This window comes from Acomys russatus, chromosome 21 (genome assembly GCF_903995435.1).
Source record: "Acomys russatus chromosome 21, mAcoRus1.1, whole genome shotgun sequence".
NCBI classification, from domain to species: Eukaryota; Metazoa; Chordata; class Mammalia; order Rodentia; family Muridae; genus Acomys; species Acomys russatus.
Genome location: NC_067157.1, coordinates 57,602,393 through 57,889,695, shown reverse-complemented (window position 1 = coordinate 57,889,695; position 287,303 = coordinate 57,602,393). Strand labels below are relative to the sequence as shown.

General features: G+C 47.2%; 2 protein-coding genes, 1 non-coding gene and 1 pseudogene across 7 annotated transcripts; 2 read left to right on the top strand and 2 right to left on the bottom strand.

The window, feature by feature from the left end:
• The first annotated feature begins 49,282 nt into the window (after positions 1 to 49,282).
• Positions 49,283 to 51,004, top strand: LOC127205180 (sperm motility kinase 2A-like). The gene is given in 2 exon segments (XM_051164362.1): positions 49,283 to 50,399; positions 50,985 to 51,004. Coding segments are annotated over 2 exon segments (1,137 nt in total).
• A 13,454-nt stretch (positions 51,005 to 64,458) lies between these two features.
• LOC127205179 (MAP/microtubule affinity-regulating kinase 3-like) lies at positions 64,459 to 66,066 on the bottom strand (annotated as a pseudogene).
• A 69,307-nt stretch (positions 66,067 to 135,373) lies between these two features.
• Afdn (afadin, adherens junction formation factor) lies at positions 135,374 to 255,510 on the bottom strand. 5 transcript variants are annotated; one of them, XM_051164168.1, is made up of 34 exons: positions 255,344 to 255,510; positions 216,489 to 216,684; positions 214,833 to 214,945; positions 212,910 to 213,073; positions 211,494 to 211,654; positions 207,566 to 207,723; positions 203,627 to 203,738; positions 202,007 to 202,174; positions 199,351 to 199,395; positions 196,715 to 196,809; positions 195,767 to 196,029; positions 192,545 to 192,614; positions 189,472 to 189,590; positions 184,979 to 185,040; positions 184,665 to 184,870; positions 183,012 to 183,032; positions 182,139 to 182,284; positions 181,761 to 181,855; positions 180,329 to 180,594; positions 179,100 to 179,243; positions 176,326 to 176,524; positions 173,489 to 173,592; positions 171,612 to 171,698; positions 157,562 to 157,627; positions 156,781 to 156,854; positions 156,194 to 156,312; positions 154,939 to 155,133; positions 154,157 to 154,248; positions 153,630 to 153,815; positions 151,732 to 152,727; positions 144,274 to 144,408; positions 141,109 to 141,394; positions 137,542 to 137,626; positions 135,374 to 136,863 (listed from the first exon to the last, which is right to left on the bottom strand). In XM_051164168.1, the coding sequence occupies exons 1-34, from the start codon at positions 255,446 to 255,448 to the stop codon at positions 136,710 to 136,712; spliced, it is 5,487 nt and encodes a 1,828-aa protein (XP_051020125.1). In that variant the 5' UTR covers positions 255,449 to 255,510; the 3' UTR covers positions 135,374 to 136,709. The 5 variants fall into 5 exon arrangements, with proteins under 5 accessions (XP_051020125.1, XP_051020128.1, XP_051020126.1 ...); XM_051164171.1 differs by lacking the exon at positions 199,351 to 199,395 and having other exon boundaries at positions 214,833 to 214,948; XM_051164169.1 differs by lacking the exon at positions 183,012 to 183,032.
• LOC127205439 (U6 spliceosomal RNA) lies at positions 194,349 to 194,454 on the top strand. The gene has a single exon (XR_007832649.1). It is a non-coding gene; the product is annotated as a U6 spliceosomal RNA (small nuclear RNA).
• Positions 255,511 to 287,303: the final 31,793 nt, after the last annotated feature.

The window sequence follows — 287,303 nt, the reverse complement described above, 5'->3', positions numbered from 1 at the left end:
AGGTGGGTGGTTGGGGGAATAGATGGATAGATACATGATAGGTAGATAGATAGATGAAGATAAAAAATGTGTTTGTGTTTGTCTCTTCTCTCTGTGTCTGTCTGTCTCTCTCTCTCTTTCTCTCTCTCTCTCTGTGTGTGTGTGTGTGTGTGTGTGTGTGTGTGTGTGTGTAAGCATGGAACACAGTGAACATCACCCAACCCCACTGTGCACAGATTAGAAGGCACCCCTTTATGGACACATTTTCTTCAACTTCTGAGTCCCTAGAGGCTGACCCACAGGAGTTACAGTTCTGAATGCTGGGGGGTCCAGATGCCAGGTATCAACAGAGGTCTCCTTCTTCCTCAACCCCATTTGCTTGAGCATTTGTGTTCCCTCCAAGCTGACCTGCTGAAATCTTTGCTCCAAAGGAGATGGTTTAGGGAAGTGGGACTCTGATGAAGTGATTGCTTGGGTCATGGGGTGGAGGCCTGTACTTTTATAAAAGGCTCCAGGGAGCTCCCCAGACCTTTCTACTGTGTGAAGACAGAACTAGGTGTGTGTATGTGGCCTGGGAAGAGGCACTTACAAAGATCTGCTGTAGCCTGTGAGTCCAAGAACAGCATGAAATTAATGTGGATTGCTTTTAAGCCACCTGGTCTGTAGAACTGAACTAAAGATGACTTGCTAGCGACTGTGACATTTCTTGGCACATGGTCACAAAACTCTCATTTTTTACCTGGGCTATTTAGTGGCTGCCTTGCTCCCTGTGTCCTCAGTCTCACCATAGTCCCGCTCTTGTCTTCTTCCTCTCACAAGGACACCCTCAGATTGCATTAGCGCCATGGGTTAGTTCTCTGGTAGGCTGGGGTCCTGGCTGAGACAGACGGTACTGGGCTCCCATGACTCAGGCATGTGTGGAACAGGTGTGCAGACGTCACTGTGACATGATCCCATGACTTGGGTATGTGTGGAGCAGGTGTGTAGACCTCCCCACTGTGAGATGATCCCATGACTTGGGGAGGTGTGCAACTGGTGTGTAGACCTCCCCACTGTGAACTGAGCCCATGATTTGGGCAGGTGTGGAGCAGGTGTGTAGACCTCACTGTGACTCAAGCAGGTGTGGAGTAGGTGTGTAGACCTCACTACTCCAAGCTGATCCCACTGATTTCACGTCTTTACAAGGCTTTCCCTCCTAGCCAGCTGTTCGGGGAACTGGGCCTGGGATGCATGCAATAGGGGTTCTGGGTGATAGCATTTCACTTTGCCCCTCATGAAATAACAGAGAACTGCCCAGGCAGAGCACATGCCCATCAAGCGAGCATCCCCCCCCCAGGTCACAGGCATCAATAGGTTTCTAGTTTGGTCCAACTTGGTTTCCTCGGTTTCTCTATTTACACACACAGAGAGTTGTCCTTACAGTTGGGAAAGCACATCATCATGAAGCCCTGAGTTCAACCCCTAGCACCTGGGTACCAGCTGGGCATGATGGCATGCACCTGTAATCTGACCAGGTAGAGACAGGAGGACCCTGAGGCTCACCAGCCAGCCAGTCAGAAGTTCTAGATCCCAGTAAGAGACGCCTGTCTGAAAAGAATTAAGTGGACAGAGCCTGAGAAATGACAACAAAGACCAGCATCTGGCCTCCTACTAACATAAACAAACGCACACACACTGTTTGTTTGCTCTCCCATTTCAGTAGACCTGAATTTTACTTCTGTTGAGAAATATTAAAAAGTATTGTTTGCAGTAAATCTGGTTTTTCCCAACCATATACAGCCCTTTAGCATTCCGCCCATGACTGTGGCTCAGCCACTAAGGGGTCCGAGTCTTCTGCCTTCCACAGACATATGTCAAGTCAGCACAGTCCTGCTTCTGAGAGCCAAGCATGCACTGAGAGCAGGCAGAGCCATCGCCGCTGCCTCCTTCCATCACTTGCCTCGGGTTTGTGGGAGTGACATTTCTTGTCCTCCTCGCTGCTGCAGTGACTGGCGAGCCTTCCCTTCTTGAGGCCATGTGACTGGTCCACGTCATTCTTCAGCATGGCCAGGACTGCCCTCTGCCATAGCGTTGGGATGTATAGAGGAGCTGTGCAGACAAGTGATAGATACAGCCTATGAGTCTCTCGGCCCTGCAGCCTCTGGAGCTGGGGACTTAATCCATGAAGGAAGGGCTCAGCATATCATCCTTAATTTCCTCCCAGATCACAGAATGGGGCAGCCTCGCTGGAAGACATAGCCAATCCTCCCAGAGACCACCATCTACAGCAGCACAGGTGAAAGAGTAGAAGCTGAGACGCTGGTGACTTGCCCCAGGATCACCTAGCTGGTGGGAGACTGACTGATCAGGGCCGCCAGGAGCAGTTGGTACCACCTGGCTGACTCACCAGCATCCCATCCCCATCCCCGCTGTCCTTCTGTGCCTTGGTATGTGTGGAGCTAGGAGCTTTTGGGTCAGGAGAGAAAATACTAGAGCTTGCCTAAGAGACTCCCAGTGAAAAACCCTTCTGGAACTTTCCAGTTGCTAAGGAGTGGCTATCCAGAGAAAGAATATGGATATCTATGCAAGGATCTCCCTCAAGTGTCCCTGCTGGACATTCGAGAAGGTTCTACAGTGTCCTAGCTCTGTACTATTGGACACGCTGACCACAGCTCCTACCAAATGCCCCTGCCCTGCCCCCAGCTACATGCAAGAGTGTTTGCTCTCCCTTACTATGTTAGTAAGAATAAAACATAAATCGGTGGAATATATTGCATATTAAGAAATGGAAAACACATTTTACCAAGCCAAGCACATGATTCCATACATGCTGGGGCTCTTGGGGGCTTCCTGCTCCTGTGGATCTCTTGGTAGGGAGGCCTTCCTCATATACAGTAACATGCCTTCCCTTTCTAGCTTCAGCCAGTAGCTGCTCCAACCTTTGGCCTGAGGCATTCCTGCTGACTTCCACAAAAGGATTTGAAGACGTGTGGGAAAAAAAATAACTGAATTCAAATTTGGACTGAGTTAAGAAAGAAAGAAAGTGATTTCTAAACCTAAGAGGCTGTGCCAGGGCCCAGGAAGGCCTCACCCTGCCAGGCTGGGTGGGGCCCCAGCTGCTGAGAGATGCAGGAATCGTTGGTGACTGCTTCATGCAGAGGAACCACAGTGTTTGCTATGACTTAAGCCTCCTGGGATGCAGAGAAGAGAAAGTGTGGGACCAGGATGCTCTGGCAGGCAGTAAGGGAGGGCAGCCTTGACAATGGCGGGCAGGACCTGGAAGCTGCTTCTTGGAGCTAGGGGACTGGGGGAATCTTGCCCAGCCCTGTGGATCTTCCTGGTTTAGCAACAAAGATGAGGATAGAGAGCTTTTACAACTTTAAAGGAAATTGAAGGACAGTAGTTCACCCGTTTCTTGGAGAATGACAGCTGTCATCTTGATCTAGGTCATCCATAACTATATAGTTTCAGTTCTCAAAATAAACAAGCACTGAATTAATGCAATCACTGCGATTTGATTTAATCCCCCCACCCCCAAAGAACTCTACTTTCTAGTTTTTGAGTAAAGGATGTTGGGAGGTCTCATTTGCTGACTGTGCCTAGCAGATCACTTCTGGGTTTCACTCTCAGCAGGGTGGCGGTTGTCTACTAGCCCTGGGCCCCTGCCAGCAGCCAGGATCTGTATGTGGGCACAGCCTCTGTCTACTTTCACAATTACCTCTGGGAGGCTTTGAAGCCCCAGAAAATGTCCCTAAGGGCTTGTCTGAAAAGCCTGGTTTTGTTCAGCCCATCTATTTTCAAAGCTGGCTGGGAAAAAGATACCTGTAAGTAAGGTACCTGGTGATTGGAGTGTATACCTGGCTCCACTTTCTAGAGCACAGGGAGTGGCAGCCTCCTTCAGTGAGGCTTTAGCCAGGGAAATCCTTGGGGTTTTAACTTCAGCCCCTCCCAGGACCCAGCATACCCTCTCAGTCTCTTCCCTTCCTGCCCTGGGTACTTGGTCCTCATTAGTCCTAAATAGCCACTAGGAAGGGATCTGGACAGGAAGAGGTGGCTGAGCTACACTACTCCCGCACCCCTGGGGCTCTGAAGGGGAGGGAGGGCTGGTGCTGCAAAGACAGTGGTTTCTAAACCCCAGAGGCCACAGAGGCCCAGAGTCAGGGACTCTAAGGTAGCTCAGGGTACCCTAGAACTCTCAGTGGTTTCCTGTGCACCCCAAAACTCTGCTCCTGTCCTAGGCCCTGGCTTCTTTTCTTCACATTCCTTTGTGAAGAACAGAGCCTCCCTGCTCAGCAGGAGCAGAAACAGGGATTTGAAATTTGCTCAGAGACTATGGTAGGCCACTGACCCTAAGACTTACCACAAATATTAACAGGTATGAGCCACCTAATCTTGGAGCCCTTATTTATACCCTTTTCAGCAACAAAACGCAGTTAAAGGACACTCAAGATACTTTCGCCTCTGTGAAGGAAAAATGTGCATTGCAGCACTGATTTTCAAAAACAATGAATGCTCTAGGCAACTAAGAAATTCAGAGAGCTGTAGGGGAAAGCACCTCAACTGATTTTTCAATACCAACCAGTCAGCCCTAAAATATGTACACAAGTAACATTATACAGATTGAGCAAGTTGTGCTCATGTGTACACACACACTGGGATTTTTTTTTTCTAAAGAAGGCATGAATTTGAAAGAGAGCAATGGGGTTGGTACATGGGAAGATTTGGAAGAAGAAAAAGGGAAAAAGTGATGTGATTAAAAATCTAAAAAACCAAAGTAAAAAACCACCAAAAAAAAAAAAAAAAGAGAGAGAAAGAGAGAGAAGAAAGGAAGGGAGGGAATAAGGAAGGGAGGGAGAGAGGGTGGGAAGGAGGGAGGGAGAGAGGGAAGGAGGGAGGGAAGGAGGGAAGGAGGGAGGGAAGGAGAGAGGGAGGGAGGGAAGGAGGGAGAGAGGGAAGGAGGGAGGGAAGGAGAGAGGGAGGGAGGGAAGGAGGGAAGGAGGAAGGGAGGGAGAGAAAGAGGGAGGGAGGGAAGGAGAGAGGGGGAAACCCTGCCTCTAGCTCACTGGACACTAAGGATCCCTGAATTAAAGACTAGCATTTGTGGGTGCCTGGAAGTCTCACAGCTGGATTAAAGACAGGAAAATATGGCTCTTTACCACAGCTATTGGTCTGCTATCCCTGCTAAGCCTCACCTGCTTAGTGTTGAGGTAGGGGGAGTCAGTCTGCAGCATGGACTACCATGAGTACCTCGGGTGGCTCAGGCCAGCCCAAGCATTCTCATCCCCTCAGAAGTTGTCACCTATACAGTCCTTTACTTTTGGCTGTACAAACTCGTCCCTGGGGAAGCCTGTTTCAGCTCTGCTGTTGTGACTGCCCATGTACCAGGAAGATTTGTTGCTAGCACACAAACACAGCTCCCCACTATGTGCCAGCTTCTAAGCCTTGGAAAGCCCAGGGGATTAAGGTGTGTCTTAAAGGAGCCTTTTAATCTGAAGTATGCTGACAGTAAACAGACATTTTTTTTTTTTTATGAGCAAAACAACCGTCTACCATGATGTGGTTCTGTAGCTATCCCTGTCTGCTTCCATCCCCCTGAGAATGAGGCCAGAAGGACAACAAAGCAGTGAAACACTTTTGTTGGTCCCAGAAAAGGTTAGGGAGACATAGGTAAGAGTAGACAGTACAGAAGTGAGAGAGCTGCAGGAGCGAGCAGTGGGCCATACGGTAAAATACCAAGGTCCGTGCGCCGGACAGACAGACGGACAGGGGGTGCTGATGGCACAGAGTGCATGAAGTGGGAGCTCAGCAGTAGGGAGACTGTTGGGTTGACCAGTGAGAGAGCACATCCCTGAGGGCTCTGCAGACCCACCTGTCTCAGGCCTTGTTTCTGTGACGACACAGACCAGCTGATCCATGCGCCTCAGTGCGCGTTCTCACCTGCTTGGCTCAGCCTCAGACATGATATCTGAAAGGCAGAAGGTATGTTTCACTCTTATCCATGTTGTTTCTTACTGGGGGAGGGGGGGGTGTCAGTTCCCTAACAAAAGCAGTACCCATAGGCCAGCATTGGTGTTCCTTTCTACAGACAGCAGACACCATCAGTTCTTTCTCTTCTGTTGCACACACACACACACACACACACACACACACACACACACACACACACACACACACACACTGCAGCCTCCCCTGCCTCAGGGCTGGAGACATCGAGAGTCAAATGAAAGCACACGCTTGTCTTTTCCTGCCTCTTGTGTCTGAGGTGTGAATGATGCACACACTTGCCATAGGCTTGAGGGCCAAGCAGAGGTCATCAGAGGGCAGAGGGGGTCAGCTGACCTGCAGGTGACACCAACAAAGGGCAGCCAGCAGCAGGGGCCAAGGCTCTGCTTTCTGTTGCTTGTTTACTGACCAGCATATTCTGATTCCCACAGAGATCTCCATTTCTTAAGTTAAACAGTCCATTAAACAGGGTGGGCTGAACAGCATGCTAAGCTTTAAGGCCTGAGAGGAAGAGCTGCCCAGGCCGCTGCGACCTATAGGTGTGTTCCAGCAAAGCCAGCAGCAGCCTCTCAGAAGAGCCATGTCCCTGAGCCTGAGCCCTGAGCATTTTCACTGTTGTCTTGTCCTGGGTGACAGTAAAGTGGGAGAGGTGGGGGAGGGGGCAGAGTGGAAGGCCTGAGGAGGACTGATTTGCCTCAGCCCAGGGTGAAAAGCTCTTTCATTTGCCCTAGAGGCATTACTAGTTCTAAGCCTTAGAACAGGGTTAAAGACTCATAGATACTCAGGTTTGGAGAAACAAGGACATTTGGGGCTTGAGAGTGAGATATCATGGCCACAGACAGGAGCCCCACCAACTGCCAGCCTGTGACAGCCAAGACCCCCATGGTGTTGACAAGACTGTCACCAGTGTGGCACAGACAGAACCCCAGGGTCTCTTGCAGCCTTTTCCTTCTCAGGCTCCCGGTGACCAGGAAGTTAGCCCTGAAGCAAAGCACCAGAGCGAGCCTTCCCAGGCAACATGGCAGCTACCTTCTCAGACCAGGGTCATGACTTCTACCAAGTCCCCGCACCAGCCAGTGTAGGGAACCGACCCCTGCAACGGAAAAGGACAGTTGTGCAGGCTGGAGCGGGGCTCAGCAGCTGATGGAGTGTTGCTCTTGTAGTGGGCCTGAGTTTGGCTCCCAGGGCACCTTGGGTCTCCTTTGGCCCTTGCATGCCCACATGAAGAAACACGCACCTACAAACACATAATTTAAACTAAAAAAAGTGAATCTAAAAAAGGAAGGTCACAGCAGAACTTTAGGCACGAGAGAAGTAAAAGCAATATCCACACTGCCCCCATACTGTTGTCCTAAACACAGACAGTACCAGTGCCAGCCCAGGGGTCCTCGATCCAAAGCCTAGGGTCTCCACACCCCAGCACAACACCCGGACCCTATCCAGGAACAACTCTGAGGGTCAACGGCGGCCTGCTGCCTTCCACAGCACACCCAGGCCAAGCTGCCGGCCCAGAAGCCGCAGGTGAAGCCTTGTGCACCATGGAATTAGCATACACAAAGGGGCCTGTGTGGTTAACTAGTTTGGGTGGAAAATGAGGAGGCGGGAGAAAACAGAGCAAATGCCACCATCAGGCCCATACTTAAGGACACCTCCCAGGAGAAGCAGGCCTCCACTGCAGGAATGTCTAAGGGCGACTCCGTAAACAGGGGGCTTAGAAGGAACAGCCCCGCCCCCTCTGCCCTGCTCAGACTTGCTCTCACCACAGGAGAGCCAAGTGGTTGAGCACTTTAATTCATCACAGCCACGCTCTCGCTCCACGTGGACTATATTGCTTCACTCTCCCACGTGGTACTATTTTAGGGTAGATTTCTCTTAAGCTTTATGCATAGGAGAGGTTTTTTCCCCCCACATATGGCTTTTCTTAGGTAGAGAAAAATAGCAAACACAACCAGTGTGAAATTTGGGTCCTAAAAAGGAACTGGAAACCTTTGTGCTTCTTTGGCTCTGCAGCCATCACCTGCAGGCCCCGCTCAGGCAGCCAAGCAGTTACCCATGAGAAGGAAGGGCTGCCTTTGACAGCAGGCGAGGCCCATTTGTAGTAAGATCTCTGATCAGTGTCCACGGCTCCACGGGGTTAGGTGGGGCATGAAAACGCTGGTTTGTGGCTTTTCAAGTGAGCCCGGGATGAAAACGTCCCTGGAGTGGCGGATGTAGAGGTGAGAAGAGAATCAGGTGAGTATCTAGTGAGACAGAAGTGCTTTCAGCTTCCACACGGGGCAACTCTGCAGGGCTGCACATGGCACAGACTGCCCGGTGCACCTGCCATAGCCCTCCCCATCAAAGGTGGGCCCAGAGCAGGGCTGTTGGTCTCACAACAGGTGCCTCACTCTTACTTCCTCTGGGCTTTTTGTGTGATTGTGTGCTTTGTGTTAGACATAAGTAGAGTGCCTTGGAAGGGGCACACCTCGGACTCCAGCACACCTCCGACTGCAGCGCACCTTGGGCCTACAAACCATTTCTTCATGGTCCAGAGGCAGGAAAACTAGGCCATTTAAAATCAAGCAATGCCGTACTGTGGCATAGTGAATTCAGAGACCTGCTCTACCTTCTGTAACTACCATAAATACCCCTAGCACCACCAGTTAGAGGCCAATAGGTCAATGTATATCCACCCAAGGCCCAGGGTTGGTTGGACTTCAGCCTTATCCTATGAACAGACCCACATGCGTAGTATCTCCTATACCACAAGGAGAGAAGCCATGCCACACACAGCCATTACTTCTTGACTGCTGATGTTGGCCATGACAGGCATGGCCCAGCTCTGAGGTACTATCTCTGCTCGGCCTATGAGAACATCCTACCAGGCATTCTGGCCCCATCCCAGTATAGAAACAGATGGTCCTAAGCTCTGTTTAAACTGAGCAATAATGTTTTCTCATATCGTGGGCAGACCATCTCCCCCTTCTGGTGTTCTGGGGGGCCCAGCTCCCCAGGCCTGCTGCACCTCACTCTGGCTGGACACCTGGGTGGGCCAGAGACAGCACTGATTCCCAATTTGGCTCTTCTAAAAAGGAATCCCACCCACCTTGCCTGTCTGGTAGAAACATCTAGAACAAGAGTCTACACAGTCATAATCAGAAGGCAAATTGCAAGGGGTGTGAGTAGACTATGAATTATACACTTTGCCAGCATGTGGGCACAAAGCAGGATAGATGCTGCCTCATGCCTCCCCCAAGCCTGTTATAAGGCCCAGGAGACAGGTCTCCAGGTCAGCACACCCAGGATTGTTGGTATGCTGAGGCGGTTGGCAGAGGAAAACAGCAGCCATGGTGGCCAGCCTCTCATTAGCGTTCAGACTTAGGCACGAGACCCATGAACCTACACTAGCGAGATCGAAAGGGCTCTACTCTGCTCTCTGTTGCCATGAAAAAACGTGCTGACCAAAAGAGAAGGGTTGATTTTAGCTTGAGCTTCCGTGGACCAGCCCATCACTGAGGAGGAGAGCTCAAGGCAGGAAGTGGAGACAACAGAGCGGCATTTCTTCCCACCTCCCTCTTAGCTCAATGTTTAAATACAGCCCAGGACCATCTGCCTAAGGAACACTTCATCTCACAGTAGGCTGGGCTCTTTCATCAATCAGCAGCCAAGTCAATCATCAAGACAATCCCCACAGACACGGCCACTGGTCTGTCTGATCTGCACAATCCCTCAGCTGAGGGTTCCTCCCGATGACGCTTGGTTGTGTCGGTTGGCAATAAAAACTAAGGGAAATGGCGCCTGTCCCTGGCTCTGACATCCACTGACGCTGCCAGTTTCATGACTAAGGGAACAAGGTTCTCTCACATAAGAGCCTAACTGGGGCGTAGGTATGGAATCAGTGTATATGCTGTGTGGTATGTGATATGCATGTGTGTGGTGATATGCTGTGTGCGTTATGTTTGGGTAAGGGGTGCATGTGTGTGCGCGTGCACATGTGTGCGTGTATGTGTGTGTGTGTGTGGTGCATGGTGTTTCACATATATGCATGAGTGAATGCATGAGAACCTATGATTTCCTCAGTGGACACAGATCTGCTTTGGCAGTGTGACTTCAGCCTCTTGTGGCAACCCAGAAAGAGCTGATGGGAGAGATATATCCTTGGGATTCACCCCAAACACCTTGTGGTGCCCAGAAACTGCCACCAAACCTTAGTATCCATCAACACCTCCTATGGTTCCCACACTTGGCGTGGGACGGGGACCTATCTGCACAGGCATGTCAACTCCTGCTGGCGAGACAAGGGCTCTGCAAACCCTGCTCTCCCAGCTGACCCTCCCACTGCCGTTAAGGAGAGCCCACTCTGGCCCTGCACTGGGTCCCTTAACAATTAAAGCAGCCCGATTTTCCTGCAAACGTGATATGAAGCAAGTGCCTTGTAATGAAGACCCAGGATCAGGAGGGATCAAGAGGCAGGTGGGTTCCTGCAGTTCCAACTCCAGGGTACACACCTACAGATCCCCTGGTCTTGCCTTAAGCCAAGACTGGCTTCCTGTGAATTCTCTCTCCTTTAGCCAGCGAACTTGAGTTAAATCTGCTCAGAAGTGTGAGCTGGTCCAAAATATCCCCCTCCTATCAGGATTTTTCTCCCAGCATCCCTGTGTCAGAGCTGAGCAATGGCTCCCCTGTGTAGCCTTCCTCCTGGGCCCTAGGCCTTTTTGATCCTGGCTCACTGAGGAAAGAATGCATCTGAGTGCCCTTGTCACACAGAGCCCTGGCCTCTGCTGCCACTGTCTTGGGCAGCAGGGCCACTGCTCTTCTCATAGCCCACTACTGGTGCTTTCTTCCTTAGGAAGCCTGCCACATGCAGGGATTCTCCCCTGCTGTGTCGTTATGGAACCCACACTCAGATGGGGGCTGGGCCTGCATTGCTGCTTTCTTGCTGTCACCCTGTTGACACACTCAGAAAGCATAAAACAGATGCCCTGGCCATGTTCCCTGCCTCTTGAATAAGCAAGAATCGGCAGATGAGCTCTTTGTCCGGGCTGGGTTCATTTTCCTGGAAGAGGAAATGAGAGTTGAGGGAAGCAAAAAGCAACCATCTCTGGCCATCACATTCAGCCCACAGTGGACCCTCAGCAAAGGTGGCTGCCACCCACAGCAGCAGCCTGGAGGCTCCTTAGGCACCACCTAGCTCCCATAACCTCCCAGCTTGAAGACAACCAGTGAGGCCACAGACGCTTGGCTCCAGGTGCTTGCAAAGGGTGTCAACTTTTGTCTAGATGGTCTCTTCCTTTCTCTCCTTGCCCCCTGACCTGTCAGGAATCCTTCCTTTGGGTCCCAGGCTGGACAGACCCTTGACTAAAACATCCTCACACAGCTTTTAGCATCACATATATTCTCCAACAAGCTATGTCTTTCAGTCCTCAGAGAAGGTTTTTTTTTTTTTTTTTTTTTTTTTTTAATCCCTCAACTATGAGAAATGCCACTTCCCTTCCCATTCCAGGGATATTCTTTACCACTCACCCCAGGCCCCTTGGGTCTCCTGGCTCTCTGAGGGACTCTCTGGGCTGTGGCTGCAGCTAGAGGTGGATCAGCTACAACAGGGAGTCCTGTCAAGGCACTGGGGGCGGGGGGATGACGAGAGGAAGCATTGAGATTACTGGTGCTAGCGTGGGGGGTCTCCATGTGTGCTGAGTGCTAGGGAAATAACTGTTGAGGGGATCTGACTTACTTTGTTCTTTCATTAGCAATTGTAGAAAGCTCTCCTCTCACGGAGAGTTTGGAGGCAAACATGATCACACAGACCTATCAGCCTAGTTGTTGAGGAGGAGGAGGAAGAGGAGGAAAAAGAAGAGGAAGAGGAAGAGAAAGAAGAGGAAGAGGAGGAAGAAGAAGAAGAGGAGGAGGAAGAGGAGGAGGGGGAAGAGGAGAATCTCCAAGATCTCAAGTTCTATGCCATCTTGTGCATCTTGTGAGGCCATTCTTCTCACAGCCCGCTACCCTTTCTGATGCTCTCTTCCTTAAGATGCTGGCCACATGCAGGGATCTTCCCCTGCTGTGTCTGTAATAAAAATAAAACTAGGGACGAGATGTAGTTAGACAGTAGATGCTTGACTGGTATGTGGGGACCCTGAATTTCATCCCGAGTGTCACGGGGAAAGAGCAGAGATATGCAGGTGGTGGCTGACGTGGGAGCAGACAATGCATATGGGAAATGTGTTCCGACACATGCAAGAAGACTTGGCGTGTATTTGTGCTAACACCACTGCTCTCCAGTGACAGCAGCCCTGGCCTTCTGGACTCCACTCACAGCCAGAAAGCTGTGTGTGGTGGTGAAAAGTGAGGGAGGAGAGTGAGGACTTTACTATTCTGAACCTTAGAGTGGAGTAAGAAAAGTTGAAGCCTGCAAGGCTTTCTCTGGTAAGGTACATCGACCTCTGGTCTGTGACCACCCCTCCATCAGAGCACACAAAGCCTCAGGCAGGCCGAAAGTGTGTCTGTGTGTCTCAAAGGGCCCACTCTCAAGCCTTCTAGTTAAATGGGTCTGTGCTCACTGGCACAGGTCACCCATGGTACCTCCTGGCTGGCACAAGTCACCATATCAGCTCTCCACGCTGGCATAGGTACTCCGTGGGCCTTCCAGACTGGTACAGATCTCCTCGTTCCATCTCTCCTGAGGAAGCTGCCCCAGGCTACACTTACTGCCCAGGGCCTCGCCTCCTCGGTGGTATCATTCAACCGGAAGCTCACAGAGACACCTGAATACAACTAGAGGCCCAAGCACCAAGAAGGGAACCATGGGCTGTAAGTTCACACCTTAAATCATACCCAGGAAGTCACTGTAGGGACGCATAAGCTCAGCTCTGCACTCGCTCCAGGAACATCTCAGAGGTCACAAGGAAACATGTTATCGTGAGTACCCAGATATGAGTAGAAGGGATTTCCACTTTTACCTTGAGACACACAACTACCGTGTAAAGCTAACACCAAGACACGCCTGCCCATGAGGCTGAGGCTGCTAACAATGTTATGTGGGTGGCAGCGGAAGGGGGGGTGCAGGGGGAAGAGGGGGGTCTCTTAGTAGAACAAACTTCTGCTTGTCAGTATAGGGCACCGGGTCAGGCTGTTTCATGCTGTCAAATTCGAGGGGTGGAGGGCAGATGGGGGTGACCTAAGGATTGCAGGCTCTGGAGTCAGGAATCAAGCTTTCCCTCTCCTAATAGGAGCCTCGGCATGAGTGTCTGCAGCTGAGAGCCCAGCAGGGCATGCATAGCTGGTCTGCATTGCAGGTTAATTTTTAAAACTTCTATGAACCCTAGAGCCTCCTGAAGAATAAACAGCTTTAATTATCCCCCCAGCACTGCACCCTAGGAGGAGGTCACAAAGGTCAGAGGAGCCAGGAGGAAAGCCATCCTATGGAGCACTGCAAGGGACAAATACTTTAACAACCAAGACCCTGAAGGCAGCCTGTGCTTCCACCTTAGGGGACAGTTAGTCTTTCTCATCTGGGACTGATTTGCTGAGATGGTGACACTATCAGAACTCAGATGTGCCCTTTAAGCCTTTCTGACTGTGGGCTTCTTCAACTTCTGAAAGAATCTGATGGAGGTTTGCAAAAGTCAGTGCTATTTTCTCTGAGTTGAGATGTGTCTGAGTCCCAGAAGAGACCTGCCACTGTAGAAAGCTTTATTGAAATTTTCCCTTACGTTTTTATACTACAACTCATGAAGTCTTTGTTTGAATGGGCCATTTTAAGGGCCAACAGCTTTCCAAAGAGATGTCAAAGCCCACCTGTGCTTGGCGCCGCCAATCTCCCCTGGGCCTCTGGTTTTGTGGTTCCAGAACTATCTACTCCATGACTCTTGAGGGACATCAGTGGCCTGGCTACTAATGCTGTCTGGTGGCAGGTGGTCACAATTCTGTGGCTGCTTCAACAAGCCTGGGCAGATGCGGCCCCTCACGCAACACCTGGTGACAGATACAACACATAGAACACGTGCCTGTCCGTCAACAATTCAGAAGGGGAGCCCAGATACCCTTACCCATCACTGAGACCTTTTCATGACAGCAGGAAGTACCCCCAAGGACTGTGATTGCTCCCTCCCAACACCCAGACTCCCCAGAATGTGTCCAGGCAGAGGTATGTGTGAGTGCCAAAGTTAGTCTACTCAGGGAATGGGGCAGGCTCTGATATTTGTTTTTGTGCAGTTCTCTAACTACGATGCCAAGGCCCAGTTGGTATCTACCCAGAGGTGGTGGGTAAAGACTTTAAAGACAGGGTAGGATGCACAGAGACTCAGAAAAAGGCATGCTGGCAGGCCCATCCTTCCTGGCTCAATACTGCAGCAACCCCCAGCATCTAGCACTTTCCTATGCCTCTCACCAGAGCAGTGGTCTACCAAGCATTTGGTCCCAGATGAGTAGTCATCCTTGGTCAAATGGCCTTATTTGACCAAGCCTAACCCAAGTTGCTCAGGGAGTACTATGCTGCTTAGGGGCCCAGGGGAGTGTGGAAAGGAGCTGCCAAAAGATGCTGCTATGCATTACCTGTCTGCTCAGAATCCAGGGAGGAAATCTGCACGCCCCTCCACTGTGGAATGGAGTTCTGATGACACTGAAGAGGCCGCGGCTACTGGCTCACTTTTAGCCCACTCTGCTCTTCTGCTGTGTTTTGCCAATCACCACAGGAGGGGGCAGCACCAGGCCTCCACCAGGTGCCAGGTGAGCACACTCACCATGAAACCACTGGGGCCAGTCCTCAGAGACTGTGAGCCCTGTCAAATCCAGGGATTAGAGAGCAGGGCCTTGGCTGGGATTAGGGGGCGGGCAGGGGACAGTGCTGAAATGTTGTGCAGTCAGTCATAAGCACGAGATGTATGTAAGTCAAGCAACAGACACGAGGGCTGGACAGTTCACGACCTTTGTGCTAAGCCCCACTCTCTCATTTAAAGACACTGCTGTTTTCACTTACCTCCCTTTCCATTTAGAGTAAGCACCCCCTTCCTGCTTTAATTTCCATCATTACAAATCGATAGTCAATCGCTGTAGAAAATTCAGAAAGAGTAAGTCTGCAAGGAGGAGGTGCGAGGAGCGAGGAGGACAGGGCAGGGAAGGAAAGCTACCGTCTCATCGTGCGTGTGACAGCAACTGCATACTCAAGATGGAGACATGTGAAGGGAGAGGGACTGGGAAGAGAACTGCTACCAAGTGGTGAATAAACCAGAAGCTTCTTCCCAAAGATCATGGACCAGATATGATGACTTGTAGCTACTGTCGGGTTGGGCCGCACAAGGCCAGGAGAGCTAATGTGTTCTCTGTACCTCCCCAAACACATGGCCACTGTGAGAACTCGCGCTGGAAAGAATTTATTGACAGCAATTAAGTCCTTTATGGTGATTTAGATCGATGGGGAGTCCTATCTGAGGACACTCAAAATAAACAGCCCAGCCCAGTCCCTTCCTTCTGGGCTGATATGGGAGCTGAGCTGCACAGAGCAGGAACTGAAGTCCATCAACGCTCTCAAGAGCAGCCAGCTCACGCCTCACTGTAGGACGCCAGCCTGGGTGGCCCCACCCCCACCCCGCCCTCAGAGCACGTGCTGGCTCTGCCTCCTCCTCACGCTTGTGTTTGCCTGGAACAGCCCTGCACTAGGGGCACACATCGCAGCCTCCTCTGGGGGAACAGTGCATCACGTAAGAAAGCAAACCCAGGAAGTTCAAGGGCTCCTGCCACTAGTGCGGTGGGGCTCCCCGCACACACAGGTACCCGTGGCTGGCTGTGCCTCTGGTGTTGCCGTCCACTTACCTCATCGGGCAGGATACTTGGTGAGAGGAGGACGTTTCCGGCATGGCGGCAATGGGCTTGAGCCTCCCAGAGGAGCCTATGCTGTGAGAGGCTGGCCTATGCTCGGACTTCATCGGAGCCAGCCTTGTCCTTGACTAACTCACCCCACCTGAGCTCCTTCTGTGAGCACTTGGCGTCTTCATAGCCGTGTGCCCTTGGTTAACTCAACAACTGCATCAGCCCATCACTTCCTGTTCTCGTGGTCACCCCTGCAGCCACTCACGTGATCCCTCGCTCACTTATTCAATGGCTCCGTTTGTTCATCCATTTCTTCTTCCACTCCTTCCTTCCTTCCCTCTAGTCACGTCTCCAGCCTCAGTAGTGAGCTGTTGAGTGAAGAGCATAGAATGAGAGAGAGAGAGAGAGAGAAAGAGAGAGAGAGAGAGAGAGAGAGAGAGAGAGAGAGAGAGAGAGAGAGAGAGAGATTGTGAGGAGGGATCACTTCTCTGGGCACAGGGGAGCCCCTCACCCGTCTGCAGGGAGGTGAGTTAACAAACTGATGATCTGGTGGGTGCAGACCACCTCATCAGTGGGTTTACACACCAACTGTCAGTGAACCGACCTCATCCTCCAAATCTGCCCTCTTAATACCTGTTCATCTATAGATAAAAACAACTCCAAGCCCTTCTCCAAAGCTCAGCCATAACCCTTGTACAATTCCACCACACGGCTACAGGCAAAGCTGCCTGCCACCAGTGGAACTACTCCCAGATAAACGACCTTTGATGGGGTAGGGAGGTTCCTCAGGCTGCCACTCCTCTGCTAAACCTCCCTGCAATGTACCTTTTGCTTATCCGCACAGTTTGAGGTTCTATTCATTGCTCATTTTATTTCTATTTTCACTCTATTGATCAATTTCTCCAGCAACATTTTCTACACTTTACATTTTTAGCACAAAGACACCCAGGAACTTCAGGTTCCACTGATTTGTGTGATTGACACCCTAGATCAGGGCTGTTGCCCGCATTAGAGGGAAGCGGGCTGGGTGTGGCGTGGGCTGGGCGTGCTCAGCCAGCTCTCCTCTCCCAGCATCATCAGGTGGGTTTCGTGCTAAACTGTCCCTTGCTGATCTCCAGTTCAGCCTTCCTCTCTGTAAGGGGGCCAACTATCCCTCTTGGCACCACCACATCCATTGTGGCTTCCCTTTGAAATGTAACACCAGCTGGCAGGCAGTCGCTGAAGGGCGGGCGGATGTGGATCACTGGAGAAAGCCAGCCCGGCATTAATTTCCTAAGCTTGGCAAGAAAAATCACTGTATCCGAGCCACTTAGCTGCGCCCTGCCCCCAGCCCTCTACCAGTGCCAGGAAGCCGGGACGGTGCCATCCCACAGAGCCTTCAAGGGGTAAACATAATCGCAGAGCCCCTCATAGCGCATGCACTGCATAAGCAGCGCGGGCCATTCCATCCCTCACCCTGCCCCGCCCCCGTTTCTAGGCGCTGGGATTCCTGCAACACTGTCTTATGAACCAGTGATGGGGAGAAGCCCGGCTCTCTGGCAGCAGTCTGAACTTCTAAACACCCCCCACAGGACCGACAGCTCTGCTGACATTTGTTCTGTCCCAGGGATTTTCACCTTAATAACGGAGTTTAGCCTTGGTGTGCTTTGGGATGTGGAGGTGGCTGTTCTTCAGACCTGAATCTTGCTCTATAGATTAATGATATTTCAATGAGTCGGGGCGGGGGGAGGCGGTGCTCCAAATTCCTGGAACACTTCCTCCATGTCGATGAATTATAGCAGCGTATATTAACAAGTCTTTTGCATGGAACACTGCTCCAAACACCTTCAATGAAAAAAAATTTTTTTTTACCTTTACACAAGTGACCACACCACAGCCTAGCTCGTAGCTCAGGGCTTATAGTTCCATGCGGGCAGGTGTGTACTTGCACCTAAGAAATCATGGTATGAGGTGAACAAAGGTGCATCAAGTGGCGTGGGCCCCCAGCTCCATGCGTCTGAGGGCAGATAAGTCACAGCCTCCAAGCTGAATTACATTAAAAAAAAAAAAAAAAAAAGCCCTGCTTTGCTCCAATCATAGAAATAACCCTGGTGGCTGGTGGTAGGAAAGCTCCCAGTGGCCCCTCAAGGCAGCAAGCTGCATCTATCTGCTCTGGTGATTGGATTATGTCTTTTTAAAAAAACATGTATATGTGCATATGTACTGCATGTGTATGCATGTTTATATGTGAGTAGAAGTGTGTACAGGTGTGCACATGTATGTTGACATTAGGTCGGCTCCTGGGTCACGCATCACTGTATTTACTGAGGCAGGGTCTCTTGCTGAACCCGGAACTCAGTGACTCCAGCTCGGTCATTCTTTTTTAAATGTGGACTCTGGGGATCTGGTCCTCACACACGTACAGTACCAACTCAGCCATGCCACCAGCCCCCAGATTACATCTTTAAATGTAATTCAATCCACAGTAAGCTTGGTGTCAACTTAATCTGCAATTTAAATAAATCGTTTTTTCCTACCGCTCAAATACACAGCATGCTTTAAACAGACAGTCTGCGCCAGAATAAATTCAATCCTCAGAGGAATGCTAAGGGCTCAGTCCATCCCTGCCGTGCAGTTGTGGAAACAAAACCTTGCGATAAGCCCGCTGCTCTGTAGTCGCTCTGTCCTGTCTGATAAGTGACATTCTCTGAAAGCTGATCTGAGTGTCCCAAAGAAAGGTGGAAGTATCTCTGTGGCTCAGCCTGGCAACCCCTCTAACTCGTCCAGGTGTGAGTGAATGGGACCCCTGTAGGGTTTTTTTTTTTTTTCTACGCCATGTGCTCTCACCCCAACCGCTCACCCGACACTGTTGCTATAAGGGTTTGATGTTTGCTCCCAACAGGAACTCAGCGCTGTCTGAGCTGGTGGCATATCTGGGCGAAAAACAGCCTTTCTGAGTATGACTGGATTCCCCCTGTAGTGCAGACCTTTCAGCTCAGTGAAAACACACACAGGCCAAGCAGAGTGTCCTGGGTCCCAAGGCCTCAGGCTTGAGACAATCACAATGCTGCAACTGGTTCTCAGAGACCTGGCTGCAGAGCAAGGGCTGACCAGAGGAAGGGGCTGACCATGGCGTTCTGCGGGACATGGTGGATATGTGCAGACTGCTCGTAACTAGGTCCTGGGTCACTTGTCACTGTATTTACCGAGGCAGGGACTCTTGCTGAACCCAGAACTCAGTGAGTCCAGCTCAGTCATTCTTTATTAAATGTGGATTCCGGGAATCTGGTCCTCACACATGTACAATGCCAACTCAGCCATGCCACCACCAAATTCTCCTGAGGCCACCAGAGCATCTCCATGGCAGTGGCCTCTTGAGGACCAGCGGATACAGCAGGACAGAATGCATGGGCCATGGTACAGCATCATCTTACCCACCTCAGGGGAGGAGCATTTACCCAGATGAACATCTGAACCTGTCAACAAGAGTCAGGGCCTTCTTGGCCCCAGTAGCCTCAGCCTTGAACAGACAAAGAGAAGATAGGTGATGGATGTCAGTTGGCTTTTCCACAGGGCCTGCGAGCGAGGCTTTGCCATGGGCCACAGCAAACACACGAACACACTGTAGACCTGCCAGTCTAATAAACATGGAATCAAAGAGACAAAGCTTCCTGAAGTTGACATAGTTCCCGTTTGACTCTGTAAAGCCACAAGGACTTCCAGGAACTGCCTCAAATACAAAGGGCAGCAGTTCAGGGGACGGGGCTGTAACTTCTATTAAGTGTACACTGAAAAGCTCTTCAGGCAGTGAATGGGGAGAGAGACACTTAGAACCAATACGTGGTGCTCAAATAACTGCCAGCTACACCTGGCTTAGTAACAGGCAGGCACTTGGCAAACTCTTGTGTCCATTGTGGCTTCATGACTAAATGGAGGACCCACTTATGTCACACCTGCTTTTTCTCGTTGATACCCTCTCTGCTGGGCCCCAAATTGACCTCTTAGACCTATGTCAATTCCCCAGATCAAGTCACAACACCCAGACCTGGGAACTCCAGCTCAAATGTCCTGAGCGGCTACTATCAACCTCAGCCTCTCTTGGTTAGAAAGCCCAGGGTTACCCACGCTGCCAGTGTGTACCCCCAGATCCTAACAGGGTGCTTAGGGCTAGGCATTTGCTGAATGGTACTTGGAAATGAGAGCTGTGCTATCAACACATGTGTTCAACACAGACACACACAAACTACACACCACACACATATGGAATGCATAGGGAGGGAAGGAGGGAGAGGCTGAAAACACAGACAAGCAACAGTGGACTGCGTCAATAAACAAAACCCTAAGCCCGTTCTGCAGCACTGAGGCAGGAGGCAAACCCAGTGTCACTAGGTCCCAATAGAGCAGAACTTAGTTGTCAGCAGAAGGAATCTTGAGCTTTGGTTCCAACTTCCAGCTTCATACTAATCAGAGAAAGTCAGTGCACCCCCATACTCACCCCAAGAAGCCCCTTTGAGATCCCAGATGCAGTTTCTCAGCTGGGCAGCATCCCTCAGGACCTCTTTGCCCACCAGGATGCTTAGTATTTGTGTTGCCCCGCTGCTTACTGAATCTCTGCCAAAGATAAGTGGCCATAGCAGCTGATGCCTGGGTTGTCACAGGCTCAGAAACCTGTCACACAGTCACTGGGGAAGTGTCAGCTTATGTCCCCTGATCACGCATTGACAGTGGCTCCATGTGTCTTAAGCAGCACACAATAGGCGGGGATCAAATCTCTTGTCCTCACCTCCAGAGATCATCCCATGTGTGTCAGACTTGCCCTGAAAACCCAGACATGCCCAGTCATCACACACATCTCCTAGACCCCGAGCTGTTCATGCCTTTCTGTCAGAAGCACTTCTGCAGCTTGTTGACTTGCCCTTAGCAGTGTTCTCCTGTCTCCATCCCAATCTCCTCCTCCAAGCCTCCCTTTCTCTCCTGATTCCCCAGTGTGAGAAAGCATCCAGGTTATGAAGCCCAGCAGCACTTCTCAGTGCTCCACAAAGCCCAGGGGCTTGGGTGTGACAAGCAGCTCTTGATCTTGGTGCTGCCGCTACCAAGCTCATCGTTAGCATTGCCCCACGGGCCACGCGTGCTGTTCACTTCCCATGGATCACCCATTCCCCAGAACCCTCTCTGTCTGGCTGATTCTCATACTGAGGTCTTAGCTACAATCTTGCTTCTATGTCACACTCTTACCCTAAATGGATGCACATCTGCCCCCATTGGCTCAGCTCCCTTCTCTGGAATGGCTGGATTGGATGTTTCTCTTCCATGGACTGAAAGGCTCTGAGTCAGAGGGTAGGTAGGTAGCATCTCCACTCTCTGCCAGCACAAGACCCACAGACACTGGGATAAGCCTTGTGAGTGGAGAGACCGTATATGGGCACACCTGCCTTGCATGTAACTTGCACTTGAATATTGACTGTGTGAGACACAGAACTATGTTCACTGCCTTTTGAGCCACGTCTGCTTTTCATACTGCAAGCAATCATTTAGTGGGGATTTATCACCAGTCCTTTAAAAAATTGTGAGTCTTTTCAAAACAACTCGCAACCCACAAAACCCAGAAAATGCTCCTGAAATATGCTCTCTGCATACAAGGCAAGAAAATGCTCCTGAAATATGCTCTCAGCATACAAGGCAAGAAAATGCTCCTGAAATATGCTCTCCGCATACAAGGCAAGAAAATGCTCCTGAAATATGCTCTCCGCATACAAGGCAAGAAAATGCTCCTGAAATATGCTCTCAGCGTACAAGGCAAAAATCCTAGCCACTTCTTTATATGCTCAAAGATATAAGAGGAACTACCTGAAAGAATGAATGGAGACCCATGAAGCAACAGGTGGGAAAGTGAGACTCCCAATAAAGAGAAATTACATTTGAGGGGCCACATGTGAACTATGAAAAATAAAATAATTGAAACGAAAGATTCACTCATGGGGTCAAAAGTTAAACTTCTCCAGTGAAGGAAGAGGGGTCACCAGAGGCCCAGGTTGGGGAAACAGGCAGTGCTGACCAAGGCGCACAGCTACCTTTGTAAAACACAAGTAAGGCCCAGTGGGTAAGGATTAGTTTAGTCCTGAATTTGTAAGAATGCATTGTAACTAATCTTGTTACAAAACTGAGAGAGGTGGGTCACAGACACACTCACCAATTTGACTGGGGAAGTCATTTTACCTCACATACATATAGATAAAAACCATAAATTGTATACCTTGAATATATACAATTTGTGTTTCTAGTTAAATATCTCTTGAGGTGAAAAGGAGGTATAAAAGAAAGCAATCACTTCCTTCTGAACGTCATAGAATGAAGAGAAATCAGCAGTACCCAGGCGCCTACTGGACAGCACAAGGCAGACCAATATGCACTTTGGGAGTCCCAGAAAGAGGAGAGCAAGGGCGTATGGGGGTGGGGTGGGTGGGGTGGGGCTGACTGAACATACCTGAAGAAATAATAGCTCAAACCTTCAGAAATTCAATGAATGATAAGAATTAATACATTCAAGAATCTCACAAACATTGAATACAATAAAATAAAAAAATAGAAATAACAAAGTTTTTTTTTTGTTGTCGTTGGTTTTTTTTTTGTGTGTGTGTGTGTGTGGAACTGAGACTGAATCCAGGGTCCTTCACATCCTACACAGCTACCCTACTGCCCAGCTGAATCCCCAGCCCCAGTGACTCTTGAACCCTGAGGAGAGCAGCATCCTGTCACAGAGAAGGGAATCATCGATTAGCAACCAGTTTCTCATCAGAAGTTGCTGGAACAGTATACTTCAAGAGCTGAAAGAAAAAAAAAAAATCTTCTAGGAATTCTATAGCCAGCTGTTGCATGAATTACCCTGGAGAGATGTAAATAAACCTCTATTCATCCCACCTAGGACAGCTAGGGCAGACCTGAGGACTGAGTCCACCAAGTCTAGTTTAGTGCCAGTGAGTTTATTGTGGTTTCTTGCAGGAGGGTGCAAGGATCCAACAACCCACCACTTGGTTCCCTGTGAGGATCTCCTCTCTCCTGGCAACTGTTCACTGCTCACATAGCTCCAGGGAGGGCACCTGAATCTGGGTAACTTTTAAGTATTGTAAGCCTCCAGCTTCCCTTCAAATGGAACAATACCAGAAAAAAAAATCTTGAAACTGTAAAGAAATCAAAAAATTTAGAATGGAAATCTTAAGGAATTTTCTGGCAGCAACCTGTCCTGATATAAATGCTAAGAGTGTGTCCGGTTGAGTAGAAGGACACAGCCAGGTCAAAGCTGCAAAGAAACATAAAGTCTCTTGGTAAAGTTGAGTGTGAAAATAAGCATAAAACAAGGGCCAATCCATTTCTGGCTTGCAACACTGTCTTTCATTTTCTTCTTAATTCCAAGAACAAAATCACCCAAAATAATTCTAGTCTACACTTAGAATTACAAGGAGATGGGCTGTTGGGAAACTGCACTGTGGAAAGGAATTTGCTGCACAGGTAGAGATATCCCATGCTGTCACCAGAAGCTTTTGTGTCCAGTGGAACATTCTGTGATTTTCTTTAATGTATGCTACAAAGGGGATTTACTCCTGCTTTAAACTTGATCCCTGGCAGAAATGGAACTCTGGATTCCAAAGCAGACGCAAGCACCAGCCAGAGAGTCCTGCCTCCACAAGTCACTTCTCCGTGCTGCAGCACCAGTGAGCACACACACACTGCAACTACCGGCTTTACATAATGGGCTATCTTCTATGTGCAAGGACCCCATGTGATCCAGGAGCCACCTCCTCCTGCACTGTGAGATGATGTGATGATTGAAGGTCTGCTTAACTGAGTCATAACGTAAGGCTGTTTAGTGAAACAACAGCTGTGTGTTTTGTACTGCTGTTGAAGCCAGCATTCCTTCACTCATTGTTGAAGCTTTTACCTCCCCGACTGGCATTGCTTTGTTGTTTTAATGGGATCTTGAATTCCTTCTTGAATCTCTGTTTAGAACTTGAATGGTTTTCCTGAGTTCAAAGAATGCCTCTGGGAACTCATCCAGACTTCCTGAGTTTTCTTGGGGTCACTATTTTGAATATGTTTTAGTTGTTATAAACCTTCCTCTTTTGGTTGATTTTGCTGAGATTCCATAGTTCTTGTTCTGGCACTGATGTCTGCATTTGGTGAAGCCCCTGCCTCTTCCAGTTTTATACAGTGGTTGTCATGGGGAGAATTCTAGGGATGAATGCTAGGATGGCACTGGGAAGGTTGTGTTGGTTTGGGATCTGGGTAGGTGAATCGACACAGCCTCTGTGCAGGCTCTTCCGCTGTGTCAAGAAGAGACATCTGAAAATGTCTCAACAGCCCAGGACGCAGGTGGCCATGGCCATCCCATCATGTCATGTATAGTCTCCCTTGGGGAGGCATCACCTCAGGCAAGTGGACAGTAGCTAGTCTCACTGGATGGAGTGTGGCCTCTGGTTTAAGACAAGGGTGTTCTAAGGCTTCCAAGCACTCAGGTCTAGCTAATCTCCCCCCAGGTTGCATTCAGTCTCCCACTATGCTGGGTGCAAGATCCAACTCCTTTGTTTGCTTTCAGCTTCTTCTCTGCAGGTCAAGATTGCTAACAACTGAGGCTGAGCACTTGGTGGATTCTCCTGCGGCTGCTCACCTGGTTTCTCTGTATAGATAAAGTCTCTGAGTATAGTGCTATGGTCCCAGGATAGCTGGGGTCCCTGCAGGGAAGGGTGTAGCATGGGTCCTTTAAGGTAGTGCAAGCTGGGACCGTGAGGACCTGTTCTGCAGCTGCTGTAGGTGTCCTGCAGATTACTCCTTCCCTCAAGGGAGAAGCATGCTGGGTTCAAGTTGTTCCTGGATAACCAGAGCAGTGGGGCAGGGACTCCTTTCTTACTCTGCTAGCCACCCAAAGTGGGCATGCTCCAACGCCTCCTACTTGCTGGCTGCACCAGCCCCTCCTCTAACAGCCCAGTCACAATTCAGCTGCTTGCTCCTTAGGCTGCTTCTTTTAGTTGAGGGAGGGTGTAGGGGCTCAAGTCCTGCCAGGCTCACACTAACCTTCAATTCAAAGTCTGTTTTGCGTTTAATAGATCACCTCCTACTGGCTTTCTCCACAGAACCTTGACTGAGATGATTTTATCTTTTAGGTGCATTAGTTCGGAATTCTGTGAAATTTTTTTTTGACAAAGACACTCAAGGGTGTTGATCTTTAAAATGATAGGATGCCGAGAGGCTTCCTGCCCCTTGGTGATACCCTGCTGGATACTGATTGGCACACAGATATCTCCTGCTGTTAGTGACAGCCAGGGAGTGTCTTCACTGTGACACTTCAGTGTGCTACCCTTGTGAGCTTGGGCAGAGAGCACAGAGAACACTGGATGATCTGAGGCCTCACACCTCAGTTCTGAGCTTTGCCTTGCTTGTTTGCACTAGCCAGCTGCTGAGTTGCAGACACATGGAAAGAAGGATGGATATATACCATGTCACACTTACACAAACCTATCAGAGATGCTTTTAAGAGCTTTGGTTATTTGTTTTGTTTTGTTTTTTCTTAATATGAACAGATCCCAAAACTATAAACCTTTGTGGATGACACTATAGTCTTTGTCTTACTTTTTACTGGTAACCAATAGTGTTCAGATTTGGCTGTGTGAAAAGTAGCCTGCCTCCTGGAGGGGCCTGGGGGAAGCACAGGAAGTGCTTTCTTGCAAGGCAGCATCAAGACAGGACCACAGAGCAGGGCCAAAGCCCTGTCTGTCCCTCAGCCTCTCACTGGAGGACAGTCCAGGACTCACATTTTATTTCCTCTACTGTGAGGAAGTGTGGCCACTTCATACCCCCTCTAGCCATTCTTTCCTTTTGTATTTAGGAAATCTTCAAAATAACATTACAACCAAGTTTGCATAGGAAATGGGCACTCTGAGCCTGAGGCCCAGAATGAGGCAAGCCTGTGGGCAGAGTCCTGCCCTTAATGGTGTTTCTGAAAAGTGGCTGATGCCATGGGCAGGGAAACAAGAGTGCGCTGAGTTGGCGGGTACAGGGACAGGTGAGAGGAGGACAGGAGCTGGGTGCCCAAAGCCTCTGGAGTTCTAGACCCTGCCAGAATCTCACTGCCTAGATGGCCTCCCATGCAACTCAAATTCAAGACCTGAGGGCCCCACCCATGGCATCTTTTGCTGAGGACTTGTCTGCCTTGAGCCAATCATTGGCTGTGCCTGGGAAACGCTTTCTCCCTGCGCTCTTAGGAGCCACCTTCATGCCACCTTCATGGCACCTCAGTCCAGAACCAATAGGGCCTACTGACCTGTGCAGCGCACAGAAGGCAGATCGTGGCCTCCTCTATTCGTTTGGTCTTAAAGGGCTTCTCAGAGGTGAGGTGGAGAAGGCAGTCACCTGCACACCTACAGGAACAGAGAGGCTGTGCTCAGTGTGGCACCAGCCACCAGCCTTCCTGCCCTGGATAGAGAATGGCCATTTGGTGGGTACTCTCAGAGGCCTATTGCTGCCTCCTAACTCGATGAATTTCTTCATGACTGAATATCTGAAATTAATGGAGCTTTATGACCATGACTCTATGAAATCCACATTTTCAATGCCTCTTTGTGAAAACAGGCTGTGCTTCGCTAACAACTGCTTTTCAAGATGTGGCTTGCACAGGAGACAGTTGATAAGCGCAATCCCATCACGCCACTGGCCTCCAGGCATTCACAGAACACTCGGTAACACACACAGTTGAGAGAAGACACCCACATCTGCTCATCTGGGCAAACAACTCTCTCCCCCTCCATGTGCCAGGCTCCTTTGGTGCCCAGTGTGGGTGCCCACGGATACCTGGCTTGCAGCTGAGCTGCCCTAACGTGTGCCCACCATTGTCTTTGGTGGGATAGCTAAGAGAGAGCAAATGGAAGATCCTAGAAATTGGGAATTTTAGAAAAAATATGTAGAGATTGATGTAACATTTCCAGTTTGTGCTATCCTTCCCCTCAAGTGTAGAGTGCTCTCAAGTTCTAGAGTAGCTGGGATTGCATGTGCGTTTCTGTCAGCTGACGGATCGTCTGCGCATGGGCAGTTAGGTCTGCTGCTTGCTGACTTAGCTTCCTTCCCTTTTGAGGCTGTTTTGTCGTCTGTTTCATGGGCATGCTCATTGGACTAAAATCCATCAAGAGCATCTTTGAAGTGCTGGCTGTACACAGGACAAATCAAAACCTTACCTCCTGCAATGAATGTAAATGAATTGGCTCAGTGAGGACCAGCCTTCCTCACCAGGCTCATCCGTCGTCATCTCCAGGATCCATCTGTCCACCTGCACAGGTGGTCCTCCAAGTGTCCACATGTGAAGATCTAAGATTCCCATAAACCAGCATTTTCCTGGCGGCTAGTGCCTGAGGTTCCAAATTAGGCGTAGATGAGAGACCCGTTCAAAGAGCAAGAAATGAGTGAGATGAAGAGAGTGGGGTGTTTGAATCTTCAGTAGCTTGTCAGAGAGGAATGTTGATGATAACCAGAAAGGTTCTTAAAACAGTCCTCCCTTTTTACCATGTCTATCCATGAAGCACTAGTGTGTACGCACACATGTGTGCATGTACACACTCACACACATGCATGCACACACATGCAAACATACAGTCAGGCACAGCCAGGGACACACGGTGAAACTCGCCAGCTAACACTGCTGGTCTGAGATGAAAGGGAATTTGAGTATCTGGCTAGAAGGAGACAGTGTCCACCACAATTCATGCTTTGATGGGGTCCTGGGCTCTAGCTCCTCCATTTCTGTTAACTGCCTGGGTTGAGTTCACAATTGCCAGTTGAGTCAACTGTTGCACACAGTATCTCATCAGCAAAGCCTGGAGAATTCCTCTGAGCCCAGGAGAAAGGAATCTAACATGGCTCAGAAGCACAGAATGTGTCAAGACAGCCAGTGGGTTTGGGACAGACTAGAAAGTGCCTGGAGACCCAGAGCATGTTTCCCTGAGACCTCAGTAACTGGGTCTCCAACCTGGGAACACAGTACACAAACTCATACACCCTGCTTTGTTCTGTTTCACCCATAACCCTACGCCTCCCTCAGCTCTTCTCTTCCTTCCAGTGCACAACCCCACTGAAATCCCTCTGGACACTTCACACTGATGTTGGATTTTAAACCTGGGACAAATGGCTGACGTGCCTACTTAACATATCGAAGCAGACCCAGCTGCAAGGTTCCACATGCATGCTCCAGTCCCTCCCTGTTACAGGGCCTTTCTAGCTGGAATATTCCACCCCCTACCCTAACCTTCCCCAGCCTAGGGGCTGGGCTTCCCTTCCCCCAGCTGCCTTTCCCTGTATAATGCAGACATTCTGGTTACCTGGACCCATTTTAATTTTCTTTGGGCATCCTGGCTGCTGTCCCTGGTTCCCTCTCCCTCCTCTCTCTTCCCTTCCCCCCCTCCTCACATGGCTCAGGGCCACGTCCGTTTCCACTCTGGATTCTCCCATAACCCCGGGCTATGCTCTCCCACATATCTATAATAAACTATCTCCTCCACCATGCCTAGGAACAGTCATGCCCTTTCCTTTTATTTCTTCTTCTCATTCAACTGGGACTCAACAAAGCAAGCTAAGGTGGCACACGCTGCTGTCACACACCAAGCCAGAGCTTTCAAGAGAATCGGGCAGAAGGACCACAGAGCAGGAGCTTTGCCCCCACTGCACCTTCTCCCAAGATGAGCGCCCCCTTGCCATTGCTTCCCAGAGCTCATCCAGGAGGGTGGGTGGGGTAGGAGAGGGGATGGAGACTGTGTCTAGGATGTGGAGGTAGAAGCGAAGCCTCCATAATTATCCTCCAGAATCTGAGCCTGGAGAATTCCTCTCTCACCAGAGCACTTGGCAATTTCTGGTTCCCTTGCCCAGGTGGAGCACATTGAGATGATCTGAAACCATAATACGTGTGTGCACACGCGTGCTAGCATGATGCCCAGCATGACAACCTGAAACCAGCAGGAAAATGTGGTCTCATGTTTAACAGAGAGAGAGAGAGACAGAGACACAGAGACACACAGAGAGAGACAGAGACAGAGAGAGACAGAGACAGAGAGACAGAGACAGAAACACACACAGAGTTGGAAGCTTCAGAATTTATAATTCAATATATGAAGAAATATGGTGGAGAATCTTGGACAAAACTGCTTTGAAATGGAGGGCAGTGACCTCAGCGCTGTGTAAAAGGGGTGTTCCAGCAGCCTCACCCACTGCCATGGCCTGGAGCTGACAGAGGCAGGGTGGAGATGTTTGCTGGACACTGTAGGTTGCTATAGCAACTAGCAGCACATCATTTCAATTGTTTTAAGGCAAAGATACAGAGTGATGGCTCACCCGAATATTGTGGGAGTGGTGGTCCTGCAGGGATGATGATACACATCTTCTGCTGGGTTGCCAGAGCCATGATGCTTGTGAGCTCATCAGAAAACACGCCTTCACGTGTGTAATGGGAAAACATGGCCTCAGCAAGAGCTTTTGAGTGATAAAATTGTTGCAGTTAATTTACCAGTATGGCCTAATAATGTGTATTATTGGGCCTATAATTATTATTAGGACAGTATTTTCTAACCTGCTAGCAATCTATTAAGACACAGGCACCTGTTATATTTTAAAATAGCCTTAGTTAACCTGGGGCAGGGCAGACATTAATCCTCTAAACTACTTCCCATAATGGGGCAGGTATGGGATGCCATCTGCTTCTAATAATTTCTATCAAGCTACCTCCCATCTGTAATCCCAAATCCTTGCTAATGTTCTTCATCTGGGCCAAATCTCCATCCACACTGGCCATGTGCTTCTCCTCCACCTCACCCATGGCACAGCCTCCTCCTTCTCCCCTCTCTGGTCTCTCTTCCTCCCTGTCTCCCCTCGCCCTGGAACCTTAGCCATGCCTATCCCATTTGCCCTGCCCAGGTGTGACGGCCTTTTATTGGTCAACTAGGTTAGGCTCTTAGGCAAGGTACAGGTGAGGCACAGAGACAGCAAGCAGTAATTAGCATCAAAATACATCAGAGCAACCTCCAACATTAAATCATTAAAGATTTAAAAATTGGCATGAAGAAGTTTGGTGAGTTCAGATCTTGTACATGTCTTTCTTTTGAGAAGCACAAAAGGGATAATTCTGTGTGGGATATGTATGTGTATGTATGTATGTATGTATGTATGTATGTTACCTATGGAAACACTGTCCCTGAGCCAAGCACATGGAGCTATGAATGAATACATACATGCACACATACATTCATGTTCACCCATGCACACAAAGGTACACTTGTGACTATGCATGCAGACATACATGTGCACACTAACACTCATGGTCACACATTCAGACATATGCACACACCCATATCCGCAGCTGCACACGTATATAGCACATTCATGTACATGTTCTCAAATGCACATGCCTGCAGCCATCCCTGTTGGTGTGTACACATATGCATGCAGGTCCATGTTCAACCTGTACATGCCAGAAGACACCCATGTTCACACATGCACACCATGTCCCATGCTGGGCAGCGAGGAAGGGTCGGTCACCCATAGAAACCTCCTCCTGTCTGCTGCATCTGCTCAGGACTCCAAGTGAACCATCATGGCTGCACTTAGCGCAAGGGTAGGGGCGTCAGCTGGATCATCACATTTGCAACTCAGTTTTTGCCTAAATCTGGCCACAACCCCACCTTCTCCTCAAGTTGTCGTCTTCAGGAAATGTCTAGAAAGGTGGAGCTGACGAAGAGCTGTCTCAGTGAGCCAGGTGGGAGGGCTGGGTACATCCTGAGTGGAGCCTAACTGTGGTGCCACAGTTCAGAAGCTGTGACCTGAGGCCTAAGGCTCCCGGGCTGGTTGCCAGGTGCGTGGTGAGAGCTGGCTAGGAAAGGACATTAGAGGACCAGAGCGGCTGAAGGACTGAAGAACAATGTCGCCATTGTGTTGGATGACCTAGGTCACCCCGTACCTTTCACTCCAAACACACCGGGGACAACTACTGTGCCACATTTGGAGGCAGGCCTAGTATCCCTCTCCAGGCCTGTGGAAATTCTCTAGGCACTGAGGGCCCCATGTGGACCAGTGATGTCTTTAGTTCACCCCACACTCTTATTCTAGAGGTATTCTCACCTCTGAATGGCTGAGCTCCCTGGGCCACATTACAAAAGCTGCCATCTGTCATCCTGATTCAGAGATTTCACAAACGGAGCCACCCCATCCTCTGTGGCCCCATGCTGCAGCTACCACTCACCCGCTACCCCAGGCATGTCACTGGACTGGCATTCAGAGCACCTACGCGCCTTGTGTGCACCCCAATCTGTGTGGATACAAGCACGAGGAAACACTGAGCCCCGCATAGGACTGTGCTCAGAGCACAGTCACATGTGCTACACAAGCTGTGGGCGGGACATAGACAGAGCTTCTGGAGAAACAAACTAGGAGACAAAACCACATTGCCGTGAGCTGAGAACCTGGATCCTGACAGCCACCTGATGGCCACTCTCAGAATTCAATCATAATAAATGCAGGGTTTGGGGTTTGCTTTTTTGTTTGTTTGTTTTGTTGCTTGAGCCAACCTAGATCTCTTTTCCATCATGACACAGGATGAGGAGGTCACTCGCAAATGACACTGTTCAGAAAGGAGTTTGCTCAGGGGTTAAAGACTCAGTCATGTCACTCTGACGCAGAGCTAGGCTCTACCAGGAAGGCCATCCTGCCTCGCCATTGGCTCTTCCTGCTCCTCCAAACACCACCTACCCAACACCAGTTCATCGCAAACGATAGCCATCTCCTACTTACGCCTACAACAGTCACTCTTGCACAATACCATTTTTTAGTGATACATTTTATTTCCCAGAGATATAGACTGTTTCTCCTTTTGTCTCTATAGCTAAGGATTACAGTCATGTTTCTCTTAAGCACAGGATCTGGCTATGTCTGTCACCATCAAGGCACACACACAAAACTAGTAAGGTGGAGGCAGGTGGAGGCTTCGACCTTTTCCAAACCTACTTTACTTGGGTTTCTCTCATGCTTACACCTCCCTTCCAACCCACCTACCCTAGATAGGAGAGAAAAGAGGTTATTAATGCGAACAGAAGAAGTGGACCTCTTTGGGCTCAGTTCCTAGGATCGATTTCCCTGGTGCAGAACCAACCTTGGTGCTGGAACCTGGAACAGCAGCCAGAACCCGGAGCCCCGAAGCGTTATGTGGTTCTCTCTGGGAGCGTCTCGAAGTGCAGTGATGAACAGCCAGACAATACCAAGACCCAAAAAGCCCCTAACTCCTGTTTTGAGTATATCTATGTCCTTATCTGTATCTATATCTTTATCTGTATCTATCTATCTATCTATCTATCTATCTATCTATCTATCCTCTCAGAGTCTGTGCTAAGATGTGTCTCAGCTGGCAAAAAAACCAAGCCCCTCCACCAAGTGGATAAACATCACCTGTTCTCTCACAAGTCCGTCCCCCTCCCCAATCCCACACTTGGGATGAAAACAAGAACATGTTTACATGCACTAGAGGCAGGCAGAGGCTCAGAACCTGTGGGTGTGCTGCTCAAGTTGGTTCTTTGTACAGAGGAAAGGTCTCTAAACGGAGCTATTAAAATCAATTTTGGCGATAAGTGCTGGATCTAAACCTGATCCACCATCCTATTCTCTCTACAGAAGCTCTCGTCCTGTGGAGGGCCAGTCAGAGGCCGTGACAGGGACCACAGAGGGACAACGTTTTAGAGTCTCCCAGTTAGCCAGCTAAGATATTCTCTGTTTGGATGGCGCCCTGTGCTCCACACCACCTCTTAAGCGTTGCGTTGCATATTGTAACTTTTCTAACTTTAAATTAGTATCTACTCTTTACCTAAATTTGCACGTCAGTTTTTGTTTTATTTCTTCAAGAGAGCTTCTAAAACGGCAAGGTGGGGCAGGGGCGGGGAGGAGAGGGTCCTGGCTCTGCCTGCAGTGTCAAAATTGCCACCCTCATACCCTTGCATCTGGCTAAGTCAGCAGGTCGGCTCACTTCAAAAGCCCCTCCAGACACACTGCAAGGCTCTGTCCACAGGTGTGAGACCCATGCTCACGCAGCAGCAGCTGACCACTCAGCTCTCTTCACAGGTGAGTAGAGCAGAGGCAGAGGCCAAGGCTGGCCAGGCCCTATCAGGTGTCTCTTGTCTGCCTACTGAGCAAGAATGGCTTTCAGGTTCCTTCCCTGTGGCTCCCTGCCAGGGGCCCACCTCGGGCCCACGTCCTCTGGGCTATGAGTCACCTTTCTTACAAACACATGAGATGGGGACTCCTCTCAGGTTGTGGCCATATCCCCACCTATCAAAATAAATATATGAGGTCTCTGCAGCTGGCCATCTCGGGGGAGGGTGAAGCAATTGGGATCCTGAGCCAAAAGCTGGAGTGTGTCTGCTTTAGGCCAGGCCCATCCAGAAACAGCCCCACCGTTCCAGGCAGATGCTGCAAGTACAGGGCTGTGTTTGATGAGACTCCGAAGACCCCCAGGGAGAAGGACCCGGAGCAGCTGTCAGTCACTTGTTTGAAGCTCCATGTCAGAAGGTCCCTCCTTGTCAGAAGATCCATAACGAGAATATGCTAACCATGCTCACGGGCTTTGTTTCTACAAGCCACACCTTAGGCTTGGAGAATGCAGGGCCAGCATGCTGTTGCTACCTCACATGGGAAAGGCTGGAGGTGGCTTGAGGCGTGGGGCTTGGTGCTGAGTGATGCGGAAGACACCATGTCCATCTGCTCGCTGCCCTTCCCTGTAGTGCAGCCCCCCGCCCCCAGCCTTGTGTGGGTGACAGACTAAACCCCCTAGAGCAGCTTCTTTCCAGAGTGGATCATATCAGCTCGCCTGCCCTGCAACTCTGGACTCTGCCATGTCACCTGGGATTGAGCTGTCAGAGTCAAGCTGGGACCCTTCATTGTTGGGTTATTTTCCTGGCTAATACCCCAGACTGTACACACAGGAATTTCCAGTTTCTGTAACAATATCATCCTGCAATAGACTCGGGCTGGGCTGCCAGGGGGATAGGGAGACAAAGCTTGCTTTCTTTCCCTTTTCACCAATGGGGATTTGGGTGACAGTCTACATACACAGGGAGCTGCCTGCGGCTGCTAGGTCAGGCCAGTTCCTGGAAGGAGAGAGGCTTTCCTATAACTGCCTGTGTCAGTCTGCTTTTCTCACCATGGCTGAATACCTGACACAAACACAAAAGGGAGGAGGGACTCATTTTTCCTCCTGACCTGAGGAGTTTCGGGCTCAGTTGCTTCTGGACAATGCTTAAGGCCGAAACACGGTGGAGGCGGCAAGGTACGGCTGCTCACCTTATGGCTGCCAGGATTCAAGGCCCGGGGACTAGGTGTGGGGAGCAGAGGAAGCCATGAGTGAGTGAGGTCCTTCCTGAGTACACATGTGTCGCTGACACAAGCACGGCCAGAGCAAGGACCCTAGCCTCAGCCCCTTGGGGCGTGGCAAAGCCTTCCTGAGAAATCCCTGTGTAGATATTGGCAGCGTGTGCAGACAATGTCCACCCTAGCTTTCTCCCTGCCCCCTCCCAGACATTTACAGGCTAAAGAGGACTGGTCCCCTAAGGAGACTGCTCCTAATGACAAGAGCTAAACCTGTCTCCGGTCCATGGTGTGCCACAAAGCACGCCTCCTTGTGTATCTGCAGGTACCAACTCTGCCTCCTTCCTCAGCTGTCTGCAACAACTGTTCAACTCTCCGTGACAAACACACTGAGATCCTGGGAAGCTGTGGTTTCTCCCAGCCTTCCTATGTGTCTGTCTTCTTCATGCCCTTGCCACTCCAGTCTGGTCTGTCCCCAGAACCAGAACCAGCCCCAGATCTTCCGGCTGGGACCATCTCTTAGCCTGATCTCTGCAAAGAGACGTGGTGAACGCACACCAAGCAGAGCCCTTGAAGTTTCCTTTCAGAGCCTTCAGGGTCAGCTTGCAGTTGGAGCATCTCCCACCCCACCCCCAACCCCGTGACTCTCCAGGCACAAGTATCAGGCTCAGAGGACCACTGCCAGCCCCGAGCCTCTCACTGCACCCAAGAGACCAATTGGTGCAAGGGGTCATGCTGCATAGCACTCAAGAAGGGGACAAAATGTCCAGGTCAAGGAGGGGAGACTTCTGGATAACCAGACATAATAAAGCAACAAGGGCAGAAAGAAAAGGACTCCAGGAAGAGATGCCGGGAACCGCCATGCAACAGCAGCATGAGGGTGGGCCATACTTCAGGGGTCATCACTGCACATGTTTGGAAGCTGTCGCCATGAGATTAGGGGTGTCTGCTCTCACATCTTCACCAAGAACCTACTAGGCGAGCAATCAGATCAGTGTGGAAGAGCCCCAGCCCCGTCACCATTCCCTCTGGGGCGAGGTTAGTGCGCATTCAAATGAGGTCATTACTTACACAAGGCAGGATGGAAACTTTGAGAAGCTCTGAGGACTTTCTCTCTCTCTCTTTCCCATTTAGTGTCTATGTACACAGCACATAACACACGCATACTTGATAATGACAAGCAAATCATGTCTGTTGCCATGAAATTCTTCCTTGGAGCACTGTCTGAATAGTTTTCTTAAATTATGCACACATCGGCCCCAAACTAGAGGCTGTGCTGACTTCTCTGCCAAAGAGAGTATGGGGAGCCCCGAGGTGGGGGTGGGGTGGGCAGGGATGAAAGCAGACAAGGACACAGAGGGAACCAAGGCCCACTTCCAAGAAAACAGAAGTGCTGAGGAGGCCGGAGAGTGGGCTTGCCCGGGAGAGAGGAGAACTAGAGATGTGGCCTGCAGAGCCTGAGGCCCAAGGACACAGCAGAACGGCCCAGCTCAGCGGCAGGGTTTTCTCCATTCTCCAAAGTGGTTCCTGCATGTTACACTCACTGGGATCCTCTTCTGTGGCTCGTGAAGAGTCTTGAGGAACAGAGCCAGCCCGGAAGTGTCTGAGCCACTTCCATTGAACACGTTCAAGCGACCCAAGCATGAGGGGTGGTCACAGAGACTGCGAGCCTTTGCCAGCCTGAGCTGCTGATGTGAGCCCACCACCATCTGCTGTGTGAATGGCAGTGATGGAGATGGTTAGTGTTCACCCCTGTGTTGCCCAAATCCAGGATTACCTTGGAGACAGGCCTGTGGGCATCCCCACAGTGGGGGAAGGCAGTATCTGCTTACATTATCAAAGTGGGAAGACCTGGCTGGGATCCTGGGCTGTGGAAACAGAGAACAGAGCTAGCTAGGCAACAGCCCACAATCTTTACCCTCCTCTTCCTCATTGAGGATGAAATGTCATTAGTTGCTTCAAGCTCTCACGGCCTTGACTGTCCCATCAGGACAGATCGTACATTGGCTGGAGAGCTGAAATAAGCCCTTCTTTCTTTAATTATTTTTTGTCAGGGTATTTTATCACAGTGATAGAAAAGTAGCCTATTTAGTGACAGCCCTTAAGTCACATAGTTGAAGAGTAAGCCGCATGGTTGATAGTGTCAGGAAAGTCATCTGGTGCCAGGAAACTCTTCCTCGGAGCACTGTCTGAGTAGCTTTCTTACATTATGCACACACCAGCCCCAAACTAGCAGCTGAGTGACTTCCCTGGGCTTGAACTGAACCTGACTTCACTCTCTCCCCTGCGAATCAGTGTACCTCACCCCGAGCTCTGGGAGGCTCCTGCTAGCTCATTGAGGACATGTGCGAATAAGAGCTGACATAAGCCAAGTGTGACGGCACACTTCTGAGATCCCAGCACTCTGCAGGCTGAGGCAAGAGGATCGTAAGCATGGGAGGTCAGCCAGGGTTAAAATGTGTGATGCCATCTGAAAAAAAAAAAAAAAGATGGAATAATTTAGGCAAGAAAGTTGATGGCAAAGCTGCCTTTAGTAAAATGTGTCTGCCATTACCTTCCTCTGGGCTTAGGTCTCTCTTACCATCGCTCGATCTCTCAGGAGGAAATTCAGTTGGGTAATCATTCCAGTCTCTCCTTCTCCTACTTGTTCCTCTGAATTCCCCCCCCCCCATATCTCAATATTATTACAAAACATTGGCCATGTGGGCCTAACAGGTTTTTATGAATCACTGCTCAATGCATCAACAACCGTGCTGCCCACAGTGCCTCATCCTTCTCGCTGACCTAATAGCCCTTGGAGCTTTCACTCATGCTGTCTGAATGTCCTCCTGAGGGGTTAAATGGGACATTTGAACATTATTAAATTCTGTTTGTGTCCGACATGAAGCAGTAACTATGCAATAATCTCACCCCTTGCAAAGGGAAGCTGTGTGCGTGTGTGCGTGTGTGTGTGTGTGTGTGTGCTCGTGCGTGTGCGTGTGTGTGCGCTCGCGCGTGTGTGTGCATGTGCGCGCACACGCATGCGTGCGTGTGTTTCAGACAGTGTCTCTCTATGTATCTCTGTCTGTCTTGGAACTCACTATGTAGGGTAGGCTGGCCTCGAACTCACAGAGATCCGTATGCCTTTGCTTCTCAAGAACTGGGATTAAAGGCGTGCGCCGCTATACCTGGCCACATGGCTAACTAAAGGAAGCATTTTTAACACCGCACTTTATATCTCATCTAAACCCCATCACTATGTAAAGTCAGCCTGACAAAGGTTGAATGTTCAGACTTACAGCAATGTGAGCCTTGGGACACATCCACCAGGGACCTTCCTTTGATCTTTAATTAAAGAAAACAGGCATCAACTTTTGATTGAGAAAATCAAGGGAACTGAATTTAAAATTCACTGTTTAGGTGAAACTCCTCGCTTACGATTTCCATTGCTTGGGAACGTTTTAGAGAAGGACACAGATGGATTCATGGGTGAATGGTATGAGGTCTAGGACTGTCACTCAGACTGGTGGAGATGGAGGTGAGGGTGGGGTGAGAGCACAGCATCCTGGAGGAAGTCACACCACAGAATGCAGGGCCTGCAGCTGCTGAGCTGGCCTTTCCAAACTCAGAAAAACTGAGTTTTCATCTTCAAAACACAGAACTCACCACCTAAAAATGCACAAGCCCGGGTTTTGTTATATTTGCTGTTGGACACTGATTGCTTTCTTTCTCCAGACACTTCCCCCATCCCTAGGACTGACACCCGCAATCAAGGACTCCGCCACCCGCTCCTGGGACCTCCAGGCTAATCGGCCCTGTCTCACAGTCAAGAATTGAAACCACCAATACTCCCATCCAGCACATGTTCTAGAATCAACTGTGTTGTAACAAGTCTTAATAAGGTCCCCTGCCTACATATGTCTGAAGTGAACTCAGTGAAAATCTGTCGTGTGCTAGTTACAGACCCCTTGTCCACTGCTGACTTCCCATCTGCTGGGCTGTTATGAATATTGCAGCTGTGACTATGCAAGCAGAGTTTCTGCATGGACATGATTGTGTTTGCTTGTGTGTCTCATTTTGTATTTGCCTTTTATTTTGAAAGACTTCTGACTCCAGTAAGTTGTGGGGCCATCTTGCTTGTGCAGATTAGCTTGTGTTTGGAATCAGACTTGAGGATGTTACAGAAAGTGAAAAGTGGAGCCTAGAGACCTCCAAGCAAAGCCAGGCAGCCTCAGTCCGCCACTGACACGGATGAAGTTCCACCTTCATGCTCAGAGGCAGCCCACGAACTTGCAGTTACACAACTGGGGACTTCCCAAGTGTCCTGACAAAGCAGGAAGCTGTGTGACTTATGAGCAAACTCTAGGTCTGTGTCATCCCAGAATGCCTCCCTCTCAGGATCTCTCAGGGCAGCCACGAGCCACTTCTGACTGGAACCTCCCAACTTACGCTGCTCGCCGTGCCTCAGTTTACCTTTTTAGATACAGCACCGAGCCACATGCTTCACCTCCTATGCAAACAAAGCCTGTGTGTGCCACACAGGGTGAGTTTAATGAGGAGCCATCGAGTCTCCAGAGAAAAAAAACATTTAAGCGTAACAGCATTGCATTTAAGCTAATGGAGTCCCTGTGGAGGTGCTCCATGCAGGAGGACCAAGGAGGCCCCTCATGCACTCACCTGACTGGAAAAGCGCATGGAAAGATCCTGACTGTGGGTGTGATGTTATAGCCTGCATTAAGTTCCTGACTCCCCTAAAGATGGACAGTGTCTGTCTTAGTTAGGGTTTCTATTGCTGAGATAAAACACCATGTCTAATAGCAGTCTGTGGGGGAGAGGGAAGGGCTCACAGTTTGTAATTTATTCCTGAGCAAAGTCAGGACAGGAACTCAAGCAGGGCAGGAACTGATGCAGAGGCCACGGAGGGATGTGGCTTGCTGGCTTGCTCCCTGAGGCTCTTCTTAAACTGCTGATTTGATTTCTTACACACCACAGGACCACCTGCCCAGGGTGGAACCACCCAAAATGGGCTGGTCCCCCCAATCAAACATCAGAATCAAGAACCACCCCCTTACACAGACTCACCCACAGGTCTGTTATATGGAGGTATTTTCTCAAATAAGAATTCTTCCTGGATGACCCTAGCTTGTGTCTAGTTGGCAGGAAAACGAGCCAGCATGCACAGTAACATGGAACTGTCAGCCGAATAAACCCCTTTGTCCCATGTCACTTTGGGTCAGGATGTTTTGTCAAAGCAGCAGAAATGAAGTGAGGCCTGTAGGGCTGCAACTGGTGCTGAGGCAGAGCATCACACACTCCACACACTACCAGTCTGATTGCTTGACGCAAGCCCCAAAGAAACAGTGCCTGCAATTCAACAGAAAGCTCTACAAGGCTTGCTGCGCTGCTATTAACAGCTGGAGGCAACCCAGTGCCCATCTGTGTGCTGACAAACTATATGTCTGTATCATTGACCCAGAACAACTGTGGAAACAGTGCACAGCTACAGTCACACAAGCCGCAGGATGTTCAACAAAGACAAACGTGCTTGTGAACACACAGGCTTTCAGTTACAATTGGACCCTGGGTCTCCTTTGTGCACATTGCCCTCACGAGACCCGCAGGGAAGCATTCTCTGATGACACATTAGGGCCCAGATAAGAACAAAGAGGTGGGAGGGGCTGAAGAGTCTCCAAACTAGACTGGGACTTAACTGTAACAGCATCACTGGAGTTGGAGATTGTGAGAGTGTGGCCAGAAGCCAGTGTCGTTTAAAACCGAGCTCTTCCACCAAGGCAGGTGCAGGCCTGCTGCAGCTGACCGCAGGCAGAACAGAGGAGGGCGTGTGCATGGGAGGGCTCGCTTGCACACTCATCTTTGACAGATATGTCATTCTTCGACCAAGGCCCTTGGCTGTGGTTCTCTAATCTCTCTGCCTTAAATACAGGGAGAAGCAGATGTTCAGAGATGTAGGGGATCCTGGAACCAGTGTGCTTGTCCCATCTATACTGTGTCTTCCCTGGGGCTCCTGACCAGACACAATGTGGTGCTTGCGAAACTGTAAGTTTCCTTGCCTTGCTCCATTTTCTCCAGAGCAAAGAGAAGTTGCTATTATCGGAACATCCCCCTCTCCCCGCACACGGCACACATTTTCAGAACGCCATGGCCATTCTCAGAGACAGTCAAAGCTACCAACTGAAGCTGGCATGACGGAAAGACTAGCTCGCTTCCACATTTCAGTTGAACGACAGCTGATGGGCAGGAGTTCATGCCTCCACCCAGAGGGCAAGATGCTCTTTGTCCTCTTCCTGTATTCTCCAAGCGTGCCAGAGTCTGTCATGTTCCTAATTACATACATGAAGCCTGTAGAGTGTCTCATGGTCACGCGCTCTTTGGCAGTTACATCTAAGCACCATTAGAGATGCCACGCACAAGGAAGTGAGGATTCCAGCAAGGACGGCTGGGCAGACAGGCTTACAGGCTGTGCAGCAAACACCATTTAACCACTGCAGACACCATCTATGTGCAGCGGTCAGAAACGACACACACTAACATACTCTGATGCCAGGGTTCCTGGATGGTGCCGGCAGGAGGTGATCTGAGGCTGGAGACCCCATTTGCCGGGTCGCTTACTCTTACACGGGTTGACAGAACAACTTCAAGGGGATGAGTTTGTTTGGTTGTTGAGTGTGAGAACCATCGTTTTGGGGAAAGCTTTGTCCTAACCAGGAAGCAAAGAGAGAGACGGTAGGAAACAGTGTTGGCCCTCCAGCCTCATGTCTGCCAGATAAAAACCCATAATAAAAGCAACCAACAACCTTCGCACACAGAGCCCCCGGGGTGGGGTGGGGGGACATTTCACACTACAGCCATAAAATCCCACTATCCCGTCCCTGTCTGGAAGTCTCCACTGAGCTATCCGGGTCCATTGTGCCGACCTCATAGCTGGCTAGAATGTAGCTCCTGTGAGTTCTCGGAGAGGATCAGAGACCACATGTCATCCACCTTTCTCTAGAGGTGTGGAGAAATCTTTCAGCTGTCCTCAAGCATGGCTGCCTCCAGACCGTCAGACCCATGATCTAGGGAAGAAGCGACCTTAGTACAGTCCCTCGGTTCAGAACAACAGTGTTGTTTCATCCATTCAGGTACCGAGGGTCCTCTGGGAAAAAAATGTGGACTTGCTAGCTCCCACTGTTCCCTTGTCCTGACTGCAGCAAGGCTGCCAAGTAAGAAGAGCACCATAGCCCCAAAGTATCAGACACCTTTTCCTGGATTCCAAAGACACACACATACACACATCACACACACTACACACATTACACATGTACACATCACACACACATATGCACACACACTCAATACACACACTGAGCTCACACACTTCACATACACACATCATACACATCACACATGCATGAATGCATACACGCACATGTGCGCACGCGTGCACGCGCGCGCGCGCGCACACACACACACACACACACAGTTTTAACAACAACAGAGAAAGAGCAGCATGGTTCTGCATGAGGCCCCTACGCCCCGCTCCATGCTTCAGGTCTCTTTCTCAGTGTTCACCTGTATACTCGCTTGGCTGGGGAGCCCCGAGAGGCCATGCGCCCCATCCCCCAGAGCAGTTAGAGCCAGCTCGGGTCTCTGCCTTTTCCCTAACCTCACCTGCACCTCTCTCATGCTGCGGCCTTTATCCTTGCAGCAACTGCTTCTCCAGCAGGGCGGCCACCTTGTGTCATCTTGGCTCCTCAAGGGAAATTCTAGAAGCCCATGCCTCCCAGTTTAGGTGAAGCCTGAGCCCCAGTGTGAGACCCTGTTTGCTCAATCCCCTGAAGTTTCCCAACTCGGAACTCCTAAGCAAGTGTGTGGCCACCAACTTGCCCAGGGCAAAGGGAGCTTAGCTGGACTCAGTCTGGCAGGTGAGGCTATCTGAAGAGGAGGAGGTGAGTGGCTTTCTTCCAGGTCTGTGACGCCTTCTGGGAAGAGCATGTGTGTTGTTCATCATGGCCATATACAAGAGAGAGCCCTAGGCCTCGAGGTGCTGTAAGAAGGCCTCTGGCCCAGGCCCAGGCTGGCTCCTCCGGAAGTCACAGCCAGCCCCCACTTCTTCCTGCTGAGTTATTTATGTTGGCACCTTCAGCCTCACCTGTCACGCCTCCATTTGTGCAAAGCCCCTCGAGGTCCCCTGAGCAGAAAGGGCCATTATCCACGATCTGTCTGATAACATGTCCCGTCCAAGCAGAAAGAGGACCTCTGAAAGGCAGAGTTCACAAGCCATTCATTGTTTAAACTTAGCGGCCGTCTCCACTCTCAGGGTGTTGAGGAGTATCAATAGCCCATTTGCAAATCAGGCAGAAGTAAATGAATGGAACCTAACTAGAGATTTACCGGTAATTATTTTTATTATTTTTATTTTATAGAAGTGTCCCGGCCGCCCCACTGTCGTGTCTGCAGGAGGTCAGGACAGCATAAAACTGGAGTTGGGTGGGATCTCACCTTCCCGGTTCTGTCAAATAGATTGGTGGTCCTACTTCCCAGGGGACCCCAAGGCCTCCAGGGCATTTTTAAGGCTTTAGCAGATAGAATCCAGGGCCACCAATGAGTTTGGTAATAGTAACCTCCAGGAGGTGGTGGAAATCTTCAGAGAGCAAGTTCTCCATCTCTTCAGGGGGACATGCTCTCTTAAAGTCTGAGGACAGCCCCTGGTCCTGTTCCCCAAATAAAGAACAGAAAAATAATGGTGCACTCACTCCATGCTCTCTCCTTTGGGCTTTAGACCCTTCCACTGAGCTCACGGCAGCTGTGTGAAGGCCTGACACACACCTCAGTGATCTCAGAGAGAGTATCTAATGGTTACCATGACACTCCAAGCACAGGTTCTCATGAAAGGAGTCCTGCTAAGGGCAGGGAGAGGAATGTCTACAACACAGGGTGATGACAGCCTGGCAGGGGACCTCCTACACATAGTCAGTGGAGGTGCCCAAAGGGTGACAGAGTGGCCTGAGTAAAGGAGAAACACTGGACTTCCGGTGGAATCTGGCATGATTCTGCCCAGAGCCCTTGTAGAAACTGGTTTTATGTCAGCTTCACATAAGGTAGGGTCACCTTAGAAGCAAGAATCTTAATTGGGAGAATGTCTCCATAAGTTTGCCCTGTAGGTAAGTTGGTAGGGCATTCTTTAATGGGAGAGGATCTAGCCTTCTGTGCCTGGAGGCACCCTTTGGTTGGTGGGTCCTGGGGGTGTAAGAAAGCAGGCTGAGAAAGCTATGGGGAGCAAGCCAGTCAGCATCACTTCCCCCATGGCCTCTGCGTCAGTGCCTGTGGTGAGGTTCCTTCCCTGACTTCCTTCCATGTTGGGCTCTTACGTGGGAGGACACATGAAATAAACCCTTTCCTCTCCAAGTTGCCTTTGGCCATGGTGTTGTATCACAGCAGCAGAAACCCCAACTAAGACGGTCTAGTAGGAAGTTTCCGTATGGATTTTGAGGGGATTTGAGACTGCATGGGGCCCTATAATTGGCCTCTTTCTTGAGCAATGAACACAAAAAGTAGCACACACCCCACAAGGCCTCAGGACAGCCAGCAGGATGCAGCCCTGACTCACAAGCCTGTAAGTCCAGCATTCCAACATCACAGAAGGCAGGAGGTGGGGCCAGCCACACTGAGGGAACCAATGAGCAGAAGATAAGACTAAAATCCGGGAAACGGTGGCTTTGTGGAAGTGGCCCAGGAGGGAACGGGCAGTGAGCGGCCAGGAGGCAGTTGGGGAACAGCTCAGACAGTGAGGTCTCGGCAGGGCTGTAGAAAGGTGCCAAGCAACCCCTCTGCTCCGTGTGATGGATCCCACTACTGAGGTTCCGTGAGGCTCTTGGCCTTCAGGGCTGAAAATGAGGCCACACAAGGGGGGGGGGGGAGTGTAGCTCAGTACTTTGCTATTGCTGTGATGAAACGCCATGTCCAAGGAATCTTGCAAGAGAAAGACTTCTTTGTAACTTACAGTTCCACTGGGTTCGAGTCCAGGATTTCCCAGCAAAGGCAGCAGGCAGCAGGCAGCAGGCAGCAGGCAGCAGGCAGCAGGCAGCAGGCAGGTAGCTGGAAGAGCTGAGAGCTCACATCTTAAACATCAAGCCGGAAACAGAGAGAGCAAACTGAGAGAAGCACATGGCTTTTCAAATCTTAAAGCCTGGCCCCTCCTAGTGACATATTCCCTCCAGCAAGGTAACACCTCCCAAACCTATCCAAACAGCTCTACCAACTGGTGACCAACTATTCGAATGCCTGATGCTATGGGCAACATCTCATTCTGGTAACCACGGGTGTCATGGCATTCCTAAAAGGCTAACACCAAAACCCACAAGCAGGAAGCAACCAGCTTGCCAGCTTTTCCTTCTACCCTGTGCAGTGTGAGAACACAGCACGAAGCCCTTGGTCCCCAGCATCTCAGGCTACAGAAGCATAAGGAACAAATGGTGTCCTTTGTAAATTACCTCATCTCAGGAATGACGGCTGTACCAGTGGACAGAGGTAGCGGCTCCCAGCTCAGATACAGTCTAACGTGCCCTGCTTCTGGCTGCCCAGGGCTGAGCAAAACCCAGAGGCCACATGTGGACATCACTCCCAAGAAGCCTTCTAGTCTCTCAGTCCTACGCCATGCAGCCCACACCTTCTCACCAAACCACTACCCCAGCCCTGATTTCTAGCTCTCAGCGTTGGCTTCTTTCTTACTCTCAGAGAGATGGAAGCGTGGCCTCTCTTCTCCAAGCCCAGTCTGCTGGGGTGTAATGGATGGAAAAGCACGGGTATGTACTCCGGTGGCTCAGGACACATATCCACTCGTGCTAACCTCAACTCTGTGGGAAATGCTCTGTCTCCTGAGCCCTGGCTTCCTTACCTGTCAGGCAGCAGTGCCCTCATGAGAGAATCAAGATGTGGGTCAGCTTCAACCCTGGGCCGCCTCTTCTTTTACAACTCTCTTCTGCAATTGGTACTAGTGCCCACATTCCATATCATGGTCTGACCTGGAACTTTCTTCTCAGGTACCTCAGTCAAACCTGGGGCTTCATGCCCCTCAAGGCTTTGAGGTGCTGGTTCAGGATCTCTGCTCTGATGACCACCTCATGTCACAGTGTGACTGGGTTCTGCTGGCTCCTCTTTCCATTCCATCTGTAAGGAGAAGGTATTGAGTTTAAGCCTGTCCCTGTGACTGCCTTGCTGAGCAGTGGTCCTTGCCCTTGTGTTTCGGTTGAATGAGACCTGCACTCCTTCACACACACTGAAGGAACACAATGTGTGTGTAAAGATGAAATATTGGAATCCAGCCTCTGCTCAGGTCAAAATACCTGCAGCAACCTTCCCCTCTCACAGATACCATGGGCACCCTGCTGGGAAATTTGTGTCAAAGGAGGTATCAGTGAGCACACATTCTGCTCCCCACTCTCTTCCCTCCAGAGAACCTGGCTGTAGGTCTGTGCTGTGAATGCCCCCAATCTTCAGACAGGTAGAAGAGACCTCCATTTCTGTTATGCGAACCTTGACTTCTTCCTCTCCTTAGATCCCTAACCAAGATGTCTGTGATCCTGGGACCTGATCTCTTCTCAGAAACCCTGCCATGCTGTTGCCTATATGTCTCTCTGTCTGTCTGCCTGTCCATGATATTAATAATGAACTCTTTAACCCCAACAACCAGCTTGAGTGCCCCTCTTTCAACTCCTATCTGAACCCATTCAGTGGGTCCATGGTTATGTGTCCCATCACTCACTAGCTGCCCATTAGACCTTGCTAGCCACTCCCCACTGATCCAAACCGCCCCTCTCTGATGCCCTTCCCTTCACCCTCTATCCAAGGACTCAGCTCAGATGGAGTCTTCTTTAGGCTTCTGTGATTCAGGAAGTGGAGCACGGACCACACCAGTAGTGTCTAGGAAGGAACATCTCAAACCATGGGGCAGACTAAGACACCATGTAGACATTTTAATGTCAATTGCCAGTGTGGTTCAGCTTGAGGAAATTAAGTCTGATCTTGAAGAGAAAGTGGTGTTTTTGTGTTGGTATTTTCCATGTGGTCTGTAACTAAAGCTGTTAGAGGATATGGCAACACTACCTCCTCCAAGAAAATCATGTTTACAGGCTTAGCCACTTAAAAACAAATTTACAGTCAGATGATCATCTGAACACAGCTAGCACACAGCTCCTCCATGAAATAAGAGCAAGAGAAACTGTCCTGAGCATAAGAACCTTCTGAAGGGCAGGAGATCCATGGATGGGAAAGCTGCCCTGATCTAGCCAAAGGTTTTCAAGGGTGTCAGAGAGGGGAAACTAGTGAAACAACCAACAACCAGCCAGCCAGCCAGCCAACCAACCAACCAACCTACCAACCAGCCAGACAGACAACCAACCAATCAACCAGCCAGACAAACATCCAACCAACCAGCCAGACAACTAACCAACCAACTAACCAACCAACCAACCAACCAACCACCTAACCAACAAACCAACCAGCCAGCCAGACAACCAACCAACCAACCAGCCAGACAAACATCCAACCAACCAGCCAGACAACCAACCAACCAACTAACCAACAAACCAACCAGCCAACCAGCCATCCAGCCAACCAACCAGCCAGACAAAGGGGAAGGATCACCCTCTATCACTAGACAGGAGAGAAAGAGGAGAGAGGGGGAGAGACAGATGTTTGAATCTAGTTTCTTTCTTCTTTGCTTGAGGCTAGTCTTTGCTCTTGGTGTATTCTTATTTTTCCCACCCCTTGTACCCCCAGCTTTCACCTCCTACCACTTAGCAGGAGAGAAAGAATAGAGGAGACATAGAGCGATCCTTGAATCTAACTTTTTGTGTCTTCTTTGCTTGTAACTACTCTGTGCTACTTTGTGGATTCTTCTTTTTCCCACCCTTTATCTCCCAGGTTTCACCCTTTATCATTAGATAAGAGAGAAAGAATCTAACCAACACGCCCTGATGATCACCAACCACCAACCCCACCAGTGGAGGCTCTAGCATTTATATACTCTCTGAAAAGATCCGATAATTCCAACCATCACACAGTCACAGAAACTACCTGCAGCTGGCAAAGTCATGCCTCTGCTAGAGCACGAGGCAATTCATAGTCAGCTGCTGTGATGCAGCCCCATATCCCCACACCTGGGATTGGAAGGACAACATATTGTTATAATATTTCTGTGTTTTTAAAGAAACCAACATTCCAAAATGTTCACTACAGTGGTGAGTGCAGACATGAGGACTTTAAAGCAGGAGGCACAGCAAACATTCAAACCACAAACCTAAGGACATCAACGCATCCTACAGGCTTTGATTTCTAAAAGCCTAAATAAAGTCAGTCTCCATAGTCCACCTGAGGCAGAGCCTTTGAGTCCTCCCCAGCCGTGTCAGCACAGGCCCTGGTATGACCTCACGAAGAGCGATTGTGATGGACCCAGCCAGCAGATATTATGCTGTGACCAGGCCTGGATTTCTTTGGGTGCGTTGAGAGGAGCTGAGGAGTGGAGCCCAGTGTGAATTTGTTGTATCTAGTAAGGTTATGTGTGGATTTATTGGTTTGTATGTGTGCTGTGTGTGTATGTACCAGCGAGTGTAGGTGGGTATTTATAGGTTTTCTGTGTGTGCACCTGTTCCTGTGTTTGTTTTGTGTGTGATGTGCTTCTGAGTGTGTATACGTGTTTGTGCGTGTGTGTGTGTGTGTGTGTGTGTGTGTGTGTGTGTGTGTGTAGGTTCGCTTTTCTGTGTGCATCTGTGTAATCTGTGTGTGTGCCTGTGTGCATCTGTATGTGTGCCTGTGTGTGTGTACATTTTGTGTGTGTGTATACATGTGTGTGTGTGTGTGTGTCCATTCAGAATACATCTGTACAGAGTGTGTAGAGGTCACAACTCAGCCCAGCTGCTGATCCTAAGGTAAGTCATCCACATTGTTTTGAGATCGGCTCTCTCCCTGACCTGGAGCCAAGTGTCCAGGCTGTCTGGCCCGTGACTTCCAGGGAGCTGTTGTGCCAACTCTATAACCTCAGATTAAAGGCCGTGTAGATGGCTGGCTTTTGGGGGGAAGGGAGAAGGGAGAGTATAAATTCAAAAGAGAATTAAGCCATACGATTGCAAGGCCACTGGCTCTTTGTTTCTCTGTTGTTGGTGTTTTGATTTTTATTTCTGGTTTTTTCTTTTGTTTTGCTTTGGTTTGGCTTTGGTTTTGGTTTTTTCAAGACAGGGTTTCTCTGTGTAGCCTTGGCTTTCCTGGACTCCCTTTGTAGACCATGGTGGCCACAAACTCACAGTAATCCACCTGCCTCTGCCTCCCGAGTGCTGGGATTAAAGTTGTGTGTCAGCATGCCTGGCTATTTCTGGTTTATTTGTATGGCTACTATTGTTCTTTGTTGTTTGCTTTTTACATTTTCTCATGTGGTATTTTGTTGTTTTGATTATTTACGCTTGCATATTAGGCTTTTTTTATTCCTATCTCTCTTTCCAACATATTTTCCTTTCCTGTTTTTACTTTATTCTGTTTTAGATTTATTTATTACTAGTTATCATTGGCTTATAATTCATATATATTTGCCTTTAGTGATATTCTATTGTTTTGGTATTACTTTTATATTTTGAAGTGGTTTTTGAGTTAAATTTCCCCTGATTTTTAACTGTCTTGTTGTTTTTTTTTGCTGTTTGATTTTGATTTTCAGTTTTTTGCACTGGGGAGTTGTGATTTTCTATTGGATGACTAGGTTCTTGTACTTAAGGAGGTTTTTGTTTGAACTATGGGGGTTTTTTGCTTGTTTGTTTGTTTCGCCTTCTACTAATTTTTTTTCCTGTTTATTTGCTATGGCTTTTAAAAATCAATATCATGGCATTGCTAAACTGTGTTCCTGCCAACCTGATTATCTTATGGAACTGCTTTGTAGCTTTCATCATCTGTATTTCGTAGGTGTGTGGTCTTGACTATCTGGTTTTGGACTGGTTACCTGGTTGGGTTTTACTTGATTTTTGATTTTAGCTTTTTTCCACCCACATCTTTTTCATTGTTTTTTTCCTATTTTTCCAGGTTTTACTTTCTTTTAATCTCTTTTCTTTATTTATTTTTAGGAGCATTTGTAGTGATTTTACCTTTTCCGCCACATCTTTTTCATTCCATTTATTCTATTATTTTATTTCATTTTTAGGTAGCTTTTTTTTTTTTAGTGATTCTGGCTACAATGTCTACACCTAGTGATGAAGAGTCACCAGAACCCAGACCCCAGCCAAGTTTCTCTGACAAGGAAAACTTCCACTCACAATACAAAATCATAAAGACTATTGGCCAGGGGAGCAATGCCAAGGTCCACTTGGCCCACCACCGTCTAACAGGCACACCCGTGGCTGTCAAAGTTGTTGTAAAGAAGGAGCAGCTAATCACATCCGAGGCAGAAATAATGATGATGACAAATCATCCCAACATTGTATCACTTCTCCAGGTCATCGAGTCGGAGAGGAGAATATACCTTGTGATGGAGCTGGTCGAGGGCCAACAGCTTTACCAACATATCCGAGAGTCCGGCCACGGGGAGGAGGACGAGGCCCGGGGAATATTCAGGCAAATTACAGCAGCTGTGAGCTATTGCCACAACCATGGTCTAGTTCACAGGGATCTCAAACCAGATAACATCATTTTAGAGAGGAATGGAAGAGTAAAAATCATTGATTTTGGCCTCGGAACCCAAGTCTACCCAGGGCAGAGGCTGAGCCAGCAATGTGGCGCTTACTCTTTTGGTGCCCCAGAACTCTTCCAAGGTAGACTTTATGGTGGCACCAAGATCGACGTATGAGCCTTAGGAGTTGTATTATATTATATGGTTGTTGGGAGGGTCCCATTTGATACTGTCATCCTACCGGAGCTGCGAAGGCAGGTTGTGTCAGGGAAGTAATTTATACCATCTGAACTCTTCAAGGAACTTCAGGACCTGATTAGCCTTTTGCTAACGGTGAACCCAAAATATCGGCCTACCATCAATGAAGTGTTGACACATCCCTGGCTCAAGAAACACACAGAGGGATTCCATAATCACCCCGAGGAAATGATCCCCAGGCTTGCTGACCCTGCAGTTCTCAAGGCAATGGGATATATTGGTTTCAAATCCCAAGAGATCAAAAACTCCTTAGGGAAAAAAAAAAAAACATTTAACCAGGCCATGGCATGCTATTACTTCTTGAAAGGACAGACTTTCCAGGGGCAGGGCTGCACATTCAAGCCTTCTTTCGTTAATCCAGGTGTGACACCATTTCCTTCACTAGAGGACCCTGCTGCTTTCCCTCTGAAACCAAGGAGGAGGGGAAGTGAGCCTGCCCTTGGCTCATTACTCAGGTCATCCTCAGGTCAAGAGGAGTCTGCCTGTGGTCAGAAGGCTGGTCAAAGAGGAGGGAGAAGAGCCACTGGGCCAGGCCTTCCACCTTGCAGGGCACTCCAGAGCATACCCACAGTGGACCAAGCCCGCCAATGAGCCAAAAGTGCCCCGTGCATTTTCACAACAGAGAGAGGCGCTGAAACAGCAGAAGAATGCTCCCAGAACACCTCAGCAGAGGTCAAGCCTGGCCCCAGCCCGCACCCGCAGAGAGGCTTCAGAGGATGGAGAAGAATACAACATAGCCTCAGGAGACTATGTTCCTGCTTTAACTAGGGCAGAACAAAGTTCCCCCCTCAGAAATTAGGCCCTGGGAGAGGACCCCCAAGAACAGGCAGCAGGCATGGCCAGGTACCTTTGTGCTCTGTGCTTCCCGGTTTGCTCTGTGCTGGCCCCTGCTCTGTCTCTGGCTTCTATTTTCTCCATCACTCTTCAGCACACTTCATAACTTCTCTAAGAACTTTACCATTCTTTCTTCACCCCAAGCCTTCTGCTCTTTCTCTATTTCTCCTGTTCCCAGTGGGGACTCAATATTACTGATGTGGACCCAACTCTAAAAGGTGCTCCTGTGGACCCCATCCCTTCATCAGGAGTCCATCTCCCCATAAAGCCAACAGCTCCCTCAGGTGAGGACTGGGGGACTATGGGCCCAGGGACTCTTCCAGGGCTACTGGCCCTAACGCGTGTGGCCATCAATCACAAGAGCTACAGACAGATCCTTAAGTTGTCAAAAGCAACATCACAATCCATTAAGCTTCAAAACTCATAAATGACAGTGTCATCAACTACGCATCAAGGGTCCAGTTGCTGGTCACTGAAGGCCAGCATCTTCTTGCATGCACAGTTTTCACACACTGACTGTCCTCCTTCTGCTCCTAAGGCATAGTGACGCACAGATTTTTTTGGGGTAACATAGTTTATTAAATTGAACAAATGAGAAGAATTATTAATGAAACTACCAACCGCCACCAACATCACAAACAGCCATCTTTCAATTAAGCAACTGTAACAAGAACCTACAGAACTTTTTTTTTAAGATGGGTCAGTGAAATTTATGTCCCATCAGGGTGTTTCCCTTCTCACTTACATAGTGAAAGTTGAACGAATGTTTTCTAAATTTCAGAATAAAGAGATACGGATCATTGTCATAGTGGGCAGGCATTGCAGCGTCCATGACGCACAGATTTTTACAGACACCATTCCTAAGAGATTCCTTTCAAAGATCTCCACTGGGAAGTGGGAAAAGCACATGAAATAGGAAGGCAAGCCAAAGCCCAAGACATTATTCTAAGAAGTAATTTAACCTACTTATTTCTCTTGCCCAGAACAAATTATTTTGTCTCTTTCGCAGTGTCCTCCAGCAACAGCAGCAGCAACAACAGCAGCAGCAACAGCAGCAGCAACAACAGCAGCAGCAGCAAAAAACAACAGCAGCAGCAGCAGCAAAAAACAACAGCAGCAGCAACAACAGCAGCAGCAGCAACAACAAAAGCAGCAACAGCAGCAGCAGTAACAGCAGCAGCAGCAACAAAAGCAACAACAACAAAAGCAGCAGCAGCAGCGGCGGCAATAACAGCAGCAGCAGCAGCGGCGGCAATAACAGCAGCAGCAGCTGAGGTCCTGGCTTCCCTGTCCCTGTGGGAATTGCTGACTGACTATACCATGTTTCATCTTCCTGATGAGGAGCGCCCTCTACAAGCTGAGTACTGCAATCACACACTCAGATGACATGAATCGCCTCCTACAGAGACAATGAGGAGACAGTGGAGATGCTGCAGCGTGCAGACGCTGAGACAGGCGCAGCACTCAAAACAACTGCTGGAGATGTGTGAGGCCTGTCTCAGGAGAGGCCGTGCAGCCAGGGCACCCCAGCTGAGGAGCTTGTTTTGTCCAGGTTTTGCTTGCAGACCCCCAGACTTCACATCCTGAGGTGTCGACCTGCTCCTTAAGGGGAGACTCCTGTCGTACTCACCACTCATGTTGGTGAACACTGAACCCACAATGTGTCTGGTAGGAGTGACAACTTCCTCACAGGCAAGGCTGCCAGGCGCCACAGGTTATGCACGTGAGACCTAAGCTATGAGGAATCTCTTAGACAAGCAGAAGACATTCTCCGTGCCAAGAAATCTGAATGTGTCCATGTGGGCCTCACCCTGAATTATGCCTGTCGGGAACCTCAACCTACAATTGCCTCCTGGACAGAAGCAATATAGTAGCCAAGTCCTCACTCCAGGCTGTGACCTTGGGTTCACAGGCCACCGATTCCCTTGACATGTTAGAGGGTGAAGGCAGCCTACATATGGGGAAATGGCCGATTGGATGGAGAGGAGTGCAGTCCAAATGGAAAGAGTACAGAAGTTGTAAAGCAGGGCACCACTCTGACAACTACTGTTATTGCATAAACATATATGTGTATGTATAACAGAATGATTAATGTTTATAGGTGAAAGCTCTAAATATTTTTATGTGTAATATTAAGGTTTTTGAATAAGTTTCTATTTAAATGTGATCTTTGGCTTAATAGAAGCGTATTATTTCACATTTGAGGGAGATGTGTTTGTATACACTTTGGTGTTACTGTGTGAGCATGCCACGGCATGAAGTTATGGTCAGGACAACATGCTGGTCGCCTCTTCCCGCCCCGTTATCTGATATGTCGCTCTCTCGGCTTCTCCCTGAGACGCTCACATCAGGCTGCCTGATTACAAGGCCTCTGGGGAATTGCTCGTCTCTACGACTCATCTCTCTATTGAAAGACTGACATTCCAGATAGGCGCCACTGCACCTGGTTAGCGTGTGGGTTCTGGGGGTTCAAAATGACCCTTCTTCAAACTGTCTTCCAAGTTCTCTTATGAATGGGGCCCTCTCCCGATACACACAATTTTTTTTTTTAAATATTTGATCTTATGGTTGCTTGTGCAGTTTTTCTATGCCTGTTAGCCTGTTCTGGTAATACCAATCTCCATGAGGTCACAACAATATGACACTCTTCCAAAGTGAGGGCAACACTTACCACAGCCAGGTCCACATTTCATCTTGTGTGTGTGTGTGTGTGTGTGTGTGTGTGTGTGTGTGTGTGTGACTGAACACAACTGCTTGTCTTCTCTTGTCTGGCTTCTTTTGCTTTACAGTGTCCATTCATTCATTTGCTAAGGATGAGCATCTCTCATTCATATTTGTCTCTAAGCCGGGCATGGTGGCGCACACCTTTAATCTCAGCACTTGGGAGGCAGAGGCAGGCAGATTGCTGTGAGTTTGAGGCCAGTTTGGTCTACACAGTGAGTCCAGAACAGCCAAGATAACACAGAGAAACCCTGTCTCGAAAAAACTTTAAAAAAAAAAAAGTGGCTGCCATCTGTACATATTTGTGTCTAAAACCAACCAGCTCTGTGGATTTTTTTTGTCTGTTCACCCACTGACGCTCTAATCGGCATTCCAACTGATGCACTTACATTAACAGAACGCAAAAACTCTCCTTTCTCCTTATCGTCACCAGTGTTTCCTGTTCTTATAGTCGTCATTCTGCTGCAAGTTAGACGCGCACTAAGAATTCTGTTTTCACATCTACGAAGGCGAAGGACATTGAGCAATTTTCCTGAGGGTCACTGAGCCACTCATAAGTCTCCTCTTTTAAAATACTTTACTCATATCACTGGCTGTTTTTTATTTTGAATTTAAATGGAATTTCATGAGTTTCACTCAGCCATCTGCTCTCCTCCTGTACTCCTATACTCTCCTTTTACCAGAGGCGCAGTTGTCAGCTGCACTGGGTTGTGCTTTGTCAGCTGCACTGTTGTGCTGTTGGCCAGGATGGCCTTGTTACCGGGTAAACTGAGGTTCTTTTGGGGGTTGTTAGTCTCATTAATAAAAGAACTCAAAAGAGGACAATTTTCTTAGTATTAAAAAAGAAAAATGCCAGGGTAGGCAAGCAATAGACCTCTGTGGCTGCCACAGAGGGAGACAAGAAAAGACTGGGCTGTTTGTGTTTGTAGAGGGGCAGCCATGTAGTGGGCACGGAAGTATTAGGGAAAGAACAGAAAAAAAAAGTTCAAAAGAGAAAAACGACTCTTGGGCTTTGGCGAGTATCCAATACAATGAGACAGAGGAGGAGGAGAAAGGGGGCCCATTATTCCCCAAAGGCTGACAGAACTGACAGAGTCACAGCAAATCTGGAGTGACTTTGCTCAGGTGCCTTGTCCCATTGAAGGGTTAATTATTCTCCCTGTCCCCTTAGCCTGGCCTAAGGTGGACCTGCCTTCCTGAGGGGTGCTCCTTGGCCAGGCCCTTGACTAGCCCAACTGGACTGGCTCTTAAGAGACACTTGTGTCTCTTCCCAGAGGCAGATTCTAGTGGTTGGGTAGGGAAGCAACAACTCTTCTGTACTTGGCCTCCAGCCCTACAGCAACAAGGTGAGAAGACCCAAGGTGAGAAGGTGCGGTGGGCATGTGTGTCCTCTGGCCAGGATCAGAAAGAAATGGATAGAAAGAAGGGAAGGCATATGGGAGGGGGCAGGCAGGCCACACGGTGCTCTCCGCAAGCTTCTGCAAGGGAGGAAGGGCTTCTGGGAAGGAAAAGCACAGTATCCGTACACTTTCCCCCCCAACCCCATTCCCTCCTCCCCCCCCCCCCACTCCACAATTAGGTGGCTTGGAATGTCAGGTCTGCCACCTAGGCTAATGTTGAACTCAGATTCTGGTTCGCCTTGTCTGTCTCTGAAATGGTGTGTTGTCACTCTGCTGTCACTCTCCTATCTGAGGCCATCGAGCCTAGGGCAGAAGCTGGTGCTCTGACCTCTGGCCATGCTAAGTTTAGGCAAGTTCAGGAGGACAGGCTTCTCTTTCCTCTCTACATCTCTAGGGCTGGGTCATGTTCACTAGGCGTGGCTCCTGGACGGGGTCAGGGGCCCATGGCTCTTAGATTCTTGGCGTCTTCTTGGCACTGAAGCCAGTGTCAGAAGGTCTCTGTGCAGGAGTGCAGCTGCCCGGCTAAGAGCGAATACAGTCTCATTTCTGTAGTACTGCCAAGGGCCAACTGTGCGAGCCAGCTTTCTGTCCCTGTAACAGACACCTGACAGGAACAACTCTGGGGAGAAGGGGCTATCTTGGATTTGGTTTCAGCCCCAGGCTAGCCAGATCCATTGCTGTGTGCCTGAGACAAGGTGGGACATGAGGCAGTGGGCATGTGTGGGCAAGCTGCTCATCCCAAGGTGGCAAGGAAATGGGATGAGGCCAGCCAAGAGAGATGTGTCCAGGTTAAGCTTCGAGCCTCCTATTTCTTCCACCAGGACACCACTCTCAAGAGCACATTCAATTTTTGAATTCATCAGTGGATCCAGCCGCATTCAACCTTTTGACATTATGAAGTGCCATTGTCATGTGCAAACTTCTCACTCAAGAACAAGGCAATTGGGTTATGGAAAAAAATCAGTCTCCTATCATTTTCAGGAAGTTTTGGTTTTCTCCATCTCATTCATAGCTCTCCTCAGCCCCAGATGGCCTGTGGACCATGTAGCTATACCTGGAATGACTATAAGGCCATCACCCCCATATCTGGTCTCTGGAAATGCACTCAAATATAAGCCCAGAGGTGAATTTCACTAGTCTCCTAGGCTGCTCTTCCTCCATCCATGTTGACAGTCAACATTAGCCATTATATCAACTGATCTTCAAAAAACAAGCAACTCCTTCTCCCCAGAGGGTTCCGACCACACCAGCTGTATCTGTCCTTGTGACACTGGGCAGATTTCAAACAGTAGCAATTGCTGGGTGAGCTTGGGCAGCATTGTAACAGAAATCCTGTTACAGAAAACAGAAGTAGTGAGGCCAACCATGTCCCACATTATTAAACTTGTATAATAGATATTGACAGCCTCTCTCCCTTTATTTATGTCTTCTCTATTCCAAATCATTAATGTTTTCTAGTAGTTCTTGCTTTTACTGTCAAAGGTTAACCTGTTGTCCAGCTGGCCCTGGAACAAGGAGTGAAGTGTGCTGAGATTAAATTCAAGTCTATGTCATCTGCTCCCCATGTCGTTAAGACCCTTGAACTTCTGAAGGAGGAGGAATTCAGATGAAGAAAATGAGAAAGAAGGAGGAGCGAGGGGGAGCTGCAGAGGGCGTGATGCAGAAAGGGAGAGGCCTGTTTGCTACTCTGCTAGACTCTTCTATACTTCAGAAACCCAGTGAGCATTCCTTCTGCAGAGGACACCTCCCTGGGCCATGTCCTGGCAAATGCACTTGGCTGGGACTTTTCTGTGAGGGTGCTGAGCAACTGTCGGCATATTTGTACGCGTGGAGTGCCCTCTGCTGGACGTATGGTAGGACGGTGAGGAGAACAGGTGAATCTGATTCTGTGGCAGAGTCTTCACTTAGAGAAGTGTCATGGCTTTGGGGCTAGGCCATCACCCCCTCATATGACTGGAACAACCATCTTCCTCAGAGAATGGCACACACAGCTTGTTTCTAGGGTTTCAAAGCTTTCTTTCCCACAACCACCCCAAGCTTGTTACTAGGGGAGTAGAGGAACTTTAAGATCTCGAAACTGGTACATTATCGTTTAGAAGCCTTGTGGCCATAGTACCATATGTTCTAGTTCGTGGGTAGGGGCAAGGGAAGACACATTGGCATCATGACATGATATATGCTCTCTGTTATTCATTATGGAATGGAGTGAGCATGGGCTGCCAAGTTGCAGGAAGCCTGCTGCCCTAGAGCGAGCCATAGCACATCCAGCTGGTGGCCATCGCTCACATCCCTGAGTTAAGACATCTCCATCTGAGGCCCTGGGATGGATGCCACAGTCCAGGATCCCCTAGTACCACTCATCTCCAGAAGGGTGATGAGATCAAGTGCAGAGGGATGAGATCCCAGCGGCACACGGCTAATGTCTTCCTCTGCACATTTCCAAACGGCCGCCATGTCAATATACTGTGGGGGCCCCGAGCTTCATTTGTGTTGGTGCTGAGAGTTTCCCTGTGTGTCTCCTGCCTACTGGCTTTTGGGCAACCCCCTCTAGGAGGCCACAGGTCAGAGACATTCACATAGCAAAGGCACTCCCATCAGAAGTGGACTGTGGATCAGGGTTCTGGCTTCCATCTGTTGAGGAGGGGAGTCAGAGTTTCTGTGCAGATCTTTTCTATTGGCCAGGCACCACCAACCGCTGCCATTACCTGCACACCCCACTCACAGGCCCTCATCCCCTTTCCCACTAGGTATCAGGGATAACAGCAGGCTCTACACAGGGACCACAGGCATGGTGAGTGGCGACTTTCTTTTTCCAGCACCATAGACAAATGTAGAAGAGAGACTCTTGCATCTGCCATGGACCCTTCTTATGTCCCCACTTTGCCCATTGCACCCCGCTAGGAAAGGCACAGGGAGAGCCTGGCCTCTAATTGTCCTCTCCATGACCACAGTCTGCAGCTCTGCACAGCCTGGCAGCCAGAGAAACTTGGCCTAGTTCCCCATGCCTGTCCACAGGCCCAGGGGAAGGACAGAAATAGGAATCCTTATGGGACCCAAGTGGCTTCTGAGGGTTCGCCAGTAGTCCTGGCTCCTCCTTGTCAGTGAAGACACAGGGCCCAGGTCCTGACCTCCGTGCAGTCCCAGCTGCTGCACACACACACACTAAGCATGAGCTGAACTGGTCTCTGCTGCTCTCAGGAGTTTTAATGTGAGGGTGCTGGGCCTGTCTGCTCTTCATACGAACACCTAGCCATGCTATGCAGCACACCCAGCCCTGTGTGGAGCATCTTAGCTACACTGGAGCCCTGTGGTGGTGAAGACACCAACAAAGCCAGGGACCTAGGCCCTGCCAAGGACCTGTTCACATCTGACTCCTGCCAGGAGCCCATTCTACATGCAGCCATGTCAAAATGGAGACATGGATTATTTTCTTCCTTGGGGGCACTTGTGAACCCAAGGGCTAGGTGACATACTTGAGGTCGGGCAAGGACACGGATGAGCAGAGTGACCTCACCTGAGCTTGAGGGATAGGGGCACCAGTGAGGGGAGGGACTATCCCTGGCTCACACTCTTCAGGGACATATGTGGTGAGGGGAAGCTAAGGCAAGGCAGGCTGGACACATCCCTGACTTTCTGTGATGGCTTTGGTCATGACATCACTGTCTGCTTGTGTTCCTGAATGTGGTGGGTTTGTGTGCACGTGTGTCTGAGTCGAGACCATGTGCTCACACAGTCCTGCCCCATGGTTGGCACCCACAGTGGGCACAGACCTCCTCTGTTGACACTAGGGTTTTTGTTCCCAAAGGTTTTCTAATGGAAAACAGTATGCCCCTCAGTCAGGGCTAGTTGACGCCACTTTGTACCGATGGGAAACACTGGTCTTTGGTAGCGCAGCCTGAGCCACCCATGGCGTCCTCCTCCATCCACAGTTCCCACTCTGTGCTATATCCCAATGTCCAGGGACTGGAACCTTCCGCTCAGTCAGATCCCCTGTGTGGCTCACACCTCAGCTACCACCCTGGCTGGCCCAACTCCACACATTCTGCCTGGACACAGGCTACACAGAAGATCTAGACAGGGAAGTGCTGGACTACCCAGCCTGCCAGACCTGAGCTCCACACTGGGAAATGTTAGAAGGGGGCCCAGAGGTGGCACTCACACCAGTGGGTCCAGTGATGTGTGCCACTACCAAGAACCTGTGACCAGCAGTGACATACAGTTCCCCTCTTGTTCAGGTATGTGGCGCCTGCACCACCATGGTACTGAGTCAAGGGCGAGGGACTGCGGATTAAAACAATTAAACAGTGGGTCCTTCGTGTTAAGAGAATGGCGGCCTTTATTCAGTGTCCAAAGAGCCATTTTATAGGCAGCAAAGTAGGAAAATGGAAAAAAAAAAAGAAAAAAGAAAAAAGAAAAGAAGAAGAAGAATGCCACTCGCAGGTGAAATCCCTCAAGAGGTGATTGCGCACACAAGGAAAAATCCCAAGGATGGGCGGAGTGCTTTCTCAGAGAAGTAACCATGACTAGCTAACCAAAATAAGCACAGACACGGAAGCTGCTAAAAACAGGACATGCAACAGCAAGACAGGCAGGCAGCCCTGTCAGGCCTGGTTCCCACACAAGTAAAGGGACATCAAGTGCTGCTTCACACCCTGGACAGTAAAGGAATCCTGGGGTCTACAGGTAGATACGCCAGGGTCTCCCAAGGACCCTTGAACTGCACCTGCTCAGGGCCCCATGGACCTCCTTGGCTGTGGTGAGGAGACCCCAAAGAGCCCCACACCACTCCCCCAGCAACACTGTCATGGCCAGGTGCAGGGAGCCTCCACAGCCTGAGGAGTGGGGTAAGGCTGTTTTTAAATCCATCGCATCCTATGGTATCTTGTTTGCACAGATGGTGGCAGGGTCTCTGGGCACAGCTGAGACACATACTGTAAGGGAGGCCTCTGAGCTGGGTACAGCACTTATAAGAAAGACATGGAAGTAAGAAATACAGAACTGTAACCTAGCAGGCCCTGGAGAAGCCAGCTCTGGGTCTTTGGGGCCTAGGCTGGCTCTGCAGTCACAGGGCTCCCTCTAATGCCTAGGTCCTACCATGACACCGCCTATGGCAAATGAGACAAGAGCCCAGCTGCTTCAGGACTGGGCTGGTTCTCTGGTGCCCTGGTTCTTTCTCTCAGATGGTTCTCTCAGACTCAAATGCCCTGAGAATCTCAGGAGCTTACCAACAGAGACAGGAAACACAGAGCCCACCTCCACCTCTAGGCTAATGCCAGAGTTGGGTCCCCTGGCCCTACAGGTGGGCTGGCAAAGAAGAGGAGATTGATAGGATAGTCCAAATGGTTGAGGGTCAGGGTCAGCCTCGCTCAGACCTGGCCAAAGGCTAGTGGTGCTGGGTGCTACCAAACCACCTGCAAGACTGCTGTGTGGTCCTGCAGGAAGAGTCCTCACCAGGCCAGTACAGGGAGAGGTAGTGCCATCGATCTTTGTGCCATTGAAAGGATCACTGGCCTCTTGAGAAAGCAGCAGCCTCCACAGTGTGCAGCCCCAGGTGTCACCGGGTGAGGCAGTCATGAGGTGCTAGGGCGACTGCTACAGACACATCTGGACTGAGGATGGACTGGTCATCCCCACGGTCAGCCTCTGCCTCCCACCCTCCCCTGCCAACCTACAGAGAGATACAGCAGTGTGGTCATTCTGACCCTGAACACTGGTACTTTCTGAGCTGCTACAGTTCCAGGACCCCAGCTCCACCCAGACTGTAGTAATTCTGCATAGGCAATCTGTCCTGACAGGCCACCCTGTGGGTATGCTCAGCCTTGGTGCTACTGAGACTCTAGCCTCTAGGCTGCCTAATCCTGTCTCCTCTAGACTGCCTCATCCTGTCTCCTCTAGGCTGCCTCATCCTGTCTCCTCTAGGGTACCTCGTCCTGTCTCCTCTAGGCTGCCTCATCCTGTCTCCTCTAGGCTACCTCATCCTGTCTCCTCTAGACTGCCTCATCCTGTCTCCTCTAGGCTGCCTCATCCTGTCTCCTCTAGGCTGCCTCATCCTGTCTCCTCCAGGCTGCCTCATCCTGTCTCCTCCAGGCTGCCTCATCCTGTCTCCTCTAGGCTGCCTCATCCTGTCTCCTCTAGGCTGCCTCATCCTGTCTCCTCTAGGCTACCTCATCCTGTCTCCTCTAGGCTGCCTCATCCTGTCTCCTCTAGGCTGCCTCATCCTGTCTCCTCTAGGCTACCTCATCCTGTCTCCTCTAGGCTAGCCTCGTCCTGTCTCCTCTAGGCTGCCTCATCCTGTCTCCTCTAGGCTAGCCTCGTCCTGTCTCCTCTGACCATCCCAGCACACAACAGCTCCACTTCGCACCCGGTATTAGTTTCCCTGATCATCTCAGATACCTTCATGGTCCCCCAGGCTGTGCTGTAGGCTCTTGTGTTGCTCTGATGCATTCTACGAGTTCTTAGGAGCCTCCATGCCATGGTGTAGGACCCCTCTGGAGTCCATACTGGCCCCAGGGGTGCCGGACAGCCCAGGATTCTCTCCCCCATTGCTGCCTTTCTGAACTTGAAGCCCCATTGCCTTGTGTCTTTCAGGAATGGTTCTGGATGTGGTCACCACACACTAGCCCTGGAAGCACCTGAGATTCCAAGGAGAGGCACCATTCACTGGAGCACACTTGTCCACAGACTGTGTGGGTCCCATCAGCTGAGTTAACCTGCACATAGCAATGTGCTCAAACTTACACTTACAGACCTTTGGTACTGCCTGCAGGGCCCTGAGCCAACCTGGAGGTAGGAGAGCTATGCGTGGGTTATGTTGTGCGCTGGACCCTGGTCAGCCATATTCTCAGTTCCTTTGTGCTCAAGGCATGTCTGACAGGAGCCTTCGTGCCTGTCCAGGAACGTGGAGCCCACACTATTCTCTAATAAGTTTCACAGGGCCGCTGTGTGAGTCTCTCTGGTGCCTTATGGTGGTGGGAACTGAAGGCCTTAGGTCCCTAAGGAGTCTGCCAGCAGCCCTTTAGAACCTGCATGGTGGAGGCAGATGAACAGTGGAAGCAGTATTCTGCGCATACGCCACTTGAGGGCGCCACAGTGCCCTGGGCCTGCTGTGTCACTCAGCAAGCCTGCTCACTTAGGCTCTGAGACTCAGAGAGCTGCTGCCAAACACACTATTCCAAAGAGTCGGGACATAGCTCTCAATTTAGAAATCTAGGTGGGCAGGGTGCCAGAACCATGAGAGCCTCATGAAGACCTTACCTGGGGTGTGACCTCAGTTCTCTGGCCCTGTGTCCTGATCAGCATGACCCACATTCCCGCGAAGGGCTCTGGGGAGCTGCTGAAATGGAGGAAGAGAGGGAGGAGGAGGAGGAGAGTAAGCAGGACCAAGACAGGAGCACTGCTCACACTCACTGCTGTGACCCTTCCCACTGTAAGCTGAAGTAGAGGCCAGATACCCCTCCTCACAGGTCTGTCTGAGATGAGGCCAGCCAGAGAGACAGCACTTGGCTATGATTTCACATGCACAGGAGGGCAGAGTCCCAGATGAGCGCATGTGACATGTGGCATCATCTCCTCCCCAGAGTAGCTGCAGTCAGGGCTTAAGAGAGGCAGAGATTGCAGGTCATGTCAGCAGTGCCCACCCCCCTGCTGCAGGCCTGGGAATGGCACCTCTCAGTGCCCATCTATGTTGGGCCCATGGAGCAGCCAGCGGCTCACACTCATGTGATTTCATACTCAGGGCCGATCTGCTGCACTGCAGCCCATAGAGTCTGGACTCAGCTTCAGAGGCCAAGGCCAGCGGCTCTTTACTGGTCAGGACTCTGAGAATGTGGCTGCAGACAGTGTTAGCGACAGATCTGCCTGACCCTGCGTGGCTTCATATGAGATGTCCTGCTCCCTGAATGGCCATTCCAGCCCGTGCCCAGGGAGCATGGGCCTGGTCAGGCTCTCTGCTACCTGGCCCTATAGCTCACCTCTGCTCTTAGTGCATGTGGCCTGGCCGCTGCAGCTGCTCCAGGGACTCCCAGATGGCTTCTTCACACAGAGCCTCTCAGTCCCTGTGGGCTCATCCACGGACATCTCCATTCTCTATGCTGGGAGTCAGGCTGGATGCCTGCCTTGTGGGAGCCGCCATGGCTTTCAGAGTGGACTGGCAGGTGGTGGAGGGGCTGTTGTCTGCTGTTTCTGTTGTCCCCATTGCTCAGGGAGTTCCTGGTGCATGGTCAGGCCCAGCTCCAGTGGGTCACTAATGTAGGATTCCTGGTCCACTTCTTCTCTGAGTAGAAAGGAACACAAGAGCTGGTGTTGGAGGAAGAGGAAGGACCCCTGCATCCCTGGGTCAGTGGTATCAGAGTCCTGTCACCCTGCCAATCAGCTAGGCAGGCGGACAGGAAGTGGAAGGCGGGCGTTCAGGAGAGGAGGAGGAGCTGGGAGTTGACCTTTGAGCTCTGACAGTTAGTGGAAAGAAGCTGCTGGAGGAGGATGAGATTGGCAAGTGCTTGGGATGCAGCGGGTTGTGAGGATTAGAGTAGTTAGTTTTAGTTTACTTGTAGATTATTAGCAGTTTAGATTTTGCCCAGCGCAGTGCTTGCAGCTTTGAATTACAGTTCTGTCTCACTGTGTCGCTTATTTGTCTCTAGGTCACACAGAAATAGCAACTGATGGCTTCTTGACCATACAGATAAATTAACTGCAATACTCTCCAGTTCTCCACAGATTGTTCTAGCTGAATCATAGGTATATTTGTAAGGATTATTGAACCTTACAAAAAGCCCTGAGGCTGCACGAGATGGCATGGCACTTTAAGACGGAGAGTCGGTTTAGAATGGAGGCCTTCCTGGAGTTCTTAAGCTAACTGTTTGGAAGGCACAGAGAGCTGTTGGGATATGGCCTAGATGAGTAATGTCCTGGCAGAAGCCACCATCTTAGGCTAGGTGAAGTGACCCAGGATGGCTGGGGGGCACTGAGGGAGGGTACTCCCTGGTGAGAGGGGCTTAGGAGTCAATGTTGGGAAGCATGGAGTCCCCCCTTCTGAGAAGCCATGGATGCCAGTCCACCTCTACAGGAAGCCGTGGGGCCTGGGGCCAGCTGAGGGCATGGTGGGTTGTGGATAGCCCTGCTATAGATGCCTTTGTCTGTCTCTCACTAAAAAAAATAGCTTGCCTCCAGCCAATTCCCCACCACTGTTTCTTAACAATTATATTTTATTATGAACTCACTAACAGAGCATACCTCAATTACAACCCGACTAACCCAAAGAATAGGAAAAGGAGATTGAAGAACACAATAATGAAACCTTAAGGAGATCAGTTCCGAGGAACGAGCCTCCCGGAGTAGTCAGCAGGACCTCAGCAAACCCGCAATTCAACCAAGGTGGCTGCTAGAACCTGGAACAGTGGCCAAGGCCCAGAGCCTCAGCTGGAGCCCCGAGCCTCGAAGCTTCCCTGCAGCAGTTCTCTCTAGGAGCGTCTCTCCAAGTGTTAACGAACAGCCGAAACAACCCCGAGTCCTCTCCTCTCCTCTCTCTCAGTTCCTTCAGATTTGACCATCAAAGGGAAATGACCCACTGCCAAGGGTGCACAGAGTGACGCCAAGACGCCGCATGTCGACTTCCAGCCTGTCATACTTCCTGCCCTGGAAGAGCCCGGGGACTGCGTGTGGAGGACTACCACAAAACGTGTCTAGTTCACTGCCAGCAGTGAATTCAGTGCTATAACCAAAGCCTGCTATTTTAATGTTCTTATCTGCATCTAGTAACAGATTTTCAGCCATGAGGTCTCTGTGAGCAATCCTTTTTTGATGGCAATAATGAATGGCAGACACAATTTACTAAATTTAGGTCTTGCTTCTTTTTCCTTTATTCTTCCACATGCAACCAGGCAAATGCTTCTCCGCCCCTTGCCTATCCCATGATTACGCAGAGTGCTTTTTCCCATTTCAGCAGCCTTGAACAACTTCACTATGTTTGGATGATTTAAAATCTTTATTATTCTTACTTCTCTGAAGAGCTTTTGTAGACTTGTTGAGTTCAACTGGGTTTTGTCAATGATTTTTACTGCACTCTCTCAGCCTGTGAGGATGTGTTTTGCCAGTTTCACGTCTGCAAGATTCCCCTTGCCAATTGTTTTCAACAGTCTGTAGTTTCCCATGTGAGGCTGTCCATCCGCACAGGAAGCTGTTGAGTTTCTACACCGAGCTCCAGAGCGCCCGGTGCGAGAGGTGACTTCTTGCCTCCCGTCTCCACGTGAAGTGTGGTTTTCAGTGTCTTGTTCATTCACCGTGAACAAAGGGGTCCTAGTGGACATCTTATTGTGCTTTGATTCTGCACCACGCCAAGGCGAAAACAAAACTGCCTGAGCCAATGTTGGGGAGCATGGAGTCCCCCCTTCTGAGAAGCCATGGATGCCAGTCCACCTCTACAGGAAGCCATGGGGCCTGGGGCCAGCTGAGGACATGGTGGGTTGCAAATAGCCCTGCTATAGATGCCTTTGTCTGTCTCTCACTAGGAAGCAGCTTGTCTCCAGTCTGATTCCCCAGCGCTGTGGCTAAGCTTCTCATCCTCCTTTATATACAGCTCAGCTTTATGAACACGAGTATTTATGAGTACAAACAGGGAATGTGTTGTTCTATTTGTGATTTGGGGTCAGGACATTCCCAAAGGCTCTGCCTGGAAATCCCTGCCACTCACCAGTACGCACTCCCTCCCCGCAAACCGGTCAGTGGCCACCATTCCACCCTTGGAAAAGGTGTGGGAATTAACTGTAGTGGGACTTTAGTGGTGGGGAGGGAGGGGACTTGGTTGCTGGTGCCGTATGCTGGTGCCTGTGCTATCCTGTGGAAGGCTGCTCCTCCATGATTTTCCTCCCTGCTCAGCTGTCTCCTGCTGGACTCTTCCCCCATGGCCCCATAAACCCCTGCTTCTGTGTCATCATTTTAGTCTGTGGAAGTTGTAGGTTGGGGACAAGGGGTTTGTCCTGATGACAGTTAGTCAAAGGCATCCACAGCAGATGTCTGATGAAGGGCTAAGACTTGCCAGGTGTCCTCTCAGGGCCCTGCTCACTTCAAGGTAATGCTGGCAGAACTGGTGTGATCAGGCACCATGCTGACTCGGGATCACAGTATCTCCCACCCACCTCTGGGGACACACCACTTGTAAGTGGCTGGGTCTTTTAAACTTCCACGTTTCTAGACTTGAGGACCTGTTCTCGGTTAGCTCCAGGTGGAGATTGTTCCCAGGCAGTGGGGTGGGGGACTTGGTGAGGCATGGTTAGGCATCTCCCATTCTAAGTGGGAGGCCTGAAAGGCCATTGGCTGATGATGAGAGGGGTGGAGGTGGGATGCATCAATAAGCCCCATGACTCTTCTCCTTTACAACCAGAATGCTTGCTGGTCACCTCGAGGCTTAAGGAGCCAGTGGAAATAAGCCATGTTAGAAGACCCGAGTCAGGGAGCAGGGGCCAGCCATGAAAAGAAGATGGATGTTTCAGCACAGGTCCCCAAGGAGGACAGCACATCTGAGATCGTCATGGTAAGCCAGGCCAAGAAGCAGAGCCCCACACTGTTCCTAATGTACGTGGAGGGACAGGACGTGAACCCCTGGTCGTAGAGGTCACACAGCATTGTTGAAGGAAGGGAGACAGGTTTGGGCAACATGTATAACAACATGTCCCACAGAGAGTATCACAGGGTCATGGGATTATCTTTTCCTAAGAAGGGAATTTTCAGAAAATGGCATTTTTAGGATGGCAAGGTGAAACAGAAGGCCCCCTGAGTTCTCAGGCACCCCTAAAGCCTACGCTTGTAAGGAACTCGACCCCTGTCACTGGCAGACTGTTCATTGCTCTCCTGGAGCAGATGGCTTGCTGGTGCCAGGGTTTTCTCGGGACTGAGGACAACCCTAAGTTGGAGTTACACTTTGCATCTCAAATGTCTCCCAAAGATCACAGGTGTTACACTGACTGCACCTGGCCATGCTAATGGCAGAGGGCAGAGACAGGTGTAATTAGTAATTAGTGTAGTTAGCTGGGTCATTCTGTTATGCTCTTAATTAAGGGGGCTGCTGACATCTCAACCCACTCTGTCTCTCTGTGTCTCTATGTGTCTGTGTCTATCTGTCTGTGTCTGTGTCTGTCTGTCTGTCTGTCTGTCTGTCTGTCTGTCTGTCTCTCTCTCTGTCTGGTCGTCCTAAAGTGAGCACTTTTGCTCTGTCACTTTGATCTGGCCACAGTGTTCCTGTTTCATCACTGGCCCAAAGTGCTGGAGCTCAGCAAGCATGACCTGCAAGCTTTGCACAGAAGCCTAAACAAAACCCTGGTCCTCACAGGTCGGCATTCTGTGACAGGGAGCTGACTGACACAGTGGAGCCTCTGCCAAGAATCTCTTAGAAACACACTTTCTGGATCTGGAAACTTAACAGTTCTTCACTGGAGATTCAAGGACCCCAATTCCATGTGTCCCCTGGGAACCCTGTCTCTACCTGGAAGATCTGAATTGCTGGTTGCATTTTTGACACTTTTTGTTGTGGAGGAATATCACACCATGCCCTCATCAAAATCTACAATTAACATATGTTAATTAAAAAACAAATGTTTTAGGTACCATCGCACGTGGAAGAAGGGCCCAGGGTTAGCCTTGGTTGGCAGAGGTGCACGTCAGGTCCCTGCACGCTCTGCCGTCATAGTTCTCTGCCCCAAAGCCCCCAAAGCTGGTGTTAGTAGCAGAGTTCCCAGAAAGGAAGAAGACACTAAAACTATGATGCAATCACTTGCTCATTGTCCGGCACTGGGTGAAGTGGTATGGTCATCAATTTCTTCTCCGATGTGTACCAGTCTCCCTTTAAGATTCAGTGCATCTGTGGTGCGGTCTTACTCTTGGGAGATAATCCCTAGGGAAGGAAAGAGTTTTTCTCCTCACCACTGAAAGAAAAGAAGACAGGCTTCTTTACACAGCATGCTCTCTGTGTCTGTCACTGTCTCTGTCTCTGTCTGTCTCTCTGTCTCTTACTCTCTGTCTCTTTGTCTCTTTCTATGTCTCTTTCTCTGTCTATGTGTTTCTCTGTCTCTGCCTCCCCTCCCTCCCCTCTCTCTCTCTCTCTCTCTCTCTCTCTCTCTCTCTCTCACACACACACACACACACACACACACACACACACACACACACACACACACACACACACACACACACACACACACACACACACACACACACACACACACTCCTCAGGGCTGACATTACCCAGAGAGGCGGCTTGGAGCTGTGTGGGGACACCCTTGTCAACACTGAGCAGGAGATCCTTTGCAGTGTGGCAAGAGAAAGGACAAACCCTGGAGGTCTGGGGCAGCATCTAATGGGAAAGCAATGGGGAGGTGTTCCTAGACCAGACCTTGTTAGCCACAGTAGCATCCAGGTGATAGGTGCCACTGTCCTGTGATGGGCACAGGGGCCTCTGTCTCCCTGGATCTGCCCTTGGGGGCAGAGAGGCAGAAGAGCACGCCCCTCAGTCAGTTCTTACCGCTTGCCTGTTGGCCATCAGCTCTTCGATCCTCAAGCCAGGAAGCACATGGGAGCGGCCGATGCTGATGTCTCAGGGTAACTGTTGTGTATGCAGCTGGGTCTATAGATCAAGATGAGCAGATCTGACAATAAAATTGCCACCCTGTAATATAGAACCACACACACTGACACGTACATACACACATCACACACACACACACAAACTAGCAGACACAAAACCTAGTTGCATTTTGCAAGTAATATCCTTCATGCTGGACAGTCTCCATTGTCAGATAATAAACCATGGTGATTGTGTTTCGGCTCTCTGGGGAAATGACACAGGCCCAGAGAGGTTAAGTGGCCTCTCTGAGGTCTCCCAGCAAGGAAGTGAGGAAGCCAGGACTAGGGTCTGGGTCTTAGTCATTTTCAGACTCATAGTGGCAGCTCCTTTTTGACTGTCCCCAAGAGGAAGGCTGAGGAAGAGCCGTGAATTTCTTTCACAGACATGTTCTAGCCATGCCTATGCCTCACCATGCGTGAGATGTAGCTGGGGCATGTGCAGTCAGTCCTAGAAGACACACTTGGTCATGATGGCTGAAGCTGTGGACATCTGGCTTTCTCTATGGAGGTGAATGACATCCCAGAAGTCCCCAATCTCTCAGGGGCAGACTCTGTTTTGGGGGATGGCACTCCCACAGGGTACCTGAGATGTGCGTGTCACTCTCGTTCCACCCCAGGGGCTGCAGAAGCAGATCTGTGACCTTGCAGCAGAGCTCACTAGACAGGCGTCCTGGTGGTGTGCAGCGCACAGAGACCTCCAAAGCCAGATTGACGCCTTGATGAAGGAGAACCAGGAGCTCCGTGAGGAACTGAGGGCTTTGAAGCAGCAGGGCACGGAGGACCCAAAGCCCCCCGAAGCCTCAGCACCTGCAGCAGAGGCAGCCTGGTACTCTGGTACCGCAGATTTTCTGCATTACAGAAATAGCAGCATGCAGGCATGCTGCCTCAGCTGGGTATCCTGTGAGGGCTTACTGTGTGTCCCTCAATTGTAAATCACACAGAAGTGACAGTGAATCTTGAGTGGGTCTTCCTGGGAGCCTTGGGGACAGAACATGTCCCCACCTATCTCCAGGATACTCACAGGCTCGGATGGGACAGCTGCACACATGGCCTGGCCTCCTCAGGACTCCAGGTTCCTACTTTACCTTAACTGATGTGCTGGATCCTGTCATTAACTCCTCCAAGGCACAGGGGAGGCAGGACTCAGATCTAACCCTGTAATGTAGTGACTTGGAGCTGGCTGCTGTCACTGGTGGAAGCTGGGAGGGGTCCTACAGGAGATTTTATATAGATGTTGCTATCATGTTGTCCCCACTACCCCTTGCTCATGTGGGCAAGAAAGGTGTCGTTCCACATCTCTATCTGATGTCAGGCTGTCCTCGCTGTCAGAGAGCTCTTTGTTCTAGAGAACAGTCCTCTCTAGGAATATTAATATTCAATTAAGCCATTTTCCTAACAAGTTGGCAAGTCAGCCATTCCCACAGGGACAGAGAAGCCAGAACTTCATTTGCTGCTGCCGCTGCTGCTGCCACCGCCCTGTCTCTTCTTGGGCCATGTGTCTCAAATCACCTCAGCTGTTACTCAGGACCAGACTGAAAGCACAAAGCACCAAGCCCCTGACCTGTGCCTGCTGCCTGCCCTCCGGACCTCATTCCTGCACCTCGTTTCTGAGGGGACGCTCTGTTCTGCCCTAGGCAAGGTGTCTTCAGTCTCCTCAGGGAATGTCTTATCCTCCTGTCCACTGTCTCCAGCCTCTCCTCCGCTCAGGCTGGGGGCAGGCTTGGCCTCTGCTGAGGTTCTTTGGGAACATTTTTTACCTTCTCAGTCTCAGTTTAATAAATGCAGGGGTCAGTCCTGGTACATTGGAGGCCTTGGTCCAGTGTCGGTGTCCACTGGAGTGCCCTTCAAGGTGGAAGGCCTGGCCCAGTGGCTCTTCTGCCTCCTCTTTGACCAGCCTTCTGGCCACAGGCAGACTGCTGTTGACCTGAGGATGACCTGAGCAATGAGCCAAGGGCAGGCTCACTTCCCCTCCTCCTTGGTGTCAGAGGGAAAGCCGCAAAACCTTCTGGAGAAGGAAATGAATTCACGACAGGAGCCCTGGCTCTGCAGCCCTGCCCCTGGAGAGCCTGTCCTTTCGATGAGCCATAGCATGCCGTGGTCTGGTTGTATTTTCATTTTTTCAACTAGTCTTTGATATCCTCCTGGCCTTGGAATTCTATATATCACATGGCCTTTAGACCTGGAGGGTCAGGACCTGGGGATCATTTCCATGGAATGAATAGGGAATCTCTCTGTCTCTTGCCTGTGTTAACACTCAGTGACTCTTGGTAGATACTGAGGGCTAATCAGGTCCTTGTGTTCTTTGTACAGTTCCAAGGGGATAAAAAAACTTTCCAGACCCAACCTGCCTTCACAGCTCTGGTGTGGTAACGGCATCAAATGGGACCTTCAGACTACCATGAAATATATAACTCCTGAAGCCCATACATTGACACTGAGACCATCATAAAATCTTCCTGGGAAGAGAGGGTGTCAAAATAGCAAGTGCCACATTGCAGGATCAGCCTCTGCCCTGGGTGGACTAGGGTTCCAAGGCCAAAATCAATTATTTTGACTTTTCCGTTCTTATCTACCAAGAGGTGATGGAGTTTGAGGTCCCTGTGGACTATACCCTGGTTTTAGCAATAGCTCACAGCTGCCAAAATTTGTCTTGTATATTTCCCTGGCCTCGTCCTCTTCCAGGTGGCCAGACTCTCAGATATATTGTTAATTACATATTCGAGATAAACAGTAAGGCTTGTTTTTTTAAAAAGTTGGGTGGCTTTGGTAGTTGTTAAAGTAGTTGTTAATGTAGCTCATCCAATCCAAGGTTTTAACCTGTACACAGATTTGTTAGAGCAATGTTTGTCCGGTGTCTCTCTCTTTAGCTTTAGCCTGATAGCCAGGCTCTTTGTGGGGGACAAGAGAGCCACTGGACGCAAGGAGTCACTGGGCACCAGAAGACATTTAGTTTGGTAGCCTGGCTATTTGGGATCTTAAGGGGGGGAAAAAAGACATTTGATTAGCAGGGAGTCGAACCTGGGACCTTTTGTTTCACAGTTTGAAACCTTGTCAGTTGAGCTGTTGGATCACTCTGAGAAAAGAGATGGCCCAAGGGAACCTTTGAGAGGAATCCTGATTTAAAAATGTGATAAGTTGTATTGTTGAGGCCCTGCCCTGGATTCTAGAGGATAGGGAAATATATCAGTTATGAAGACTGGAGGAGGAAGAGTGTGGATAACTCTCGGGGGCTCTAGGATGGAGCGCAGCCTTCCAGAGGCTGTAGTCCTCAGCCCTGGGAGATCTGCTGTCTTGAGTGAAGTCAAGAGCCACTAGTGTGACGACCCCGAGCCACCTTACCCCAGCCATTTCAGAGAGTACATGTAGAGGCAGCCAGCCTGTGGCCAGGCGGAGGGCGGGCCCATGTCAACTTTATTTTTATGGTTATCTTTGTACCTCTGTCCTTTGCTGGGGGGTGGTTGAGCAATGGGAATAGAGGGATGGAGGCCAGAGAGAGAGCAGGACACCTCCAGGCACTAGCGTTCTTGCAGCGCTGAGCCGTGGCCAGGATAGACAGTCTAGGGGAAGGACTGAGTTTGGGTCGACACCGCCCAGGGAAAAGCGGGCAGCACACTTCACTAGACCTGACATGCTTGAGCTTACTTTTGCAGCCTGAAGCTAGGTTGGACCAGCTGTGGACAGGGTCGGGCCTTAGTTTTGCATTTGTGCTGAAAATGGCAGAGACTCCTATGGACTTTACTCTGGACAAACAGGGTCTTCCCTGACTAGAGTAATTTGGTTGTAGAGGCTTCTACTGGGGATACCTTTGGAGCCCTGAACCTAAGGGGGCACTAGAGCTTTCGTGGCCTGCCTTCTTCCTGGAAGAAAAGTCCATAGCCACTGCCTTTTGTGGTTGAGGACTGAGGTGGGTTTGTTTACAATAGGATTGACTTGTTGATATGGTTTTAAGCAGGTGCTGTTAAGGAAAGGGATTGTTTTACTTTTAAGTTTGGATTGTACAGAAACAATTTGTACAATAAAATATCTTCTGCACCTCTGTGAAAAAGGGTTTGTGGCTAAAAAGCTTAAGGAGCCCCCATGGAGGGTAATCTGGGTCCTGATTCTTCCTGCCTGGGAATACTGGGGATTTTAAAATTCTGGTCCCCAATAGGAGTCATGAGTAGAAGTGGCAGAATCTGTCAGGAATTTAATCTGAGTTTTTTTAAATCTTGTCACAGAATCATGGAGATTACAAGGCTATTCTGCGGGCTTCTGTTTTGTTTTGTTTTGTTTAAATTTTTTGGTTTGGCTGTTGAAGGGGGTAGCTCCATTTAGGAGAGTGAGAAGCAAGGATTGTTTTGTCCACTTTGCCTGGAAGTGGACTAGAGTGACAGTAGCCTGTGTTTACAATGGAGCTCTGGGGGTAGCTGGGTTATTGAATTGGGGAAAGGGAGGTAGGGCTGTCAGTGTGTAGCCCTCATAGAAATTTTTGGGGGAGGATTCAGGAAGGGTCATATATTGAATTGGTCCCAAGCATTGGAGGATCATATTTAAGATGGATGGAAATTGGGGAGGTGTGGTTTTACTCTGACTATCTCTATTTTGGACGATGCATAGGAGCTATAAATATTGTGCATGGTCATAAAAGGTGTCAGTTTTTATGCGCCACCCTTTTCAGAAGTTGCCTATGGCCTTAACCTGAGGGTCCTTCTGATGTGCTGAACTGTTTCCCATGGTGAGAGAAAATGATAGCAAGTGCTGCTGAGGACGGTCGACCTTCTCCAAACAACTGCTTCTCGAGGGATTCGCCACCTCAGCAAACACAAGCCTAGCCACCATTTCAGAACTGGCAACCGCCCTACATGGCTTTTACTTGGTCGCTGTGTAACCAGTTTTTGTTCAGAGAGGTTAAAAGGTCATTGCCCACACCCGGTTGGGCAGTCGGGGTCCAGAGCTCAGGTTAGGGAATCTTCCGGCCAGTGTCAGAGAATTGCCCTGACCAAAAGGCTTCAGTTATTCCATAAACCCTATCTGGACCCGAGTGAGGGCTCTGACCAGAAAAGTAGGAAAAGTAGATATAAAGATTTTTACCCCCCTGAAGCCTTTTTAGGCATGGGAAAACTTACCCCTTTGTCGTGAGCAGTATTTTTACTTTTCAGCAGTGGATGAAGATGTTGCCCCACGGCTGGCACCAACTGTGGGTTCCTTTCTCCCGGAGGCTGGGCTGAGAACCTGGCCACAGAGTTTTCTTTAGGCTTCTGGAGGCTAACTGAGGAAGGCTGTGTCCCTAGGGAAGCCTCTTCAGCAGTGAGGGAGCATTAAGGTCAGAACCCCCAGCTCCAGGGAGCACAGGGCGGCTGCGCACTTAGTCAGGAGTCCAGTGTCCCTTGCAGCTGAGGACAGATGCCTGGGACTTGTGAAAAGGCCAGATAACTGAGAGAGCTTGGTTAAAATAAAGACAATTGAAAGTCGGAGAGCTATATTTTAATTCACTAAGTCAAAGACAGAGGTAAGGAGGGGGAGACCGGGGAGTGAGCGCCCCCACCCCAGCCGCCTGGGCTTTTAAACCAAGGGTATCTAAATTGCAGGAGCCATACCCAGGATACCCAGACACCCAGGGCTTGTCTCCAGGGCAGCTTTGATAGGTGTTTCTTCAAAGAGCCATCTTTTGACACCTTTTGGCCTCAAGTCTGTGCTGTTTGCCTTGGAGGTTTCCCTGCAAGGAACTAGCCTTTTAACACAGTTTGACCTTGTGGACTGTTGTCAGGGGGTTTAGGGGAATGGGGGGTGGGGGATACCGCCTATTTCCAAGAAGGAAGCTTACAGGATGGGGCGTCTCTTCCAGCTAATACAAAGGCCCACACCCAAGCACAGAGGGCCCTCCGGGAACCCCTGCCACATACATGGGAGATATTAGATCCTTGCTGGTATAAGACACCTGATCACGCAGCATTTGGAGATATTCAATTGTTTACATTGCTAAAATTTGGGTTTTTGTCTTCTGAATTTATGGTCATTATGTTCCACGGTCACTCTCAAAAGGCAGAAGCCGCTGCCTCAGGGATGTCTGACCCTATTTTCTGAACATGGCTTTTAAATTGTTGATTCCGTGATTTAAAAAAAAAAAAAAAGGTAGGGCCATAGCCTCTCCACCATCTTAGCTAAGGGCAGTCACATAGCTGGGAGCCATCTTGCTATAGCTTTGCTGCCATCTTGGCTAAGCGCAGTCACATGACTAGCAGCCATTTTGGTCGTGGGAGACTCAGGCCTCTCTGTTGAAGGCTGCCAACTGCAATCAGTCGCCTTGCTCAGCACCCAGGGCAAGCTCTGTCCTTTAAGCTAGCTCTTGCTGTTCAGAACAGGTTTTGCATGTTCATATGATGAAATGTGGCAGAATCAACAAGACTGCCAGTCCATCAGTGAACTGTATCTATGATTTAAAGTTTTGCTTTGATATTAGTTCAGAAATCTATTTAAAGTTACACTAATAACATGCAGTTTATGGTCAGCTATGTCAGTGACTCAGTTGCCTGATAGTTAATGAAACAATTCCAAGAGAATGATGCCTCATTCCCTGAGTGGAATAGATGGTTTTTGGTTGTTCGAATCTTAGTATAGTGATATAAAATTAAGGTTATATTTTTATTACAACATACTATGTATCAATTCTTTTAAGATATTGTGCCTTTGTAATTCTTAAAAATTCTCTGTGCATTGCCAGGCGTGGTGGCGCCTACCTTTACTCCCAGCGCTTGGGAGACAGAGGCAGGTGGATTGTTGTGACCTTGAGGCCAGCCTGATCTACAAAGGGAGTCCAGGACAGCCAGGGCTGCACAGAGAAACCCTGTCTCAAAACAAACAAACAAACAAACAAACAAACAATTCTCTGTGTAGATCCATTCCTTTTAAAAGCTACTATCACAAACTATTTAGGATAATTAAAGCTTATGGTTTTGTTAGGTACTAGTTCAGTTAATCACAGGTGTTTTCTAAAATAATCAGCCAATATATAGCTAAAAACAAGCAATTCAGATATACTAAAATTACACAGATGTGGTCCTCTAGCATTTATCTGCAGATTGTAGATTATAACATTCTGTTTTATGTTTGTGAGATGCAGTTCAGAGCAGATAGCTAAAGACAGACAAGGACTGACCACAGATAGACTGGCCCTCAAGCTTGTCAGAGATCAGCTGAATATGGCATTAAATATACTTAAACTAATTATGACACAGAGTCCTATATCCTAGCAGTAACCTCCAGGATCTCTAAGAAGATTTGGCATGGCAGACAAATTCAACCCTGGATTGTGGTTTCTAAGCATTGGGCAAAACTGCCCCAACGCTTCACCTGGTGCTGGGCCCAGTGTGCACTGTGGACAGCAAGCTGGACATCTGGAGAGTTACTGTTTCACGTTGCTGAATACAAGGTGAGGTCAGTCTCTTCTGTGTTCTCCTTCCACAGAAACAGTCTCTTGTCTTCTGTGCCTCTGTGCCTGATGGCCAGACTGTCTCTGCCCATGGTGCCATGTTACTACAAGAGACAACTGAGACAGCTGTCTAGGTACCAGGACATGGCTAATCATCTCTGTCGTTTTGGTTGGTACATAAAATCATCTAGGTTTATCCTTCTCCGGTCTCTGATTACATTGATGGCTGAGCTAATGGTAGAGGACAATTAGATCTACTGTTGGTACATTAGTCAATTCGTTAGCTAGCAAAACTACTAGGTCTCCTCTCTTATTAAAAAAGGCAAAAAGGCTTGTTTTGCTTACAGACTTCATGTTAAACGGTAAACAGTTTTCGGTAAAACTTTTTATTATTCCTTCTTTTAGATGACTGCACTCAGTATTCAACTGCCTGTGTCTCTTAGTGAATAACTGGAAAAAAAAACAGATGTAGTTTATATAAGGTCTGAGAATATGAAAGTTTAATATATGTTAACCTGAAGTATATGAAGGTCGGAGAAAGTGTTTAGGGGTTGATAAATGCAAGTTATAAAATAAATATTTGAGGGTCTAAAAAAAGCATCCAAATGTTGGTAAGTGTGAATTATAAAAGTTAAAAGATCTTAAGAAAAGTTTTAAGGCACATAAATGCAAGTTACATATTAAAATATATGAAAAATGAGATCAATAGAGTTCTGATAAGCTGCTGGAGTACTGATTGCTTATTAATAAGTCCCAGGCTCAAGATTTTAATTTCCCTTTCGTTGTATTCTGAATATAGACTTAAGGGTGCTTCTTCTCGTGCTAAAAACGAGTCTGATATGTATATCAAGTCCTCTGGACTGAAAGAAAAATGTTCATGCTTTTACTGGGTTTCAAAGGCATAAGCCTACTCCAGCTGTTTTATAGACACAATTTTAACTTCTGTCCCTAGTCTGTATTTGTCTCAGCAGATTTTTACCTGGCTAACAGACTCCATCCAGAGCTGCTGAGATCTGGACCTGCTGGAAGCCGATGTAAACCAGTCCTGTAGATATGACTACTCCCTGTCTCTTCAACTGGATCAGCTAAACAGCTGCTTTTCATAAGTGCCCCCTTAGCCTGTACTAGCTTTCCAGCCTTTCTAGGCCCTGACAACAGCGCCCCTAGTGTCAGCAGGAAGAAGTTACAGCAGAGAAGGACCTCGCCCGTTGTCCCACTTTATAGGCTGAAATGCTAAGTCAAGGGCAACACTCTGTCAGGAGGGACAAATGGCACAAGAAAATAGGCTCTTAGTTCTGCTTAAACCAGTCATGCTTTGTGCCTCCTTATATCAAGCAAAGATCGGATGCCATGCAGCTAATGGTCACAAGGGCATAATACCTGGCCCTACAACAGGCCGACTCAAAGGAATAAGTTTCAGGAAGACCCATGATTGGGCCTTGAGTGAACCTGTGGTGGTGTTGGGGGGTGGGGGTGGAAATGAGATACCAGAAGAAATAAAATTAGATTTCAGGGTGAAGACGCAGGCCTACAGGCGACAATCTGGCCAGCTACATGGAGTAACTGGGGCTGCATTCCCTTCTGAGCTAACCCACACCATTCCCACTGGATGGCACTGAAACTGTGGCCAAAGGCCACACAGCCAGGTGGGCCGCTGGAACCATGTATAGCCTTGACACCTATCTCAGGGTCATAAAGTCCCTTGAAGAAACAGACTTAAGGAGATTTGGGCTCACAGCTACAAAGAAGAGCCCCAGCAGAGATAGCACTGCCTAGCAACTGACCCAAAGAGTCCCCCTGGAGATAAGAGTTGCTAAGAGACCCGGTTTTATGGCCATGTTCCTCTCTTCCCACTGGAGAGAGGGTTACTAAGAAACCAGACCCTTCCCTGGATATGGCAGTGGACAAAGAGAACACAGAAAGCTCAGCCGTGGGTGGTCTGGGCGCCTTTCTCTGTAGCCTGTCCCCTCTGTACATTAGGCCTCTTTGTGTTACTCAACCAATGGGTGCTTGCCAGACTGGAACTCCCCTGCTTTGGGGCACTGGGAGGGATAGGAACCTATAAATTTACCCTCAGCTCAGTGTTCAGAGCTTTTTCTGGATACCGCTGTGTTGGTGACCATCAGAGCCTGGCTCAAGTCAAAAAAAATTAAAGGTCCTCATATGTATTGCATTGGTATCAAGTCCTGGTGGTCTTTTGGGGGGCGTTCTATCTATCTGTGTACAGCAGTGTCACACTAGCCCTTTAGCAGACCGCTTTCATAGACCTCTCTCATTTCACTCTACTGTCACCAAGGAACTCCACTGACTCTTGTCACGGACCCAGCTTTAGCCCTTGTTGTGAATTTTTCTGTCCCTCACTACCTGGGAACCTCCCTCCCAGTGGCGTTCCCCAACATGGATTCTGGAAGGTAAATCACATCGTATTTCCTGCCCTCCATTGTGGTCTCTGCCTCCCCCCCCCCCCCTCAGCCTGGTAACAACTCGTAGAGGTCTCCTCCCGCTGCTTCTCTACTCACTAGAGATTTCAACTCCTGCTTTACACTCCGGGTCCCCATCCGTTTACCCATGTCAGTCCACATTACTCTTTGACTTACACCAATCTATTTGCCCATCTCCAATCCCTGGAGAGCCTGCCCCTCCTCCTACCCTGGGGCTGTAGAGATGAGAGGCAAAATGGCTGCATGGTCAGCAGCTCAGCAGGAGCTGTCCATGGTGACTATTCCTGCTTCAGCCCACTGCTATGAAAACCCAACACCTTTCCTGACTCAGAAAGCCTGCTGCTGCTTTTACTGCTGTCGACAAGGGAGCTGTCCTCCTGCAGCCTACTGCCTTCTCAGAGGACTCTTTGTAAATTCTGGACACCTTATAAACAAGGTAGAAAGTGGCTAGACCTCTGCCTGAGAAAGTTCCAGCAGCCCATCACCCCCACACCTCTGTAACTGGCATCTCCAGCTCCTCAGTAGAACGCATTCTGCATTATGGTAATTTGAGATGAGGAGTCTGGACAAAAGCCCATCACTCCCTGAGCTTCCCCCAGCTCGGGCTTGAAATCCCACCAGTCCACACTCTGGACACCCCTGCCCCAGACAGCTCCATTCCCAAAGAAACCCTGTATGAGGGCTGTGTCTGCCCAGTTCCCTGCTGTCTTCTCTGAGGAGCAGAGGCAGCGACTTCTGGATTTGTCCCTCCAGTAAATAAGAGATCTCTGCCTGATGTGACTTCTTCATCAGAAAAAGAAGGAAAAGGAACAGGAAAAGGAGAAGATGAGAAAGAGCAGAGCTCAAGCTCCAAGGTTCCTCAGCTCTTCAGGGTTTGGGGAAGCCCTCCCCTGGGAGCTGCATCGTCTCTGTTGAGGAGGCCTCCTCTCAGAGCTGTGTGGTTCCTGTGCACCCATACCTCAGGATAAACTTGGAACACTGTCCCACTCCAGAACTATGAGATTCCTGGGCTCCGGTGACTCACAAGATGTACACACACACACACACACACACACACACACACACACACACAGACACACACACACACACACACGGACACATGCAGGCAGACACACAGATACACACAGATGTACACAGAAAAGCAAACCTATATACACATAACACAGGAACAGGTGCACACACAGAAACCCTGTAAATACACACCCACTTACACTCTGACTCATACACAAATACACAGCACACATACAAATCATTAAATCCACACACTACCTCACTAAACATCACAAAGTTGCACTGGGCTCCACTCTGCAGCTCCTCTCAATGCACCAAAAGAAATTCAGGCCAAAGCCTCAACACACAGCAGAGGCAGCCAACACTCTGGTACCGCAGATTTTCTGCATTACAGAAATAGCAGCATGTAGGCATGCTGCCTCAGCTGGGTATCCTGTGAGGGCTTACTGTGTGTCCCTCAATCGTAAATCACATAGAAGTCACAGTGAATCTTGAGTGGGTCTTCCTGGGAGCCTTGGGGACAGAACATGTCCCCACCTTGTCTCCAGGATACTCACAGGCTCGGATGGGACAGCTGCACACATGGCCTGGCCTCCTCAGGACTCCAGGTTCCTACTTTACCTTAACTGATGTGCTGGATCCTGTCATTAACTCCTCCAAGGCACAGGAGAGGCAGGACTCAGATCTAACCCTGTAATGTAGTGACTTGGAGCTGGCTGCTGTCACTGATGGAAGTTGGGAGAGGTCCTATGGGAGATTTTTATATAGATGTTGCTATCATGTTGTCCCCACTACCCCTTGCTCATGTGGGCAAGAAAGGTGTCGTTCCACATCTCTGTCTGGTGTCAGGCTGTCCTTGCCGTGAGGTAATCACTCATGGGTGAGTTCTTAAATGCTCACTGACTGCACAATTCGGCTCCTCCTCATGTGACTGGCTAGAAACAGCATCTGCAACACAAACACACATCTTTGAGCAATAGCAACTACAAATAATGCTGTGAAAGCCAGTTTCATATTTTCCCAGGGATACCTGTATTCAAACACAGTTCTAGGAAGAGTGTGCAAAGGTCTGGCAGGTGTAGACACGTGGGTGAAGTGCAACACTGTAAAGTTAGCACTGGAGACATGGTGTTGAAGGGTCACACTGCCCCTTCCTCCTCAGAGGACAGTGCACCTTGAAACACCAACCTCACACTTGTAGACAGCCTCCAGTGCAGGAAGAGAAGGTCTTTGGCCAGCCGTGAGTGTTGTGTAACCCAAGGCCTTCTGAAAAGTCATGTGGGGATTTAAATGAGCAAACCATATAATGCGGAAGATAATACCCCCAACTAGACATCTTATCCCACCAAATAAATCCTCCAATGCCAGGAATGGATTGCATCTTGTTATGTCATTGGCCAGAGGGGAGCCATGGAAGTCCCCAAATGTACCAGGCCGTTGTTGACACTACTGGTTGTTCTCAACAACCTGATGGTAAGGCTCTGTTCCTGAAGACACAATATCCTCACTGAAATGGAGAAACGGAGCTGTTGCCCATCTAGAAGCTTCTCCCCTACTGACTAGCACTCCTGGTGCTCTAAGGTACCCTGCGTGCCACCAGACAAGAAAGCTAATCGCCAATATCATCCACGACACACCCATTTACCTAAACAGAGACTGCCTGCAAGAAGTATTGGTGCAGTCGTGGCACAAACATTATGGGAGTCACCAGCCACTTCTTCACTGAATTTAAGGCCCACTGCACAAAATGGAACCCACACCTGACACTGATAAACTGACCAAGAAACGGGGACTGGATAGGTCCTGTGTCTAGGAGAGCTCCAAACACAATTATCCTGTAAAGGAACACATCAATAAAGTGAGTCCTGATAACACACTGCTGTGTCCATAGATGAGAGCCTGGCTTGACCCGCATCACAGGCATCTCTTCTCGCAGTAGATAGTAGTTAACGTAGAAGAGCACAAACGGGCAAGGTGGAGAGCGAGGCTTTGGGGCTGTCATCATCACTCCCCTCCCCTCCCAATGGGGAAGAGGGGGTGGGAAGGTTGTAGAAGCCAGAGGTGATGGCTGACTACACAGAAACAGCCTCACACAGACACAACAGGGCTGCTACACCATGAACTCACAGAGATGTGACAGCACCAAGACCTGCACAGGCTCCACCTGGAAGGAATCCCAGCACTGAGGAGGGATTGGACACCAGGCGCTATGTACAAACAGTGCCAGCTGGAACCCTTGTCAATGGAGTGTCGCTGGCTGTGTCAACCACACTCCAGGGCAGGCTCTATGCCCAGGAGTAGTTGACCAACACAAAACAAATCCCATTTCTTTTTTGTTTGTGTTTGTTTTGTGTGTGTGTGTGTGTTTTGTTGGGGGTTTTGTATTTTTTTATCTAGTTTGTTTTGATTTTCATTTTGTTTGTCAGGGTTTTGAGAGAGAGAGAGAGAGAGAGAGAGAGAGAGAGAGAGAGAGAAAATGAATATGAAGACAGGCAGGGGGCAGGTAGGGAGGAAGGGAGGATCTGGAGGGAACTGAGGGAACAGAAGAAAATCACAAAAGATATTGCATGAAAACCTTTAAGCAAACACTGTGAAACTGTTGTGTATTTCCTACTTCCCAGCATGCTCCTCTGAAGTCCTGTGATTTAAGGACAGGAGGACGAGAGTTGTTTGGTCCTAGTCTTTGGGGTCCTGTGATGGTCTGGAACTGATGGTAGCCAGATGCAGGAAGCAGGAAGCAAGCGCTGGTCACAGGTGTCTGAGCCACAGTGTAATCTCACCAACACACAGGGAATCCAGTCCAAGTCTCTTACTCAAGCCATTATTAAAGCGTTCCAATATTAGTGAGCAGATTAAAGTGTGACCCGCCCGCCTCGCTGTGCCCTTTAAGCCTGAGCGCCCTTGCCCTCAGGTGTCCTTGCCTGCCTGTGGTGGGTGTGCAGTTGTTGCTTTTCTGCAGGGGAATCCTGTGTGTGTGGTTTTGCTGCTAGTTTGGGGGCCACAGCAGAACAGATTACGAGTAATCAATATGTGAATGCAAGCAGACTGCTTGGCAGACGTGTGTGTGAAGGGAAATAGCGTCTGGGTGAATCGCTAAGCCACACTTCAAAACCAATGATTTTTAAAAATAGGACTAAGGCTAGACTTGCTTTTCTTGAAATTTGTTAAAATTGGTTTTATGCCCTTTATTCACCCTCTCTAGACTACGGATTGTAAACTCTTTGTAGATTACAATCTACAGAGTGCAATGGCTCTGAACTGAGACTGGGGGAGGGTTTCTGAGACCAGCTTCTCTCCTGCTCCCCTGGTCAAGTGACAACATGGGATTGTCACAGTCCAGGACACAAATCCCCCACATTGTTTCTAGCCAGTGTACATAAGGATAGAGGGCATCGATTCAGACGAAACAACATCTTGGGATGACAGAGATGATGCTCCTTCTGGAAGTCTTCAAAACAGGAGCACAATGGCCACAGGAGGATCAGAGTCCTCAGAAGAAAGACTGTCCTTCATGTCTTTGCATAAGAAGGTGACCTTAGGAACTTGTACTGTTGAGTATAGTCTGTCTGTCCTGCCCTCTCCTCCTTCTCCCTCTCCCCTTCCGTGTGTGTGTGTGTGTGTGTGTGTGTGTGTGTGTGTGTGTGTGTGTGTGTGTGTATGCCCATAGAGGCTAGAAGAGGGTGTGCTAGATTCCCTTAAGCTAGAGTGACAAGTGGTTGTGAGCCATCCAACATGAGTGTCATGTTGTGAGCCAAACTGGGGCCCTCTGAAACAGCGGCAACAGTTCTTAACCACGGGGCGGGCCCCTGGGCCTCTACCTCACCTTGTGAGTCTCCAACTGAGCCTGGCCCTTCCCCTGACTCCTCTCTGCAGCTAGCAAGCTTCCTGCCTCTGTTTTCTGGGTGCTGGGATTACAGGTCACACCTGATCTCCTGTGGGTCCTAGGGGTCTGAACACCTGTTCTCCTGTGGGTCCTACAGGCTGGCTTTATGACTCCCTTTGTGCCAGGTTATGCACCTGTCTTCCAAGTTCCTGCAGAGTCACCTTGGCAGAATATCACCAGAACCACCTTCTGACACCACATTCCTGGACACAGAGTCCTTGCCTGGTGAGAAGGGTGAGGCGGCAAGGGACCAGTTGCTACTGGATGCTCCCGGGGAGGGATGGCCACGGGGATCTGGGACTTGGCATGTGGGTGAGGCCACTAGAGCTCCCTGGGTGGAGGCCACCTTCTGTCTGATTCCCACTTGAGCATCTCCTTCCGTCTTGGTCCCCTCTACGGACGCCTTTGGCCAGTCCAGGCTGGCTCTCCAGGTCCCTCCTGGGGCTTCTCTTTCTGCTTGCTGGCTGGTGACGTCACCTACCTGCTGGGTCAGGTTCAGGGTGTGGCTTAGGAGATGCTTATCCTTAGGCCTATAATTACTGCAGACACATTGTTTCGCTCACTTTCACAATCAGTGGCGACACAGACACCTGGTGTATATTACAACAGCCCTTATCACCTGCAGCGCGACAGATATTAACTCCTAAGCTTCCTTCCTTTACATTCCAGCCTCCCTCCCACGCCACCTGCTTCGAGTTTCTATTTCAGCTACCTCCCATGCCTAATACCAAAGTATCTGCTAAGGTTGTTCGTCTGGGCCATTTCTTTCCATGTGGAACTTCAGAGTTGCTCCTCTTGGCCCACAGGGCTCCTTGCTACCCCATGGCGACCCTCCACCTACTTCCTCCTCCTCCCCTTACCTGTCTGCTTCTTCCTCCCAAGATCCTTCTCTCCTCAGAGTCCCGGAAGCTTCACCCTGCTCCTTCCTTCTCGCCCAGGTGTAGGCCTTTTATTCCGCCAATCAGGGAGGCAAGGTTACACAGCAATGCTTGGGATCTGAGAGAACGTGCTTGTCAAGGCAGCGACTGGATGTTGGAAACCAGTAATTAGCATGAAAACACATAGCACCAGAGCAACTCCCACACCTCTTGCTGCACCACTTCCTGCCCAGCCCTTGCTTGACCTCCCTCTGAGCTCCAGCTGCCCTCTCCTGTCCCTGTGGGTCGCACCTGCTGGCTCTGAGACCCCCACAGTGGCAGGAAGAATGCCTCCTCCAGTGGCTGTCTGCAGAGGCCATCACAGTACATACACTCTCTGGGCACTGGGGCCTGGCCCTGGGTGTGCATGGCCTGTGCTGTGGAGACTTGGCTCAGAGCCTGGGCTGGCAGGCTCAGCTGCTTCCCCTTGTGGGCAGGGCGAGGACTTTCATTCACCTGTAGCCCAACTCCTACTTGCCCTCTTGCACTGCCCTTGTCAGTCCTCTTTGACAAGTTCAAATGTCTGAGCCTAGCATGTTCTCCGCGTGGGTTAATTTTAACTTGATACGACCTAGAATCACCTTGGAAGAGCATCTTAACAAGGAAGTGTAAAGGTTGGCCTGTGGGCACGTCTGTGCTGCACTGTCTTGTGAACTGAATTGGTAGAGGAAGACCCAGCCCACAGTGGGCAGCGCCATTCCCTGGCCAAGGGGTCCTGAATGACGCAAGAAAGGAGAAAGCTTCTGAGATCACAGAAGTGCCCACACACTGTTCTGTCTGCTCTTGGCTGCGGGCGTGCTGCTCTCAGTTCCTGAGGGATGGTGACCTTCCTGCCAGTTTCCAGCTGCCCCGGAGGCATAGAGCGGCTTCCCCACTGCCTGTTTCCTCCTCTGTGTCTAGAGGGCAGTTGTCACTGTGGGTGACCACTGTGCGGTCCTATGTCCATCCCCTACTAGAGCAAAAGCAGCTTCTGGGCAGATGCCACCCTCTGTGAGCTTAGTTGTCCGGGCCACCATCACAGGTAGTGAAAACACAATCAGCAGACAAGGTCGACTGTTTCCACCTTGCACTGCAGGATTTTAACACATGCCAGTCCCTGACATTCATTCCCATAGTGGCCTCAGGGGAAAAAAGAGAGAATGCACTGGAAACTTAACTTGGACTTGGGACTCGAACTGGGAACACGGCACTTTCACTGTATGTGTACAGTCATTTGGCAAGCGGTTCTCTGCTGTTCCAGACATGTGGTCCTCCAATCCAGAGAGTTCAGAAGGTGAGCTTATCATGCAGGCTCGAGCAAGCAGGTTCCTCAAGTGAGCAGGAGTCTGCCTGTGGCCAGAATGCTGGTGAAAGAGGAGGCAGAAAGAAACACTGGGCCAGGCCTTTCACCTTGCAGGGCACTCCAGTGGACACCCACAGTGGACCAAGCACCCCAATGTGCCAGGAGTGACCCCTGCATTTACTCTGTGAAGATCGCAGAAGATAACTCATGCTCCCAGAACACCACAGCTGAGGCCAAGACTGCCCCAAGCCTGAGCCAGCAGAGAGGCTGGAGAGATGGACAAAGAGGATAAGACATTGCCTGAGGAGACTATGTTGTTGCTTTATAGGAAGAAAGAAGCCTTGCCTAGAGCAGAACAGAGCTTCCCCTCAGATGTGAGGCTGGGAGAACAGGCAGCAGGCATGGCCAGGTACCTTTGTGCTCTGTGCTTCCCGGTTTGCTCTGTGCTGGCCCTTGCTCTGTCTCTGGCTTCTGTTTTCTCCATCACTCTTCAGCACACTTCATAACTTCTCTAAGAACTTTACCATTCTTTCTTCACCCCAAGCCTTCTGCTCTTTCTCTATTTCTCCTGTTCCCAGTGGGGACCCAATATCACTGATGTGGACCCAACTCTAAAAGGTGCTCCTGTGGACCCCATCCCTTCATCGGGAGTCCATCTCCCCATAAAGCCAACAGCTCCCTCAGGTGAGGACTGGGGGACTATGGGCCCACGGACTCTTCCAGGGCTATTGGCCCTAACACGTGTGGCCATCAATCACAAGAGCTACAGACAGATCCTTAAGTTGTCAAAAGCAACATCACAATCCATTAAGCTTCAAAACTCATAACTGACAGTGTCATCAACTACGCATCAAGGGTCCAGTTGCTGGTCACTGAAGGCCAGCATCTTCTTGCATGCAGTTTTCACACACTGATTGTCCTCCTTCTGCTCCTAAGGCATAGTGACGCACAGATTTTTATAGACACCATTCCTAAGAGACTTCTTTCAAAGATCTCCACTGGGAAGTGGGAAAAGCACACATGAAATAGGAAGGCAAGCCAAAGCCCAAGACATTATTCTAAGAAGTAATTTAACCTACTTCATTATTTCTCTTGCCCAGAACAAATTCTCTTGTCTCTTTCACAGTGTCCTCTAGCAACAGCAGCAGCAACAGCAATAACAGCAGCAGCAGTGGCAATAACAGCAGCAGCAGCTGAGGTCCTGGCTTCCCTGTCCCTGTGGGAATTGCTGACTGACTACACCATGTTTCATCTTCCTGATGAGGAGCGCCCTCTACAAGCTGCGTACTGCAAGCACACACTCAGATGACATGAATCGCCTCCTACAGAGACAGTGAGGAGACAGTGGAGATGCTGCAGCGTGCAGACACTGAGGCAGGCGCAGCTCTCAGAACAACTGCTGGAGATGTGTGAGGCCTGTCTCAGGAGAGGCCGTGCAGCCAGGGCACCCCAGCTGAGGAGCTTGTTTTGTCCAGGTTTTGCTTGCAGACCCCCAGACTTCACATCCTGAGGTGTCGACCTGCTCCTTAAGGGGAGACTCCTGTCGTACTCACCACTCATGTTGGTGAACACTGAACCCACAATGTGTCTGGTAGGAGTGACAACTTCCTCACAGGCAAGGCTGCCAGGCGCCACAGGTTATGCACGTGAGACCTAAGCTATGAGGAATCTCTTAGACAAGCAGAAGACATTCTCCGTGCCAAGAAATCTGAATGTGTCCATGTGGGCCTCACCCTGAATTATGCCTGTCGGGAACCTCAATCTGCGCTGCCCCCCCGAGACAGAAGCAATATAGTAGCCAAGGTCTCACCACAGGCCCCTGATTCCCTTGACATGTTAGAAGGTGAAGGCCACCCATGTCAGAGGGTGAAGGCCACTCATGTCAGAGGGTGAAGGCCACCCATGTTGAGGAATCCTCTCATTGAGAAACTCCGCAGAAAGCACTGTAGTTGAAAGAGAACTGCCACCAAGGTGGGGATGCCAGGCGCTAGCATCAGGAGCTATTACTGCATAAATAAAGTTAAATGTAACATGGTTACATTAACAGGTGTCTTGGTTAGGCTTCTATTGCTGTGACAAACACCATGTGGAAAAGCGACCTGGAGAAGAAAGGTTTCTTTTTCCTTACGTTTTAATCCATCCTGAAGTGACATCAGGGAAGCCATGACAGTAGGAACTGCGGCATACACCATGAGGAGTGCTGCTTTCCTGCTTGCTCTACACGTTGACTGCTCATCCTAAAATAATAAACCATCCAGGCTCATCTCCTCCCCCCATGGGGGGGCACCTACTTCTGTGCGCTGTGCCCTCCCACATCAATCATTAATCAAGAGAATGCCCTCCAGTTTGCCTCCATCTGATGGAGACATTTTCCCAGTCAATGCTCCTGTTCCTAGTGTTTTCTCAAGATGACAGAAAACCGACTGGGACATGTAAAAGTCAGTAATGGATGTCCAAGGGGCAGGGAATAGCACAGTGGTCCTTGTGGGAAGACTGGTGTTAATGCTCTAAAGATAATTGTCCCAAAGATTCCATCGCAAGGAATATAGCCCAAGAAATGATGCCACAACATAGGGTAGGGGCCCCACAGTAAAACGTAGAGGGTAGTGAGATGGAGCATAGTGAAATACAGACTAGACAAAGCTGGGTGCATATGGCTCAGGAACAGAAAGCCCAGGGCTGTGACATTGGACATCTTTCCATGGTAGCCGGAGTTTAACCAGGAAGTGAGATACACACGCTGGAGGCTCTGTCTCATCGCCTTTGTTTTAGGGAAGGGTTCTCTTCTATTTCCTGGAGCTGTCAAGAATTTCCCACAGTCCTTTCCCAGGCTGGGCTTGCCCTGGAGCCACTGGCCAGGAATATAGGGTCTCCGTAGCAACACTAGTCCTGGCCAGGAGCAGCTTGAAAGCAGCAAGTCTGACAAGTAAGGTAGTGGGAAATTGGCAAGCGAATGAGGGCTCCTCCACTGGGGGGTGGAGAGAGAAGACCCTCCGTCTACAGCCAGGGCCCCAGACTTTGGATGCCAAAGGCAAGGAATACATTTTTTCAATGAGAAGATACACAGGGCTGTGGACTTTTATCCCAGAAAGGCGGGAAGAAACTACCACAGGTGCCCCACAGAGCCGAGTTCAGAGAACAGTTTCAGGCCAAAGGGCGCTTTTGAAATTAGACATCTTTACTCATTTCTCACTTTGTCTCCTTTTCCCAAGAGCCAGTGATAAATCTCCACTATGGTTCATCTGGGCCCCCAAAATTCAAATGTTGGGGTTCACCCAGCACCTCAGAATGGGGCCTTGTTCAGAGATAGGGTCAGTGGCATCGCTAAGGCCACAGGGCAATGGATGGACCAGGATGACAGGTGTGCTGACAAAAGGGGAAATGGGAGCCACTTGAATTCGGGGAGTCTTTGTGTGAGGACGGAACCATTGGTGCTGTAGGCATGAAACACTGTTAAAATAAATTTGTGTCGGTTCGGCCTAAGAAGGCTAAATATCGACAAGGAGTCTGAAGTGTACTTTTAAATTGCCAGCACTACGTGCTGGGCAGAAACTAACTAAAGCAAACCTACCCAAAAAATAAACAACTACACAAAACCTCTTAACGTACATATACCCCAAGCACTTGCCACTATGGTGGTGCTAGGCAATTTCCTCGTCCTCCTCCGCACTTGCTCCTCTTTTTTTCACCATCACACATTTCCCCCCACATCTCTCCCTGGAAGTCCCGCCTTCCACTTCCTGTCCTTCTGCCAAGCTGATTGGCTAAACAGCCCTTTATTGACAGTTGTTACATCCACTCAGCACACCTCCACAAGCCGGGATCATCAGTGTGCCTGAGAGGCTTGGGGAGCTAGAAGAAATGAGTGCTCCCCAAGCTTCCCAGATGCAGTGTGTGCTCCCTAGCTTCTCAGAACCAGTGAGCGCTCCCCTGGCTTCTCAGAACAAGTGAGGTCTTCCCTCAGATTCCCACAACCAGAGAGTGTTACCCTGGCTTCTCAGAACCAGTGAGTGCTCCCCTGGCTTCCCAGACCCAGTTTGCTACCACTGGACCTGAATCTCCTGCTTCCACACTGAGAAATGAATGTCCCTTCATGGGACCAGCCTACCAGGAAGCCACAGTACTTGGAGACAGACCCCAGGTTCTCCTCAAGGTGTCCCTGGTGTCAGGATCTGTGTAGCGGGGTCTGCTCAGAGATGTCCTCGGGCACCACGCTCTAAATCGGCACCAGTGAGACCTTTCCATCACGCAGGAGAGTGTATTAATAGTTTCTGCGGGAGTTTGTCCATGGACACCTAGCTCCAGATAGCAGGGGCCAGCTCCACTCAGTTTGTTTCTGAGTCCCGTGGAACCTCAGACACTAGCCACAGTTCACAGTTAGCCTCTGTTTGTTAGTCACCACAATGACCCCTCCACTGAATACAGTGAAAGCACAGCTTTGTCTTTCTTGGCCACCTTTCAATTGTGACTCTTTCAGCTTGGACTTTGCTTTTACTGGTATTGAATGGTTCTAAGAGTAACATTTCACTTTTGGCTGGAGTTTTACCTTCTGCTTACTGGTGGGGCTGACTGGAAAGGCAAAGTGCCCTGCTGTGAGCAAGGGCAGGCTCCTAGCCTGGCTCCTGTCAGAACTGCACAGCAGACTACAGACGGATGACACAGATGACAAGCTCTCAAGAGGGAGGCTCTCCGACAGCGAGGGCACCGCTGAGCAGGAACTGAAAGGTGTACTGATGTCCGAGAAGGTGACCATAGATCACCAAGATGGAGGCCAGCTGGCTGCTGCCCTCTGTCAACAGCAATGGCTTCCACAGACCTCTCCATGGGGAGTTTTTAAAAAATCAAATTCAGCTGTACAGGTAAACTTAAACAGCCACAGAGGAACCCTAAGAAAAGAGGGCATCTCCTGCCCGAGTTGGAACACAGCCTTTCCACTCCGAAAGATGTGGAGTGGAATTTACATTTGTGCTTCATAAACACGTGGGACGCCCAGGCCTGGTCCCTGGTTCCAGCCCCTACCTGGGCAGGTGACATATCTGCCTCCCTGACCCAGTATCCCTGACACTCCAGGGGGCATATGGGGGTAGTTCTGCATTTTCTAAAGCCCTTCCTCTATTACAGGTCACAGCCACAGGACAGCAAGTGTGTGATATGGCGTACATCTAAGAAGCCCACATGTTTGTCCTCAGTGTGATCAGAGGTAAGCATCGCTTGGCATCCTGAGCACAGATTGCCCTGTGGCAAGGAATAGGGGTGCTTGGAATTCAAACGTTATCTCCCCACAGATCATGCTCCCAGCTGAACCAATAAGACTAGCTGGCAGCAGGGCCTGCATGCTGCGATGCACACACTCACGCACATACAACACGTGTGTACACGCACCATGAAATGTAGATACTACTCACACAAAGACAGAGCACGTGTGCACACGCATTCAAGCACATGTCCATACTTGCATGCTACACACATGTGCTTAGAAATACACATGTGCATGTTCACACATTAACACACAGGCACACTCACTTTAAAGCCATGGGTGAATTTGTCTTTTGGAATCAGGTGCTGTCTGTGCGTGGTCTGCTCACTAAAAGCACCTCTGGAATCCATGAATAAAGGGTAGGATGAGGATCTAGGGAGGAAAAATGTGTGGAAACAGGAGACCCAGGTCTAAGGGTTCTCACCTACCCCAACACCAACCGTGCAGAGCCAGCAGTGTGGACTAGGAGCTATGGCCACAGCAGGCCATGCCTTCAGCTCCTGCTTAAGCCTAGACAGCTCCACATCTCTGAGCTACCTTGGCCTGCCCAGCTGCAAAGTGTTACCCACCCTGCCTCTGTAAAAACAAACAAACCTGGTACCAAAGCCTCAGTTTCCTCTCCTACATCCTGGAAGGAGAGGTAGTGAGCGCCAAGTACTTCTCCTTGGCACGCAGAATCCTAGCTGACTGCCCTGCTCAGCAAATGGTTCTGTGGACTGCTCATCAAAGGAGCCTGGGCCCTTTGATTTCAGCCATGGCTTCCTCACTGGGGAGGTTCCCAAGAGCCATGGCTGTGGGGGTAAAAAATGTGCTCCCTCTAAGGAGGGCTGTTTCAGTGGTCCTTGGGGGCACCTGAGTGACACAAGAGGGGGAAGCAGGCCCAATGATTTAGGGGCATCACATCCTCACCTTTGGGTCTGAGGCTAAGGCAAAAGGCCCAATTCACTCTGCTGGACATAGCTTCCAGCTGGGAAGTTGGCTCTGACTCCAAAGGCGGGGGGGAGTAGTCAGCACAGAGAAAGGGCAGAGTGCGGCCTGAGCTAGCTGATGGCTTGGTCCTCAGATTACCAACAGGAGAGGAGTTGACTACATCCTCAGGCATGTGCCTGCCATGCACTGTGAACAGCAGGGCCTGAGTCCCAAGGAGGCTGCACTATGCTTCATCAGGGATGCCTGCCACCTTGAGGATGTTCCAGTGCACTTCTTCAGGCTGTGCAAGGTCGACCTCAGTGTGTCAGGGGTGGGGGAAACCAGGGACCAGAAAGGGTGGGCAAATCCCCGATGCCTCACAATGTGACCAGGACTCCAGGGTGGAATAGGTGGGACTGTCCTTAGGGCCTGGCTGTCATGTGCTGGGCTGGAGAGTTAATTGGTGGCTGTCTTGGAGGTGGCATGCAGAGTGTCTCAGGTGTCCATGTTCTGCCAATGCTTTGCTCCACCTCTTCTCTGACCTGTTTGGTATGCCTGGCCTCTCTGGCCGCCCCTCATTCACCGCCTCAGCACAGCATGGCCTCTCTTCCCTGGGGACAGCCTCCCACAGGGGGCACTAAGGGTGTAAATTTGTCTATGAGGTTCACGGGGTTCAAATATCTATGGGAACATTCCACCCATATGCCCTCGGTGGGTATTATGAACATATGCAAGGCAAAGTGAGTGGCATAACAGAGCTCCTGGTTTGTGGAGCCTCTGGCCTGTTGGATGGACCACCTTCCACTTACCCCAGGGCCAGAGCCTGAACCTCCAACTTGTACTCTTTTAGGAAAACAATGGAAGACCACCCTACCGTTCTCCTGGGGCTCACTCTGACAGGAGTGCACCCCTCCCCCTCTCTTCTCTTTGCCATCTCCTGAGGTCTCAGTGCCCAACTCAAGCCCCAGTTTCCACACATTCCGCCACACGTGAGACTTCCCTTGCTCACGTATTTCGAGAGCGACATTTTTGTGGGTGTCTGAAGGGGGAATAGCAACTACTAAACTCAGGAGCCCTAAGAACCTGGAAACCCACAACTTTGTCCACAGGTTGGGATCAGGTGCTCCCTATGGCCTCTCCACACCCCAGGCATCTCCCAGTCCTGTCAGTCCTCACAGCCATTTCTAGTGGCACAGCCAGAGTGGTATCAAGATCTCTGAGAGATGTATAGCTCTGGCACCACCCATGAATGAATCCCACTCAGCAACAAAGGGAAAGAGCAGGGTTCCATAGAGATGCACCTCGCAGGCTCTGTCCTCCTTCCTTACTGTGGTCCCACAGCCATGACACTGAAGGTCCCTGGACAGCAGGCTGGCTCCACCAGTCACCAGAGTTCACTGCAAATCCTGTATGCAAGATTTGTATAGAGGAGCTGGAGAGATGACTCAGCAGTTAAGAGCACTGTCTGTTCTTCCAGAGGTCCTGAGTTTAATTCCCAGCAACCACATGGTGGCTCACAACCATCTGTGATGTGATCTAATGCCCTCTTCTGACCTGCAGGTGTACACCCAGATAGAGCACTCGTATACATAAAATAAACAAATCTTTTTTTTAAATTTTTCTGTACAGTCACAGGCAGGGAGGTCCTCCATAGGAGGGCTTCCCCAGGCTCCTTCTGCCTTGTCAAGGCAGCAGACAGATGATACTGAGCTACAATGACCCAAGACCTGTTTCCACAGGGACACCAATTCTCTAAACTGGAAGTGTGGGCCAGAGCCCAGCTGGGGCTAATGGCTGACATTAAGGCCTTTCTCTCCCACTGCTGGGACAGTTTTCCAGACTGCAAAGTCACACAGTCCTTCCCGGCTGTCCAGGGGAAGAGGCTGGATATCCACCCAGAAGGGCTGTTGGTGACTCAGGCAGAAGCTGCTGTTCTGCATGGGCTGTGCCGCGCTCCCCTTACCTGCTGCAAAGGGTTCGCACCACCCACCAGGTCCACGTCGGCTTGCAGCCTGTGCTTCAGTGTCTAGGGCAGCTGGAGGAGGCAGAAGGTGGATATGAGATCCACCTGGATCTGGGCACCTAGCTGATGGGCATACACCTTGTGTAGGGTCTGAGGATATGGTGAATCGACCCTTGAGACCCACTCCTAAAACCGGCTGGCTGTTCTGGGCTCAGCACCGAGGACACTCCTTCTGTTGCACCCATCCTTGCTGGTGGCCATCAGCTCCTGCCTCCCCCGCATGGAGTTTATAGCAAAAAGTTGGGGTGGTCAGTCCTTCACTCCAAGACACACATGATTATACAGTGTCTTATTTCTCATATCCTTAGCCCTACACTGGGCCAGACATGCAACTGAGGGCAAGGGGAGGCCTTGGTGCTGCCCAAAGACCCACTGTTCTCTCTTCCCATGACTCCGCTGAGAGAGAAGCTGACTTGCTACACACTGAAGCCAGAGGCAGAAGCAGAAGGAGAGGTGGGGGTGTTCTGTGCCTGAACATATTTGTGAGGCATGAGTGAGTGGACGTCTGTGCCTGTGTTCCAAGGCAGGCCCTTGGGGAGGGTGGCATCTTCAGATCAGCTGATGGGTTCTATTCTCACCTTGTCCTGTCCTGGGCACCAGGGCTGCTCAGGATGGATCTGTAGCTAAGAGACAAGGTGTCCCAGCCTGAAGAGCCATCACATGGAGATGCTACGAGGCTGCTGGAGACAAGTTCCATTCACGGTTGTCTAGCCGTCACCATGGGAACACAGAGCTCATTCTCCAAGGGTGATGCTTTGATCCACAGAGGATGGCTGTGATGCATCTCCAGGGAGAGAGGACTCGGACACCACGGACCCAGGGATGCAGGGGTCCTTCCTCTTCCTCCAGCACTAGCTCTTGTGTTCCTTTCTACTCAGAGAAGAAGTGGACCAGGAATCCTACATTAGTGACCCACTGGAGCTGGGCCTGACCATGCACCAGGAACTCCCTGAGCAATGGGGACAACAGAAACAGCAGACAACAGCCCCTCCACCACCTGCCAGTCCACTCTGAAAGCCATGGCGGCTCCCACAAGGCAGGCATCCAGCCTGACTCCCAGCATAGAGAATGGAGATGTCCGTGGATGAGCCCACAGGGACTGAGAGGCTCTGTGTGAAGAAGCCATCTGGGAGTCCCTGGAGCAGCTGCAGCGGCCAGGCCACATGCACTAAGAGCAGAGGTGAGCTATAGGGCCAGGTAGCAGAGAGCCTGACCAGGCCGATGCTCCCTGGGCACGGGCTGGAATGGCCATTCAGGGAGCAGGACATCTCATATGAAGCCACGCAGGGTCAGGCAGATCTGTCGCTAACACTGTCTGCAGCCACATTCTCCGAGTCCTGACCAGTAAAGAGCCGCTGGCCTTGGCCTCTGAAGCTGAGTCCAGACTCTATGGGCTGCAGTGCAACAGATCGGCCCTGAGTATGAAATCACATGAGTGTGAGCCGCTGGCTGCTCCATGGGCCCAACATAGATGGGCACTGAGAGGTGCCATTCCCAGGCCTGCAGCAGGGGGGTGGGCACTGCTGACATGACCTGCAATCTCTGCCTCTCTAAGCCCTGACTGCAGCTACTCTGGGGAGGAGATGATGCCACATGTCACATGCGCTCATCTGGGACTCTGCCCTCCTGTGCATGTGAAATCATAGCCAAGTGCTGTCTCTCTGGCTGGCCTCATCTCAGACAGACCTGTGAGGAGGGGTATCTGGCCTCTACTTCAGCTTACAGTGGGAAGGGTCACAGCAGTGAGTGTGAGCAGTGCTCCTGTCTTGGTCCTGCTTACTCTCCTCCTCCTCCTCCCTCTCTTCCTCCATTTCAGCAGCTCCCCAGAGCCCTTCGCAGGAATGTGGGTCATGCTGATCAGGACACAGGGCCAGAGAACTGAGGTCACACCCCAGGTAAGGTCTTCATGAGGCTCTCATGGTTCTGGCACCCTGCCCACCTAGATTTCTAAATTGAGAGCTATGTCCAGACTCTTTGGAATAGTGTGTTTGGCAGCAGCTCTCTGAGTCTCAGAGCCTAAGTGAGCAGGCTTGCTGAGTGACACAGCAGGCCCAGGGCACTGTGGCGCCCTCAAGTGGCGTATGCGCAGAATACTGCTTCCACTGTTCATCTGCCTCCACCATGCAGGTTCTAAAGGGCTGCTGGCAGACTCCTTAGGGACCTAAGGCCTTCAGTTCCCACCACCATAAGGCACCAGAGAGACTCACGCAGCGGCCCTGTGAAACTTATTAGAGAATAGTGTGGGCTCCACGTTCCTGGACAGGCACGAAGGCTCCTGTCAGACATGCCTTGAGCACAAAGGAACTGAGAATATGGCTGACCAGGGTCCAGCGCACAACATAACCCACGCATAGCTCTCCTACCTCCAGGTTGGCTCAGGGCCCTGCAGGCAGTACCAAAGGTCTGTAAGTGTAAGTTTGAGCACATTGCTATGTGCAGGTTAACTCAGCTGATGGGACCCACACAGTCTGTGGACAAGTGTGCTCCAGTGAATGGTGCCTCTCCTTGGAATCTCAGGTGCTTCCAGGGCTAGTGTGTGGTGACCACATCCAGAACCATTCCTGAAAGACACAAGGCAATGGGGCTTCAAGTTCAGAAAGGCAGCAATGGGGGAGAGAATCCTGGGCTGTCCGGCACCCCTGGGGCCAGTATGGACTCCAGAGGGGTCCTACACCATGGCATGGAGGCTCCTAAGAACTCGTAGAATGCATCAGAGCAACACAAGAGCCTACAGCACAGCCTGGGGGACCATGAAGGTATCTGAGATGATCAGGGAAACTAATACCGGGTGCGAAGTGGAGCTGTTGTGTGCTGGGATGGTCAGAGGAGACAGGACGAGGCTAGCCTAGAGGAGACAGGATGAGGCAGCCTAGAGGAGACAGGACGAGGCTAGCCTAGAGGAGACAGGATGAGGTAGCCTAGAGGAGACAGGATGAGGCAGCCTAGAGGAGACAGGATGAGGCAGCCTAGAGGAGACAGGATGAGGTAGCCTAGAGGAGACAGGATGAGGCAGCCTAGAGGAGACAGGATGAGGCAGCCTAGAGGAGACAGGATGAGGCAGCCTGGAGGAGACAGGATGAGGCAGCCTAGAGGAGACAGGATGAGGCAGCCTGGAGGAGACAGGATGAGGCAGCCTAGAGGAGACAGGATGAGGCAGCCTAGAGGAGACAGGATGAGGCAGCCTAGAGGAGACAGGATGAGGCAGCCTAGAGGAGACAGGACGAGGCAGCCTAGAGGAGACAGGATGAGGCAGCCTAGAGGAGACAGGACGAGGCAGCCTAGAGGAGACAGGATGAGGCAGCCTGGAGGAGACAGGATGAGGCAGCCTAGAGGAGACAGGATGAGGCAGCCTAGAGGAGACAGGATGAGGCAGCCTAGAGGAGACAGGATGAGGCAGCCTAGAGGAGACAGGATGAGGCAGCCTAGAGGAGACAGGACGAGGCAGCCTAGAGGAGACAGGACGAGGCAGCCTAGAGGAGACAGGATGAGACAGTCTAGAGGAGACAGGATGAGGTAGCCTAGAGGAGACAGGATGAGGCAGCCTAGAGGAGACAGGATGAGGCAGTCTAGAGGAGACAGGATGAGGTAGCCTAGAGGAGACAGGATGAGGCAGCCTAGAGGAGACAGGACGAGGTACCCTAGAGGAGACAGGATGAGGCAGCCTAGAGGAGATAGGATGAGGCAGTCTAGAGGAGACAGGATTAGGCAGCCTAGAGGCTAGAGTCTCAGTAGCACCAAGGCTGAGCATACCCACAGGGTGGCCTGTCAGGACAGATTGCCTATGCAGAATTACTACAGTCTGGGTGGAGCTGGGGTCCTGGAACTGTAGCAGCTCAGAAAGTACCAGTGTTCAGGGTCAGAATGACCACACTGCTGTATCTCTCTGTAGGTTGGCAGGGGAGGGTGGGAGGCAGAGGCTGACCGTGGGGATGACCAGTCCATCCTCAGTCCAGATGTGTCTGTAGCAGTCGCCCTAGCACCTCATGACTGCCTCACCCGGTGACACCTGGGGCTGCACACTGTGGAGGCTGCTGCTTTCTCAAGAGGCCAGTGGTCCTCTCAATGGCACAAAGATCGATGGCACTACCTCTCCCTGTACTGGCCTGGTGAGGACTCTTCCTGCAGGACCACACAGCAGTCTTGCAGGTGGTTTGGTAGCACCCAGCACCACTAGCCTTTGGCCAGGTCTGAGCGAGGCTGACCCTGACCCTCAACCATTTGGACTATCCTATCAATCTCCTCTTCTTTGCCAGCCCACCTGTAGGGCCAGGGGACCCAACTCTGGCATTAGCCTAGAGGTGGAGGTGGGCTCTGTGTTTCCTGTCTCTGTTGGTAAGCTCCTGAGATTCTCAGGGCATTTGAGTCTGAGAGAACCATCTGAGAGAAAGAACCAGGACACCAGAGAACCAGCCCAGTCCTGAAGCAGCTGGGCTCTTGTCTCATTTGCCATAGGCGGTGTCATGGTAGGACCTAGGCATTAGAGGGAGCCCTGTGACTGCAGAGCCAGCCTAGGCCCCAAAGACCCAGAGCTGGCTTCTCCAGGGCCTGCTAGGTCACAAGTCTGTATTTCCTTGTTCCCTGTCTTTCTTATAAGTGCTGTACCCAGCTCAGAGGCCTCCCTTACAGTATGTGTCTCAGCTCTGCTCAGAGACCCTGCCACCACCTGTGCAAACAAGACACCATAGGATGCAATGGATTCTTCTCCTTTAAAAACAGCCTTACCCCACTCCTCAGGCTGTGGAGGCTCCCTGCACCTGGCCATGACAGTGTTGCTGGGGGAGTGCTGTGGAGCTCTTTGGGGTCTCCTCCTCATAGCCAAGGAGGTCCATGGGCCCCTGAGCAGGTGCAGTTCAAGGGCCCTTGGGAGACCCTGGGGTATCTACCTGTAGACTCCAGGATTCCTTTACTGTCTTGGGTGTGAAGCAGCACTTGATGTCCCTTTACTTGTGTGTGAACCAGGCCCGACTGGGCTACCTGCCTGTCTTGCTGTTGCATGTCCTGTTTTTAGCAGCTTCCGAGTCTCTGCTTATTTTGGTTAGCTAGTCATGGTTACTTCTCTGAGAAAGCACTCCTCCCTTCCTTGGGACATTTCCTCGTGTGCGCAATCACCTCTTGAGGGATTTCACCTGCGAGTGGCATTCTTTTTTTTTTTTTTTTTTTTTTTTTTCCGTTTTCCTGCTTTGCTGCCTGTAAATCGGCTCTTTGGACACTGAATAAAGGCTGCCATTCTCTTAACACGAAGGACCCACTGTTTAATTGTTTTAATCCGCAGTCCCTCACCCTTGACTCAGTGCCATGGTGGTGCAGGCGCCACATACCTGAACAAGAGGGGAACTGTATGTCACTGCTGGTCACAGGTTCTTGGTAGTGGTACACATCACTGGACCCACTGGTGTGAGGGCCACCTCTGGGCCCCCTTCTAACATTTCCCAGTGTGGAGCTCAGGTCTGGCAGGCTGGGTAGTCCAGCACTTCCCTGTCTAGATCTCCTGTGTAGCCTGTGTCCAGGCAGAATGTGTGGAGTTGGGCCAGCCAGGGTGGTGGCTGAGGTGTGAGCCACACAGGGGATCTGACTGAGCGGAAGGTTCCAGTCCCTGGACATTGGGATATAGCACAGAGTGGGAACTGTGGATGGAGGAGGACGCCATGGGTGGCTCAGGCTGCGCTACCAAAGACCGGTGTTTCCCATCGGTACAAAGTGGCGTCAACTAGCCCTGACTGAGGGGCATACTGTTTTCCATTAGAAAACCTTTGGGAACAAAAACCCTAGTGTCAACAGAGGAGGTCTGTGCCCACTGTGGGTGCCAACCATGGGGCAGGACTGTGTGAGGACATGGTCCCGACTCAGACACAGGTGCACACAAACCCACCACATTCAGGAACACAAGCAGACAGTGATGTCATGACCAAAGCCATCACAGAAAGTCAGGGATGTGTGTCCAGCCTGCCCTGCCTTAGCTTCCCCTCACCACATATGTCCCTGAAGAGTGTGAGCCAGGGATAGTCCCTCCCCTCACTGGTGCCCCTATCCCTCAAGCTCAGGTGAGGTCACACTGCTCATCCGTGTCCTTGCCTGACCTCAAGTATGTCACCTAGCCCTTGGGTTCACAAGTGCCCCCAAGGAAGAAAATAATCCATGTCTCCATTTTGACATGGCTGCATGTAGAATGGGCTCCTGGCAGGAGTCAGATGTGGACAGGTCCTTGGCAGGGCCTAGGTCCCTGGCTTTGTTGGTGTCTTCACCACCACAGGGCTCCAGTGTAGCTAAGATGCTCCACACAGGGCTGGGTGTGCTGCATAGCATGGCTAGGTGTTCGTATGAAGAGCAGACAGGCCCAGCACCCTCACATTACATCCTCCTCTGGGCCTGGATATGCTGTCTGCCTTCCCGCCAGAGCGTGGCTGCTGGCCCAGCTGCTTTTCATTGTGTTTGGGACTAGAGCAGTGAGAGCCCAGTTGGGTCCTCCAGTCCCCAGGGAGCAGGCTGGGGCCTCTTGCTCAGTTGCCCCTTGCTAGTCCCCTCGGCCCAGGGAATGGGGTTGTCAAAACTCCTGAGAGCAGCAGAGACCAGTTCAGCTCATGCTTAGTGTGTGTGTGCAGCAGCTGGGACTGCAGGGAGGTCAGGACCTGGGCCCTGTGTCTTCACTGACAAGGAGGAGCCAGGACTACTGGCGAACCCTCAGAAGCCACTTGGGTCTCATAAGGATTCCTATTTCTGTCCTTCCCCTGGGCCTGTGGACAGGCATGGGGAACTAGGCCAAGTTTCTCTGGCTGCCAGGCTGTGCAGAGCTGCAGACTGTGGTCATGGAGAGGACAATTAGAGGTCAGGCTCTCTCTGTGCCTCTTCCTAGTGTGGTGCAGTGGGACAACGTGGGGGCATAAGAAGGGTCTAAGGCAAATGCAAGAGTCTCTTTTCTACATTTGCCTATGGTGTGGGAAAAAGAAAGTCACTGCTCACTGTGCCTGTGGTCCCTGTGCAGAGGCTGGAACATGCTGCCAGCTCTCTCATGCAGAGTGGCCCGCCATCGTGTCCTGTCCTGTGGCAGGGCCAGGCTGAAGGTACCGCTAGGTGTCCAGATCCCAGAGGCCCTCCCAAGTGCGTGCTGGGCCAGCTCCCGCCACACACCAGGGATGTCTCTGCAGTGCTCACTGCAGCTAGAGCCCACAAGCCTGCTGTTAGCCCTGGTACCTAGTGGGAAAGGGGATGAGGGCCTGTGAGTGGGGTGTGCAGGTAATGGCGGCAGTTGGTGGTGCCTGGCCAACAGAAAAGATCTGCACAGAAGCTCTGACTCCCCTCCTTAGCAGATGGAAGCCAGAACCCTGATCCACAGTCCACTTCTGATGGGAGTGCCTTTGCTATGTGAATGTGTCTGACCTGGGGCCTCCTAGAGGGGGTTGCCCAAAAGCCAGTAGGCAGGAGACACACAGGGAAACTCTCAGCACCAACACAAATGAAGCTTCAGGACCCCCACAGTATCTTGACATGGCGCCGTTTGGAAATGTGCAGAGGAAGACATTAGCCGTGTGCCACTGGGATCTCATCCCTCTGCACTTGATCTCATCACCCTTCTGGAGATGAGTGGTACTAGGGGATCCTGGACTGTGGCATCCATCCCGGGGCTTCAGATGGAGATGTCTTAACTCAGGGATGTGAGCGATGGCCACCAGCTGGATGTGCTATGGCTCGCTCTAGGGCAGCAGGCTTCCTGCAACTTGGCAGCCCATGCTCACTCCATTCCATAGTAAATAACAGAGAGCAGACATCATGTCATGATGCCAATGTGTCATGTAGCACATCCCCCCGGCCCCCAGCCCCGCCGAGTGCTGTCCCTGGCATCCATGTTGGAAAAGGATTCAGGTTGCAGCTTTGAGGCAGGTGGAATGCAGACTGCCCTGAGACTCAACAGCTACTCATGGCTCTACAGAGAAGAGTCTGAGGCTTGCTGTCTCTTCTCTCAATTGTGAGGCTTCTTGTTGTCATTTATGCCCAGCCTGGGACCCCATTTCCCTAAGGGGGGGTTAGAACTGTGAACACAAAAGTCTTTGGTGCCTGTGGCCCTGGAACCGTGCTGACCCTCTGAGCTCCACTCCCATCATAGGAAGGGGGAGGGGACTGTGGCGGGGCTTTAAACTGTCTGGGACAGAGAGCTGGGAGCAGACATGTATGACCCTGGAACCCCAATGTGCAACTAGATCCCCAACCTCACTACATCTCCTAGGTGACAGGCTCAGCCTGGCCTCCCAGCATCACTCTCTGCCTGTGCGACAGACACTCCAGCTATGGGTCCAGCCACGCTCCTGATCCAGGGAAGTCTCCTCACCAGCCAGCTTCCTTCTCTGTCACTCTAGGTTCAAGGGATCTGGGGCAAGGCTGTGCCGGTGCCCCATCCAGACTCTTCCCCAGCCCTAAGGAGCAAGTGGCCTCCTTGGGACCAAAGGAAACCTGTTTGTTTCTGAAGCGCTTACACCCCAAGGCAATGACAAGAAATAGGGCTCAAGAAAGAACCAGTTACCGTGGCTTCTGTATCTGGGAGCTAGGAGGTCTCTTTCTGGGTGGTCTTCACTCAACTCGCCAAACATGAGCTGCAAATTTTACTCTGCCGTGTGCTTCAGCCCAGGAGACATGCACAGAATGATCGGTTGTGGGAACCAGGCCCGACTGGGCTGCCTGCCTGTCTTGCTGTTGCATGTCCTGTTTTTGGCAGCTTATGTTGGTTAGCTAGTCATGGTTACCACTCTGAGAATGCACCCCTCCCTTCCTCGGGACTTTTCCTCCTGTGCGCAATCACCTCTTGAGGGCTTTCACCTGCCAGTGGCATGCCTGCTTTGCTGCCTATAAAAGAGCTCTTTGGATGCTGAATAAAGGCTGCAGCTGCTCTCTTAGCATGGAGGACCCGCTGTTTTATTGTGTGTTAAATGCGCAGTCCCTGCCCCAATGTGGCACTACAATCGGTGGCTTTGCATCACCACCTTAAAAAAGAAAAATTAAAGGCTTTGCAATGGCCTCTTTCGTCTGGGGTCATCTATCCTTCTTGTTTTGTGCAACCTTTTAATCAATCCATCCTTGTGGGAAACAGAAAACAAAGACTCCTTTGTTAAAAGAAGAAAGCAACCCACAGGTAGTCTCACAACACAGAGGACAGCCTTTATCACTGTGTGTCTGCAATTCCCTTGACAGACAGCTGGGCCTTCCTCAGCGCCCTGAGGCAGGTGCTCCCCATGCCCTACTCCAGTGGTCAAGACCTGGAGCTGCCCGTGGCCAGTGTCTTCCCTTGCAGAAGTCAAGATGGAGAAAGTCTGCTATGCTGGCCTTCCATGTGGGTGAGAACTAGGCCTGAGTGTGGCCTGCTGTGCCCAGAGCATTGCTGCATTTAGCTGATGGGGAGCATCTCATACGGTCAAGCTCTGCATGACTCAGAGGCTGACATGTACATAAGCTGCTGCCTTCGGTGTTGCCGGCTTTTTACACTGTAGGCCTTGTCTTCACGTGCGCTCGGGCCTGTGTTATATCCTGGACAACCTAGAGCTTGCATTTCATTCAGGATGGACATGTGTGAACCCCCCCCTTTCCTGCTTTGGTGCTTCCTTCCCTCCCCTCCCCACCTCTGGCATCCCGAGGGCCCGCTTGATGTGGGCTCTAGACCACTATTGCTCAGTGCAGTGCTCACTTGGGTCACACTCCGCTAGACTGAGACGCTCATGTCGAGCCTTCCTCCGATGTTTCATCTTCAGTTTGTTTCCACAATTGATGTCTTCTTATAAGCAGTTAGAAAAGTAAACACAGCAGATGAACATGAAAGAGAACGTTTTCAGGTAGAAATGACGGGCAAGGCCTCAGCCAAAGCGCCCCCTCCTCGGCTGCTCCTCCTCACCCCCCCTCAGCCCCCTTCTCCTCGCCGCCCCTCCTCAACTCCTCCTCCTTGGGGCCCCTTCCTCGGCCCCCCTCCTCTGCTCCTCCTCCTCGCCCCCCCTCAGCTCCTCCTCCTCAGCCCCCCCTCCTTGGGCTCCCCCTCCTCGGCTCTCCCTCCTCGGCTCCCCCTCCTCGGCTCCCCCTCCTCGGCTCCCTCTCCTCTGCACAGGAACTGCAGAGACCTCTGCAGAGTTCATCTGGCACTGACGGCAAGCTCGGCTGGGAGACAGCATGGCATGTACAGTACAGGACACGGCCTCACCTTTGTCCCGTTCCTTCCTCAGACTTCCTCTGAGGGTCAAAAAGCCCAAATCAGAACGTAATACTCGGGAGTTAATTCAAAAGACTTTTTCAAACACTGCACAAGACGTTGGCTAAAGTCTGCAAACTGCTGGATACTACAGTCTGAGGACTTAGCACTCAGGCAGTGACAGATTTGGATGGTGAGCTGAGCATGTCGTCCCGAGTAATGTGGGTGCTGACATTTGGATGGTAATAAAGCCTTGGTGGGAGAGTGGGGCAGCAGCTAGGACTGGACTCCCCTCTCTCTAATCGCCTCCTGACTTTGATCTTGTCAGCTCTGTCCCACACAAAGCCTACTAGGCCACAGTGGTCTCTCCATTCTGGCCTCTGTTTTGGTGGTAGAAAGCTTTACCATACATATTTCTGTGGTAATTTCTGTGTTTCTGATTGATGCCTGGCACGTAGGAAAATACAGTATGCTTTGGTTGATAAAGATGACAAGAGAGATTGATCACTGCCAAAATCCAGGGCTAAATGGATGGAGAATAGAAAGATACGCAAGCACACACGCACGCACGCACGCACGCACGCACGCACACACATCACACAATCATGGGCTGCCTTGTTTAATTTTTTAAAAAGATTTATTTATTTTATTTATTGCATATGAGTGCTTTATCTGCAGACGAGGGTATCAGATTACATTATAGATGGTTGTGAGCCACCATGTGGTTGCTGGGAATTGAACTCAGGACCTCTGGAAGAGCAGGCAGTGCTCTTAACCACTGAGCCATCTCTCCAGTTTAATTTAATTGGCAGATGAGAAGCTCACCCACCAGGGAAACTCACGGCTGGCTAGGTAGACAGGGAAGCTTCCAGGAGCCAAGAACATCCTTAGATCCAGGCTCCGTAAAGGCAGAGCCTGGGTCTCTGGACCCTCAGTCACTCAGGTCGGTTTTCTGAGTCAGCTGGAGACAGTTGTACCATCTTGAGCTTGCCCCATGGGAAGAGGAAGTTCAAGGCAAGAGGTTACCAGCAAATAGCTCACACAAAGCAATTCATGTGGACTGTTTCCACATATGGGGACGTGTCTGCCTACGACAAGGGCTGGAAAAGGGTGCCCTCAAATCCTGGTATTGTCCAAGGAATTAAAGACGCGGCTCCTGTGGATGCGGGCACATGTTCTGAGGGACCACCCTCAAAGCCACTTGTCCCTGGGATCTCCAGAGTGCCTGTCCCTGCAGCACAGTGGCTCAAGCTGGCAGGCCTTCTGGAAGTAATAGCCACGAGCAATGGAAAGTTAGCAAGGGGTTTGCAACACTTTTTCCAGAAGCAGTTGGTACATGCCAATCAATAAGCACATCTGTTCATCCACACAAATATTTAACGGCTGACGTGGGAGCTCTTACGTCACTGTCTGGCTCTGGTGCTGAGGATATGAAAGGACAACACAACAGGAGGAATCCCGAAAACAAAACCACGCTCAGGGCTGGGAGCCTAAGGGAACTGACCTCCCTGCTCTGTGGAGTTGCTGCCTGCAGGGTGCGACCCCCGGCAGCCAGCAGTTCCACTACCGCATTGCAACCAGCTCGGGTCCATGTAGATAGAGAGATGGGAAGCCAGGTAAGTGGCTTCCCAACGGGGCTCCAGCTGATAGCCACAGACCCAGCTATGCAGGCTGTCCCGCTGAGGCAGTCTACTGAAGGCCACCTTTGCTCTCTTCCTTCTAGGATGACTTTTGTCGGTAAGATGACTAGCAGTAGCAGGCACCCTCTGCGGACATGCTAATGAAACAGAGGGACTTTTGGTGGGCCAAACATGCAGTAACCTCCACGATCCCTGGAGCAAAGGCTCCTGGGAGCATCAGGAACAGAGAGAGGTGCATCTGTTCCGTCCTCCTTCTCGAACACACCCCGACCTGAGAGGACTGGACATTGCTAAACCGTCTGTGACTAGAGTCATTTAGTTGTCAGGAGCACCAGCCCACTCCACAGGCACCGGCAAATCCCAGTTAAGAGTCACAGAGCCCCAGACAGGGTTTCCCCAGAAGCTTTTAAAAGAGCCTGCATGTTCCCCCGTGGGGTTGCCGCCATTTTGTATGGTTGGCTGACCCCTGCATGCAGGCTGTTTCTGCAGAATAAATGCTCTTTGTTTTTATATACCATTTGAGTCTGGGGTCTTCCTTCAGGGATTTTCAGACCCTGACACTACCCACCCCCTCTTCTGTTCACAGCCTTACTTGGAGTTCTCTCAGGAACTCCTACCCTAACTGTAGACTTCCATTGTGTGTGCGCGTCAAGAACACCCAGAAGCAAGGAGCTGCTGCTAGGGTTGGTAGAATGGCCTGTGACAGGAACACCAGCTCTGTCCATCTTCCAGCCCAGGCTTGTCCCATCAGCGCTCCCTCTGCCTGCCCAGAGTTCTTACCACAGGACATACCTGAAGAGCTCCTCAGCCGCTCTGGGTATGACCCCCAAGTCTTCATCAGCACCCAAGAGCAGTCTAGACTCATCTTCAGAATGAGGCCCCAGCAAGGTGTAGCTTTTCCCACTTCCAGTCTGTCCACACGCCATAATGCATACATTGTACCTGGAGTTCGACACCTATTTAATAGAGAAATATGTAAGTGGGGCCTGGGGCCAATGACTCTGGAGGTTTAAAAGGACACAAAATGTCAGTGTTCCCTCCATCTCCATTCCTTGTTCATCGGGCATCCTGCCAGGCAGCCCCTGGACAGCCACCTTGTGCACCTCTCATTAAGCTAAGCTCACCCAACACACTCCTTGACAGTCCTCACCGTGGCCTCAGACAGCCTTCCCCAGGGCCCCTCTGCCAGCCTGCGGGTTATCACCTTGTTAGCTTGCACTGTGGTTGTAGAGTCACCTTATACAAATTCCTTTTCCTACATATGGTCTGACTGACGTAAAGCTTGCATGGCTTGAATGCTATGCTGTCTCTTATACGTGGCTATTAGCCACAATGTACAGGACAGCCAGGCTACGACTCACAGACCCAAAGAAGCCAAGGAGGACCCACGGGAGGATGCTTGAACCTCACTCAGAAGAGGCAATAAAATAGACATCTTAGGTAGAGAGAGGGAGAAAGGTGTGTGGGAGAGGGGGTAGGAAGGGTAACAGGGGTGGGGATCAGGTATGGGGGGAGCAGTGGAGAAGGGGAGGGGAGGGAAGGACTGGGAAAGAGAACAAAAATCAGTGGGGGAGCATCTCTGGGACAGGGCAAGCCCCTGGGAGTCTTATGGGGTGACCCTAGCTGAGACTCCTAACAGCTGGGGACATGCAGCCTGAACTGGCCAACTCCTGTAGCCCAGTGGGCCTTCCAGTGTAGGGAGGGAAACACCAATCCACCCATGAAACCTTCAGCCCAAAACTTGTCTTGCCAACAAGAAATGTAGGGATAAAGATAGAGCAGAGATTGAGAAGATGGCAAACCAATGACTGGCCCAACCTGAGACCCACCCCATGGGAGAGGGCCAACCCCTGACACTATTAATGATACCTTGGTGTGCTTGTAGACAGGAGCCTAGCATGACTGTCCTCTGAGAGGCTTCATCCAGAAGGTGATGGAAACAGATGCAGAGACCCACAGGCAAACAGTAGGCGGAGTTTTGTTGAGGAGGGGGAGGAAGGATACAGGGAGCTGGAGGAGTCAACATATAAAGACCTTCAGAGGAAACTGACCTGGGCCCATGGGGACTCACAGAGACTGAACCACCAACCAAAGAGCATGCATGGGCTGGGCCTAGACCCCTACACATATGCAGCAGATGCGCAGCATGGCCATCATGTGGGTCCCTAACAATGAGAGTAGGAGCTGTCTCTGACTCTGTTTCCTGCCTCTGGATTCCTTCCCCATAGCTGGGCTGCCTTGTCTGGCCTCAGTGGGAGAGGATGTGTTTAGTTCTGTTGCAACTTGAGGTGCCAGGGTGGGTTGGTACCACTCAGAGGCCCCCTTCTCTGAGCCGAAGGAAAGGGGGAAATGGGAGGAGAGAGCATGAGTGCAGGACTCAGAGGAGATGGGGGAGGAGATAGGATCATGATGTAAAGTGATTAAATTTTTAAAAAGCTAGCATGGTTTCCTTCGAAGGTATGCCAACAGGTCCAACATGATGGTTATACTCATAACAGCCACTTTTCCAGTATTTTCCTTTCTAACGTTTATTTTATTTATTTACTGTGTGTCCTGGGAAGTGGTTTTCCATGGCTTGGGTCATAACTTACATGTGGGGGTCAGAGAACACCTTGCACAAGTTGGTTCTCCTCTTCCATTATGCGGGTTCAAGGGGTCAAACTCAAGTTCTCAGAACTGTCAGCAAGCATCTTTACCCAGAGTCATCTCACCAACCCAATAGTCATTTTAAAAAATATGATTTGTTATCCAAATGTCTGTGGTTTTTATTCCCAGTGGGCACATGGATACTGAGGCCCACTCTGATGGATGGCATGTGCTCCCTCAGTCATGTGATTTGCTGTTTCATGACAACAGTTTACTTTACATAAGCTCAGAGTTATCGATGGATTCCTATTTTTTTCTAGCCATTTTATCTTAAGCCAAAACATCAATGAGAGGATTAGAAACACTTAAAAAGGTATTTACAATTGCTTGTGATTTAAAATTATTTTTAGGTCTTAAGCTTTTCCTGGCTGTAAGGAAGCAGGCCTCCCAACCCTCCTGCCCAATGCATATGGCAGACATCCCCAACAGCCTCTTGGAATGTTTAACAGCCCAGATAACTCCTCAGCTGAGAATCCCCAAGTTAATTGCCACAATTCAGACTTATCTTGCAAGTTAAACAAGTGTCACTCTTTGATAAACAGTAAAGTGAAAGTGCCCTGACTGGCGGGCATCTGCACCACATCTGGATAAACAGTATAGTGAAAGTGCCCTGATTGGCAGGCATCTGTACCACACCTGGATACACAGCAAAGTGAAAGTGCTCTGGTTGATTGGTGGGCATCTGTACCACTTCTGGATAAACAGTATAGTGAAAGTGCCCTGACTGGTGGGCATCTGTACCACATCTGGATACACAGTAAAGTGAAAGTGCTCTGATTGGTGGGCATCTGTACCACATCTGGATAAACATAAAGTGAAAGTGCCCTGACTGGTGGGCATCTGTACCATACCTGGATACACAGCAAAGTGAAAGTGCTCTGATTGATTGGTGGGCATCTGTACCACATCTGGATACACAGTAAAGTGAAAGTGCTCTGATTGATTGGTGGGCATCTGTACAACATCTGGATACACAGTAAAGTGAAAGTGCTCTGATTGGTGGGCATCTGTACAACATCTGGATAAACATAAAGTGAAAGTGCTCTGATGTGAGCATCTGTACCACATCTGGATAAACATAAAGTGAAAGTGCTCTGATTGATTGGTGGGCATCTGTACCACATCTGGATAAACATAAAGTGAAAATGCTCTGATTGGTTGGCATCTGTACCACATCTGGATAAACAGTAAAGTGAAAGTGCTTTGATTGGTGGGCATCTGTACCACATCTGGAGCCACAAAAGGGAAAGCAGAGGCCCTGCATCCAAGGCTTAGCACTCCATTCTGCCAGGGCCCTGGGACCCTGGAGAGAACAGAGCCAGCCAGGGTCTACCCGCCCCCCCCCCCCCGGCGCTTCCCTTCTAGAGCTACAAAGCCTTGACGTGGACCACACCTCACGCCTCTGCCACCTTCCTGAACTTGTCCCAAGTTGCCTTTGAGCGCAACCAACAGCAGTCCTCTCAGGACCCAGGCACTAGACGTGTGGAGCTGAAGGAAGTGCTCACTGGAGATGGTGCCGTGGCTTAAGATGGAAAAGCAGGTCTGCGTGGCGGCCTAACCACGATGCCACTTCACATAGTTAAAGCGTGGGTGCTGACCAGACGGACCCTCCCTGTCATTTTTGGAGGAGGCTCTATTTTGGACAGATGCAAAAACATAGCTGAAGCTGGAAACGCATCCCAGATGAAAGGAGGGTTAGCCCACAGACGAGTGGTGGCAGGGGAGATGTGGGCGTCCCGCTGCAGATTGCAGGGCTCTGGACATGCAGCACACTGGCTAAAAACAACAGTGTGGTGGCAGCAAGTTCTGCTTTGTTGGGAAAGTCTACTCCAGGAAATTTCAGGAGACTCCTTATAAAACTGAGCTTCTCAAAACACCCTCAAGTTCAAAGTCTTGGCTTAGGGTGCTGCAACTCAGCCTCTGCCCCCACAGCCCCGACCCTGCCTATAAATTTCCAAGAGTGGAAACACTGTTCCATTGTTCCCAAAGAAGACAGCCCCCCTACCCCCACATGCTCCCACACTCTCCATCTCCCCTATCCCCGCCCCAGTCAGGCACTGCTTTTCTCAATGGGTTTTAAAGTGGTTAAGAATTTTAAAAGATCCTGGGTGACGGGTCTTGCGGTACCTCTTAGTTTTATCTGTGATGTCATTAACCCAATTTTTTTTTTTTACTTTTATTGAATGTCTATGATTTACACATCATGCACCAAAATCCCTCTTCTCCCCCCAGTAAAATAAAACAGACAAAATATCTTGTCCCAGAAGCTGTAGTGTATCACACAGTATAGCCTTTTGTCCACATGTGTTTACTTTCAAATGTTCATTGCCGTGAGTCATGGGTCTGGTTGGAGGCCTACACTATCGATGCTGGATCCTCACTGGGACTGCTGTCGGATATCCCGTTGTTGCTGTGTGTCAAGGAGAGTCTTAATAACTGAATCTGCAGATTCGGCCCCTTCATGTGTTCCAGCAAGTCATACATGGGGTAGATGTTGGGGTGAGGTCCGGACCCACTCCCTTATCCTCAGGGCAGGGCCCACTCTCTCGATCCCATGTCATTAGGGCAGGGCCTGCTCTTCTCCCACTCCTCTGTCCTCATGGCAGGGCCAGTTCACCCACTCCTGTGTCCTCAGGGCAAGGCTCACTCTCCTGCTTCCTGTGTCCTCAGGGCAGGGCCCTAACTTTTTTTTTTTTTTTTTTTTCCTATTTGTGTTGGGGTTGTCCTGCAGCTCTGTGAGTTACAGTGTCCGTTTGAGGTATGTGTGTGAAGCTGGCGCACATGTTTAGTCCTGCAGTGTCCTCTTGCTGGGCTGCTCCTGATCAGGAGACAGTGGCCTTCGTTTCTTCTGATTAGCTTTGGCTTCTGACTTGTCAGGTATCAGAACAGCAGCACCTGCCTGTTTCCTGGGTCCATCTGCATGGAGACTTCTTCCATCCTTTACTCAGGGTGTTACCTGTCCTTCAAGATGAGGGTTACTTCTTGTAAGCAACAACAACAACAAGCGGCCCCTGGTTTCTAATACAACAGGCTCGTGTGAATTGTTTTGGGGTAAGGAACTGAGGTCATTAATATTCACAGTGCTTATGAAAAGATGTGTGTTTTGTCCTCTTATCGACTTGTGGTGTTTGCTTTCTTAGGCCTCCTTTGCCTAACAAATATCCAAGTGCTGTGTGCTGTCCACTCGTGGCCTCATGGGAGAGCTGTGTGCTGTCCACTCGTGGCCTCATGGGAGAGCTGTGTGCTGTCCACTCGTGGCCTCATGGGAGAGCTGTGTGCTGTCCACTCGTGGCCTCATGGGAGAGCTCTGTGCTGTCCACTCGTGGCCTCATGGGAGAGCTGTGTGCTGTCCACTCGTGGCCTCATGGGAGAGCTGTGTGCTGTTCACACGTGGCCTCATGGGAGAGCTGTGTGCTGTTCACATGTGGCCTCATGGGAGAGCTGTGTGCTGTTCACTCATAGTCTCGTGGAAGAGCTGTGTGCTGTTCACACGTGGCCTCGTGGGAGAGCCTGTCCTGTTGGTACTAGGGGTTCTTTCCAGGATTCTCTGTAGGGAATGCATGGTGGTCATACATTCCTTTAGCTTATTTTTATTGTGAAATGTTTTTCTTTTTCCTTCAGTTCTGACAGATAGCTTTGCAGGGCATAGTGAATGGTCTGGGTGGGGCTCTTAGAACTTGAAGTACATTGTTCCAAGGCCTTAGGGCCTTTCAAGTTTCCACTGAGAACCCAGCTATAGCACTCAGCCTTAATCAGGACATTTATACCACCCCGTCTAAGGCTCAGGGAATGTCTTGGGAGAGGAGACAGAAAGAATGAAAGAGTTGAGGGTGGGGATGGCTGTGAACTATCTTCTGAGCATGACAGCCATTGCAAGCATAAGTTCAGAGAAGCTGCAGTTGCCCACACCAGGCACACAGACTGTGCCTTTAACCACCAGCAGACGAGACTGGCTGGTCCCCTCCCTCTCTACTGACCTGTTGGCTACTGATGGATTCAGGGGAGGCTGAGTCGTTGGCTTCAGTTGTGCGTGCAATGCTGAGCCCACCAGCTCCACTGGCTGCTTCCAAACCCACTGACACACAGATGGTTAAACTTAGTGGGTCACAAACAAAACAAAAATATAGACGTGAGAGAGACTTATATGGAAGCAGGAGCTGACAGAAGTGGAAGGAAAATGAAGGACAGTGAGGGCCAAGATTAATCAGGGTGCAGTGTGTGTGTATGTGCATGTGTGTGTGCGTGCATATCTGTGCATGTGTGTGCATATGTGTGCATGTGGGCACATGTATGTGCACCTGTGAATGTGTACATGTGCATATGTGCATGTGTACGTGTGTGTATGTGTGTGCATGTGTGTGTGTGCATGTGTATGTGTGTCTGTGTGTACGCGTGCGCATGCCTGGCCTTGGGGATGCCATCACACTGAACAGAGGAAACCTCTGATACAAAGCCACATGGTTAGTTACTATCATCCTGACAAAATACCTGCCACCAGAATTGACTAAGAGCCAGACAGTGGTAGTGGACACCTTTAGTCTCAGCACTCGGGGAGGCAGAGGCAGGTGGATCTCTGTGAGTTTGAGGCCAGACTGGTCTACAAAGGGAGTCCATGATAGCCAAGGATACACAGAGGAAGCCTGTTTCAAACAAAACAAACAAACAAACAAACAAAAAAAACAACAACAGAATTTGGCTGGGCATGGTGGCACACACTTTAATCCCATCACTTGGGAGGCAGAGGCAGGTGGATCGCTGTGAGTTTGAGGGCAGCCTGGTCTACAAAGCAAGTTCAGGACAGCCAAGGCTACACAGAGAAACCCTGTCTTGAGAAAAAACAAACAAGAGAATTGACTAAGAATGAGGTTTGTACCTGGAACACTGCCATGTGGCTCTGTGAACACAGCCATGGACTGGTAGATGAGCCTGCATCTCCCTAAGCCGCTGAGCCCACCAGCTCCGCTGGCTGGTTCCAAACCCACTGGGTTGCTGTCCCTGACCCTGACACCCACCTCCACGTTTCCCCTTGACACAGTCGCAGCTTTCAGAATTTCTTGTCAGCCAGAGAGCAGCCAGGCAGAGCCCTCCTCACCAGGACTGTTTCCTAATAGACAAAGCAGAACAGGCAGATTCAGGCAGCATACCATCAGACAAACAGGGTCAAGGCGGAGTGGCGGCCCCCAGGCAGCTCCAGCTGCTCCGTGTCTTTGTCGGCAGGCAACTTTCCTGGAACACACAGAATGCTCTGATGACAGGTTGGACTTGGCTGCTCAAGGACCAAAGCTGTGTAATACAGACAGCAGCCAGATGGCCCTCAGGAAGTGACATTTGGAACTTGGCCAGTCAGAGAAGGGTCTCCTGATCTCTCACATGAGAGCAAAGCTGTGGCTATGGGGTGCAAGGACAGCATCCTGCTGAGGGTATAGACCTTTCAGATGAGGCGCAGATCCCCACGAGGCCACACATAACCACACCTGGTAGAGGTGAACTGCCTAGTCTTTTTTTTTTTTAAGATTTATTTATTTATTATGTACACAGTGTTCTGTCTGCCAGAAGAGGGCATCAGATCTCATTATAGATGGTCATGAGCTACCGTGTGGTTGCTGGGAATTGAACTCAGGACCTTTGGAAGAACAGCTAGTGCTCTTAACTGCTGAGCCATCTCTCCAGCCCCAAACTGCCTAGTCTTAAGACAGGCTGACTTTAGATCTTTTCGAATGGAAGGGGTTTAAGGGAGAGTCTATGTAGCCCAAGCTAGTTTCTTCCAAACTTCCGGCAATCTTCCTGCCTTTGCCTTTTCAAGGTTAGGTCTCACAGCCAATAAGGAGAAACAAAGACATTGGACATTCTTGAGGGAAAAGTGATGATCACTTCCTCCAGCAAAGTAAAAACAGGCCTTGGTTGTTCCCATCTCCAAAATAAAATGTAAATTCACAAATAAGTGAGAGGATGGGGAAAAATAAACAGCAATAGCAGTGAGAGGACCTGTGGACATGAGAGGACCTGTGGATACTTGGCTCCATCTCAACACTAAGAGGCTGGTGGGGGAACAGTTAGAGAAAAATGTGTAACGTGAGCTAATGAAGGGGGCTCTGTGGGGAAAGGGGCTGGACACCAAGACTAACGACCTGGTCTGTCCCTGGGGCCCACGTGAAGGTGGAAAAAGAAAACTGACCGTTCACAGTTGTGTACACACACATACTACCCCACACACAAAATGAAGTTTTTAAAAAGAAAAACTACGTAACATATATGGAGATGTATGTATGTACATATATATACATTTACACCTATGAGGAAAGTGATGTCTGTTTTGGGAGTGGAGCTACAAACTACAGGACCAGCAGCTCTTTGCTCTAGAGGTGGTCATCTGTCTCTATCTACTGCTAAAGATACAGTGAAGGTAAGTGGACTACAACGTGCCCCATCTGGTCACCATGATGGCTCCTCAACACTCCCCCACCACACACACACACATGCGCTGCTTACCATCTATTTCTCTTTGCTTGTTTGTTTTTAGAGACAGAGTTTCTCTCTGTATCCTTGGCTGTCCTGGAAGTTGCTCTGCAGACCAGGTTGGCCTCAAACTCACATCGATCCGCCTGCCTCTGCCTCCTGAGTGCTGGGATTAAAGGCTGCTATTTCATCTACTTCTAAGGCATGTTGTGGTCTGAGCCCAGGGCCTCACACATGCTAAACAATGGCTCTCCACAAGGCCCAGTCTTGAACTTAATTTTCTTACTCGTATCCAGTTCCTAGGCTATTTTCAAAGGCATGTAGGGCATAGGACTCCCATGAAATCTCAGAGGCAAAGGTAACCTTTAATCCAAATCTCACGTGAGTCCAGCAGGAGGTACATGAACTTCAGGACTGTTCAGCCAGCCACCACAACAGGCCCCACCCTAGCCTTGCTCAGGCTTAGACGTAAGTTCTCAGCTGGAGACTCCCCAGTCATGTGATGGGATGGAATGGAGGCTCTGTGCTTCAACAGCACCACAGATCTGAGGTGGGACAATCAGGGGGCTTCACAGTGACCACCAGGGCCTGTAGCCCCATCCCAAAGTGACCCTTCCTTTCATGTTGGGGGAGCAATATCTAGATTGTCCCTGTAGGGGGCAGGATCCCCTCCTTCTGACAGACATCTGCATGACACAAGGAATGTAGGTAGATAGGAGGAAATCACATGACCACCTTTCTTTCATTTGAGATTCAAGGAGTTAACAGCATGGTGTGGTCCATGAACTGACTTCAGTAGATGTTTATGTTAATTAGCAAATCTTAGTAACATTACAGAGTATGAGAGCAAAGTCCCCAAGAAGCTCAGCTAAAACTAATCAGTAACTTTTTTGGGGGGGAGCAGTTTCGAGACAGGGTTTCTCTGTATAGCCTTGGCTGTTCTAGACTAGCTTTGTAGACCAGGCTGGCCTTGAACTCACAGCGATCCGCCTGTCTCTGCCTCCTGAGTGCTGGGATTAGAGGTATGCAACCGCCATGCCCGGCCTAATCAATAACTTTTTAAGATGAGCTACCAGTAGAAAAGCCATATTCATGTAAGTACTGACAACTAGTCAGGTGGTGGTGGCGCAGTCTATAATCCCAGCACAGAGACAGATTCATCAGCAGAGGCAGGTGGATCTCTGTGAGTTCAAGGCCCGCCTGGCCTACAGAAAGAGTGCAGGACAGCCAGGGCTACACAGAGAAACCCTGTCTCAAAACAACAACAACAAAAGTACTGACAACTAAAGCAAGATGCCGTCAGTAGACCCCATGAGGAGCTGTGAGTAAGACTCAACTACACACAGAACATAAGATGTGGTGAAGTGTTCTGTGATCGCTCCCAGCGCCCTGAATGCAAGGGCGGTGACAGGAGCAGGTGTGATGCTAGCACAAAGCTAACATTAGGACCGGGACCTGAGAATATGGGCGTGCATCTCAGCCAGAGTGAGGGGGTCGCAAGAGGCAGGGAGCGGGGAAAGGAGATGGGCCCTTCCGTCCTTCACTGTCAGGTTCGGAACACGTCAGTGACCATTCTATGCAGAGAGTTTTATAACTTGTGCAGGTGCGTAGCCTTTTGTAATTCCAGTCTCTGGAGTGTGTGCCCAAGTCCCATGGTCACCAGGCAGAGTTTCCCTGGTCCCATGAGCTCTGAAGCATTGTCCGCACACGGCAGTTGCGACAAAACCTTTCCTCCAAGTTCAAAGCTACCTTTTCTGAAGTCAATTGGGCGCACAGGCTCTGAGCTCACCCCCCCCCCCCTATGGACCGTACCCCGCTCTGTATGCGCGCTGCTCCTCTCAGCCTGTTCTCCTTCCCACACTAGGAACAGGCGCCTCTCAGGTCTGCCTTCTTGTGACATCTACTGACTTTAGGTACACTACATGTACAACTGCTGACACAGAGTGTCAGGTGACACTGGAGACTGGCCGTGGTCTGGGGTCACCTACATACTGTCTCTATGTAGAGGTGAAGAATAGCACACCTTCTCCACCATACTTTCTCAACCGTCTCAGCCCACAGAGCAGTCCTTGGCTGTACTGTTTTACATCTAGTGACTGATCAGAATGCGGGGCAAGACCTGATTTCTGGAAAAGTGCTGGGCCCCAGGGGCCACAGCAGCAGCAGCCTCTGATTGCAGGTGCCTTCCAGGAACAGAAAATGCCTTCCGCTCCCTGGCTCCCTGCCACAGAGGAGAAGCTTAGCCGGGCGAGGAGGAGACGTGGCCTCTTACGAACAGTGCTCACCTCCTTCACGGTCCAGCGTCTCTGCTTCCATGAAGCATCAGCTACAATATTAAACCTGCCAGGGTCCCTTTCCTTTCCAAAAGACACATTTTGTGCCTCTCCCTGACCCATTTGCTGGTTTCCGTCAGAGACCTGTAAAGAGGGATTACTGATGACTGTGCGATGAGCCAACACTGGGCTCTCCTGAAACCCCCAGCAAGTGAACCGGGCATTCCTTCTACATTTAACCTTAGGGTGAGAGCAGAAGGAACTCACATTTTTGCAAGAACATAGGAACTGGTCCAGTTGCTATCGTGTTCTGCCCTGAACCGCCTTGGCCTGGCTCCGGCAGTCTGCATGGCTCTTCCACTGCTGGCTCACTATTGGCTCACAACCATCTGTAAGGGGATCTGATGCCTTCTTCTGGTGTTCATGAAGACAAAGCACAAACGTACATGAAGTACATAAATAAATAAACCTTTTTTTTAAAAAGTATTTAAAATCCCCAAGTCCTGAAGATTTTGTAAGTCTCCTTTTGCTTGCTTCAGCAATGCTAGTCCTTGAAACAATACAGGATGCATTAAGGACAGAACAAAATATACTTTTGGGGGGCTGGTGAGATAGATTAGAGGTCACAGGAGATTGCTGCCAAGAACGACAACCTGAGTTCTATTCTTGGAACCCACATCAAGCTGGAAGGAGAGAAAGGTCTCCTGTAAGTTACCCACTGACATCTGTGTAGCTGACACACAGGCACACAGCATATAAATGCAATAAAGGGGCTGGAGAGATGGCTCAGCAGTTAAGAGCACTGTCTGCTCTTCCAGAGGTCCTGAGTTCAACTCCCAGCAATCACATGGTAGCTCACAACCATCTATAGTGGGATCTGATGCCCTCTTTTGTCCTGCAGGTGTACATGCAGATAGAGCATTCATATATGTAAATATAATAAAAATAGTGTTAAAGAAAAAAATAAAGATCTTAAAAGTATTTAATTCCAAAGAGAAACTGATAATTTTCAAAAATAACTATAGTCATTTTTTTTACTCTCTGAAAACAAAACAAAACAAAACAGTAAGGCCCTCAAGTCATGGATTAAAAATCATTTTCAGTGTTATGATATACAATCATAAGACTGACTCCTATGAAATATGCTTGTGGAACAGGCAGTAATCAATAGCACATCAAAACCTTCAGATCAGGAGCTAGGAAGATTGCTTGGGGGGCCCTGTGCTTGCAGAGGACCTATAATGCCTCTCACAGCCTTCTGTAACTCTAGTTCTGACCCTCTTCTGACCTTTGCAGGCACTGCATAATACACACTGCGCACATACCTACATGCAGGCAAACAACCCATATACATAAAAATAAAAATAAATCTTAAAAGAGCACTCCTTCAGAACAGCCAAACAGACTCGTGCTACCGGAGCGGCCACACTGACTCTTATTATCTGAGAGAACGGCCACAGTGACGCTTGTGACCTCAGAGCTGCTGCACTGACCCACGTGACTTGAGAGAATAGCTTGGGAGAGTGGCTCCGTGAGCTCTCACGACCAGGGAGTGTAGACATACTAATTCTCATGACCACACCAAACCCATGTAGCCTGAGATTTCAAGATAAATTCATGGGCGTCAATACTAGCAGTCGGTTGCTTTCTAAATTCATTTTGTGATGCCTGCAATAACTTAGAGCAAAATATAAGCACAGCCCAACCCCAGAGAACTTTATTTTTGGAGACTTCCTAACACGCATACAGGTGGAGAAGTGATAGTCTTAGGACCATGGCCTTGCGTCAAACAAGTAACCTGATGGGCTTTACAGATGTTCTTGCACAAACCTACTTCTCTTTTTTGGCATATCCTAACTGAAAATCAAAGCCATCTCAACCTACCTGTAAAACGCAGTCTGCTTCCTCACCTGGCAAGGGCTCCTGAAGTAAAAATCGGCGTGTTAGTCACACCTTGTGGAATAAGCGTTACTTCGGTGTGGCTGAGCAAGTCCACTTTGGTGGCCATCAGGTCCTGATGCACAGGCTGCCTCTAGGTGTGACCTAATCACCTGCAGTAGGCGCCATCTAAGTGCGTGCATGCGTGCGTGCGTGCGTGCATGTGTGTGTGTGTGAGTGTGTGCTGTGTGTGTGTGTGTGTGTGTGCTGTGTGTGTGTGTGTACTGCTTGAGTGTGTGAACATGAAGAGACCAAATGAAGTCCTTTTCCATCACTCTCTCCTGTACTACCTTGAGACAGGTTTCTCACTGAACACAAGTTTGTCATTTCAGCTAGGCTGACTGGCCAGTAAGCTCCAAGAATATGCGTGTGGGGGTCCCACTCAAACTAAGGCACCAGCCAGGGACAATACAGGCGGTAAACTTTAAACTCCTACCCAGATCTAGCCAATGGTCAGAACATTCTCCACAGTTGAGTGGAGAGTGGGGTATGACTTTCTCGCGTACTCTGGTGCCTCACATTTGACCTGGTGGCACTCAGAGGAAGGACAGCAGGTTACCAAGACGAGACTTGATACCCTATGAGCATATACAGGGGGAGGTAATGCCCCTCAGGAACAGTCATAGGGGAGGGGAATAATGGGAAAAATGGGAGGGAGGGAAGAATGGGAGGATACAAGGGATGGGATAACCATTGAGATGAGATGTAACAAGAATAAATTAATTTTAAAAAATCACACACACACACACAAAAAGAATATGTGTGTGTCCCACTGTCCCTCAGGGCTATGACTTCAGGCATACAGTCACACCTGGGTGGTGCCAAGGGTTCAAACTCTGGCTCCCATGCTTGCACAGCAGGCGCTCTGACCCATCTTCCTTGCTACAGGCCCTCAAACACTCTTTATTTGTCTTGAATCCACTTCTTATGAGAAGGGTACCATGGGTACGTACTTCTTTCCTTCTGGGCCCCTCAGAATGTACTGAGGTTCCAGCCATTTTAAAGGTAATCAGTGAAACTGTGAAAATTTTACAATTTTTAGCATCATCTTGCATTTCAGTTGTCTTTAGTCTCTTCCTGCGTTCCCTGTTGTCAGCCGAGCACCTCTTGCGGTGGGTTCTGCATCCTGAGTCAAAGTCATCACCTGTGCAACATCATTCATTATGGACACAAGGTGCCCACTACAATCATCAAGGACTTCACCAACCTATGAGCACACCGCACGCCCAGCCACAGCCCGTCCTACTGTAGGCAGCTGTACACTGCCACCACTGGGCCTGTCTAGTGGTACACTGCCACCACTCGGGCTGTCTGTCTGTAGGCAGCAACACACTGCCACCACTGGGGCTGTCTGTCTGTAGGCAGCTGTACACTGCCACCACTGGGCCTGTCTGTAGGCAGTGGCACACTGCCACCACTGGGGCTGTCTGTCTGTAGGCAGCGGCACACTGCCACCACTGGGGCTGTCTGTCTGTAGGCAGCAACATACTGCCACCACTGGGCCTGTCTGTCTGTAGGCAGCGGCACACTGCCACCACTGGGGCTGTCTGTCTGTAGGCAGCAACATACTGCCACCACTGGGGCTGTCTGTCTGTAGGCAGCGGCACACTGCCACCACTGGGGCTGTCTGTCTGTAGGCAGTGGCACACTGCCACCACTGGGCCTGTCTGTCTGTAGACAGCGGTATACTGCCACCACTGGGCCTGTCTGTAGGCAGTGGCACACTGCCACCACTGGCCCTGTCTGTCTGTAGGCAGCGGCACACTGCCACCACTGGGCCTGTCTGTCTGTAGGCAGCGGCACACTGCCACCACTGGGCCTGTCTGTAGGCAGCGGTAAGATGTCTGAGGTGCTTAAGAAGAAACATGGTCAGGATGTTCAATTTGGAATCGCAGTATCCATGGTTCATGTAACTGCTTTCATATTTTCTCGAGGTTGAAGTCTTAGAACGTGCTAGATTGGATCTTTTGAGCGAGAAAGCTAATACTGGGGAAACAACTCCTGCACAAGGACATGCTATTGGCAGTGTCACCTGTGTCTGCTCTAGCTGGCTGCAGCACAAGAGGGAGATGCATCTACCCTTACTCGGTGTGAGCATGGCACAAAGAAAGAAACCAATGCTTGCCCTTTCAATCCCCAAGTGCTCCCAGTGGAGGGGTCCCCAGCACAATGGGATGTGGCAGTGAAGGTGTCTCTGATGTCACTATTTACATCATCCACAGCGCGGGCCGCTTCTCCAGGGATGGCACTGCAGGGATGAGATGGTGTTAAAAGTGAAGGCACCACTGTGTGACTTCGTTCTGACCCCAGAAGCGCTGGCGGTTCTTGTGGGCGGCTGCGGCATTTCCACCGCTGCTTCCTGGGACTCTGGGCTCTTCCCTCTGCTGCTCTGCCACACAGCCTGCTTTTCCACCTCTCTCCTTTTTGTTTCATATCCCACCTCCTGTCTGTTGTGAGAGTGGGTTCAGCCAGTGTGTTAGGATGCACACGTGCCGGTGTAAGGACAAGAGTGACAGAAAAGCAATGCCAGGGGCTCCATGCCTGCAAGAATTAGGGACCTGAAGGAGAGCGGCATGCTTCGAAGCAAAAGCTGAAAGAGAATAAGCATCAAGAGTGTCAGTGAGGGTCCTGCCACTTCCGAGGGCCTTCCAGGGAGATGAGCAGTCTAGCGGACACCCTGCCAGACTGGAGGGTCTGCATCTGAGCTATTCAGCACCCCACCTGGAGTGTGGGGTGGTGGGTAGACACCTGGAGGAGTGTGGGGTGATGGGTGGACACCTGGAGTGTGGGGTGGTGGGTGGACACCTGGAGTGTGGGGTGATGGGTGGACACCTGGAGTGTGGGGTGGTGGGTGGACACCTGGAGTGTGGGGTGGTGGGTAGACACCTGGAGGAGTGTGGGGTGGTGGGTGGACACCTGGAGTGTGAGGTGGTGAGTAGAGGGTGAGCACTGTACCCTGCAGGTGGAAAGAGGTGAACAGTGTTACAGAAGCAAGCCTTTGAAGAGGACCTGACGGGCGTGTTCAGGAAAGCTTACTGCTCCTCAGGCAGCGCTGCACAAATGACAGTGGCTACTGGTGTGAGAGTATCTTATGTACCATGGCCAACAGAATGGAAGACTCAAAGATTTGAAAAGAAAATATCCCTGCCACCACTAGAAACATAAATAACATTTGGGGCTTGGCAATATGGCCCAATGGTTAAGAGTGCTTCAAGATGTAAATCTGGATTCTAGCACTCATATAACAAGCTTATACCTTGGTCTTGCTTGTACCTGTAACGTGTGTGTTAGCACATAGCAGGCCCGCTAGCTGCCCCTAGGCTGCTCAGCAAGCATTTCAGCTGTACACCAGGTATACAGGACCGACTTTTCTCTCTCTCTCTTCTGGTTCTTTCTCTCTAGGTTTCTCTTCATTCTGCGGCTCCCCTCCTCTCTCTCTCTTCCCTCCCCCTTTCATAATAAACTTCCTTTCTAATATTAAATATGTTGCAGTGTATTTCTTTTTTTCTTTTCTTCTTTTTTTTTGAGACAGGGTTTCTCTGTGTAGCCTTGGCTGTTCTGGACTCCCTTTGTAGACCAGGCTGGCCTCGAACTCACAGCAATCCACCTGCCTCTGCCTCCTGAGTGCTGGGATTAAAGGCGTGCGCCACCACGCTGCAGTGTATTTCTTAGTGGCAACAATGTGTCGGGGTGGAGACTGGAGGACTAGTAGAGTTTACTGGCTGCTAATCTACATGAAAAACCCAAGCTCCAGGTTCAGGGAAAGACACTGCCTCAAAAGAACAAGTTGAGGAATGATAGGACAGAGTGCCCAGCACATACACATACATACACACACACACACACACACACACACACACACACGGACAGAGGTGATATGTGTCACACTAGGAGTGTACACTATAAGGAGAAAAGTCTCAGGAAGGCTGTTATGGCATGGGATAACAGGACTCAAAGCATGGAGGAGGCCATAGAGTCAGCAGCCACTGCAAATAGAAGGACACCAGTCTAGCCCAGGTAGAGGAGGTGAGAGGACAGGAGCAGACATGGAAGGAAGGACACAGAGGCAGGGGTCAGGGTGTTATATGCCACCAATTTTATATTTAATGATTACATAATGATAGAGTCAAGGTATCAGTATTATGTTATATGGAGTTATTAAATGAGCATGGAGGGAGAAGGAAAAGGGGGGAGGGGTACCTGAGGGGGGGCCAGTGGAGGGTCTGTCTTTTTATATGGCCCTGGGCAGGGCCATGCCCCCGTGGCAGGTAAGCAGTGACATCACAGGTAGGTGGGCTGAAGCAGAATGCTGACACAGGGTACTCTGGCCACATTCAAGCCTGGTCCCATTGGCCTTGCCCTGCACCATAAGGGAACACCACCCCAAAAGACAGCCTAGGCACCGGGAGCTATTCCAGGGTCCAGGGCTGGAACACAGAGGAACAGCTCCCTGCCGCTATCCCATTCTCTTCAAACATGTCCCCAACCCAGGCCATGCACAGTCAGAATGTGAAAATAAATTACTAGTTCTGTGCAGACGAACCATCCAACTCTCTATTAAAGGACAAGAGGGGACGGATGCGACAGTGGACTCAGATGTTTCCTTTCAGCTCCTACAACAATAAAGAGCTTTCAACCACTGGCAGCTCAGAAGCCAGCTCAGCAGCAGACCTGCCCTGACCTCTGAAATTTCCCCACAGGGTAGCCAGCTCAGTGCTACTCTGTTTTTCTATTCAACTTTTAACAGATCTGTTCACTAAGTAGCAACAACAACAACAACAACAAAAATTATTTCCTGGTATTCTGAGCTAAATCTCTCAGGCATTTTTGAAGGAATTTCAAGAATTTGGCTTGCGGCTTGTTACTCTGACCATCCCTGGGGTCATCCAGATGATGTCATGGTGACCTACTAGAGGCGAACAAAGCATGACAGTGAGCTGTGCGCACAGAGTGGGAAGGCCAGCCTCCTCCAGGCCGGAGGCAGGTGAAGGTGGGGTTCATGTTGCTTTGTGGGGACCATCAGTGCACTCTGACACCTGGAAGCTGCCTTGAGGAAGCCCACCCACCTTCTACCTCGGTGCCTGGAAGCACCTTGCACTCAGCTGTGACACCGGCTGAAGCCTGTGTAGTCTGGTTTCTTCCCACACCCAGCGGGCGTCCACTCGGCACAGCCTGTGCAATCCTGTCTGTCTTTCATATAGCATGCAATACCTTCTCAAATGCCTGCAAGCATGCACCTCGCCTTACCCACTTCTTTAACACCTGGGGAGAAGTGGGAATGCTTTCTTCTCAAGAACTCTTCCTGGCTTCTCCCGGGAGGGATACTTTTTTTCCTTAAGAACCAGCTACCTGGGCTGGAGAGATGGCTCAGAGGTTAAGAGCACTGACTTCTCTTTCAGAAGTCCTGAGTTCAATTGCCAGCAACCACATGGTGGCTCACAGCCATCTATAGCATGATCCGATGCCCTCATTCTGGCCTGCAGGTGAACATGCAGACAGAGCATTGTATACGACATAAATAAATAAATCTAAAAACAAAAGAACCAGCTGTCCTGTGAAGATTATTAAAAATGTTTTTGTAGTTTTTGTTTTCTCTTCTTTCTGTTTGTTTGTTTGTTTGTTTATTTATTTATTTATTTTGAGATAGAGTTTCTCTGTGTTGCCATGGCTGTCCTAGAACTCATTCTGTAGACCAAGCTGGCCTTGAACCTACCTGCTTCTGCCTCCTAAGTGCTAGGATTAAAGGCATGCACCATCATTGGTTGGCTGAAAACATATTTTTTTTCAAAAATCAGAAAGGTTTTTGGTTTCGTTTTTTTTTTAAGGGAAAATTCCCTGCAGTGCTTTATTCCGTGCTTTTTACACTGTGAGCATCCAGAACCATTCCTAAGATCAGTGTTGTGTGTGCTAAAACATGGAGTCAGGTGCTTCTCAGCATTGCTAAAGTCAGGTGGAGCTGCGTCACTAGAGGCAGACATACAAGTTTTGGGAAAAGCCACCAGGGCTCAGAGACACTAGGCAAAACACACTCGGGGAAGCCACACCTTTGAGAAGCGGATTGGCCAAATTAATTGTAGGCCTTAGCTGTTCATGTTGGTGTGTGGAGGCCTGAGTTTAAACTTCTTCCAGGGACCTTAGGGCGTATGCCTCTTGGGAAGGGAAGGCATCCTTTGAAGCCTCCTCTGTGGATGAGAGAGGCAGTGCAAGGCTTCGAGAGAGGAAGCTGCTCGTAAGGCCTCAGGGACGCTGAGGTTCTGTGCTGGGGAAACCTCTGGGGTTCTTGTATCCTAAAAAGTACCCTGTACTCACCAGGCTCACACCTCTGTCACCGTAACCGTCAGTCTTTGATGTCTTGATGTGATCACAGTGCCTGCAGTGGCCACAGCTCCTGGCGCCTCTTAACTCCAATATGGGGGTGACCCTCTTCCTCTCCATTATAGCTCCCTGGCTGAGCGGAGTGGCGGGTGGCTTCTGGGTGACACGAATGCTTGATCCTGACAGTTTGTGGCTCCGCTCTGATGTCCTCTGCCCTACCTGGGATGCGACTGCTGCCGCCAAGCGTTCCTACAGCATTCTAGCACTTCTGGTCAATTCTCACTTGGCTGTGGCCCCACAATCATCCTGGGGTATGTCCTGAGCTGTCAAAGCACCGTGCTGGCAATGCAGGCACTCACCACCAGGCTGCTATGGGTGTTCTTCTCCTCTGCTGCTCCAGACGGTCGTGTGGCTCCAGCTCCTGCAAACACTGCTGTAGCCCTGCAGTCTCTGACTTGCAAGCAGCAAGAATGATTCACCCTGGGTTACAGCCAGCCCTCGTGAGGAGACCCTGCACTCCCCTATGCAAGCAAGATCTAGGTGGCGAGGAGGCTGGTAGGGTAGGCAGGGGGCCGCAGTGGGCTCCCTAACTAAGTCCCAGGTGCCCCATGCTCACGGTAGCTGACGAGCCACAGGGAATCGTGGCTCTGTGGCCACATACCGTGGACTGAAACATACCTAGCGCTAAGCTGGCTCAAGTGTCAGATGTTTCTATGAGGTCCCTACTGTGTGGAATGAGGCCACATGGCTGAAGCTGGGTCTGACTTTCTGGTTCTTTTTGTAAATTTAGGACCTAACATTTTCTCTGTCCCACCAGGAAGACCCCATCTTATACAGGAGATGCCACCTTGCTTCAGATAGAGTACTGGTGCCTATTTCAGACAGGTGAGAGGCCCTACCCTGAGGCCTCCACACACAGTCCCTCTAGTGCAGCTTACACATGAGCTGCCGCCGCCTGCTTTCCTGTCAAGGGTTACAGAATAGGCTGCGTGAGAAAAGGATATTGGTTGAAATCTGTCTCTTGAGAAGAATTAAAGGGGCCATACTGTCTTAGTTGACTAGGACCTGCTGAGAGTCAGCACCCCCCCCAAAACCCCAAAACTGGCAACGTGAGGAACATTTTAGGATGCCTGGCTTCCTGGCTGCTGCCCCTAGGTACCTCATGAATAGCGCTGCTGTGGCAGTGACTCACAGCTGCAGAGCTACCCCACACACCGGCATCCCTAGAGAGGTGCCCCAGATGCTCTATCTCCATCCTCCCTTTCAGCTTGTTAGGATTTGTGCCCCTCCCCCTTCTCCTGGGAAGGACAGCGGCCTCTCCTCACGCTGCATGCAAGTGAGGACCATATACACACCGCATGCACTGCCCATGGACACAGACCACACACACTCCACATGTACTCATCCTACACATCAGACATACACACCACATCCATGTGAACACATTATAAACCACACAGGCACACACAGTATCTACATGTACACACCACACACATGTGTACATGTATGCACACCATAAAAACATGCACGTACATGCTTATACCTACAAAAACCTCAAGAACCTGCAGGAAGTTACTGAACTGAACGCTACTGCAGAGACTATAGTGAGATCCCAGGCCACTGTACCTTAACCCCAAAGCAACGGAAGGCTCTATGTTTTGACGCACCTGTTCCGAAATCACAGCACAATGACCAGCTTCCTTAGGACTCGCCACAGGTGTCACGGCATGCTGTTGGAGGGAGACTTCTGCCACAGGGAAGCCCAGTTTAATCTAACAAGTTCACTTTGCTACCCTTCAGGCCAGCCACTAGCAGATTCCTGGAAATGACAGCATTGAGCTGGTGGGACAGAACATTTGACTTCCTGTTTTGGAGGAAGTCTGACCCAGGAAGCTCATGGCCTCAATTTCAATGTGAAGAGCACGTTATCTGGGTGTCAGAAGGCAAGAGGAGGCAGCAAGGTGAGCAGCAGGAGAGTTGGGCACACCAAACCATAGAGGGGAAGGCATTTAACCACTGTGTGAATGGCTCAGTATTTATTGTCGCCATCACATTAGGCACATGCTGGGAGAAGAGGTAAGGCTGGACCCCAGGCGAGGCTCGCACAAGAGTGTACAAGCACGTGCTCTCACCTTGCAGAGCCTCACTGCTCAGCAGTGCCCTCTGTACAGCTGCCTAAGAGCGCCAGGAAAGAGTGTTGGAACTCCTCAGCATCCTCTCGGAGTTTCTGTGTAACGAAAACAGCTCACACAACTCTTCATGCCACTACAGTCCAACTGTAACCCACAAAATAATAAAGTGGCTACAACTAGTAATCCTGTATTGGTTGTTATGAACTAGCAGTTCTTTGTCAAACATACAAGGGGAGTGTTTGCCACACATAAGCCCAGGCCCCCTTCACAAATTCTTAAACAATAGCTCTGGAGTTAGTGATCTGAGTGCAGCTCATGGTTCCATATGCTCCATATTTTAAGGTTCATAGGAAATGGAAAACCAGGTTATGTGACAGCTTCTGCAGTACAGCTCACCATGCGCAGTCTTCTGATCCACCGGACACCCTGGTGATGCTGGTGGTGCACTGGGCTGTGGTAAGCAGGCTGTGCAGACCAACTTCCGGAGGCTTCAGCCTCATGCCAGCAAGAGGCAACTACCACGTTCGTGTGCGTGACAGAGTTCCTGGGACAGTCGGCTCCGCAGTTTTCAGGAACTCTGAGGACAATGCAGCTGACATCCTGTGCGGCACATGTTCCTGTCCACACCCAGCAATTATCCCAAGGACTTTCAGCTTGATGATTTGATGATGAATAGATGAAAGGATGTGGCATGGTTTAATATTTACTATCAGCAACACATCATAACATGTTAGTTGAGCTTAAACATATGGCTTTTGTCTCTTTAGCTAGGAATAATGGAGATTCTTGGAAACACGTTGATAAAATGGCAAAGCTAAGCTGAATCAAGCTTTCATTACACAGAAAACAGATAGTTATGAATCTTATTCAAGATAGGCTGATCTTACTAAGGTGGTAGAGAATTTAAAATGAGGTCCACATAAATCTACTCTGAAGGAACTTAGCTGAGGCCTTCACATTTGACCATGTCAGGTCAATCCTGTTTGCAGATCGTGATCACACTATTGTACGGAGGCTTTATTTATTTTTTATTTTCTTTCCTGTTTCTCATTCTGGTCACATTGTTCTTTAACACAAGGTAGAACAATATTTTTAATCAATGGTACAAAAATATCCACCACAATCTCATATTGGAGACTTGCCAAATAAACTAAGTAAAATAGCTGTTTTCCTGGCTTTTCTCTCTAGAAGCCACTGACAGCCTAAGGACTGGTTGGATATGATGCCAGGGCATGGATGCCTGCCTTAGCTGACATACACAAACACTTTCTACCTTTAAACTTTAAAATGACTGTGGGGGCTGGAGAGATGGCTAGCAGTGAAGACCAGTCTGGGTTCGGTTCCCAACACTCATATGGAAGCTCATGACTGTCCGTAAGTCCAGTCCCAGGATATAGGATGCCTACTCTGAACTGAGGGCAACTGCACGCACAGGGTACAGACATATGTGAGGGCAAGACACCACACACGTAACAACAGCTGTGACTTATGCGGCTAAGTCTCCACTGTGGCTGTCTCAAGCCATTTGTCTACCAGCCAAAAACTACTCTTATTTCATTTTGCTCAGTGCCAGAATGTGCTCCAGGGCGTCCTTTTATTTAGTGAGCTCTGGAAGCTAAAGCTCTCCTGGTGCCCTGGAACAGTCCTCTCTGACAGAGCAGGGCTCTCCTAAGCCCTGGGCCACTCAGCCTTCTGCGGGTGGATGGTGATTTTGGCGGTGCTGAGGTCACTTCTACCCTAGTCGTAGCCAGGCTGGAGGGAGCTGTGCGAATGCTTCCCTGCTGACACTGCCCTGTCCTGCGCAGAGCACAGTGCCAGGCCTCACGGCTGTGCCTGTTCATCCTTCCCTGGTACTATATAGAAAGAAAGAAAATATAAAGTTTTAAACCCTTGAAAACCCAGCAGGTACCTTTTCCCCCAAGAAAAAGAAGTTACTGGAAGTCCATGGTACACAAGACACAGGGAGTGAGAGGCAGAGAGCCTGGACTTCAAGGTTAGGGTTCTTGGGGCTAGGTAGAAGGAACAGACGGGATCCAAGCCAAGGCCAAGACAGTGAGTAAAAGAATTCAGAAGGAAAATGACAGGAAAGGACTACAAAACCTGCAAGGAGGTCAAGGGCCTGAGCATTCTCTTAAGGGCAGTGCCAAGGCTGGGAAAGGCCTTCCACAGAAAAGCTTCTCAGCACACACCCACTTTTAACAGCTTTCTGGATTTTTGTGAAGCTCGTGGGAGGTAACAAGAAGTTCTACCCGTGGAAGGCTAGGGGGTGCCATTTGAGACTTACAGAGGTCAAAGGACACATGCAGGCTCCAGACAGAACAGCAGCGATGCCAGCTGGGCCTGCCAGAGTTCTGCACTGGTTTCCGCAGTGTCGGTGGAAAGGCTCTAAGTGGCCGAGGTGATGGTCTTGGTTTTTGCCTTATTTTGCTGCTTTCCTGTGTATTTGGGGTCTATCCTTCCTCTGCCTTTACAAGCAGTGGACGCTGGCAGGCCCAGCCTCTCAGAGACACCAGCCACACATATCACAGTGAAGAACACCTGTGTCCACCCTAGCCGAGCTCACATCACACCACACTGTGGCCTAACATCAGGGTGAAGAGCTCACAATCAGGGCTCAGTTTTCACGCACCCGTGCCCACTGTTGAGGACAGAGGAGACTGAGCAGGACCCTATGAGAGGACCTGACCAATGCAGACTTCTAGGTCCTGGCTTAACATCCCTCATAAAGGGTGGAAGCGGGGAAGAGGCTACCCTGAGGACGCCCAACAACCTGTTGCAGACAGATGGCCTTGATGCAGGGGTGTGGCTGGGTCAGACTGTCTGCCACCTCGGTAGGGATCTGCTCAGAGGTGAAAAAGGCTCAAAGGGAAACCGGAACCAAGGAGGGCTTGGGAATACGCTTCTACAGCTTGGTTAGGGCCCCTCCATGATTCCTGATGACATGTCCGCTGTGGTGGCTTTATGATGGGGCCTTTGGGAGGTGATGTAGTCACTGAGGACTCTACCCTCACGAAGAGGACAGGACTAGAGAGCTGTTTGCTCACCCACTCCACATGAGGGCATCCGGCCATTACCAATTAGAGAAATGAGCTGGCTATAGACACCAAACCTGCAGTGCCTTCATCTTGGGCTCTCAAACTGAAAGAAATAAATGCTCTTTGTAAATTACAGAGTCGCGGGCATTTTGTTGTAGCAACACAATAAGATTTGAGCAGTTGTGTTTCTGCAGATTTACTAAACATAGAATTGTACAACTTAACATGAATGAATTCATGGTGTATAAATTACACAGCACAGCTGTTGGATGTATCATGTGTGAATTATTTCTTAAATACTTGAGAGAACAAAGATACATGATTTAGGATTCATCCCTGCCCCAGTATACAATGACGTGCTACATGACAACTGAAGAGTTCCTTCTACCTCACTGGATGGGACAAAACACCGAAGCCATTGTCCCTTTGCATCTTTTGCAGGGCAGAACTCAAAACAACCACGCACATTTGGTATGTTGGTTGATGAGTCTACAGGACAAATTAAAATGTAATTATCTCTATTAATTTCAGGTGTAGAATAGCATTTTCTGTTTCCAGCTCAACTATCCTTTCTTCTTTAACCTACAACCAAGGACCCAAAAGGAAAGTCCACCAATGCAGCACTTACTTGGCCATATGGAATTATTGTGAATGAACAGAGTACAAGAAAGGGTAGAAACAGCCTCAGCAAGGAGATGGCCAACTGTCAGGTTGTGCAGACTCCTTCACATACTGCGGATACCAGACAAGCCCACCTTAGCAGGGCCTGGTCTGCTCCCCTACCCACACCCCATGGCTCTGAGCCCTCCCTCCCAAGGGCAGTCCTGACACTATCAGCAGCAGTCACAAAGACTTACTAGGGATGCGAGACTCAAGACTCCAGACTCTCTACTCTCTGGTCATCAAGGTACCAGAGAGCCTTGCTGGGAAGTGAAGAGTTTACGGAGGAAGCCATACAGACTGTCCAGCCTTAAAAAAACAAAACATGGTCAAGGAAAGAGAGGATTTTGCATGAGGATAGGAAAGTGCTGAGTGGAGGTTGGACTCCGGAAGGAAACTAGATCATGGACTGCTGGGATTTTACAAGCCAGTAAAGGGAAACGCATGTTTAACTCCCGTAGACAACTGGTCCAGGAGTGGTCTTCCTGCTGGAGGCTATTGTACCCGCTGTGGAGTCATTATCAGTCCATACTGCTTAAAATAGTCTCACACTAACAATTCAGTTAACACAGAGCTGTACAACTTGCTGCTGGCTGGTGCTCCAGTCTCTTCAGAGAAGAAATCAGGCCCCTGCTTCTAGGGAATTCCTGCAAGGACTTTGGCCTCTGCATGCTGAAGACTCAGTCCCTCCTGAAGGGAATTTACTCTCCAGATCTGCTCTGAAAGAATCTGTTATCACCTGGAGGCAATATTTTCCATTAATTCTAGACTATGATTTGTTGTACAAATTGCTAAATTTCATTATGAAAAGCCTCTGGAATATTTTAATGAAAATTTAATTCCCAGGTTTCAGACTATAATATAGCAGCTGCAGTCTGGTGTTTGGCCAAATTTATTTAAAAATATTTTTTAATGGTACTCTATATGGATTTCCCCCAATTTTACCTTTGTTCATTGCTTGAACATAGAAATGGCATTTATTTCTGTAGTTGGTCCCTGTACATGTAACACCCCCACCCCTATTTATATGGTGAAGTATTAAGTCCTAGTATCTCAGTGGGTGACATTTGAAGACCATGCCTTCAAGGTGACTCAAGAAAGCCTGGAGGGTGAGCTCTTTTGTAATTTCATTGGTGTCCCTTTGAAAGGAACTCTGGAGACACAGATCGTCAAGGGTACATGGAGAGATCACAGGAGACCTTGGGGGAAGCAGGTACCTGTAAGCCCAAACACGTGGGGCAGCCCTCTCAAGCACTCAGAAACTTCTGCTCAGTTCTGGAAGGCAGCCCTCAACGGTTAGCTGTGCTTTCCTGGTGTACTCCTGAGCCTGGAGCTCGCTGCTGCAAGCTCAGCTCTGTCTTGGGGTTGCAGGACTGGGTGAGAAGTACTGAGTTCTGCTTCTTGTGGTGAGAGAAAGTGGTCCTGAGCTGGGTGCTGAGGCACAGTCCCAGGCTGAAGCTTCTGTATAGAGCTGAGGCTGGGGCTTGGAAGCAGACAGAGATGTGCTGTCACTTGTCGCCAGAACAAATGTTTTCTTCCTTCAAAGTTTACTCAGGTGAATTTGCAAAGATGTGAAACGCTGCCTGTGGCTCTCAGCAGTTTTCCTTGTCTTTGACCCTGGAAGGAAGCCTTGTGTTACAGGAGGCTGCCCATGCAGTCATCTGGTCTCTCTGGTCAGGAATCTGTTACAAACTCACTTCTAAAATGCAGATTGGATCATGTCTTCCCTGCATAAGATTACTTCTGTAGGGTCTCAATGCCTGGTAAAGTGAAGTCTTTAGGCGGCAGCCGTGTGCCTCTGTGGCCTAAGCTCTCATCCCTTTAGCCTGTGTTGTCTCCAGCATACCACCAAGCCCTGATGGTCACATTTCACTCTCCATGGAGACCTATCTTCTGAGCCGTCAAGTCTGCTGTGCAGCATGCATGTGCAGTCCCTACCACCCAGCCTCGGGCTCTAACTTTTGGGGGGCTGATTTTAGATCTTGTAAGTTTCAAGATCTCTGCTTGGCAGCCAATGCCATACATGGCATTTCTATTTTTTTGTACTTTATCGATCTATTTGTTCTGTTGTGTGCTCTAAGAGAGCAACAATTAGGATTATATGATTACTGTTTGTAAGTACTTTATGGCCATGGTTCAGCAGAGCTGAGGAAGAAGCCAGGTTAGGAGGCCCCAGGCAAGAGGGCAAGGATGCCAAGTGGGAGCGGGAGGAAGGAGCCTTGATTGAGGTCGACTACCCATAGATCCTGGATGCTGAAAACAAAGCTAGATTGAGCTGGTCTCCTTCCTGGGGCAGCTCAAGGTGAGGTTCACAACAGTGGATTGCCAAGCCAACCCCAGTTGCTCAGGCTCCCCACAGCCTTGAGAGGGGTGGTTTCAAACACCCCAGACTCCCTTCACACTCACCTGCATCTGATGCTGAAGCTGCCACAGCCTCTGTTCTGAGAAGTCTGATTCCCTGGCATTTCCCTGCCACCTTAAGGGCAGTGAAGAGCGTGCTTAAGCCCTGGAGGGGTACCTTCCCGTGGACCCCTCCCTCCCACACATGCGCAGCACCTAACCACAACAGCTTTTCCTGGGCTCTGCTTACTGGCTCACAGAACACTGGGCCTTGTTCTGTAACGTGTGTGGAATACATATCACTTTACCACGGCCTTGAAAACCGGTCTTACCTGTGTCTGTTCCCAGCCCTCTCTGATCCTGCCTCCTGAGCCTCCCTGATGCATCAGCCCTTCCCCTCCACCATCTCTGGAGAGCCTACCACACCTAGAGGTCTTGAACGGCCCCTGAGTCAACACTCACAGGTCTTGCGTTCATCCCTTGCACTGTTAACAGCTATACATACATGTTGTCTGCCTCTGTCTTCTCACCCTGCCACCCCACTCCTTAACAAGTTAAAGCAATCTCAGGATCGACACTTACGCTCCCAGTTCTGTGGGTAATTGGGTTGAAATGCTGACTATAGGAATAAAAATCACCTGGCACTTGAGGGGAATATAAGACTTCTTCCTTCTTCTGCCGAGTCAGCCAGTCTACATTCTGCTTAGTTGTGTCATAAATGCACAAATATATCTATATCTGAAACTACCTTATTACCTAGGAGAGTGGAGAGGCAGTGTTATCTAGGGTTTGGTAGCTGTTTTTACGACGTGGTACAGACAACAGGGGCCAAAGTAGGCCAGGACCACAGCCTGTTTAGCAGAGAGGTGTGCACAGGAAGCAATGGTCCTGGGTTAGCACTAATTTTAAGTTTCTAAAAACCTCAGCCAATTAAAATGCAATAAAAACAGACATTATAATTCCCTCAACCCTCAAATGTGCCTTCCCATGCTTAAAGCTTTTGTGTTTATTTACAGTGCACTGCTAACTGTACTACGTAACAGAGCTGCGATTCCGCTTTCATCTGAGGCTTTATATCCTAGGACTAGCAACTCCCCATTCCCTCATCCCATTTCACCAAAACCCTCACATTTGGACACTGTTCTGCCTCCACTGCTACAACTGTAAAGAGAAGGCAAACGAGGCACAGAGAATAAGACAACGCACCACTTGATGGCACTGACACTAAGGGTGGGTGGCCTGGCCCTCTCAGCCTGCCGGAACCAGCCAGTGTACCTTGTACCATAACAATAAAACAGACCTTCCTTCCAGCAATCTTGGGTGGGTTCTTATGTTGAAATATGGCCAGGATACCTTTTAAGCAATGTGCTGATCACTGAGTTGTGTTCATGGAATCTAGTGACTAAGATGCAACAGGGAAACAAGGTAAGGTCCCAGTGGCCACTCGGGACTGCTGAATGAGCACACATCAGCCATGAACACACAGGTGACCAAGCTCCCACACGGAACCCTTGTGAAAATGTCACCCTGGTCTTTAGCTGGTTGCATCATCAGTCAAAGAGCACTTCCCCACAGAGAGAAAAACAACCCAGGGACAAAGGAGTAGCGCTCGGCATTGTTTAATGAAGGAGTGACAGGTGGAGGTGAGGAAGAGGAAGGCTGGCATTACAAATATAAACTTTATCAGCACTGTGAAAACCATAACAAATACACTTAAATAGATACAAAGTTTATTAAAAATAGGCTGCAACTGAAATACAGTAGAAATGGAAAACAACAGCAGTTTGGGTGTTTCCCCACAGTAATGCACGCTACGCGGCGTGCTCTGACACCACACACCCACATTCGACCTCACTGTCCAGGGATAGCCGAGCCTACGTCACTGTGGGTTTCACAGACACTCATGCAGAGTTTTCAGATGTTCGCGGGTTCTTGTGTGCATCTGTTTTCCCATGTATGAGCCACAGCAGGTACCTGCTCTTTTCTGGGAGGATGGATATACCACCCAAAGGCTGCCCAGTGTGCTCCAGACACAAGGAGATTGCACTTCTAGGCAAGGCAAGTGTGCATATCCTTCATTCATTCTCAGAACCATTCTACTCTCTTACAAAGGCACACTTTCCAATAGGAAGCTTGACAGACATAAAAAATATTTACACGTGTATTTCAACAATTTAATACAGCTCTTATGAAAAGTGTTTTTTTTTTAGGGCTGCAAATGCCTCTGCTCTATTTGAAAGTGTGCCTCTTTTCCTGACATACAGATCTGTGAGAGGATAGTATGGTACAGAAAGGTCATCTGGGCATACACCAGAGCACTGTCAAATAGGAAGTGTGCTTGAAATCGTAAAGTCAGCTTTCACACAAAATAACCAAACTGAGGTCTGTCTCCCACAGCTCAGCTTGAGGAAAGACCGGGCAAAATTCACGAATTAAAATAAAAATAACTCCATTGTCCTGTGAAAGAAACACAGATTGAACTGCCACAAATCATTACAGTGTTTAAGTCCCAGGTGGCACGGCAATGGATTCCTTCCTTTTCTGACTGTGCATCTAAATCTTTTTCTTCACTAAATGTTAAATTTCTGAGATAGCTATGTTTGACTGCCACCTGTGAGCCCCTTCTCCTCAGACATCTTTGCTCCTACCTACATAGATGCTGTTTGGTTGGAGAGCTCTTGATCCCTGGGAATATCTGAAGTATTAGCTGACTTTCTAACATAACCATCGTGTTTAATTTCCACCAATGATTAGTCTAATGATCATTTGGTATTTATAAAAATAAAATCTCTAGGATTAAATCCTGAAGATTTTCTTGAGAATTTTCAAAAATGAACTATTAGATATTCAATCTAAAACATTTCAAACTGATCAGGAGGCTCACATCTGTCAGGAATGATGTGCTGCATCCATCCAGCCACCTCAGGCACATTACAGACGGGCGCAATGGGGCACTTGCCCTGGAGCTTGGGAGGAGGTGGCTCCAGGCTGTGACCCTGTCTCCTGCAGACAGGGCCCACCCGGACACAGTGATGGTCTGGGTTGCTCAGCTGTCACTGTGTGGTCGGCAGACGCAATCTTGAGAATGTGCAGAAAGATGACTTCTTGGCCTACTGTCCTTGGAATGGGGACGGGAGACGGTAGGGTGGAGGACATGCGCCTCGGTCTTTACAACCCTTCACTCTGTCCCGTGAGTGCAGGACTCCCAAAAGACGCTAACAGAAAAGATGAGCTCACGTTGAGTCAGACCACTAAGAACTAGGCAGGATTTTCTTGGTAAAGTAAAACAAGATTTCTTAGAATTGGAACATCTCTAAATTGCAACCATTTTAGAAGCAGAAATTAGAAATCACTTAGAAGTAGAATTGTTCCCTCCTCTTCAGGCTCGCCCACCCCACAGAACCCCCGCCAAGGGCAGACCGCGTGAGCACGAGGTCCCCTTTCTCTTCTCACTTGGTGTTCAGTTCATTCTCAAGTTCTGTCAATTTACGAGAAGCTTTTACTTTGTCAGACACATCTTGACCCTGTGAGAAGAGGCGCTGGCGCTCCTTAAATGTCAGGTTTTCAGGTCCTCCAGAACTGCCAGCTAAGTCTGCATCTTGGCTGAACAAGGAAAAAACACAAAAGATTATGCATCAAAGTACCAGTAATGAGCTGCCGAGCAGATTTTCGTGAGAATCACCATGTGCCGGTGAGACTTGTTCATTGCTGCACATTTCTGTAATTCTATGTATTGTGGCTGAGACAAACTGCACCTTCACTATGGTCTCAACAGAACTTTAAGAGCCAATATTGCTCATACAATCAAATTTAAGTCTATAAGGAGGGCAGGGACAGTTGCATAGGCCTATAACCAACCTGGGCCAAACAGTTAAGATATTAACTTAAAAAAAAAAAAAAAACAAAAAACAAAAAACTAAAACCAATAATAAACAATTCCATGTGGAAAAGGGGCAAAATATTCTGTTAACATTGTAACTCTCAAAAAGGAACAAGGGGACCAGAGCTGGCTCAGTGGTCACACAAATACGAGGAAGCCATGGCAGCCTAGCCAGAGACCTCTCTCCGTAAGTAAAATGGAAGAGCAATGTGAGGATAATTTCTGTGGATCTCAGGCCTCCACAGACAGACACAAAGAGAGACAGACAGCCTACGTTCTCACATGATTTCATACAGTAGAAAACACCTGAATGGTTGATAAAGTCTGACACAATTCAGCCATGCCATGAACGTGAGGACACAGCAGTGCCGACCAGACCCAGTGCAGCCGCCCCTCAGTACCTTCCTGCGCGCTTCTCTCTTGGGTCCCTAGAAGCATCCTGGGCTCCAGCGGCTGTCCCCGTAGAGCCCACGTAGGGGTGTGGTCCTTTTACACAGGAGGGGGAAAAAAAAAAAAAAGAGTCCAAGTTAAAGTATTTAATTATCTCTAAAACTTTATTCATGTGAGAGTGTTTGTAGAAAAACAAGATTCCCTTAATTACTGAAAAAAAAAAAGAGGAATCAAAGGCTCTTTATATGCTCAAAGATTCAACATTTTAAATTTACTACTGTTAGTGGCCTAGGTAATCCAATCATTACATTCAATAACCAACATCGGGGCCTTTTGTTCTTAGAATGGAAAAACTGTAACGCATTCTTTAAAAAAACAACCAAAACAATATGATACATCCCCTGAACTCAGACACAGAGGAACATTAACCACAAAGAAAGCTTACTTCAATGGGAGAGTAAGCAGAAATGGTTAGACACAGCCCTGACACGCGGCAGGATTGGCAGGATTGTTCTTACGCAGTAACTGAAAACAAATGTAACCCGATGTTTAAGAGGTAACTGCACACCTGTAAATGATGTGCCTTTGTGTAGGATAACTACTAGCTCTTGTTTTTTAAAATAATGTAATTATTAAAAGCAAAATAAAGCTTTACAAACAAATGAGCTGCCCAGACCAAAATAAAATAAAATTCCTATCATTCCAAAGTAGTGCTCCTGACACAAGGCTCCCAGGTGGAGCGGAGCGAGGTAGAGCGAGGCAGACCCTGGGCACCAGGTCTTTCTTGGCCAAAAAACCATCCCAGTTGAGCCTGACACCCACCAGTTGGTCAACATCCACCAGGACTTCAGGAGGCTTCAGGAGACGATACAGATAAAGCCTTACCAAGTCTATGACAACTCTGTGATGAATAATGCCTCAGTCCTCCTACTGTACACACTGTAACGCTACAAAACAAAGCACGCAGGGTGTGGAGAGGGAGCTCAGAAGCTCAGAGTACTTGCTGCACTTGCAGAGGACCAGGGTTCGGGTCCCAGCACCCATGCAGAGGCTTACAACCATCTCAAGTTCCCGGTGACACTGACACACAGACAAAAACTCATAAAACAAAATCAGATTCATATCTAAAAACTCAGCTTAAAATAGAATCGAGTACAAGAAACTCAGAATATTTGGCATACATGAGCAAGATTGGACTAAATAGGCCACAAAATTCTTACCACATTTTTACATTAAAACACTCCGCTCCATTTTAGACAAGAGACAGCGAATGAATTTCCTTCCATATAAAGAGCCTGTGGGTAGAATTTTTTGGACTTGTCCAGATAGTCTAACAGCCTTCAAGCTGTAACCTCAAACACCAAACGTTTAGGCTTCCCAAGTCATGTCAGAGTGTCACCTTCAGCAAAGACACAAAAATCTGCAGCAGAGATACAGTCCACCCCCTGGCAGTCCACAGTGGGCTCTTACATGGCAATTTGCATGGCTGGTTTCAATTCCCAACTCTATGTTCATTTAGTCTGTGATTGAGAACACTGCTTCATACTTTTGCACTTTGCTGAGAGTGACACTGGCTTCTTCCACAGGTGGGGTGGATGGGTGGGTTATCGGTTCTTCAAATTTTCCAGAGTACTTAGAATTTACTATGATGTTAAAACTTTGAACCAATTATAAGTAATTTCCAAAAAGCTTTAGTAAAACAAACATCACTTAAAAATCTACTGTTACTAAACTTCAGTCTTTTGTTTTTGTTTTTTTCAAGGTAGGGCTTCTCTTTGTAGCCTTGGCTGTCCTGGACTCGCTTTGTAGACCAGGCTGGCCTTGAACTCACAGCGATCCGCCTGCCTCTGCCTCTCGAGTCTTAATCATTCCAGTTCTGTAAACTTTGTGTGTCATGTGAGGCCTTGGAAGAGGCCAAGTCCCACCTGCAGAAGCACGCTTCACCAGAGAAAGGGCTAGACATAGCACAAGAAGAAGATAAGGAAGATGAGGCCAGAATGTGTGGCAGATGGCTCCAAAGTGCTGCTTTTGGTGTGATTTGGTGTGATATGGAGTAAGGGCTGGTCGTGGTGTGCCTGAGGGCCAAAGTCTACAGGTGTGATTCCTAACTATAACGAGACTATCAAATTTGTCTGGACATTCGTGAAACATATATAATCCTGCTATAAAATCTGATATACCATCAACAGCATTTGCTTCAAAATTTATTGGCTATTCCATAAATGCCTTGAAAGAGCACCAAATTCTCCACATTTATAACAGAAATATTATAAAAAGATTGGAGTTTGGCTTTCAGAAGGCTTGAACAATACTACTATGTACCTATTCTCCAAAATATTTTAAGAGTCTGATACATGTTAGGAAAAAAAAAAAAAAAAAGACTTTAGTCTGGCAAAACTCCTCTGTCATGTGAATAAACTCCACTGAGTCTTAGAGGGCTCAAAACTCTCAGAACTGCTGAGTTCACACGTGTGTAAAAGTCATGCAGAATTTTGAAGCCACTCACTAAAATTTACTACAGTTGCACTCCTGGATGCTTGTTGCTAGGACTGACATTTCATTTATGGCCAAGAGAGCTTGAAGTCTCAATCTGAAGTTCACTGAGCTGCACCTTCTACTTACTACAGCCTGTGGGCAACGGCTCTGTGCTGCATGCAGCAGCAAGAAGGGTTAAAGTTGCGGAAACTGCAGGTCTACAAAGGCTTGGGTCTTAGTGTATGAGCTACAGGAAGGCGGGACTGTGACCAGCGACAAGTGGGAGGGACAGAGGAAGAACTGCAAGACTAGTGTGTATGGGCTGGCGAGGCTGGCCTGTGCTAGGCAGTAAGGCCGCACTGCTGACTAGCTCAGTGGCTGTCCCAGTACCCAACCAAGCTTCCTCAGAGGGTGTGGGTTACGCATAGACCTCAGGAGGAGACTAAAGATTCCTACTGACAGTAAATGATGTCAACTGCAGCTGGTACTCTGGCCCTCTGCCTTTAGAGGCTCGTATCTGAGAAGGTACTTGTCTGACCAAAGGTGAGAATTACTTTTAGGGGTACAGAAAAAAAGCCAAGACCAATAATACTACAAACAATTTGGTAATAGTGGAGGATTGACTGTTGTCAGTGGATTAAAGAGACGGAATGCCTTACAGTGTAAAGGAATCGGAGCACCAGGCTAAATTAACACAGTACTAGCACAAACACCAACATCAGAGGCAACAGGGAGGTCACATGCTGAAAGTGATCAGGTACCCAGAGCCAGGGCAGGCATGGTCTCCATGGATTACACCGAGTGGCAGGGGCACAGAGATTCCAGGCTCAATCATCAAGGAAAGAGAGGTCTGATTCACCATTCCCTTTTACCTCTACCTTTCCAGTGGCCAGGATGGTACAAGCTTGATTTGCCTGGAAGGGGTGAGGGCTGGCCTGCTTTGTAAGCAGTACTGTTGGCTTTGGCCAAGGGTGGCTGGAATGAGTTGGAGAGAAAGATGCCATCCGAGGCTGGGCGTGGCTGGCAGGGGGGCTGCTGTGGCTTAAGGGCGGTGAGAGGAAGGTGCCCGTGAGACCTCCTTGTGCTGGGGTACTTATCCTGACCTGCTAGGCCGCAGTCCTCCTCCTCCTCCTCATCATACGCAACAAACTTGGCAGTGAACAGCGAGTCTGGGGAGAGGGCCTGTGTTTTGAGGTAGGAGGCGTTTCGCTGAGGTGGGGGAGGAGGGGCGCTGGGCGCTGGGGATGGGGATGGGGGCTCGTAGTCCCGTGGAAGTGGAGGTCGGCTCAGCCCAGGCTCTTCAGGCTCCAGCAACCTGCGTGCTGCCTCCTCATGCTGTCTGCGCCTCTCAGCTTCTAGGCGGCTGTAATACCCTTCTTCCTGTCGCCTCTGCAGGCAGGGATAGACAAGAGTACAAAAGGTCACAGGTCAGGAGGGATCAGTGGACCCTCTGCGCCTCCACAGGGAAGGACAGGGACACTGATCATCACTGTCCATCACCACACTGGCATGTCCACAGGGCACCAGAGTTCAGTGTCACAATTATTGTGACAGAAGAGGCAGGCCAATTCTGAGCTTGTCTTGTCTCACATTGGCTCACACTGACAACTGCTCAGAGCCTGGGGTAAGACACACCTTAGGGCCTTGGATCGTCTACATTCTTTCTTCCTCCTCTCCTGTTTGGACAGGGTATTAACTTACCTGCTTCTGGTGTGTGCCAATAGGGAACCATAACATAGGAAATAGCACTCACTTTCCCACAGCCATAATCTAACCAGCTTTTCACAGCTAATGTATGTGTCACATCTTAATGAACTCTCTGAAGAACAGAAGATGAGAGCCAAGCATTAATAGTAACAGCAGATATATTCTGACACACACTGTACATTTTCATCCAGGCAAACCACAGTTGACAGTATTGAAATTCTTTTAACATTTAAAAAGGCAACAGCACAGTTTGTTAAGGGTTGACAGGAGTTTCAGAACACAAGAAGTAGTACGGAAAGGGATGAAGGAGCAAACAAACAGCCGCCGTGACTTAAGTAAACGCTTAGTGCTAGGAACCCAAGTGCATCTCGGCTTCCAGCCACCCAGCCATAGAGAACCCGTGCCAGGGGCTGTGCAGGTGTGACGGGTTTCGGCCCTACTATGCTGCAGTCTTTCTCTGGTCCCTCTAGAACTACACACAAGCACACACAGTGAACACACAATGCTCCCTGCTTCATATTCTGAGAAGTAAAAAAGACAGGGAAGACTAAAGGCTAGCCCCACTTATTACCCTGGCCCCAAATCCCAGCTTTATTTCTTGTTCTGTGCTGCAAACTCCTAAAGGAAGGAAAGAGCTTTTATCTTCTTGACTACACAGCATCAGTCCTACATCACGCTGGTTAATTAACTACAATGACTTCCGTGGCTTTTAAGTGGCACTGTCAAGAATGTTAAAATTACATGAGGAACAGTTGCTTGATAACACTGAAGGGAGACAGCAAACGAACCTTTTTCAGTTACACCAAGAGCAGATACAATTAAATGACCATGGTGACTTTATCCTGAAAGTGAATGTACATGTTCTATAATAAATTAAACCCATTAATTGTGGACATTCTGTAGTAAAAATAGTATTTCAGTTTCTTTGTACATTGACTACTCAGTTATAGAAACAGTTACTAAAACACAAGCATATTTGACATAACTGCGAGTTGTGAGAACAGGAGTCTCTCAGCACAGAAAGCACAGGCTGCGTCTCTCTGGGCATACGACCCTGGCACAGCAGACCAGGCTGCTTCCTCCAGGCTCCAGCATGGCCAGGAGTCCTGACCTGGGAAAGTGCCTCCTCTCCCTGCAGCCTGACGGCTCTCAGGGGACACACAGCAAACTGAGACCACTACTGTCACGTAGGGCCCTCATGGCTCCAGGGCCAGGCACTTCCCGGTTCCCACAGAGATGTCACCTTCAAGTCACCTTATGCACGCTAAAGACTCCAGGTGAGCTGAGCCTAAGAGCTGCTCTGCTGCTGGATCATGGTGCAGTGTGAGGCCACAATCACTGCTTAGGTGCCAGCCTGTGGCCTCACACCACCCACCCAATCTCCACGTAAACGAGCCACGCCATGTCTACGAGTCTTACTTTTGGATTGTCTTGTGAGCAGTTCATCACTTCATTAAAAAGAACTTCCTTAAACTTTCATGTGTTTTTCTTTCTTTTCTTTTCTTTTCTTTTTGGGGGAAGGGTGTTCCTATTTACATGGTTCACTGGGACGATCAAGGAAATACTATTAATAAAAACTAAACTTTTCTCCATCAGAAGTAGTGACACTCAGAGCTTTACCTTCACAGAAGGGAAGTAACCGAGAAAAATAGCTTCTCTCAAAACACACAGCAACATGCAATCCCTGGGACAGGGCAGAGCTGACCTGGGCTCAGAGAGGCAGCCTCCTCACCCAAGAGAACCTCAGCCTCAGACACAGATGCAGAGAGATCTGAGAACCAAATCTTAAGTTCCTGTCAAAATCAGCTATCATTTTAAAATTCAACTAAGGGAATTGAGTTAAAACCCACATATAAGCCTGGCATTGTGGCGCACACCTTTAATGCCAGCACTCGGGAGGCAGAGGCAGACAGATCGCTGTGAGTTCAAGGCCAGCCTGGTCTACAAAGTGAGTTCATTTCAGCCAAGGCTATGCAGAGAAACCCTGTCTCAAAAAAACAAAACAAAACAAAACAAAACAAAACACAAAACAAAACAAAAAAAGTACCCCACATATAGAAATAACCAGAATCTCTGTTGGGTTGCATATTAATTTTCCTCGTATGTGTTTTTATAGGCCATCTACCCTCTTTACGGTCAACTAGAGTTAAGTAATTTTAGTAGATAATCTACATGAGATGGTTACTGGGAACCGACTGCCTTCTGTGTCTCTTTTGTCTCCCACGGAGTCCACACTAATCCTCACAATAACTGGACAGTAACACCGTCACACAAGCCCCTGAACCCTATCATGCCGCAGACCGCTTGCTCAGGGACCTGGTGCTCAAGAGTTGGAGGAGACCAGCTCAGAAGGCAAGGGAGCCTGAAGACAGTCCAGGAGAGGCAGGCAGGCAGGCCAGACAGAGCTCGAGTTTTTGGTCCAACAGCAAAAGCTGGATGATCTGGCCCTGTGCTGCCTTAGGCATCCTAGATACACGTCATTTCCAGCCCCCTTTGCCCTAGCCAATCATTTGTGTTCAGGCTAATCTGGAAAAAACTAGCTGCCTTTAGAGGACCATAACCTTTTCTTCAGCATCTCTCTTTACTCGCTCCTCCTCCTGATGGCGCCGGTCTTCCTCTTGCCTTACACGATCCTCTGCTTCTCGTTTGCGCATTTCTTCCAACTGCTGCTGGCGTCTGCGTTCCTCATCCTGCAACTAACAATAAACTGAATTCAACTCTCACCCAGTAAACCCACCAGCACAGACATAAAAAAACATCCTGAGACAAGCAGGCACGCACACACATACACACACACAACAGAGACATGGAAGGTCAATAGAAAACACGAGGCTAAATCACTGTAGGAGGGTGGTAAGCCTTGTGTGTTCATTAGCGCTTGCCTAAAGCGCTGTCTCCAGCCCCAGAACTATTCCTCATTAACCACGCTCTAACAACAGACAGACTCAGACACTCATGCATTAACCAAGCAGGGTTCTTTTGTTACATAAACTTGTTGGCTATCTCCTACTGTTCACCAATAGGCTCCACTTTAAGAACTACAGAATACTACAACAATCCCAAATGTTAAAGAAATTCTTCTTTCTCATAGGACTGGGGGAGGGTGGGGGATGACACTTGCTCAGCAGCACAGGCTGCCTACCCCAAATGCACCCTCAGGTGCGCGCTGTTAGGAATAGCCCACCTTTACTTGGGAGTGGCTCCCTCCATATGTCAACCTGGACGCTGGGGTCCCTTCCTACCCTGACACGACCTCAGGCTTGAAATAAACTCGTCCAGGCTCTTGTCTGTGCACTCATATGGGGACCACTACTAACTCCCCGATACAAGACGCTCTGCCTTAGGTGACAGGGAGTTTAAAAGCTCTAGTGTTGGTCCCAAATCCACCACCTGGTGCTTCTCTACTTTTGGTCACTCAGGTTCTACCTTTCTGAAACAACAGAAGATGCGACACCTTCCCTCTGCAGCGCCAAACACTGAGGGCCATCTTCAAACGCCTGTGACATGCTTCTCCTTGTTTTCTGTGGCTCCTTCACCCTTTGACCACAGTTCTCTGTGCACTGCCAGCTCTCGGGTAGGATAGCTTCCCTTTTATTCATCCTGACCTGTAACTCTGCCTGTATTTTATCACCGACAGTGGTGACACTGAACTGGCTGCACAGATCTGGGCTAGGGAGACTCTAGAGCGGCAAGATGGACTGATTCAAACTCCCTCACCATCATTTTGCTGGTCTCCATAGTTACTACAGAACCCCTCACATGAGAACCCTGTGAAAAGCAGTTTAATTTCTTTTTTTTTTTTTAAAGATTTATTTACTTATTATGTATACACTGCTCTGTCTGCATGTATGCCGGCACTCCAGAACAGGGTACCCAATCTGATTATAGATGACTGTGAGCCACCATACGGTTGCTGGGAATTGAACTCAGGACCTTTGGAAGAGCAGGCTCTTAACCCCTGAGCCATCTCTCCAGCCCCTGGATAACCTTTATTCTCAGTGGAATAAAACACCATGTCTAGAGCTGGAGCGGTGTCAGCAGTTAAAGAGTTCTGGGTGCTCTTCCAGGGTCCAAGTTTGATTCCCAGCAAACTCACAACCATCTGTAACTCTAGTCCCAGGGGATCTGTTGCCCCCTCTTGGCTACGAGGGCACCAAGCACAAGCATATATGTTCATACACATAAACAAAAAAAATTTAAATCCCACCATTATCTAGTAGGAAAAAAAAAAAAGTAAATTAGTCTCTACTGTTGGGGTTATTGATGTCAGTAATAAAAAAAAAATCCCAGAAAAATTGTCTTCTCAAAAAAACAAGTGAACTTAAATTTTGTTGTTGTTGTCTAAACATAAGGATGGGACTTAGGGGGTGGATTTTATAACAGGCATAGCTACTATTGACGAAGAACAGATACCAAGCAATTAGGAAGCAAAGGTGTCCCCTGAGGACAGCAATGAGGGGCAAAGCCAACTGTGCACACCCAGAAGAGGAGTCATAGCCAATGTCAGAATAAAGAGCACGGATCAGTAGGACAAACCAGGAGAGGTTGTGCCCAACAGAAGCAACAGACTCCAACAGTGCAGGGCCAGCAACGTTCACAGAAAGGAACTTCCTTCTGCAGAGGCCAGCTCTCCCTGCTGCTCAGCCTGGAGAAACCTCTGCTAACAGTTCAGGCACAATGCTCATAATCATAAGTAAACTACAGTTTCATAAACGTGGCAAGAGACATATTCTCTGAAAAACATGGTTCTACATTCTCCTAGCTGGTGAGATGGTCATCAAGGGGTCTTTTCTGTGTATGAAGTTCATATATTACTATTTTTTAAGATGACAAATTAATTAGTGCTATTATAACTAAAACATTTCTTCCTATCGTTTAGTAAATTGTGTCTTTCTTACTTTGAAATGTTTTGTTTTGCTCCTTTAAAATATTTCACCGCACTTCCTTCTTCCCCACTCCACAAGTGTTGGTCGGGGAGGAGGGTGAGGGTGTCTCGGTCTAATTGTTCTGTAGCCCAGCGACATGCTGCCTCTGACCTGCCGAGGCAGTCTGGATCAGTGCTAATCTCAACCTCAACCCCCGGAATTCAAGAACAGCAGGAAAGCCTGGCAGGCTCTGTTCCAGTCTGTATTTCTAAAAGGTATTTCCAGTGCAGGTTGAGATTTGTGTGTTTATCACCTCATAAAACATATTAACATTATTACTGTTATTAAATTATCAACCATGTTTAAATTACCTTAATATAAAACAGGATCATATCTTTTATTTTTTTCCACCTGAAGTCGGCCAGAGCCTTTAAAGGATTTTTAAAAATCCTTTTTGCTTATAGGTAATTTTTCCTCTAAACTACAAATCCAATTTTAAGACAAAAATTTAAAGAAAAAACCTTGACGAGCTAGCTTATCACTAAAGATGCCTTTTAACGGCTACTAAATGAAGACAGGCAGGCCTTGTGGTCATGCCCTGGTGTTCTAAGACCTGGGTTAGAGCTGGCTCTGCAAAGGACCGTCTGCTCCTGTTTTTTAAAAAGTGCTGTGTCTAGCGTCAGACTTGGTTAGAACGTCTCCTCTCACAAAGGGTTTCTCTGAAGGTTAATCCTCTAATCAGGCCTGAAGTACTTAAGAAGGCCCAGTTCTACACCTGGGAGCCTGAAAGTCTTGTGCCTGAGCAGCTCAAAGAGCCAATGAAATACCTGAACACAACTTTTCACTTGAATCACCCCATGCAGAAGCCTCTTCCCGTGAGTACTTATTTATGGTAGCCAGGCTACCACGTGACCCATCAATACGTGGTGAAGGATTAGCAGGCCCAGTGAGTAGCTGACACTCCAGAATGCCATTTAACGAGAAGAAAGTGCTTTTGATGAAGCAGAAATTACACATAATGTGACAGGAAAATGCTGGCCAGAATGCAAGCTCATACCGGCTCTATGTCACAGAGGAAGGGACAAAGCTCACATGGAAGATCTGTTATGAAGAAATGTAATATAAATAATACGTTCAAGCACTAGCCTTAGACCTCAGGTAGAGAGCCCAGCAGGGAACACGTGGCGCAGTGAGGGCAGGAGGGTGGGTAGGAGGGTGGGCAGGAGGGTGGGCAGGGGCAGCACTTCAGGGAAGACTGCGGAGCACAAACAATAACAAGTGCATGGTAGAATGGGGAGGTGGAGGCAGGGTGGCACAGCGCCAGGGAGTGCCAGGACACAGAAGATGGAGGGGCTGAGGTTTGCACAGGCTCAATTTGGAAAGCTGCATCTTGCCACCTGGAGGAGTTGGTAACCAATCTTGTTGTGGAAAAGGGCTAGGCTAGAGCCATGAATGAGATGCCACTGCCATCAATATGGTCTTAGAGGTATGGTAGGGGAAGGCAGGAGGAGGCAGGCTGTGGGCATCAGTGGCAAAGGGAAGACTGCAGTCAGTTTACAGGACTCAGCTGCTCCTAACAAGATAAAACCCGTTTATCTCACCAGTCACACCAAATCCAATCTATGATAATGCTAAGAACATGTCCTCAGAGTGCAGGGCAGGCTGCTACCCAGCTACACATGCTTGCCTCTACCACTCTTTGGAAGAGGTTTCCAAAGCTATCTGCCAACTCTGACATGTCAAGAGTCCTATGAATAATGTGTTGTTGTTAATAATATTAATACTTATTAGGGAACTTGGATAAGAAGTGCTTAGAAATGGACTGGTTAGTGTCAATACTAATCAAATATTTATCCCTTTAAAGTAACAAAAACTGAGAACTGTTGACTGGAAATTAAAATTTTAGTGTAATCATTATTCACCACAGATAACTTCACAGCAGAAAGCTATGTTTGGGTCAAGAGTCTGGGGCAGTCCCCCTGCCCGGGGGCTTGCTCTGTAAGGGACATGCTGCATTCTTGCTACATGACACCTCCACAAGGGAGCTCTGAGCTGGGCACTGTGGTGCACACCAGTAAGCCCAGGGAAGCCATCCTGGATCACATGGTGACATTCTTTCTGAAAACAAACCAAATAACAACAAAACTTCTGGCTCCCGATGTACAACTCTGTACCTAAAGCTTGTGTGGAAGTGGATGTTCACTGTCTTTGATTCACTTAAAGAAAGGAGATGTGGGAGTCAACAAATAGTCCTCTGCTCACCAAGGAGGCCACTGAGATGTTTATTTTAAAAAAAAACAAGAAGGTCTTCTGAGTAACTAACTGGTCCTCATGCTACACACACAGAAGAGAGGGAACTAGTGTTTGATGAAGTGGCCACCAGGGTAAAACTTTAAGTCAAGGAGTTTTTAAAGATTTGGCTTCTTTATCATTTAGAAGTTGACCTAGAATAAATTCTGAGTAAAGAGTTTATATATGTCAGAATATAACTGTATACCAGGTAACATAAACACATTACCAAAGCATAAAGAACATTAAATGATCAACTAAATTTCTCTGACACTGACATTAAGCATTTTGATCTAACAGCAAAATATAACTCCAAGTATTTGATGGTAGTCTATAAATTGGGACATCTGTTAACTGACTGAACTAAAATCCACGTGGTATTAAGAAAAACAGGACTGCAGATTCAGAGGAACTTCTTAGTTTACCACGGACAGTGACATTTTAGCTTTACTCTGGGAGTGGTGTCAATGCCCTTTCAACTGAGTTCACAGTAAACACACACTAAGATGTGTTTCTAATGCAACAAGAGTGAAATAATTACCCAACGCAAAACTTATTTAATTTGTTCACATACTTGAGACTAGGTAGTAACACAGAATCGAATCATGACTAAAACCCATAAACAAACAGAACACCGAGAGTTAACTAATCTAGAAACATTCAGAGGCATGCTTCTAACCACAGAGCTAGTCTCCTGGCCCGGGGGCTCTAGGGAGAGCTGACTACTGGAGAACACAGAACAGCCACCACCAAAGGAGAAAAGAAAATCAAGACAAGGGGGGAAAAAAAAGTACCAAAGGGAAAGAAACAAGAACATACCAAATCTAGAACAGAGATTGCTGGCATAGCAGTCTGCTGCAGGTAATAGAGAGGGGGAAAAAAGAAAGATGAAGTGTGAAAAAAAAAGTTAGGTTTAGACCTGTATTCCGCCACCGGCATTTTTGTTGCTGTCATGCTTCATCTGTTGTGGACAACTTGATGAGAAAACTACAGAACCACAGACTTACTTCTATCACTCAGAAATAGAAAAATGTCCACATGGTATTAATATTTTGAGTTTTATAATTAAGAGACATAGATATTTTAAAAAACAAAATTTCCCTTAGTGTTTTTAATTGGAGACCAAGATATTAAACTAAATATTAAAATAAAATTACTTTTTACTAAATATAAAAAAATTCCCAGATCATAATCCATACTAGAAGGCTTTAAAATATTCAAAGCAATAGCAATTTTACCAAACTATGACAAATCTTCAATAAAAACTTCATCCTCACAGAGGTTACTGAGATGTTACAATGCAGAGGCTAGCTCTTCGTCACTGCTAGGGTTAGCCGTCACAGGCAGCACTGCTGCTGCTGTGTGGTCCCTAGCCGTGAAGTGGTCTGAACTACAGTTCAGGGAAGGTGAAGCCATCCTCTTCGTATGCCTTGGGGTAAGGGCACACAAAGCCACACATCACTGTGTCTGGCCCCAGCCAGCCAGGGTAGAGAGGGACACAGCAGTGCTGGCCAGGCGAGCTCACCAGCCTGTCGCAGAGTCCTGACTGTGAGCACAGCGGAGACCTCTCAGTGTATCCGTATCCCAGCCATTGGTTGCACTTTCAGAAAAATGGCTGACTGGCAGATATGGTTTATTTTTGCTAAGGATACTAGAAAAATACTATTAAAATAATGTAATTGTTAAGAATTACATTCTGGTGTCATTTTAAAAAGCAAGTATCTAAAAGGGATTTAAATTGACCAGAGCAATGTATATGCTGAAGTAAGTAAGTATGTATGTATGTATGTATGTATGTATGTATGTAAGTAAGTATGTAAGTATGTATGTATGTATGTATGTATGTATGTATGTATGTATGTATGTACGTACGTGCATATGAAGAAGTTATGTGTGACCGTCTTCAGGAAAAATTCACAGAGTAAGTTGAAAGAGGACTCTTACTTACAATATTAACAAGATTACATTTCATCATGTCTGACCTAACAGCTCCTGTTTTAACAACCCCTTTTATGTACAGCATTAAAGAAAGAAAAAGAAACCAAAAAAGAAATTGTATGGATAAAAAGTGTCAACAAAACTCACTAACATGCTGGGCAATAGCACTCTCCTCAAGTACCCAAGTATGTAACAGTAGATGCCACTGAACAACCATGCCTGGAGAGTGGCAAGAATCTAGCTCTTACCCAAAATTTGGATTGGTATTTTAAGAAATTATTAGCATTGGGTTAATTTAAATCTTTATTAAACAAAAATAATAAAAATTATTTTGATAATATGGCAAGGTATAAATTTTATCAAAAGTTGTCAGCATCTTTGTGTTACAACTAAAACTTTTAACTTAATGAGCTTTTGATATGTCAACAGTAAAATGGCCACACAGATCTCACTTCTGGTTCTGACTCAAATTGAGACCTCAAGTCCCCTGCTGAATCGCTTTCAGGGCCAGAAGCTTTCTGTGTGACTTCCCTGGCACATTGGCTAAGCTTAGTATTTGTATGACAAACACGGTCACAGAAGAGCCAAGGAACAGTGCACTCTCCACAGCCCACCAGCTCTCGGGTATTTACTATCTGGCCCTGCTAAGTGAACCGCTGCAAAGCCTGATCACGACTGTGAGTGGTCTTTATTAAATACTTGTTTTTTTCAATTGAAGTGTGGTGAGGAAAACTATGGGGCTGCTAACTGACACACTGAAGCCCTAGAGGCTTGGCTCATTCCTGCAAGATGTCAGGCAAGAGTGACAGGAGAAACCAGGGACTCTTAACTCTTCCTTACGATTGTGAAAATAGCTGTGTCCTCAGAAACACCCAGAAAATAGCACAGGGAGCACAGATACGCACAACCAAGGCCTTTCCCCTTTACCCTGGCTCTCCGCTCAGCCTCCAGGCGCTGCATGATCAGCATGGTATCCACGTCGTCATCTTCCTCTTCCTCGTCATCCTCGTCCTTCTGCTTGGACTCCTGCAGTCTCTTCTGGAACTGCCACTCCAGCATGAGCTTGCGCAGGCGGTCGCTCTCCTCTGCGGTGCGGTCCGCCTTGCTCTGCAGGTCGTGGATCTCCTTGCTCAGCATGTCCACAATGTGCATTTGCTGCTGCTTCTCCAGCTTCTCCCTGGCATCCCGTTTCCAGGGATCTGGAGAGAGGCTGTCACCAGAGGACAGCTCTTCCTTACTGATGGTGATGTACTGCAGGTCCCTGCGCTCTATGGTGCGGGGCTGCTGCTGGGGCTGTAGCTCCCTAATGACTGTGTCTTGGGGCCTCTGCAGCGTGGAAGGCTTTTCCGGCTTGGCCTGTGTGGCCAAAGGAGAGAAGGAAGCAGTGTTCAAGGACTGAGTCCGCATCTGGCCCAGCTTCCGCTCCTGCTCCCTGCGCTTCCTCTCGCGCTCCTCCTCCAGGCGCGCCTTCTCCTTCTCATACCACCGCTGATGCTCCTCTCGCTTCTTCCGCTCCGCAGCGGCCACCTGAGCAGACTGGGGTCCTGCCTGGCTGGCAGGAGGGGGAGGGAGGGGCAAATCCATTGGAATGCCATCAAAATCACTGGTGTAGTGGACAGGAGGTGGAGGGGGTGGTGGAGGTAGGTCTGTTCGAATGGGCTGGGAGACTGCCACGGGGTTGGGCAGTACCGCTGCAGGGGTTTTCCAGCGGCCAGGCCCACTTTTGGTCAGAGTGGAAGCAGGAGTGACTGACTTGGAGGAATGGTTCAGGTGCTCCTGGCTGGATGTGCTGGACTCCACTGAGGAGCTCTGATTGATCCACATGTCACTGTCACACTTGCGATCCATGCCAGCCTCTACTCGATGCCGCTCAAGCTGGTAAACCGTCTCTTCCCGAAGCTCTTCCTGGGAACGGGTAATGCGCTGAGGAAGGAAAAGAGGGAGCTATCATGCTTCAGACTCACCAGAGAAACTACCAAATTCCATACATGTTTTATCTTCACTGGGAAGACGGAAAACAAAAACCGTGGGATGGGTGGGTAACCAGAAGCTGGGACACTTTATGGCTCACTGGCCAAATGGGATGGCTGTACATTGATCTACAAAAAGAATAACAAGATTTTCTGTCTATCCAATGATGCGTGCTATTTCTGGCACTGCCGTGCCTGCGCTGGCAGGCAAGGGCATCTGCTTTGGCTCCAGGGGGACTAGCCACACCTGGCCTCCACAGATGAATGAGCGAAGTGTAATCCAAGAAGAGCAACAAAAAACTTCTGTCATATAATTCTAATTCTTACAAAGTACTCATTGTATGCGTCCATGGCTCAATGCTGATGAGCAGTAAGGCTGAGACTAGTTTTTTGATTCCTTAGATTGAGCCAAGCATGCAAGGGCAAGTTCCATCCTCTAAGACACTTCGGCTCCAACATCACCAATGAAAAAAGACAATAGCACACTTTGAGGGCATAAAGTCCCAAGTATATTAGTTAAGAGGAGAACCTTGCTGCTGTGCTGGAAGTTACCAATTGTGTCTCAAAACTCACTCCGCCTTGGGCTGGCAAGACGGCTCATCCGCAGAGCGGTGCTGGCTGTCAGAGCCTGATGATCTGAGTTTGATTCCCCAGAACCCAGATGGCTGAAGGAGAGAACCGATACCTGCAAACTGTCCTTTGACCTCTGCTCATGTTCCCCATACACTCACTCACACGTAATAAAATAAAATAAAGTTTTAAGGAAAAATACAGACAGCCATCACTGTCTTTATCCTGCAAACTAGTCTACCATACTTGGAGAGTTGAGGCAATCTGTGAATCCTCATTTCTAACCTGGATTGCAACACTGGAGTGATTACTTTCTGTGTGCATATGTGGTTTTTCCTCATAATTTGGCCACTGGTTCTGAGAAGGAGCCATCCGATCCTGGGATTTTGAAGCTGGAAAGGTAAAATACTCTCGGGTGTACGTCTGAGTCGGGATAGGATAGGCTTCAGGTCTAGGTGGAGGTGACTGCTCCTGTAAGAAGTAAAGAAAAGGAAAGTGTTGTTTAAAATCACATAAAAGGCTGGTGTAATACCCAAGGATCTGCTTTATAATCCCTTTAAAAAGCACGGACGTTAAGTGCTGTGCTAAGAATGGAAGGTTTGAGCCTATACTGTGAATAATGAGAGACATTTTAATTTTTTCCAGATTTACTCATTTCTGCAGATTTACTAATTTAGAGCTGATTCACCCAACTAGTATATTAAAATAAGAAGATTAACTGACAAGACACTCAGGAGTTATAGTTAATGTGACTTGTTGAGAACTGTATCAGACTCAGACAGTCTACATGTGAGAAAGCTCATCTCTCAGACCTCAGTGCAGAGGTTTCCTGTGGAGACAGATGTTATCTTGGCGGCTGTCCCAGAGGCATATGGACTCTTCCCTCCGGGGCTGGGGGGCTGATCTGCTGGAAACAGTCAAGAAAACCCAAGATTCACATTAAGTAACAGGTAAAATAACAACATTCCTTTAAAGGCAGCAGCCATGGCACAGGCACACTGCATTGCTGGCATGATGCCTCGCACAGAGCCAGAGACCACCAGCCAGCCCACACACCCCAAGTCCCACACACCACAGCTCCCACACACCCCAGCTCCCGCACACCCCAAGTCCCACACACCCCAGCTCCCGCACACCCCAAGTCCCACACACCGCAGCTCCCACACACCCCAGCTCCCGCACACCCCAAGTCCCACACACCGCAGCTCCCGCACACCCCAAGTCCCACACACCGCAGCTCGCACACACCCCAAGTCCCACACATCACAGCTCCCACACATCCCAGCTCCTGCATACCCCAAATCCCACACACCGCAGCCCAGAAAAGGGCTTTTTCCAGGGCCAGGACCTGGTTGACAATCAGGTAAAGAAACGACTTAGCTTAAGCTGGCAACTGACACCCCTTTCCAGAGAGATTAACAATATATTTTGGTCTGTAGTGTCCACTGAATCAAGTTTTCCAAAGAAAATCCAAATTTCATTTCCGCCAAAGAATATTATACCTCTATGAAACCTCTACTCATTAGACAACAAATGCAAACAGTAGCCAGCAAAGCACAGTGTGGCCAAGCACTCAGAACATGATTGCTCTTACTTGCCACATTGGGGCTGGAACGGTGATCGGCTCTGTTTTTCATCAGTCTGTCGTCACCAGGCAGTTTCTTTGGCTCACTGTACTCTGTCCACGGCAGCTGAGGACTCTCTGGGGAGCCATTTTGAGCTGAATTATTATAGAGCTCAAAGCCTTCACTCTTTGGTCTAGGTTTACCTGAGCCACGGCGATCTGAAACTGAAATCAAAGTGCATTACTCATTCATTCTCTATTCTTTTCGTTGGTTCTACAAGTCTACTTTGAATGTTCTGAAACACTTCAAAGGATGAATCTAAAATATTTATGCTTCATGATTGCTCTCAGTATAACAGGGTAATTCCCATATATATCCTTTTATAGCTATAAAAAACAAAAACAAGCAAGCAGAACAAAACAAGACCCAAGGTCTCACTGGATAGCTGTGGCTGGTCTGAATTCACTACGTAGATCAGGCTAGCCCAAAACTCACAGAAATCTACCTGCTTCTGCCTCATAAGTGATGGGATTAAAGATGTGTGTCATCATAAATACTCACTTAATAACACATATTACTATCCATCAGAGTGGTGACATCACAGCTACTGTCACCTGGTATGATTACCCACTCACTGTCAGTTCAGTCTTCTCATTTGCTCACCTGGCCACTCCCCTCTTGGGTCTTGTCAGGATGCTCTGCTGTCTCTCTGCCTTAGTAAACGGTATTCTAGGCTGTCAGACACCTTTACTGTTGCTGTTGATACCGTCGCTACAAAGGTCAGAACTGAGGTGTGCAGCAGAGAAGAGGCCAGCACGAGCACACGGGACAGACTGCACACACTAGCAAGCTGTCTCATTAAGGCTGCTCTGAATCCTGAATGGGTATATTTCTCACCATCTTGCATTCATTCTCAACTTCTTACTTTTAAGAACTGGGCAGTAAGAGTACCAGCAGCTACTATCTGGGGCTTTTTATAACTCCCCTTTTAAAAATAATTCATCTTATGTGTATGACTGTTTGCCTGCATGTGAACACAGTTTGCATTCAACTGATGCCCAAAGAGGTCAAAAGAGGGCATGGATCCTCTGACAGCTGTGATGTGGGTGCTGAGAACTGAGCCTGGGTCCTCTGACAGCTGTCATGTGAGAGCTGGGAACTGAGCCTGGGTCCTCTGGAAGAGCAGCGGGTACTCTGGGTACTGAGCCATCTCTGCAGCCCTAGCTGTGCTAACTTCAGGAAGTCATGTCCCAGTGCACTACCCTGGCCTGCCCACGTTCTTACGTCTCTGCATCATGGGGGACGGCTGATTGAGGAGGGTGGCCAGTCCGTGATAGATGGCACCTTGCTTTGCAACTTCAAGTGTAACCACAGAACTGGTTCTTGTCATGAGTTCTGCTGCCCTAGGAAGAAAATACAGAGTATCAGAAAGCTGAGCACTCGCTGTTGCAGGAAAGCCCGCGTTCAGAACACATGTGCTCAGGTGCACAGCATGGCTGCTGCTTGGGGACATAGGCCTAGCTTTGAGGAGGAGAGTCTCATGTCCACATCCTTTCTGAAACTTAATTATAAAAACATGTAAATATATCCTGTTATCACAGTAATACTAAGATACTTTAAAATTTTTGCAAGTTCTAAGTATATGTGCATGTGTGTACTTAGATATTCACTTAAGTAAATATTCTGGATTAAAATATGTGTGAGTGAATAGAAAAATGAGATGCATGTACTCTAAGAATTTTAGAATTAAAAAGGTAAAGGTGAACATTTAGAGCTATTTCAGCACTACTTTTTGAATTCTGATTTCAGAATTTAACGTAAAGTATCACTTCAATACACTGACTGAGCTTAAACTAACCAATTCATCATACCTTTCCTGAGAAAGCCCAACCAAACTTCGTCCATCCACACTGAGGAGCTGGTCACCAGCAGCTAGACGTCCATCCTGAGCCACCAGAAGGATGCAAATATAGGGAGAAAGAAAGGTAGTGTCAGTGCACAGCAGCATTCTTCACACCGCACAGTCAGTCAGTGCACAGCAGCATTCTTCACACCACACAGTCAGTCAGAGCACAGCAGCATTCTTCACACCACACAGTCAGTCAGTGCACAGCAGCATTCTTCACACCACACAGTCAGTCAGTGCACAGCAGCATTCTTCACACCGCACAGTCAGTGCACAGCAGCATTCTTCACACCGCACAGTCAGTCAGTGCACAGCAGCATTCTTCACACCACACAGTCAGTCAGAGCACAGCAGCATTCTTCACACCACACAGTCAGTCAGTGCACAGCAGCATTCTTCACACCACACAGTCAGTGCACAGCAGCATTCTTCACACCACACAGTCAGTCAGTGCACAGCAGCATTCTTCACACCACACAGTCAGTCAGTGCACAGCAGCATTCTTCACACCACACAGTCAGTCAGTGCACAGCAGCATTCTTCACACCGCACAGTCAGTGCACAGCAGCATTCTTCACACCGCACAGTCAGTCAGTGCACAGCAGCATTCTTCACACCGCACAGTCAGTCAGTGCACAGCAGCATTCTTCACACCGCACAGCATACATAGCTAGAAGCATCTGCACAGCACTTCACAATGCGGAAGTGCATAATCTTTCACTGTTTCCTTTAAAACAAATACTGACCACATCTGCAGCACCTCCTTTGACAACAGACTTAACGTAGATTCCCAGTTTATCCTGGCCAGCACCCTATGCAAAACAAGGCCAGAAGAGTACAATGAAATCACACAACAAATATAAACACCAGCCTGCCCACACACACACTGGTCACATGACAAATCCCCAGGCCACATTTTACACAAAAACTAGAACTATAAATACTGCGCTGGCAGAAGACACTTTTTGATCAAAACTGAAGAAACTAGGAATGTTTCTATTTTATGGTTCCACGTTTAGAAGAAAATCAGACAATTTGATGAAAAATGCTCATAGTCTTGAAATAGTCAAAAAGACTATTTGTAAAGTCTAGACAGCTACAAACCTCAGTGAATGAGAAACTCTTCACTTGATCGGCTTTGAGCCAGGCCAGGACAAAAAGTTGTTGTGGACACCAGTGACACTGCAATTATCTACCGTGACTATCCTTACTCTTTTCAAACACACAGTTTAAATTTTAAAACAAGAAAAGAAATTTCTTTTGGCAAGCAGTTAGGAAGGCTTAGTTAGTAAGGAAATATTAACCAGACAATAGTGCACTGTAATTCATACTCTGTAACTAAAGATTCAATTATTAGCATTAGCATTCTTATGACAAACCAATGGGATCTGAGAAAAGCTTGAGGCATCACTTATGACTTCAGGATCATCAGTGTTCTGTGTAGAGATCACAATGTGATCCTACATGGCTTTGGGTCACTAGTGGAATTATGGGGTAAACCATCAGGTGCAGACACCTCATCTGGACATTACTAGACAGAGCCCAGCTGAGCACATACTTTCTGTCCCAGCAATAGACAGTAACTACACCAACTACAAGACATTACGTCAGACAAGAAATATGTAAGTATTATGAAAAGTGGTTTTTAAGAAATTAAAGATGGATTTTTAAAGTAATAATCTGAAAGATGTAATCTTATGTACAAACCATCCATACTTCCTCCTATTAGATAACAATTTTAGTTTACAAATTTTATTGCTGAGACCTGGCTCCTTTTTCTCCCCTGCCATAGAAAGTAGAGGAGGCAGACATTAGGTAAGCATTATGTCACTGTTTTACAGGCATAGAACTATATATTACACACACACACACACACACACACACACACACACACACACACACACACACACACTATAGAAAGCAGTAAAGCACATTTTATTTGCATAAGTTAACTGAGATGTGGTTGTGGCATTTGCCTGCATGCCATGCACACTCTGGGCAGCTGGGAACTAAGTTTACAAATTAAGGCCATGTGCTTCTCTGAAGCTCCTTGACCCTAAGATAAAAGATGGAGGTGTTCCAGTGTCTCCTCTACCTGTGTCTATCTGTCCTCCCTCCTTGTATGTCAGACTGCAAATCTTTTACCAGCTCTGGGATCCCAACTGTGAGGTCACTTGGCACTGTCAACACTTGACAGCAGCCAGAATATCACAACTGGGATAGCTGGCAGTGCCACAGTAGGCTACAGGCAGATAAAGGAGAGAGCTGGACAGCTGGCAGTGCCACAATAGGCTATGGGTAGATAAAGGAGAGACTGGATAGCTGGCAGTGCCACAGTAGGCTATGGGTAGATAAAGGAGAAACTGGACAGCTGGCAGTGCCACAGTAGGCTATGGGTAGATGAAGGAGAGACTGGACAGCTGGCAGTGCCACAGTAGGCTACGGGTAGATAAAGGAGAGACTGGACAGCTGACAGTGCCACAGTAGGCTACGGGTAGATAAAGGAGAGAGCTGGACAGCTGGCAGTGCCACAGTAGGCTACGGGTAGATAAAGGAGAGAGCTGGACAGCTGGCAGTGCCACAGTAGGCTATGGGTAGATAAAGGAGAGAGCTGGACAGCTGGCAGTGCCACAGTAGGCTACGGGTAGATAAAGGAGAGAGCTGGGATCCTAGAGACAATCCAGAGACGGGGGCGGGGATCAATCTAAAAGAAGGGAGTACGAAAACCCATATGGAAACTTACTGAATTACAATCCAATTTAAAAATGGAACTGGAGGAGATAGTAGGACATATCTGATACGAAACGGTTAGAGGATTAAGCAAGGGCAGGAAATAAAGGAGGAAAAGGTATGGGCTAATCAAAATAAGGATTATGAAAAGGCCTTATGGAAACCCACAAGTCAGCAAGCTAAATTCAAAATACGATGATGCAGCAGCAGCAGGAGAGTTTGAACAGAGACTTTGCATGAGCGGCCAACGCCACTCCTATAGGATGTGAGCTAAGGCATGGAATTCCTCCTACAACTTGTTGGTCACGGAGGGTCCAGAAGTCTCCAGAACAACACAGGCTGTGGGAATTGCTCTTAGTTGCCCACTATAGCTACACGATTAGACCCTATTACTAAAAGTACCACATACTTTGGTTGCAGGACATAAAAATCTATCTCAAACCAAATGGGTAAATTTCTTTCCTGCTGGCTAACTTTCATAGTGTCAGAAGGTGCAGTGCAGGATGCTGGGGAGAAAAGATGCCAGTGGTTTTATGTAGTGCTGGACCCTGGCTTGCTAGAACATAGGCCTGCCAAGAAAGATGCATCAAATGCAGCCGCAGTGGCAACCCAGGACTGAGGTAACTAAGTGCTTTCTGACTATATCTGTGGTCTGCTCCGCACAAGGGAATTTAGTGACCGGCACTGTAATTGCGCTCAAAAGCCCATTGCTGGGAGTAAACAGAGATCCTATTTGGGAACCTACTATTGTTATTTTACTAAATAATGGTGTTCCCAATTTGCCTTCTAAGTACTTGTTTATACCCAGAGACTTGCTACTCTCAATCTCGATCAGAGACGCTTCTTTATGCAGTGGGCAGCAATCAGTGAAAAGACTCATAACCAGTCAAATGCTGATGAGGGTGACTGAGTGCTCAGTCTCAAACAGAATATCTTTCTCATACATTATAGAACAGGAGGCAGAAAAAAAATAAAGAGCGGGATACACACACACACACACACACATACACACACACAGAGAGAGAGAGAGAGAGAGAGAGAGAGAGAGAGAGAGAGAGAGAGAGAGATCATTTAATGATACTGTTATAATCTTAAAGTGGGCATGAGTACATCTTCAGTGCTAGAAACATTCTGGCAAGATGAGGATGTAATGCTGGCTGGTAAGCTCGTATCTCCACATTCCACCTACCTAGAGAAATTACCTCCTGTAAAGCGTATGTGCAGCCACCACTCCCACAGCAGACACCAGCATCTGCCCGCTGCCTGCAGGGCACACATGCTCTCCCTCCTGAGAGCATGCTCAGGCACTCCTTCTCAACTGTACTCTGGTTTGGCCACAAGTTTCCACCATTCCGTCTCTAGCCGTACAAACCGCTCTCTGTCTTGGTCTTCTAGCAGAGAACCCATCTTTTCCTCGCTTGTGCTCACATGGGATTTTCTTTGCTCCCTTGAGGGAGGCAGTTATAACATCCTTCCTTACAGCTTTTGTGTGAGTGAGATGGCCCCTCTTACCGATGACAGCAAGTGAGAAAACCACCCACCTTTTCCTAAGAAAACTGTCATTTATTGCACCACAAAAATCCCTTACCATTTTGGGAGCTCTCACTCCTTCATCTGAATAGAAATTGCAACACATTTATTAGTCTAGGATTTAAAGAACTATAAAAAAAATTACATTCTGAGGATTGGACCAATGGCTCAGCAGTTAAGAACAGTGACTACTCTTGCAGAGAAGCCTGGTCTGGTTACCAGCATTTACATGGTGGCTCACAATAGTCTGTAACTCAAGCCCCAGAAGATGTGACACCTTCTTCTGACCTCCTTGAGTACACATACAAATACAGTAACTCTCTCTTGCCCGCCCCCCTTCAAGACAGGGTTTCTCTGTGTAGCCTTGGCTGTCCTGGGCGAGTTTGTAGACCAGGCCACCACACCCAGCCTTAGAAGTTATCTCGTAACTGATGCTGCACGTCAGTGTGTGGTGTATCAGCCACTGACGGCTGCATACATGGCCTATTAGACACTAGCCAGAAGGAATAGAAGAACACAAAACAGCAGTTTAAGGGCGCTGATCAGATGGTTTGGAAATTCACAACCTTGCTGTCCATACCACAGTCATTACTACGTAGCACTCAAATGAAACACCTCATTAGTATTTTTATGATCATTATCTATTAAAGCAACATTTTGAAAATATTAAGTTCACTTAAAAAAACAAAGCTAGGAGAAATTTTAAGTTACCTTTGTGACTCACAGTATCTTTACTGCATAGCGCTACTGTAGGAATGAAGGTATTTTATGGTGTGTCTTGTTAGTCACCATCATTACTAACAATACATTCATAGTTATTCACAAAACTGTTAAAATAACACCTTAGAGTAAACATATTAACATTATATATCCTGAGTTCCAACCATGAGAAATACAATGAGAATAATATTGAGATAAATACATAGGGCTAAGTAATTTTTAAAAAACATTTGTTTAAAGGAAACTGCAATGTTGTTCATTCTACTTAGTTATGAAATTAAAACATTAGACACAAGCACTAAAAGCTTCTCGTTGCTCATTTAACAAGTCAATTCCTTAATGAAAGGGAGAAAGATCTTCTAGAAAAGATAAGCATTCTCAAGGACACCAGGCGGGATTCTGCTAAAAATAATTCTGAAATGTATTTGAGCAGCTTGAAATAAAAGGATCAATGCATCTCTCCTCCTGGAAGTGACTGAGATGGGTGAGCTCAGCCCCTGAGCCCTTAGAGACTGCAGGAGAAGCCAGGAAAGGCAGGACCTGGGCGCCGCGTTACACCTGTGGCACTCAACATGCTCATCTAAAAACTGGGCCTATAGGTACATACTTTCTTCTTCTTAAGAAGAAAAGTAGGATAAGGGGAGCTGGGACTAGTAAGGGAAGAAAGAGGTTAACTATCTCCACTTTACCTGCGAAAGTGAGGGAAACACACACACACACACCTATTACCTGTCTCAGCCTATGAAGAAGTGCAGGTCCAGAAAGAATGCTGTCTCTCTGTTCTTTTCTCAGAAGCTGGACAGGTGCTGGCCAGCTCCCTCTTCAGTAGAGAGGCACTAACACAGAGCTGTGGCTCCAGACAGCTTGGCTGCAAACTTAGTGTGTGGGAGTATGCCTCAGTAACAGCATGAAAAACAACATTAAACACAACCCAAAAGGGGAAAAAAACAAAACAGAACAAAACAAAAAACAGAGGAAGAGGTGCCTGCCAAGCAACCCAGGGCCCAGCCCATTGTTCTGGGGTGGAGGCCCAGCCAGGGCTCCTCAGCGGGGGCACAAACAATTGTGGGCTGGATGACCTCAGAGCAGCAGCAGCCCAAGCGAAACTCTCAGACAGAAAGTCTGTTTGCTCACCAGCACTTTCCTCTCACCTTCAGTTGCTTTTCAGCGCACCAAACTATCAAAGCCGGAAGAAGGGTTTTTAAGGACTCTCTAACATCTTTCTCTACCAATTCCCTTAACTTGCACATAGGTTCTAAATGCTTTCTTCACATAGACTTCACCTCCAAGAATCTCAAAATAAGTAGGTTATTCCAACAGACAGAGTGGAAAGCACCTGAGCGCTGGCCTCAGCTGGGCTCCTTTACCTTTTATATCAGCTCAAAACCAGCAGCAGGACAACAGGAAGTCACCACAGCACAACAATAACAACAGGAAGTCACCACAGCCAGGAGAGTCTGCATTGAGGTTCAAAGACACAGTGCAGTTGGCCCATAAGCCTCTGAGGACAGTATCCAATGTGTGGGGGCTGGGGTGGGGCTGGGGTGGGGGGAGTCAACAGGGACTGTGTTGAGCGTCCTTAGAGTCCCCAGGAGCCATCCCAGGTGTGACTACAGAGTATGCACACGCCCGGATCTGTAGGCCTTACATGGCGTGTGAGGTGGGCATTACTGTTTCTACGTGACCACACAGTAAAAAGCGGCTCTTCAGAAGACTAACAACTGATGCCATTAGTCCTCCAACGGAATTCAGTATTTCAGTCAGTTCCTGGAAAAAGAACTTAGGTAATAATAATCTTGTGAAAAATTATCTTTTCAAGTAATTCACTATTTTGCTTTTAACAAAAACATATATAATATTGTTCCAAACTCAAACCACAGCCACAAGGACACTGTGTCATTTCACAGAATTTAAGAGAAAGACACTTTCAGCGTCTCTATAGGAGCCACTTTCCAGCCACAAAAGGTACTTGGGAACAAAAATAACTTTTAAGGAGATGTTTTGTTGTTGTTAGTGTGTAGGTGTGTGTCTATGTGAGTGCATGCTGCGTGTGTGCATGCCTATGGAGTCCTGAAGATGGTACTGGGTACAGTTACCAGTAGCTGTGAGCCGTCTGACCTGAGTAGTGGGAGTAACTTAGGTCCTCTGGAAAAGCATCTGTGCTCGTAATCTTGGGCCAGCTCTCCAGCCAGGTTTTAAAAGGAACTGAAAACTCTTGAGTTCACCTCTTTAACCAGGTGTTTCCCATGAAAGGTTAAGGACCATTAAAGACCACAGCAGGAAGCCTCAGACGCTTCAAAGGCCTAAATTACAGTCTATGTAAGAAACCTGCTCTTCAAGAAAGAAGGCACCATATTAATAGTTTGTTTTCACTGTTCTGAAGTAAAGCAATCTTATGGTTTAAGCTAAGATTTAAAGACTTACAATTCAGTATTTTGGTCTAAAAGAACTAGCTGTAACATCTTCAAGCCAGCAATTAACCACTTATTTCTAGATAATATATTGTAATATATAGTAAACACACCATAAACAGTAATTTTTATGTTCTTAAAAACAAGAGCACAACAAAGGCTATGGGAAATGACACCATGAAACTACCAAACGCGTCCTTAGAGTCCCCAGGAGACACCCAAGGTATGACTGCAAGAGTATACACACACCCGGATCTCTAGGCCTTACATGGCGTGTGAGGTGGGCATTGCTGTTTCTACGTGACCACACAGTAAAAAGTAAAAAAACCAGTCAGTTTTTATGAGTATCTCCATACTCTGGCAAACTATACAGCAGCACTTACTCTTTAAGCCATGTTCACCATATTATAACCAGTAGTGTTCAATCTTGTTTTTTATTAATAAAATAATCCTAAGAACTCCACATTTTTTATGGACCTTAAGTATCTGCAATATAAACGCAGAACAGCACCTCTACGAGTGTGTGATTACCAGCTCCATTACATGGCTCTCTTCATGAGCGAGCTAATTACTAACAGGTCTGAACAAGTCAGAGTGAAGGAAGATGAAGCATTCTTTAAAGATCAGTTTGCACAAGAACATTAAGGACAACACCCTCAGGAAACTTACCACGGAGCCCGTCCTTCCAACAACAGAGACCCACATTCTGTCTCGGGGGCAGCCTTGCGCTGGAGACCAGTTGTCTACTGCTCACAGCTGGCTTTTCGAGAATGGACTGCCAGTGCTGAGCTGGATGCTGGGGCACTGTGTGGAATTTATCACTACAAGCTGGAACCAACGCAATGCTCAAGATTCTTACGCAACCAGGCCACTCTCATTTCCATTCCCTTTGTCCTTTATTAAACTTTAAAGAGTTATAAAAATGAAAGGGAGTCGTTTGTATTTTAAAAATCCAAATTAAACAGGAAGTGTCGGCATCATGCTGACCCACAGACAAATAAGAAGTAGCTGAACTCTCAAAACACAGAGTCTCAAAAAGCAAACTGCAAACCCACACCCTTCCAAATCATCTGGATTTCATAATGTTTAACTACCACGTGGAGGGCAAGGAGAAGAACATAGTATCAAAACATGTTCAGGGTTACAGTGGCGGAGCCACACACCAATTAAAAAACAGAAAGAGGCCGAGTTAAACATGCAGACTTGCAGCAAACACCAGAAGCACAGACACAGAAAGGCATGTGGGATGTCAGGGAAAGACAGGGCTGGGTGAAAGTAAGAGCTACAGGGACATAAGCAGCTACTGCTAGTGTTTTCCCCAGCTTCTTAACTCAGTCACGAGGGGAGACTGTGGGGTCAGTCACCCCACATCACACAATCATCAGTAGCCCTGCAGAGGTGACACAGGACGGACGATGGGGCAGCGCTGCCTGCAAGTGACGCAGCAGGAGGCAGGCCCATCCTAACTTATGTCAGAGGTCTTAATACTGATCAATCTCACATTCAAAATGTACTCTGAAATCTTTACGGCAAGCTGACATCATCACTATATCTATTCAGATACACTTCTCACCTGTCCTGTCCTGTCCCAGCAGTTTGTATACCCATGGTGATTTGTGTTTTCTTTTGCTGAGCGTTCCTTTCCATACTATATAAACATGACAAATACAGTCTGAAAATGGGCACAGTGAACAGGTATTCATCTGTCTCATTCAAAAAGCCACCACGAGCATTCTGTTACGCATGCATTAGAGCAGCACACTGTGCAGCTGATGAAGCATTCACTACTCTTTCAGAGTGCCCATGTGCCAATTCCTAAATTGCATTACGGGCTCTAACTCTTTGCGCTCCATTATCCAATCCCCTGCTAGAAAACAGATCAGTTTATTTTACCAGGCTCCCAAAGTTTCAAGTGTGACATGTTCAATCCTGAACTCACAATTTCCCCTCCACCAACTCCTACCTCCTGCAGGTTCTTTTTGACAGTCCTGCTTTCAAGTAAGAACCAGTGTTCCTTTCTGTGTACCCCACTTTGTCCTATTAGTCATCCCATGTGAGCACTGTCATCCAACAACTATCTACCAGCATGGACCATGCCCAGAAACCTTCAACAAGGCAGGAGAGAAACCAAGTTCCCTCACAGGGGTCTGGTCTCAGTATACCTCTATTTCTGTCATTATCTTCTGCCAACCCCAGCTACTGGGACCTTCTGCTGGGAAACAGGCACAGAGAAGCTGTGAATTAGCTGCTTTTCTATAAGTACCCAATAAAAGCAGCGTGAAGATGGGTTTTGCTCTGGCTGTGCCTCGTGCTTTGGGAGTAAGGATTAAGTCTAGCATGGATGAGAAGGCGTGCAGTGGGCATGCGAGGTGGCTGGTCACACTGCACCTACAGTCACCAAGCAAATGGAGATGGTTTAGAAACCCAGTCAATGGGATGATGCAGCCACGAGAGGGAGGTCTTCCCCTTCTCAGGTAGATCTCTCTGGAAATACCTTCACAAACAATACAAGGTGTCTAGGTGTCTCCTGGGATCCTAAATCCCGTCACGGTGACAGTACAGACTAACCACCGAAGCTTACAGTCCCCACTCCATCCCCGCCCCCGTCACCACACTGCACCTTCAGCTGAACCTCTGCGATAGCCTGTTTCGCTTATAATAAAGCGCACAGTTTGGCTGAGGCCACCTTCACAGGGTTGGAGCTCAGGGCTGAACTGAGCCAGGCCCTCTCCTTGCAAATTAAGCTGAAGGGAAGACAGGCTGGGCTACAACGTTCAGCTTGGCTTGGTGTCCTAATTCTACACATGATACCTGGCAGAGGGTACAGAATAGGCAAGGACGCAAGATGGAGCCCAAGCCTACAACACAACATACTTGGCCCTTTCCATCAGGACACCACAGGAATTCTCAACTGTAAAGTGGGGTCTGAGGCTCAGGATCTTCACTCTGTCCATACAGCTGATCCCACAGAACTTGCACCCACCACACAGGCTCCTCCAGTCCACAGCCCCAGGCCTTCTGCCCATATGCCCACCAAGTCCCAGGCATGCCTGCCTTTTCCTCCTTCCAACCCTGCACTTTGTTGTGCTGCCAACACGGCAACAGGACTCCTCTACCTGCCAGCCCACAGCACTGAAGCACAGCTCTCCTCACCACCTCTCCGAGCAGAGGTTCCACAGGGCACTGTCCTTCCCTGCTGTGTCTCGCATCCACCTATTCACACCGCCCTGCCCTGGCCAGCTGTCGCCCCTCGCTCGAGTGGTGACTTTCATGCTCAGTCACCTCCTTACGTCTTGACTTCTGCAAAGCTCAGACACAGCCTCACAGTGCCCACATGGAGTCCTGGGATGTTTAACACTGTGGACAACTCAGCTAACACTATTCTAGTACAGGTGACCATTTAGTACACTGGTAAACTGAGTTATTTAAATGAACAAAAGGCTCGTTGTACTGGCTAGGTTTTGTCACCTTGACACAAACTAAAGTCATTTGGGAAGAGAAAACTTTAGGAGTTATCTCTGTGAAAGTGGCCTGTGGGTATGTCTGGGGGGAAGGGGGTTCTTGATTAAGTCGGAAGGCCCAGCCCACTGTGGGTATGATGACCCGAGGCAGGAGGCCCTGGGCTGTGTAAGGAAACAACTAAGCAAGCATGGAAGAGAAGCCGGTCAGCAGCACGCCTCCAGCTTCCGGTTCAGCTCCTGCCTCGGGTTCCTGCCCTTGAGGACAGATGGCCTCTGCAAGTTGGCGGTGGTCACGGTATTTGTCACAGCAATAGAAAGGAAATTATTAGGACACACATATTTAGCAAGTATTTCTTTAAGTCCAGGGGCTGACTTAGATTAGCTGTTCATAGAGACAATGGAAGCCGACTCTAAGAATGGAGATCACAGAAGGAGCTGCCTCAGCTCAGGGACAAGCTCAGGTCAGGCGAGGCGCTAGGAAATGCTGGCAAGGAAGGACATGACCCAGTGTCTCACTATACATCCCAGGCTGGTCTAGACTCCTCCATCCTCCTGCCTCTGCCTGCGAAGCACTGGGATTACAAGCATGTGCCACAATGTCTAGTTCTAAAAATACGCAGAAGGGTAAAGATCCAAAAAGGAGGAATGACACACACAGGAATTCCACATGAGGAAGCCCCCGTGGTAACAATTTGCTCCCAGTCAAGAACCACGACTTTGGCAAGCTGTGCATTCTTTTTGCACGGTGCAATGCTGACCTCATGGTCCATCCCAGACCTCACGCCATGTGTGCCAAATGTAAACCAGTAGACAAGAGTAGGGCCCGAATGAACCGCTGAAACAATACCATGGGAATGACGTGGGTTTGAATATCAATTTCCAGTTCATATTCAGCATAACAGAATTCTAATATACAAAAACGGCTATTACCAATTTTAAAACATTTCTCAGAATACACTGGAATGTTCTTTCATAATGCTATATGGTATTTGCAAGCTTTTCAAATACTCTCTTGAAACAAGAAAGGGGTAATAATTTCAGCTGGTAAACTATTATTTTAGGCATAATATTACCAAAGCTCAACAAAGTATCATTAAATATTAGCTAAATTCATATTTGGAAGAGAAGGTAATAATGTATGAGAGATGAAAGCAGAGGGGAGAATATTTGAGGAAGAGATCCAGTCAGAGTTGGGTAATGACACACAATAAAATAATAATGAGCGAGGGGAATGACTTAGAACCATATGCTAACTTAAAATTTTCACTTAAAGAAAATCATAGTTCCACTGAAAATACACGACTATGACTGTGGAAGCTTTTTAAAATAGCAGCTTCTAGTAGTACTATTACACCCTAGCGGTACTATTACACCCTACGGTACTATTACACCCTACGGGTACTATTACACCCTAGCGGTACTATTACACCCTAGCGGTGCTATTACACCCTACGGTACTATTACACCCTAGCGGTACTATTACACCCTACGGTACTATTACACCCTAGCGGTACTATTACACCCTACGGTACTATTACACCCTAGCGGTGCTATTACACCCTAGCGGTACTATTACACCCTAGCGGTGCTATTACACCCTACGGTACTATTACACCCTAGCGTACTACGGCATTACACCTATTACACCCTAGCGGTACTATTACACCCTACGGTACTATTACACCCTAGCGGTACTATTACACCCTACGGTACTATTACAACACGCGGTGCTATACACCCTAGCGGTACTATTACACCCTAGCGGTACTATTACACCCTACGGTACTATTACACCCTAGCGGTGCTATTACACCCTAGCGGTGCTACACCCTACGGTTATTACACCCTAGCGGTGCTATTACACCCTAGCGGTGCTATTACACCCTAGCGTGCTATTACAACCCCTAGCGGTACTATTACACCCTAGCGGTACTATTACACCCTAGCGGTTCTATTACACCCTACGGTACTATTACACCCTAGCGGTACTATTACACCCTACGGTACTATTACACCCTAGCGGTGCTATTACACCCTAGCGGTACTATTACACCCTAGCGGTGCTATTACACCCTACGGTACTATTACACCCTAGCGGTACTATTACACCCTACGGTACTATTACACCCTAGCGTGCTATTACACCCTACGGTACTATTACACCCTACGGTACTATTACACCCTACGGTACTATTACACCCTAGCGGTACTATTACACCCTAGCGGTACTATTACACCCTACGGTACTATTACACCCTAGCGGTGCTATTACACCCTACGGTACTATTACACCCTAGCGGTGCTATTACACCCTACGGTACTATTACACCCTAGCGGTGCTATTACACCCTAGCGGTGCTATTACACCCTAGCGGTACTATTACACCCTAGCGGTGCTATTACACCCTAGCGGTGCTATTACACCCTAGCGGTGCTATTACACCCTAGCGGTACTATTACACCCTAGCGGTACTATTACACCCTACGGTACTATTACACCCTAGCGGTGCTATTACACCCTAGCGGTGCTATTACACCCTAGCGGTACTATTACACCCTAGCGGTACTATTACACCCTACGGTACTATTACACCCTACGGTACTATTACACCCTAGCGGTACTATTACACCCTAGCGGTGCTATTACACCCTACGGTACTATTACACCCTACGGTACTATTACACCCTAGCGGTTCTATTACACCCTACGGTACTATTACACCCTAGCGGTACTATTACACCCTACGGTACTATTACACCCTAGCGGTGCTATTACACCCTAGCGGTACTATTACACCCTAGCGGTACTATTACACCCTAGCGGTACTATTACACCCTACGGTACTATTACACCCTAGCGGTGCTATTACACCCTAGCGGTACTATTACACCCTACGGTACTATTACACCCTAGCGGTTCTATTACACCCTACGGTACTATTACACCCTAGCGGTACTATTACACCCTAGCGGTGCTATTACACCCTACGGTACTATTACACCCTAGCGGTGCTATTACACCCTACGGTACTATTACACCCTAGCGGTACTATTACACCCTAGCGGTACTATTACACCCTAGCGGTACTATTACACCCTACGGTACTATTACACCCTAGCAGTGCTATTACACCCTACGGTACTATTACACCCTAGCGGTGCTATTACACCCTAGCGGTGCTATTACACCCTAGCGGTGCTATTACACCCTAGCGGTACTATTACACCCCTACGGTACTATTACACCCTAGCGGTGCTATTACACCCTACGGTGCTATTACACCCTACGGTACTATTACACCCTAGCGGTACTATTACACCCTACGGTACTATTACACCCTAGCGGTACTATTACACCCTAGCGGTACTATTACACCCTAGCGGTACTATTACACCCTACGGTACTATTACACCCTAGCGGTACTATTACACCCTAGCGGTACTATTACACCCTACGGTACTATTACACCCTAGCGGTACTATTACACCCTAGCGGTACTATTACACCCTAGCGGTGCTATTACACCCTACGGTACTATTACACCCTAGCGGTACTATTACACCCTAGCGGTGCTATTACACCCTAGCGGTACTATTACACCCTATGGTACTATTACACCCTAGCGGTACTATTACATCCTAGCGGTGCTACTACATCTTTTAACAGAAAGAAAAAAAATCTTCCTTTAGCAGACTAGCCGGTGAAGGGACTTAGATGCCAAGAACAGGGAGGGAGAGAGAACGCTCACCACCTAGGGATCACAATGGTCCCAGACTGCCATCCAGGCTACACAGACCTGATCTCTGCTATGACAAAGTGTCCCTTCTCCCAGAGACAGAGCTGAACATGCACCATGAAGACAGCAAAGCTCCCATCAGTCCTGCCATGCTGACTCAGGGTCACGGACGGAAGAAGATGTTCTCCCAGGCTCCTTCAGTCCTACCTTTGCTGCAACAATGCTGAGGCCCATTCCATTCTGCTTTTTTAAGGTGACAGTGATTATTTCAGGTTCCTTCCTCAGAGGCTGGGCCTAAAGATGAGAAAAGAGGCATATTTTATGACTATTACGTGGTTAGAAAGCTAACATATTATAACCAGAGAGCGGAGGGTAGAAAGGTATAAAGGGTAAAATCTCAGGTACATCTCATTAGCCAAACAACATACTGCGTCGTCTGACTAGAGGCCACAAGTTGAATCTAGTTACAGATTCAACCACTGAGATGGCGCAGTGGCTAAGAGCACTCACTATCTGTTCTTACAGAGGTCCTGAGTTCAACTCCTAGCAACCACTGGTGGCTCACAACCACCTGCAACATGATCTGATGCCCTCTTCTGGTCTGCAAGTGAACATGCAGATAGAATACTGTACACATAAAATTAAAAAAAAAATAATTTAATAATTTATAAAATAAAATTAAACTTTCATTTTTATCAGGACCATAAAAACAAACCCAATTTTTACCTTTATGATCTTTTAAAATAAATTGGTAGGATTCTGTTTTGTTCTCCAAAGTAAAAGTTTAAAATTATTTCACACTGTCTGGGGCATTAGCAGAAAATGGCTGTCACAGAGATAAACGAGTGTCTTTGTCTCTTGGGAAACTGCAAATCATTTTATTTAAAATGGTGACCATAACTTGTCATCCTGAACCTACAGGCTGCACTGGCACTGCGCCCAGCACTGTGGAGGACACAGCCTGAGCTGGGCACACAATGCAAAGGGACTGAGCACAGCACAGCGCAGGAGGCAGCAGAGCTTCAACAGATCCAAAGCTTCCTTTTTTGCTTTGTTTTAAGGAAAGTGTTGTTTAAGCTGCATGTTATACTCATGCCTGACTTCAAACAAAGTGTGAAGAAGATAAAAACCAACATGAATAGCGAATACACAGAGAGGAAACTACTACGATACACACGACAAAAAAAGGTAGTATTAAACAAAAGGCAAATAAAAAAGAAAGCCCATGAAAGACTATTTAGGAGTAAACAAAATTATGTGACATTAAAATTTTTGTTCTATAAAAAGGAACACCTGAAATCTATCTTCTGAGGAAATTTGAAAATAAACCTGAAAGATGAACAATCAATGAATCTAAGTAGCACTTGTTTTCCTATGAAACCTGGTCATCAGCGGTTGCTGCTGTTACTTTGAATTTGACCAAAAACAAAGGAAGTCAATTAAAAAAAAAAAAAGTCACTGATAGCAGTGACCATTACTAGTATATTTGGTATAATGACAACTATCAATTCAATTTTAAGGAGACAGCTCTGATAGATATTTAAATCTAAAGTATGCCATGAAACCAAAATAATTACTCTGAATTTAATATATATAAATGTAAGTATCCATTTTGAAATTCTATATTTGAAGCAAAATATAATTTTTCTCAAGATGGATCAAACTCCTTACTATTTCAAAACAGTGAGTTATTTAACAGACATTTTACAAGACAGAGATGAGTAGAAAACAGTAAAATATTTTTGCCACTAAAAATTTTTTTTCTAATAATATCTTTCAAAGTTACTATACTAACATGTTTTAAAAATATACATACAGGCTACCAAAATTTTGAGCATAAATACTCTTTATTTCTAAAGAACCATTTAATACTACACAAAACTGCACAGAGGTAACTCAGGGAGAAAACATGTATGCATTTTTACAAATCAAAGTTTTAAAATGTTTCAACCTAACCAGTATTAGAAAATTACTTTAAAAGTTTCCATCATAACATTCAGTGTAGGCAGCGTTGATGACATCACACATGCAAGTCATTAGGAACACATCTCATGCTCTAACCCACCAAAACCTCAGGTACTTGCCAGTTCTGTGTTCTCACGCATAAGGTGACTTTCATAATCTGCACCCTCAAAATATATCGTCCAGGTACCTGGTGAGCGTGTATGAGGAACCAATCTGCAAAACCCTGCAAAGGAAATAGTAATTACAAAACAGATGAGACATACCTAATTCCACACAGTTTTCAACAAGGAAAACATGACAAATTATATTTAGGGTGGGGGTGGGTTGTTCTGTGACAGTCTCATTATGTATCCAAGGCTTGTCTGGACTGTGGTCCTGCCTCAGCATCTCAGCTGCTGGGGTTTACAGCTGGGCAGCACCATGCTCATCATGGCCCACCTGAAGCCTTAACATCCTAGTCAACACTTTTATCTTTCTATGCCTTTATTCCCTCTGTAAACTGAACAAATGATTACAAACTACAGATCTGTTTTAATCCAACAGGATTTCAGCAACAACAACAAAAAGTAAAATTAGGTTTCCTCTCCTGTGCACCTCAAATAACTATTTTCTTTTTCTAAGAAAATTAGTGAATTGCTTTGTAAATGCTCTTGTAGAACTGTATATTCCACTGAAAGGAAAAACCATCCATAGGATATACATCTGTTTAGCAGAAGAGAGGCCCCAGAACTCAAGAACGACAGACACAGGCTATGCGTCTGTCACACATGCCGGGTCAAACAGCTCACACTGCAGACCATTTAACCTGTACGTCCTGCAGCTGGAAAGATCCTTTCTCACAACATTTTGTCCAAATCTTGCATTTAAGTTACTAACAAATAATTAAGTCTTAAAGAATAGTTGTGTTTTGTTGTCTTCTGAGACAGGGGCTTTGAACTTACTTTGTAGCCTAGGCTGGCTGCAAACTCATGATGTCCCTGCCTTAGTTTTCTGTTATAGCTATGCATAGAGCACTTTACCTAGAATGTGCAAGGCCTTTAGTGGATCCCTGATACTCCTCCAAAGTATTTCTGATCCCCTTATTAAGAACAAAGAACATTTTAAAAAATACTAAGACTTCCACTCAAAGCCTTGTCACCTTCATCTAGTCAAATTTTGTTTTATATTCCTCAGTTCTTCTTGACAGAGTCATGCCACACAGGCTTTCCATAACTGGAGCTCACTGCAAGGCAACTGTGCTCTTCCTGGTGTGCACAGCCAATGCAGCCCAAACCTCACTGTGTGTGGGCTCCAGCTGTCTCCCTGGTCAGAGTCTCCCCTGGTCCAGTGTTTTACCAGTGAGGCATAACTTGGACTGTTGCTTTCAGACATGTGTTTGTGGGAGAGGAAAGGAAAAATATAAAGAACACCAGCTAAAATAAAATACGTAATTTCACGTCTTAAAATGTTTCAATTCAGTTTCATTGTTATGCAACCAGAATTTCCTTTTCTTCATGTTTTGGAGAATTATAATTCTATTGAAAATTTGAAAGTTCAACAATTATAAACATGGTTTTATGTTTTCAAATGTCAGATTCCCACAACAAGCTGTGCACTACAGTGTTGATGGGAACTGATCTGTCACAGCTTGAGGCACTTATCATGCAGGCATCAGTCTCCTACAGGTCGGCACTGCGCCCACTGCTTGAAGGCCATGGTTTCGACCTCATCTGCTGGGATGTGCAGAGAAGATGACACCTTGAAGTGGCTCTATAGGAAGCAGTCAAGGAGCTTTCCTGTGTCCCCCACACTGTGACCAGGGCAATGCTTCCATAGGCTAGAATTCTCCAGGTCAGGTCTGTTCACTCTCCTTCAAACTCCACAGTTTTCTTAAATGACCTCACCTCTGCTTCCCTCCTTGGACTCTGTGTCCCTGAGAACAGTGGATCTGCTAAGAAGACTAAAGCACAAACTGCTTTGCTAACAACTGTTTGTGAGAAGAGGTAGCCTTTCAATGTAATGCAGTTTTTGTTGTTTGTTTGGTTGGTTTTTTGGGTTTTTTTTTGTTTGTTTGTTTGAGACAGTTTTTCTGTATAGTCCTAGCTGACCAAGTTGACCTCTGACTCACGGAGACCTGCCTGTCTCTGCCTTCTTAGTGCTGGGATTAAAGGCATAGGCTACTAACGCTCAGCAATGTAATGATTTTCCCCCCAATATACTTTTTGAAGATCTAGAACATATTATGGTGAAATAGTCACTGAAAGAAAAAAGAAAAAAAAAAAATCACACTGTGTGCCTATGGCCACCTCACCTTTGCTCATTTTCTTGTTTGTTATTTGGTTGAGCTCCTACACTTAGGGTCTGTTTCCTATGCATCTGTTATTCTCTACATCATAAAAAAAAATAGCAAAGCAGAAATTTTGATTTGCTTCAAAAACCCATACTTTAAGAAAAAACACTGTGTTTTAAAAATTAAAACACACCCGCAAAACAGTGTATCAAAGGTCATAGAAGCAAAGGAAAAGCTGGAGATTGATACAAGTCTACATGGCGTGGTGGCCTCAGAATCTGCAGCAGCGCACTGGGCACTTACAGAGTCCTCCCCCTACAGGTAACCTGCCCAGTTCTCATTCCTCTTGACCCACTTGATAAGGAAGGAACTGAGGCAGGGGGTGAGCTGCCCAAGACACAACAGCTGTCTAGCAGTAGGCTAGGGCTGCTCAGAAGCCGCTGACGTGAGAAAAGTGCAGTCAAAAGTTCTTTGTTATGGCACCATGTGGGAAGAGAGCAAGTGCTCACGCAAGGGACACAGCACGCCCACTCAGGCTGTGTCTGGGCACGTAGGATCTTTCATCTCAGTGAAACTCTTCTTGAGTCACAGGAACTCAGTTACTCAGGAGGCTTGGCACGAGTCCACAGGCCTGGTGTTCAGAGAGCCGTGTGAAGCTCCAACTGAGGTATGACAAGTGGCATTTACCTCTCTGGCACAGAGGGTCCAAAAATTCTTGCAACCCATTTGGAATGTTTCTGACGACATCACAGGAATAGCCGTCTTCTGGCAAAAGAAAAGGCAGCTGCAGGTCAGGATCCTCCTCCAACTGCACATCCCTGCCGTCACTGCGTGCAAGCTCATCAGCGGTGTTCTCAGCAACAGCCACGACATTTTCTATGAGATCCTGCAGAACAAGACATGCTTGCTGACGAGCAGCACTGTTAACTCACAATGTCACCTCAGGAGCACAGGGCGTGTGACACTGGCTTCATGTGACACAACACTTAACAACAGAACAAGAGGTTGATTAACTCCCAATGACTTATGGCTTCAAAACTTTGTTTTACCACAAGATTTTCTTCTTTTTTTCCAAAGCAGTTGCTTTACTTGTACGATTAGTTTTTGTTTGTTTCTTTGAGACAGGGTTTCTCTGTGTAGCCCTGGCTATCCTGAAGTCGCCTTGTAGATGGGGCTGGCCTTGAACTCACAAGTAATCTGCCTGCCTCTGCCTCCCTAAGTTCTGGGATTAAAGGCAATTTGTACAACTCTTTAACACATTGTTAGTAAGTTGTAAATACTCATTGTTTTTATAGAATATGCAATACTATAGAGAAAGCCTCACAAAATGAATATGAGAAAATAACAACACCACCAACAAAAAAAAACCCCACATGGTAAAATATCTATGCTTGGAAGTTTATCAATTAGAACTGAATTGGGGTCTATTAATGATTTCTATTACAAAACAATTACTAACATTCTGTCCCTCCCTCCCTACCTCCCTCCCTCCCTCTCCCTCTCTCTCTCTCACGGTGGAGGATGGCAAAAAAGAAAACAAACATGCACAGCTCACACCTTAATTCTGACTCATGAAAATGAAGGTCCTATGACTTCCATTTAGGGAACAGAACAGCCCTCACAATCAGCACTGGGCTCTGCCACCACCTTCCTTTTCCACACAGGGAACAACCGTCTAAGCTTATGTCATGGAGAGTTGTGTTCACTCTTGAAATTAAACAGGTAGAAGTACTGCTTGTGTTCTGCACACGGCTCCTCCCAGTGTTTCATTATATTCACCCATACTCCCTCAATTAGCACAATCTTCTTGCACAGCTGGCTCCGGTGGTAGACTGAGTCTGAATCTGAAGCATCCTCCTAAAAGCTTGTGTGCTGACATCACGGCCTGCTGCCCTATGAGTGCTGACATCACGGCCTGCTGCCCTATGAGTGCTGACATCACGGCCTGCTGCCCTATGAGTGCTGACATCACGGCCTGCTGCCCTATGAGTGCTGACATCACGGCCTGCTGCCCTATGTGTGCTGACATCACGGCCTGCTGCCCTATGAGTGCTGACATCACGGCCTGCTGCCCTGTGTGTGCTGACATCACGGCCTGCTGCCCTATGTGTGCTGACATCACGGCCTGCTGCCCTATGTGTGCTGACATCACGGCCTGCTGCCCTATGTGTGCTGACATCACGGCCTGCTGCCCTATGTGTGCTGACTGACATCAGGACCTGCTGCTGAGGCTTTGAGGAATGAGTAGATCAAAGGGCTCTTGTCTTCTTCAATGGATTAATCACTGGTGAATTCAAATTTTGAATAGGCAGTCACAAGGCAAAGAAATAGGGAAAACTGGGTCTAATTAGAAAAAAGTCCCTGGGAAGTCTATCTTTAAAGATTCTATCTTGCCATGGCCCCTTCTCTTCTTTGAACTGCCCCACCCCCGAGTCCATATATACTTGCCCCATATAGAGAGGGTAAGAACAGGCCAAAGAAATGGTTCCACCCGTGAACATAAGTGGGGCTACTTACAGGACACAGGCAACCTAGAGCAGCTGTGCCAGCAGAAAAGAATGACCCACGCCTGCTCATCTGTGAAGACAAGCAGCCCTGGGCACCCTCCCACATTCCACCGCAGAGCATTAGTCAGCTCAATCCTGTGTCTTGAAGGCCTACTGTGAGTAATCAGTTGCTCTGATTTTAAGATGGCAACACTACATCATGAGCAAAGGACAGAGTGCTACAGTTTCTGTCTCCTGGCTGCAGGAAGGAAGCAGCTCTCCTCCACAGCATCTTCTTTGCAATGGCGTCTGCCTGCCTCATGAAACCAGTTGATTGTGGTCTGAAACTCAGAAACCTCAAGTCCACATCTTTCCTCTTGTAACCTGTTGCTCAGGTATTAACTTACAATGGTGGAATCTGCAGCACAGCGCTCTTTCTCTTTTTGTATATACATGCATGTGTGCATGTGCTGATGAGGTAGACAGCATGAATGGGTCCTTGTTACAGAGAGAGATCCTGTTCCCACAGTTCTGGACTCTCTTCTGGATGAGATTCTGCAACTGCCACAGACACTGCTCAATGAAGCCCAGAAGCTCTATCTAGTACAGGCTCGTGCTGCTGCCAACGGCAGGAGTGCTTATATGCATACGAAAAGCAACCGTGTAGCTTCAGCAGCAGCTCTGGCTCCCTGGTCCTCAGGGACGGTGCTATGAACTTCAGCTCAACTTTCTTTCCTCCAGGCTTTGCAAAGACTTCCCAGGAAGTAACCCTGAGTTAAATTACGCCCCACTTAGAGTGCTCACACAGCATCTGTCTGTACTCTGTGCCAACTAGCTGAGGCTTCAGAGTGAAATGATCTAGTTTTAGTAAATTAACTTGCTGACACATTACTGAGCAAGTTTTCCTTTTCTTCATCCCAATTTTCCTGTGCAGACACACACATACTTTGTGGTAGCATGGAAATATTCACTTACCGTAGGAATAAAAGGCTCATCGGGTGCACAGTGGTAATTTTGTAATAAGGCTTGAAGTTGCAGAGAATTTAACTTAAAGCATGTGCTGTTTATGTTTGGAATGTCATCCGGTGCATACTTATCCATCGTAAGCAAAGTAGTAGCCTATTTAAAAGAACAAATATTATGAAGTAGCATTAGAAATGTTTTTCTTTGAGAAATATCCTTTGAAAAACTGAGAGTGAAGCTTAAAGAACTCACACTCAGCATCGTATGTGAAGCCCTGGGTTCAAAACCCCAGAACCACAAAACAAAATGAACAACAAAAAAAAATCCTTTGTAACAGTTGTAAAGCTGATAACTTGCTAATCTGTTTTTAAAATGCAGGATGCTTCTAAAGAGCATTAACATTTAGCTACAAGCATACTTTTGTAGCCTCTTGGGCTCACTTTACTTTTTGTGTTTTAATATAATTTGATTCAATCATCAATGTTTATATTTATAGTGTGCTTTCGAAAGCTTGAGTTTATATAGCAATCCAGATGACGAATTACAGGAATTGGATACTTTTGCTGATATGAATTTTGATCAAAGTTGACAGCTAACCAGCTTCTTAGAATTCTAAATATCTTTAGAGGAGATGAAGGCTAAAACATAAGTTAATGAATACATTTTTTAAAGTTTTTAATTGTTGTAAGTTTTGAGGCTGCATGTAACTCATTTCCTTAATTGTAAATACCAGTTCCTATACTTTGGTATCTGAAGCTTTCCCTGAGAGCTGGTAAGTAGTAGGCTATGACTTACCATCTAAACAGCTAATTAACTGCCCATTTTAAATCATTTATGCTTCAGCATATGGCTTTCTAAAATATGTCTTGCTGATTTCACCAAACAGAACACTTCAGTGATGTTTGTATCCCACTGTTTACACATCTTCTTATAAGGTAAACAATGTCCTTGAGAGTCTGATGCTGGATGCCTGAGTACTACAGAGCAGGGACCTTGTGCATACGCAGTTGGTTAGATGGAGGATAGCTTTATCGGTGCCCTTGTGCTAAGACATTTAGTTTCAGCTGCTTTGTCACGGCAGCCCAGATGCTACCACAGCACTGCTTGACTATATGCAAATGAGAAAAACATTGGCTTTATCAACTCAAGTTCTTTCCCATCATAAAGATCTAGAAACCACCACAACAATTAGCAGGGAAGAGGGCGAAGCAGGCGGAACAGGGCACAGCCCCCACACGCACCTGCACAATCCTGCTCAGGTGGCAGTCAGCTGCCAGCTCCAGCCCCTGCTTCTCTGCCCAGGCTTCAATATGGCCCAGCTGCTGGCGGATAATGGCTCCCCAGTAGTGGGAGCAGAGGCCTGAGTCGGGGTCGGTCACCAGTCTGTTGAACAGCCACATGTTGATGAAGTGAAAGAGCTGAGAGAAGAGCTGGATGGTCAGGGCAGCATTGACCCTGCAGCGCCGCAGCAAGGACATGGCTCCTGTGAGCGTGTGCAGCACGTCGTCTGTGCAGGACACAGGGTAAAGCATCAGGGACACGTGTCACTGCAGCACCTTCTGTGTTATGCCACGTGGACAAAGGCAGTCACGGCAATTAACAAATGCTGTCAAACCAGTTATAGGTGCTGAATTCAAACAGAAAGCGGGCATGTGGTCTTAAACCATACCATTACTAAGTAACCACAACTCACACATAAATTTACCTACAAAGTCTTGTAAAGAAGTATAACTAACATAGCAAAGCAGAAGTGAAAATTATTCATAAATCTAACAAACAATTCCTTAGAAGTCATTTAAAAGACTGCCAAATCCAACAAGACCTTTGTTTAAGAAGCAGCCCTGGCTCCACTGTTAAGAGCACTTGCTGCTCTTCCAGAGGACTCAAGTTTGTTTCCCAGCTGCTTGTACTCCAATTCTAGGGTCTCTGATGCCCTCTTCTGGCCTCTTGGGGCACTGGCACCCACAGCATACACTCACACAGACTCCTAGCAATGTATTCAACATAAAGATAAACAGAAGGGCTGGAAAGGGGGCTCAGAGGTTAAGAGCACTCACTGCACCTGCACAAACCCAGGTTCAGTTCCCAGCGTGGCGCAAGAGGCATCTACAGCTAGCTCCAGGGATTCTCATCACCTCTTCTGGCCTCTGTGGGTACTAGACACACTATCCATGTAGTGAAAACTCATAAACATAAAAAAAAAAAAAATTAAAATATAAGCTCTTAGTAGAGAGGCACAGCAGAGGCTTGTTTAGGCCTACAGCCTAGACAGAGGTCAGTGGCACCAAAAAAACAGACAAAACTAGGAACTAAAGGGACGGCTCAGTGGTTAAGAGCACTGGCTGCTCTTCCAGAGGACCCGAGTTCAATCCCCAGCACCCACATGGTGGTTTCAAAACTGTCTGTAATTCTGGCCCCAAAGGATTTTACACCCTCTCCTGGCCTCTGTGGCTAACATATGGTATACAGACATATATACATGGAAAACACATAGGCACACACTTAAAATAAAAATAAAGTTTTTTTAAAAATTTAAAATAAGAAAGAAAGAAAGAAAGAAAGAAAGAAGAAAAAAAGAAAAAAGAAATAAGAAAGAAAGAAAGAAAGAAAGAAAGAAAGAAAGAAAGAAAGACAGACCAAGTTAAATGTTAGGGAGGCACACAAGACCCTGACCTATTTTTGGTCTTTGCAGATTGTTCTCCTCAGGATCATCCAGAAAGGCTGGCATGTAGTTATTAAGTTCTGACTGAAGACAGTGAACCAAGTACCTGAAAATACATAAACAGTTTTAATAAACTTAGCAAGTCGTACAACACCGATCACTACTGGAGACATTCTGTATTCTTTAAGAATATACTTTCCACTGAAAATAACAAGAATTGTACTCTGGAACCCTCGACACAGTGCCAGAGTGCAGTGCTCTCAGTCAACACATCCTCCTGTGCTTCTTGTTAAGCATCTTCAATTAAGGTCAGTAAAAATCTTTACTGTTAATTTTGAAAGCAGAACATGAAGCAGATTAATTAATTCTTTCCAGAATGTGCTTCTTACTTAAATGCCATCTGAACCAAGTGTGCTAAAACGTCCTGGGCATCTAGTGTGATCCGACTAAGGTCACGGTCCTGCTTGATGAAGTTGAGGAGTTCAGATGCATTTGCCATCCAGAAAGCAAGCGCCCCTGCAATGTTCTTTTGTTTCTGTGGACAGAAAACATTTCCATAACAATAAAAGACATTAGAAAAATTAGAAATAAACAGGAATGTTCCTGAAAAGCTGCAGATAGACCAGTACCTCCCCATCTTCACCAGGTATTTACCACAGATACCAGATACTTGCAAAGAAATTTAGGTCCATGCAGAGCAACGGGAAGCAAATAACCACTGCATGCCTCAGGATTCGTGTCATGGACATGTTGGCCTAATCAGATGTAATTTGCAGAATCAGTAGAGAATGGAGAGACTGTGTATCATAAAACCAAACTGTAGACTGTGCATTATCTGGTAATCTGTGTGTCATACACATACATATCCATGGTTACCCACAGCCACCCTGATACTTGTAGTCACTGGCTTGGACACCATGCAACTCAGTATCAAGTACTGATCTATCAAGTCCTCTCCCGACCACATTTGCAGGCCAGGCAACCTCAGATGAGATCCAAAGAATAGGAACCAAGGATAAATAATAGAGAAGAAACAGAACTTCTGCCATTTCATATCCACACTGAAGTGCATTAAGCAGAAATTATGAAATGCTGAATAAAGTTGCACAGTCAAAAAGGATTTTAGTACTGCATGTTTCAGTTGCTGAATGAGGGTTATGAGCTGCTCAGTCCAGCGTTTGCAGGATCGTGTTGTAATGGAAGCAGCATGAGAAACTCAGCTAAGCCAGCACAGCTGGGTCAGGCCCAGCAGCACGTCCTACCTGATCAACCTGGTCTACTTCCTGGAGAAAAACAGACGAGGGGAAACCAAGCAGAACAAGAGAAAGAAACTTGTAAACAATCATGATAGTTAAAGAAATCAAAACACTGACATGAAGGTACGACATGAGGTACAACACTTAGTTATTCCCAAATTATTTGACATAAAGGGTTAATTTCATGTTCTTACCATTGGCACAACAACTGAATTTTATAGTTTATAAAGATGATGTCATAAATAAAACACAAATGAATATACTGGTCTCTTTAAAAGACAGGCAGAGGAAGGACTTCCGAACACTTTAAAACAATACTGTGAGCTGACCACATAAAGGGAAAGGAGTCCATTCCCCTGAATTATGAGAACAAGAGTGAAAAGACCAATAGAAATGATCAAAATAAAAGCGGACAATTTTAAAAGTGCATAAAGAATCGTATCACAGCTATACTGAAGGGAATAATGTTAACAGTAGAATCTAAATCGCTATTTACTGTGGTAATGCTTTTCTGCCACCCATGAACGCTCCAAGTTTATTATAGTGGACCTACTCTCAAGTTTAAAAGCCTTTTCTAGGCAATAGTCAAAGTCCTCATGGGCAGACAGCAGTGAGGACAGGTTCTCAAAGACAGTGTGGTGAAAAAGCATCACAGTCTAGAACAGGTGTCCACGTCCACATGGCCAGAGGCGGACGATGACTCTGAATGACAATGACAAGCACACTTAGGGTTGCTCACACACTAAGTGACGGCACCACAACAGTAAGTGCAGGGTGGAACGGCCTTCCCTTTGCACCTACTCTTAGCTTGAACAAGCCCATTAAACTCCTACTGCACCAACCACTCAAATGTGAAAGAAATACTTGTGGAAAACCTTTGGCTTTTAAAAACAGTAACAACTCTGAAATTATTAAAAGACTGTCTTGGTTTCCCTAAAATTATACTGCCAGTATCTTTTTTTTTTTTTTTTAAATGACCAAACTATTTAACAAATTATTTAACAGTGCATTTTTGGTTTCTTAGCTGAGTAAAGGTACTGGTAAGTTCAGAAAACTTCTTAAAATCTGTAAATTTACTTATAATCTTTACAATTAAATCCTCAAAATTACCTGTAAATATAAAAAAAAATATAGAGAAAGTAGCTGTGCCAATTATATCAACTGTAGACTCTGAGTAGGCGCGCGTGCGCGCACGTGTGCGCACACACACACACCCAACACCTCAGCAGGCTCAGTAAAAGCAAGTGCCTCGCACAACCACTAAAAGTCTGCAACATGGCACCAGAGCCTGATCTTCTTTGCACTGGAGAGACATTCTCAAAGCAGAGCCACACACTCCACAGCGCAGGCGATTACACACTGCGTGAGTTTCATTTCAATAAATTAAGAAAAAAATTAAAAATTACCATCAAAAAGAAAAAAATTTAAAATTACCATCATCTCAGCACTTTCTCACACTTAGTGTACTTTTAAGAGTATTCCTTGTGATTATTGTGTTATAACATATGTAGTTTATCATCATTTACTCTACAATTTACAGAGAAAAAAAGTTTTTTAAAAGTTTTTTTTCTTCTTTTTCAACTTTAAAACCTATGCATGTTATCTAGAGGCACACTGGTAAGAGGCCAGCGCGGCCCCTCAGGCTGAGGGCGCACTCACCTGGATGACACCTTCCATCATGCTCACCATCTTGTTGACGACAGCGATGGCCTTGTGCGTGCGCTCTGCGGGGCTGAGGTCGGGCCTGTGCTGGCCGGACAATACATACCGGCAAGCCATGTAGAGCACATATGTAGGTGACAACTTAAAATGAACTGTAGAGCTATTGGTATAGTTTATAATGGCAGATAAAAAAGAATCTTCAGCTGTAGAAAGATTTTAGAAAAGAAGAAAAATGAGCAAGTATGAAAGTCATCTGAAACAAAACAAAACAAAACAAGAACTCACGACTGGCAGAATCTAGAGTTACTTACAACTCTCCCTGAATTCAATACTTGCAGGCAGTATTAGCTCAGGCCCAGGAGCATCCTGAGTTCTGTAAGAAAAAGCTGACATCACTTCAACTGCCTTAAAATACGGTCAGTAGCTAACAATGTCACTACTTATGCCTGTGTACATTTCTAAAACTAATTCATGTCCACACGGAGTTTTGAAGTGTAGCATAGCAAACAGGACAGTCTCTAAGCCTCTTCTGCTACCTAGTCCAACATTCAGATGAGTGGACGCAAGGTTGACTCTCTGAGGTACAGACTTCTGTCGTTAGGGCAGACGCGCGACACACAAGTCTGGATTATTAATGAGCACAGCATGCTGAAGACAAGGACCTCCAGCACCCAGCTCAGGTAACAGTGAGACAACCCTGCTGGGAGATAAGAGAGGCTAAGCCACAGTGAGCTGGAGACTAAGGCTTTACAAATGGAAAAAAGCATTTCCTAAGAGGTGGACATCACTGCATCGCTCTCTACAGACAGAGATTTAAACAAGTGCTGGGAACGGAAATGGGGTCTTTTGCAAGAAAGACAAGTGGTCCTAACCATCGAGCACGTCTCTAGCCCCTTGAGTGCTGCCTGAGATCATGCAGCATGCCCCCTTTCAAGGCTCACAATGAAGCATGCCTTTAAAAACATCACTCTATGTGCTCATTTACCCTTAAGGTTAAGTAAATTCCAGGCACTTTTTAGCACTTTGTCTAATACCATACAAATAAGGACTATCAAAAATTTAAACAATTAGAAACATTTTAAGAGCTAGCTGCATTCTGTGCTACTGTTTACATATTTCTAGGTATTTTGGAACAAATACACTACAAGGCTAAGGATGCTTCTATTTCTGTGATGGAGCTCTCCAAACAGATGCCTCAGCACCCAGTGCTGAGGGGACAAGGCTGAACACTGTTTTGCTGTATTTCTCCTCAGCTGCAAACCTGTGCACATGCCTGTGTGTATCTAACAGGCTGGATACACTTCATGCTGTAACTATGACCAAAAAGCACTTAGAAGTTACCACTATGCACTTACTAAAGTGGTCAAAATAAATTATTACAGGGGTTGGAGAGATGGCTCAGAGGTTAAGAGCACTGGCTGTTCTTCCAAAGGTTCTGAGTTCAATTCCCAGCAACCACATGGTGGCTCACAACCATCTATAATGAGATCTTCTGACCTGCAGGTGTACACGCAGGCAGAACACTGTATTCATAACAAATAAATAAATCTTAAAAAAATATTTGTTTAAAAAATAAATAAATTATTACAAATCCAGCCAGGTGTGGTAGCACACGCCTTTAATCCCAACACTCAGGGAGGCAGAGGCAGGCAGATCACTGTGAGTTCGAGGCCAGCCTGGTATACATAGTGAGTTCCAGGGCAGTCAAGGCTACACAGAGAAACCCTGTCTTAAAAAAAAAAATTATAAATCCATTGTAGCTCCCTTTGTCTTATGGCTAATGTCAAACTCAAATACTCTTTCCTCTTGATATATCATTAGGACCATAATTATTCTACCTTAGTTTGGTACTAAATAAACAGACAAATAACCTTGGTTAATATTTCATCTTTATCAGTTTAGCTCAACTTTAGCCGAGATGATCAGGGGTAATTTCTAAAGTTAGAGTGTTAGCGCACGCACAAGCCTAGGAGCACGTGTTCTCCCCTCTGAACACTTCACTGTGAATCCCAGTGACTTACAACACATTAGGAACAGTAAGCTAGGTCCCAACTTAAGCTGAGATGGAACAGCAACACAGGTCAGGGTTCCGGAGCAGAACTCCTTGCTAATGGCACTACAGCGAGCATCGTGGTCTTTAACATTATTTCATTCCACTGAGCACAGGCCGAGGGTAATAAACTGCTGAACCATTGGCCCACTCATTAATAAGTTAATACAAGTAACCAAATAATTTTGTTTGGAAATATAAGAGGATACTTTGGACTAGATTTCTAATAATTTAAGGACCAGCTAACTGAAAAAAATTTTCTCCAATAACAAATAGTTCCCTTATCTCGTTCTCACCTTTGCCAACCATGAATAGATGAATAAAAAGAATACTAAGGGACTGAAAAATTGCTAAATAGTCAAGAGAGATTCTTGCACAACCCTGAGGACCAGAGTCTGGATCCCAGCACTCACATAACATACATATGTAAACACATACAAACACACATATCTAAAGAAAAAAGAACACAATGTAAGTTAAAGTAAAAAAAAAAAAAAAAAAAAAAAACCTATTATCATTTTAAAAGCAAAATTACTTCTATTAAATTATATTAGTCCAAGTTTATTCTAGTCTATAATTTAACAATTTGAGTTTAACTTAAAATTTAGGAATACTTTAAATTCATGATTATTTCAATATGGATCTTATACTAAGTGGGGTTTATTGTTGTTGTTTGGTTGGTTGGTTGGTTTTCTTTTTTGAGACAGAGTCTCACCATAAAGCTTTGGCTGGCCTCAAACTCTTCAACTCAGAGATCTGCCTTCACTTGCAATTCAAGGTGTGCACTCTGGTGCCTGGCTGGCTGGCAGCTTCACTCCCCCTCTCCCTCAGACAGGGTTTCTCTTCGTAGCCCTGATTCTCCTGGAACTCATTCTGTTGACCAGGCTGTCTTTAAACTCAAAGACCTGCCTGCCTCTGCCTCACGAGGGCTGGGATTAAAGGTGTGCACCACCACCACCACCACCACCCCAGCCACCTTCAAATTTTTAAATGAATAAACTTGGATAAACTGTGTAAATTATTCATTTCATCGTTTTAACACATTTAGCAAAGATTTCTATTAACCAAAAAAAGGAAAAAACTGTTGGTGACGATTAAAAAAATAATCACTACCATCACTCGAAAGGATGTTTATATTTGCCTAGAATTTTCATTTTAAGCATTATTTCCTAAACCACTCAGATTCTATACTACACCAATTATATTAAACACTGCTAATTTCAACACAGACACTGTGAAAACTGTAGTAGGAATTAGAAGAAAGGCTTATGTTTCCATCCTGCCTTAATATCAACAAACAACACACTTAGTGTAAAGAAAACTTTTAGTATTTGCAAAACGCATTAGGCCTACCTTGCAAAAAGAAACTGCCAAAATTTTTCTTATAGAAAATAATTTTTATTAGCCAATAATTTTAAAATAGCCACAGCTATTTGAATATAACAAGAACAATTACGTGGTGTGCATGTGATCTCTCCTCCTTCGGCTTAGATCCGTGGCCATACTTCACCACCACCGTGCAGACACACCTATGCTCACTACAATACCAACTCATGCTGGATGGAGACGCACATGCCTTTAGCCCTAGGCCCTGGGGAGGAGAGGAGGAGGATGTCTGTGAGTTCAAGGCCAGCCTGGCTCGCATGCTGCGGTCCACCGCCTGGGTTATACAGCAAGGCCCAACTCAAACACATAAAGCACAAGGAAAGCCAGCCCCAGCTCACCACTTCACCATGGCAGACACCATGACCTATCACTCATCACTCTACACCACCTAAGACACACACAGACACAGAAAGAGAACCACATCTTATAACATCTAACAATCACACAACAAAAATCAAAAACTACATAAACAGTCAAAAACCCACAAGAAAAATAACCTGATATTTGCTGATAACTACATATCTCATCATTGGATTGAAGTTATTAATACTCTTGCTATACACAATGCCCTCTGATGAGGGCAGTAAAATAATAATGAGTTCTTAAGGCCAAGCAACTGTAACCCTAGGCGAGTCACCTGCCAACCACCTGGTCTCTGACAAAAACAGAAGGAATGCCTTCTTCCACACCCTCAAACAGGCCAATATTCTCAACTCTCTGCCAGCTACACGGTTCATTCGGCATTTTCACCTCCCTGTCTGTGGCCTCTAGGGCTCTCAGTACTATGGTGTTGCTTAACACTGAGCATGTGAGGAACAGCCTGCTACAGCACTTCAAACAATTTCAGACATCACATGATAAGGAATCCTGATTTATTAAGGAAACGTATTAAAAAGCATAAAAGGAAACAGAAAGCAGAAAAGCTACATGTCATAAGAAACGAAGCAACAATATAGGGAAACTAATTCATCCTCTACTCAACAGGGAGACATACCATATCAGTCTCTCCAAAATCTTATTTTTAATTTACATATTTTTAATTTCTTCTAGAAACGAATGCCATAGCTCATTCCCTCTACAAAGGGATAGCATACCAAAAGGTCATCAGAACTCCTTTTCTCCGCATGCTGCACAATGTGGCCTTAGAAGAACAAGTGTCACTCATCATGCCTGTATCAACATGGCGACACGGACAAGCAAGGAACACAATTACGAAACACTCACTTGTTTCTTCTTCAACTCAGTAACATAAAAATAAGTCATAAAAGCCCAGTGAAATTCCGGCTAACTCTTTGAACTCAGGAGTCATTGTCCCAAAACCCTCCCCAGGAGTGCTCACATCTCTCACAGTCAGTCAAGGTGAGTTACCTGCTTTCTCTTCGGCGGTAATCCTGCTCCTGGTCGAGTCGGATCATTGGCTTCACCATCCCTCGCTCAGCTGTGCTGGAGGCAGAGGGCACCCTGTCACTGTCCAGTCGAGTAGCACTCTGTACCAAGGGAAGCCACAGTGTGTTAGGATGCCACACACACCAGCCAACTAAACTTTACACTTAGCACTGCAGCAGAAATCTCATGTGGGGCTGCCAAGCAGGCCACAAACCAGGCAACAGCCAAAAACACCCAGGACACTGAGGCAGCGTGGACAACACAACCATTTTGATTCCCAAAGAGCAAGGACTAAACATTAGCGACAAAATTACTCTGAAAGATTATTTCCCAAAGTTATACTCACAAAATAAAAGTGGCCAACAAGATGGCACTCTAGGAGGCTTCAAAACTTTTTTAAAAATAAGCTTATAAACGGTGAGCAATGGCAATGAAATAAATTAAGACATTTATGTGCTCATATACTAAAGAATTGTTTTTAAGTGACATAAAAAAAACTGCTCACGAAGTAACAGTATAATGTAGTACACAAAGGTGTGTGACATGTGACATGTGAGTGAAGACACAGGCGCACATACCTTCCTATGATCTAAGCGCTCTGGAAAGGGTCCAGCAATTTTAATAATGCTAATATTACTGTACACTATGTATGGTATGAGTGTTCACTTTCCCTGTTTACCAAGCTATCTTGGTACACATTGCTGTGAGAAAAGCTCTGCTTGCCTCTCAAGTACTCTTTCATCTGTATGAGCCAAAATTCTGTTGTAGCGCAGCACTATTCAAAGGACTAGAGGCACAGGAGTAATTCACGAAGCAGCAGCACTCCTGTGTTGAGAGCTTACAGGCCACAGCATCAATTAGCAAGCACAGGCACCAGGTAGTAAAAACAGCTACACAAAAGCATTACATGGAGTAGTGTGACTGGATGCTGCTCAACATGACCTCATTAGGAGGTCGGGCTAGGACAAGAAGGGATCAAGCATGTGGAAACAAAGAGTAAGACCAAGTACAAGGTAAAAAGAGCCTCAGATGAGAGAAGTGGGGCATACAAGAACAGAGTGTGAAGGGGAGGGGACAGACACACTTACAGCCCTGCTGGAGGGAGGGAGGCCATGATATTAGGAGCTGGGTGAAGGCTTTGCCGCAGAGCTCCAGCAGAATCAAACACGTGCCTCGAGTGTTCAAGAGCGATGGCAACCAGCACGGGCTGACCACACACCTGGGAGGAGCTGCTGCTCACAAAAAAGCGAAGAGCAAGTCAGAGGCATGTGAACACTTCACAGCCAGAGAAACAGAACATGGCAGCCCCCACGCAGGAGCTGTGCAAAGGAAAGGAATCAAAGGCAGCTTCAGCTGGGCAAAGCCATGATACGTGGTATAACTTACTGAAGATGATGAGAAAGAATTAAGTTTAAGGAAAAAGAAAAGCCAGGCTTAATTCACCCATCAGACACCCAACAGAAATTTCAGTCAAGCCTCTGAGGATTTCTGTTTGGAGAAACTAGGGTCAAAGGCACATGTTAAGAGACTGTGGACAACAAAAATAATGTAATCTGAGGCAACATGGCAAGGTCACCAAGGAAACAGCATAAATACAGAAGGCAGGGCCGAGAGCTGACAGCTGAGCTCTCCAGTTATCAGAAGGTAAGTAAGTGTATCTGAGAAAGGCACCAACAGTCCACTCGGAAACAGCTGCCAAGCCAGGACTTGGGGATAGACACAGCTGCCCTGGAAGGAGCAGCGTGAGTGTCAGACAAGGTTATAACGACACTTCGTAGTGAGAGTACAGAAGACACAGTAGGGCCACACACCTTAGAACACGCGGACAGCGGCTTCAGGCCACTGTCTTCAAGAGACGACGATGAGAACTGGAGGAGCAGAATGGGTCAGTCACAGGAGCAGCACAGTGCGCTAGACCGGGAGACCCCAGTGTGACGGCACAGACTTTAACCCCAGTACAAGAGGCAGCAGGATTCTGTAAGTTTAAGGCCAGGCTTGTCTACAAAGTAAGCCCAGGACAGCCAAGGATACACAGAGAAACCCTTTCCCGAAAAACAAAACAAAACAAAAAGTCCTGTGTCATATTTTGATACTGATGAGAATGTTCCAAACTTGATCACGATCTCAGAAAACAAACAACACAAAAAAACAATAACGGAAATGCATCTCAAGAAGGCCTTTTCCCTTTAAATCTGGCTCTGATGTGCTTCAATCAATAAAGACAGGAAAAGAAAAAAAGAAAAAAAAATGGCGCTATACCAGCCCTGAGCCTAACTTATAGATCACCTGCAAGTTCACAGTCCTATGGAGACCACCTGACTGCAAGTTCACAGTCCTATGGAGACCACCTGACTGCAAGTTCACAGTCCTATGGAGACCACCTGACTACAAGTTCACGGTCCTATGGAGACCACCTGACTGCAAGTTCATGGTCCTATGGAGACCACCTGACTGTAGGTTCTGTCTGCTCTCCATCAAGAGTCCTCTGGAAAGAAGCCCAAACAGCACAGAGAGCAGGGTAGGTGGTCCCAGGAGTGTGTCCACTGACTCACCTGCTAACTGACTACACTCACATGAGGAACAACAAGCCAACTAGTAAACCGAAACCAGATGGCACAATTATCAACAAATGAAGGAGCTGCTCTTTTAGCTCACCAAGTTTTGCAGTGGTTGAAATCCAGGAGCAGATTAACGCAAAGAGAGAAATGACTTTTCTATACAGCTCATTGTCAGAGAAAGTGAGCAACCCAATGGAGAGCTACTGCATGTATCAAGGGAGTAAAGGAGAAAAAGCACATGATCCTCAGCATGATTCGGACAATAAGGTTAGTTACACACACACAGCAGCAGCACAGGCAGCACACATACTCCATATGAATGACCTCAGGGCGAGAGGAGCCGCTGGCTACTTTCATGTACGTGCCACTGCCTCACCAGACACAGCAGAGCAGACAGAGCCTACTGTCAACTGTCTTTACAAAGCATCTTCTGATGTCGGGTGCCCTATCACATCAAACCCACAAGATGATCAGGTCATGAATCTGGAACTACCTACCCTGCTTGCTGGCAATGCTGTCCCACTGTGAATATCTCCTCCCAAATCAAAAGTTGTCTCCTGGACGGCTCTATTGAGATGAAAAAGAAGCATAAAAATTAAACTTCAATTGACAAGTTAGTACTCCTAACACAGCAAGAACAGATGAGTATTCCATTGTACAAAGATCACTAATAAATTCATTTACTTTGACACATAGACTTTAAAAGAAAAGACAGTAAATATGTGAAATTTTCTTATTAGGAGGTATATCAAACACTCTCATGATCCTGTTTTTAAAACAATATATTAATAACAAAAATCTGGGGCTGAAGAGACGGCTCCATGATTAAGAGCGCCTGGGGCTCCTGCAGAGGTCCTGAGCTCAGCTCCCAACACCCACACAGTGGCTCCTCTGTAACTCCAGTCTCAGGGGGTCTAACACTCTCCCAACACCCACTCAGAGGCTCCTCTGTAACCCCAGTCTCAGGGGGTCTAACACTCTCCCAACACCCACACAGTGGCTCCTCTGTAACCCCAGTTTCAGGGGGTCTAACATTCTCTTTTGGTCTCTGTGGGCATCAGGCGCACACATGGTGTTTATTCATTCATGTAGGCAACACACACACATAAAATAATAAAAAATTTTAAAATACTACAAACAAAACTACATTTTCAATAGGAATTAAGCAGAGGCTTATTTGTGTTCTTTGGCACAAATAGAATAAACACAACACATTGGTCCCAACCTAAGGGGGAGGAGCCTGACGATGCCGCCTGTGGGCCAACAGGAACAAGACAATGGCGTCCTGTCCTAACCTGAGAACTACATGCTTTAATGCTAAAGATGGACTGAAACAAGGAAGCAATTTTTTATTAGAAACTCCCCTATATAATTTTCAAAATAAAATAAAGTACTTTACGGCGTAAAGCAGTACCATGCTCTGAATGAATAACTTGTAAGAAGTTGAAATTTTTTTACTAAAGACTAAAAAAAAAGACTAAATCATCATTAACTTTCTACATCAGTTTAGGGACTTGAGGGATGTGTGAGGATAACTGATGTGTGAATTTTCTACATTATCCATCGAGCAGCTCTATGGTGTTACTGTGCTCTGAACACTGAGAAAGGTATGACTCTTAGAGCCAAAGGCTGTAACATGAGGCATCTGAGTCAGCATAAAGTCGCTTTGGACATGAGCTAGATTCCTGCTCACACATCCAAATACGTAAATTAAACAAAACAAAACAAAACCTGTAACTGCCCACATGCCCCGTCAAACATCAAACATATATCACTAAGTGTCCATATCAGAAAGAAAATGCTAACTCTGAACAGTAACACCCAGTCTAAAGTGCCAGGTCTGTGAAGACAACCAGTGGCACATTAAGTAGATGGGCCCCTGTGAGCTTGAGGCCAGCTTGGACTGCACAGTTTAGTTCCAGGCTAGCTGGGGCTACATGACCAGATCCCGTCTTTAAAAACAAAACAAGAAATCCAGCCCCTCCCCTCCCCCCACCACGGAGGAAGCGCAGTGTAGAACCCCCAACATGCTGGTTTATAGGTTAGCTTGTTTTTCTATTCTTTGAGCAGACGGTTACACTTCTGTGGACTTAGACGTTTGTTTTAAATAGCACAAAGAGTTATGCCATCTGTTTTTCGAAAATGGACTAACCTATAATTTCCAAATTTTATTAACCTTTAAAATAAATAATAAAGTAGCTAAACAGTGTATGTTTCAAGAGTATTACCAAAAGGAAAGTCACTCCACACACACACACACACACACACACACACACACGCCACATTAAGAAACTACACTGTGTGCTCATTTCAACAGCACATATTCGGAAAGTGGAACAATACAGAGAAGATTAGCGCGGCCCCTGCACAAGGATGACATGCAAATTCTAAAGTGTTCCATATTTTTTTGTTCAGGCAGCAAACTGTCCCTGTCATTTTCTCATTTTAGAAGCTGCTAACTTGCACTTCCTCTCTACTTAGGTAATTAATTTTATTTCTTCTCAAGTCTCTGATGGAGTTGAAGATCAGATAGTTTAGTTTTACAATTAACCTTAGTTCTTTAGCGGTTAAGACGTTTTTAGGTCTAGATAGATGTTTTTAAGTTGATAATGACAAGATACGATAGATATTGATTTACATTCAGAATTTTAGATGCACCAAGATATGAAAGATGTTTTCTTCAAGGCTGCCAAATATAAATAGCCAAACACTAAGAATGTAACATTTATATAACTCCTGGTTTTGTCATGGTTCTTCTTGCTGTAGGTTGTTTATTATAGATATGTGTAATAATATAAATGTATATGTAAAAAATATTTAATAATAAAAAGATTTCTTTTAAAAAAAAAAAAGCCAGCCAGTGGTGGCGCACTTGGGAGGCAGAGGCAGATGGATCTCAGTGAGTTCAAGGCCAGCCTGGTCTACAATATGAGTCCAGACAGCCAAGGCTACACAGAGAAACCCTGTCTCGAAAAACCAAAAAAGGAAGAAACAACATTGCAAGACCGTAAAACAACACTAGGTGGCACTCCAGTGTTCTGGGTGTTAAGTGGACTCTCCTTGTGTTCTAGGTGTTTTTTACAGAGTGAAGGAAGGAAAGATTTTTAAATACTGTTAATTATATAGAGTGATGTTCTAAAAAACAACAGACGAGCTTTAAAAGTAACTTTAAAACCAGTCAGAACACCAGACCTCAATTAAGTCAGAATGTTTCTACTTTTCTGCTCTAAAACCAATCAAAATTTATAATAAACTCCAAAATTCATAAACTGCATTTTGATCTTTAAAAAAAAATTACTTTACACAGGTGAGTGCTTTGCTTTTGTGTATTTAAATGCAGCACGTGTGTGTGGTGCCCACAGCAGTTGTGAGCTGCCTGATTCAGATGCTGGGAACAAGCCGGGTCCTCTGCAAGAACAGCAACTGTTCCGAAGCACTAAGTGGTATCCCCAGACAGAAGACACAGCACTGAGTGAAAGTGCCCACCTGCTGCCAGCACAACGTGAACTGGATGCACAGGACTCACAGGCAGGAGAGCAACCACTCCTGCGACATGTCCTCTCACCTCCAGAAAAGAGCGGGCACACAAAGATGCACATGCACGCACAGAGAAAAAAAAATTTTAAATAAACTAAAAATAAAAAGATAGTTCACATCTGATTGAAATTACTTGATAGCCCACACACTGTACAACCCTTCAGCTGATCTATCGCACTCACCCGGGTTTCTGTCTTGGGCCCTTGACCATCAGGCCTCCATCCACCGACCTCTTAGAGAGAACGTGGTCCTGGATGGGGTCCACAAACTTAAACACATGTGAGGAGCCAAACTGAACTTTCATGCCACTCTGCAGCATCGTGGTCTCCGAGATGCGCTGGCCATCCACGTAGGTCTCGGCATCCATACTTCTGGGTGTCACAGTGACCACTCCATCCATGTTGGTGACATCACAGTGATGAGGCTGGATTCCTGGACCAAACAACTATACAGGGAAGAAAAGACAGTTCCGCCATGGAGCGCACAGTGTTTAAAACTGCAGGTTCTGCTACCATAAATACAGTCTAACAAGCCCTACACTTTCCGCTTTCTTAAGTAGATTTCTCTCTAACAGTGTAAAAAAATACCAAAATAGTTGGGCATTTTTAACATCCACGACCTGTTCCACTGTTCCCATGACAGGGTTGGGAAGCAGGCCAAGTACGGTTTTAACTACTGGGTTAAAAACTAGTGAATCATGAATCAGAACTAAAAACCCAAACATTTTACTTCTATACAAAAACAAGAAGTAAAGAGTAAAGGTGATTTGGTCAAATTCAATGTCCAATTCTGACATTCCTTCTTCAAATTTTTTGTCACACTTTGTTTTAAGTTCTTAAGAAAGGTGCTCGGCTACTGCTGACTGCTAGGCACAGTGAGAGCGCCTTCTCTTTCTAACATAAGTGAACAGTACGGGAAGAATTTCTGTGGGTGCATTTTGGACACAAACATGTAATGTTGTCTCCACCCTAAAGCAGAGGAAAGCGACTCAGAAAAGATGAGTGACTTCCAGCTGAACACAAGCCTATCCTTTTCACTCACTCACTTGCGGAAGCTTCCTGATGGTGCTCACCAATCACTGACAGAAGGAACTACAGTAAAAGGCTTAGGCAGCAGACATCATCAAGTACCTGGATGGAATTGTCCTCAAACTTCTCTGTCCCAACTTCAGTCACACTTAATTGCAGGCGGTATAACTTCGGCTTGTCTCTGGAGTCAGAGCCATCTGTGAGAAGGAAGAGGAGGCGCAGAGCTCCAGGGAGAAGTCTAATGTTCCTATGTTGACCTTACTGAGCTTTACTTCTCAGGAACTGACTTCTCCAACTGAACTAGATACAGAAGCCAACCAGCTTCTGTTTGTACAAACTGTTGGGTGTCAGGAACCGCAACACCTTCTGATTACACGTTTTTCGTAGCACTCCCCTAGGTCTCCCCGTGACTGAGGATGGAGTTGTACTGCGAAGTCACCACCTCATCCCAGTGCCCTCGCAGGGCAGAAGCACCACGTCCTTACAGTTCACAGCACATCGCTGGAGTGACGGAACAGGGCTTTCACAGTGCAGCTGTCTAGTTCATGCAGAGCTCCTGAACCACAGGCCTAGGAGTAAGTCTCACATGATTCCAACATCAACCACTGAACAGAAATGCTAATGAAATGCTTAACTCCCTTGAAAGAACTGGGGTGAAAGGTAAAAAGAAAAAGCTGTTTTCATTCTTTAATTAGCTCTCTGAGAGCCTCACACATGTTTTGATGGTATTCACACCACACCTCCACCTCCTCCAGATTCACACCTACCCAACTCTGGCCCCTAAAGAAACTGTGGGGCCTAAGTGCCCCAGCCTGACTCTCTGTGTGGGGAAAGGAGCGGGAGGAGAGGGAGCAGCACTTTCCACACACTGCACCCCATTACTAGGAAGGGTGTTCACTGGAGACCCCTGTTTTCAGAGTTAATAATCCCAGGCTTCCACCACAGCTACAGCATTCAGTGTAAGCTGCAAAGGTTTCCTTGAAAAAGTGCCTGAGTCTCCACAGTCCATTTCATGGCTGCCCCAGTGATTTTCAGCTACCCTGTCAGGGAACCCTGAGTCAGCTGTGAGAGGGCTCAGCAGTGTGGAAGGAGCATTGAAGTCTCTCAGCTGTGATGCTGCCTCAACTGTTACAGGCAAAAGGCACCATGAGTACCTGAGCTCTCTAGAACTGACTTTAGTGTTGGAGGATACAAAATAACATTCTACTGATAGAATTTTCTATTTCTGAAATGTTATCAAAATCTCTAACACCTGGGTGATGTGAGATGAGACCGGAGTACGTCAGACAGGCTTTAATGAACATGCGGACTCTCCTATGTGAGCTCTCTGGGCTGTTTCCTTTCACGCTGGACTATTTCTCATGGCTAATTGTTCTCGTAAACTCTGAGTGTGAATGAGACATCAAAACCACAGAAGCTAAACACTGTGGTGCATGACTGATCTCAGCACTCCAGAGGCCGAGGCTAAAGGAAACATTTAAAGCCAGCTATACATTAAGACTTAAAACCAAAACCAAAGGGCTTCCTGGACACTGTGTCCTAGAGTGCTGCCTTGTGTCTCTCTGACTGTCATGGACAGGTCACACCATGCTTTCCTACCTCTGATCTTATACTGCAAAGGCTCTCACAGAACAGCCCCATCAGTCCCAGCTCCGTGGTCCATGGCCACACTGGCCTTGCTTGTTTAGTGTACTAGACAGCAAGCGGCTGCACTGCAGTGAGAGGGTGACGCAATACAGTCACACCAACTACCAGGAACAAAGCGCCGTGTGAGTTACAGCCACAACAACAGCAGAGGCGTCCACAGGAGCATTGCTTACATTAACATTCTTCTGCAGCTAGCAAAGAGATACTATGTATTCTGACACCAACAGACCCAAGGCTGCTCTCCCAGTCTCTCTTTGCTTCACTGTAAAGGAAAGCCAGAGCCCACTTGTGTAGAGTACAGAGAACCTGGCAGCTACAGGACAGTGGGTGACAGATCATCTAGTCCAGACAGAGGGAGGCTGGAAGAGCCTGTTGCGTGCGACCCCCTCCAGCTCTGGACTGGAAGCTGGTGGTCTCCAGGGGAAGCTGAGGAGCACTACAGGCCAGCAGCGAGCAGACCATGGCAGACACAATGGGCTAATGAAGCCCTAGCTGGGTTTCAGATTGCAATTTCCCCCAGATTTTGTGATATTCACATACATTTAGGGAACCCATGTTTAAATACAAATCCCATGACCATCTAACATACAGCCTACAGGAAACCGCACCTAGTGTATTTAGGGTGGCTGGTGACAACTGCATCACTACATGACGCCACCCATTACATAGCCACTTTCCCCTCTAATTTCACATCAGCACTTAAAACATCTCAAATTCTAAGTGAGGGATGCTTAGCCTGTCCTCTAAGTATGAAAAGAAAACAGACCGTGGCCCTGCCCCAAAGTACGTAAAGGCCCTTTGCTCGCGCTCTACAACTCTGTACTCAGTCCTCGGGTCTGCATTCACTTCCCAGAGAGAACTTGGGAACAAAAGCAGGGAAACGACAAAAGACAGACAAACAAACAAAAACAAAAACCCCAAAGCTTCCAGTATTTTGTCTGGGTTCTGGACATGGAACACTGAGTAGATATGAACAGGAAGACGGCATGTTAATACTTCTTACACACACAGTGGCTGCTCAGTCAACACTGTTCACCTAAGAGGTTTTGTTAGTGCCCCAATTACAAAAGTAGTATTAAGCATAGCATTACCTTCGTAAGTGTGATAGCTGTAGTAGGCAAAGTGATTCCTTCTCCCTGGGATTAAGAGACATGCCAGGACCCAGGTGAAGGCAGCATCAGCAGGACAGAGACCATGCAGAACAGGTGGGAGAGGGAAGGAGGAGGAGAGACGCAAAGGGTGAGCGTCAGTGAGATGCTTCAAAGGAAGAAACGACACATTTTACCCACTAGCATTTCAGAGCTCTGCAGAGAAGACTACAAGAGACCCGAGTCAGTGTTTTAGAAACCAGTACAGACTGTTAAGGAAAATAGCAGGGCAGTAGGTGAGTCACCAGGCAGCAGGACGTTTGTGTTAACAGTGAGTTAACCTGATAGAAGGTCACCACCCCACTTGGCTTAAAGGACACATTCAAATCCAACATACAAGAAAAGTCAGCCCTGACTTCCACTCCTCTGTGATGCTGTAAACATACCTGGCACCTGGCAGGTCCTCCACACTGAGGGTGTGCACTAGACTGACAATGTGCCTAGTGGAAATATGTCCTTACCCATTTATAACATATTAATATGGGTCAATATCTCTCATAATGGAAATACTCACTCACCATACTGATCTGAACGTATCATGACATAGCTCTGATGCAAGAAAGACCCTATTCTAGCATTCAGGCCTGTCACCAAACCCAGTACGTTTAAGACAAAGTAACACTGCCTCATCTTGGCTATGAAGGCAACTCTTCCAGCCCAGAGAGTCACTGAGATTCATCTGTGCTCATCACCTGCACTAGGGGTGGTCTTGTCACCCCCGTACCCCTGGGCTGTGTACACAAGGAGCTCAGTGAGCACGGCCTAAGAACGAGAGTGCTAAGAGCTGCACTAGTAAACGTGTAGTTGTGTGGTAGCTAGCACTGAAAGAAAAGTAGCACAGAACGGCTCTTTAATCAGGATCTGTCATCTTCTACAAACAAAACAAAATATTCCATGCATTTGATTATCTGAGAGACAAGTAAAAACTAAGCTAGGATGCAAGGTTTGGGTTTAATCAGTGTTGTCACCACTCTCTCTAAGGCCTGCAACAATGTCTGAGATGCCCTGTCTGCTATCTACCAAAATCTACTTTCTACTACACATTTAAAACTCACTGTCGCTGGGCGTGGTGGCACACAACTTTACTCCCAGCACTGGGGAGGCAGAGGCAGGTGGATCGCTGTGAGTTCGAGGCCAGCCTGGACTTCAGAGTGAGTCTGGGACAGCCAGGGCTGTAACACAGAGAAACCCTGTCACGAAAAACAAAAATCAAAAACCAAAAAAACAAAAGAAGTTCACTGTCAACTGCTGACAACGAAGACTCTTCAACTACCAAACCTGAGTTCTACAGCCGACGCAACACTTTGAGGATACACCCACACCTGAGAAAAAGCCTAAACAAAACAAAACAAAACAAAAACACGGTATTTTCACTGTTGCTCTTCTTTCCTTCAGATAAATAAGCACCAACACACTCCTTACAGCATTCAGACCATAACACAGGGTGTCTCCAATTCACAGTGAAAACACAAGACTTCACATTGAGTTTACTGGTCAGAGACCTGAGGACAAAGCAGCACTGCTCAGCACTCAGCACTGGTCCTCACGCTAATCACTATGAAGCACAGCCCTAGAGCCACACAGTCCTGACCGTAATGAAGTAGCTTTAAAAACATCGCTGTTCTATTCTGCAGCGATGTCACTCAGCTATCTCCTAAGAATGTGAACCACAAAGTATGTATCTAATCTTTAGTTAACTGTAATAGCCAGCTGGGAGAAACTGAGGCAACCTTAGGAATAAAAATGAACACTGGAAACCAAAGGAGGAAGGGAAAGATCTGCCCACAGAACCATATAGTGTTTATGTAATGAATTGTTTTTTATGAACTCTGTAAATTACTAACTGGCTCTTACTTTAGTTCCTAACTAGAAGAAGATGGATAAAACATCTTTGTAATATTTAGTAATACAGGTCACATAATTCCATTTTAACTAAGTTAGAAATTATGTAATTTTGGCTGACTGATAAACACATCACATAGAGCACATACATGCAAATACATTCTACATGGGCATGTATGTAATATATGAAATACTTGAAGAATGTCAAGAGTATTTGTCTACCTAATGACTAAATAACTTAGACAACAATGCTAGATTGCAAGACTCTGTAAGCGACATAATTAGAAGACTGCCAGGGAGATAGTACTTATGACATCATTTTAGAGCAGCTGTCTAGTTACTAAGATAGGTCTCAAAGTCAGTCTGCTGAATCTAAGGACATTCCTGCTCAACACCACACATGGCTGTCCTGGACTCACTTTGTAGACCAGGCGGGCCTCGAACTCACAGAGTTCCCCCATGCCTCTGCCTCTCCGAGTGAGTGCTGGGATTATAGGTGTGTGCCACCATGCCTGGCTAATTACTTAAAACTTTCAAGTGCTACTTATTACTTTAAAGCTTGTGTTATATTTAATTTCATATAAACTGTATTTTTGTGCATGAATTAACATATTCTGTAGCCTTAAGGTTTTTTCCTTGAAAAATAAATGTCATTTATAAATGCTATTAACTTTTTAGCAGAGAGACCCCTAGTGATACACTAAAAAGTAGAAATACTTAAGCTAAAACACACCTCCTAACATGGTAGCTTTCTCACCTGGGCTTAGCTCTACTAAGTAGGGCAGCTTCTCAGGAGGAAGGGCAGAGCCGTAGCCAGAGCCGTCAACTCTGTCCTTCCCTTTCAGCGGCTTCGCCTCGCCGTGTCTCTTCACTTTCCTTGGGATGTGGTCCGGTGGTCTCCTCTTCAACTGAAAGACTAAAATCCCTACAACAGTGACAACAGCAATTATCAACCAAGCAAAGCAAGGGGATGAGCCCTGGCTGGCCACCGCTGGCCACACAGGGCCACACACATGATCTGACAACAGCTGTAGGAAGCACAGGGCAGCGCTCACCCTGCTACCTGCCATGTCACTCAGGGAAGGATGAGCTAGTCTCGTGTCTTGGTGCTCTCTGAAGAACTCCAAACAAGCAGCAGGTATAAACTGTTTTTAACTGGCAGCCAGCATACGCTAGTGAACTGCCTATTTGTTTAAAAATAAATGGACTTGCATTTATAGATAGTTCTACCAACCAATATTCACACAAAAATACATATCTACAAATCTCAGCTGACCTGATTTTTATCTAATTCAAATGAATTAACTCAAAATTCAAAACAATTTTCAAAACAAGGCTTAACTTTTGTAACTGTCTAGAATATTGCAGAATAAGTTTTGGGTTTGGTTTGGTTTGGTTTTTTTGAGACAAGGTTTATCTGTGTAGCCTTGGCTGTCCTGGACTCACTTGACCAGGCTGGCCTTGAACTCACAGAGATCCGCCTGCCTCAGCCTCCCTGAATGTGGGGCAGATTAAGTATTTTAATGAAGCAAGAAATGCACTTATTCTTGGTTTTTGGGTGTTTTTTTTTTTAAACTATGAATCTACATGCAATATTGATATGATAAGGAAGGATTCCTATGTCTTCATTAACATAACATAGAAAGTCAACTATGTCAAACTTAATGTTAGACACAGCTTTATACACTTTGCTGGATAATGACAAATATGCACACGTTACAAGCTAAGTGTTCCTAAAGTAAACACTGACATCCAAAATGCTACAATTTCCAACATGATACAAATGAAAGCAAGCCTCAGGCCAAGGAGTGGGAGAGCACCCACATGTAAAGCCTATGCAGGCTGTGTGCAAAGGTATGTATTAACAGAAAAGACGGTCATGCTTAGACCCGAGCACCTCACCATGAATGTAAATGCACTCAGGTCTGGAAAGCTCTAAAATATCAACACTTCTGGGTTCCGAGTGTCCTGAGTGAGGGCTACTCCACCTGTCTCTGAAATGGCTGTATTACTAGACAATCCTTAGGGCTGTGGGTTACCTTCTCTGTCCTGACAAACTTGCTCAAATATCTCACAGCTCATGCGGTCGATGGGGACACTGATTACAGCTCATCTTTAACAATGGTCTTCCACTGTTACTCGGCTGGCATTTCACTGGCCATGCCATTGGCATAGGTCACTCAGATGAGCTGTGTGCCCCGCAGACAAATGTACCACTGAGTTGTTGAGCAAGTTTATGAAAACAGTGGGAAATGGCACCAAAATCCATCACACACACATATTCACACACACGTTTTCCATACCATCTAACAAACAAGAGGGAGCAGAAATCACCATAGAATCTGGAGGAAAGCCCCTACCACAGTTTGCCACCTACCTTTGTCACTTGGCCACTCCCTAAAGATTTGTAAAGGACACTCATCATCATCCAGGATCACTTCCTTAGCACCTCTGTCATCAGAATGCTGGGCTCCAGGAGGAAGCATAACCTGACGGAGAATAGCTTACAGTGAATACTCCTAAAGAGCAAGTCGGCAAGTCCTCAATGCACGTCTTGCTGGTTTGGGTCTTACTCTCAGCCCAGGCTGGTCTGCACCTTGCGGCAGCCTTCCTGCCCACTAAGTACTAGCACAGCCCTGTACCTGCCTTCAAAGTGCTATTCTGAACGAGCTAAAAAACAAAACAAAACAAAAAAACAAACCCAGGAAGCACTGTAAAAAATTCTCACTCGTCACTGAAAAAGAGATTAACAAAAGTATAGGAAATGGTTTCAAACAAAAAGCTTACTTGGACAGCCAATTTGGCTCTTAAGAAGAACTAGGATAAGTACTAGCGTTTATTACAAATTTCACATGGAAAAACCACACAGAATAGTTAACCTTCAAGTAACCTCCTAAGGAGCGTTAACTCCTCTGCTGTAACCTTCTGCAGCCACCAGTCCATTTTTCACTAAAGCAAATATCTATAAAGTAAATACATGTAACCTGAAATCTTTAGTGTGCAGGCCCTGTGGGTGACTGTATGGCTACTTCTCAGTGGACTGTTTAGGTGTGTTATGTAGCCATTTAGTTATGTTCAGGCAAGTGTTTGACAGCACACTGTGCTCACTGTACCCTAACAACGCTGGCTTATGACGCGTCTTTTCTGCAGTCACCTCTCATTCTCTCAAGACTGCACATCGGAGGAACACGGCTGATGTCTGTGCAGAATGCTCTGTGGCATTTATGCTCGCTTTGATTCAGTGCAGAGGAAAGTGAGGAGCCAAGGCACTGCCTTTAGGTTCTTCATGAGACGCCTCACCGTGACCAACCCTACTAGGCAGCCCACCACCGTGCTTACACACAAGGCAGAGCACACGGCTCTGTAGGAACCTAGCATTCCTTTCCACAAGGCTCACATTAGTGTTAACAGAAAAGGAGTAATAACATCGCTGTGCTAACCTCATCTTTTTCATTAGCATTTTTATTAAATTCAATATCCTACCACTTCAAGACCTGATCTTCAATTATCTCTTTCTTTCAGTCGCTGTTTGTGTCACTCACTTTTTAGGCCTCAGGTACATGGGAGTACGAAGAGCTCACAGACCAGCCCATACACACGGTGCTTCATACACACAGACCACTCTCTAGTCTAAAGACCCTATTTCTGTTCTATTTCTTGACCTTTCAAGTCTTCATTAATTATAAGCTCTTAACTTTGTATTTTAGCAGAATAGCTAACAGAAGAGAAAATCTTAAATACTCAACAAATAATTCCTTGACTGGATAAAACAAATGAAGATAATGGAACAGCTATAGTTTACTATGGCAAGCCGAGAACATAAACGGATAATGTAAAACTCAGGTAACATGACTGACCAGGCGGCCTAGGCCTCCCGAAGAAAGCTGGCCAGACTGAGCAAAAGGCCAAAAGCAAGAGCTCCTTCAGAGAAATCAGATGAGCTTAAGAAGCGCTGCCCATAAAGCTCAAGGCTTCTATAGCTGTAGGTCCCTGGTACAGGGTTACTTTGCTTTCTAATTTTACCAGTAAAAACAAGCCACCTAGTTTTAAAAGGTGGAGATGTTACAAAGTTCATTCATTATCAAAGACTAAACCATGTAGTATCAGATAGATTTATATAAAAACCTCCCCTTATCAAACAACTGAGCAAAGCCATATTTCAGGAAAAGTGCTACACATTTCAAGTATAGGGCAGAAGAGAGACACAGATCAACAGAGCAGAGTACATAAACTGACTCACATGGAAATGAAACAAGTAACTGAACAAGGCATTCAGAAGTTAGGGTTAGACTGGAGAAAGTCAAGCCTTTCTGCAATGCTGCTGGGTCAGCTGGGCATCTCAATAAAAGAGAAAGAAACACTAACTTAAAATGAACATGCTGATCTATATAGAAGCTAAAATAAAAATTAAGAGGACTGGGTCAGCAAGATGGTTCAGTGGGTAAAGGTTGCTGAAAGGGTGTCTTCTAACAATACAGGACCACAGCACTCTCACCAGGAGCTGTTGTGTTGCCTGAACAAGACCAGTGTCAAGATCAGTCAATATCCCATCCTAGAGCAGAGAACGGCCCCCAAACCTCCACCCTAGCTAAGGAACCACAGAGCACTGATGATGCTGGAGAGTCGGTTTTCTTTAAGGGACTGGTCCTTGGTAGACTGACCACGGCTTAACTGAAGCAATGAGTAAACATATTTGAGAGGGGTGAGGGGCGACCCGAGAGGAGTCTGGTAGAGGAGTGGGCAGGGGGAGGTATGTTCAAACTATATTGTGTGCATGTATGAAAGGTTCAAAGAATAAAAATATAAAACACAAAACAACAAAACCTTAAACAAACAGGCATAGTAGCTCGTGCCATAACCTCAGTGCTGGGGTGGAGGAAACAGAGGGGTCACAGGCCTGCAGCCTAGCCAAGACAATGAGCTCCAGCCTCAGTAGAGAGCAAGCCTGCTCAAAAGATAAAAGTGCAAAGTGACAAAGGCACCACATGTGAACACACACATACCATACCCCATACTCACTCTCACACACACACTCACACATGCACAAACGCACGCATGCACACTCACACATCAATGAAATATTTTCTCTTTAAAACCACTTGCTATAAGAAAACAGCTGCTCTGTTTGTTTTAAAATCTGTTAGGACTATTTCTCCGTGCTTCCTCACTGGACAACAAGAGCAGCTGCCCTGCATTCCTACCACAATGGACTGCACCCTTCAAGCACAAGCTTCCTTGCAAAGCCAAGCAGACACACTACTGTCAGTTCAACTGGCCACACACTGAGGTAAAGAAGTTACAACTGCAGCTGACCCCAAGGCTGAGAGTCACTACTGCTTTATGGCTAAATAGAAAATCTGCTCTCTTACCTAACACTGCAGAGTCAGCTCTAGGACATCACAGTCACTGTGCTCCTTGATAACTAGAGTCACAGGTGGAGCACCTCTGAGACGCTGCGGGGGAGGGGATGAGTAATATAACCCGGTGCTGGCGGGCCTACCAACTCATCAGCCCTCAATGTGGCACCAAAGGCTGGGTGGGGGCTTAGATGAAACCGGAGGAGGAAGAAGAGGAGGAGGAAGAGGGGAAGGAGGAAGAGGGGGAGGAAGAAGAGGGGGAGGAAGAGGGGAAGGAGGAAGAGGGGGAGGAAGAAGAGGGGGAAGGGGAAGGGGGAATTAAATGCATGTGCCACCATGTCCAGCTCTGTTTTATGTATATATTATATAATTACACATACCTAAATTAGTTATACTCCTCTTGACTCATATCATATATATACAAAATAAAATGAGAAGAATGTTTATCCAAACTTTAACGATGAGGTTATCTTTAGTAAAACAACTCTGGGCTATGTTTTATTCACTTTATCTTTGTTTTTTAAGAATATAAATTCTGGGCCGGGTGTGGTGGCGCATGCCTTTAATCCCAGCACTCAGGAGGCAGAGGCAGGTGGATCACTGTGAGTTCGAAGCCAGCCTGGTCTACAACACGAGTCCAGGACAGCCAAGGCTAACACAGAGAGACCCTGTCTTGAAAAGCCAAACAAAACAAAGTATAAATTCTGGGGATGGGGGAATGGGCTGAAGAGATGACTCCACAGTTAAGAGCACTGTATGTTCTTCAAGAGGTTCTGAGTTCAATCCCAGCAACCACATGGTGGCACACAACCATCTATACAGGGGTCTGATGTCTTCTTCTGGCATGCAGGTGTACATGCAAATAGATTGTGTGTGTGTGTGTGTGTGTTTTAAAAACACAAATCCTCCTTTATTCCATGTGTTTATTACTGTGTGTGTAAATGGCGAGGGTCACGCACCCGGGCGATGCAGTAGTCCTTGGGACTCTCCTTCTCTAGTCCATACTTCTCCAAAGACTCGGCTACAGCGAAGTCTGCAGGATCCGTCGTCGACAGCAGGATTGTCTTGTATGGAATATTTGGTTTTAAACTGTCTGCATATATTCTCAATGTTCCACCTGGGGGGAAAAACTGCATCTGAGTACATCTTCATTTTAGATCAATGACAGAGGCTGCTAACATGTACAGTCACTATGAGAAGGGTACTGAGGCAGCAGCTGCAGTGCTACAAATACACTCAGGACCAGCCCGGGGCTGGCTTCCAGCACAGGGAGACGGGAAAGGAGGACTACAGACTCCCCTGGCACAGACTCCCCTGTTCCCAACTTCTTCATGCACTGGTACACCACAGGATATGTTTCTTCCACTTCTGCTTGTTAAACTTCCATGTGAAGCCAACCAGAACCCAAACATAGCCAAGTGTTAGTTCTACTAAACAAACCAGTATTTTAAAAGTGAGCTAGGAAACAGAAGACCTCAGGTACTCAAGTCCAAAGACTTCCATTGAGGGACTGCCACCATTGTGGGCTATCTCAATCCTAGATACTACAAACTAAATGTTACATGTAAGTCATTTAAGGAGTCTGGAGGTAGGAAGGGCAACTAGACTTCCTCAAGTGCTCTGTCGTCTGTATGTTCCTGTTAGTGGAAGCTCACATCTGACTCTCTTAATCTCTTTTCTAGATATAACCAAGATTAAGAAGCCGTGGAACCAGAAATGGTGGCACAAGCCTTAATCGCAGCACTCGGGCAGAGGCTCAGTTCAAGGCCAGCTTGATCTATATAGTGAGTTCCAGGACAGCTGGGGCTACACAGTGAGAACCTGTCTCAAGAAAAAGAAAGGGGGGAGGGGGAAGGAAGAAGGGAAAAAGGAAGAAATCCTAAAGCAAGCCTATGTCTGCACACACTGCAGAACAGAAACACAAGATGCTTAGAAAACTAGGGCAATAAAACGTCCACAAAAGACTATAACTCCTCAATTACTAAATCTGAAGATACTGAAATAATTGAAATACTTGACATTAAAGATCTACTTGTAAAAATGATTTATGATTTCAAAAAAGAAACAATTTTTCTTTAGGTTGCTTCTGTCAAGGTATTTTATCAGAGCAATGAGGAAGTAACTATGATAGTGCTAGGCCACAGGCATGCACTCTCATACCTGCCTTGTAGGTTTTAGCTTTTTAGTGTTTTCTTTGACAATCATCAACACAACAATTCCTATAAAGTATCCAATTAAGGCTCAGTCTCAGCCAGGTGCAGTGGCGCACGCCTTTAATCCCAGCACTCGGGAGGCAGAGGTAGGTACGCAGATCGCTGTGAGTTTGAGGCCAGCCTGGTTTACAAAGCGAGCCCAGGACAGCCAGGGCTACACAGAGAAACCCTGCCTCAAAAAAACAAAAAAGACTTGGGTTCAAAGCACTGAAGGCTGAAACAAGTATACAATGCTGAGACCACAAGAGAGCTACAAGGCCTACTTCCTCCTACAGCTCTGGGCTTCTGAGACCTTGCATTCAAACATACTGTACAGCCATGGGCAGAAGCAGGACACAGTGCATGGAGCATATGCCCTGGCTGAGACTGCTGACAAAGCAGAGCACAACACCGTCTGTAAGTGCAGGCATGGACGCAGAGCCCTCAGCACACACACGGCGACTGCCACACCCATTAGACGCGTGCTGTGACAGTGGCCGGGGTTAAGGCCTGTCACTCAGGCTTGGATTTGAGAGAAAAGATCAGAACACAGTGAGTTTTCTTAACATGAACTACTATTTAAAAAGATTGTAAAGAAATTCTATACATCCTAATATCAGACTCTTCCCACTACCTAGTAAGCTAGCTCCCCTTACGATAGCGAAGACGGCATTGTGGAGCCCAAGTACCAAGCACCTGAAAGTAATATTACAAGAGAAATACAAGTGACACCATTAGACTAAACTTTTGGGACCTGAGATGAGGTTAACAATATAGGCCTCTAAAAGAATTACTTCTTTCTGAAATTCAAATGGTTATCTTGCTACTTTTTAAGAAGTGAAACTACTTCATAATAAATTCCTACTTTATAACAAGTATTTTCTTTGCTAGCTACAGTTTCCAGTTAGTGAAAGTTTTATTCAGATAGTTAAAAATACGTATCAATATAAAGTCCCAACAGTAATGTCATTATCATCTCTCCTTCCCGCATGGCCGCGAAGCGACTGCAGGGCACGTGGAGGACCCAGGGCAGGAGGCCTGTGCGGCCTGCGCTGCCATCACAGCAGCAGCAGACACACTCCTCTCGATGTGCTCCATTTGTAAAGTGGAGAAACCCTTAAACCCAAGTATAAATCAACACAGAATGTTGCCATATAAATAGAAATTAGCTATTTCTTTACAGACTTTTTGGATAGTAGCTCATGTTAAGAAAACTCACTGTGTTCTGATCTTTTCTCTCAAATCCAAGCCTGAGTGACAGGCCTTTACCCCGGCAGCTGTCACAGCACACGTCTAATATGTGTAACAATTCTGCCTTTAAAGTAAACACACACGATTTCACAAAGCTCTTTAAACATTTTTAGGATCATACTGCAAACCCTTAAATTAAAAAACAAACAAAACAAACATAAAAACAAACAAAACAACAGGTCTCACTATATATAAATAGCCCTGGCTTGCCTGGAACTTACTTTGTAGACCAAGCTATCCTCGAACGCACAGACATCCACATGCCCCTCTGCATGGATTAAAGGAAGGGGCCACCACGTGTGATCAGTAAATTTATTTTTATTTTGACACTATCATTACTATTATTTACTGAAATCATTAGGAAGTAAGAATTGTACATGGCATTCAGGGTCCCTAAGATGACAATAATTTAAATAATTTAAAGTATCTCACCGGCAAAGGAATAGTGAACTCCCTACTTCCCCTTGAAAGAAAGCCAGCTGAGACCACAGGGACACCAACTGGCTCCAGGTACGAATACCACACGCAGAAAGGGAACAACAGCTGCAGTGAACTGCAAATTGCTGGGGAGTCTGAAACTCAGGAGTTCATGAGGAAGCTTTAATGATCACTGGTCAACTTTAGAGGACACTAAAGTACATATCCCTGCCCCATTACTATCTTCCTCTGCCCCTGCATCTACACCCTCATCAAGGAAACAGAAATAGAAGGGAAACAGTACTGGGCCCCAAAGGATGTCACCAAATCTCTAAGACAAGCATCCTGTTGTCTTGTCAGGGCTTCTACTTCTGCAATGAGAGTGTAAGCAAAAGCAACGTGGGCAGGGAAGCAATTATGTCAGCGCAGTGCCCGTCAGCACTGCAGGGAAGCACAGGCGGGAAACTGGAAGCAAAGCTGGAGACTACGGAAGACACTGCATACTGGCTTGCTCCTTGGGGCTCTGCTCACACAACCCAGGCCCACCAGCCCACAGCAAGCTGGGCTCTCCCCATCCATCACTAAGAAAACACCAATGAGTAAGCATATGATTCCAGAAATAACTGTCAGCTGTGACAAGGGAGCTGTATTTTACCATGAATCTTCACCCATCATGAAAATACACTAAAATATTTATGGATGAACTAGGAAACTTGCAATCTAGTAGTTTGGGACTGAGAGGCCAAGGCATAGCAAAAAAAGAGAAAGATATGAACTAATCATTTTTGGAAGTGTGGTAACTCTCTCTTGTCTTCTGTCCACCCAGCATCCTCTGGGTTGAAGGCTTGCTGCTAAGTTCCTACGGCTAATGCTATCTCTAAGTGGAAAGAACTTTATGTAAGACATAAGGGGGACACATTTGCTATTAAAAGACTACTTCACTCACCTTTTTAGCTTAAGAAATAAAAATATAATAGAGTATAACTGAGTTATTGTACAGTGACTATGAAGACACCAATTCTCGTACCCGAGTCGGGCCGCCCATCCGAGCTCCGGAACTCTTGCATTCTCTTTTCCAGCTTTTGCTGCCGCCGCCGTTTCATAACTACTTCAGGGTTAGAGATTGTTCGAGTAAAGCTGGTCTCAGGCATGTCTTTGTAAACCTCTGCAGCCAGGCGAGAGTTCTCACTGTGAGGAAAAACATCACCAACTGTATTCTAAACTTTTTTCCTACTAGAAATACAGATATCACAATGGCATTGGTCTACATCTGCCCCCAACAGGTCTGTTGTACACTAGTTACCATGTGCTAATTAATTACCATGAGATTGAAAATACAGTTTCTCTCAAAAACAGACGAATAGACTAAGAAATATGTAACTAAACTTCCTAAGTTTACACAACCCAACTGCCAAATGCTCATGAGCAAAGCAAAAAGAAAGGTGTATGGACGATGCATTTCAGTTCCTAGCAGCATTGTGCTAAAACACAGCAAATGACATCACAGCACAACATTTCAAATACAAGAAGCAATATTGAAGAACCTTAGTTAAAACTACAGTATATCTTGAAGAATCTAAATTACATGGCATGACTGTTTTTAAACATCTAAAAGATTCCCCAACACCCATCTTCCTGGAGTTAAACGCTCTGCTGCAACAGTTTCTGCAAAGCAATCAACTGTACAAAGTGATGGGCAGAAAACTGCATGTAAGGTATGATGGAAAAAACTTAAATACTTGAATCAATCTTAGTAGTACCAACGTAACTGAAATCATAAAATAATTTTAAAACAAGTTGCACTCTAAGCTATCAGGTTAAACAATTTAATTCATCTGAAGTAGGTCATTTTCTAAGCCAAATAATGTTCCTCTCATAAAGTAAACCAAGGAAAGAATGAGCTCACGGTGAGAGCTTTAAGCTCCCCTTTTTTGGATGCTCTCGACCTGTGTCACTACATGAGTGACCCCGCTTACAGCTGCTCACAGCAGCTGCACAGGCACCACCTCGCAGAAGGCTTTATCCACAGCGAGGCTGCTGCAACACTACGTGAACGTCCAAAGGTGCAGCTCAGCTTGAAAACAAAAATCTGCCAGCTCTGGCCAGTTTATTTGAGCTAAATATGGACCCACAATTGCCAGAAGTGAGCTTCAAAGGACTCGCTGAAGACAGGGACAACTGAATGGGCAGTCACTCAGGAAGCACGCTGACCAGTGCTTGCCTACAGGGAGCAGTCTTCCCACTTGGCGTAGGCACCTGCTAAACAAGCGAGGTGCCCTGTGTACGGAAGGCCCTCCAGCTCCCTCAGCGCGGAAGGACGTCAGGTTTCTGCAGTCAGCCTGACATGAGTCCTACTCACTCTGCAGTCATCTGCTCATAACTGAGCTAAGTTTGCTGCATTGTATACGCCTGGCTTGTGGCCCTCAGTGACAGAAGTGCCTACCTGTCATCGCCTTGAGAAGGCCTTTCTTCCTTATCAGAAGCTTGTCTCAACGCCTCCTTTTCTCTCTTCTTTTTTTCCTTCTTCTCTTTCTTTGAGAGCGTTCTCTTGAAGTTCTGAATAACACCTTCTTTCTCCTGCTTTTCGGGTCCATTGCTCTGAGCCTTCTGGTAAAAACAGGATTATCAGGGCGCTAACCACAGCCCAGGAAACCACACCAGGCTCCTCAGGCTTCACTGCTGCCTTCACCGCACCAGCCACTGCCCGACAAATGAGCAGACTGACACAGGGAGGGACCCAGCTGGGGCCGCGCACTACACCTTCACCTCACCAGCCACTGCCCGACAAGTGAGCACACTGACACACAGGGAGGGACCCAGCTGGGGCCGCGCACTACACCTTCACCACACCAGCCACTGCCCGACAAGTGAGCACACTGACACAGCTGGGCCGCGCACTACACCTTCAGCAGGCTGACAGTAATGCTGTAGTATCCATGACAACCAAGTGAACACTGCACGTCATATGCATGCACTTCACCATATGTAGATCGCACCTCAATTTAAAACAACAAAAACCCAAAATAGGGTACAAAAATAGGATACAACTTTTTTAAAAGGGAAAAAAAGGCTACAAAAAAGAAAATCCCATTTTCAGTAAGTAAAACTAAAAAAAGTTACCATCAAGTAACTAAAAGAAGTGAATCGAGTGAAAACAGCAAGGCAAAGAGTCTCTGGATAAATAGGTATTTCCTAAAATTGCAAAGGTGTGCTAGTCATAGCTATAAGCTGGTTTTCATGAACCAACATTGTATCTACTTTTGCAAAAATGTCTGATTTATTTTTCAGATCTTGTTTATTAGTTGCTTATCTTAGTTTGAATTTCAACTTACACAGTTGGCCTGTTAACACATAAAGCTGTTTTTTATGCAGCTTAATAGGTAAAGAAGAAAAGTAATAGTTATGGTACAGAGGAGGAGGAAACCTTCCCTTTGTTGTAAAGTGAATGAAAAAAGAACAGTATTATTATTCCTTTTTTTTTTTTTCATTCGTAGATACATAGGACATTGTACTGGTCCCAAGAAGAGTTCACATGCCAGTAAGGGTCAGTCAGTGGCCAGCAGCTAAGTGAACAAAAGGGAGCAACCGCAGGAAATCAGGATGAATCCTGGACAGCAGAGCCCTGGGACCATTCTGCTTCACACACACCTGCCACCGACACAGCTCCTGGCAGGAAGCACCCAGAGACAAGAGAGGCCCAGAGCATACAATATGGACACAAGACAGCGGGAGAGCCCCTGCAGCTACACAGCAGCAGCATCTGCACAAGGGGAAATTTACAAGATATTTTCAACCTCTGTATTTGCTGCCATCTGCTAATACCAAAATATTTCATAGGACGCCATTCAATTTAGCACAGAACTACTATTTTCCAGTCACGTCAATGTAATGTGATCAGCTGTCTCCTGCGTACAGGACCTCCCCCATCAACGTGTGAGCCGAGATAAACTCTTTCTCCTTCAAGTTGCTTCTGCCATTTTATCTCATCATTGCACTAGAAAAGCAACTACGGCACATTCTATATTGCCACCCAAAGAATCCAAGGAAGCTTCCCAGCTCCTAATCCTGAACATGTAATAGGGAAATGCTTTAAATGTGCACGTGAAACTAGGTGCCAACATTTCCTTTGTCTCTTTTGTTTCCTAAGGAACAATTTTTATTTATAATTTAGAAGAAAGCTGAAAATGACAAGCTGATCACCAGGCCCTCCTCAAAAGCACAGAGAACTCTTCCTTGAAGAAGTGAGAACAACGGCCGGGTGACCAGGTGGAAGCCAGGGTGAAGCTCCTACGTCAACGTAAAGCTGTCTGCCCCACTGACCCAGCCCGGGACCACAGCTGGCATCACTCATGGGGACGGCCCCCACCTTGGCAGGAATGGCGTCATTCTCATTCTTCAGGACGAATCTGCCCTCCCGATCATCTTTGTTCCAATTCAACTGTACAACGAGAGGCTTCTCGTCAATGTCCAATCTTCTTTCTTCTTCAAAACATGAAATGGAAAACAGAACAAGCCGTGGTCATTTCCTGACATGAGTACAATATCTGTCATATGAAATGTATTTAATTTTATGCAAATAAAGTACTTTAGATCTTCAATGTGTTATTTATAATTTTAAGGTCAGTTTTGATTAGTTCAGCACCTTGTTACTACTATTCTGCCATGTTAGACACTGACCATGTGAAATGTACTGTTAGGAACATTAAATCAGTTTTGATTAGTTGGGCAGTTTGTTGCTAATGAGTGTGTTTGTCACTAGAGATCCAGTGCCAGACACTGACCAGGAAAGAATACTTCCTTTACTCAGATGGGAGGAAACAAAAGAGATATACATTTCTATGTCGCAAACTATCCCATATGCAACTAGAGAATTAGGAGATTGTATTAACAGTATATACGGCACCACTGATTTTCCTCATCAAATTGTCCTCTGACCTCAACACAGACACACACACACACACACACACACACACATACACACACGCACGCACGCATGACCCCTACCCCAATAACATTAATGATCAACCAAGTCAATCAACCAATCAATCGAGAGTTTCCCTGATGACTGAAGCAAGGGTTGGGCCTGGGCTTTAGCCCAACAGAGCAGAGCAGACATGAGGCCACAGATGAGCCCTGATCGGATGCTCTAGGCTCCCAACCTGCCCAAACATATATGAAAGCAGCAAGGACTACTGAGCTAAGACAAACTGGGCCAAGGCTCTGACCAGCTGAACTACCTGGAAAAAGCAGAGACCAGCCAAGCTGACCAGACATGACAACCTGTCATCTGCTTAGATGTGTAGTATGCTTCAAGAGCTGGAACAGACTTTTCGTGATGCAGGTATCTGTGAGTCACTTCTGCTCTTGTAGGCAATCCCTCACTCATATTCCTCTAAGTGACCCCAATAAAACTCACTGGTGCATCAAGCTAGACTTAGGTGGCGGTCTGCTGTTGAATCTCTATCTGGGGTGAGTGAATATTTGTTCCTGTCTCCAGTAATAATCTCACACAACAACTGCTAATGTTAAAACAAGTAGAAATTACAAAATCTATATGATTTTCCTCAAGATGGCCTATTGTTCCCAAATAAAAATAAAAATATGATGTTAACAGAATGTAAAATTATGGCAAGATCACTGACTTGACCTATAAAATACTTACTTGAGTTATAAGTAATCATGACATTACTACCTACACCTGATATTTTCTCCAAAAGCATGTAGCACACAATATCATTGGTATACAAGACACTCAGATATGTTGGGTGATTTTTTTAATGAAATGTTAATGACACTTATTTTGAAGAAATAATCATATGTAAAATACATTCACCATAACTTCCAACAAATGTTATGTGTCAGAACTTGAACACTTCTGAAGACTTAAAAAGGTTTGTCATCCTGTCAATCACTCTGTTGGGTTGGGGAAAGAAAGAAAAGGAGATGAGCAGTAAAGCTGGGGCCTGATTATCACACTGCTGGACCAGCTGTGGAGCCCGGGCAGGGCGCAGCCTCCACTGACCTCCACTGACATGCACTTCATAGAGGGAGTATTTGGGAGAGGAGAGCATGCGCATGTCAGGGCGGAACTTCTCTGCCAGTGTCTCAATCACATCTTGAGTGGTTGCCGTGCTAGAGACCCGAATACATTTTGTGGCAAAGTTTCCAGCAGCTTTATCTTGAAAATAAAATCTCATGACTCCATGAAACTCCAGATCCTACAAGAAAACAAAAGTATGTGCTATTAGAAAAGCAATAATAAATTAAAAGACTGCACATCAGATTTTTTCAAATGTGCACCACAGGCATCTTAGAAGCTAAGAAACAGCTTCAGTACTCAGGTATAGTCACTTGGCTTTGGACAAGCCGTCTGTCTCAGTTGCTCTCTGCCTTTCCTCTCACAATGGCAACGGAGCAGCTGGCAGTTACTGTGCTCACCAGTGCCAGGCATGTGTGGCACTGTTTGATTATGTTTTTACAAACTAGTTGTTTAACAGATTCTATTACTAACCCCCACTTGACAATCTCACCGTTGAGTATTTGATTATACATGCCTGTAATCCTAACTCTTGGGAGGGGAATGCAGGAGGATCCAGAGTTCAAGGCTAGCCTGTATTAAAGTCTATTTCAAAGAGAGGAGAAAACAGCGGTAAACAGAATTAAAAACAAGATCCACTGGACTGCAAAGCCCACACACCTGCATGGCCAGTATCTGCTGGGCTCTGAGCTCTTAAAAACACTTGACATCTCTCTTAAGCCCAATATTTAAATACACGACATTTTAAGCTAATTTTCTAGATGAATTATCAGACTAAATAAACAAATACATTTCAGATATATCTCAGAATCTTATAGAGAAAAGCCACAGTGGAATTCCAGGCCAATGTGTCCATTTCACATGTTCCTTTATAACTTTAAGATAGTCTAAAGTTCATGCAACTGTCAACTGGTGAGTTTTCCTTGTATTTCTGAATAAGTAGTATAATTTCTAGCAAGAGTCCAGAGGATTGTTTTGTTTTGTTTTGAGACAGTTTCTCTTGTAGCCCTGGTTGCCCTGGACTCGCTTTATAGACCAGGCTGGCCTCAAACTCAGAGAGATCCAACTGCCTCTGCCTCCCAAGTGCTGAGATTAAAGGTGCGTGTCACCACAGCCGGCCTCCAGGGGACCTTTCTTTTCTCTCTCTCTCTCTCTTTTTTTTTTTTTTTTTTTTTTTTAAGATTTATTTATTAACTATGTATACCGTGTTCTGCCTGCATGTATGCCTGCACCCCAGAAGAGGGCACCAGATCTCATTATAGATGGCTGTGAGCCACCATGTGGTTGCTGGGAATTGAACTCAGGACCTTTGGAAGAATAGACAATGCTCTTAAGCTCTGAGCCATCTCTCCAGCTCCCAGAGGATATCCCCCTCCCTCAAGATTTATTTACTTATTATGTTATGCCTGCATGTATGCCTGCAGTCTAAACGAGGGCATCACATTACAGATGGTTGTGAGCCACCATTTTTGCTGGGAATTGAACTCAGGACCTCTGGAAGAGCAGTCAGTGCTCTCTCCAGGCCCCCCAGAGGATATTTCTAAACTTAGGTTACATCATATCTCTAGCAGGAATATAGACTTAGCACCTTCTTTCTGTTCACTCTTCGCATCTAATTATTAAATAAAAAGCCAACTGGGGATGGGAGGGCACCGCTAGAGAGATGGCTAAGAGGTTAAGAGCACTGGCTGCTTTTCCAAAGGTCCTGAGTTCAATTCCCAACAACAACATGGTATCTTACAACCATCTATAATGAGATCTGGTGCCCTTTTCAGGTGTGCAGGCACACATGCAGGTGAAAGACTGTATACATAATAAATACATAAATAAATCTTTTTTTAAAAAGCCAACTAGGGTTAAACCAAAATCTTTTTAATTTGCTTATTTATTGAAGGGGATGGCGCACACACCATAGAGCTCCAGTTGAGGTCAGAGGGCAGCTTGTGGTGGGTGTTCAGCTCTCTCCTCCCAGCTGTTCCAGGCATAGAGTGATGTCACCAGGCTCAGTATCAAATACCCTTCCTTACAAGCTGATCTTTATTATGTATAGGAACTTTCAAATTCTCACTTAATGACCAATAAGCCTCTCCAGTTTTCTCCAATCCACAACCTTTTCCTCGGATTAATGAATTAAAAATACTCATTTAAAGAACAAAAAGGAGTATCTGACGGAATTAGCAGGTGGAGTTAACAAGTATATCAACAGAGTAATTGAAGCCAAAACGTGAAGCAGCCAAGTATATTTCTAGCCTAGAGTTTTCCTGAGCTTGTTCAGACTTAGCCTATCAGGCCTCCTTCCTGGTGTCAGTGGAAGACCACAGACACATCCCACCAGCTGTGGCATGTAAGGAGCTAGCTACAGAGGAACTAGACCTATGTTAGCTAGAACCTTGCCTGCCCTGTGTCTTCCAGAAATTGTATCAACTGCCCCTGGTTTGGATCAAATGGCAGATGTGTAACCCAGGAGTCTGTGAGGACGCATGCGGAATAAGTCCCTGAGAGTGCGCGCGCATTACAGGACACTTACTGCATGCCAGCCTTGGTGCCACATCCTGTGTGCTCTTCTCAGCTCCCTTTCATCCTTTCCTGCTTCAGACCCCCTCCAACCCTCTAGTTTAAGGATCCCACCCAAAACTTAAGCATCTTGCACTTCAGAGTCTGGTCTCTTTATGTTTCTAAGACAACACAGAAAAAAAATCATAATAAAATTAAGTTAGCTAAATTTAGGTTTCTAAATGGGATCCATATTTTTACCCCAAGTTTGTAAGACTTCGTACTGCCAGCCTGAAGATATATTTATATCACACAATGCTCTCAAATGCTCTAATCACTCACACAATTGTCCTGTGTCCCCAAAAACTCTGACAGGTGCCACACCATAAAACCAAGTGAATGTCCATGGTATTTAACCATTCTGCCACAAAGCAATTTTGTACCATTTATAATAATAAAAAAGTCAGATGTACCCAAGTCAAGGAGGCATCAGTTTCTCTGAGAACTGTCAACAAGTAATCCAAGCCACCAGGTATTAGAGAGCCCAACCCCAAACCTGGGCAGTCACAGTGCCTGTTACCAGTGGCAGAGAAGGCACATGCTCTGACACCACACGGAGTCGCGTGTTTGGATGGGGCCGACACAGACAGCTGGAGGAGGGAAACCAGTGCACCACCCCACAGTACCACCTTTACGAAGAAAGGACACTCAAATACACGTCTCACTCACTGATGGGGCTCAGCTGCTAACACTCCACGAAGATGTGATTTAAAAAAAAAAAAAAAGAAGAAGAAGAAGAAAGAAGAAAATCCCAGGAGACTAAGGAGACACTGCTGTCTTTACCCCAGAGCCACACTCCTGGTGTTCCCACTGACGTTTGTAACAAAACAATTCTCCAGGTACTGTCAAGCTGAAATAGCCTATAAAAAACTTTGCCAGGACTTCAATTAGCACTGCACGAGTGTTAATGGGTAATTTAGTTGCATGCTCCACAAGAATAGTCATATACACTTATAGCCAAGGCAACCCCACAATAATTAGGATTGACATTCTGATCAGTTACTCAGCCAATCCTAAATCTGGCTGCTGTGAATAAGTCTACCAAATTTTAGCAGACCTAAAAGTCATAAAAATCTATTTTTGAGCCTAAGAATTGGGTTTATAGTGAGTCAGTGGACAAGTTGTAATGACTATCGTAATTAACATAAAGAGCTTAGTAAATGTTGGGTATCAAGAACTTTACATCTCATTACCAATCTGAGAGTTGAGTTCTATCAGCAGCAGCATTAAGTGGGGAAGCAGAGGAGCGAGTGCTCTGGCCGCAGCACAGCTCTGCCCCTGAGTCCAAAGGCACAGTGCCACCTAGAGAGCTGAGAGTACAGTCTGAGAAGAACAGTGAGTGGGAAAAACGCACTGGAGCCCAGAAGCTACTCACCCCAGTTTCCTTGATTAGAGAAAGAAAGAAAGAGAAGGAAAGGAAGAAAGAGAAGGAAAGGAAGGAAAGAAAGATCCTTGTGTGTACCAGACCCTGTTTCAATCCTCAGTCCCTGTCAGTGCACTTCTCTAATCTTTGCAGAAAAGGATTGCTGGTTCAGCTGAGCTTGGGCTAGGCAGTAAGTTCTAGGCCAGCCTGCACCAAATAGCAAGACTCTACCCAAATCCACCACTACTGAATAAATGGGGGTGGGGTGTGCACGTATGTATGTGCACATGCTGTGCGTGTCTGTGGGAGGACAGAGGTCAGGGCGATCACCTTCATCGCTCTTCACCCAGACAGGTTGTAGTTACTTGTAAGTTACTAACTTCTGGGCTTTTATCATTTTATGTATTAAGAATTTTTTCCAATATTCATTATTTAGTACTTCTGAAAGATGACAACTCTGGCTGATTTCAACAAGCCAATCTCAGCTGGCAAGCTGAGGAGCTGCAGAGCCCCCAGGGGACGGGCACCGGGCATACCCTGAGGTTCTTCTCACCTCATTAACTGAGGTAGAAAGAAACAAAAAGAAAACACAGTAAATTCCCTCACAACCTAAGAACAAGGAGGAAATTCATGACTCAAAACCCTAAAGCAACTGAAGGAATGCTAAGAAATCTACATAGAACTCTTATGGGCCAGCTGTGGCAGCTGGATCCAATCCAGCACACAAGAGACTAAGGCTAAGAACTGAGCTACACAGTGAGTTCAAACAAGCCAGAGCTACCACCTGAGTTCCTGTCTAAAATGAAGACACACTACTCATATCATAACACAAATAACAAAACACTTCCACTTTATGATTCAAAAAAGACCAAAAATCCAATTTTTAAAAAATAGGCAAAAAACTTGGAAAAACTTCAAGAAGTCATCAAAATGGTTTATACACTCTTAAGTAGACACAAGGACAAACCACTTCACTCATGGCGTTCCCCTACGGCTCCTGCCTTGAGCTCCTGTCTGACTTCCCTCAGAGATGGGCTGTGACCTAGAAGTGTAAAATGAAAGAAATCCTTTCCCAAGTTGCTTTGCATCAGTGTTTTACTCCAGCAACAGAAAACAAACTAGAACAGCAAGCATCATAAAAATCTATTACAGAACAAGGAGGAAGCAAACATAGCATCCATTTGACTGCATTTCAAAAACAAAAGAGAGTGAACAAATATGTTCACCAGTGGGGGAAGCACACTTACTAATTATACTTTACTACATGGTTTCAATTCTACAACTGTGAAATTATTTTTAAAAGGAATTAACAAAAATGCAATCACTTAAAACACTCAAGCTGAAATTAATCTATATAATAAATGGATCACATTACCACATAGAAAATAATCTCCAAGTGATCTTAGAAAACAAAGTTTTGGTTTTACACCCCCAACTGAGGAGGATCAAATTCTGGTTGCCACAGGGAACCTTTGTCTCAAAAGGCAACCTTGGGCAGGAGAGATGGCTCAGTAGTTAGGAGCACAGGCTGCTCTTCCAGGGGTCCCAAGTTCAATTCCCAACAATCACATAGTGACTCACCACCATCGATAATGGAATCTGATGCCCTCTTCTGGAGGGCAGACATGCATGTAAGCACAGCACACATTCATAAATACATACACTTTGGGGGGGGAAAGTCCACCTTTTTCTTGAGATGCCTCACCAAATTTATAAAGAGCCCCACTCTGCATTTGGAGTCAGGTAAGCACGAGCACTCGTGTGCCTGTGCAGCCGTGCGCATTTTATGCTCCCAGAGTTACACATTCTGCCCATCCTTTTTGGTGGCGCCTTCCCAAAAGGCATTTTGAAAGTGCAGTTTTAAAATACATGGGTAGCAATTTTGAGTGTAAAATTAGTCACTGAAGAAATTGAACACTGTGTGATAACCAATTAACTTGACGCCTAAAATATAAGAGTCAACAACATTTGTTATTTAAATTTTCTTTTCTACGGTATATTCAAACACAGAAAATGAGAGTAAGAAAAAAGAAAAAAAAAGTAGTTAATGGTAAAAAATTTTTTGGCCGGGCGTGGTGGCACACGCCTTTCATCCCAGCACTCAGGAGGCAGAGGCAGGTGGATCGCTGTGAGTTCGAGGCCAGCCTGGTCTACAAAGTGAGTCCAGGACAGCCAAGGCTACACAGAGAAACCCTGTCTCGAAAAACCAAAAAAAAAAAATTTTTTTTTTCATTTACAATCACAGACCAATGGTTCTCAATATGTGGGTCAAGACCCCTTTAGAGGACATTCTTAGTTAGGGTTTTATTGCTCTGGAGAGACACCATGACTAGGGCAACTCTTACAAAGTAAAACACTTCCTTGAAGCTGGCTTACAGGTTCAGAGGTTTAGTCCTCTGTCACCATGGCAAGAAGAATGGCAGCATGAGGCAGACACAGTGCTGGAGAGGAAGCTGAGATCCACAGGCAGCAGGGGACTGTAGCCCCACTAGGCCGAGTTTGAGCATATGAGATCTTAAACCCCATCTCCACGGTGACACACTTCCTCCAACAAGGCCACACCTACTCTACCAAGGCCACACCTAACAGTATCCCTCCCCATGGGCCAAGCATTCAAACATAGGAATCTATTGAGAGCCATACCCATCCAAACCACCACAAGGGTCAAATGACCGTTCCACAGGAGCCAATCTAAGACCATCAGAAACACAGATATTTATATTACAACTCATAAAGATAGCAAAACTGCAGTTAAGAAGTAGCAACAAAAATAACTTTACAGTTTGGGATCACTACAAGATACGGAGCTGTATTAAGGGCCGCAGCATCAAGAACAATCACTGATATATAGACGTTTTATTTTCAAAGTTGTCTACTGTAGTCCATAGTTTGGGGCTTTATGAATTAATTAAACTGCAATGTTCAGATGAAAGGCTAATTTCATGATTCTTTAAAGTTAAGTTAAAAGAAAAAGAAACAAGGTTTAATGAAAAAGAGGTTCCTGTTTTCTGATTGGAAGAGTCACAGAAATAGGACTATAATAAAAATATGGTGGTATAAAAACATTTTGTTTTCTTTTCACTATGTTCATGTCTCTCTGGCATGCAATGTATTTCCTTTCCTTTCCTTTCTTTTTCTTTTCTCAGGGGTTTCTTTATGTAACAAGCCCTGGCTGTCCTGGACTCACTTTGTAGAACAGCCTGGCCTCAAACTCAGAGATCCGCCTGCCTCTGCCTCCTGAGTGCTGAGATTAAAGGTGTGCACCACCACACCTGGCCTGCAATGTATTTCTTGAATAAATATTTGTTGAATAATTGAGTGAATGACTGCTAGTTTTAAAAGGCAACCTGTAGAGATAAACAGACAAGCAACCCCAAGTCTGTATTTTACATAACTTTCTCCTCTGTAGGGACTAAGGTTCTGAAGATACTGTCAAAGTGTAGGTCAGAAAGATGAAGAGACTCAGCAACAGTGTTCCGTTAGCAAACAAGGAAGCTCTCCAAGACTGGCTCCTGTCAGAAGTACTCAGCCACCAAAGATAGAGCAGAAGCTTTGCAAAAACAAAGACTGAGGGCTGGAGAGATGGCTCAGCAGTTAAGAGCGCTGGCTGCTCTTCCAAAGATCCTGAGTTTAATTCCCAGCAACTACATAATGGCTCACAACCACCTATAATGAAATCTGGTGCTCTCTTCTGGCATACAGGGATTGTATACATACAGGCAGAACATTGTATACTTAACAAATAAATAAATCTTAAAAAAAAAAAAAAAAAAAAAAAGACTGCAACCTACTGAATCACAGAATACACACAAAGTTCATGGTAACACTAAAAAGCCCACAAGTTCATGGTAACACTAAAAAGAGGAAAGCCAAAGAACAAAAACAAAATGAATGTGGGTAGTGGAGGCATATAATGGAGGTAAAACTACAACTAACTAACTTGCTTTTCTCCAGCTCAGATCACAGCCTCTGAGACTGCAGGTAGAAGGCTCATGGGCTCTAACTGAACGTGAGGACAAAGGTAGGAAGACTTGCAACAGCTATTCTGTTTTGTTTGGACAAAGACTCCTCCCATGTAGCCCGGCTCGCCTAGGACTTTGCTATATGGGTTAGAGGTTTGTACTGAGTGATCCTCCTGCCTCTACCGCCAGAGCTGTAAACTATAGGCATGGGCTGCCAAGCCCAGAGAAGAGAATACTGAATGAGCAACAACTAAAAATTAACCCAGAACCAGATGTGTCATTAATCTATGAATCTGAGATGTTTCTGCCAACCCATGTTGCCTTTTGGGACTTCAGCACAGCTTTGGTTCTGAACACAAAACACAAACACCCATGGGACAACGCACTGCCCCAACGCCAGGTCTCTGGAGGTCCAGGGCTTGTTCTCACCTCTACAGGCTCCTGCATGCACAGGTACGCACGCACGCACGCGCGCGCGCACACACACTTAAATTTTTTTTTTTTTTAATTCTTAGGCCCAAAGGAGTCACAAATGGAAAAAATTAAGCAATTATGGCTTGGATAATAAGGAGATCTACTTCTATTTACAAAAAAATTCCAAGCAATAAATGAAAAATCATTTTAAAAAAGCATAATTCTGTAAATGCTAAGTGATCTGAACAACACTCTAACAGTGACATCCTAGAGAAGGCTAGTAAGGAGCCTGGCATTAGCAGGGCTGTCACAACACGACCAATGTGACAGATGTGAGTGCAATTCTCAGGCCTGTGTCACATGGCTAAGCCTGAATCCATAGACCCTTTAAAACCAGAGACATCCGCAAAACCACCTTCATTCTGGAAAAAAACAAAGGGGGGGGGGTGGGAGGTGGGGGATAGGGTCCAGAATTGGGACATTCTATATGAAAACTATCCTAGTGTTCTCAGAAAGTCTATAGTATTTAAAGGTACTCTATGATTAAAAGGCAGTGTGTGAACTTCAGATCTGATAAAAAAAAAAAATAATAATGACAAAACCACATTCTTGAGAGAGAGTGCAAAATTTGAATACGGATAACATTTATTTTTGGATAACAACAAGGAGTTAAGACTAATTTTGTTATTTGTAAGACACATTTACCTGAAGAAGAGATAATATGATAGGGTCTGGAATTTCTTTTAAAATTTCTTTTAAAAGTAGCCCAGCTAAAAATAGTAGCAAAATAATGCCTTAAAAGTAACACACAATTCTGAAAACTCTAGTCTGGGAGATGAACTTCACATCTTTGAAAATTTTCACATTAAAAATCAAATTGCTGCTGTGTGCGCCTTTAATCCCAGCACCAAGGAGGCAGAAGCACACAGATTTCTGTGAGTTCAGGTCATCAGCATGGTCTACATAGTGAGTTCCAGAACAGGCTAGGACTATATAGAGAGACCCTGTCACAGAGGAGGGGAGGGGGGAGAACAGTTGGCTTGATGGACAGGCTAAGTAGGTCAAGGCCTGACCCCCTGAGCTTGACCCCTGGCCTCCACACAGTGGAAGGAGAACTGATTCCTCCCACAAGGTAAAGTCATACGCATGCTACAGAACATATGCCCCCCACAAACACAAATAAACAGAAACAGTTAAAATATCTAATTTACCCAGATACGGTGTAACCTCCTGTACTCGGGTGAGCTAGACTGGAGGACCAGGAGTTCAAGGACAACATAGTGCCTGCTATCTTTCACCTGTGTCCTACGCGTGGGCAGCTGGAAATGTCGGTAATCCACTCAGCGTGCAGCACGTGGCCATGTGGGATGCAGGGGCACCTGGTTCCCTCAGGGCTGGAGGACGCCTCTGCACACAGTTCTCACAACTGAGGCACTTGCTATCATTTTCTGTCTACAAATTCTTAAGTGAACAAGTAGTTGGAAAGGACGTTGTGTGTATATAAATCCTATTTGTAACAAAATAAAGCAAAAATACAGCATACATTTAAAATCTGTGTGAAAAAATGAAAATAAAGTTCACAAAACCAAACGGCCCTGTATCCATTCACAGTCCTACTGATGCAGAATCAACAGTCATGTCCCAACAACTTAACTGATTCTACCTACATGAACATACATGAAAGTATGAACGTCTTCCTGTTCAAACATCCATGTGCCTGAACTCAGTTTTCTAAAACCCAAAAGAAAACCCAAGTAGAGAAAACAATAAAACTTATCTTCATAAATGTCTCTGTGTATATAATATGTAAGTAGAAAGTCTGTAAACTTCAGTAAGGGCATTCACTTTAGTGTCCATACGCTGTGAAGTCACGTGCACTAAGGTGGACAAGCCGTCACTCACCCAAGTTTGTACTGATTTTCCCACCAACACAAAATAACTGTTTTAACTATGGCAAGTTAATCAAAGGAGTCCCTGTAATCAAAATGCTCCCACCTACATCTTTACCATACATTAAAAGTGAAATCACAGCATTCAACTTATTTCAGCTTTTAAAATCTTCAAGGCACTTATATGAATTAATATCTTCAAAATGCTACCCTTTTCACTATTATTAATCAGCAAACATTTTTAGCATTTAGTTTCTTTTATTGAAAATAATTTTCCATACAATATTCTCATCACAGTTTTAAATTTGAGCAGTTTCTTCAGTATTCTTAAGATAATGTCTTTCACAATTGGGAAAGAAGTAGAAAGCACAAACAAGAAACAATACTGTTTAAGTAGTTCCCTGGGACATAAATGTTACTGCTTTCTAGTGGAGAATTTTATCAGCAACAACAGAAAGTCTCACCACTTTGTTTAACAACTTGAGCACTCTCTCCTTGCCGGATTAGCAGTGAGCCTGAACTACAGTTGGTACCTGGTACTCCCAAGCACCTCCTGGCTCTCTTCTGTTTCACTGTTTGCATCACCAAATGACCACAGCAGCCTGGAATGTCACTTGGTACCAGGCATGGGGAAAACAAAAAGTTAAGCCACATAAATCGGCTTACCCATTTTAGGAGGAAGGCCTGGTTATGAAGGGTTCACTGTTCAGGACTTTCTAACTGTGATTATTTACAAAAAGAACAGAGCAAAGTGACATCAGAACTCTGGTGAACAGAATCAGGCACTGAGGTGGACTCTCAGTCAGGCACAGGGAAATGCTGCAGGAGAGCAGCCGGCTTGGCCGGACTCCTATCGGTAAACTAACACACCAAGCTAGTGCACACCTGCACAAACCAAGAAAAGGAAAAGTGGGCTCTGGAACATGTCATTTGTAAAGGCACATATCACCAGGATACACTCAAGACAGGGATACCCAGATACAGCAGTGCTATCATTATACAAAAGTGTGTGTGTGTGTGTGTGTGTGTGTGTGTGTGTGTATTTGAGTGCGAAGTGTGTGTATGTGTGAGAGAGTGTGTGTGTGCAGCCTCGCGCATGTGTGTGTGTGTGTGTGAAAGAGAGAGTGTGTGTGTGTGTGTGAGAGAGAGTGTGTGTGTGTGTGTGTGTGTGAGAGAGTGTGTGTGTGTGTGTGTGTGAGAGAGTGTGTGTGTGCAGTCTCGCGAGTGTGTGTGTGTGTGTGTGTGTGAAAGAGAGAGAGAGAGAGAGAGAGAGAGAGAGAGAGAGAGAGAGAGAGTGTGTGTGTGTGTGTGTGTGTGTGTGTGTGTGTGTGTGTGTGTGTGTGTGCAGCCTCAAGCATATGTCTGTATATGCCAGTGCCCATGTGGAGGTCAGAGGACAACTGAGGATTCAGTTCTTCAGTTCTCTCTTTCCATGTGCACTCAAGTTGCCAGGCTTACAGCAAGCACCTTCCCCACTCATCAGTAAGTATACTTTTGAAAAAGACAATGCAATTTCTAGATAATAATAAAAAAATAAACAAACAAGCTTTCTCCATTGTAAGTCAGGGAATGCAGCCAACCTAAGCCACACACCACCAAACCCAACCGTCTTAATGAAACTACCCCTCCCACCAACAACAGCGAATGATGCAGTTACACACACAGTTGTGAACTCATCCTGAGAAGAGACGGTCTGCTGCAAGAAAACAAAGGAAGAAAACAGAAAATGGTACAGCAGTGACCACTAGGTGCTTACCTTGTACCAAATATTATACTGAGGGGCTTTATGTATCGACTTCAATTTGTTTATTTATTTACTTATTTACTTATAGAGACAAGGTTTCTCTGTGTAGCCTTAGCTATCTTGGACTCACTTTGTAGACCAGGCTGGCCTCTCACTCAGAGAGATCCGACTGCCTCTGCCTGTCCGAGTGTTGGGATTAAAGGCATCTGCCTGCCCTCTACTTCAATTTTAAAGCCCTATGAGGTAGAAACTGTCCCTATTGCTGTCTGTTCTGCAGAGAAACTGATGTACTTTAGGTTTCAAATCAGTAAGGTAATGACATAGCATGAGCTTATTAAGTGACAAAAGGACAAATAGCAAACCACAGATAGAATCAGCTGAGAGGTGTCCAGCATCAAGTCAGGTGCTTACAGCACCAACAGAGACAACCACACCAGCCTGACAGAGAGCAAGCAAACACGGCTCTTCTGATCAGACAAACACCCAGCAGAAATTGGCTGGGGAAGCCCCTCTGAGGCAGCCAGCTGGTGTCTCTGACTGAGAGGCCATGCAGAGTGTAATGCCCTCTCACAAATGAGTTTCCTGTTTCTCTTTCCCACAGCAGGCATTTTTAGACTGTAGGATGAACAGTAGCCGTGGCTGGAAATGGCTTAACTTGTAGCTATTCTCAGAGGTGCAATGTTCTCCACCTACTTGCTGCTCTCCTGTTAGAGGCAGAGGCAGTGAGTCTCAGAAAAGGGTCGTCAGAGAACACATGATATAAACATGTTTCAGTCTGAAGCAAGGAACCCACCTCTTGTTTTAGAGTCAGCATTCAACAAACACAAAAGCACACGACAATTTACTAATACAATTTATATTACAATGAGGCTGCCAAAGATCAAGTGACCTGACCACAGTTACACAGCTTCAGCCAGGATTCATCTGAGCAAATCCACACATTCAGTCACCCTGCTGCGCTGCCTCTGATATATCCTGCTGCACAAAAACAAGGTTGTGAACACGGCTATTCCGCAGTAAGACACACTGAACATTCAGGAAGCACTCTATTACCCAAGAGAGCTGACAAAAGAAATGTGTTCAGGAAAAACCCCAGTTTGTGGAAATACACAAGAACCCATGCAAAGGAAAGAAAAGCTAGGAAAGTGTGTGTGTGTGTGTGTGTGTGTGTGTGTGTGTGTCTGTCTGTCTGTCTGTCTTCAGTAACTGGATGGGGCAAGAAACAAAACCGCAGAAAAGAGCTGCTCCCCTTCTACATCTTAAAAGACTCCAGATCAATTAGTTACCTAACCGTGAACCACCGTTAAACTGTAAAATGTTTAGAATAAAAGCAGGAATACATTCAAACAAGAGGAAAAAGCATATAAACATCAAAGACTGACAAAAAAAAAATTTTTTTTTTTTTAATTTTTTATTTTTGGAGACATGGTTTCTCTGGTAGCCCTGGCTGTCCTAGAACTCACTCTGTAGGCCAGGCTGGCCTCAAAGCCTACAGAGATCCATCTGCCTCCTGAGTGCTGGGATTAAAGGCATGCACCACCAACTGCCGGCTCAAATGTAAAAATTTATAAAGCTACATTTAACATTTTGGATGTAAAAATAACATATTTACAGAATATGTTATCGTGTTATGAACATAACAGAATGTTATATACAAAAGATTAGTGTTCAGCTATATAAGAATTCCTACAAACCAATTCTAAATCAAATGTAGAAGACAAACAGTCCATTGGGAAAACAAGAGCAAAATACAGGTAACTCAAAGAAAATATCAGAATGAATACAAACACAGGGTATATAAATTTAAAACATAACCAATTTCAAAAGTTTCAGACTATTAAAATATTGGAAAAGACTGACTATTCTGGAAAGTGAAGTGTGAAGTGTTACCCAGTAACCTCTCTCAAGGGTCAACCTGCTTGGCCAGTACCTGGGAAATAAGAATTCAGGAGTCCTACCTCTAGTTGTTCACTATTAAAAAACAAATAAATAAAACTTATCGGTACAGAAAGAAACATAAAATGCTGTTCGAATTCCTATGTTTCAACTGTGGAAAAGCATAAGAACATAATTATTCTTAGATAGAAACACAAATAATAATGTTTTATTTAGACAATGGAATTCTAGAAAGTGATTAAATTCAACATACTATGTCCAGATTAGTAGTTTTCCTGGGGAGAAAGAACCAAAGGTGAAGAGACCCAAAGGCTGTCTTTTTTTTTTTTTTTTTAAGATTTTATTTCTTATGTATACAGTATGATCAGATCACATTATAGATAGTTGTGAGCCACCATGTGGTTGCTGGGAATTGAACTCAGGACCTCTGGAAGAGCAGTAAGTGCTCTTAACCACTGAGCCATCTCTCCAGCCCCCCAAAGGCTGTCTTTAAATCCTCAAGTTTCTGAACCTTACTCAAATGACAGCAAGGTACACAATAATAATGACGAATCCCTTATTGATCTGGGAATCACATGGAAAAACAGGTTGATGGGAATAGTTAAATTGAGGCTACATGTGCAATGCACTGTCCAAAGTAAGTGATGACAGCAGTTACTACCGACTACAGGAAGCTTTCGGGGCAGGCAGCCCAGGAAGGCAACTCTCCAAGAAGAACTACGGGTTGATCAGGAGAACTCAGAGACACTTAGGACTAGGGCTCTCTAAATATTCCCAGTATTAATTATCAAAGAATAGAAAGTAAAGAGATAAAAGTTATCATTAAAAGAAGAAACAAAAGCAATACCAACAGAACTCTTAAAGCTGGGGCAAGTAAAATTCCCTTCATTTGTTCCTTCACAGTGTCATCCCTGTGCATACACTGATCCACCCCAACTGCCTTTTCCACTCCTCCCACCTTCCGATCCTCTTCACTTTTTCTTTCTGGTAGCCCACTGAGTCCAATCAATGCTGCCTGCTGGACAGTGGCTGATAACGTTGGCTTGACTGTACACAGGACTTGTGCAGGTAACCACAGCAGGGTGACTTAGTAAGTACAATGGCCATGCCGTGTCCAGAAGACAATATCTCTAAGCACTTCTCCCATTCTCTGGCTCTTACATGAAAGACTGTAAAAAGAAGAAATGTCCCCTCTTGTTATGTTTCCTAAGCCATAGTGCTGTTGGTATAAATGTCCCATTTAGAGATGAACAGTCAACAGTAAGTTATATTCAGCATTTTCATCAGTTGCTGCCAAGTGCACAAGAAACTTCTCTGGCCAGGTGGGAGCAAAGGTAACTTGTGAGCATAAACAAAGACAATCAGAAGGCAGCTTGACAGGCAGGTAGGGAGGCAGAGGCAGGTGAATTTTCAAGGCCAGCTAGGGCCACACACACACACAAACATACACACACACACATACACAGAGAGAGAGAGAGAGACAGACAGACAGACAGACAAGTGAGGGAAGGAGGAGGGAGGGAGGGGAAACGAACGCAGCGTTAGTAACTGGAGAGTACTCAAGAGACACTAACCCTGGAGACAGAGTACCTTTATTCAGTGTTAAATCATGGACACATGCTCCTCTTACCTCTAGGCACCGGGAATAGGAAACTAAACAAAGCAATTCCTGCTCTCATGAACTTTAAGAGTCTGAAACACACATAATGACCAGGAGGGATGGAGCAAAGTGCAGAGGGAGGTGGGAGGAAAGGTGCAATGCCATACAAGGGAGCTAAAGCCTGGCCTAAGGAGATGCTCAGCACAGCCTCACTGTAGCAGGCAGAGCTCTAAGCCAGGGAAGCAGTGCAGACATGCAGGCAAAGCCGAGCTGGCATGCTTAAGACGCACCAAGGAAAACTGTACGTAGAACAGAATGAGAAAGGGAGAAACCCTACAACTTAGTGACTTACTGAGACTTGGTAGTCTATGAGGAAATAAAAGCCATTAATAGCTTGGCAGAAAAGGTACATGATTTAAGGTCTGAAGTACCTATCTGTATGAAAAAAATAGCAATGCACCAGAAATACACAATGCACCAGAAATACACAATGCCATACACAATAAAAAGAACAAAGCGATGATAAAAGCCAAGCTAGACTAAAGCAGTGAGCAGAAGTGGGATGACGTGGGCACAAGGACGCAGTGTGGCAGGACTTGCTGGTAGGTTAGAGCTGAGGTGTCAGGGAAAGGCACACATCAGGGAGGACAGGTTCTGGGTTGGTTCTATAAGAACCAACAGCCCAGGCAGGGATGGCACCACCCACAACAGGCACCCGCCTCACTGGTCACTAACTGAGACAATGCCTTACATCTGGATCTCGTGGAGGCATTTCCTCAGCTGAGGCTCCTTCTTCCCTGATGACTCTAGCTTGTGTCAGGTTGACACACAAAACCAACCAGCACAGACGCCAAGAGAGAAAAAGTGCCATAGCTGATAGACCAACTGCTTAGGAATAAAATAAGGAACAGAACAAAGAAATGAGCCTCCCCAAGGCACTGATGACTGGGCCGGGGCAGGCCTGCAGGGGAATACACAGAAATGAACTGATCCAAGCTGAGAGCAGAAGAAAGAGACACTCCACCACCTTTTATGTATGACAAGCTCACAGGAAATGGTTAATAGAATAATATAATTACTGACCATTTCACAAAATTCCACTGTCTGCCAAAATATGTTAATCCATGTCAGCCTTACACTATCTGAGTTTGAAGAACTGTATGTTTCACGACTCCTGAAAACGGCGCTCTACTAGACAACTAACACGTGGCCACTGCCATTTCCATAGAGGGTTCTGCAAGTTCACTAGAAAACAGAATGCTTTCTTGTTTTTTAATGTGAGGTACCTTTTATCCGCCTATTAAATTTATATTTTTTATTGCTTGGAGCACAGAGGTCCTTGTGTTCACAGGAATGTTTGTACACAGGGGGCCTCTTCCAAGAGAAAGATATATAAGCCACTATCTGCCCAGAAGGCTGGGAGTGGAGTGGCTTAGCCTAAATGACCTCAGCACTGCCTGTAGGCCCAGGCCACACCTGCTTCCCTCAGGCTCCCCAGACTCTTACAGGACCTAAGGCAGTTAACAGCCTAGTGACTTTTGTGCTATCTGCATGACGGAGACCACAGATCCTCCCCAAGGCCCTCCAGATGACACATGTAGTCTATTCATAGAACCCATCGTCCCGGAAGAGGTAACATGTACTTTGATAAGAGTCTGTATGTAATTATGCCTTAAGCTTCACTGTGCACAGAGGGTTGTGCTACACCAGGAAACAACTTTACTGTACTTAAATATACGTAAAACAAATAAACTGGCCAGTGTCAGAATCTTTTTTTTTTTTTTTAAGTCAACACTGGTTACTAAGTTGTGAACCAGACTTTCTTCTTGTTTCACAAGGATCTACACCTTATCATGTCTGTGGAAATAAACTCAAGAAAACACACAAACAAGGCTACTTTAGCAACATATACACATATATGTTCCACAACAAATAAGAAGCTAATTAATTGTTTTAAGTAATCAGGTAACATGCCATACAGCCATACAAGCATGGAAGGCTATACCACCTAAGTCTGTAGTAGTGTCATGCCTACGATGCTCACAAGACGAATCCTAGCAACAAGCTTTGCAAAGCCCAGGCATTAAGTGGTACAGAAGACATCTACAATTGCCAGCAAATGATTTCTAATCACTAATTGCTTAATTAGCTAATTCCTATAACAGTCAATGCTTATTTTTAAACCTTTGCAAGTATATGCTTTGGTTCAGGGGTATATACGTTCATTTATTACACACACGCACGCACGCGCACGCACAAGGTGTAAGAGAAAGATGTATATGCCTGTGTACATATGTACATTAGTTCATTTTTAAGAAACTACGGTACAGAAAGGAACAAATAATCAAGGTATAAGTGACGTTGGTAATTTTTTTTGTAGTTATAAAGAAAACAGAGACTTAAAATCAGTCCGCATGTAGGGATCTCAACAAAACCAATGCTCTTCGAGTGTCAGTGCCAAGTGGTGCCGTGTCCTAGTCAAGGTTTCTATTGCTGTGATAAAACCCCAGGACCAGAACCAACCTGGGAAGGAAAAGGTTTCTTCCAGCCATAGTCCCGCCATAGTCCAGCACCACAGAAAGTCAGGGCACTCAGAGCCAATCGAACTTCCCTCTTCAAAACTGCCTCTCGCTTGTGTCACATGGACATGAAACAAGGCAGCACGTGCAGCTCAACAGGTGAGAACCCAACGTAAGAGAAGGAAGCCTGGCAAAGCGGCTCAGCGAGTAAAGGGTGCTGCCGCCCAGCCTGGCCATCCAGTTGCGAGCCTTGGGACTCTACGGTAAGAAAAAAACCAACTTGCATAGGTTTTTCCCCTTGGTGTGACATGAACATTAACACACACACACACACACACACACACACACACACACAATTTGCATTGCAATTAAAAAAGGAAAAAAGCCTATCCAAGACCAAGTTTTGATAAATTAGAATTTTTGAAAGGTACAAGCTATCAGTTACACTCTAGCTAAGATAATGACATCTGGGGCATTAAGTGTTCCCTCAGTCTTTCCAGTACCCTAAAAATTAGGGGAAATATTTCACTGAGTAGCAAACACCAAAATTACTAAATCGCTAAGAAGGAAAAACATTTGTAAACACGGGGTAAGAAATCAATGTGGTGAGAAAAATTCAAAGAGAGAGAGAGAGAGAGGGAGAGAGGAAAAGAAATCAACAAGGTGGCCATGCCTGTGAGTGATCCCAGCACTCAGGAGACAGAGACAGAGACAGGAAAAGAAATCAACACGGTGGCCATGCCTGTGATCCCAGCACTCAGGAGGCAGCAACAGGGTGATCCCTGTGAGTCTGATGCCAGCCTGGTCTACAAAAAGTTTCAGAATAGCCAGAGCTATACATACAGTGAGACTATCTCAGACAGACAGACAGACAGACAGGGACAAAGACAGGGAAAAGGAGTGGGGGGAGGGGAGACAGAGAGAGACAAACAGATACAGACAGACAGGAACAGATCAATGTTTTTCTTAAAAAGGATTTTCAAGAATTTTAAGACTATCCTGCTGGGAGTGGTGGTGCACACCTTTAATCCCAGCACTTCGGAGGCAGAGGAAGGCAGATCTCTGTAAACTCAAGGCTAGCCTGGTCTACAAAGAGACAGGCTAGCCCTAGCACAGGATTGCCAAGGCTACACAGAGAAACCTTGTCTCAAAAAAAAAAAAAAGAAAGAAAGAAAAGAAAAGAAAAGAAAGGAAGGAAGGAAGGAAGGAAGGAAGAAAGAAAGAAAGAAAAACTGCCCTGACAGAGAAACCAGTGCACCCTTAGAAAAGCAATATGCATGGCAAGAACTACTCAGGAAAATGTGCTCAACCTCGACAATGAGCAAGAAACTAAAATTCTTAAAACAATATGCATTCTCCAGGGATAGATACTTAGAGGGCGTGCCCACATGGGGGTGTGGGGTGAACAACTTGGTAATCCAGCTAACCGGCAATAAATACAATCCTAACTCAGAATCTACTTGTAGCAATCTACTCTATGGAAATACAAGTACAGAAAGGCTGCTTTAGGTCCAAGCGTGGTGGCGCATGCTGTTAAGCCCAGCACTCGGGAGGTGGATCTCTGTGAGTTGAAGGCCAGCTTGGTCTACAAAGCGAGTCCAGGACAGCCAGGGCTAACACCAAGAGACCCTGCCTTAAAAAACCAAAAAGAAAAAAGAAAGGCTGCTTTAACAGTGGCAACTTCAGGGCAGTTGGGAAAGGAAGACTTTCAGTTTTACTCCAAGGACTTAATTGAAAAATAATGAGCTTCTGGACAGTGATGGTACATGTCTTTAATGCCAGCACAGCAGGAGGATCGCTGTGAGTTCAAGGCCAGCCCAAAGCAAGTAAGTTCAGGACACCCAAAGCTACACAGAGAAACCCTGTCTCAAGCAAAAACAACAACAACAAAAAAAGCAACTAATTTTAATGCACAAAAGTCATTAGATACAAGTTTTCCTATCACTTGTTACAAGACATATGTTTGTCCCCTCTCAGAAAAACTGGTCATTTACTCCTTATTCCAGGGGAAAGGCGGGCATATTACCCTTCCGCAGCCACTACTGCTACTCAAGTTTATCTCTGGCTGGTCAGATAGCAAAATCTTAACACATCAGGTAAAGTGGCAGAGTACCCCCAGAGCAAATTTGTATTCTCATGACATCTACCAAGTCACTAATATTTGTAAAAAGCTACATGCATTTCATACATTTTTTGCCGCGTTCATACACATGTTACCGAGTATCTACAGAAATCTTTATCTAAGTCCAATTAACTAAGGTCCAACTTCTGAAACTTTAAATAAAAGGCCTTTGCTTGCTGCAGTTTGTGTATGATCCAATTTCCTAAAGCACATATTCTTTAGTTATAGAAGATGTATGTTCTACTTTGCTTTCTGTTGCGGTGGTAAAATTTTGATCAAAAGTAACTTGAGAAAGAAAGGGTTTATTTCATCTTACACATCCATGTCACGGTTCATCACTAAGGAGAGTCAAGGCAGGACCGAAAGCAGAGACCAAAAAGAAATTCTACCTTCTTGCTGCTTTGGCTTGCTCAGCCTGTGTTCTTATATAACCCAACCTACGACTGAGGAGTGGCACTACCCACTGTGGGCCGGCCCCTCCCACATCAATCGCTATCAAGAACATGCCACCCAGACCTGCCTACAGACCAGTCTCATGGAGGCATTTTCTTAGTTAAGGCTTCTTCTTCTTCCCAGAAGTCCCTAGCTTTCATTAAGTCAACCAAAAACTGTCATAGTGTACATAATGCCCTTGCTCTCAGGGCTCAGAAGTGTACAATGCAAGACCTGTCTTCAAAATGTTTAAGTTAATACATGCCCCGCCCCCAGGGATATGGCTCATCTGGATTCTGATGTTCTATTCTTCAATCTTGGGGATGAAATGGCTGTCTTGTTCCTTATACCTAATGTAAGCAATACTGCCATGCCTTTGACTTACTAGACTCCCCCGCACCTCTATGTTACTGAGGGAGAGTATCAGAGATTGCTAAAAGGAGTGTCTGGGATACTGAGACAGAGGGAAGTCCAGAGAGTCCATGAGTGTACAATGATTAGAAGCAACAGGGCTGATCAAATTTATGATAAGGGGGTCGGTTGTGTATTTTCCCACTGGCCAATGTGTACTGGAACAGAATAATAATGGAACTCTAAAAGCCTCGACTCGAGCCTAGCTAGCCATAAGCACTTGATTCCAACTGGACTCCCAGGATTTAGTCTATTTCCCTTTCTCCTCTATACTATATCATGCTAAATTCTTCTCGACTGTCCACCAAAATCAAACATAGTTTTGACTTAGTTTTGGTTTATTGATCTATGTTTTACTGTCACAGGAGAAGACAACAATCTCACAGGTGAGAATTTGACCAGATACAGCTGAACAAAGCCAAGGCAGCACTTTCTGAGGACATTCTCAACTGGCCACCAGCCTAATACTGAAAACCGGGACCGGATCTCGGCATCCATCAAGACACCACATAGTCTGTGGTGAGTAGCCACAATGAGATATGAACAGTGAAACAAAGCTAAGGGTCTGAAATTCAGGGAGGACACTGTGAAGACAGTCAGCACTGCACAAAGGGGCAACTAGACATCAGGCCTCCTGGAATCCCCAGGTAAGCATGCAGCACGAAGCCAGCCATAAACATCAAACATGCACAATGTCAGCTGCCATCAGCATCACTTGCCAGCTCCACACGTGACTACAGAGTGTTCTGTTCAAAGAGCGAACAGTGGGTAATAATGCAGGATAGAGCATACTTCCAGGAGAAAAGAAAGCCCACTAAGAGTACAGAAAGACTCTCTAGAAAGAGGTAATTGCCATCTTGGAAAAACAGAATAAAAAGAGGGGAAGAAGAGAAGGAAGGAAGGAAGGGGAAAAGGAGGGGGAAAGGCAGTAATCAAAGTCTTTGTGTGCACTACAAAGGCAACATTAGTCTGGTGGAGGTGGTGGCGGTGGGGGTGGTGGAGGTGGTAGAGGCGGCAGTGGCGGCTGACACCTTTAATTCCAGCACTCAGGAGGCAGAGACAGGCAGATCTCTGTGAGCTTGAGGCTAGCCTGGTCTACAGAGCTAGTTCCAGGACAGCCAAGGCTACACAAAAGAAACCCGGAGGAGGAGGGAAAAAAAGGCACCAGTAAGGCAGGGTGGAAACAAAGGCAAAGGTCAAATGAGTCAGAAGCACAGAGAAAAGGGAGACCTCTTTAAAGGTCAGAGTAGAAATGAAGAATTGTAGTAGTTAGGAGATTTGGGGTAGGGGGAGGTTAACTAAAAAACAAAAACTACAACTCCAGAGGCAGAGACACGGAGATCAGAAGTTTCAGGACAGCCTTGACTAAGTAAGAGAACCTATCTCAAAAAAAAAAAAGAAAAGAAAAAGAAAAAAAGACAACAAAAACTTATCCTTGATGTACGTTTCTATTTGTTGTTTCTGAGACAAAGCCTAAAGTAGTCCAGATGGGCCTCTAGCTGACTAAGGCTCACACAAGGTCCTGATCCTCAAGCGTCCCGCTCTGGGATTGTGGGGAATTACAGGACTGTGTTCCTATGGAACCTCACTTTATAGGCAGCACTGAGATTCAAACCCAGAGCCCCTGAAAGAAACAAACCTATCTTGACTGCCTCTCAACAGAACAGGAAAATAGAAAAGATGGGCAGGGAGTAGGAGGAGAGAGTAACAGAAGGAGAGATGAAGGGCAGCAGCAAGCTCTCTCAAGGGCACTGCCTCAGAAGGAGAGGGCAGCCTGCTGTGGAGGCACACCTGTAACCCCTGTACTAGGGAGAACAATCTGGGCTATACAGTGAGACCCTGATTCAATACACAAGCACCAGTGGAAATACTCCTGAGTAAAACAGATCATTACAAGTGTCTCCTACAAACCACAAAAGAATACTGAAAATGTATTCCCCACAATTCTTTAGAGGAACAATAAAAGTAATATATATTAAAAGAGAATTTATGATATTGATTCACACAATACAGTCCACGTAGCCCAACAATGGTTCAATCACACCAGAGCAGCACACCTGGTAGCTGCTCAATCCACCAGGCTTAAATGCCTCAGGAGTAGCACGCTGAAGGCACTACAGGTCTGGTGTACTCCTGGAGAGGTGCCAGTTTTCGTCTACACTGAAGCCCCAAGGAGCTCAGCTATGAGCGTCATCAGCAGAGGAATGCAGCAGCAGCAGCAGCAGCAGCAGCAGAGTGGATGAACTGCCAGCCAAAGTGAGGGCAAACAACACCTATTATTTGAGCTGCCACTGGATGATACAGCCCACATTTGGTGTAGATTTTCTGCCTCAAATCACTGATCAAGGAGCTCCCTGGCAGGAGCTGTCTCCTAGCTGATTCCAGATGCAGTCAAGTTGGCACCAAGAATAGCCATAGACAACCTCACTGACACACTAGGACAGACAGACAGGAGACAGCACTACCACTACTGCTAGGAAGTGAGGGCTCCAGGGAGTATTAAAGGAACTTTGAACAAGACTAGACAGTGCAATGTCTTGAGAAAGAGAGAGAGAGAAAGAGAGGGAGAGAGGGAGGGCGGGCGGGAGGGAGAAAATGCAGACAAGTGGGGCTGGTGGGTTAGGGGCAGTACTCAGACCTGTTCCTCTTCTTAGGGGCAGAGGGCACACCTCTTTCTCACTCTCTCCTTTGAGATCACAGGCTAGTTCATCACCTCGTCTGTGTAAGCCAGCCTCTAATAAGGCCTGACAAGGAACAGGTTCTCAGCCTTCATGTCACACAACCCCGCAGAATCCAAAGGTAACCTTTAAATGCTCCAAATGTTCATAGGCCTGAGCCATTACCAATGAGCCAGCATTCCAGCTCAGCCCTGATGGAGGCGCTAACTACTCCTCCAGTCTCTGCTGCTCACACACATCAGCTAGTGATGTAAACAATGAGCTCTGTAAGGTGCACCTGCAGTACCTCTCCAGAACTGAATAATTAATAAGCTCTGTAAGGTGCAGCTGCAGTACCTCTCCAGAACTGAGCTGGTAATACCAACCAATTTCAGCACACCCACTGCATCGGAAGCTATTTCCAAAGCTGTGCAAACCACAAAACAACAGTGCTGGTTGTTTAGGGGCCACACCATTAAAAAACAAATAATTAAAATTTTTAAGTTAAAATAGTACCTTATTCAAGAATTCAGACCACAAGAATATGGTGGCACACGCCTTTAATCCCAGCACTCAGGGAGGCAGAGGCAGGTGGATCGCTATTAGTTCAAGGGCAGCCTTGTCTACAAAGCAAGTCCAGGACAGCCAAAACTACAAAGATAAACTTAAAAAATTAAAAAAAAATATATATATAGAGAGAGAGAGAGAGAGAGAAAGAGCCAGATGATGCTATGCTAAATAAAAATAAAATTATACATATCTAAGAACAAAACTAAACGACTTAGTGAGATTTGTTCTCATAATAAAAACTAAGTATGCAAACGTGACTCTCAAAACACTTGAGAAAGCATCTTATAGAAAAAAATGCAAGTAGAAGGCCCTGTGTATCTGCAATTTAAAATTTTCCCACTTCAGTGACCCTTGTAAACTGCAGTTGAAATAACTGCACAAGTCAACAGTTCTACGGTTTTGTTCTGCATGTGTCTATGTCCGTGTATAATACGCATTAAGGTTTATATTTGTGTGTGCACATGTGGTGCGTGCCTGTGGTGTAGACCAGGAAGGCCAGTGTTTTCCTCAATCCCTCTCCACTTTTTGGAGGGAGGGGAGGGGTTTTGAGATAGAGTTTTTCTGTACAGCTCTGGCTGTCCTGGAACTCACTGGAACTCACTCTGTAGACCAAGCTGGCCTCCACATCTGAGACCCACCAGCCTCTGCTGGGATTAAAGGTGTGCGCCGCCATCACACAGCTGTCTCCACACAGTCTGACACTGAATCTGGAGCTTACACTCCCACTACCCTGACTGACCCATGAACCTGAGGAACCTGCCTGTCCCCCACCCTTCCACCACTCAGGTTACAGACACACACATGGCTTTTACATGGGTGCTAAGCATTCAAACTCCCCCGTACTTTTGCAGCAGGCCCTTTACCAACCAAGCTAACTCCCTCGTCCAACCTGTAACTGTTAAATTGCATGTGGTTCTGAGTCCTGGCCCAGGACCTGCACTGACTTGGGTCTCCGCACCTTATATGTCTCTTGTTTGTCATTTCGCAGCCGTCTCCATTAACAAATGGACTGTTGTGGTAGCGTAGTGTTTATGTTTAAGTGATCCTAACTTTAGTTAATAATGACCTCTAATATAGACATTTTAGTGTATTACATAATTATCTTATTGTTGCTAAGTTCTGTTCCTAATCTATAAGTTAAACTTTACCATAAAGGTGTGTGCATAAAAAGGTAATATATGTAAGTTTGGTGCTATCCCTGGTTTTAGGCTTCCACTGAGTGAATTCTTAATGAATCCCTACCAACCAGGGAGGCCAGCTTCCTACCTAGAAGCCACTCACCAAGCTTTCCAGCCTCATCAGTGCACTTACGTCTCAGCAGTTCACCCCTAAGCGTGCCCTGCGTGTGAAATCCCCTCTTCCAGAATGGCTCATGCTCACTCTGAAGATAGTAGGAATCTGCTAGTCACAATCAAATTACTGGCTACAAATAATTTTTCTAGAATTCAAATGTTACCTGAAGAAAACAAATATGTGACAGACACTATAGTTGTAGGAAATCAAATTAGCTGAGACTCAGCAGAAAGGAGAATCGGGGTTTCTAGGAGTCACAGAAGAAAGAGCAGGCAAGGCTAGGCAGCTCTGGGAAGGAGATGAAAAACCACAGTAAGAGGGAAGGGACTACTCAGCCTCTCTAGCAGACAGCAACACCCATGTCCCACGGCACGGCCACAAGTCATCGTCTCATATCTATGTTCTCTCTCTCCCTGTCCCATGAGCTTAGGAAGATTTCAGTAAAGCCATAAAGCTTTCCTTACACATCCATCGCTCACACAACGCTGGCTCCTATGCAGGAGGCAAAGCAACTCCATAATCTGCCTGTAGTAGTAAAAATACGACCTGCATCACCTGGGCCATCAAAGACAGCATAATCTATCTGAGAAAAAAGACTGGAATAGAACATTAGAAATAAAAATAAATATCGATATACTACAGGCTGCCTGCCATCAACCTGGTGATCTGAGTTCAATTCCCAGAATCCACATGGTCAAAGGAAAACTCCCTCCTTCAAGCTGTCCTCTAACTCCACATGTGTGAGTGCAAGCACGCACACAAAATAAATTTTTTAAAATGTCATTTTGCTGGGCACAGTGGCACAGGCCTGTAATCCCAGCACTCGGGAGGCAGAGGCAGGCACTCTGTGAGTTCAAGGCCAGCCTGGTCTACAAAGTTTGTCCAGGACAGTCAAGGCTTCACAGAGATACCCTTTCTCAGGGGGAAAAAAAAAATCAATACACTCAACCAGTGTGGATTCCAAAGACAGTAGTAAGCAGCCTAGCTGTGCACAAACACTGCCACACAACAAGTTAGTTACTCTTGCTCTACTTTCTCTTCCATTCACAAATGCAAATAGCAAAGCGCCCACCTCAGGACTGTCATGGAGGATGGAGGGAAGACACAGGAAGCACCCACCCAAACTCGAGACACAGAGTGGGTCTCGGGAGGTGTGGAGTGTCATTACCAAAATAACCTGGGTCCATTCGAACAACTAAATTATTGGCAGAGATGCAGCTAAGAAATATGATTCACGACTGGCTAAAATGAAAATGATTAGCCAGATACACATGTACTCTCCCACCCTAAACAAAACTGCAAGAAAACCAGAAAGGCAGTAAGGAATTTCTTCAGACAGCACACCACTGGGTAACTGCTTACCTCTGTTTCTATTAGTATTTTCCAAATATGCAGAACATGTTTAATAGAAAGAAAGCAGCATCTTTAAACACACAGCTTACTACAGCTAACCCTTCAGGCCTAAGAGCCTTCAAGAGGACTCTAACAACCAACTGAAGAGGAACACACGCACACGGGTTCCTGTTCTTCCTGACGGCTACTCTTCAGTGTCCCTACCCACAGCCCCCAAGACAATTTCCTGAGTGTAATTTTAAAAACTTCAGCTGTTACCAGACAATTTGGCATAAAAATCACATAACTGTACTGTGAACTCAACGAGATCATCTTTGCCAGACTTGAAGTAAGCCCTGTTTAAACCCTGGGAGCCCTGACCTGCAGAAGCCGCGAGTCACTGTCCATGGTGCTCACAGCAGGCTCCTCTCATACAAAAGGGGGGTCCACCGACCAGTGCACGCATGATTAGAATCCCTTGTCTGAACTGTATTACCTTTATAAATTAATGTTTAATTAAGCATAGCACACCATCCAAACAACGCAGGGAAGCTGTCTAGAACTTTAAATATAACGGGTGCCCAATAGCCGAAGAAATGTGCATGCACCCGGAATTAACAATATGCTACACTGTGGCAGAACAAGTTGCCACTAGATAAAAAGAAGGGAATCTCAAATGCTGTCCTTCAGAAACTAAAGTATTACAATTCCAAGTGTGCTTTGACAGGTCTTGGCATATGAAAGCTAAGCCGGGGATGGTGGCACACACCTGTGGTCTCGGCACTCAGACACTCAGAGAGGCAGAGGCAGGTGGATTGCTATGAGTTCGAGGCCAGCCTGGTCTACAAAGTTAGTCCAGGACAGCCAAGGCTACACAGAGAAACCCTGTCTCAAAAAACAAAACCAAACTAAACCAAACCAGATTTACTCTAAGAGAGGAAAAAGGGCATGTCTGAAGCCAAGAGTGGGCAGAGCTCAAATCCTCTACTTAGGAGAAGAGAACAAAAGATCTGGTTTGTCCTATTCTTACTCTCTTGTCCCGTGTGTGTGTGTGTGTGTGTGTGTGTGTGTGTGTGTGTGTGTGTGTTTAGTTGCCTGGTTTGTTTGTTTTGTTATTTTGCTTTTCAAGACAGGGTTTCTCTGTGTAGCCTTGACTCTCGGGACTTACTTTGTAGACCAGGCTGGCCTCGAACTCACAGTGATCCACCTGCCTCTACCTCCCAAGTGCTTGGATTAAAGGCGTGCGCCACCACACCAAGCCAGTTGCCTGTTTTCTAATGAGAGAGGAAAAAAGGTGTGGATTTGGGTGGGTGAGGAGGTAGGAAGGCTCTGAGAGAAGTTGGGGGAGGGGAAATCATGACCAGAATATATTGCATTTAAAAAATATTCTCAATTAGGAAAAAAAAAAAAAAAAAAAAAAAAAAGGTCAACCTAAGACACAGTTGACATTAGACCAAAAAAAAAAAAAAAATTGGTATTTTACACTATACTGACCACTGCTGCTCTCTGTTCCCTGTGCACTCTTGAAAATAGGCCTGGGACAAGAAGATTAGAACTAGCAGTTACACACATAAGAGTGAATTGTGTCATATCCTCAAATGGGTTAAAATAACATAACTTGATGGTTACTACTATGGCCAGTATTACTGAATAACAAAAATGTGAAAAAAAATGCTTGTATTGTATCACTAGTAACTAAAAATTAAAATGGAATATTTAAAAACACAGGAAATGAGGAAACTTGTCTAAAATTAATGTTGAAATCCATTCTCCCATCAGCACTATGTCCATTTAAAATATTATACACTTGCTGGGCACGGTGGTGCAGACCTTTAATCCCAGCACTCGGGAGACAGAGGCAGGCGGATCGCTGTGAGTTCGAGGCCAGCCTGGTCTACAAAGCGAGTCCAGGGCAGCAGGGCTACACAGGGAGACCCTGTCGGGGGGGAATATCCACCACACCATCGTTACCTAGTGCCAGGGATGAAATCTAAGGCTCTGTGCGTGCTGGGCAAGCACTCTGTCACTGAGCTGTAGTGTGTCTAGGCCCAAGACAAAAATTTTAAAACCATCTCTAAATATATTAGAGCACAGTTTATAAATTGTAGTCCCCCAAAACCTTGGAGTCTTCTGTGGCTTTTTCAGGTCATCTGAATAAGTTATTTTTGTAACAATAGACGGTATTAACCTCCCCCATGTGTTGGCATTTGTACAGGTGACCAAAAACTACAATGAGTAAAAGTTTTATCTTGGATTTTATAGTCAGCATGTTTGTAGGAGGTAATGTAATTTCCAAATAAAGCAGCTTCAAATGTGTGAGGATTTCCTACAGCAACCACACTGGTTTTTGTTTCCTGCACTAACGGCCCCGTGGATCTAGACACGAAGCAGGAGGAGCAAAGCAGCTAGCTCAGGCCTTCATGCTGTACACTGTCATACAGCACTGAGATGTCAGGGTTGGCAAGGACTTCTCAACACACAACACCAGATGCAGGAGACAGCCCACTCTGCACAGCGAGGGCAACACCAATGGTGCAGGAGACAGCCCAGGTAACCTCAGTCTGCACAGCGAAGGCACCAATAAGCCCAGAGAATGGAAGACAAGTCCTGACTAGCTACACTTCAGACAAAAGGCTGATAGCCAGAATTTATAAACAACTATAGAAAGTAAATACCAAGGGAATAAAACCTCAAATCAACAAATGAGCCAGTGATGAACAGATAGTTTTTTAGAAATACTTATGGTCAAAAGCTGTTTTCAGTAGTGTCCAATGACCCTCGTTAACAGTGAGTGCAGGAGAGCACGCGTGGAAGGGAACCCAGAGAAGCTCACAGGGATACCTGCACCCTGGTTTTTCTGCTGCCCTACTCACTATACCAAGAAAATGGAAGCAACAAAGCATCAAGTGAGTGGGTAACGAAAACTTGGAATACATATAAAATAGAATGTTTCTCAGCTCTAGAGAAAAATTAAGTTAAAAATTTTTTTGAAAAATGGATGGAATTAGAATATAAAATGAAGCCAGGCGTGGTGGTGCACGCCTTTAATCCCAGCACTTGGGAGGCAGAGGCAGGTGGATCTCTGTGAGTTTGAGGCCGGCCTGGTCTACATAGCAAGTCCAGGACAGCCAAGGCTACACAGAGAAATCCTGTCTCGAAAAACCAAAACATACAAAACAAAAAAAAAAGAATATAAAATGAGGTCAAATACTGTCAGAAAGAAATAAAACATGGGCCAGGTGTATTGGCGCATACCTGTAATCTTAGCACTCACGAGGCAGAGGAAGGTGGATCTCTGTGAGCTCAAGGCCAACCTGGTCTACAAAGTGAGTCTGGGACAACCAAGGCTAGACAGGAAAAAAAAAACAAAAAAACAAAAAAAAACAACACATGTTCTCTCTCAAATGTGGGATCTAGGCAAGAATATTTGTACATGTGTACACAAATGTACCCGTGTGTGCATGCAGCATGAAGGAAGGAGAACAAGAGGCTGAGTGCGGGGATGAGGAGGACTGAGTGCATGTAACGGACAGAAGCTACGAAAGAGAGAAAGCTAACTGTTTTTCTGGAATTAACTCTGTTATGATTTTTGTTTGTTTGGGTGGTGGCTAAATACATATCATGCATTCAATGCTGACAGTGTAAAAGTCTATGTAAAACCTTGCAGCTTCTGTTCCACATGCTGACAGCTCTAACTATGTTAAATTCATTAAGCTGTACAGACTTTGGGTCTGGTTAATCTAGGTATGTAGTATTTACTTATTTGCAAGGATTTTATTTTTTATTTCTATTTTTTAACTATGAAGTTCACTCAAACAAACAGAAAACAACAGGTCTTCAAGCAGAGCACCACTCTACAGACATACCAAGAGAAACAAGCTCTGGTGCAAAGGGCAGCATTTACCTTTTTTAAATGTTGCTTTTTCTATTCTTTTTTAATTTTATTTTTTAAGTTTTCAATTTTTATTTTATTATGTGTACATATTTTATATTTTATGCCTACATGTATATGTAGTACATGTGTGAAGTGCACGCAGGGGCCAAACAAGGGGCTCAGATCCCTTGAAACTAGAATTACCAACCATTGAAGCTGCCACATAGGTGCTGGGAATCAAAGCCAGGTCCTGTGGACGAGCAACCAAGGCAAAGGCATCTCTCCAGCCCCTGCTGATTTCGTCTAACAGCCCTTGAAGCCAAGCAAAGGAGAGGCAGGGGCTGCACTTCTGACAAAGTACAGGCATCACTCCTAACTGACAGAACAGCCAGACAGCAAGCGGACAGACACTGTCTTCCCCGTCATCATCTGGCAACTCAGGATCCTCTGTTTTGCATCAGACCTTAAGTGGTGCTCTCAGGAAGACGTTGTCCTGACCTGGGGACAACCTGTGGCACATTCCTCCCACAGAGCTGGACCCCACCCATGGGGGCATGTTCTCAGTCTGATTTCACCTTACCAAAATGCAAACTGGTTTTAAAGACGACACACATGGAGAAAGAAGTGCAAGTCTGTGAAAAAGGTCTGGATCTGTCCATCTAGAATCAGTTAGCAATCTCTAGCAAGTTCAAAAGGGCGATTAAGTTAAGACAGTTCCGCCCAGTCCATTCTGACTATCCAAGGGTAAGAGCAGCAGAGCCAGTGTGTGCCTGTTGGCAATGCTGTAATCTACAGCATCCAAGCTAATCCACGGTGTTCAGAATGGTCACCCAACTACAATGCAATGGGATTTACCTAGTAAAGCATCATGTATTTGTGTGTGTGTGTGTGCGCGCGCAGAATAAGAACATAACAGTATAATCAGCCAATCTCCAAGTCTCTGAATAGTTTCATTCCTGACACGTGCTTATAAACTGACACATACACACAAACTTGAGTTATGCAATCTCATATTCTTCAGCTTTTAGGCTCAACTTACATTAGAAAACTACTCTCAAGAATTCTGTGCTTATTTTCACGTTATTAAGTTTATTCACTCTAAATTATGTGATATTCATCACTCACGTATGCAAAATTGAGAGTGGATTTTTGTTGTCATTGTTTTCTAGAACAAAATCCAAGCCAGGGATGGGGAAAGCAACCTGAGGCAGGTAACTTGAGACCAACAAGCACAGTAAACTGCCCTCACTCTCTCTAGAACTATCTTCAGAGCTCACATTTTTTTCTGGGTTTTATAGTTTCTGCATGTATGTAATAAGGTATCTTGGGGATAAGCCTTGAATTTAAACATTAAATTTATTTAACTTATGTTACACCTTATACACAGAGCCTACATATAATTCAATACAGTATTTTCGTTGTGCTGTATTTTTACTACAACCTGTCATATGAGGTCAGATGTTGACTCTTCCACTTGTGATGGCATATTAACATTCAGACTGTTCTGGACTCTGCAGCATTTTGGACTTTGGATTTCAAATTGAGTAGGGAACTTAAGAAAACTGTGCTCATGAATAAAGAATGTCCAGTCTTGATAATGTGCACGCCTGCCATCAGCTCACAGGTCTAGAGACACCAGGAGCAGCCTACCCCAGAATTTCCAGGCCTTATCGGAATGTCAATGCTAACAAACACTTACCCTATCCAGAACTGATAAAAATCAATGTACATGCTCTACAGACTACAAGTATTCAATTCATCCACAACTTAACAATAAAACGTTTCTTAAGCTCCCACCGACTTGGTATCTTAATGTGATGCCCCCGTTTTTTTTTTCAATATGAAAGTCCACTTCTACTTATACTCTCCTGTTGTCATTTACTCACAATTAAAATTCCATAAAAATCTACAGCTACATAATTTATGTTCCACACCAGGCAGTGGTAGTGCACACCTTTAATCCCAGCACTCAGAAGGCAGAAGCAGGTGGATCTCTGTGAGTTCAAGGCCAGCTTGGTCTTCAGAGTCAGTCCCAGGCATCCAGAGCTACACAGAGAAAACCTGTCTCAAAAAAACAAAACAAAAAGCAAAGAACAAACAAAAAAATCTACAATAAAATTTATATATTCCACTGGGCCAACAAATTACATAAAGTATTCTCATTGGCATAGAAAATCAAATTAAATCTGGTCTAAGTGAAGCAGCCATCACTAACACCAGCGCTGTGTCTAGGTTGCCAAGTACCAGCTTACCAGGGGCAAGTAAAAACTCCACTCGGTGACTGCTACAGAGCAGACTGCAAACTCACCACCAACCACGCACCCAGAAAACAAGGAGCTACAGAAACCATTCACAAAACAGTTCACTGTCCATGCTGAAGTGAAGAAATGCTGTCATTGTAGGCCAAGTCCTGTGGCCTCTGTGAAAAATTAGACTCTACCAGATGCCAGTTTCTGATTATCAAACTCCCCTCCCAGCATATAGTATGGAAAATGGCTCAGGACATCAGGACAGACCTGTGCTTCCAGAGAGTAGCTACTGGGAAATGTTTGCAGGAGGCAAGTGACACCTGCCTGCTTGGTGTATATGAAGACAGCAGCCTGGCTGTCTCCTATGCCAGACGTGTAGCCATTGTACCAAAAGCTAGCCAGCTAGCATGCTGCAGAATACAATTTTATTTATTTATTTACTTACTTACTTATTTCGAGACAGGGTTCTCTGTTTAGCCTTGGCTGCCCTGGACTCACTTTGTAGACCAGGCTGGCCTCGAACTCACAGCGATCCACCTGCCTCTGCCTCCCGAGTGCTGAGATTATTGGCATGCACCACCACATCTGGCTGAGAATAGAATTTTAAAACGGCTACCATGGGAAACATTTCCATGTCAAAATTATTTTTCTCTTGTTCCTACTATCAGTTTCTCTGATTTCTGCCCCCATGGAGTCATAAAGTACCTAAGTATATGTTTGATAGTGAAAAAATGGGGAACACAAACCAGGCATTCTCAGGTCTCCTACTTCCACTTGTGTGTAAATTTCAAACAGAACTGTGGAATATAAAGTCAAATGTTCATGAAAACAAGTTTCAGCAGTTCAACCATCTAACAATTACAAATTAGCCTTGTAGAGTTATTTCAATTCAGAACATGACTGCTCTGGCAAGAGACACATGCAAAGACCTTCTAGGTTCTGTGTGATCTGGCTGGAATAGAAGCAAGCCTTTAATCCAGGAGATAGAGGCAAGCAGATCTGAGCTCAAGGCCAGCCCGGTGATACAGAACAACCTTCAGGTGAGGAAAAGCTTGGGTCCAGGCGTGGTGGTACATGCTTTTAATCTCACCAACGAAGGTAAAGTTGGTTTGTAGAGGGAAGCACCCATGTTTGGGGGTGATATCTAAGTGGATGACAGAAAAAAGTGGTAAATCAGAGAAAGATTTGCCAGAACAGGATAAGCCCAACTGGGGTGAGGGGGACAGTTTTACCATGGAGACTTTTACAGAGAGAGGTTGGATGCAAGAACAAGCTAGACACAGGTGAAGGTAAGTAAGCCAGAGGACAAGAAGGAGCCAGAAGACTAGAGCAGACTGATGAAGCCAGGCAGAGCAGTTCAGAGGCTGAGAGAAAAGCCAGACTGTCTAAGTCAGCTGGGAGAGGAGTTTGAGCCAGAACTGCTAAGTTGAACCAGCCAGCCCAGAGCTCAGTGAGAACAAGCAAGGGTGAGCTTACTTAGCAGCAAGTCTCAGCGGCTGAAAACGTCCTGGGCCTAGGTAAGAGTGTACGGAGGACAGAAGCTTCCGGTACTAGGCCTAGGTTAGCAGATGGAGGCAGCAATTCTTCAAGACAACAACTGAATAGTCAAATATAAGTTCCTTTTAAATAACCTGTCAAACAATTTCTGGATAACGCCATCATCTGAAATTGTTTTAAGTAAATTTCTTATTGAATAAGGGAGGGGAAAAGTATCCAAACATTAGACAAGAGCTTTATAAACACAAATTTTAATCAGTTATTATGGGGACAAAGACTTTAAAGAATTCTAGCACTCAGTGAAGATCAGTAAGTTACAGAGGAAAGGAAGCCACGCATGCTCACCTATAACCTTAGCACTGCGGCTGGGGCAGGAGTCACTAGCTGCAGGCCTGTCTGAGCTACTCACGGAGACTATATCTCAAACAGTAACAGCAGTCACTGGGCCTCATGGCGCACGCCTTTAATCCCAGCGCTTGGCAGGAAGAGGCAAGTGAATCTCTGTGAAGTTGAGGCCAGCCTGGTCTATAAGTGAGTTGTAGGACAGCCAGGGTTCTAAAAGAGAAATTCTGTCGAAAGAAAGAAAGAAAAGGAAGGGAAGGAAGAAAGAACAAGGTGGCTGTAAATATTAAATCCCATCAGTAACAACCATCTATTTCATTTACAGTCACAGGGAAGTTTTTCATCAGTACCAATACTTAAACTACAACTGTTACCTTCAAAATTTCCAAATATAAGTAGGTTGCATGACAAAGCATCATTGCAACCTACATGTCAGTCTAGAACACATATGTAGCTATAGTAAGCTATGCAATTACCACCTCTTCACCTCAACACTTCCTAGCCCACCTCTGATGGCAATCTCCGAGTCATTTTCTGCACACGTCTTTTAGGTAATATCACCACATGACTTCTCAAGATCAAGCAAGGAGTTAGACTAAACCATGCTCACCTGTAATAAACCATGCTCACCTATAATAAGCCATGCTCACCTAATGAAGCACATTCGGGAGTACACACAATCTGGGTTATTTTTCCCCCAGAAGCAAAAAGGCAACAATGAACTAAAAGCATCTCACAAACCTAAAATGCCAGTTTATCAGCATAGCCTTTATGCAAAAGTGAGGATAAAACAAATCTCTAGTGTGTGAACAATTTTCAGTGAACTTTTACACGGCACCTATGCTGTGATTTGCCAGGAATAAAGGCAGACACAAAGTAAACCACGTTCAGTATTTCTTTATGTGTATTCAGTACCAATTGTGACGGCAATTTTGCAAGAATAAGTCTTTAAATTCTTGCCTTTGTGTAAAAAGAGGGAGAAAACCCAGTAATTCTGACAAGGTGTGTGACTGGAGAAACCTTCCTCTGAAAAGGTACTGGGATATTCAAAAGATTTGAAGGAGCACTCTACCATTATAACTCATTAGAAATCCCTAAACAAATAAAGCCCTAATTTAAAAAGGAAAGAGTCCCAAAACGCTTTGAGAAACATGTTTATTAATTTTTATAGTGGTCAAGCTATTAATTCAGCTTACCGTCACTCTCCCAATCATAAAATGTTCACATTCTGTTTAGATCGTTGACTCTTATTTTCACAAAGTGTACAAGAATCCAGGACCCAAATAAGGGAAAGATAGGAAAATACTCAACAGCCACTTGCTTATTCCTTGAACATTTTCCCTTTTACACAAAAATGTGAACATGAAAAAAAAATGCAAACTTAACCAGGATGATGCCAAAACATATTCTAATTTCCTTTAAGAGTAAATATAATCAAAGTTAATCATCTTGCTAAATATAGAAAGCCAAGAATTATCACTGGTTATCAAAGCTGCCAGATACAAGCAAGTCACAGATGACTAATGGAGCAGAAAGTGTGGCAATAGATACTGAACGTTGTACCAAAAATAAACAAATAAAACTCACACTCTTACAAACATATGTAAAGATTGCCCAGCTAAGCAGTAGAAGGCTGGAGTCCTCCACTTCTGCAGTCAATCTTTGCAACGCTCACTGAAAACCTAGCAGGGACTGCATAACACTTATCCTCTCATAGAAAATTCTTGGTTTGTATCGGCCAAGTGGAATAAAAAGCAAACATTAGATGGTAAAATCGTCTTCAGAGGCAGCCTTGACCAAGCAGGCTGAAATCACTGGCTTAGACTGTTGCTTCAGAGAACTAAGTTTACTGTCATGTGGCATGCTCAACATAAAGCTCTCTTCAAACACAAGAGCAGGGTGATTCTGATAGGATCCAAAGAGTCTCTAAAAAACAACATAGAAAACGTGGGCTGGCCATTACATGACAACCAAGAAAAAATTACACTGGATGCTTTTTGGAAAAAAATGTTTTCATTATGAAAGGCTTTCAATTACAGTCATTTCTAAAAATAGAAATGTTCAGATGTGAGGGTAATGTAGCATGAAAAAGATTGATTGATTATTTATTTATTTCTTTATTTTTCCAGACAGGGTTTCTCTGTGTGTAGCCTTGGCTGTCCTGGACTCACTTTTTAGACCAGCCTGGCCTCGAACTCACAGCCATCCATCTGCCTCTGCCTCCTGAGTGCTGGGATAACAGCCCACAGCACCCAGCTCAGTTTTAAGTCCTTTAATTTTTTTCTCATTGTCTACACAACTCCTCACCAGCAGAACAACTGGGGAAGAGGAGAAGCTCCCCAAAAGATGCCAACTTTAATAACTGTTCATATCTCCAAGAGGACAGATAAAAGTTTCAACTGAATGCTTACAAAATAAAATCCAATTAAATCAAATATATTTAATTTGAAATCTTTTAAAGCTAATGTCTCAATTTAAGACTAAAACAATATTAAGCTGAACATCACTTCTCAACTGAAAACACTTCTTAGCCAGAATTAAGAACTCTGGGGGGGGGGGGGGAGGGAGAGGCGGGGGGGGGGGGGGGGAGTAAATTGACATGACCAACAATATTTTGCTGCAAATTTTATCCTGCCGTTAAAAAAAAAAAAAATCAAGCTAATTTACTGAAAGTCAAGATAATATTGAAACTAAGTTACTCAATGGGTCCTTTCTAAAGAATCGCTAGTAAGCCTATGAATGAGCACTAACTACACAGCAACTGTGCTTACTAAAACTCAACTCGTAAAACCATTACAGAAGATGAATTATGAATCAGGAGTAACTTGACATCGGTGTTCAAACTGGCAACCTGAACCTAATAATTTACCTCAGCTTGTCAAGTTGGGCCCCAGAGGAAGGGCTCAAAGTAGGTCAAGTGTGTGCACAAGAAGGTGAGACAGAAGAAAAGGGGAAGCCTGCCTTCCTCCACGGGCAAAATGAGGTCCAAAGGGTGAAAAGCCAAGCACGAAAGAGACTCCATGCGAGACTGCAGCCTACCGAAGGTTCCCGCGGCTGCGCCTTAGCAGGCAACTCTTGCAAGAAATCAGAAACTAGGGCTGTTTCCTGACCCTGCACAAATCCCGGGTAGAGGTGTGGGGTCAGGCTTAGTGTCCGCCCAGCCACGACTTAACCGCCCGCTGTCACCGGAGGCTTCCCGCCGTCCGTCCGCACAGGCTCTCACGGTACTAACCGGCTGGATACCTGCCCTCACCCACCCCACCCCCAAAACCGTCCGGAACGCTCCCCGCAGCTCGGTTAGGAGCTGCCACTGCACCGGGGCTGGAGCAGGGCTTCTCCCCGTCGGCCCGATGCCCGCCACGGCACCCCCGGGCTCAGACAGCCGCGGGCACTGGCCGGTCACGTGCCTGCGGGAGGGGGGGACCGAGACCCGCGTCGGGACACTAGGAAGACGCCATCAAAGGACCCAGCCGCGATGAACACACGACCGCCCGGGGGCCCTGTGGACCACCCCCCTCAATGGGGAGGCCGTCCCCCGGCCTGGAGTGGGCCGCGCTGGGGACTGGAGACGAGGAGGAGGGCCGGTGCGCCGCCAGGCGGGGGCCGGGAGGCACAGGTGGGTTGTGTGGGCACAGGTGGGCGGCCAGGTGCAGTCCCGTGGGGTCTGAGGACGCTGGGAAGGGTCCCGGTGACACGGGGGGTGGGGTGGCTGAGGACACACGTGGGTGGGTAGGCAGGGGGTTCCCGGGGACACGAATGCGTGTCCAGGTGCGTCCTCTCCCCCCGGGGCGCAGGTGGCCATCCCGCCCGCAGCGCAGGCCACCGAGCAGCCTCGGACCCCGCCCAGGCGGCGCGGCGCCACGAGAGGCGACAAGGACGACCGCCCCTAGGGACCCTGCCGGCCCGCACGGTGGACGGAGGCCGAGGGGACAGGGCCGCGGGCGAGGGCGGGTCCGCGGTCTGGCTGGCGGGCGGGCGGGAGGGAAGGAGGAAGGGCCGGCGGGGGAGGGGCGGCCGGCCGCGGGACCCCACCGCGCTCTGCCTCCCGCGGCCTCCGCGCCGCCGGCCCCGCGCGCGCCCCCAACCCCTCACGCCCCGGCGGCGGCGGCGCTGCTCCTCACCTCGGTCGGCTGGCTGATCTCGAACAGGTCCAGCCGGTTGGCGTTCCAATGGTGTATGATGTCGGCCAGCTTCCGCCGTTCTTCGTCGCGGCCGCCCGCCGACATGGTCGCGGCCGCTCCTCCCTCCCCCACGGTCGGCCGGGGCCGGAACAGCGCAGGCCGCCTCGCCGCCGCCGCCGTCGCCGCCGCGCGTCCTCCGCCGGGCTCGGCCGCGTCCGGCCCGCGCCGCCTCAGCCCGCCTCAGCCGCGGCCGGTGCGCCGAGCGCCGCCCCCCTGCTCGCCCGCCGGCCCGCCGTGCGCGCCCGCCGCCGTGCGCGTCCCCGCCGTGCGCGCGCGCGCGACCCGCGCACCTCCGCGCCGCTCCGCTAGGTGCTGCTGCGTGGCCGCGCGTCCCCGGGGAAGGATGGGGCGCGCCGGGAGTCCGCGGGGGGCGCTCGGTGCGGCGGTCGCGACTCGTGGGGTGGGGGGTTAGGGGTCCTAGCGCCGGGGCAGCTCCTCACCGGAGCCACTCGGTCCGCCCGGGGCCGGCTGAGGTGTGGCGGGTGTCCCGATGGGCGGGGCGGGCCCTGGGAGCTGCGGAGCCGGGTGGACAGGTGGGCGTGGGCAGCGCTGCCCGCGGAACCGGCCGGCCGGCCATCCCGCCGCGGCCCTGACCCCTGGGGTGCGCTGGCTGCTGGGGTCAGATCCGAGCTGACCTTTCTCCCGAGGAAAGATAAATTATTATGCTTGTGTGTGAGCGTGTCAGGGCAAATGTTTTCCAAGTCCTCCTCCAGCCCCCATGCTGGTTGAATCCCCCGCATTCCTCAGCCCCGGGCGGGCAGCGGCGGAGGCCTTTGTGTCTCCCGGGAGCGCACGCCACCTCGGAGGAGACAGCGAACCAGAGTTAAAGAACAGGGAGAGACATTAGCGTGAGTTTTTTTGGTTTTTGTCTTGTGGGGTTTTTGTTTGTTTAATCTTTTAAAGCGTCCCATTGAACCTAGAAACGTAAAAATTAGCTTCAACAGCCAATGTTGTGGGCTTTAAAGAGGTTGTTTCTTTGTCTTCTTCAATGTGTCTTCCCTGCCAAAAATATTTGTTCACTGGAGAATAATCAAATCCGAAAAAAATATGTCATCCAGGTAAAATTGGTGGCTGGCATTCTCAATGGCGTGCCCAAAGGAAAGCTTTCACCAAAGCTAAGAGAGAGCAGTAGTGCGCTGTAGTTGACACGCCCTCCTTCTTCTGCCATCACCCTTTCACAGTGTAAAGACATGTTGTTGTTTCTGTCTACCAGTTGGATTTCTTCTTTTGTAGGAAAGAAGAGCATCTGCCCTCCAGCCCGGCTTTGTCTCCTTTTCTCCGAGACTGCACCAGCGCAGCAGCGCTGCATAAGGAAGCTTTTCAGCGGAGGAGCCTGGTGTTGAACTCGTGCCATGGGGAATGAATTCTTCAATAGACCCTCGGCCTCTTCTGGACGTTAAAGAGGGTCGATTTGCAAAAAAAGCATATGTGTGTGAATGCGTCTTGCTGCCCTACCATCCTGTGCCTTTAAGTTCTCCTGCTTCTGTGTGGACTTGTGTGGGGTTTTTTGTTTTGGGTTTTATTTGCTTATTTATTTTACTGGTTTTTTTTTTTTTTAAACTGTGATGCGATCCCCAGTGGCAGTACAGCTCAGGACCCTTGCTAGCCTCCAAACACATAGTTCTCACCGATAGCCACAGTGTAAACTGATTTTTGACAGTAAGAGCTTTATTCCTGCTGAAAAAAACACTGGCTTGTACAGAATCAGTTTGGGAAGATAGCAGTTAGACAACTAATGCCCATGGCACTGTGTTGCTAAAGAGAAAATTCAGTATTGCTAGAAATCAAGTGTGTACTCTCTTTACTGTTGTTTTTATGAGGAGAAAATATGTTTGTACGACTTATAGATGCCTCTAAAGCACGGTCGGTCACCATCGGTCTCTGGTTCACCTGAAAGCTCCATCTGTGTCATCATGAGCAGTGCATCAGGTCCCTAACTGTAAGTCATTAGAGTATTGATAAAGGCTTAAAAGCGACTTGGAATCTACAGAATACCTGTGATTCTCTCACAATCACAAATGCTATTATGAACTATTATGTGTTTAGCCAAGAAAAGGTTTAGGCTGACCCATTCTTCCACTAATTGTCATTGTTTGAGACACAAAGATAAGTGGGGAGTGATAGCCCAGGCCTGTATTCCAAGAATAGGGAGGCAGGGGCAGGAAGATCAGGAGTTCAAGGTCATCCTTTATAGTAAAATACAAGCTAAATAAAAAGGAAAGGGAGCCAAAATAATGTTCTGAGTCACATGTTGTAATATCCTATATAAAAACAGAAAGACAGTCATGGTAGCACAACGTACAGCCTGGGTGTGGGGGTAGCACAGTGTACAGCCTGGGTGTGGGGGTAGCACAGTGTACAGCCTGAGTGTGAGGGTAGCACGATGTACAGCCTGAGTGCGAGGGTAGCACGATGTACAGCTGAGTGCGAGGGTAGCACGATGTACAGCCTGAGTGTGAGGGTAGCACGATGTACAGCCTGAGTGTGAGGGTAGCACGATGTACAGCCTGAGTGTGAGGGTAGCACGATGTACAGCCTGAGTGTGAGGGTAGCACGATGTACAGCCTGAGTGTGAGGGTAGCGCGATGTACAGCCTGAGTGTGAGGGTAGCGCGATGTACAGCCTGAGTGTGAGGGTAGCGCGATGTACAGCCTGAGTGTGAGGGTAGCGCGATGTACAGCCTGAGTGTGAGGGTAGCGCGATGTACAGCCTGAGTGTGAGGGTAGCGCGATGTACAGCCTGAGTGTGAGGGTAGCGCGATGTACAGCCTGAGTGTGAGGGTAGCACGATGTACAGCCTGAGTGTGAGGGTAGCGCGATGTACAGCTGAGTGCGAGGGTAGCACGATGTACAGCCTGAGTGCGAGGGTAGCACGATGTACAGCCTGAGTGCGAGGGTAGCACGATGTACAGCCTGAGTGTGAGGGTAGCACGATGTACAGCCTGAGTGCGAGGGTAGCACGATGTACAGCCTGAGTGTGAGGGTAGCACGATGTACAGCCTGAGTGTGAGGGTAGCGCGATGTACAGCCTGAGTGTGAGGGTAGCGCGATGTACAGCCTGAGTGTGAGGGTAGCGCGATGTACAGCCTGAGTGTGAGGGTAGCGCGATGTACAGCCTGAGTCTGCAGGGGACAGGCGCTTAGGCTGGGAGACTGTGAGCTGCAGGCCAAGGGTTCACTGAGGCTGCAGTTCAGTGGTGCAGAAGTTCCTAAATGCATGAGACCCTAGGTTCTGTCACCAGTGTCATAAAAAAGAAGAGATACTCAAATGTCGTGTAAAAATAAAACCCTGATTGTTTTTGGTTCATAAGCATGGTGACTGTTCATGCATGACAGCATGGTGTAGAAAAGGAAGAAAAACCTAAATTCCTGTGAGCTTTGTTAACCACACCCAGCACAGAAACGGATTCTCTGAAAGCTTGTGTGTGACACCAAACAGAGATGGACTGGGTGAGGCTGACTGTAATCTTAGTTTTGAAAATGTAAGTTCCCACTTTATACTTAACTCTTGACTTTCCCTTTTAAAGGTATTAAAATCTTCTAGTTATATATTAAACAGCAAGACCCGTCAGTACTGAGCTGCCGGTGGGCATACACCTTATCCCAGCTCAGGAGGCAGAGGCAGTAAATCTGAGTTGGAGGCCAGGCTGGTCTACACAGTGAGTTCAGGACAGCCAGGGCTACACAGGGAAAGCCTATCTTCAAAAACAAAAACAAACAAACCAAAGGTCAGTACTAATACTATAGACAGAATATATGAGAACAAGTAATTAAATTTGTACCTAGAATTTAAGTTTTCTTTTCTCTCTTTCTCTCTCTCTCTTATATATTTATTTATTTATTTATTTATTTATTTCCCACTCTCTCTTTTCAGTCTCATGTGTCCCAGGCTGGCCGTGTGTTTGCTCTCTAGCCAACAATGACCTTGAACTTCTGATCACCTGTCTTTGTACCTCAGAGTAAGAGGGAGTGTCCCACCACTTCCAGCCTATGCAGTACTAGGGGTTCTGGATTCCTATATGCTAGGCAAGTATTCAACCAACTGAGGTATATCTCGTTTGAAATTTATTTTTTAATAAAGTGTTTTTAAAAACCAAATTCTATAGCTAACTATATGTAGTAAACCTTTTTATGCCTCAACTTGCACAAGCCCCAGAAAAGAAGTACCAGGGGAAAAATTAACACATCTAAGAAAAGCATATGACACAAATACAGCAACTATATTTAATGACCAACAGATCACTTAACTAACAATAGCTTTCCTACTTAGACAAATTAGTAGAATGCTGAAATATTTCAGTTTTATGATTGCACAAATCGGTTTACAGATCAGTTTAGTAGATATTACCAATTCAAAGGACGGGTTTTAAGCAAAATGTAATAGCTGGGTTTTAAACAAAGCTGCACTAGAGGTGCAGTCGAGGCAGCACACTGTGGTCATTCACAGAAGCCTCTACTTACGAAAGCTGTTGAAGCCAGTTAACCTTAAAACACACGCAGCTGCGGCACACACCGGTAGTCCTAGCACTCTGGGAGGCAGAGGCAGGAGGATAGCTGTGAGTTCAAAGCCAGCCTGGTCTACAAAGGGGGTCCAGGACAGCCAAAGCTACTCAGAGAAACCCTGTCTGAAAACCCAAATAAATAAATAACCCAAGCTACAGGCTAGAAAGGTCAATGTTGATCTGTTTCTTGATGCAAGAAGCAAAGGAAGGGAGGGAGAAAAGAATGGGAGGGCGGGCGAAGTTCCAGATGAGGTTTCTGTAGGTACGCGCTTGACTTAATAAACACATCTACTCTGTTAGATTTCTATGTCACATTTTAGATTACCTGTAGAATTTCCAGAAAGCTGTTTTTACAGAGAATTGTGACAGACTGCAGAAGCTGTGAGTGACAGTGCAGGGGACGACAACTCACGCCTTTCTTCAATCCTGCCCGGCAGATCTCTGTGACTCTTGTGCCAACCTGTTGTACATGGTGGGTTCCAGGCCAGCCTGGGCTGTGGAGTAGGACCCTGTCTCAGGAGAAAGGAAGGTTGCAGTGGAGCTTGATCCCCTATATAATGCTAGTCTGCCCTCTGCGGGGTGTGGATAGACAGAATGGGGAGCTGCACGGCGTACAGCTCAGCAGCAGAGTGTACCTACCTGTGTTCAGTCCCCAACAGTGCTGCCGAGATAAACCGCATGATAAGCCTTATTCCCACACCAAACCTTTTTGAAGCCTTTAACAGTATTAAATACTGTGAACATAATGCATATTATAAGAACAAGCTATTCAGTTTTGTGTTTTCATGTGCCTAATAGAAAATTATGCATAATATTTAATTTGTGCTATGTAGAGAATATATGTGTGTGTATACACATATATAATTTTGCTAGAAAACTGATACTCTGAAATGTAAATTCCCATTAAATCTTCTTTAAACAAGGTCTCAGTATGAGCAGACACTAAGCCCTTGGTGATCTAAAACTCAATATGTAGGCAAGGCTCACCTCGAACTCTTAGACCTCTACCTCTGCCTCCTGACTGTGGGGATTGAAAGTGTGCAACACCATACCTGGGTTTAAAACGGGGTAGCCCAGACTGGCCTCCACTTTTTAAGCATATCCTACTAGCATGGGCCACCACAATCAGCAAATTTTAGAAGTAAAAAATACATACCAGCTGAAAAAATACCATTTTTAAATACCTCACCAGCAATAAAAATAAAAAAACAAAAACAAAAAGAATGTTGAGAAATGCCTTGTTCATGAAACTCTGAATGTTTGTCTAAGGACACTCCCTAAGGAAAAAAAATCTCTGCTTTATCTACCAGCATGTCTGTAAATAAAAAATACAAAATGAAGGATTTTGCTTGCTTTTCAAAGTACAGTGCCACTTAGACATTTTTAAAGTGCTGTTGGCATTTTTAGTTAATGCCGTGAGAAGCAGAACTTGCCTCTGGCCTTCTGTTAAGATGGCATTATGAACATGGGCCTTGAAGCACTGTGCTGCATAGCTACCCTAAATACACACCAAGAATAAAGAGGTGATGTGATGTCCAGCATTGCAAGCAACTGGGCTGTGACCGACGACCGTTGTCAGAATGGGCATACTCGATGGCAGGAAAGCGCTGAAGGAGTCGGCCTCTAGCCGACAGACCCTGCACAGGGCTAGGCTCTTGAGTGGGGAATGATGCTGTAACTGCTGTGGAGAGGAGAAAGCTACTGCCAAGTATAGCCTGCAGATGTGAGCTACATAAAGCTGTACACCAGAAGAGAAGCCACGAATGCAGACTTCTAACCCTAACCTTGCTCCCTGTTCAGTGCGTGAATCTGACTCATCCTTCCCATCTACGACAACAGGGCGCTCCCTTAGCCACAGCCCTCCTCACCAAGAGAAGAGCTGAGCACAGACAGCTGAGTGACATAAGTAACAAACCAGAGATTGGATGCCAGCAGACCATCACATCCCATAATCTAGAGAGAAGTTCAGAGGAATAGAAATAATATTCTGAAAAGAGCTTAAAGATAAATGTGGGAATGCGTGAAAAGATAACGTGGGGAGGCTAAGAAATTATAAAGACAACAATTTGGGAATAGCGGGCCACACTAAGGAGTACCAGATCAAGGCTAGCAAGATGGCATAGAGAAGCTTTGTCTCAAAAAGTAGCAAATCAGACGGTGGTGAATGCCCTTAATCCAAGTACTAGGGAGGCAGAGGCAGGTGTGTCTGTGAGTTCAAGGCCAGGCTGACCGCAACAGAGCAAGTTTCAGGACAGCCAAGACTTACACAGAGAAACCCTGCCTCCACTCCATCACTGCGCATGCCCCTGCCTCCACTCCATCACTGGACATGCATGCATGTGACAAGAGGAGCAACACTGGCAACAGCCACAGTTCCCAGGTTTGCGATGTATCTCCGACACTCCCTAGGGCTGAAATGGGGGGCTTGGTTTTTTTGGTTTTGTTTTTATTTTGTTTGTTTGTTTCGGTTTTTCAAGACGGTTTCTCTGTGTAGCCTTGGCTGTCCTGGACTCACTTTGTAGCCCAGACTGGCCTTGAACTCACAGCGATCCATCTGTTTCTGCCTCCTGAGTGCTGGGATTAAAGGGATGCGCCACCACGCCCAGCTTGAAAACAGGGCCTTGTCGCTGTCTGAGCCACATTCTCCTTGTGTGGGAAATAAACAAGGATGGCAGCACACATTAACTGCCCTTCCTGAGCTGCCACAAGGGTCAAACCCAATGACAGTTTACAAATTGTTTTCCAAGGATCTGTTTGAAATAAGATACTTTTTTTGTTGTTTTTGTTTTTGTTTTTGTTTTTGTCCTGACCAGGCTGACCTCTAACTCAGAGATCCGCCTGCCTCTAGTGCTGGGATTAAAGGCCTATGCCAAAGATTCTAATAAGTATCTGTTCTAGATTTAAACATGGACAACTTGAGGGGAGTTCTAAAGAGCTCTGCAGCAGATTTGTGAGGGAAACTGTGTAGAACTCCACATAGGAGAAAAACCATTAAATGTTAACATGCACATCTCTTCATTTTAAGTATTGAAAGGCACTGCCTTAGAACTTCCAGTTGCTCAGAAGGTTTCAGTAATGTCCGGACGCCTTTGCGGGACTTTAGGCCTTAGAAGGCTATAATGTCTTGCTGTGGTTTTGTGCTTTGGAAAGGAGGGGGCTGTGTTACCCTAATTGTCTTCTTTCCAGGAAGTTGAATGATTTCAGCACAGTGCGTATTGCGCCTTTTAAGACTGCACGTTCTCTGTAGAAGAAAGCCAGTTCTCCCCCATCCTTACCCAGAGCCCTGGGCTCGCTGCCAACCATCCTCTCCTGCTGTCACTCACCTGCTGACTTTTCTCTAAATGCTTGGTTTAGGGCCCGTCTCTCTGACCCTGCTATTACTCTTCTTGCTCATAGTCCACCCCGTCAGTCCAGCCCTAGCCGTTCTTCCTGTTACACCATCCTTTAGTTTGCATTCTCTCCTCATCAAAAACCAAGCCTCCTCAGACACTGCTCGGATAACGTCCCATTTGTGTTCACCCCAGAAAACCCCTAGCATCAAAGCCAACTGTCCAAAACTAGTTTGGTTTTGTTTTTTTCGAGACAAGGTTTCTCTGTGTAGCCTTGGTTGTCTGGGACTCACTTTGTAGACCAGACTGGCCTCGAACTCACAGCGATCCACCTGCCTCTGCCTCCCGAATGCTGGGATTAAAGGCCTGTGCCACCACACCCAGCTGTCCGGTTATTATTGAAGCTTTTATTTCCTACTATTTCATATGTGAATCCTAAGCTAAGAGTGTTCATCTCACTGTTTTACAGGCACATTTCCACTCCCGCCCTTCTGCGGCTTCATTCCTCCACTTCTCTCCACGTGCAAGCCCCTTCCCACAGTCACCAATGGAATCCTGACCTTCTCTGTTGTGTACAGGCAGTTGGACTTTGCACTGCTGAGCTCACAGAATTTCACTCTCCCCCACCCCCCTGGAAAATAAGCACAGGCTCATGACTTGTTTTGGTCAGTGAGCCATGAAGAACTCGTGTGTCACTTCTGGTGTAAGTGGTGCCCTGCCCTTCCTAACCTTGCTGCAGTGCCGGGGAAGAGAGGCCTGAATGATGGCAGATGCTGCCATGCCCAGGAGCTGGGTTCAGCCACAGCCACAGCCACAGGACAATGGTTCTGCAGGAACAGCAAGACCCCATAGTGGTATTTACAAAAAAAAAAAAGATTTCTGTCGTAATAAGCCTAGAATTGATATTTGGGGTTCTTCTCGAAGCAAGGTAATGTGGCCCATCTAGACCCAAACAAATATCTCCCTAAGCCCAGCTGAAGGGCCCTCTGCCACTCAAGAGCTCCCGCCAGCCCCTCCTACAGAAACCCAGAGCTTTTTGTCTCTTCTTTGAACTTGCACAACAGAACCAATGTGGCTTTCCAGTCTCTTAATCCTGAGTTCATCATTGGCCATTTAATCCCCAACTGTCTTTCTGAAAGTCAGTTCTCTTACCTGAATAATTGATGTCGTTCCTTGTAGCAGTGTTTAAAAAACAGTCAAACAAACAACCCCACCTCAGATATGTGTGCAATACTCACTGCTATAAAGCCTTCAACACCAGTTGTTTTTTTCTCTCCTTGGGATTAAAAATAATAAAGTGTCGCCGGGCGTGGTGGCGCACGCCTTTAATCCCAGCACTCGGGAGGCAGAGGCAGGCGGATCACTGTGAGTTCGAGGCCAGCCTGGTCTACAAAGTGAGTCCAGGACAGCCAAGGCTACACAGAGAAACCTTGTCTCGAAAAACCAAAAAATAAATAAATAAATAAATAAATAAATAAATAAATAAAAATAAAAAATAAAGTGTGAAACATAAGGGCATCCTCAAAGCATAGCATTTGTATTTATGTCTTATAAGACAGTCTCAAGACTGTATAGACAAATATGTCCACTCGCTATGTTCACCCCTGTGTGCGTTCTCAAGGTGCAGATGCCCGTTGACAATAGTTAACGTGGCAAAACACAGCTGTATAGTTCCATTAAATCATCAAGGATGGGCTATAATATAACTAACCTAGTTTTTCCACCACAAATTTGCCTTTTCCCAAGCAGCTGGTCATGTAGACTGTGGGTTAACATGTAAGCGAACATGAACGTTATAAACAGGAGTCTACAAACCTGTTGGCTGGGTATGGCCTACTTCTGAGGCTTTGTAGGTTGCAAGTGGGTGTTTGGTTGGTTAGGTTTTTCCCCTTTCCTTCCTTCCTTCCTTCCTTCCTTCCTTTCTCTGTCTCTAAGACAGGCTGACTTTGAACTCTTGAATCTCTTGCCTTAGCCTCCCAAAGGCTAGTACTATAGGCATGAACCTCCATATACAATTATATTTTTAAGTGGTTGAAAAAGGTCAAAGTGAGTTGGGCTGGAGAGATGGCTCAGTGACTAAGAGCACTGGCTGCTCTTCCAGGTGGGCCGGGGTTCAATTCCACGTGGCAGCTCAAAACTGTTTGTAGTTCCAAGGGACCTGACACCCTTACACAGGCATACATGTTGGGCAGAACACCAATGCACATAAAATAAAAGTAAATACATTTTAAAAAGAAAAAAAATCAGAATGAGTCGCAGGAAGTCACAAAATACTAATTTTGAGGTAGATACATAAGATAAAGGCTAATAGATACTAAGTTATAAATGAAGCAGGAGAGAAGAAAAGTGCCCAGTTCCTGAAAATCTGTATCACTGTGGACTTGCTTTGGCAGGAAAAATAAAACAGGTAAATTTTAAATATTTCTTAGAGGGCAATGGCAACCCCATAGAAAGTATCAGCATCTAAATGACCCTGATATTTTAAGTCAGAGAGATCATCAGCTTTTGCCTGCATGGAACGCCTCCAAAATCACCTGCTGAGTGCCCAGCCTTGGCCGCTGGGGAGGAGCTTTGTCCCTACTTAGACCAAGGAAGCAGCCCTGTCTGGGAACATTGTTACCTTTTACTTTGCAATTATATTTTCCTAGACGCAGATAGACAATAATTATGAACGCACTTCTGTTTTTGCAAAAAGCACATGGATTAATTAATGAGCACCCTCAGCTGACCCAGGCAGGGGGCTTGTGGGACAGAGCCAGAATGCGGCCATGCAGTCGCTGTGTCAGTGATAGTGAACAGGGCGGGGAGGGCACCGCGTCCGCACATCCTGTCTCCGGGTGAGCTGGGGAAGTAGGCGAGAGCTTGCTCCAGTCCCGGCTGCCACACTGGGATCCCCCTTCAGCAACCTCACATCAGTTTTTCTTACTTAGAAGCAACCTAGCTTATTGCCCTCCGTAGTGAGTAGTGTTCTGTCCTCTGCACTCTTGCAATGCTGCTTTCTAAGTCGCTCATTTCCACTTTAACGCTATGTTTCTGCAAGGACTTAACTGATATCCCTATTTATGTGGCCCTATATAGAAAAGATTACCACAACTGTACATGTAAGAAAGACCACACCCCACAACTGTACATATAGGAAAGACCACACCCACTACTGAACACATAGGAAAGACTGCACCCCACAACTGTACAGCTTAACTTTCAGAGCAATTGGAAGAACACCATTCCTACCCCAGAGGCTTGTCTCTTGTCTCTCCCAGAGCTTCCCCTTCATCTGACAAAGTTAAGCACTGCCCTGACCTCTTACCTCTGACCTCTGACCTCATGGGTTAAGTCCTCTCACTTTTGGCGTTTTATGAGGACAGGATCATGTGAGTTCTTTCTGTGTTGCAAATCATGTGTGTGAGAGATAGTAGCCTTTGTACATGAGTTGTCACGCAGGCTCCTGGCGCTGATTGCTACTGGTCCATGCTTGGTGAGCTTGACTTCGCCCCAGCTTTTTACTGTGTAAGGAAAGGGCTAGCCTGAATAATTCCAGATGTCATCATGTGCAGTTCTGGGTACACACGCCACTCGGATCCAGAGGGAGACGTTGCTGGAACAGAGGCGTCCACGCGTACCGGCTTCTGCGCACAGGTTTCAGAGTCCTGACTCCATTTCTGTGTCTATCGGCAGCTTCATGGGGCCGCAATGGACAGTGTGGGGCTTTAGCCACTCTGCTGGGTGCGCGCTGAGATTTTAGCGTCTTGATTCACGGTTTTTCTCATTTTTAATGAAAATAATTTCACACATAGTAATTGTTTGGATACTCCCTTTTATGTTATCTTGAAACCTCTTGTTTAGTAGGTGGGTGTGGGCACACATGCATTGGGTGTGTACACATGTGCACATATATGCAATTTTTAAAATTTTTATATCTGTCAGCATGAGGATATAACATGTGGAAATCATCTCAGTGAGAGTGGTGGTTTACAGTGGTGACCCTTGCGACGCTCCTGGTGTTTGCTCTGCTGGCCATCTTGAGGTTGGGGACTTTTGTTTATCTTTTCAAAGAGCCAGCTCTTGCTGGCTGTGATGGCTCACGCCTATCACCAGAACTTGGGAGGCGGAAGTAGAAGAACAGAGGGTTTAAGACTGGCCAGTGGAAGCCGGGCGGTGGTGGCTCACGCCTTTAATCCCAGCACCCTGGAGGCAGAGGCAGGCGGATTGCTGTGAGTTCAAGGCCAGCCTGGTCTACAAAGTGAGTCCAGCACAGCTAAGGCTACACAGAGAAACCCTGTCTTGAAAAAAACCAAAAAGAAAAGGAAAAAAAAAAAAAAAGGACTGGCCAGGGCGACAAGAAACGAGTTCCTGTCTCAAAAGCAAAGGAGCAAACAGTAGAGTAAAACAGCCCCACTTTCCTACATGAGTTAGAAATATGACACATCCCAGCCAATCCCCGAAGCTTTAATTTGGAAGTATTTGTGCCTGAATGTTGTGACTTATCAAGATGTCTGTCAGGAGAGAATATTTGCAAAACATGATTAAGGGGAGGGGAGGAGAAGACCTGAGGCCTTGGTCTTATTCCTTGGTACACACAGCCTCTGAAACACCGGCAGTGAAACCGAGGATGAAGAACTTGAGGCGGGGCCTGCGGCGGCCATTGCACCTCTCCCTCTCCCCAAAGTGTCCACGTAAGTAAAATGACCTACACTTTTCATAAAGCAAGGACGGCACAGTGTACTCTATAAATAAGCGACTGTGTTTGGAAAGGAAGTTTTGGCCCAGTGAAATGGCTCAGCCCCCTTTCGCCCCCGGCCCCCGCGAGCCTGGGGAGTTCAACCCGTGCACCCGACATTGGAAGGACAGCGCTGGCTCTAAACGGTTTTTCCTCTGCCTCCACACGCACTCACGCATAAACGTCATGGAAGGAAAAAAAGTTGAGTTGTGTAGACCAAGCTGCCCTGAGTTCGCACTCCCCTGCTTCAGTGTCCAGAGCGTTGGGTTACAGGCACATGCAACCATGCTTGGTTCTGCTCCCCGGGCAGTAGTTACAGTAAAAGTCATTGTTTGACCAAAGTGGCTTCCTGTTGTGGTTTCTGCTTCTTGAAGTGGTTAGATTTAAGCAAAAACCGTGGTTGCTGTCTTCTTCCTGGCCCTTTTCAGACACTGAACGCGGAAGTTTCACCCACAGTCCTACCTCTTAAAAACAAGCACATGAGCTACACATGTCAACAGGTAAGCAGCATCGACAATAAAGTGTATTTCAACTGCCGAACCCACTTTTTAATTTCTATACATAAGCTTTAATCTTTAGATTTAAATTTTTTTTTCCAAAGGGGGGGAAAATGTTTTCTGGTAAGAAAGCTCTGCAGAAGTAAATCTAGAAACAACATTTTTAAAAGGTAGTGGTGGCTCACGCCTTTAATCCCAAGCACTCCGGAGAAGGCAGAGGCAGGCACATCTCTGAGTTGAGGCCAGCCTGGTCCACAGAGTGAGTTTCAGGACAGCCAGGGCTACAAATAGAAATCGTGTTTGGGATACCACCTCCCCCCAAAAAATGTTCATAGTGCCCAAATTACAGTGTCACACACTGCATTATAAGAGGCAAGGTCCAAGTAGGTAGTCCCTGCTTGGCCTCATATTCCAAACAGGATGAACACACCAGGTGCCCACTTTTCTGTGGACTTGTTTTCTTTCCTTTCCTTTCTAAAGACACTGTTATGTATATGTGTCTGAGTGTGGATGTGTGCCCCTCCCCCCTCAGAGGCCAGAAGCCCTGGAAGCCTCCAGAGCATTACAGGCAGCTATGAGCTGCTGTCTATGTGCTGGGAACAAAACTGGGGTCCTCTGAGAGAGCAGCATGCACCCCAACCACCGAGCCGTCCCTCTGGCCCCTGGACTTGCTTTCTCATTCTGGTCAGGGAAGGTGCAGCAGCCAGCTCGCGAAGCACCAGCAAACAAGTTGACGGGACTAGGCCTGCCACTGAAAATGTCTGTATCTTCATGGTAAGTTCAGGCGTGTGGTAGAGTGCAAATTTCATCTGCTGATTAGCTGTGTCTGGCCCTGCCCTGCTGTATGGTTCAGAGGGTTGAGTTCCGGAGTCAAACCTCTATACAGGTGAACCCTGTTTCGTTTCAGAACACGTGCTGACCTTTAGCAGGCTGATTGCTTTCCGAACCACCCATTGGCTAATCTATACTAAGTGAAGTGATATCAGTCCCTGTGGGGAGAGAATTCTCCCAAACACTGGTGGCTCTGACAGTGGTGTATGGGGAACAGGCTTGCGATAGAAAGGACTCACAGCCGGGCACGGGGCACGCTTGCTTGTAGTACATCACGAGAGATGGAGGTTTCCTAAGCTTGGACGCAGCTGTAACACAAACTCACCATACCTGCAATAGCCTCCTGTGACATTGCGTGTCACCCCCAGCGGACTTGTCTGGTAAAGGGAGCTGGCACAAACGTGAAATGCAAAGTGCAAATGTGGTGGGAGCTTCTGACTCAGGAAGCTCAAGTCCTTGGCCAAAAGCATGACACCAACTTTTAGGATGACTGTGAGAAAGGGCTCTCCATGAATGGCTGTGCCTAGGAACTCTGCTTTGCTGACACCGAGAACTGGGGAAAACAAAACAAAACAAAACAAAAAACCACTTTGTGAGTGTTTGTCCACATTTGATTGGCTTGGGTTTTGTTTTGTTTTGTTTTTTTAGGTTTCAGTTAGGAAGTGTAATTATTAACAGGTCCAAATACCTTACTGTGGGGAAAGCTGTACCACAGACTGAGGTGAAAGTGGCTGCATGCTTTCTACCTTCTCTGGACCCTTCCAAACAATGGATTCAAGCTTCCTGGTGCTTATCTGAAATGTTATTAATCCCACACATATCTGGCGCAGTAGAGCATGCGCTGTGAGCACACAGATACCACTGTTTGTCCGGGGATTCTGTCTTACAGTGTTTTCCAGGGCACAGGAGAAGCAGATCATGAATAAGTAATGAGAAGAAAATCTGAGGGCCCATTCTTCCTGATAAGTCAGCCGAGGCTTGCTGACCACGGAGCTGCAGGGCATGCTGGTGGCCTTGCATACTTTTCCAACAGTAAACTCTACTTAAGGATCTCATAGCACTGTGGTGTTGAAGAGAACTGTCCCCACTGTGATCCCAGTCCCTCCTCCACCTCCTGGGCATCATCCGGTGTGCATACCACCCACCAAAGCAGCAGTGATCATATGCGGCAAATCATCCCAGAAGGTGTGTCCTCCCTCGATGTCCTCAGCTTTCAGGAGGTAGCATTGAACTTCCTTTTTAGTTTATAATATGTTTCCCCATCTGTACCCCTCGCACTATGCATTCTCACATTTGTGGTGTGTGTGTGTGTGTGTGTGTGTGCGCGCGCACACACACCATGGACCAGTCACCCACAGGAACAAGAGGCTTAAAGCACACATCACATTTGACAGAAAGCCATGCCACACAAGTGCATGACCCGCAGCTGCAGAGGTGTGAAAGCCTCTTTCTGATGACTTCAGCTTCCTGGAGCCTGTAAACTGGAAAAGCAGCTTGTCCTGCTTCTGGCACATTCCTTTTGTGTGACTGTCTTCCCAACAACTGAGGCCATATCTTCATCTGTAAACAGAGGCCGTAACACCTACTTCTGGTGCTGTGAGAACCACACAGACGCCTCATAAAGGCAGCCCAGGCTTGGGGGAAGCTCCTTCCTCACCTCCTCACCGCCATTACACACCTTCACCTCACAGGGAAGCTATGACAGCAGCAAGGAATGTGACAAGGGCAGCTAGGGGACAAGCCTGTCCCTCACCCTTTCTGAAGTGAAGAGGCGAAGAGCGGGGCCAGTGTTGGGAACCTTCTACTTGGGGCAGCTCTTGTAATTGCTGTGTGGAGGAGGAGGAGCAAGCAACTGTGGAAGCAGGCACATTCCCCATGCCCTTCCTGCTTACTCCCTGCATAGGAAGCACGATTGCCACGTTCGCTTTCTTACTCACAGGACACAAGGCCAGTCACTGCCGAGCAGCAAAGGCCAAAGAGCTGCACAAGAGGCAAGTGGGGTCCCTGCAGCTCTGGGTTCCCAGGGAACTGGAGTCTAAAGACAGCCTTGACAGGTTGGATGCAAGGCTTTACAGTGTGAGAGCTAAGGAGGAGTGAGTACACCGAGGCAGAGGACAGAGGAAGGAGGGAGAGTGCAGAATCCAGTAATTCTGGCAAGGCTTGATGCTTGTACTCTGTCCTGCCCAGCCTGCCGGTGCCCAGCAGGCCTGTGTTGGTTCTGTTGGGTCTGAGCAGCAGGAGGCACAGGCTGGGGATGAAGGGCAGCATGGAAAGCCAAGGCCTTCCTTCGGCTTGCTCCTCACTGCCAGGTCAGGCAGCAGCTGGGTTCCTTCCTGCGTCCAGTCTTGTTAGGGACCCATTCCCTCAGAAGCACCCGGGCTCTAGGTTCCATACCTCTGGCTCCTCCCTGATCATGGCAGACTCACAAGTGGTAAAGCCTCCAGCTTCCAGTGATAGCTGTTCTAGCTATGTCCTCCCTCCCTCTCCTCCCTCCCTCCCTCTCTCTCCCTCCCTCCCTCCCCATCCCCATTTGCTTTACTGATACTTAATTCACAGAATCTGATAATGTAAAGGGCGGTTTCTGGAACATGGGGGAATTGACTAGGCATTGTTGTGATCTGTTTTAGAACATGTTAATCTCAAACAGAGACCCGATGCCCATCCACAGTCCTTCCCCATTTCCCTCCCCCAGTAACCCCAGCAGCGGAGCCACCAACCTATGGAGCTGTCTGCTCCTAGGATCTCACCCTGAAGGGGTCAGATGACTTTCTTCACCCTTCTGAGCTCCTTTAATCTTGCCCACACCTGTGTAAACAATCCCTCCATAAGAACTCCCTTCAGTTAACCCTTTAAGGGTCGCTTTGTCTTCCTGGGACCCTTAGCTTAGGGGACAAAGAGCAGTAAGGGCACTCCCAGCTGTGGCTATGGGTCATAAACAGCGACCCAAACATGGTAAGAATCATAGAATTTGGGCACTGTGGAAGCTGAGGGGACCTTGGCTGCCCCTTTGGGGTGTCGGGTTAACTCGTTTACAGGGCCTTGGGGAGACTGCCCAGCAGGCACTGGGGTGCGGAACACACTTCAGCCAACAGCATGGTATATGTACTCCCATCCGTACTTCAGTCTTAGAGCCAAGACCCAAATAACGACCCCACGAGTACCCTGGTCCTTTATATGTACTTCCGGGCATAATAAGAACATAAGTATCCCCACTGGCCTTCTAGAAGATTCTACATCCCTGCCTGCTTTGATCCCTCCCCAGAGCATTTCCAAAACCTTTATTCTTCCCACTTCTTTCTGTCCATCTGATCCTGTCAGCCATCATGCCCAGTATGATGGGAGGCCATCTTTAATAGACATCAAGGAAGTAAACTTGAGATGACAGTCAGGCGCATGGTCCCACGACTCCCTCAAGGGCCAGGTGTGCATACAATAGCATTATCTGCCACATATGTCACTAAAGGAAGGTTGCAGATGATCTTGAGGGCGTGCCAGCATGTGAAGGGCAGGCAGGAGAAGAGAAATTCAAGGGAGCCCCAGACATTTAAGAGGAAGTAAAGACAGGACACTTGGCCAGGCGTGGTGGCCTTTAATCCCAGCACTTGAGAGGCAGAGGCTGGTGGATTGCTGTGAGTTCAAAACCAGCCTGGTCTACAAAGTGAGTCCAGGACAGCCAAGGCTACACAGAGAAACCCTGTCTCAAAAAACAAACAAAAAAGAAAGAAAGGAAGGAAGGAAGGAAGGACAGTTCCTGGAACATGAGAGGAAGAGGATTTCCGGGTGTAGAGATTGGAAGACAGAGACACTGGCATTCTCTGGGCTCATCCCCTAGGAAGGTACAAGGAGCATCACCAAGCGTATCTCTCCATGAGGCTGATTACAGTGCTCTACAGCAACCCAGCCGGGGTGAGTTTTACAGAAGCAGGAGTAGGAAGTGGGTCAGGAAGAAGGGAATTGTGACTCCTCTTTGGACACGTGTGGTAGTGAAGGAAGACAGGAGGCATGCGAGATGGAGAAAACAGAAGTCAAGAATGTTGCCGGTGACACTGTAGGGGCCGTGGAAGATGACAAGGGTGCCAGATCAGGGAGAAGAAAGGGCTGGGAACAGAACCTGCAGAACATTTAACCTTTGTTTGTCTTGTTACTAAGTCATACAGTTGCTTTATACCCAGTCGTGACGGTTTTGCCTGTGGCTTTCCTCCATGCATTGGCAGGCCTGAGGACAAATGAGGCCACTTGGAGCCCTGGGTCAGCGCGCTGGGGGCAGCCTTCCTCCCTCAGAAGCATTTTCAAACTTCCTGGCTGCTTTCCGTGGGTTGGACTTCACTCCCTGTGCTTTTTGCAAATGCACTTCCTGCTTAGGGGGTGGGGGAGGCGGCTCCCTCCCTGGCCTACAGGAAGGGCCTAAGGGTGCGCAGCATGAGGCCTAGGCTGGTGTTCTGGTAGAACAGAGCCTGGAACAAGGAAAGCCTGACTGCGGCAGCTGCTACACTCTCAAAGAGGAGAACCTGGTGGAATTTATTCCAAACATTAAAAAAAGCCTCATTATTACTTGAGCCCCACCCCTCATAAACAGGCTTACACGATGCCCATTTATATAAGTGAAGGGAAGCATTAAATAATTGCAGTACACAGCACACACAGCCAGTAAACCAGCTTGTCACGGAAGGCGGCTTTCACCGCCATAAGTACTAGGTTGGGCGTCTGATTGTTTCATTTTGAGATAAATATGGGTCTTTAAAAAAAAAAATCACAGCCTGTGGAAATTTCATTTACTGTCAGAAACCTGTCTATCTTTATTAATTCTGTTGATTTTTCCCCCTGGTTCCGAACCATGTTCTCCTGTTGCTCTCTGTTGAGAGAAGGTCTCACGTCACATGCCACAAAGTCTACATGGAGTGTATTTGTGCTTCTACCCTCCTGCATCACACTTCTTTGATTTGGTGAAGGACTATTGCTTTCTACCGTACAGACGGACAAGTCAGTTGCAAAGCCCTTCAGTGACCAGGCCAAGCCTGCAAGCACACAGCTGGTACGGTGGGGCTAGCACCCACCTCCGAAACTCAGGTCTCCTGTGAACAGATTAGGAAGAGGACCTAGTGACAACACGCGGAGCTAGACAGCTTCTGCTTCATGGATCTCTGCTTAGAAACTTGTCATCTAGAAATATCCTGGGAGCTTTTTCTTCAGCAAGTACAGTGTCACAGAGCGGGAGAGCTCAGAAGACCCCGGAAGCCGTTGAAGCCAGACCAGAGCCTCTTAGTTTACAGTCAAACGAGAAATAGCAACAGATATAATTCCATTAAAAAAACATTTATAAGCTTCAGAAAAGTTGTTCTTATTTTAACAAGATACTAAGTGATGAACCCTGTTTGAGGAGGAAGGGTGGTGGCTCCTCTTTAATCCCAACACTTAAGCAGAGGCAGGTAGATCTGTGAGTTCCAGGCCAGCCTGATACACAGTTCCAGGACAACCAGGGCTACACCAAGAAGTCCTGTCTTGAAACAAAACAAAACAAAAAAACCTTGATTGGCACCATCAGATATTTTGAAGTGGTAAAATCTAGCATTGTCCAACAGGAATATAATGCAACTGCTTGTGTGACTTAAACCTCCTTTGGCTGCCTTACAGCAGTAGAATGAAAGAGATAAAAATTGTGTTAAGTACATGCTACATTTGTCCCACATATACAAAACGGTATGTCACCGGCATGCATTTAGTGCAAAAGCTACCGGTAAAGTATTTTACACTCTTTTTTGAATTTGGGTTCATATTTCCATCCTGCTTTGTGCCTCAGCCCATCCTAAGCCAGGTGCTTGGTGAGTCCCTGCGTGTGTGTGTGTGTGTGTGTGTGTGTGTGTGTGTGAGACGTTTGCATATAGTTCTCCGAGGAGGCTGGACCGTCCACTTTATAATCATGGGTTTCCACTACACTGCAGTCACTTGGGAAGTTTTCTGCCTAGTCTCAGTGAGGGCTGATGTTCTTCTGTGGTTTCTGGAAATTTCCAGAATACCTTAATTAAAAGTTTCCACTTTCAGCTGGATGGCAAGAGTCACATTTGCTCGTGCAGTATAGTGCAGGACACGATTGTAGACCGTGTTCTATGCCTGTTTCCTGAATGACGGGGAAGTGGACCAGATGAGGCAGCACGTGCCAGTGATCCCAGCGCTCACTGCCTGAGGCAGGGGATTCACGGGCTTGAACGCATTGCAAAACACATAAGGACGCTGTCTTAACAGTCACAAAAACAACAAGGAAATGTGTGTTAAGGTCACACACACACACACACACACACACACACACACACACACACACACACACGCTCCGAACAGCATTGTCTTGTTGGATTCATAGCTCAGGATGCAACCCCTTGAACATTTGCCCGTAGATGGTGACTTTGCTGTGAGGCCTCTTGACACCGGGGCCATTTCTCCAGCTGCTGCCAGAACAGATCCCTGTCTCTCAGGCATCATCTTGGCTGTGTTGGTTTCTTAGGTCACAGCATCCAGACATTGGGAAGGGTCAGCAGGAAAGATATTTAAGGAATTACAGATCTGAAACATGACCCAACTTTATGCGTGTCACTGGGAAAGACAGGCAACCAGAGAGCCGGATCCCACGTGAGCAGCTCTTGCAGTTAACGTGCACCATGCAGGTGATGCCTGTGGCCTGGAAGAGAAACGGCAGGTGTGGAAACGAACAGGAAGCTGGCACCCTGAGCCTAGCATGGTAGTGCACACCTTTAATCCCAGAGGTGGCAGATCGCTGTGAGTTTGAGGCCAGCCTGCTCTACAAAGAGAGTCCAGCATAGTCAAGGCTACACAGAGAAACCCTGTCTTCAAACAACAACAAAACCCCCAAAACATGTGGCCTCACTTCCCCAGTCCCCCATCCTCACCCTGCCTTTCTTTTTACTCTCCCAGGTGGTTACCACTATTGTGACACTGATGGTCTTACTAACAAGGCACACTTTTTAAAATTAATTTATTCATATTACATCTCAATGGTTATCCCATCCCTTGTATCCTCCCATTCCTCCCTCCCTCCCATTTTCCCCTTACTCCCCTCCCCTATGACTGTGACTGAGGGGGACCTCCTCCCCCTGTATATGCTCATAGGGTATCAAGTCTCTTCTTGGTAGCCTGCTATCCTTCCTCTGAGTGCCACTAGGTCTCCCCATTCAGGGGACACTTTTTTGAAAATCCTTCAGAAATGTGGTTTCTTGAATTGAAGCTAATGGTCCAATAGAGGTCACACAGAAGAGGCGGAGCTGCCGTTCCTGCTGGCCCTGTGAGTTTCAACCCTCCAACCCTCCAAGCCACCCACCTCCACTCTCAGCTGACTCAAGCTAGCATTGGTTAGTGACAGCCCTGGTGAACGGGACATCTGAGAAGGAAATGGGCAATAAGGGATGTTGATTGCCTTGTCCTCTCTCTGGGCACTCTCCCACCTCACGTATAAAAACAGTCATTGCGTCTGACTGCTACCTAAGTTGATAAAAACAGAACAGCCTTTGTGGCGTGTATGGCCTCTCCCAGGAGCAGTCAGTGCACCATTGGTGCTGAGTCCTAGGCAGAGAGCTGGATGGCGAGGCCTCACTGAGACAGGTGAGGTGACTCAGTGAGGTAGTGACAGGAGAGTCCAAGACCCTCCCCGTGCCTGTTTTCATGCCTCATTCGTCTCAGCTTGGGGTTGTACAGTTATTGCGGAAATGTATGGGCTGAGACTCCCTGTGGGGGCTGTCAATGCCTGGAAATGCTCCCCATCCTCTCACTGTGTGTGTGGGAGAGGCTGGCCAGAGCTGGTGAGGGGATAGCTGCCAGCATCCAGAGGCGGCTCAGCTGAGTTCTAAGAAGGGCAGACCCTGGCTTACACCAGGAGCAACTTAGTCCCGTGTGCCAGACATGATCATGGGGTGCTAGACACTGCAAGGAGCATGCACATCCCCAGGCACACCAGCACGCGGAGAGCCGCTGTGTGTGCTGTCACTCTCTGTGAGCTGGTTGGCAACAGCCTCAGTCTAGTTTTTCCAGACTGGGAGGGGCCTAATGTTAACTGGGCTGGACTGTGTTCCTCCCACCTACTCTTTGCTGAATTTTTAAGAAAGAAAGAGTCATATTCCTCTAAAGATTTTATGTATCTTATTTTTTATGAATTTGATGAGCCTATTCACACTGCTCTAAACTCTGGAGCTTGATTGTAATTTGTTTTCATTGTGTGTGAAAGTAGATGATAGAGAAAAATAGGCATGTCAAATCAAGGCATTGTTATAATTATGCTAATTGTCTGAGAGCTTCATCTTGTAATGCGAAGACTGAGTATAAGAAGAATTAAGACTTGTCCCAAGAACCCACGCAATATTTAAGTGTCTCTCCAGGCTAAGAAGAATGGGACCAGGCACAAGCCAGGCCTTCTGCTGCCTCTCCTGTGTGTGTTCCCAAGGCTCCTCTTACCTTCCTTACAAATCTGACCAGCCTTTCCAGCAGTTACCACTAAGTTTAACCGTAAGAAACGCGGTCTTTGTCCTGGCTGGGTGCACACTGGCACGGTTCGGCCTGTGGAAGTACACAAGGCAGGGCAGCAGCTTTGCTTGACTGACGGCAGCTTTGCACATTGGCCCCTAGAGCTGGGCTAGAGGGTGACCTCGAGCCCTCTCACTTGGTACCTGGCAGTGACTGGGGACTTTACGGCAACAAAATATACTATGACCACAAGGATGCAGAAACACTGCTGTCTTTGCTCGCTTGGACTAGAGTATTGTAACCTGCAGAAAACATTCACTTCCTTTTAAATGGGCAGGTTACCTAAAAGGAAAGGATTTTTTAAAAATGTGTATACACACACACACACACATATATAAAGACAAAAGGTTCAAAGGCATAAAATCAACTCCACGGCCGTTGTCCCATGCTGCTGCTGGTGGCAGCCTTCTGAAAGCGCCACACTCACATCCCGCCAGTCCCTGCCTGCAGTCCTGCTTCATCCAAAGGGTGGCTGAAGGTCAGTTGCAACACTGGTGACAAAGGTCCTGGCCTTTGAATTCTTGGATTTCCTCATTCCTAGTGTGTTATTTTTGGAACCTTAAATGCACTATGGGGCTTCTGCGTTCTTCACCAGGGAGCACCAACATGGGAAAATGCTGCACCCAACTAAGAGCAGGAAGCAGTGCCAGCCACTGACCCAGCAGGTGTCTGCTCCTGACTGCACATCCGCTTTGCTCTTCTGTGGCATGAAACAGAGAGTGTGAACGGAGCTCTTCTGTGCAGCCGTGAAGCATGGTAGGTTTTACTTCACGGACACTCTTCTTGCTTTCTCTCTGGACCATCACCAAGTAGTAGATAAACTGTGGTCATCCAGGTTTGGGTACTTGGATGGGCATTTAAAAAAAAAAAACCACCACCAACAAAACTGTCTTCTTAAAAACAAAAACAAACAAAAACTGGCAGGATTGCTTGGTAATGACACTCAAGATTTTGTGTGAAAATTAAAATTTTGAAAAAACATGTGTTCACCAGCACGAGCCTGTCAGTTTCTCAGCACTTGGAGACTGTCTGATGAGCCCAGTGGCAGTATTGCTAAACGTGACTTTTTAAGATCCAGAGAGACATGCCCCATATGGAAGATCTGCAAGATTCAACTAATCCAAGCATCCAAGGGAGTGAGAGCTCTAGATTCTAATGAGGAATGTGAAAAACTCTGATTTCAGGTTCCAAGGTGCCCTTAGCCTTTAAGGAATTTCCTCCTGTCTGGCTTCAGAATAGTTTCGAAGAATAGCCCCAATAACCGGAAAGGCTCTGAAGCATTCTCTCTCCTGCGTTTAATCACAGCAGTGGACGGCAACGGGCTGAACACAGACGCAGCTCTCAGCATGACTTGGGACACTTTAAGGACACACCTTTAACACATTCACAAAAGTGTTCCTTTTGTACTGTGTGCACCAATTTTTTTTTGTTAGAAAATGTGATTACTTTTCATTTAAAAAAAATCATTTACGTTAATATGTGATAGGTTCGTTACTGTTGTTTTTAAAGATTTATTTACTTATTTATTATTTATGCAGTATTCTGCCTACATGTGTGCCTGCATGACAGAAGAGGGTACCCAATCTGATTATAGATGATTGTGAGCCACCACGCAGTTGCTGGGAATTGAACTCAGGACCTCTGGTAGAACAGACAGTGCTTTTAACCTCTGAGCTGTCTCTCCGTCCCTGGTTTTGAGTGAATCTATATCTTGGGAAGTTCTCAGTTTATATTCCTGTAAAGTAAACTTGGATGCTAAATTACATACGTGAACAAAACCTCTGATAAATTCAGAGAATAGGAATGTTCCTGAGACAAGACAGTCGAGGACTTCGGTGTAGACGCTGCGTGTTCCCGAGGACATGGATGACACTCGGTCTGTTTTGGGTTCATTCATTGTGCCACAAGAACTGCACAAGCAAGACAAAAGGTGAACCGGGGGTCGGTGCCTTGGGATACAGTTGGATGGTGATGAGTAAGGTAAGGATCAGGTATGCAGGAAACACACCATGTGGGACATTTGCTTCCGGGCTAGAGATGATGAACTCATCTGCTGGGCTGTACATGATCACTATGTGGGGCATGGCGCGGTGGGCCTCACGTTATCAGCTGCTACAGACTTTGGTTCTCGGAACACAGCTTCCTGATTCTGCATATTCGCCCCAGGGGTGGGACTATGGAGACTGTTAGCACAGGTACTTTTCTATCCCTCCAGAGACATATGAAGGAGAGACCTGGGAAGGAATACGCAAGTTTCAGGAAAAGCAGGTGATTCACATACTCCCCTGAAACACAAAGTGACTAAAAGTGTATTTGGCAGGTGGTGAGAAGGCATGTCAAGTTTCCAGCCTCTCCTTTAGAGCATTAGAGAGCCTTTGGTTTGTTTTGGTTTGGTTTTTCGAGACAATGTTTCTCTGTGTAACAGCTCTGACTGTCTTGGAACTCACTTTGTAGACCAGGCTGGCCTTGAACGCACAGAGATCCACCTGCCTTTGTCTCCCAAGTGCTGGGGTTAAAGGCGTGCACCACCACCTCCCAGCTTTTTTGTTTTTGTTTTGTTTTGTTTTGTTTTTCAAAACAAGGTTTCTCTGTAGCCTTGGCTGTCCTAGACTCGCTTTGTAGACCTGGCTGGCCTTGAACTCACAGTGATCTGTCTGCCTCTGCATGGGAGTGCTGGGATTAAAGGCGTGCACCACCACACCCCACTCATTAGAGAGCTTTTTTTTGAGCTCTCCACTTTCCACCGTTTCCTTTTTTGTAGGAAATAGATGAGGCCTGAAAAGGCCATTTCCACTTTCCTACTCTGCCTTTCAAGTGACCCGAGAGCAAGCCAGCAGCTTGGCCAGTAACTGAGCATGCCCTTTGCAGAGTGGACTGCCAGCTTCTTCTGTAAGGTCACAGCTAAGTCTGCAGGACTCAGAGGATAATGCAAAGTAGACAGAAAGCAGCGGACACCTTATTTTTTAGGGTGCTGGAGGATGAACCTAAGGTTTTGCCCATGTTCGACAAGTGATGCCTCATTATCTTAAGTGCTTCCTCAGGCCCTGGACCATTACAGCTGCTCCAGGAACCGTGAGGAAGGGGAGGTACACAGCCTTTGAACTGGACTGTTTAAGGTTCTGGAGAGTCCTAGGTTTCTGAGTGAGGACAACTAGCTGGAGTCCTATTCTGGTCTCACTGTCGCCCTGTGATCCTGAGTAAAAAGGCTCGGCCATTCACAAAATGGAACCAAGGTGCCCGTGAGGGTTGGCTGTGGGGAAGAGCACCACCAGCTTCCTGTTTTCTCCAGGAGCAAGGTTTGCTTTGAGTGGAGGAAGCTGGAGCTACCGCACAAAGGCAGGAAAAAGCCAGAGAAGAGAGGGCGGCCCAGGCACACAGACTGCCTCCGGGCTAGACAGAAGCCGGCTGTGGCCGGTAATTACCGGCCTTCCACACTCCCGAGGCATCACCTGGGATGGAGTCCGGACAGGAACGCAGAAGGGGGAAGACACTGGGTACCTGTGAAGACACAGGCAGGAGGCGGAGAAAGAGTTGTGGCTGTGGGGATGGCACCCACAGAGAGCAGGCAGCATGCCATGTGGGTCCCAGGGTTCGGGGTCACTGTGTGGGAGGGGTCGCAGTGGAAGGGGTGCCAGCAAAGAATGGCGTTGATTCTGTTGCAGGGTGGCTGGGCAGAGCAGTAGGGAGCGAGACAAGAGGCCTGCAGTCTGATCCTGAGTGAGAGCGACATTCAAGAGCCTCCTGTTTCCTCATCAAGCGATAATGACCCAGGACGGCAGTGCAGGAGCCATCAATTAACAGTTGCACAGGGCTCCCGGCCAGAGGCAAGAGAGCATTTGGAAAAGGCTTCCAGCCCTCTGTGTGAGATAATCAGACAAGCAGGGTTCCTTCAGACGCAGTTCTGCAAGGCCTGGACTCCATTACATGGACATCTAAATAGTGACTGACGGTCACAGAAGCCTGGCGGGACCAGGTGGAGGCGGGGAGACAGGGTTCTCTGTGTAGCTCTGGATGTCCTGGACTCACTCTGTATACTAAACTGGCCTCGAACTCAGGGTTCCATCTGCCTCTGCCTCCCTAGTGCTGGGATCAAAGGCGTGCGCCGCCACCACCTAGCTGATAATTTTCATTGAGAGAAATGTAAAAAGAATCATCCAATTCCTCAATGCTTTCTTTCTTTTTCTTAAAGATTTATTTATTATTATGCACACAGTATTCTTGGCTGCCCATACACCTACAGGCCAGAAGAGGACATCAGATCACATTATAGATGGTTGTGAGCCACCACGTGTTTGCTGGGAATTGAACTCAGGACCTTCAGAAGAGCAGTCAGTGCCCTTAACCTCTGAGCCATCTCTCCAGATCCCTCCTCAATGCTTTCTAATCCAGTTAATAGATTAGTATTCAGACGACTTCTAGAACTTCCAGTACAAGACAATACTGATGTCACTCTCTTGGGTTGGCCATATATATTGTAATAATATACATATTGTGATATATATTAACGCTGTTAATTCAAAATCTGTATCTGTTGAAACTGTTAAAAAAAAAACTCTGCAAATCAAGGTAATCAAATTTCAGTCAGTCCAGTTTCATTTCATTCTTTCTCATAAGATAGTGTAATAATTAATTTGAAAAGCAAAATTCAGGACTCTGAAGAGAGTTTAATTGTCCTGTGGGCTGTACAGATGTGGTGGGTGTCTGTAAGTGCACAGCAGTCATAATTTGAGTGAGAGATTAATTTCTGTTCTTTTGCCGTTCACAGGGTAGAACCTAGCACCTCATGCAGGATGAGCAAGCACACTAGCCTTGAGCCACACTCCCAAGCTGGGAAAACTGGTTCCGGTGGGAATTTTTCCTATAGGACACACATTTAATATCCATATTTCAGTATAGATCTACAAAAAAAGTAAATCCTTTCTGACATTAAGAAGCTTGCACAGGGGCTGGAGAGATGGCTCAGTGGTTGAGAGTACTGGCTGTTCTTCCAAAGGACCTGGGTTCAAATCCCAGCACCCACATGGCAGTTCACAACTGTACCCAATTCCAGTGCCAGGGGATCTGACACCCTCACACAGACATGCATGGAGGCTGAACACCAACCTTAAAAAAAAAAAAAAAAATATATATACATATATATATATATATATATATATATATATATAATGTTTTCAGATGTTTTGACTGAGATGAACAAAAACATTCGTAATTGAATATATTTGGATGGATTAAATGTGAGAATAGATGTGTATAACAGAGTCTGTCAATCAGTCACTGTGTAATAATATGCATCGAAGGAATAGGAGAGAGAGAAGTGCTATGAAAAGTGAAAATTGGAGCTGAGCGTGGAGACGCACGCCTTTAATCCCAGCACTCAGGAAGCAGAAGCAGGCAGATTGCTGTGAGTTCGAGGCCAGCCTGGTCTACAAAGTGAGTCCAGGACAGCCAGGGCTACACAAAGAGACCCTGTCTAAAAAAAAAAAAAAAAAAAAAAAAAGTGAAAATTGAGAGCATGTTCAGAGCCGAGGGCTGAGGGAACGGTTGATCAGGTGCACAGAGATCTGCACGTACCGTCTATGGCTGGATGCCATGGAAGACAGTGAGCAGCAGAGAGACGCGGTAATAACTGCAGAAGGAGGCGTGGTCCTGCTGGGAGACGGAGAAGGGCTCTGGTTGACATTCCCAGGCCGGGACCAGTCCTCCACCTTTAAGTCACACACAGTGTCTTTCTCGGTGCTGCTATTTTCTCTCCTCCACGATGCAAGTCCCCGAAGAGCAGACATGTTTGTTGTTGCTGATTTGATCCCTGATCTAACAGGCAGGGTGCCTCGCTTGGGGTAGAGGCTACGTGTTCCGGAGTCCGCAGAGTCAGGTGGAATAAGGACACGGGGTGACGAAGGCAAACTAGAAAACAATATTTACACAAGATGTCAGCTGTAGGATTTGAAACAAAACTCATAAAGCAGCCAATTTAAGGGGGGGAACCACCAATTTGTCCATTGAATTATATGAAAACGCTCTTGTGGTTTGGCATAAAAAGAAGAAATAAAGCAGAAAGCAAAGGCTGTTAAACACCTTGAAACATGAAACTAGATCAAGGGGCCCAGACCTCTGGAGATGTCACTCAGTCAAATAGTGAAATGTGACCCAATAGGCAGTTCCACCACCCGGGTTAATAGCAAACAGTGTGACCGAAGCCGGACCTCTCTCTCCCTTGACTTGTGCTCAAAGTGGAAATGGCTCCTGCACGGACAAGGATGTCAGTGAGCATGCCTGACATTCTCCCTTCAGGCTGGCGCCACCTAACAACTGTGTAGTAAAGTGGGCAGGCACCAGAAGACGTTGCTGGCAGGCGTAGCCCACGTTAAGCCGTAGCTATTGGATGAGAAATGTGTACTGTGATTCATATGTGTTGCTCGGTGGCTAGGTGTGAGTTTGCATAACTTCTGAAGTTTTGGAATCTCAGGGAAATACGCCTGAGAATTGTTATTGCTAGTTTGTTTTGAAACAGGGTCTCACCATAGCCTCGACTGGTCCAGAACCTGCTTTATAGAGCAGGTAGGCTCCAAATTCATAGAGCTCCGCCCATCTTTGCCTCCCAAGCACAAGGATTAAAGGTGTGCACCACCATGCTCAGCTACACCCAAAAATTTTTTTAGCATCTAAGAAATTTTTGAGCGTATATTGTTTCCTATGTCCATTTGCTTGCGTGGTAAACTATTTTCACTCCTGGCATTGGGTACCGCCTCTGTCTGGGAGCAGGCTTTTCAGCTCCCAGGCTCTCAAGGCATCTGCACCTTCCCTGCATGCACTGCGCGCTGGGAGACCCAGTGCCAGGTCTACAACAGAGCCCACCACAGTAGCTGGCCCGACCAGAAGGAGAAAGCAGCTACTGTGGTCTGGACGTGTCCAAGGTCTGGAGAAGGTGGTTTCGGCTCGGTCACACCCGGCAGACATTATAGGGATTGGAGTCACAGCACAGGCCAACTGTGGCGGTGGGATGCAGTGGGACTGGGAGGCAGGGGTCCCCAAGAGCGGTGCCGGCAGGGGAGCATACAAAAAACATTCACAGGGCAGCTTCTTCGCTGTCCTGAGGCATACAACAGGCCTGAGTGCTAGGCCACCAGCTCAGGCTGGAGTTTGGCTCCTCAGCAGTTGGTGGAGGGGAGCGGGTGTTCTAGAAAGATAGACTAGGTTTGGCTATGATGTGTTTGGGATGAGCCCCAGAGCTTCCTGTGTTGGAGTTCAGCCTGCAGTCTGGTTGTAAGGCAGTGGCAGGATCCTTCAAATGGGGTTAGGCCTAGTGGGAGCCACTGGGTCGTGTGGAGTCAGCTGATTCTGGTCTCCTATGATAAACTGGTTCGAACACAGGTGAACTGGTTTCAGTGTTATTAAAAAAGAGTGAGTCTGGCCTCCCCAGACTCTGTGTTTGATGCACAATCCTGCCCCCATGATGTCATCTGTCAGGAGGCCCTTGCCACAGCTCGCAGATGCTCGGCACCATGACCTGGACTCTCTGGAGCCAGTCATGGGAAAAACAAACCTTTTCTTAAAATAAAGTACCTAGCTCCAGGCATTCTGTTATAGCAACACCAAATGGCCAAGACAGCTGGGCCAGAGGCAAACAGCTGAGCAGGCGTTGGAGGTGCTGATGACTAAGGAGGCAATGGGTTTGCACAAAGATCTTCTAGCAGCTTAGGAACAGGGAGACGTGAAGGAGGGGTGATCTTCAGAACACCCCTGAGAACAGAAACTGAGGCTGAAAGGATGGGGTACACAGCAAGGGCCCACGCAGCATCCAGGCTGGTGCCGTGATGAGAGTAGAGGAGATGTGGCTGGGTGGTGGGAAACGTTAGAGCCCGGGGCAGGGCCATGGTTCCTGCCTGGAGGAAGAGCTGAAACTGAGAAAATAGGATACAAAGTGGAGTCTTTAAGGCGCTGTGCTTTGTGGCTCAAGCTCCAGCAAAGCTTAAGCCAGGTGTTGGAAAGTCCCAGCGAGCTGAGGAAAGTCGGGCACCGGGTCCTGCTGTGGGACGCCAGGGAGCATCCCTCAGCCATGGATGTGAATGCGTGTATTCAGGATCTTTTTGGTTCTCCCAACAGAGAAAATGAGTCATCCTTTGGGGACACCATCAGAGGAGAGCTGGTGCCGCACACCGTGGCATCGTGGTCAGGAAGTGTGGTGAGTCCCATCTTCTGAGAAAGGCACTGTGTTTGTCCGTTGGCAAGGTAGGCATGCTCACTGCCTCATCCACATCAGGGCCTCATTGGACAGTGCTTACCTCTGGGGTCACATTTTACGCGAGAGAACCCTACTGTGGACCTCCCCTTCACAGTAAGGGGAGAATGGCGCTGACGAGCCTCGCACTGTTGGGCCTGTACTGCCCATCCTGCGGGCCGGGCCTCCCCGCACTGTTGGGCCTGTACTGCCCATCCTGCGGGCCGGGCCTCCCCGCACTGTTGGGCCTGTACTGCCCATCCTGCGGGCCGGGCCTCCCCGCACTGTTGGGCCTGTACTGCCCATCCTCCAGGCCAGGCCTCCTCTTCACTGCCTTCTTTTACAATGGATTGCTGTTGTTTTCCTGGCTCCCAATTTTTGGCCAGAAAAAAAATCTGCTAATGTGTCGTTATCTGTGTTTTGCCTTGGTTGTGCCTCGTGTGGCTTCTCTGTGTCCACAGCTGAGCTGGATCTCTGCACCCACCCCCGCCCCATTCTGTTTTGCCTCTCTTCACTGTTGTCCAGCATTCTACATTAGTCTTGGTAAAGCACTGTAAGAAGCCCATGAGATATATGTATGGCTATCAGAAAAAAACGTGGTCAGGATAAGATGTCCCAATAGGATGGAGAAAATAGGTCTTCGTTAAGCTTAGGAGCGACACCAGAAAGGAGTCTGCCTGCCAAACAGCTTTCTTTGCTTCAGCTCGTATGTTTGTTAAAATGGGCCCAATTCAGTATTTTCTAGTCTGAGTTTGGTCATTCATTCTGTTTACTCAGCTAAAATTTGGTCCCCGTATATAACTAAATAAAACCCTGGTGCATTACATTGACTATCACGGCGGGAGACCGAGTGTTGAGAGACTCTATCTCTTGAAAAATAGGGCCATTTCACGGAAAATGGCGGCAATACGGTTTCCGGAGGGTTGCTTCAAATACGTCTATGTTCTAATTCGAGAGCTGTAATTTAACCTTTAGAAGAAAAGAAATGAAACTAGGAAAATAACGTGGGCATCTTAAGACCATTCTTAACAAAACAGAGAGAAAATACCCGGCCACGGAAGGAAAGGTGCTCCAGACCGTGGGTGTAGAATATAGTAATGAAGCCAACATCTCTCACGTGTGAGGCTATGGCTTGTTCTTTCCCGTAGTGGATCGCATGCGAGGCCGTGAGTGGTGAGTGACCTTCCCTATGGACCCATCCCATCAGACACGCGGGGTCTGCGCATGCTTCAGAGGCCTTCATAAGTGGCCTCTGTAGGGGCTCTTGCAGGGTCTGGGGGCGTGG

Coding starts and splice junctions, on each gene's coding strand:
- Afdn (XM_051164168.1), bottom strand. CDS start 255,448: ATGTCGGCGGGCGGCCGCGACGAAGAACGGCGGAAGCTGGCCGACATC. Junction 196,030..196,714: donor TTGAGGACAATTCCATCCAG/GTACTTGATGAT, acceptor TTCCCTGTATAG/TTGTTTGGTCCAGGAATCCA. Junction 184,871..184,978: donor TATTGAATTCAGGGAGAGTT/GTAAGTAACTCT, acceptor ATCTTTCTACAG/CTGAAGATTCTTTTTTATCT.